This window comes from Drosophila arizonae, chromosome 5 (genome assembly GCF_054131065.1).
Source record: "Drosophila arizonae isolate 15081-1271.41 chromosome 5, UAZ_ARI_1.0, whole genome shotgun sequence".
Lineage (NCBI taxonomy): Eukaryota > Metazoa > Arthropoda > Insecta > Diptera > Drosophilidae > Drosophila > Drosophila arizonae.
Window position 1 is genome coordinate 23,088,349 of NC_142925.1, and position 288,358 is coordinate 23,376,706.

Sequence of the window (288,358 nt, forward strand, 5' to 3'; positions counted from 1 at the left end):
TACTACTATTCTACTATTACTACTGTTACTACTATTACTACTATTACTACTATTACTACTATTACTACTATTACTACTATTCTACTATTACTACTGTTACTACTATTACTACTATTACTACTATTACTACTATTACTACTATTACTACTATTACTACTATTACTACTATTACTACTATTACTACTATTACTACTATTACTACTATTACTACTATTACTACTATTACTACTATTACTACTATTACTACTATTACTACTATTACTACTATTACTACTATTACTATTGACGACTATTACTACTAAACACCATTACTACTATTACTACTATTACTACGATTAAACTTAGCTATTACTAACCATTACTACTAATTACTACTATTACTACTATTACTACTATTACTACTATTACTACTATTACTACTATTACTACTATTACTACTATTACTACTATTACTACTATTACTACTATTACTACTATTACTACTGTTACTACTATTACTACTATTACTAATATTACTATTACTGTTACTACTATTACTATTACTATTACTACTATTACTATTACAATTACTACTATTACTATTACTGTTACTACTATTACTATTACTATTACTACTATTACTATTACAATTACTACTATTACTATTATTACTACTATTACTATAATTACTGTCACTAGTGAATGCATACATCTATCAAGTGTGCAAAAAAACATAGAATAATTGATGATACTTAGCTACCTAAGCACACTGTAATATTTATCATAAATCTTATGTTTCTCCCATTAAATGCATAAATAAAGCCCTCTTTGGTCACACACTTTGTACGCCTCTGGCCAGACTTTTTCTCTCGCTCTCACATACTCTCATTCACACATACACATATATAGTTAGATTTATGTGCCAGTATAGTTGAATGAAACGTACGAATATACAGCTCCTTTTCCGCCCCTGCCTTTGGCTGTGCTCGTTCGCTCGCTTATTCCCAATCCCAGTGCAAACAGCGCGCATGAAATAATTATGCAGAGTTTACGTTACGTATGCTACAGGTAGCAGCAGTCCCACAGGTAGCAGCTCCCATGGCAAAGTATCCACACACACACACATACACACACACATATATGCACGTATATCTATAGTTTATGGTGTGCGTGTCTGTTCTGTGGGCTCTTTATGCGTTTGCTAACTTTTGTTCACGTTAAAAAAAGTTCCGCACGATTTTGTTGGCCAAGTTAACTCGGCCAACAATTTTATTGTTATCTGTGAGTGTGACGTGCCGCATAGTCGACGTTATTGGTCAATGATATATCCACTGGGCAGTCGCTGGCGTTTAATTAAGAGAAGTGGGTGGGAGCAGAGCTATAAACGAATTTATGGCATGCCTCGTCATAAATTTATAAACTGCAATAAAAATAACAAAATCACAAGCAACGTCAACAACAACAACAACAGCGCCAACAAAATGGCGAAAAGTAAAACTGCGCAAAGCTAAAAATTCCCGTTGTATAAAAAGCCATCAATAGACAAAGTAACTCGGCTAAGTTGCTCGGTCGTTGCGCCCGTTACGCTTCAACGCACTTTAAAAGCGCATCACATATAAATGTATATATAGGTATGTATATATATAAACAGATAAATGTGTATATACACACACACAAAAGTGTGTCTGTGTAGGTGTGTGTCGCATGTTACGACAGAATGCTAGATGCTCGCATCAAAGCCATGTCCTCAGCTATTTGGCTCACTTTTATTTCATTTGATTGCTCGGGTGACGCGCACGCGGCGTATGCGAGTGATTGGAAGAGTATATTAAGCATACGACATGTGTAACAGTATCAATTGAAATATTCAGATTAGCTGAGCAAATGGGTGAGTCGATAAAAAAAGGGAGACATTAAGAGAGAGAAACAGATGAAGGCTATCAGAAATTTAGATTCAGAATTCTTAAGTTGCATAAATTCATCATAATGTTTGTAACAACTCAAGAGTTCTGTGTTGCTTACATTTTATGATGGATAAAAAAACTAATATTAGAAAATTTAAAAAATGATATTTTCAAAATAGACAGAACTTGGCAAGTTGATAAAAAATATGTATATAGGATAAATCGACATAAAAAATAGTGACATACAGTGAAGTAAGGACAGATAGGACAGATATCATAAATGGTATAATTTATATAACGAAAAATGGAAAGAAAAAGTTTAACAGAGAGAATCCAAAAGTCATAAAATAACGAATCTTAAACAGAAAACAGCTAGAATTATAAATGAGTAAAAGATTCGACAATTGTGAAAGAGGCGGGAGAGAGAGGCAGACATGGCTATGGCTTTGACCATAAAATATACACATTTGTGAAGGCAAATACACGTAGATAAGAAACGCCAGAGCATTCTAAAAAGGGTAAGAACCGATGTGCCTGGCAATAAATTATAAAGGTTAAAAGGGTGATTAGGCTGAGAGGCGCAGAACTGCAAGGCAGACACAAATAAAATATGCGGGAGCAGTAAAAGGATTCGCTTAAGGGTATTTTATGTCGCACTCTGGAGAGCGTCTGATTCACACGGATTTTCTATTTGTGCAACTGGTTGTCAATGCTTTACTCTTAGCGTACACTGGCGTGTGTATTCGTGTGCTTAATCAGGCGCATAAAAGGACTTTTTTGGACATCAAAATAACAAATAAAGAAAAACAAGAATCTGTTGCTGGCTGCCTGCAAGCGATCACCTTCAGTCGCAGCGCCTTGGACCTGGCCAAGGAATGTGGAATTGTTTATGGCATTACGTGAGCGTTTCCACTAAAGGCAGAAGCCGAAGCAGAGCCGCCAAGAGCCGCAAGGAGCTAGTCCGGGAAGCAGAGCCAATCCAATGAGCGTTTAATAAAAATGCACATAAATTCAGTTGTTTTTTTCCAGTCGAGGCTGTCCAGGGCGAGCGGCTTGTCCTGCGCCCACCTGACGCACACATCTTTCGCCGTTAAGTTAAGCGCCAAATTGTTGGCGTTTATTGCCGCTTTAACTGAATATTGCTGCCGCTGGTGTTGTTGCTGCAGCTGATGATGTGGCCACATTATATGGCATGCGATAATAAATATGTTTTTATTGCTGCCAAATATTATATGAATGGGAGTGTCAGCATTTGCATTATGCAGCATTAAGAGAGTGCCTTGCGGCTCTTATTTAATTAATCCCCGCAGTGCACTTGCTGCGCAGTCCCGCGGCACTTCATTTAAACGCAGCTGCCAATTTGCGTTGACAAAGCGCCGTGTCGAAAATATAATTCCTTCCCCTTTCTTTTCTCCTATATATGTTTCTTTTTTTCAATTTCGCGCAGCAGTTGTGCCCAGGAGAGAGCAGCTGCTAAAAAATTGCCCGAAGGCAGACATCTTGGGGCTGGGCCAGGGGCCGCAGTTGGTTGGGTTCTGGTAATGGGGTTGGCGAATAGCGATTCACTGTGGCGTTCATGGCATACCAATGAGACTGAGATACACACGGCTCGGCCTAGACTGACAGATAGACACAATAAGATGTACAACTACATTAATATACGAGGCGTCCTAAAAAGCGTGGGTAGCTCCAGAACTTATGCGCTGGTGTTCTTCGAGGCAATTGAGTGTGACAAAGGGTTTAAAAGGGAATTTGACCAGAGAGTAGGAGGAGAAGGCAAGAATGTTACGAAGTTTCTTGGAATTTCTACAAAGATATATAAAATTAGATAACAACAAAATTTATAAATAGCTAACTGTTTGATTAAAATTTGAATGTTTTTATTTTATAAACTTGATTAAAATTTAAAATGCGAGTTTTCAGTAGGAAGGTTTTTCTCAGAATTTTCTGACTAAAATTTACGCTGAAACCCACGCTGAGCTGTTATATTATAACTTCACACCTCCTTCTGCCTGTGAGTTTCCATTTTCAATGTTCATTTCATGTTCATATAGCAATGTCTTAATGTCCTTAAACATGTGTTTGTGATGAAGCCTTTAAGCTGTCGATTTAGTTAGATATAGAACAACCTTCAGACTTAACTTTTTAATAAATATGTAATGCACGGTGCTTATGACTTCATATGTTATACATGCCAGTTAGTTTTTACAGTTAATCCCAACTATACTTTGGGTCAGCAGCTGAACAAAAAATATTTAAAGCCCTCGCATACATTTGACATATATTCATATTTATTTATTTTTTTTTTTTATATATCCACAATCTGGCACATTTTCTACTCTATTCAATAAACCACCTGTCATCAAGTTTTGGCTTACTAGCAGCTTCCACATCTGCAGCATTCGTTGCTTTGATTAAAAATTCATGTCGTATACGAAATTCAACGAGTGGCGGGCATATTTATACGACTCCATGGATTAAACATACATATATAAAATATATATACGTACACACATATATACAGGGCGTTTTTGAAAACTCCGGCTCAGGCTGTCGTCTCTCCTGTTGCTGCTGCTGCTGTTTGTTATTGCAAATGTTAATGTTGCGTGTAAATAATGTAGAGCATAATCAGAGTGAAAGTAAATGCGAAAGTGGCAAAAAGGTCAAGTGCAAAAGCAAACAACAAATAAAAGAGATGAAAATCCTGCTTGACTAACCTGACTAAAGGCAAGCAAAGGAAATTCGCTTAATTGAATTCAGAGGAAAAGCAAATGCAAAACAAAGCGAATGTAGGTATGCAGAGAACAAATAAAATATATAAATGATGCGATTAACGAGCAAACGATTTCCATGGCCAGCGTTGCGTATGCGCAATATTCAGAAGCAAATTAAATTAACAAGCAAACAGAAGGATAATGATAAGCATTGATAGCACAATTGAACCATCTATTTTCAAGTGGATTCAATATGCATTTAAATTCCATTTGAATGAAGCTTTAACTGCAGGGACGAAGAGGAAAAAGCCATTGAAAAGGAGAAAATGAGAGATTGAGAGATTTAAAATAGAATTGCAGCTGATTAGTTTTAAGAGCATTTGTTTATGAAAGGGAAAATGTGATGAAAAAAACCTAGATAAAGACAGTATCTTGGTTATTTTTGAAAAAAAAAGCTAAAGCTTTTTCTATTTTCATTTTTTTTTAAGTTTAAAACCTCTTTAAAAAGGAGATTTTCCGATAATAAAATCTGAGTACTGAAATTGCAAAAATAAACTATAAAATATTTAAATTAAAATAAGTTATTAATGATTTTCAAAGTCCGTCAGTCAATTGGCAGAAACTGCATGCATGCATTCAATAGTTGTGTAGTTTATTGATATGTTGAGTACTACAACAGTTTTATGTGCTGCCAAAAGGACTCTTGAGAGGCATCGCTGCCTTCCTCAGATGCTGCGGGGAGTGCAGAAGTCCTGCTGCTGGTGGTGGTGCTTCTGGACGGATGGATCCGCTGGCTATGCTGCTGCAGTTGCTATTGATGGTGGGGCACGCCTTGGAGTGCACTCGAGTAAAGCTGCTGCATTGTCGACTATCAGTATCAACCAATCATAAAATGAAGTCGAATCAATCATTCAGCCAATAAGTTTTGCAAAGAGTAATAAAAACGGAATACTTTATTTTTGGTTGACATACATCAATGAATTCAATTGCAATCTATAACTATTTTATTTGATTGTACCCTAATTTGTTTAGCTGTTGCACAACAATTAAACTTGCAAAAGACTTGAGAGACTCCTTAGACAAACTTTTGTCAAACCGCTTTTGGCCTAGTTATTGAGACGACAAGTTGGCCGAGCTGTTCTATAAAATATAATCGTCAAGTAAATGGCATAAATCTTTTCAAGGCCAATTTGCAAGTTGATCAGCAAAACAAACTGAAGCCTGAGCGCGCACAAAAGTAAAAACTGTAAAGTGAAAACTGAAAAGTGAAAACTGAGAATGGAACAGAAACTGAAATGGAAATTGTGCTGCCAACTGGCAAAAATATATATATATATATATATATATGCAAGCAAGCATCAGCTTCGACTGCATCAGCTGCAGGCCCAAATATATATTCTTCAATGTATATATATGCTGAAGACAACTTTTTTATTTCAGTGTACTCTTCGTTCGTTCTCCATTATGAGCAAAAATTGCTCAATTGAAAAGGAAAACGCAGGCAGCAAGCCAGGCAGGCTTTTCGCAGTGAAAGTTTTCATTTTTCGGCAATAGAAAAGTTTCATACAAATGTGTGTGTGTGTATCTCTCTGGGTGTGTGCATGTGTGTGTTTGTGCCTGACAGCCGTAGCGCAACAATTGAAATAAAAGGAAAAAGGAGAATTTGTGCGGCTCACCAAAAATTCGAGCGAAAAGTGCACAAAAAGCCAAGTTGAAGTTTTTTCCAAGTGCGCCCTTACCAAATGCGACAGGATGTGAAGCATCCAGCAGCCTTGCAAATCATTTTTGATCTTTAAGCCAAAGTCAGTTTCCGTCAAACTAAGGAAAAGTAAGTCACGAACTTTCCTGAACTATAACATGCTAATATAAGGAATTGCATTAAGCACGATTTCAGCAAATGCTTAAAATGAGATTTGATTTGAAAAAATTCTTAAATCAGGTGGGAATTTTTATACCCTGAACCCAATTTACATTAACTCTAATGTCTTATTAATAAATAACTTGAATTGTATACATAATACTTTGTAAATAAATAATACAATAAAAAAATATATTTTTTACTGAAATCCAATATTCGTAGTAAAATAAATAATATATAGTTAATAATTAAGAAAAAAAAAATCATAATCATGAATAAATAAAGTACAGCTGTGAGAAATGCATAATAAAAATATATCTATGCTACTAGTTCCCAATTTCATGTCTGTATATTAAGTCTGAATATGTAATAAGTGTTATTAAGTTATTTAGGGTATGGAACTGGATTTCCAGTTTCTTCCCTTTGGGAGCAGAAATAAAACGCGACCGATCACCTCTACCTATAATTTCAAAGTGTTTGTTATTTTATTAATTTGTGCATTAAATGGCGACTATGATGAGAGCGGACAGTGTGAGCATGAGACTTTGTACCTACATAATTGCTAATATGTATGTAGAGTGTTTGAGTGCGGCGACAAAGTCAATGTGAAGACTGCGGGAGGATGTAGCGGATAGAGGCGTTGGTTGTTACTTCCCGCTCTTACAAATTCATAATTCACTCACAGTATTATGTAATATATTGTTTAAACAAAGCTTAATATACATTGAGAATTTAAGTGCGACTCACGCATTAGGCAGTTAAAGTCAAAATAATCACTGCCGATGTTCCTGCTCAAAAGTTTTCGCTAAATTTACATTTATTACTTCTTATATAATGATAGCTAAAAAACTTGTAAGCCAAGCACAGGGAATTGCTTTTATATGCTTCTTATCAATTTTAGTACATTTTTTGAGGAATTTTAGAATGTTGGTCGCTTTCAGGTTTCGTGTTTCGTTTTGTAATAAATTGGAATTTTGATCGCTTCCCCTTAAAGCTCGCTAGTTATAGTTGAACTTACGCGACGACTTACAATCTTCGTATTTATCTTTCGCACTCTGCGTGCAAAAGTTGGTTGTGCGCATCGCCTGTAAGTAGGCAACATTAATTTGAGCTGGAAGGAGGAAACACTTCCGGTCGCAGTTGACTTGCCAAAAAAGCCCTTTGTCGTGCTTTGCATAATTTTCAATAAAGTGCAGTCTCAGGCGCAAATATTTAATGAGTTGTGGTGAAACTTGTTTGGCAGCCATAAACAAAAACAGCGAGAGCTGGAGAGGAAGCTGTAGCAGTAACAGTCGTGGCAGTAGTGGCACCAGCTGCCGAGCAGTTGCAACGGAAACGGAAATGAGTGAAGAGAAACTGTGTGAACAACGTTTAGCAGGGCACAAAAAGAAGAATGAAAGCGAAAAGAGAAAAGTGAAAAAGAGAAAAAAAAACACACACACACACAAAACGGAAACAGCGACAGACACAAAAACAAAACGAATCGAAGAAGCACAAGCAGGCTAAACAAGAAGAAGAAGAGCTGGCAGCAGCAGCAACAGTTCAGCTGTAAAACATTAAATGAAAATGAGGCAAAATGCCTGAGAGGGGTGCGGTAGAGCACGAAGGGGTTGCACAGGGCCCAGAGGAGCTGAGAGCTTTAGTTTGGGGTAAACCAGTCACAGCAGCAAGCAAATATCAGCCAGGCCAAGGCAATGCTCTCTAGCCACTCACTCGCTGCCCCTCACATCACATTAATGCCCCTCTCCTCATCAACCTCTTTCCCTCTAGCTAGGGGCGTACAAGGCATGGCATGTTAGTAAGCAAAACATGTTAACGCTAACGTTAGCTTTCTCTCACATGTGCGTGTGTGCGGAACACGAGAACCCAAAGACGAAACATTGAAACGCTGCAAGGCTGAACGACAAGCCTGGGTTAGCACCAAAAACAAAAATGGAGAAGTTTAACACACTTTGTTGGCAATAGGCAGCTGGGAGATGCTCTGTTCTAATATCCTTCAATGCTACACACAGACACACATTAGCCAATCAAATACTCTGCAGCTTTGCCAAAAAGAATCTACATCCATAATGAGGCAGCTCTAGATACGGTGTAATTTGTTTATTAAATTGATTATTATTATTAATAGAAAGTGGAGAATCTGTACATCAATTTTATACTTTAACACACATTATTTGAATGGATTGATAAAATGTTGCACATATATCAATACACACTGAATGTATCTATGATTTGCTATGAACACTAAAGTTTTGCTTTCACACTTCAGGTTTATTGTAATTCAAGAAATCAACTCAGCATACATCAACATGAATATATGTAGTATATTATAATCTTCTGTCTGTTGCATAAACTTGTTCAAGCTGTTGTTAATTAGAAGTAGTAGTTAAATAATACAAGATGTCAACTTGTCAACTTAACACAAGTCTGAAAGCTAGAAAAATGTTTATTTAACAAGTGTGAACGACGCAAAGATGTCCAGCAGTTCAGCTTTTACTAAATAAAGATGAGTGTTCGAGGTGAGAATATTACTTGTCATTACTTAATTATTTTATTTTTAATTAATTACATGGGTTCCTACTTTGTGAATAAAACAAAATTGTGGAACTAACATGAAAATTTTATATATTCATATTATATCATTATTTATGTTATATTATTATTTTCAGTTTACTAGATTTGCTAGTACAAATCGACTTAACAGTTGCAAGAAATAAGCGGAAATAATATGAAATCCACACAATTCAACATGCATAGCGAGATAATATAGGCAGAATAATTGCCTGAAAAGATTTAAAGTAATTGAACTGGCCACAAATTTGAATTTGCATTAATAATTGAAAGCGGCTTTAAATAAAATTTCAATGTATAACAGGAAAAAGGCTAATTGCGTGGAAGTAATACTAGGAAATACATTTTAATATAAAATTTCTTCGAATTAATTTGTTTTTCTTTTTTTTTTTTCATGTTTATTTTCAAGGTAAAAGCAATTTTAACGAATTAAGTTTAGGTATGTTAAATTTTTCAAGTAAGAGAAAAATGGAAATACATATGTCAAGTTCTTGTTAAAATTAGTTTATTCTTCGCTATACCATCTCTATCCATAGCAGTCGAAAATATCGAATTAGGTAGTGAAACACTAGCATATTCACGTTCCCTCGTTCAGCATACCCTCTCTTTGTAAGACCCACTCTACTGCTGTGTATACGTGGAGTATAGATATAATAGTATAGCTTGCAGCGTGTATGTGGAGAGCAACCACAGCTGACAACACAGAAGTTGGCAGCTAAAGCTTGAGCGCAGTTTCCTTTTTTGGTTAAAGCTAACTGCAGCAGCAACAGCAGCAGCAGCAACAGCAGCAGCAGCAACAACTAGAATAATAAAAGCTGGCAACAGGCAGCAAATGCCCCGAAATGCGATTGGCATTGGACACTTTATCGCAGCACGTGCTCATTGGGGTTTTTTGACGCACGGCGTGTGGTCAGGACTCGGCGAGTGGTAGCAGGAGGCGCCGCTGGCGATGGCAGTGGCAACGCTTTGTAGTTGTGATTTTTTGGCTGCTCACAGGGTCTCGCCCAGGATGTCAATGTCCATGTCGCAGCTCAGCAGCAGCAGCAGCAACAGCAGTTGGAGCAGCAACAGCGCACGTGTTGGGAGGCGCTGCTCTTGTTTAACGGAAACACCGCAGGCATTTAAGTGCTTCCGCTTTTATTGGTGCAAGTGGAGCACGAGGCGCGCAACGGAGTCCACAAGATGAAATCAATAAACGAAATCATAACCAGCGACAGGGGAGGCGCCTTTGGCATATTTGTATGTGGGTTTGCGTCTCTAAATGTGTGAGTGTGTGTTTAGGTGTGTGCATATATGTGATAGGTCAAGCGAAATGAGTATATATAGCTAAGAGTGTGTAAAACAAGAAGATATCCTAAGGTCAGTGAGGAGCGATTCACGTGCTCTTTCCATCTGTTTCATCGATAGCTATGCCAATAAAAGCAATATTCATAAATTTGATTACCACTATCGATAATGGACAGAGAGAGAGAGAGAGAGGAGAGTACAGTTTAAGGAACTAGCATTTCTCTGCTAGCTGAAACATACAGAGAAGGGCACGTTTACTCCTTGGAAGTAAATGGAACTTATGAAATATGACTAGTTTTGGAGGAGAAGGAAAATTAAAATCAGTTATTTTTAGAATGAATAATTTTTTTACTCATACTATATAGTATTATGATAGAAAGATGTAGTCTCAAACGATGGGCCGCAGGATGTCATTGGAAAAAATTTAATAAAAGATTTGCAACACTAAAAAGATATTGATTGTTCTTTGCTACTAAGGATATAACCTAGAATTTAATAATAAATAATGAAATCAATATAAATATAATAAATACTTTTTTTTATTTACTTATAAAATATCATAAAAAATCTCTGATTTTCTTTACATATTTAAAGTGTTGCCCGGTTAAAATTAGCTCTTATCGCATCTTGTTATTCGCTCTACCCTCTTACCAGCATAAATTTGGCGCAGGGTATTTAAAAGAAAAACCCACAAACGTCAGCCACTGCCAGTCGATGTCGAGCTCGATATGAATCATGTGTCGATGGAGCTGCTGCTGTTGTTGCTGCCCACCCAATTTCTGGTAAATGCCTCACATAATTTCGGCATTAATAAAGGAAACGAACTGAGCAAAGTGGCAGGTTTTGGGAATTGCCAGGCACAAAGCGAATTTTTCAGTGTATGTTGTGTGTTGACTCTGCAACCTGCCCTTGAAACAGCCCCAAAACCCCAAAAAGGAGAATGAAAATCAATAGGAAATAAGTAAGAGCATTGCAATCGGGTGCAATCGACTGAATAATACTCGTTCAATTCAATATAATATCGAATGCTATTTCATTTGGATAACTGTATAACTGTTTTATATAAATATCTAGAATTTGATGTTTTAACTTGAGTGATAACATTCTTAATATACCAGATAGAGTATTACATATCTTAACAGTATTTAGATCGAAGTCTAATTAAAATAGAGACGAGCTATGCACAAAACCAATACACTCCTTTCACTTTTTGAACAAGTATAGATACTGTGAATTTTTGGCAAGCTGCCTGACTGTACAGATGTCGTTAAGATAGTCTCATAGCAGACAGTTTAAGATTCTAAAGGTTCGCAAGCAAAGTGATGATGAATTGATGGTATTATGATACACTTATAAACATGCCATAGCTTATCGACTTGTTTCAATCGAAACAAAGCAAAGTTATGCAACCGAATCTGTGCAGTACGATTCCTAAAATCAGTTTTTATTTCCCACATAAATCTTAATTTAACACACAAAAATGGTAAATCGAAATGGATTGAGTTAATGATTCTTCTAATATTTAACTCAGACATCAGTTAAGTTTATTTTAAATATTTGGCATTGAAATTTCAGATGGAATTTGGAATTTGGAACAAAGGGCGAACCAGCAAGACTACAGCTGGGTAACTGTAAATTAAGGCTATCCTTTAACGAAGCTAATATATGCTTTCACTTAAAAGAGATATAATTGCGCGTAGGACGCAACAAGGCGTTTAACAATGGCCTGACATTTAAATACTCACATTAATTATACGCCCAGTTGTGCTTAGACCCAAAACATCTGTTGTAGTCATGCCAATGCTGAGGAGGCGGAGAGAGGGGGCTTGAAAGGCCTCACTAAATGTTCTACGAAATGAGAGCTGCCATTTGCCGCAAACACTTTTTGTATGCCACATTTGTTAATTACTTTTGGCATAGACTGTTTTGTGCTGGCCTTGGCAAAAGTTTTGCCATTTTACAGCAGAGCCGAAGGCAGAGCCAAAGCCAGAGCGAGAGGCTGACTGTGGCTCACTGATTCAGGGTGAACTTTGACAACTTAAGGCTTAAACTGACAGGTGGGCAGAGCGATAGACAGTTAGGTAGACCGACATACTGACAGACGGATGGACGGACGGACGGACGGACGGAGTATCGGACAATCATCAAATGGCAGCTCACGTGGGATTTCAAGTGGGCGCAATTACCAGCTTCCAAGGCTAACGAGCGACGGCCAGAGGTAATTAAAAATGCGAAATGCTTAATGAAAATTACAGATTTCTCGCAGAGCAGTAAAAAAGAGGGGTCGCCGATGCAGGGGCGGGGGGCTTAACGAAATGCCAGAAGCAAAGTATTCAATAAGCGAGCGCATATAAATTAACCATTAAGGTTTGCCAAGACGGCATGGAAGCGGCGACGGCTGGCAATTGGCAAACAAACGGGCGCCGGATACAAAAACAAACTGCTCCAAGGAAATTAACATAAGGGCAAGTATGTATAAGTAGTCGAATCTGAGATATCCTGGAAATTCAAGGACGATTCAAATGCGCATATGGAGTATACACTTGAAGCTGATTAAGAGAAATCAGAGTGGAAATTCTCTTAAGAATATATTATGCCTTAAACTAGCTTAAATGAGTGGGCATTCAATGAAGTTGATCATAGGTAGTTGAAGTTTATATACCCTATTGAGCCTTCTGTATATGCATATATTAAAGTAAAGCTCAAGAAGCTGAGATAATGTAAGATAGAGTGCATCTCTTAATCAACTGGTGTAACCTATAATTAATATATATTGTTATTTTATGATGAGAATAAAATGGTTTCTTCTGCTTTAACTGGCAGAGTACACATATTACTTTAATAAAAAACTCGTATAAGGAAAAGATCTATATGCCTAGATAAAGAGAGAGACACACATACAACTAACTGAATTCTATCTATATCATATTCTTAATAAATCTAGCTTACCCCTTGATCCTACATCAATTCTAGAGTATAACAAAGCAGTTCAACAAATTTGTTGGCAGTGCTCAAATTTATGCTTTGAATTATTAACGGAGCATAGGAGCAGGACAGATATATGCATGTATGTGTGTGTGTATGCACAAAAATGTTATCTGATGGGTATATGGCAATTATTTTTGCTGTTCCCAAGGATCCTCGAATTCCATTATCTTTTCGGCCCACAGCTCTCTCTCTCTCTCTCTCTATCTCTCTCTCTCTCTCTCTCTCTCTCTGTCTCTCTCTATCTCTCACACGCTGCTGGTCAAGGCGATTAATCAGACTCGTCATGTTTTTTTGTCTTGGTACGATAGGGGTGTACGTATGCGTGATATTTTATTACTTCTCTGAGCAGCATACATAATTATGTGCTGTAATCAATTCGCACAAAAAGGCACACACACATTCACACACACACGCATACATACTGACACACACTCTCATATCTGTTTTTACAGCTGTTGCGCCTTGAAAAGAACTCAAGCTCTAGTCGTAAACTCAAATCAAGTTACGGAATTGTCAGATTAAAGTAAAGTGTAGTCGAGGGAACATTTTATGCTGAAAATTGGCAGGGTAGAGGAACGTGACAAGCAAATGTATATTTATTCGCCTGGCAGTTAAATTGACAGCCGAGCGCGTAATTTATATTATAAATGCAGTGCAGTGTTCTATTCTTTTTGATTGCCAACAGCCAACTTTTAGCACATAATCATAGCCCGAACATAACCCCATGCAATTACGCCTGAGACTTAGCCAGACGGTGTTAGTGGCGAGCAGAGCTGGTGGGAGAGGAGGGGCCTCACTTAAAGTCAGCAAAGTGTAAAAGGGCGCGACTTGCTTTCCCAGCTGGTTGAATGGACTTGACACAAGCGACAATCGATAATGTCACCGCAGCATGGCCCATGGGAATAAAAAAGCCAGAGAAAACAAATTGGAAAATACAGCAGAACTTGCCCAGCTGATTGACCTTAGCGAAAGTTTACTTTAAGTTGTCCGATTACAGCAGTGCAGCTCATTGAACTTGTCTATGATTGAACCTAAATGTGGGAATTGACTTTGCAGTTATCTAAGAGTAAGAATTATGAAGCAGTAGGTCAAGCAGAGGGAGACGTAATATGAAGACAATGAGCAACAGCTAGGGTATGATTAATAATTACAGCAAAACTTGCAAGAATTTGTGAGCTCTTTTAGTAAAATTTAAAAAATATTATAAAAAGGACATTTATTTTTATTCTGCCTTTCCCAAAAGGGTATTCCATTAGTCGTCTCATGAATTGTGTGCAATTAATTGAACCGTCACAGCTGCTGAACGCAAGCACTTGCCAATGACATAGAGAACACGCTTCTATTTATTGAATAAATGTTATATGACTGCATTTATTCAGTCATCAGATGCAGCTGAAGCTGAAGCTAAAGCTGAAGCTGAAGCCGAGACTGAAACTGGACTCAAGCATTGCCGACAGCTAGCGTAAATTTGATTAAAATTGTGCTGGAATAAAATACGAGACTATATGTATGGGCACTATATATCTTTAACAGACGTTTCAGTTGCAATCAAGCAAAGTAAACAAATCGCCAAGCGTCGTCTGAGCAGAGGCAGATACCAGACCCAGCTGCAGGCGCTGCTGGGCTGCGCATCAGCGCAATGAAGAGGAAACTAGCAAAAGGGAATACAAATTGAAAATAAATGAAAACGACACCGAGTTGATGACTATGGCAGCTAAATGACGCCCCGTTATGATAAGGAATGCATTCCACATAAGATGGTATTGGGAATAAAAATAAAAGTAAAAGATAGAAATAAAATAAAATAGAAAATAAATATAAATATAAATATAAAGAAAATAGAAAGAGAAAAAATAAAGATAAATAGAAATAGAAAGAAAGAAAAAAAGAAATAGAAAGATAAAGAAAATAAATAAAAGAGAAAAGAAAGAGATAAAGATAAATAAAATATAAGAAAATAAAAGATAAAGAGTGTGAAAAATATAAAATAATATAAATATAAATAAAATAGAAATATAAAGATAAATATACATTAAATAGAAATATAACATATAAATATAACATATAAATATAAATATGAAATAGAAGAGAAATAGAAATATTAAATATAAATAGAAATATAAATATAAATATAATATAAATATAATATAATAATAAATATAATATAAATATAAGATAAATCTAAATATAAAATAAATATAAAGTAAGATAAATATAAATAAAATATAAAATAAATAATAAATATAAATATAATAAATATAATATAAATATAAACATAAAACAATTTAAGTGATAATATCCTAGTACTCTCCATAGCTTGGCATATCAAAAAGAAATAAAATACGAAGTTGGACTACGAATAGGTATAAGAATGTTGGCGGCGCTTAGCCGCCTTTGCTCGTAAATGTTTATATAAGCAGTGACCGTAGTGAGCATGGCATATTTTGTAAAGTTTACAGTGAGGCGGGGGCTGCAAATCAGTTGGCTTAGCGGTGGCCTTAATACCACAGCATTCCTTTCATGCGGCAGCTACCTTAATGCCGCATTGCGTATACGCCGTGTATGCAGTTGGTTTTGAACCTAATTGAAATTCGATGTACCACAACATGCCACAGCATTGCGTCATTTGCTCTGTCACCTTTACCGCTCAATTAGATAAAGGGTTGATGCAACTATTTGTAACACTTCACTCCTCCTTCTGCTGCCCATCTTACCACCCATCGTCCCCTCTCTGCTCACCTTTCGAGTTATTTTTCGGTAGACAACTTCATCGAATCAATCATTGATTGCTGCTCGACTGCTCGTCTAGGTCAAGGAGCATCCGCCGCCTGTCGATTCATTATAAATGAAACACACACTCAGACACTTGCCTAAATATGTAGGTGTCTGAGTACACACAGAACAGACCCCTACTGACACTTGGGCAACACATTCATTTATCTTATCGAACACATCTCCACTGACATCTTTTAACCTGTCCTACCGACACTCGCTGTGCCCTAACCCAAGAATTCAATTATCTTATAATACATGCATAGAAGAAAGGAAAGTATTTAGAGATGTAACATTAATAGGATTTTGATATTATATTCATTTATATATGATTCTTTATTTCTGATCTCATTCTGAACAACTTTGTATAGTTATAATAGTTCGACTTTATTCCACAGACCTCTATGAAAGATATTCATCAAATTAAACTAAGTTCATATTCTATTTTCCTTTCTGTAGGGCATGCAAACTTAACTGCAGCCAAGTTTTCTCTAGTTTTCCTGCTTGTAATTAGCAAATGGGCTAGGCGCATGGAAGGCAACCTTTCCTAGTTTATATGCCACTCCATGCGTCTCCGACCCTCGTCTGCTCTCCATAACTTGCGTGCACTTAAGATGCTTTGAAAACTGATTTGAATATATCTGACTTTTCCAGCACGTGTTGCTCTTCGGTGTCTGCTGGTGTTGTTGTTGTTGGCATTCTAAGTTGGCTGGCAATCATGGCGCCCGTTTTCATTTCAATGAAATACGTTTAAGCAAAGTTCTTCGTAGTTGTTTTACTGAGTTTCATTTTTTCTGTTGCTTCGCCGTTGTTAAAGTTGTGGTTGCTGTTGTTGCTCTTTCAATATTTATTCAATCGTGAACTTGTGCTCGCTTTTATTTAACATACGCACCCACCCACACACAACTTTTCTTTGTTGTCGGTGGTTGCCTGGGAAAATAGAAAAATAAATTTGATTTATGCTGTGCACAACTTTCTCCAGACTCCCCGCACACACACAGACGCACACACACACACACACACAAACAAATGCAGGCGGTAATGAAACTGAAACCGCATTTTGAATCTTGTTCGGTTTCATTGAATTGTACTTGCTGCGTGGTGAACAGTTTCTAGATACCGGAAAACTTTGCGAAATATGCCAAATGGCACACGACAGCGAAAATAGCAGAGGAGGTGATCAGGAGCGAGAGGGAACGAAAGCTGCTTGCAGATACCATTGCATTGATTCATAACCATAAATCTTGCCCAAATCAGTAAAAGAGCAGTCTGCAGACAGTATATCACACCAGCTGAAAGAATCGACTAATATATATCCTGTATTCTGTATTCCTCTTCTAGCTGTGGATATTAAATACTTTTTTTATGTTTTCTCAAATCAAATTTCTTATACCTAAAAACTTTAAAGTAAAGAATATATCTTAGCTAAGATTAATCTTTATTTTTATTTAGAGGTATTCATTTGCTTAAAATTCATAGATTTTGGAATAGCAATTTTTTACAATAATCAACAAAATTAGAAACATGAAATCAATTAATTCTAAGAATCGATTTCTTGTGGAGGCCTCTAAAATTAAAATGATATAATGAAGGGATCCCATGTAAAGGAGTGTATGAACTAAAATCGATAATTATCGATTGTTAAAGAAGACTTTTAAGGCAACTAAGTTACACGACATCCACCCAATCTCTAGATATAAGTATTTACCCAATAGTATAGTAAAGAGTCAATTGTTCATCATACCCGCTGAGTTTTTAACACTGTTCAGTTCTTATACCTTATAACTAGAGCAAAGCAAATTTTCCACTGCTATCGAAACAAGATTCATTCTGTTACGACCTCAACTCCTAGTCGCACCGCCTGGACGCACAATTTGAAATTCGAATTTTTGAAATTCCGTCGCAGGTCTCTCCTGCAATATTCCGTAACATGTCCTGTGTTATTTTGCCGAATTGGCTATAGAGCTTGTGTAAGTAAGTCACATAAGCCTAGTAGGACATCTTTTTTATTTTTTTTTTGTATTTGAAGCAGAGTTTTGTCAGTGTTTCAATGCATATGGGATCCAGTTGTTGCTGTTCGTGCTGTGGCTGCCCCTCCAAACAATGCCTCCCCAGTGAAATTGGCATAATAAACAATGACAATGTGCGTGCAAATGTTGTCATGGATGCTAACAGCAGGCTGGATGCGGGTATCTGGCTGCACGAAAAATGAGTTAGCGAGCTGACTGATGCATGAATGCCAATGAGTGAAAGAGGGGCGCTTTAGGTGGCAAAAGGAGAGAGAGATAGGAGCGAGAAAGAGCTATTGAGGTAGCGGAGAGTGACAGAGGTATGCAGACACAGACATGTGTGCCGCATATAGGGAATACTTTCAAGTTCCGGAATTTACGAGCTATCGTAAAACATACATTGTACGCGTGTTGAACAAATGTAACACTCTCCCTCCCCTTTCTCTCTCGCTCAGGCTTACTTACTTAAGTTTACGAATCGGCTACTATAGTCACAGTTAGCAGCTATCACGGCGCAATTATCAACGTCTGGACCAGACAAAGTTGCGCTAAGTTAAAGCACAAAGGCTCAAAACTAACTAACCAACAAATTGCACTGAAATAAGTTGGAGAAGTTTTAAAGCAAGTCCAAGATAAGAAGAGATACAGAGAACTTTTGAAGTGATTTATATGTAGCTTTAACTAACACAACTTATTTGACTCTTAGTAATCATAGTATATGCTAATTTTACTGATAAATATTTTTAAAGATTATAAGCATTAAATGTGAAAGAATGTTTATTAAAATAAAATATATTGTTATCTATTTTGAATAAAGACCTTTGATTAATAATAATTTAAATTAAAACAAAACTATTTTAATATTTTTAACACTTTATTAGAAATGTGATAAAAATTAAAAAGAAAATATTTTGATTTTTATCATACTTAGGTTGATTAAATATACATTATATATTATATATTGTTAACCTATATCTGTTCTCTTACTCAACTTTTAAAACTCTATTTCTAGCAGTGTACTGTCTGCACCAGACAGCGCCATCAACGCATTTCATTTATCAGGCAGACAAAATGACAACCACCATTGTCGCCTAATGTCCTAGCGCTTCCTGCGCTTCTCTTTTCTCCGCCTTTATCCCGGCCTTATTATAAGCTTTAGTTGCTGTTAACTCCCGTCCATTAGCTCGCCTGAATGCTGGCTACAAGTGACTGGCTCATATCTTCCTCCTGCCAGCAGCTTCTCGTGTACACTACTTAGTTATCTTGGCTGTAATCCACACACATGTTCTGCCCCGTCGCCCCGCTCCGCTGCGGACGCCTTTGACAGCGAGGACGGAAAAGTTCCATGATTGATTCAACAGATTGCGGACATAAATTAATAGCTTTAATTAAGCGTAATTAGAGGCCATGAAATTAAAGCAAATCTATCATCGAGGTTAAAGTAATCAGTAGTGCGCCACTAAGGCGACTGTCCTTCAAAGATCGGCGCAATTAAATATGAAATTAACCGTATTGAAATATATAAAGACTACTGAGAAAACTACCCGGCTTTGCACGGTTGGAAAGAGACTAGTCTGAAAAATCTTTTTCCTTTCTCATGATTATATATTATATTGATGACTGTTAAATAAAATATAAAATAATTACAAAATGGTTTGATTTATGTGTTGATGTACATATGCATCATATACATATATGTACAACTAAGTTGAGTGACATATTGTTGGGTCAACATCTGCTGGCTGAATAGCTTCTCGAGCGATTCAAAGTTAAGTCATCAAATTTTATAAATTCGTATATTTTTAATACATTTTCGTTTCTAAATTTAATTGGGGTTGTTGCCACAGTGTATATCTATGTGTGTATGTGCTACAGTGTGTTACAGTGTGTGAGTATTTATAAGTCATTGGTACGCTGTTTGTCCTTTAACGATTCAATGAGCTCTAAAACGACTTTATTGATTTTATGTTAGCTCTGCCGTTACAGAAGTCAATCGAGGCAGCATGATTCAATGAGGAGAAGAAGGAGGGTTGCGAGGGGAGTAGGGCGACATGGGAAGGCTATGATGAACCGAGTGACATACTCATATAGCGAGCGATTATAAATATTTATCACATATACATATGCGCAATTTCGAAGCAAACGATAAATGATATGGGCAAATCGTGGCGGATTTGAATCTCATATATATGCAGAAGGAGAAAGTTACTAAATTTTGTATATTAAAGACGTGACAACGACCGATGCTGTTCTTAAAGTCACTATGAATTTAAAAATAGATCATATGGGAAAATAATAATATCTTTTATTTATTTCCTTTGCTGCAATCTAGTTACTATTCAGTTAGTTGATCGGGAACACAGTCTAAATTTTGTGCTGTTACATAATGAACAAACAATTAGATTTACAGATATTCCCAAATCAAGACATTGTATGATATTCGATCTAAAAATAATTTGGTTAAATTATATATGTATGTCTTATTTATTTAAAACTATCTAGACTAGACTAGACACTATTTCGTGCTCATTTAATATATATCTTAGATAAGGATACAAACTTTATTTCAACGACATGAATAGTATCTCAAGTGTTCAAATATTCAGTTCTCAAACAAGTCCCACCTACCTCAAATCCACAGTCGAGAGAAAGCACTTAAACCATCTATAGAAAATGCTGTTCATATCGCATTAACTGCTGTAAATAGCAGTCACAGCGAATCAACAATTTTTGTTTTTGTAAAAATTACTTCTTAAATGGTTGTTTAATGGTACCAAAGCCAAAGCTTTAGTCTGAGCTTCATATTGATTGCTCGGCTGGCTGGCATGCCGACCGTTGCCCCTCCACTCACAGCCACTCACAGCCAAACTGTTTACCACTTAAACGCAGGTAACGATGTGCTAAACGCGACGCATAAGCAGGCACATTTAAGCCAAAAAACACGCGAGCTGAATCAAATATAGAAAGGCCTAGCTCTTGGCCAGAAGAGCTTGGGCATAGACAAGCGCCAGGCACAGCAACAGGCAGCAAATTATGATGAGTAGCACTCTCCTTGAGCGCCCCTCCTCCAGAGCAGCACGAAATATAATTATAATGAGACTCTGTGCGAATATTGTAAAGTATACCAAGAATGAAATAAGTAAGATTGCGGTTACTGCCAGAGAGAACTGCTGGCTAATATCCTATACTCATCTTTACTTTCACTTTTTGTACTGAAAGAGCTAAAAATGGCTAAACTGAAAAGTTAATTGATATATTGGGGATTAGGTATAGTTATACATCTATTTATGTACATTATAAACTCTATTAAGCTTAGGATAGATATAAAAAATATTACACAATCGACTGTGGTGTGGCAGTATACCCCACTTGATCAATTATCTATGCGCATAGGGTATCCAAAATATTATTCCCATTAGCATATTTTTGTGCTGAGTGGCCGGTGTTGGGTTGATGTGTACTTAATTACTTGGTTTGTCCATTTGCTTTCTTGTATTTCTGTTTATCTTAAACGCTGACGCTTTTAGGCATTTTGTATTCGCTTTTTGCGCTTAATTTGCGACGCTTAAACTTCGACCTAAAGAGCAAAGCAAAAATAAACGGAAAAAATGGAAAATATGAAGGCGAATGAAAGCCGGAAATGACAGTTGAAAGAAGTGAAGGCAGCACTTAGATACAGGGAGCAAGAGAGACAGCTGACAAGGGCAGAGACGGGACAGGCACATGCAAACAAGACTGAGCACATGCCACATGCCACATGCCGCACGCCACATGCCGCACGAAGTCAAGCAGCTGTTGCCCAAGCGTTTACTTTACGCTCTCTGCTCGAGTGCCTCACGATTTGGCGTCTCTTTTGTCTTACTGTTTATCTCAGCACTTGCCTTTTGTCGTTTTGTTTAGCGACGAAGTGCCGTTAAACTGCCTTAGAATACAACAAAAACAAAAAACAAAAAAACGAAAAAAGAAGAAGAGCAAGAAGAGTACGTAACTTTTAAAAAGGAACACAAAGGATTGAGTGGATAGGTAAAAGTAAAACTGTCAAAGGTAGAGAAATGCTAGAAATAACCGTGCATTAGGAATACATGGTGTTCCTTAGTATTACTAGAGTATTGATTATTAAAGGATTAAAAAGAAACACCGTCAATACAATATAGGAAATGGTAATAAGCTACCCAAAAGGAAATACAAAAGTTTGATTTATAAGATTTGAAGGGTTACGTAATTATAATAATTATATTGTTGATTGTAAACTGCGCTAGACCTGGAAAATCTTGAATTTCATTCTATTTCATTCCTTAACATAAAAATATTCCAAATTCCAGACTTCAGACCTGAATCACTTTAAAGTTTGTTTGGAAATTTCATGTCATAAGTCTGAGCCCAAACATATATAAAAGTTAGGATTCTATATAATTTTCTTTTATTTTTTCAGCTTTTACAAAAAACGTATTGGATTTTATTATCAGAAATTCAATAATATAGCTAATATCAGCTAAGCTAGCTTATGTACGTTTTCCAGTTCCGGGAAATTACAGCAGTTACAATACTTCTGTTTTTCGGTAGTCCTATCTATCTAACAATAAGATGCCGTGAAAACCTTATAAATGCCACCCAACTTAAGCCGCCTTGCACATAAACAATGAAAGCCTTTTGTATTGCCTACTTTTTGAGCTGTTGTTTGCTTGGCTTTCTCTTTGCTCTGCTTTGCCTTTTCATTATGCTGTTGTTGTTGTTGTTATTATTATTTTTGCTGTTGGTTTTTTAAATTTTGTTGTATTTATTTTCATATCGCCTGCAGCAGCTGAAAAAACTTTTCCATTTTCTTTACTGATAGCATATTCAGAGCCTGCCTCAAGCCTATTCTCTTTTTTTATTTTTTCTTTGCTTTACCTGCTCTTGTTTTGGACACTTTCGTAGAGCGTTTGCAATTAAATGCCACAAACAAGCACACACACACACACACACACACACACATAGTCATACACCTCAACACAATCACACATCTGGCAGAATAATTAACGCACATGACTAGACGAAATTCGTCTGGGCTGGGCGTTGAGCTGGAAATGATTGGATTAGTGACCAACGTACCGGGCACACAATTGGAGCGCTAATTAATTTGCACTCAACATGGTATTAATGAATCTATTTGCCACTTACCACACGCCTCAAAAACTCTGAAATGTAAACTGTCATTTCAGCTACAACTCGTTCCGAAAGGGAGGGACAAGATCTGACACCTAAAAATAGTTTTGTATTCTCTTGCTATTCTAAAGTTAGCCACAAAATGACATAACAGCTTGCCTTCATCTTGCGGCGCCCAGCTGCAGTGTTTCTGTGGCATTAACTGAACACTTTTCCGTTTGATAAGTCGCTGCTGCAACCGAGTTATCCCTGCCAAGTGCGGTGCAGCATGCGCCGGATTAAAGAATGTTGCTCAAGGAGAGAATTACGTAGAGAGAAGAGAAAAATATTTATGATATTTAGTAAAATTTTCTGGACTTTAATTGAAATTTTTATCGGCAAATATATCACTTACTTGAACATACATATGGGACTGTGTAAGCTTATTCATATGATGATATTGATTTAGCTTTAAATATGAAATGAATGAACGAAACTGAAACAAAGCTGCTAATGTGTAATCAAGATTAAATTTAGTAAAGTTCTTCTTCTGAATGTAGTCTAGAAATGTATTGCTGATACTTCCATAAAAACTTCAACTCATAAGAACTTCAAAATACAAATTTTCATTAATGCGAGAGCGGTGCTCTACTCTGATGAGTATGCTACAGCATCCTTGCTGAAATTTAATTTTATTTATATTGTTTCGGTCATTTAAAACTATTAATCAATAAAAAATTTAGAGCTGTCCAATTTATTTCTTAAATATCGTATCAAATTGTTTGAAGTTTCGAAAATATATAAAAATGATATTTGATAAGTAACTTTAAAAAAAATCGATACATCAATACTTTTCGATTTTTTTTTTTTCCAAATAGATATATAAACCGTCAAACAAAAAAAAGAACAATTAGAATAAGTATTATTTGTATTATTCATTAAACAAAATCTACTTGTAATCATTAATTTTCATTAACACCTAATGTTATTCGCGTGATTTTCAATCACAAGGAAACTTCAGCGTTTTTCTTATGCTCATGCTTGAACATTTATTTTGATAATTAAATAGACAAATAGGAACATTTGCCTTTCAGAAGACAAGCATTAGCATTTAAGGCATTCAAGTGTTGAAATAAGTAGTAAACAAAAGATGCAACTTAAATTATATGAATTTCAAAATGATACTTTTGAAACTTTTTCTAATTCATAATTTTCATTAGACTGCATTCTGAATAAATAATAGCATAAATTCATTTAATTTATCTCTATACTTTCAGAGCCATTGAATTGAGAACAATTTGAAATAATTCGCCAGTTCAGTTCTTTGGTCAATCAATTGCCAAGAGTTGCCAGCTTTGCACTTTTAAAGAACCTTTCATATGAGCTGCCCTCTTAGGGCTTTGGCCGCACTCTTCTTTGTGTGTGTGCCGTGCCCACATTTAATCCGACCGCCCATTGATTCAGACGCATTTATTTTGTGGCCACGTCGAATCGCCTTCAAAATGCTTTCAACTGGATTTCCCAGCTTTTTGTTTGCTTCGTAATTAAAAGCCATTGAAACTTTTCGCTTGGCACATTTTCCCCCAGCTCTGCGGCGCTGCAGCTGAATTTATGTGCAATTGATTTAGTCCGAGTGAGTGAAACTTTTAATTAAACAAACGCAAATAATAATGGCAAGTAAAGCGCTGAGCGTGGCAGCTCATCTCATTGCGCGTCATACGCTGCGTATACGTGATGCCATGTGTCGGCCACGCTTCGTTCTATTTACGCTCGACATTTTGCATTTTGGCACATATATTTTGAGCATCTTCTATATATATATTTTTATATTACTCTCTTATTAAATGGCGTCTGTCATTTGACACGTTCACAGTGCGCCGTGGCACGCGTTACAATTTCCCTTTAATTACACACCACAAGCTGTGGCAGCTGTTTTGCGTGTAAATTAGTCGAAAGGAACGTAGCCACGTGTTGAATTACTCCAGAGAGAGAGAGAGAAAAAAGAATAAAGTGAGGGAAGGAGAGGGAATACCAAGTGGAGACCGCTCTTGTTTACCCAACCAAATCCTGAGCTCAAAAGTACCCTGTGGCCATATGGACATAACAACAACAAAAACAACAACAACAGCAGCATCAACAACAGTCATTTTGTATTCAAAATATAAATTTTACAAATATTTCCACATTCCATTTTTTTCTTTCCTTTTTTTTTTTTTTGGGTAGACTTTTGCTTGAGCTTAGCCTTTTTCACTTGTGACATTTACCTTTTGCTTGCAAATATTTCAAGTATTATGTTAACTTTGCATATAAATTGGCAATTCCCATGGTCAGAAAGCTGACAGCGACCGACTGAAGACGGACAGAGAAGGGGGCGTGGCTTATATGAAGAGCATTGCAATTTGCTTAGCATTTCAAAAGTTTTACGACCTACAATCCAATCTGTCATCTGACAAATCCTTTACTGCCTTAAGTCATATGAATTCAAAAGCTTTAAAATCAAATGATATATGGGAGAGTGTTAAAAATTCTTTTAAGCTATGCAAATTTTTACTGGAATAACAAGCCGAATTTTATTGATTTTATTATATTGATACAGTGTTGATGCTACCATATATTTAATATATACGTGGAGTACATTTGAAGCATTTCGGTTCGATCTCTAAGCAGCACCAAGTTCCTAAAAAAAACTGAGTCAACTCAAGTAGAATTTTGCAATTACGATTTACAAATTTGCTTAGCGCTTTACAGCATTTCCTTTAGTTAAGCTCTCTTCAGTTGGAAATCCATTTATAGCCCTTACAGTCTCGATATGGAACACTGATAAACTGTTTTGCTTTTTGTATGCTTTGTGCCTCTACATGAACTTCATTTGAATAGACTTTTGTGTAGCCTACTTTCATATTCATTCATCTCAGCGGCACACAAATCCTAGGCAGCGAACAGCTGTTGCCAGTGCGACTCCTCAGCAGCAGCAGCAGCAGCAGCTCATTTCAGTGAGCCGCCATTAACAGAGGCCAGCAGCAGCTGTCACATAAGTCAAAAGTGTCGCTCACAAAGCAGCTGTCCACACAGTTCAATTGCTGCAGCCAGCCCCGCTGCCAGTGGCCCACCAGCCATTGTTCTACGCAGCGGCAGCTCTTGATCTTGCTCATTGCCTGCCCAATGCCCCGTGTCCAGTATCCCTGGTAACCGCTACTCCAGCTCCCGTCTATTCATCTGCTTCTGTCCCATGCAGTCATCTGTGGTTGCTCATACTCATTCTGCCGGCTGTTGGCCTCTCCTCCTTCTGCCCCCTCTTGGCTAGCCCATTCAAATACTGTTAGCCGCCATTGTTTGCGCGCCGTTTGCCCCCCAATTGGGCGTGCGTCGAGTGGGCATATGTAGTGGGCCTGTAATGCCAAGCCAACCAACTCTATGTCCTATGCCCGCTGTCCATCCTCTGTCATTTGCTTGATTTATGCGTTGCACAACACTGTCTCTATTGATTGCGATTGCGATTGCGATTGCCTTAGCGACAGCAATGCCCACTTGATTGCCACGCTTTAAATCAAATTCTACAGTACGCAGTTAATTTCAGGCACCTTCACATTTTCCGCCACATCGCCGCGGGGCAGTGGCTAATTACAAAGCGCAAAATTCGAATGGGCGACCGACCCGCTGCGCAACAGTTGGACAACCCATCCGTTGCCCTTCCATGGGCTTCCATGGAGGAAACGCTTAATTTAATAAGAAATACGTTGCTGAGCCCAGAAATGTTGCCAAAGTTGCGCAAAACTTTTGCTGACAAGTTGGCAGCTGCGGGGGCTACTATATAAAGGCATACACTTGATACATATTCGTCCATATATAATTGTATATATGTATATATATATATGTATGTATGTACTAGGCAGTTTTCATTAGAAACTTTTTACAGACAAGTCGCGTTATGCGTTACGGGCTGAGTTTGGCGCGTGCTGCTGTCAGCTGAAGCATGTTCCTTGAAAAATGCCAAGAGTCCCAACTTTAAATTGTCTTTTTTATTTATTAATTCTTAATGTGCAGCATTTTGTGAAGTTGCAAAAGTTTTGCCGCCTTTTTGAAGGTAACAAAACGAACAAAGCGAAAAAAAATATACATATATATATATATATATATATATACTCTTTAATCTTTAAAGCCCCGAATAAAAGACGGTTTTGTGACCTGTCCGGCACTGTCCACTTGCTCATGGGATTTACAATGCCAAGCCCAAAAGTATGCAGCCATTCGAGCGGCCAACATGGCATACCCTACAATAGCAACAACAGCTGCCAGTGAATTGCCTATCAATAACGCATTTATTTACCAATTGCCGAACATTTTCACAAGAACTGCACAAATTTTCTTTGTGCTTCCAAGAAAATGGCACAACAACGAAAATCATTTTAATTTATGCGCATAAATAAATAAATAATAAACGAGGCACTGATACAAAAGGCAAGGGCGCAGCAAATCAAGCGGCAATCGACACGCCCCTAGCCGCCACCCACCTATCAAATCCCACCACCCACCGCCCACATACTCGGTCCCTGGCTGCAGAACAAAAATATTGTTTTTTGTGCAAAGAAGAAAAAATAGAAGAAACAATTTCGATTCAGGGTGCAAAAAAACTGAATTGTAAAATGAATAGAGGGAATAAATGCGAATGAGCGAATAAAATATACCCTAAGCCAAGCCATGGGTCGCTTAAAAAATAGAGCTTCGTTTCTCATGCTATGAACTAATGGAATATTATGGGTGATTTGTTGAGCCTTCTGCTATCTCAATTACCAATATATAGACAACAACACCATCGTAACCTTTCATACCCATTTTATACTGACGTAGAGTATTTAATATGATATCGAACACCAACAGCCGCAGCCGCAGTCACAGCCACAGCCACAAGCGAAACTAAGGCAAACCAGAATTTCAAATAGGCGAATTGACGACGTCACCAATTCCAGATATGCTAAATAGAGACCTCGACTGCGGCGCCGACTGTGACGCAGACAGCGAGACGGCGACGACGACGACGACGGCGACTGCGACGCTAGGCAATGCTTTGTGCTAAATGATTTTTATGATTTGATAATAAGCTTTATGGAAGCAGGTTTTCAATAGAATAAACTTACGATTAGCCAAGAGAGTTATTTGTCCTAATTGTTGTGAAATCCCTCAATGGAATATTAAAAATATTCCAATCATGTACATATATTAACGTATGAATAGATGTACATAAATAAACAGTTAGTAAAATTAATTTTTTTTTTTGTTTTTTTTTTTTTTTTTTTTAACTTCGATCACAAATAACACGTGTAATGCTAATTGAAAATAAGTGAATATAATAATGTATTATATTATTAATAACTATTAAAATATATCAAACATAAATACAAATGAATATGTTTATATTCATTTATTGTTAAATATTTTAATCTTTCTATAATTATATCTATAGGGACTCATATCTACCTATTCGCAAATGTTAATCAATAGAAACGCATATTTATCTATACATTTGTCACTCATACTCTAGGTTCAATTTTGTCTTTTATGATTATAGAACCAAATTAGATGCTAACTATGAAACTATATTCATCTCTTTAAAATTCTAGTTGGTTTTAAAGCAGCTTTCTGATTTCTCTCCCTGACCCAGTTAAATACTCTCTGCGAGGTAAAGATGTAAAGTAATGTTATAATATGATCCACAAAAGGGAATATCGAATGGCTCTAATATGAAATATAGGATCTACTTTTTGTCGTTTAATTCATCATTATGTTTTTAATGTTTTAATTTAATGCTCCAGCAACCCCTTGTGAACTTATTTCAATTCATAATATTACAAATATTAATACGAGAATATAATTGTGTAGCTATTCTAAAATACGCTAAAAAAAAATGAATGAAAATAAATTCAGGCTTAACAAAAAATAAATAAATACAACAAAATAAAATAAATGTTAAATAAAATGCACTTTCAATTTATTTCAGTCAAAGAGAAAATCTTTCCCTTTGTTCGAAAGGATATTTTAAAGAAATTTAATATCTATACTTCTCAACAGAGGTATTTATATCGTGGCCAGCAGCTTCTGCTCTGTTTCGTGACCTGTTTTGTACACACTTTATATAAATAAGGGCATGTAGCCTGTACCCTATATATCATAGGGCATAATATATCAGGGATACAACTTATGGTTAAATATATGTATGTAAATATGCTAGACTGCTACAAAGCATGTATAGTACAATTAGGAAAATAAGTACAGATACATTTGGCCAAAAATTAAATACCCTTCATGCAAATACTTATTTAGCCGAGGGTATTTCAACTCCAGCAATCTTCTCTAGTTTTCCTTTCCCCCATATAAATTGATATACATCAGCAATACATCTGAGCAGTTTGCTATCTTACTTATATACACGTTGCTTGCGCTCATTCCATTGTATTTAAATACGTTCAATATTCAGGCAATACTTGAACTGCCTTGAGCAATGTCTTCTCGGTCTTCTTCATGGTCAGCCTGCTCCCATTGCCCATTCCATTGTATTCAAATGCCTTAATTCGGCTGAGCTTTCAATTCAATTCAACAGATGTTTAATAATTTTCACTCAATTATTTATAGAACATTTGATTTATTCACTTGCTGATAACTCCGAAGCATAAAGTATAATAAAAATCAGCAACAACAACAAAAACAACGCATATGACGCGCTGACTCTATAAAAGCAAAACAAAAGAAGAGATGGAAAAAAAGGCAAGTTTACGATTGGCAATCAGCCTTATAAAAAACACGCCTTAAATGCGCACAAGAAGAAGAAGAAGAAGAAGGAGGAGGAAGAGGAAGAGCGAGTCAGTAAACATAAGAGATAAAAACATATAATATAGACGCAAAACGATTTCAATTTATTGAACTAAGCCTTGGCAATCGGTCGATGACGTCTAAAGCAAACGAAAAATTGGGATAGGTTTGATTTGGCACCAAAATATGAATGTGTGCATAGCATATCAACAATTCGTTATATGACAACCAACAGCAACAACAGCAACACTAATGTTTGGCTCAGAGCCAGCCACGAGGCGTTGGCTTCATTTATGCATCTCTGGCTGCATCTGTAGCAGCATCTGTTGTCTGACACCAGCAGAAGCTGGCCAAAAGTGCAATTGATGAATGAGAGACAGGGCGAGCGGGAGAGCTACAGAGAATAACAGAGAGCAGAGAGAGAGAGAGAGAGAGGGAGAGAGAGAGAGAGAGAGAAAGAGCTAACCTGCACTCATTTCCATAGTAGTAGACGCCAACGCAACGCTACAAAAAGCGTTGCTAATTGAATGAAATAAAAGTCAATGCAACAACAACAGATGCATCACTGTATGGAAGAAACAACAACGAATACTCAATGCTCTCACCATATCATATTCACTAATAAATCGTAAAGTAGAGAGCAAATTTATGAGAAAGAATGAGTGATAAGAATAATATTACTTATTCTTATTCTTATTAGAAATGGAGTAAGGGAGCATAAGACAGACAATGAGGAGAAACAATGAGAGTGAGAGAGAGATAGGGAAAGAGGGCGAATATAAGAGAGACAGAATAGCAGGCGAGAGATAATTTTGATATATACATATTATACAATGATAAGTGGGAGTCAGATATAAAGAAAGAGGCATTACAATATAATATAATATATAGGATAAAATTAGAAAATTAAAACATATATTTAAATTAAAGAAATATAGGCATGTTGAAAAAATATATAAATAAATACCTAAATATGTGAATTAAAATATAAATAACTAAATAATACAAATTTCCATTCAATTCCATAATGTGAGTCGTATGACCTAGCTGAACTGCCTCGTCTGGGTATTCCCTATATTAAATGCCTCGCGCAATTGAGCATTGCCGGTTTTGCTGTCGTCTTGCACAGTGGTCCAATCGTCGCTCGTCGGAATCGTCGAACCGGTGTGGCCCGTCATAACAAATCGACAAGCAGCGACGACGACGTCGACGTCGCGTCGTGCCGCGAACTGCGACGCGAGCAGCGCTGCCGGCTACCAGCTGCCAGCTGCCAGCTGCCAGCTGCTGGCTGCTGTGAAGATCAGAGACTGACCAGGCGCGTTCGCTTTCTGTGTGGCAGACAGACTTGAGCTGTATGTGTATCTGAACGATACGAAGAGCCAGCGTACGTACGGAATCGAGTGTGCTAAGAGTGAGTGAGTGAGAGGGGCAGCGGGTCAGCGACTGAAGAGGCGGTGCGGTGCGGTGCGGTTGAACGGTACTCAGTGACTCGTTAAGTGCTTTTTATAACGGCAGGCGGCATCGATTTCCACGATTTCCACCTCCATTTGCGATCGATGATTGATTCGATTTCGAGGGCAAATTGCTGGAACATTTGTTGCATGTGGCGAATCTCTTATTTAATCAAATGTGCTACACTCTGTGCTCTTCAGTGAGTGTGTTTGTGTGTGTGTGTGTGTGTGTGTGTGTGTGCAATTTACTGTGCTTCAATTGACAAAGCGGCAAAAACTAACAAAAGAATTCAATTAAGTAGCGACGCGATGCTCTTTTTTTGGCGCAAATTCAATTAATAAGCGCAAAATGCAAAAGCAAAAATATGCGTATACAAATATATAAAAGCAAACAGAAATTGAAGAGAGAAAAAAAAACTAATGGAAATAATTTAAATAATAAGCGTACAGTGCAAAACGAAATGAATAAAAAAATAAATAATTTATGACAAATGTGGAAGCAAATTCTGAAAAAGAAAACCAATCAAATTATTCAAAACAAAGTGCTAAGACAGAAAAAGCTAATTAAAAGTCGCCAAGAGCGAAAAAAATTAATAGTTATTTTAATTTAAATAAATAAATACAGTGAATTCGCTGCCAAATTATACAACGATTCATGCCAAAATTTATATACAGTCAAATTAAACGGTTAAAATATAAAGAAAATATATATATATTTTTTATTAATAAAAAATAGTTTAAAGATTAATAAAAAGCGCAATGCTACGACTAATATATAATGAACATATATTTTTATAAGTTAATATAAAAACAGCTTTATAGTTAAAAAGACAATCCCAATTTAATTAATTTTATTTGACATATAAATAAACAAGCTAAAAGGTTTATTCTTTTCGAATTTACCAAATACCCACTATTTATAAATAATATGTTAGTTTCACCCAATGCAATACACTTGAAGTATTAAAGAAATATGTTAATAAAGAAAGCAGACAGCGAGACGGACATTGCATAAAAACGCTTTCGTGAATGATTTGAAATATGAAATCAGGCCAAATGCCACAGTAACAATAAATATAATGTATATACAATAAATATAACATATATATACATATTTTGTGTTTGAAAATTAATTCAAAAGCAAGTCTAATATTTGCTAAATACAAGCAAATAAAATAATTGAGTTTACATGTAAATTGCGTTAATATAAACAAATAAATATGGGGCATTACACATTGTTGGACATGTGCTAACGACTTAAGTCAAGCGCCAGCTCTTTTCTGCTGTTGCTGCAATTTCATTTGCTGTTTGTATACTTTTATTAAATTTGTTTTTGCTTGCTATTGTGCACTGCGCCGATTAGCCCAATTGTGGCTGTTTTGCCCAGTGTGTGCGTGCCACGCCCTCAATTTACTTAGTTGTCCCACCCACATAATATCATTTGTGCGTGTAAATTTTTCGTTAATTGCTTTTTTTGCGGCTGTCTTGTTAACATTTGTTGTTGTTATCGGCGTTATTATTATTGTTGTTGTTGTTATTTATTATTGTTGCATTTACAAGCTAAATTATTTTTATTGCCGCTCGTAATTAGCAAATTGTTTTCATCCAGCTGCACAGATGACGTCACAAGCGCAAACAAAATATCTTTTAATTGTTTAGATACATATAGTATGTGCTTACATATGCATATACATACATATACATATACTCATACATTTCTTGTACTTTTGCTTTGCGAATTCAGCGTAGCTCAACAACTGAAAAGCCAGGCGAGGTTTGTTTGAAAAAGTGATAATAAAAATGTATATTTTAACAAATAAATTATTAAGGAAAGTATAAATATAAATAAATTGTATTAAAAATTAAATGAAAAATAATAAACAAAATGTATTCATCATAAAGTGAATAAGCATTCATAAAGAATTCCAACTTCCTATTTTCATTTTCAAGTTATACGAGATTTGAGCAATGCAATTTAATAAACTGCCCTCTCATTGAGTAAAGCTGAGAGCTGGACTTAAGAAGATGTGTGAACGAAAGTATGAAAAGGTAAAGCAAAAGCCTGAGGGCAACCGTGGCTAAAGAGATGACCCAAATATATACATTTTTGTTAAATATCTAGAGTGCTTTACTCCTATAAGTTGCAAAAGTAAAAGTTCAACTTGAGTTTAACTTATTTACCGTTTCAAATTAGATGCTCACAGCTTACGGTTTGCCATTAGTTTCTAATCTTTTGCTACGAAGCGAAACATGTGACTATAGTTTTGTGTAATTATCTTTCTGGCACTCAACGCATCCTTAATGGGCTTTAATTGGTCTGTGGCTTTCATTGAAATTTATGACTGCATAAATCGGAAAGCAAAACAAAATCGTATTATTATTTAATGTTTTTCTGTTTCCACTGCGCATTGCAAAGCAAAGCAGACGCAAAAAACATGAAATCAAATTCCATTTTCTTTGCCATCTAATGTAAGTGATTACCACAATTTGCATGTTGTGGCTGTGTGTGTGTGTGTGCGTGTGGGTGTGTTGTTGTGTGTACTTTAAAAGCTAAGAGCTTTACACAAATATTTGGCATTTTCATTAGAGGCACTCAAAGTGCCAGAGCAAAGCAAAGCAAAGCAGAAAATAGAGTTGATATAGTTTATGCTCTACTCTTTTCGATATATCTTTATAGAGTGAATGCATAAATAATTATTGCATTAGCCGCTATAGTTTTTCATATTCGTTTTATTTTTTGGTTCCACACACGAAACGTGACACTTGGCTATCAGATTTTGCACTTGAACGCTAATAAAAAACACGCAACACATGAAGGTTGCGGTTGGGGCACGTAAATACAAGTAGTTCGACACCTAGTCATAGGTACGAGACAGTTCCAGTTATTGGCTGCTTACAAAAAGCTAGACAAACAGTTGAAAAACCCAAAAAAAAGTTGATTAATCGAGCGACTTGACAGTTACACTAACCAATCGAATCAAATACGGTACTAATGTACTTCTTACTTAAATTCTTCTTGTTTACAATGCTTATTTACATTATTGAACGTATTGAAAATATTAGAATAATTTTAAGAGTATCAATTAAAATGTTTAACATATCACATTCTATTAAAATAACAGCGTGTAAGAGTTGTTCGGTCGTGTGAAAGCGTATGTCGGCGTCGTTATCAACTGTGCTACACTTTTCATTTACGTTGCAAGCGATCTAATTGATTTTTGGTGTGCTTAAAAGTCGCTTTAACAGCGCTCAAATGCAATTATGAGCTCAGCGGCAATTAAAAACGAAACGCGGCATTAACACGTTTTGGGGCAAACGCGATAATTAGCGTTTAAATGATGTCAAATGCGATCAACTCTCGTTAATCAATGTAAACAATATATATTAGCAGCGTATAACATATAACAGTTGTCATTACAGCTGCCTGCTAGTTAACAGCGCTAGCACAGCGCTCAAAAGCTTGCTACGGTAAATAGCATGCAGAGCACAAAATGGCTGCTCAAGTAATCAGAACGCGTTTGAAACTCGAGCGAAGCGCACGTGCTGTCAACAGTCGCGAAAAGAGCGTACAGAGCAAATTAGGAGAGGCGCCCCTTTCGACTGTCGTCCAACAACAAGTGTGTGTGTGTGCGTGTGCGAGTGAGTGTGTCTCTCTCGTTCGCTCTCTCTCCCTCTCTCTCTCTCTTTACCTGTGCTTGTGTCATATTCACCACACTTTCAAATAGGGGACAGGCTGTGTGTGCTTTTCACAGCGTGTGAAAATATTCGCACACTCACAACGTCTTGGCGAGCACGCGAAGCCAGTTGCTCCTTGAAATTTCTGTGCGTATACGAGTGCGAGTGCGAGTGCGAGCTACAGCGAAAGCGATAGTGCGAGTGCGAGTGCGATGCAATAAAAAAAGTAAACAAACGTGCAAGCGGAAGAAGTAAAAACTGCCAAAAAAAGAGCATAGATTGTAAAGCTTTGTTTACAGTTACAGTTATTTTAACTGTTGCTGTACACTCTCTCTCATTCCCATTTTCTCTGGAATTTACATATGTATTTAATCTAATATAAGTAGCAGAGCTCTGTTTTCGCGCTTAGCAGTGGGTAGAACAGTTAGCTGTTGGGCAGGGGTTGCAGCTGTCGGCAAAACGTGTCTATTTAAAAAAAAAGCAAATTAAAAATTAATTTAAAAAAAAAATTGTTTAAATACAATGAAATAAAAATATTTATTTGTATGTATTCATTTAATTATATCGTTTTTTATCACCACGCGCGTGCATAAACATGGTTAAAACAAAGCCAAAATAAATGCAAATTATTTATATTCAATCATTAGTCATAAAATAATAATATACAACAACAACAACAACAACAACAACAGTAACTATTAAACAGCTAATGAACTGCGCGAATATTAAAATTTAAGCGATATTATTTTATTTTATTTTCATTTTATATGATCTGCGGCATTTGCAACAATTGAAATTGCACCATGTGCGCTTTGTCAATTAATATTTTAATTTCTGTATAATGAAATTCACATGTGAAATTTATGGCTTCTGTCAATTTATCGCACTTGTTGTGTTCTGTTCTCGCGCAAACTCGAGCAGAAATTCAATTTGCATTTAAAATGAAATTTAAACAAATATTTTTCTTATTGTTATTATTATGATCCTCAGCTTGTGGCTAACGAAAGGCATTTAAATTTGTCTGCCTATAAGAAATCAATAATACTTAAATACCAAAAATAAAAAACAAGTAAGAAAGCTCCAGTCGAGACTGCTCGACTAGGAGATACCCTGAACCCTCCAAGCTGATATTCTAATCATTCTGCACTTCTTTTATGCACACATACATACACATGCATCCACACGCACACATAAGCCTGCGCTCTGCTAACTGCGCAGTAAGCAGCGACTGCGCTTGGGCTGCGCTGCAGTGTGGTCAATATTATGAGAATTTATTTGTTAAATAATTTCTTTTGTAGACATACGATCTTAATGAAACTTTTAGAGCGTAATCATATGGTGAATATGTGTGTATATTCCAAAGCCCAAGTCTCTAGTATTTGAAATACGCTTTTTACAAAAGTGAGGGTGAGGGGGTGAATTTAAGGGTGGGGGGTAAATTTTAACAAAAACCGAAATTGTATAAATTGCATATAAGCATACATTAAAAATTTGGAGACTCTAGCAATAAGGGTGTAGAAGATATAATTTTATAACTGGTTTTCGATAAGGTTTTTTATCGATAAAAAAAGATCGGGATGAGTTAGCGATTTTTAATGATAAACTTGATATGCGCGCTGTAATTACGGACATTTTAAAAAAAATTTGAAGTCTCTAGCTCTTATATCTTCTGAAATCGACGCGTTCATACATACGGACGGACGGACGGACGGACGGACGGACGGACGGACGGACGGACGGACAGACAGACGGACAGGGCCAAATCGACTCAGCTCGTCGCCCTGATCAAGAATATATATACTTTGTGGGGTCTGCCACGCCTCCTTCTGCCTGTTACATACTTTTAACAAAACCATTATACCCTGATTTCCCATTTTCAATGGGTTCAGGGTATAATAAATAAAAAACAAAACAAAAGCCAAAGAAATACGTATCAAAAAGTAGAAGCAGAAAGAAAACAAAAAACAAAACGGACAAGTGTGCAAAAGAATCAAATGAATCAACAACAACAACAGCAACAACAACCACTAGTTAAACCACCTATACTACTTATAAAGAGCAACAACTAAGCAGCAACAATAAATATTCGAACAAGTACAATAGCAATACAACAACAAAAGCAACAGCAACAGTGAACATGTCGGAAAACAGCGACAACAATGGCGACCAGCAAAGCCAAGGCCAGGGGGCGGAGGGCGAGGCCATGGGCGAAAACAAAATGAAGTCCCGTCTACGTAAAGGAGCCCTCAAGAAGAAAAACGTCTTTAATGTGAAAGATCATTGCTTCATCGCGCGCTTCTTCAAGCAGCCCACATTCTGCTCCCACTGCAAGGATTTTATCTGGTAAGTTAACAAGCAGATCAATTTAACTGGCAGTTGGCGTAGAGAAGTGTATCCTAGGCAGGCTTAAAACTATTTGAGAACATGTACTTAGAAAATCTAAAATACTTAACAAGAAACATTTATCATTAGAATATATTTATATATATATTTATAATTTATTTTGATTCTTTATTCATAACTGTTTTGAATGTGTAGCTTGTTTGATATTTCAAAGATATATTTTAAAATTTATCATACATTTAAGTCTGTACATATACGGAAAAAAATGCATTATAAAGGGCACATTTTCATTTAATTATCAAGATATTAAATAAAAATATCAAGAAATAATAAAAATATTTATCCAAATTTTTAAACACGGTTTAATCCAAAATTTAAAGTAAAAAGCATTATAAATGTTCTGCAGCTAAGAATAGCTTAGTAGTCAATATCTCTCCTTCTCACTCTCAGCCTACATCTCTTTCTACATATTACTGCTTACTGCTACCTTCAAATTCCCATACCTACATAAATTCAGAGAGGAGATAAAAGTTTCATAAGCAATGTCTATGTCGAGACCTAGGTTAAGCTCTTGTTGCTCTTGATCTTCGTTGTTAAATTCTTGTATACCCTGTGAAATTCTTTAAAATTATGTTTCACGCCTGGCACTTGTGGGTCTACGCCGTGACAGCGAAATCGGCGACATAACTAAGCAGACTACGTCAATCGATATTATGCCCATCTGCTGGCCAGCGAATAGCAACAGCTACAACAAAACAACAACAACGCGAAAAACAGGAAAGAGAACAAAGCCACACATTAAAGCCAAGCAAATGACATTGCAATGGAAGCACGTTAGAAACCAGAGACAAGAATCAAGTTTAAGAGAACGACCATTATATACCCTAGCAGATGTGTAATTGAGATACATGACATATGAGATAATAAGAGAATTAAAAACATGATAGACTTTAATAGTGATATTTTAATAAATATCATTGTATTTATAACAGATGTTATCAAATATAAGTATATAAAATATATAAAGATCGAAAGCTTTGGGGTTTTTAAGTACTTTTAGTGTTTATACTTTTAGATCATTGCAAACTTTCATATATTCTGAATGTTTTTGACATTTTTAACACTCTCAATGTAATCAACAATCAACATCAACATTCTTAGTATATGATTATGGATACCATTTACAAAATTTTTACTGCTTCACATTTTAAAAATATGATGAACATAATCAAGCTATTAATTCTTCATGTAAATTGAAACTCGTGGACGTATTTATATAGAAAAGTAGTTTTTTGAATTGATTTGTATATGATAATTTTATAATGTAGACAGGGTAACAATAATAAATACAAGTTCTCATGCTAAAATTTCATCAAATTAGCTTTTGAAATTATTATTTATATATCTATATCCAACGATATCTTGTTTTAATCACATTGACACATTCCCTATTAAAATCATAATACCCAGTTTGACGTTGAAAGGTAGCATGTAGTCTGCCCTGGTCGTATAATATTTAATTTAAGTGAAGCCCGCTCTCAAAATCTTGCCAAATCCGTTGTTATGCATACAAAATAAACACAAGAAATACAAAATTTTTGGGGCCAGTTGGCAGTTTGAGTTGCGCTTCCTTTTCCCTTATCCTGTTGCTCTTCCTGTTGCTGGCTTTTTACCCCGCTTTCGATTCAGTTTGACTTGTGGATTATGAACCAATCTCATGCGCATTAGCCAGCGGTTCACCTATCTACACACAAAAATAATTTGTTGAACGTGTTGGCACCGCAAAACCTTAGAAAATATTTGCGTAGCTTGCCAGTGAACTAACAAATTGCCAATGTGCCCAGTCTTTTCGGGAAGTATTATATATTTATATTCTTACAGCGGCTATCAGTCGGGATATGCATGGATGTAGGTATTTTTATCGTTAAATGAAATATATATACTATATAGCTCATTCATTTCGTTTTGCTAGTTGAGTGTTTTCAATCTCAAAATATCATTTTAGTTTTAAGTTATGATTCACTGATAATAAATTTAATTAATTCGAAAATAATTTTCATTGAAAACTCTGAAATGCTTTTAACAAGAATTTGGTGATATTTATGCAGATTTCATTGAGTGCTATGAAGTGTAAACTTTATTGATTAATTTAAAAGGATGGTTAGAAAACAGACGTGGATCTTTGTATAATGAGTTTTTATATCAAAATTTCTTGTTGAGACGGTTTTATATACAATCGATTTCATAATGGGATTCTCAAATGGCCTTATCAAAAATAATATATACAAATAATAATGAAAAACAGAATTTGTAATTAAGAGCTCTGAAATATAAATCCTAACTTTATTTATATGCTAAGCTTAGAGCTTAAATGCACTAGGCATGAAATGACCAAATTAAAATATTTTTTAGCTAGCAATTCTCTATGAAATATTAAATCATAATAAATGTCCTATTAAGCAGCCATATATTTGTATATTTCAATTTACATTAGGTTAATTGAAGTCAAATTAATTATATTTGATATTCATATTTGGGAAAACTTTGTCGAGTGTTATACGCTTGGGCTTTCAATTTAATTAATTCAAAATTGAAAATTCACAATAGCTCTCGAGTGTCAAAGGCCTCTCTAATCATTGCGTTGACAGCTCGAAAGCCACACAATGAAAATGACAAGAAAATTAATTGGAAAATCGCATAGCTGGGCACATGTCAACAAGTCAATTCAGATGCTGTAACGCCCAAAAGTTGGGCGTGTCACTGGCTCTTAGCTAATTGCCATAAAACATTTAGCCAATAATTAAATTAATTGCTACTTAAAATGCGATCCAAGTTTCAATGATCCAAGTTTCAACACCAACAACAACAACAACCACAGAAAACCGGACTCCAAGCGCGAGTGAGCCATGTGAAACCGAGTCAAACAGCCCATAAGAGACATCCAGATACACGCACAGATGCCTAGCTGTTTCGCTGCTGTATTCGTTGTTCTTTTGGCCACATTGCGTACGCCTCTTTTGGCCAGCGGCAGCTAATTAACAACTCGAGTTACAATTTTCGACTCGCAACGCGTTTCGCGACTCGTTTTGGCCTTTTAATTAATAGTTGTTGGCTCTGTGGTGGGTGCGCACAGCCCCCAAAAGGCGTTGCAGGCACGTAGCACGTAGCTGCTGGGCGCACCGGGAGAACGGGGGACGGTGGAAGTGGGACCTGACAACGTGTCGTGTGGCCTCTATGCTTCCCAGGTGGCTAACTGCCTTTAGGGGTAGCAAATGAAAATCGCCGCAGTGTTTATGCCACGTAATTTGCATAACAGAAGCGAGGGAGACAACAACAGCAACAAATAACAGAAGACTGATCTAGTCGGGTTCTGACTATATAATACCCTCAGCTCGAATTGGAGGCTGCCACGTAGTTATTTTTCTGTATGTATATTACATAACATGCGACCATCCAGATTGGAGCCAGTCAACTAAATTTAATGTATCTATTATGCAACACTCTTATCTCTTTGTCAACAATTAGTTTATTCTACGTTGACAGCAGCTAAATACAATTATTTCATTAATTTCCTGTTTATGCAGCGGTAAACATGCATCGCATTATTTTATTATATAAAAAACCTAAATAAAACGCTCTAATAAATACATAGAGCATAATTACACGTTTATATACATATATGTATGCATATAAATTGTATATTTTAGAGGTTGGGGAATTTTGTAGGTTTTCGTTTGTATATGCTTCATAAAACATAAATATATATTATGCAAAAGAAGTGAAGAATTGAATGCCAACATTTATACTCCAACTTGCTAATAGAGATTTATACATCTTTATATACTTATTCACTCCGCATTTATCTACTTCTTGGTCTACTTATTTATTGCAGGGTATACGAATTATAGCACCTCTGACAAATTTCGCATTTCCGACATTACCTTTTACTCTCTCGTATACTCAAGATACATTACCGTCTAAATGCAGTCAAGTTAACACATTTTTTATGCCTCAACATGTGGAAGATGGCGCTCTTATATGTTTTGACAAAATCAGAAGAAGAAAGTGCTTTATTTGTCTGCCTGCAATTCGACTCTGATTAAACTCTCGCTGAAGCTCTATCTCTCTCTCCCTATAAACATATAGAAATATGTATCTGTATATACACATGAAAACAGAAATTCCGAATTGTTTACCTTTATCTCTGCATTCCACATAAATTGATATGTCATGTGAAATATTGATGTATCGTTATTATAATTAAACACAACAAACACTATTATCACAGTTATTGACTATGTTCAATCATCCAAAATGACATTTGCTGAAAGCATCGCGAGCAGTCATTACCCAGAATAAGAAATGCGCTGCAGCTGTTGAAATATAAATAGTTAACTTTGACCTAAGGCAGCTTGAGCATTGAACATTCTTTTGCTGCAATAACTATATCAAATTGCTTTGAATTCACATTGTACATTTTATGGTTATTGTAGATGAGTACAAGGCGCATATATGCTTTTAAAGATATAAAATAAGTTTTTATCAGCAATAACTATTTATATTGAGAAACTTGGCAAATGAACATGATGCGATTGTATAAGAGAAATTTACGAGGAAAATTAACTTTGCTTTCTCTACAAGCTTCAAAGCGACATTATATATCGAAAATTGCTCATAAATTATATATTTCGGCAGAATATCTCAGTTTTTCTTTGAGTAAGTTTGTGGAATATAATTATGGCTTTCATTAATAATAAAACTCCCAGAATTTTCCGTAAACTTTTCTTTGATTAATCACGATTTTATTTTCTAAGCTGTAAATCATATAATTAATTGCAAATGAAAGTCACGAACTCGTGCAGCTTTATCTACGTAACTTTTAAAATCAATCTTAAATCTGTGGCGTGCACTTTTAAGTTTTTCGCTTGCGTGTTAAATTAACTCGCATCAACTCAACTCGACTCAACGCAAAATATATTTTTTCCCGTTTTTCTTTGCTTCCGAATTTTTGCTTTTATTTTGTTCCTTTTGTTGGTGTGCGAAAAATGCGCTTAATTAAAAATTGGAAAAAACTGCAGGCAAAAATGCGCAGAAAAAAACTAGGCAAAGCGAGAACGGTGGAAAAATACCTGTGTAGCATATCTGCAGGCGCGGCGCATGGAAATTGCTTTTCCAGTTCATTTGATGCGCAAACTAACAAAAAACAAGGTAAAAGAAAAGCCTGAACAAGCAAAGACAAAGAACGAACAAAATCTAACTAACAAATTGACAAACATTTCAAAGCAAGAAAAATTATTAACTGTAATTAAACTAAAGTGCATATTATTAAATGAACACAGAAAACTGTCCTCCGGGCCTAAGCTCCGTAATTGTTTTCATTGAAGTCTAATCGGATTTTGTCAACTGTAAACCTCAAATTTATCTGGCAATTAAAACGGGCTTTACGTAAAACACAATGAGGGATTGCAAAGCAAAATAATTGTGTTTGGTGTGATGTAATTAAATAGAATTCGAATGGACAGGAAGTGGCCGTAATTTATATTTCCTATGAATTTTTTTCAGTACAAGGACGTCACTAAAATTGATAGCTATTATTGTAAATTTATATATACATATGTACATTTGTATATCTATAATGAGCTATGAATTGAAAAAGCAAATCGATACAATTTCCCAAAATAATTTCAAACTGAAACGAAAATAATGAGATGCACATTCAATATAGATGTATAAACAAGAGAGACTGCTCCCTTTCGGGCGTGCTCGACTTAGAAATACCCTGATCTCTGACATCTCTGATGGTTTCATCAAAATATGATGCACAAATACACGCACTGACATCAGTAGATTCATTCATAAAATTTCTTTAATTATTGTGTATCTATATAAATAATTTATATTTGGAGTATGATTGATATGCCAATTCAAATGAATGGTAATAGATATTTATATATGCCCATAATAGGAACTTATTCTTCAAATTTAATTCACGTCAGCAATGTTCTGACAAATTGATATTCATGGGAATTAAAAAAAGAGAACGTCAATTCAAGCAATAAAATTATAGATGTATATGGAATGACAGAATATATATTTCAATTCTAATTCTTGTTGATAACTTCTAAGATCAACGTATCAATCAGAAAATAGAAACTCAGGTGCCCACGCCTCCTTTTTCTTGTTGTATGCATTTTTATATTGAATTCCTATATTTATTTATATATATTTCTGCAAATTTAAAGAATAGTAGTTGAAGTAGCGAATACACAACTTGCCACTGATTAAGTGTACACAAAAACATTAATATATGTATGTATATGCATATCAACCATCGTTGTCTTCCTCGCTGCAGTTTACATTTGTACACAATTTTATAAAGCGGCCACTGCAAAGCGCGCATATTATATACAAATCGCTTAACAAAGCGCCAATAGAGCATATTTGCATGCAGTTTATGCAGTATATATATATTTCTGTACATATGCACATAAATATGTATGCATGTATATATGTACATACACACAACAAATGTACATGTATGTATATTTATTTGCGTGCCACATATGGCATCGTGTGTGCGAGAATGGTTTGGGGCTGCGGCCTGAGTTCAGTCGATAAGCGGCTTGTGGTCAAGGCATTTATGGCTTATGGAATATGCCTAAGACGGGCAACGTAAGCCACAACACAAACGAACCGGCCTATCCAACTGGACCAAACACTCGGACGTAACGCTTAAGCTGAAAAGTAGGAAGTATAAATTCGAAAACCACTCACACATACTAACGCACAAGCACGTACATGCATGTATACCTGCATAACATGAGCCCTAAAAACAACAACGAAATATGAATTTTGCATTGCAAATTTCTCTTGTCAACAAGCAAACAGAATTCGTTACAAACTTAATTTCAATTTAATTTTCAATTGCAATAAAAACAAACAATTTTCAAGGATGTCAAATATTTAAATTGATGTACATGGCAATATTATATAAAGTGAGAAAAATTAATTAAAAGAGAAGAACAGAGCTGAAATATAAATAAATAGCAAATAAAAAGTATTATGAAAATATTAACATATATATATATATCAATTATTAGTCAATTAAGTACAATATTTATTTAATATATAAATAAAAAAAAAAAAGTCTTTTAAAAAATAATAAAAAATCTGTTAAGCTTTGGATAGTAAGTTAAACTTTTTAAAAGTTTAATCAAGATTTTTAGCAGTTATATTTATTAGGTGACATGTCAATTAAATTGCAAATAGGAGAGCAATTAGCATATATCAAATTCATGCGGCACTGATATAATACCACTTTGGGAATACGAATATTTTGCCTTGCCTGTCTACAAATTGCAAATATGTACCTTCGGAGTTGAAGTCTCGAGTATATAATAAAAAAATATTTCTAATCAAATTGCAAATGAATATCCACCTAAAAGTATCCTAATAAAGTGCAAATAGTTGCACTTGGTTCACTTAACACAAGTCAGCTCTAGCATCTTTAATCCATGCCGAGATGCATCTCTGCTGACCTACTTTACAGATTAGCTCAACGGCCACGCCCTCAATGTAAGCACATTCTCCATTGATATGGGCAACAATAGATTTTCTGTTTCTTTTTAATATGAACGGCTCTAGCTTGTCCTTAATACGCCTTCTCCGTTTAGTATATATATTTTACAATATTTTATTAATATAGAAAGTATTGATAAAGGAGCATACTAATCAGAAATTCTTTCACTTAAAGCCCTTAGCAATGGTTTGTTGCGCTGCGAAGCCTGCTGACCTTTGACCTGTAAAGGCAATCCATTTGTTTTTCTATATTAATTATATTGATTGAACTGCACAGCGAGCGAAGAGGCCCAGAGGCAAAGAGCCTGGCAAAAATTAGCATATTGTATTTGCTGCATCTGCAAATTAAATATTTATGCAAAGTGGTTAACATACACACACATACACACACACTCAGAAGGGTCCCAATAGCAATTCAATTAGTGCAAATTAGCAGCAACCACATTTTGCGTGTAATTTAACTAATTTTGACTGAAATTTCCCATTGGCATTTACAGGGGCTTTGGCAAACAGGGATTCCAGTGTCAAGGTATGTAAATAGCTAGGGATCGAAGTGATCCCCCAATCTATAGAGAGCTTTATTAAATTTCGATTCATTTACATTTACAGTCTGCTCGTATGTGGTGCACAAGCGTTGCCATGAATATGTCACCTTCATCTGCCCCGGCAAGGATAAAGGCATCGATTCCGTAAGTGATCCCCTTATATATGATATATATACATACAATAGAGTACGCTCCTAGCACAAGCTTAACTGATTATATTTACTTAGCTATGTGTAGCTTTAAGTTTGCAGCATTTTCATGTGTGTGGGCGGAAAAACTAAACCAATAACTAAATTCCAAATTGCTTTCAATACACATTTTTAGACAAAGTAAATGTCTTTCTCTCTCTCTCTCTCTCACACACTCTCTCTCTCTCTTTGCTTATGTGTATAGAAATTTTTTTTTTCCATGGCACTTTTTGTTCTGTTGCACTGTCAAATTAAACTGTCATTTTGTCATTTCCTTATATTTTGTTGTTTTTTTTTTTTTTTTGAAAAATGCCCGACTCAAGCGTCATGAGTTGCCTGCTGATGCTTCTGCCAGCTCGGCTGTTGGCTTACCAAAATGTCATTTTGACTTTTTAGCATACCATGAATTTCATATTTGTGCTGGCCCCGGCTATAAGTTGTCCCCAGCGCAAAGCCGCCACACGTATCACTTGTCAGAGAGACGCAGAGAAATGCGACGGTTTAAGATGATGTGAGGGCTCAGTTTATTCATGTTAACGACCAAAATATGAACTGCATTTATGTGACAGCAAAATAATTAAAATAGTATTAATAAAAAGCTGAAGTGACTCAGCTGTTAGCTCAAAGTAAGTAGCATGTAGCATGAGCAACCAAGAGAACAAGAGAACAGGTAGATTAAAAATGATTGAATATGAGATTTTACATTCATACATTTTGCTGAGCTCTAGCTAAATAAACAGTAAGTAAAGGAAAAAAGAGTTAACAAGAAACCAACAGGGAACATAACCTAATACGATATAGTAAAATGTTATATGGACTTTAAGAGCAAGTAAAAGCTTACCGTTAATGTTGTACAGGAACTGAACCTAACTAAATGAACTCGAAATTAATTAATTAATTAATTCTCATTCACTTGGAATATAAATATTAAACGGAAGAGTGTGCGAGATAAAAGTAATATACATATATCAAAAGTAGTAGTAGTACTAAAGGTAGTGTAGCGGAAAATAAAATTGGAAGTAAAATTCTATTATAAATTATCAGATGAATTACATGATATAAAATTGAGGACATAAGGACACATCTATGAGATAATAAAAATAAAAAAAAAATAAAAAAATAAAATAATTGGAAATTTATTTGAATAAAATAAGAAAAAACGCCCAAAAATCCACATGAAAATGCTGAAAGTTTGCACAAAACGAAAACAAGATTATTATGAAATATAAACTTTAAGTTAAGTTTAGTTGCTTAATAATATAGAATGCAAAAAAAAAAAAAAAAAAAAAAAAAAAAAAAAAAAAACACAAAGATAACAACCAAATACTAATCACAACTTAGATTTAAAATTAGTTTTGCTTGTTGTCCATTCAGCAATGTTTTATTGTCATCGTGCTCTGTTTATTTACCACAAATTGTATTTTGTATTTTCATGTCCAAAACAAACAAACGAAAACAAAATTTTTGTTTATCTATCAAAATCACATCGCTCACCATAAATATTAAAACCAAAAAATAAAAATAAACTTAACTCGAAACTGTGGCACGTTACACGCATTCCAATTGATACCAAAAACAACAAATTCAAAACTGAAGGACTCACCAAAAACTCAGCACCATTTCGAACCATTCACATATGCAGGACCCACGTTCTGTGACCATTGCGGTTCCCTGCTCTATGGCATTTACCATCAGGGCCTCAAATGTTCAGGTAAAGTCAAGAGCCCCACTTTCAGTCTAACCCATGTACAAATACCCCAGCCCCCAAGTCTTTGGCTGTCTCTTTTACTCTTTCCTTAACTAAACTATCGCTATGTTTATGCTCTGTTGAGGCGCTGCTAATGCGCTGTTAACTGGCTGCAATGCCCTTAGAGCTCCTGTTAATTGCTTACCCAACTCTCTAACTATCCATTCTTCTATCTATATCCTCTGTAAATATGCTTATATGTTTCTGTGTGCGTGAGTGTGTATGTGTGAGTGTATATATATAAAACATTTTAAACTAATTTCTGCTATAATCGTACATTAAGTAACTCACAGGCCCCTAAAAGTTAATTATTTAAACCTTTGTACAGATTTATGTTTTGCCTAAATACTTAGCTACCTCTGTATATTATACCAAAACCCCAACTACCTTTATAGTATATATATATTTGTATATATATAAACATTACCCAACGGCTTTGTGTGTGTTTAAATTTTTGGTAATTGTTTGAAAAAGTTTTTCTCTCTTTATTTTTTGTGTGTGGGTGTGTATGCGTGTGTGTGTGTGTGGGTGTGGGTGTGTGCTGGCACGTGTCCAGGTCATGTAACTTCCAATACATTTGCATAATTATGCAGAGCACGACCATGCAGGACATTGTATAGCACAGGATGCTTATATCTAAATTGTATAGAGTTTTTGAGCCGCAATCTAATTAAAATTTCAATGTTTGTGCAGGCTGTGCAGCAGATAAAAGCGAAGCCAAATCTGCTAAATATATTATTTTCCGTTGAAATATGCAAAACTCTTTCATAATGAGGTTAGCTGCCTCCAGGGGCTAGTGGGTATGCTGAAAGGGCAGCTTCTTCAGCTGGCTCCGCCTCTGCCTCTGTGGCTGCGCAAATATTTAATGCACTTTCGGCCCGCATAAATGCAATGCTTCAGCTGAGAGTTTTCCGGGCTTGCCGGAGTCAACAACAGTTGCGCTTTGTTATGTGGTTGGCTTTTCTAAATGTGAGTGAGTGGCTCAGCTGTGTCTATGTGCGAATCTACACAGAGCGTATTTCCCAATAGTCTAAAGTGGAGATATGCATTTCGTTTTAAACAGTCTGTGTATCAGCTTACATTTCCATCTCTTTTCCTTTCGCTGTTCCACTTTGTGCAGTGTGTTAAAGCACCATTAGCTTAAGTGCCATAATAGCTTACATCTGAACTGGATGCAAGAGAAGTTACAGCATCCTATACCTATATATTCTGTCAGTCGAGTTCTCTTGCCTCTTACAGCTTTGCCAAATATTGCAAAATTCAAGTCTATGGAGAGCCAAGTGCAGTTGTTGAAATTACTCTTGCCAGTTGAAAGTTTTACAACTAAGGACTTAATTAGTATAGCCACGCCCCCACTTATCAACGACTAGCTAGCAAAGTGCCCTCTACTAGGCCCCAAACAGTCTGTTTGTGGCAATTTACGCAGGCAAAGTCAAGTGCTGTTGGGAAACCTTCGGAAGTGCCCTCGCATTAGGTATTTTATTATGTATGTGCGCGTGTGTGTTGTGTGTATATGTATGTGTGTGTATGAGGGAGTGAGTTGACTCAAACTTGAGGTTCGGAATATGGCAGAGCTCTTAAGTGTTCGATTCGCTAGTGGGGAAAATCGATGAGGGCAAAAACTATGCAACAAAAGAATTGAAAAGATGCCATGGCAACTATTTAGCGGCCGGGCATTTTCTTTTGCTGTTAATCAATGCGTGAGAAATGTAAACGTATCAGCGGAAATTGCCTGCGCAGAGCTGTTGCTGTGCCAGCTCTGCAATTGTAAAGGATTTCATCATAAATTTAACTACATTTGCCACACGTGCCCGATAATTCGGTACAATGCGAAAGTGAGACAACTACTACGATGGCGTTTCCCCAGTTATCCATGTGAGTGTGTCTGTTTTGTTGTAATAGAATCCTTGTGCTCAAGTGTTGCCTTTGTCCAATTTGAATCAGCCCTGTGATTGCATACAAGCATTGACAACCGATGGGGGGACGAAGCTCCGAGGAGACGCCCCGCAAGTTGTACGATTTGTGGTATTGTTGTTGCAAATCGGATCAAATATATTTTGTGACGACAGACACAGACAACACCCAACACACACACATGCACACAAAGAGCGAGAGAAAGGCGACAGTTTGATAAATATAGCAATCAATTTATCAACGGTCGAGTGCTTAGCACCTGTTGGTCCTGGCGAATACATATATGTGCTTAAGAAACGGGGGGTAATGCGACTTTATCAAGTTGAATGCGACAGCGAAATAGTAAGGAGGACAGATAGATAGGGAGATAAACTGAAAATTAAAGAATGTGAGAGAAAAGTCATAAAGAGAAAGGAAGCAAATTAAATGAGGTGAAGAGCAGATCTGGCAAAAATAGAAGAAAACGAAACAGAAATAGTTGAGAAACAATTGTGAGCTAATATATGAAAGAAAAGACGAGAAATATTCTCATTGAGTGTCTTCGCTTTTACTCTTGAGACTGTCAACCACTCAGCAACGCATTCTCGTCAACTAAAGATGGCTCTTGAATTGCCATCGCCTCGATAGATGGTTCTTAAATAATTATCGTCACTTTCGATGGTTCTCCACCTTAGGATGCTACTGGTCTGCTACACAATTGAAATCAAAGAGGAGAAGGGCAGAACAAAGAAGGGAAATATAAGAAAAGAATTTAATGAATTGAAGCTGGAAAAAATAAAGGGAGGGAGAAGCATGAGGAGAAGGTAAAAACTTCAATAGAAACTCAAAATTTAAAGGAAACGAAAATATACAAAATTTGTTTACATATAATAATAAAGAAAAGTCAGAATATACTTTTTGGAAGCTGCTGAGCTTTTTGAGCAACTGTGACTTCAATTATATACAAATATTAATTCAAAGCTTTTGTTTATCTAGTTTTTTAGACTAAAATCTATTGAATTAGAACAAGTCAAAATTTTTAATAATTACTTACACATCTATAGTAAGTTGTAAGAGAATCGGAAATTGAAAAAAAGTTCATATAGCTGACAGAATTTCTGAGACCTCTAAGATATTGATATACAAAGGAGAGCTTATTGAAGAAATGGATTATATCTGCTTAGTCGAACAGACATTAATAAGTTATGTAAAAAGTTCAATATAGAAACAAGTATAATATATCAAAAAGGGGACTCCACTGAATATTTAGTATACTTATAAAGAGAACCATTTAAGATTGATGCAAACTTATGTGCCTCAACACTCTCATTTTGATTGATTAAGTTGCAATACAATTATTATACCAACCTGACTCTCCTTACTCTATTGTAAGGGCATTCAAAGTTGACCTGGGCCACTCAGCTTTTTTCCTACGCTCATTCGATTGATTTTGCAAGTTAACAATTTGGCAATCATTTGTCGATTTAATCAAATTGAATGCAGGTGCCAAAAAGTTTTGGGGCCCAGCTATGAAAAATCTTGGCCCATTGTCTGGGGAGTCTGAAATCAATTTGTGCATTTTATTGCCTACACACATGAGGGTGTACACACATGTGGGGGTGGATATATTTGAGCTCGTGTATGTGTGTGTGTGTGTGTGTGATAATTTGTGTCCGTTGGTGGGGCGGAAATTGAATACGAATCTAGTTTGTACTGAGCTGTTTGATTTGCTTGATTGGCTTTGGCTCATCTGCCAAGGGAAATAAATTTGAGCAAGTGATGGCAGGATTATATATATATACATAAATGTGAAGGTGTATGTATGTGTGTGTGAGATATGCTTCTTATCGTGTGCATAATAATAATAAATGACATGAGCATTTATAAATGCAAGCCGAAACACTCGGTTAGGCTATCAAAACAGCAGCTTTTAATATGTGACCCTTTATACGATGTGTATATGTGTGTGTATGTGTGAGTTATACACACTGTGTAGCGTCCTTGAATTACTGCAAAATGAGCATTCCAACTGATGCTGGGCCATCGCTGGCAGACAACAGTTACAAAGCTTACGATAGCGAGATAGAGCGCAGGGCCAGCTGAAAAGGGGCGAGAAGTCGTAGGGGGCGGGGCAGGGGAAAGCAGGAGGTACCAGGCAACAGTTTGCAATGAGCAGGCAGCAAATTTGTTAAGTGACAAAAAACGCGTGATAAATTGCTGCAAATATATTTTCCGAAAATTTGCTTTTTAATGCGATGCGTGGCACGTGACAAAACGAGCCATGTGGGCGTGGCACGCGAGTGTTATCTAAATAAAAATTGTGCTAAATATGACAGCAGGCCGCATGTGCGTGTACGTATATGTGAGTGAGTGCGTGTGTGTGTGTGTGTGTGTGTATGTTTATGTGGGTAGCCTACGTGACGCAGCTGCGAAAAGCTGACCCGTGCAACATGCAATAAATAACAAAGTGAGAGCTCGCAGCACCGTTGATGCCACATAATGAGGCATGTTGCGAGCTAATAACTTAGTTCACTTCCGGTGAAATTATAAAATGCTTCCGTTGCGTGCAACTATCAAGGATCTTTAAAGTGTTCCAGGACATTTGCTAGGCATTTGATCAAGTTTAATATACAAAATTTATAATATATACTAATTAAATTCATCATGGTATATGTGATGTGTGTTTAAGTCTATATGTCTATAGACGATAAACGCCTTATACAATACATCCATTAGTCTTTGAAATTTCTTCAAGAGTTTTAATTTTGTATTATTTTTATAAATAACCAGTTAGAGCATATTAGTGGGTCAGGCTTTCTGCACATACTATTTATGTGTACTTTAATATTTTAAAAAGAGCAAATTAGTAACTTTAATATATCAGATCTTCTTCGTTCATAACAAACACCTTCTTATTAGAAATACTCACAGATAATTCTATCTCTGTTTATATTCGCACTTTATGCTACAACTTTTTTAGAGCTCTAATAAAATATTTTGTTTTTCTTGAGATTCTCCGATATGTTTTTTAAAAGATGTTAAGCAGCATAAAGTTTTTACTGCAATCTCTCCACGCTCTTTCTCTTTGCCTTGTTCATTTTTCCTGTAGCTTAAATAAACTATAAATTTTGCTACTTTATTAAGCTCTCGTTAGTCTTTGCAATTGTTGCTAGCTACAATTTCTAATTGGAATTAGACTTTTCGTATATCTATTCTCTTCTCTTGAAAAGTTTGCTTTAGCAACTTTTGCTTATCTTCTTTAACTTTTGAGCTTGGCACACATTTTGAGCGAAATCCATTTGGGAATTCTAAGGGAGATGAGTTCCTTTTATGTTTCGCATGCCCATTTGCACAATACGTAAGAGCTTTCACTTCAGGGAACGCTACAATTTTAGCGAAAATTCGAGTTTCTAAAATCCGGCGAATGGCTGTTAATGCCACCTGTCGAGCTGTGGAGCTAGTGCAGAGCCAAGGTTGGCAGCACAGCGATTGGCAATTGCATTTTACCTTCAAACAAACTTGCATACAAGTGCATTTAATGCAAAAGCAAACACACTCGCATACACACCCACACACCAACACATTCACAAATACCCAGCCTTGGGCGCCCGCCAAAGTATGCAACACTTTTTTGTGCGCGTGTCCCTGCCAGCCGCAGCAAGGCCAACCACACAGCACACACAGACACAGACACAGAGACACACAGGCAGACAGCACATACAACATACAAACATACATACTTATACACCCTTCCTCAATGCCCTTTTGTGGTCTTGTGTGTGTGCTTTTGCGCTTTGAGCTTTGCACTTGGATCGGCTCCATTTTGTTTGTCGAGCATCGCTGCAAGTTGTTGAGCCTTGTAAGACTCACAGACAACAACAACAACAACAGCAGCTACAACAAAAACGACAACAAATGGCCAAAAACTGAGCGCTTGATACTCATGCATGCGCATAATAATATCTTATGTCCTTGCCCACTTTTAAGAAGTCGCCTTGAAAAGGAGCACACAAGGATAAAAAATAAAAAAAATAACTAAGCACAAGAAAACAGCTAGCGTCGTAGGCAGAGCACGTGTGAGCTGCTGATGAGTTCACGGCACTGACATTGCGGGTTCAAAATAGTTCAGCAGCTGCGTTGACCAGTTGAGGAATACCCTGTAAACGGTTAGGGGAACTTCTTTTAGAATTTCTTTTTTTATGTGACTGTCATTGATGCCTTGGACAATTTTTTAGCTCCTCTACATAGATGCGCCCTCTGTAAGTAACGAATATGCCCTTCCTTACTCGTACAGAGACAGCTTTATTTATATATAGCATTTGTGGAATGAGTTGATATATATAGAAATGTTTTCTAAGAATTTTATTTATGAAAACCTGGTGCACTTATCTGGTTTGTACAGCAGCTACAGGCGTCTCTCTAAAAATATCTTCCTTAAATGCTAGGGTATAAGCGAGCTTGATACACTAACTTGATTCACTAGCTTTATGCAATCCAATAAATCCATGGACATATTCTTTTTATAATGGTGGCTTGGTGACCCCCTCAGCTACATGATCCTCCCTAAGGGTCACAGCTCATACAGGGTATCATCTACAGTGTCATGCTTCAGTTCTTTCTAAAATTCTTGAGCTCTTCGGTAGCTTCTCATCAAAATACTCTACAGCATCAACTACTTGCCGACTGCCACTACAGGGTATAAGCAGGCTTTAACCCCTGCCGAGAGTATGTCATTGTCCTCCTGTGTACATCAAAATGAGCGTTCTTTAGAAATGTGTGTCTTTGTATCTTAGTGTGAGTGTGAGTGTGAGCGTGTCTGTGTATGAGTATCGATGCTGTTTCTTAGAATGGATTAGGCAACAATTGTCTGTTGTTTGGCATTTGTTGGTCTCAGCTTTCGCTGCGAAAAAAAACTTATAGAAATTACAGGAAAAACACATATAAGTACAGAGAACACAAAAATTGTTATTTATGTAGCCAATGGGGCAGAAAAGCAAACACTATTAAAGCGTGTTCCAAGCTTGGCTAAGCACATAAAGAGCTGTTCACTTGTTTGGCCAAAAATCGCTACACTTGTGTAAGTTGGTTTTTTCGATCAGAAACTTGTTGTTAAGCACCCCGTATACCCTGTCCCAGATTAAGATTGCACAGCACATTCACCAAAATCCACAAGCACCACAACCCATAGCCAATATCCATATCCATAACCATCCATAACAATGCGTCCATCTCCCATTGCTCTAGATATATAAATCGAATTTGTTTTTCTTTTACTATGCTTTGGTGTTTGTCTTGGAAAAGAAACAGAAAATCTAATCCGGAAATAAAATATAATATTTAATTTATCATTCATAATTGGCAAAGCTTAAGTTTGCAATACTTTCGTTTTGGCTGCAAGTTGTTTGTTATGCTTTAGAGTTAACTGTACGCGTTTATAGCGAAAAACCTGCGTTAATTTTCCATTAGCTCTCTCCAACTGTTCCAATTCTCAGGCACACCAGATGCCTCACAAATGGCATAACGTTGCCTTCCTGTCGCCGATGTTTTGCGATCATTGCGGCTCGCTGTTACACGGCATCACGCACAAGGGTCTCAAGTGTCGAGGTAAAGTCTAACCGAAGCTCTCTAATCATAGTCAAAGAGACAAGCGAGCGAGGAAGATCGACGATGAGAACTCTCACTCGCTTATTATATATATATATGTGTGTGTGTGTCTTTGTGTGTGTGGGAAAGTTTGGCTACAGATGTGCGCGTTAGACATTTTGCTTTTATTATTATTTCAATTATAATTTCTATTGTGGCTTAGGGCTCTTAAATGTTATTATTTAATGACGGAATATTACAAATAAAACTATAAAATTTATATACAGATTTCTCATTTCTTCGTCAGGCGTATCTCTAGCCATGCCTGTGATATTTTATTGCGTAGGTCTTGGCTGAAGATGTGCGTGTGCTCCGCAGTGAGATGATTGATTTAATATAACATTTTTTGTTCGACTTTCCAATTTTTCGAACCCATCATATACATTTTTACATGAGAATTATTTAATTTTTGTATTCCCTTTGTTTAATTAATTAATATTTATGCATTATTACTTAAAATTATTATTTTTTATATCGTTTCATATTATTTTGTTTAATTTATTCTTATATTATATTTATTTAAATAATAATTTTTATTTAATTTTCTTTCGTTTTAAATTACTTAAAATTTTTAAAATTTTTGTTTGGTTCAAAAATTGGTTCGTGTCACGCTGCCATCTCTAGCCTTACGTCTCTCTGTTTAGCATCTAAGCAAAGCGCCTGCCGTCTCGTCTGTTGACTCGGTTTTGTATTTTTATTTTTATTTTGGATTGTTGCAATTTACAATTAGCAACGCTTTGTTCCGGCTCAAGTGCGCACTTGCCACGCTCAGAGTGAGTGTGTGTTAAGTGTATGTGTGTGTTTGTGTGAGTGCGCGCGACGTACTTGAGTCGCTGTTGATGTTATTGTGATTGTCGCCATTGCGCTGTTGTTGTTGACAAGTTGCCGCCCTTGCCTGGTGCCACGCCCACGCCCGGCGACCGAGTCTAATGCATTTGTTTACTTGCACTTAGCAGTTTGTTGTTGCTTGTTTTTGGTTGTAGTTGTTGCACCTGCATTTGCATTTGGCTGAGAGAATTTGCACTGCCGCCACATGCTTTTAATCAAATGAAAAATGTTTGATTTCAACTGGCCTTCTGATTGTTAATTGTATTACTTAATCTAGTCTAGTTTGTTTGTTTTGTTCCGAATTCACTGTGACTTCAAAGGGGAAAAAGAAAAACGAAGTGCGCAATTTTCCGAATCATTTGTTAGGCGGCGCAAATTGTTGCCTTAATATCCGGTTTGGCCCCTTGGCAAACAAATAATTTACTTACGCCTCATTGGCCCCTGGCCAGGCAAACACAATACAAGTACAACCAGAACCGAAACAACAACAACAAGCAAACTGACAACACCACACATACACACTCACACGCATTGGAAACAGAGCCAAGCAAACAGATTGCGAATGGAAATGTAAATGTAAATGTGGCGACAGAAAATCCTACAACAATGAGGCGCAGTCAGTGCCGGAAGTGCGTGTGTATGTGTGGGTGTGTGTATCTGTCATTATCGAGCGCCAATTCTATGCATCTATGTATGTGTGTCTGTGCGTGTCATTTGCCTTAGTTTGATAACGTTTGTAATTCTATTGGAACTATGTATTTGGGTTTTGCCTCATTTGCGTCTCTGAATTATTTAGCATATACAGAAACTGGGAGAATACGGGTAATATAATTTATAAGAGACATATCTCCATTTAATTGAATGTGGTAATTACAACTGTTATAAAATTAATTGCTTAATTGGCATAGAGAATAGACCAAGTGGAAACCCACATTTTAGTTTCAATAGAATTTCAAAACATTGACATTGGCATATATTTATTTATTTTGCATTTGCTTATTTTTTATTAATAAAATTAAATATTTAAAACATGTAAAAAGAACAAATACTAGTGGGTTGACCAGAAAGACCAAAGTATTATATCCACATAAATAACAAATTAATATAAAAATTTTACTAAGTTAGAAATTTCTAAAAGAAAATATTTCAAAAAAAAAATAAATAAATAAATAAATTCAATTTAATTATACAAAAATTTAGAAAATAAATAACTAAAGGATAATGAGATATAAATAACTAAATTAATAGTACAATGAAAAAAAAAAAAAAAAAAAAAACAAAGAATATTGCTAAATAAAAAGATCGTTATTATATTAATATTTGATTTTTATTATACTGGGGACAATTTAGTTGCAAGACTCATTTACAATATGAGAATAGCTAAATTTATTTCAACACTTATTTATTTATTAGGCAGACACAAAGAGTATAATATAGTATTTAATAAGAGCATAGCTATTAAATCTCATTATCATTACACAAACTCCAAACCTCTGTCCTAAATAGCTCAACAACACAAACTATGTACTACATATACTTATAGAACGAGTATGAATAACTAAACTTTATAATTACAAAATATAGTCTGAGGCAAGTCTTTAGGGCAAAAACTATTCTAATACCAAAAAACAACTATGGAATTTCTGATGAAAAAGATTATGTGGTTTGTTATTTAGACCAACTGTAAATTCTTAGCAAGAGATGGCGAAAATTGTAACTTAAATATGCACTAACGAGTGTAAACGGACATTAAATTAAACTAGTAGCAAGAGGAATACCCTGTAAAAAGTATATATAATTGTATATTAAAATAGATTATTGGGAATCCTAATTGAACTATATCAAAGTCTCTTAATTTTGATTGTCGATTTTTCTTACACATACCGATTATTGAATTCATCATGGCATACCCCATGCTTGTAATATTTTATAGGGTGTTCACAATATATAGAGTCCATTACATAAGCCTGCATATGTTGCTATATAAATAAATAATTTTACGCAAAAAACGGACTAACACAAAACTGGGCCACATTATAAACACAACACACACACACATACACACGCACACACACACTTGTTGGCTGGCATTTGGTTGCCACAAAATGTGGCACGCTATGGGAAAACCTTTTTTTATTTTGCTTTTTTTCTCCTTTGTTATTTGCTCGATGTTGTTGTTGTTTTTTTTTTTTTTTTTTTTTTTTTTTTTTTTTTTTTTGTGTGTGTGCCGGACAAAAAAGGAAATAAAAACTCTTCCATATTTTCATTAAACGCAACACACAGACTAACCGTAGTGACCAGCCTGCCACGCCCCATGCCCATGCCCATGCTCAATGCAGAGTCAGCTTGCGGACATCAAAAAATGATTACACTTTCTTTTTTATGCCCATGCAACAAGCGAAAGTTTCACAAAATACGTATACGCCACGTGCGCCTCGGCTGTCAAATGACGTCGATGCAGGCATCCAATGGCGCATACTTTTCATAGCGAATGTAGGAGAACGGGGCGAGGCAAAAGGGTAGTATAGTAAAATGTCCCAAGTAATTTTACACATGAGTGGCAAAGGCGGAAAAAGAAAGCACAAGAAAAGCGAACAACAAAAGCGAAAAATGCCATGAAATCAGCCAATGATGCAGGAAAGGCCTGAAGGAAAAGCAACAGCAAAATGAAAAAATAGTAGTAAAAAGCCTGACCATCATATGCCCCATTTGCCGAATGTGATTCTGATGAATATGATGATAATGATAATGAGCGGTCAATTACGGCTATCTTCATTAGTAAGCGGAAGCATTGAGAGACTGAAAGATGCTCTATTCTTGATTATAGATAGAAATGACGAGGAGGCAATAAACACGACTAATGATAATGATAATGATAATAATGAATAGATGAACTTTCGGATAGAAACTGTGTAGCACGATATTAACAATATTAACGACTATAATAATGAGCCATGGATTAGCACATATAGAGAAAGGAAATCTAGACTGTGAGATCAACTTTTAGATGAAACTTAGATGACCTGTAACATATTATATAACTATTGATTATTATATTTTTTGTAAATTCAGATACCACATTAAATTGAATATGATATGATAATGATTATGAGCAACTGTAAGCACTATACAACCAATAAAGAGGCTTTTATTCGAATAAAATTGATCCAATTCGATAGAATTTTTTTTATAAAATAAAGCATAAAACATAGTTATTCAAAATTTATTCGAATGAAATTATATTAATTCGTTATAAAAGTAACTTCACTTGTTCGTTGCTTATATTATATCGTGAATGGAATTACCGAATTTAGCATATTATCAAATCGATTCATTTAATGATTTCCCTCCTTATTTTTTTGCTACAAAAAGAAAAAAAAAAGCTAGAAGTCAAAACTAACTTAAAAAAAAAAAAAAAAAAAAAACAATGAATAAATAAATAAATCTTAATAATAATTAAATAAAAAAAATAAATAAACAAATAAATAAAATAAATATTTAAAAAAATAAAATAAAAAAATCAAAGGAACTTCTGTAAGACGTCTCCTTTTGCTTCACACTTTAACAGGGTATTTGAAATGGGATTTGCGTATTAAACACTACGGTTAGTCGAGTTCTCAGCGTTGCGAGTGCAAAGTGAATTACAATTCCAATTTTGCAATAATTTCCAATTCAATGGACTTCGAGTAGTGTTTGGTGCTGCGGTAATCCTCTTGGACAATTTTACCCGAACATATGCGCGTGTATATATATGTGTATGTATGTATGTGTGCATGCGCATCATTTCCATTTGCGACATGTGCGCCTCGAACTATGCAACAGTTTTTGTGCAGCGCTTCATTTCCCGTTGCTGTTGCCAAATTGATTGCGAATCGCAGGCGACAACACAAATTGGCGTTGACGTTCTATCCCGCATATGGGCGCGGGCCATCTGTGCGGTGTGGGCGTGGCAATAGGCTAAAGGCAAACAGCGAACGGGCTGAGTTTATTGGATTGGCACGCTGATTGATAACTGAGAGCAGATGGCTGCCGACATTCTGAAGGACTTTTTATATACACTCGTTGCGAGTCCATGCTCTTTGTTGGCAGTTTGAAAGCTGTAAAGCAACTAAGTCGCCAGCCTACATAGTTGCTTCAGTTATGAGTGTTTGTGTCTGTAGGACATTTGGACTTCGGCTTGCCGAAGAAAAAGCTCGTTTTCGTATTCAATGGGCCTTTGGACTGTGGGGTAAGTACTTGAGCTATATCAAAACTCACTTTGTATGCGTGCCCTGTTGCGTGTCCTGTAAGCGTGCGTGTGCGTGTATGTGTATATGTATCCCTGCCTCCTGTTGCTTTTCCTGCCAAAGAAATCACTTTCAATCTATGCTGTAACTTCGTCCACGACTTGACCATCTATTTCAATGTTTGCCAAGTGGCCTCTAACAAGCGACTTATCTTTATTCCACTACGTGACCCATGAACTGCGCCCTGCCGCCTAAACTTATTTAGCATGCGATATGAACGTCCACGCCCGCTGCAAGGAGAACGTGCCCAGCTTGTGCGGCTGCGATCATACGGAGCGACGTGGCCGCATCTATCTCGAGATAAATGTCAAAGAGAATCTACTCACAGTGCACAGTAAGTACGGTCAAAAAGCGACCCCCAATTCAAGGCGCATAACGAGCAGCAACAGCTCTCAAGTGTCTGCCATCTCCCGTCGCAGCAATACAAATATAAAGCGCTTAAGTTTTAACCAATTATGGCACCCAACAAGTTAACCATAAGCCCCCCACTCGCAACTTTACGAAAGCGGATAGCAGAAACGTAATAAAAATTATGAAAAGCTGTCGCAAAGTTTTCTTTTCTTTTTTGAACTAAGAAGGCGCTTAAAATGTCGAGCAGCTCGGCCTCTGCTGCTTTTCATAACTGTGAAGTATTACACTCCCTAAACCTGTTACTTTTCGGCTATTCAAATAATTATTATTCCAATGTTTTCTTTTGTATGATCTTAGCTTAAATTAAGAAACAGCGCTATTCTATGCATTATTCCAGCTAACTTAGAAAAACGTATTTTTCCGCTTTTAGTTTATAATAAAACAAAATTATTTTCTGCCTAATTAAGATCCCATTAGGAATAAATATTTTTTTGTGAAAGTTAAAGACAGACTGATCTTATGTCTGAGCATTTGTTTGGCTTTTTACCTTCAACTCCAAAGGCATATTCTCAAAGTGGCATTGAATGTTATCTTAAGCATTTTAGTTTGTGAGCTTATATTCTTTAAGCAAGTTTTTCAATCTCAAACTTTTGAAAAATTAAAAGAAAAAGCCTTTCATACAATTTATGCTCACTCGGCTGCCTAAGGCCTTGGGACTGACGATAAAACTAAAAGAAGCCCCAGTTATTTATTTAGCTCACTGTTTAAGCTCAAAGCCTGCGCAGGATTGAATTGAATATGCAAGCCTCGGCAATGCCTTGGGGAAATGATAGCGTCCCTCAGCTGAGGCGCTGGCAAATTGCTTATGATTTGCATTAATTCATTATGAAGAAAAACTCTCCACACAATATGCCACATAATGAATACTAAAATGCAGCTGCAGCAAAGCAGGAGAAGCAGGAGCAGATGAAAGGCAGCCGAGGCACATGAATAATAACAACGGCCAGGATAATGCGCTGGCATATTTATTGAATTTTGCGCTTGCAGTGAACAAAAAAAAAAAAAAATCTGTCTATGGTCACGTTTCTGCTTGCAGTCAAGGAGGGTCGCAATCTCATACCCATGGATCCGAACGGCCTGAGCGATCCGTATGTGAAGGTGAAGCTGATACCAGATGACAAGGATCAATCCAAGAAGAAGACGCGCACGATCAAGGCGTGCCTGAATCCCGTGTGGAATGAGACGCTTAGCTAGTAGGTGCCACCTGTCACCTATACATTCCCCGATAATCCAAAGCTACATTTTCACAGTGATCTGAAGCCTGAGGATAAGGATCGACGCATTTTGATCGAGGTCTGGGATTGGGATCGCACTTCCCGTAATGATTTTATGGGCGCCTTGTCCTTTGGCATCTCGGAGATCATCAAGAATCCCACCAATGGCTGGTTCAAGCTGCTCACCCAAGACGAGGGCGAGTACTATAATGTGCCCTGTGCGGACGATCAGCAGGACTTGCTCAAGCTCAAGCAGAAGCCGTCGCAGCGCAAGCAGCCAATGATGCGCTGCGACACACACACACAGTCACAGTCCAAAAAGGACATGATAAGGGCGACAGACTTCAATTTCATCAAAGTGCTGGGCAAGGGATCGTTTGGCAAGGTAAACGAGGATCTTCTTGTTTGTCACAGAATTCTTTAAGACTTTCGACTGCTGCAGGTGCTGCTGGCGGAGCGCAAGGGCAGCGAGGAGCTGTATGCGATTAAGATACTCAAAAAGGATGTGATCATACAGGACGACGATGTCGAATGCACCATGATTGAGAAGCGTGTACTGGCGCTGGGCGAGAAGCCGCCGTTTCTTGTCCAGCTGCACTCATGCTTTCAGACAATGGTGCGTATGCGTGATGTTCGGATGAAACAATTGTTAACAATTATTCTATCACACAGGATCGTCTGTTCTTTGTTATGGAGTATGTGAACGGTGGCGATTTAATGTTCCAAATCCAACAATTCGGCAAGTTCAAGGAACCTGTTGCCGTGTAAGTAAAATTTCTCCGTTTGTCAGGCCGAATATCAAATATTCCTTTGCTTTCTCGCAGCTTTTACGCTGCAGAAATAGCGGCCGGACTTTTCTTTTTGCATAGCAAGGGCATTTTGTATCGGGATCTGAAGCTGGACAATGTGCTCCTAGATGCGGATGGACACGTGAAGATCGCCGACTTCGGCATGTGCAAAGAGAACATCGTGGGAGACAAGACGACCAAGACCTTTTGCGGCACACCGGACTACATAGCGCCAGAGGTGAACTAATGGAATAGAATACAGAAAATGAGAATTTTCCTATATACCATTTGTCCTATTTGCAGATCATTCTCTATCAGCCGTATGGCAAGTCTGTGGATTGGTGGGCCTATGGCGTGCTGCTCTATGAGATGCTGGTGGGTCAGCCGCCCTTCGATGGCGAGGATGAGGAGGAGCTATTCGCGGCCATAACCGATCACAATGTGTCCTATCCCAAGAGTCTCAGCAAAGAGGCCAAGGAGGCGTGCAAGGGCGTGAGTTACAATAGGCGATCGAAAGAGATTTCTATATACCTAACGCAATGAAATATTTTTCAAGTTTTTGACCAAGTTGCCCAGCAAACGTTTGGGCTGTGGCGCCACTGGCGAGGAGGATGTGCGTTTGCATCCCTTTTTCAGACGCATCGACTGGGAAAAGATCGAGAATCGTGAGGTGCAGCCGCCGTTCAAGCCAAAAATTGTGAGTTGAATTTAAAATTTTATATTGATAGTATAAAATGAAATAATTACAAATCGCCCTACTTACGCTTCTGTCACAGAAACATCGCAAGGATGTGTCCAACTTCGATAAGCAATTCACATCAGAGAAAACAGACTTGACGCCCACGGACAAAGTGTTCATGATGAACCTGGATCAATCGGAATTTGTGGGCTTCTCCTATGTGAATCCCGAATATATTGTCAGCCCATAAGCAGATGCAGATGCAGACACCGGCGAAAGACAGACAACCGGAAACAGGAAACGGAACCAGCGAGTTGTGTCGTCAGTTGATATTAATTCTTAATTGAAGCAGAAAGGAAAAGGAAAAATGAAAAGACATCATCATAGTTACTTTCCGTTGTTATTATGTCATATCGTAAATTGTTAACTATGCTAAGCGTAAGCAATATTTTGTTGATTTTTGTTGTTCTTATTTATTGCTCATTTAAATCTTTAACTAATTGTTAGGCACTCATGCACGTACACTAAGCTATATTATGCTCGCGGCATTTATATTTAGTTTTTAACATCAATTTCAATCATTGTTAAGCTCCTCATCGAAATATCAAACCAAAAAAAAAATATATATATATATCTAATGAAAGTAAGAAAATCTAAATCGTGTGCAATAAAAACTTTTATTTTATATACCATTACCCAACGCTTTTCTCTCTGCTGAAAACTTTATATCTAACTAAGCAAAACTTTTACCTGTCATCAATTTTCCATATTTCAATTTTCCGAACCAACTTTTCCAGCTCAACCTTCTAAATTTGAATTTTAAATTTAGAGTAAAGTAACAATTAAAATAATCAAGGAATTAAATAGATTTTGTCTTTCTTTTTTAAACAAACATCTCGATGTGAAGACACAAATTTAAAGCAAATTAAAAAATATATCACATGCCCGACCTTTTAGCTCTGTCTCTTTGCCAATCTATCAAGACTTTTTCTTCACACACATTTCGCAATTAGATGAAGGATACAGGATTTTAAACGTTGTTCGATTATAATGTTCGCCCCTGCATTATAATCAAATCGAAATATGCGTTTAATCAGCTTTCACCCAGACAATTTAGCATAGGAAACTAACTTTTCTTTCCATAGCATTCTTTTGTGCGCATTTTCCATTTTTCACTTTCGACATTCTTGTGGGTGTGTATAAATATATAATAAGCTATTCAAAAGCAATGAAAACACAAACAATTTAAATTACTTATTTCATTTCGCATAAGCATATATAATCCGAATATATATTAACATATAAACGGCATAGAGTCTCAATGTACCATAATAAATAATTAAATGAAGAACAAATGAAGGCAAAACAAATTGCATAGCAATAAGTGAAGGCTAAAACAAATATTTAAGTATAGTCTATTAGTTTAAATAACAAGAACAAGAACAAAAATTAACAAATTTTTTGCTCTTATCTGCGCTACCCAAAAGTCTAACTATAGATGGGATATGCCTAGATGATGTAAACACATATTATCTATGGGTTGAAACTTTAGTACCTAACTAAAAGAGAACTTAGCAGCTAAAACTACTGTTTAACTATTGAGAAAAGACAATCTACTGTAAGCTGTATATATATATACATGTATATATGTATATGAGACACTTCAGCTACCGAAAGGAATACCAAAATGAAGATAATGCTAAATAATATTACTTAAAATTTAATTGCAATTCGATCATTTTGTGTAGCGCTACCTAAGCTAAGCTTTTGTGCCTCTCTTTCTTTCTAGACGCTTAAATAATTCGAAAAACTCTGAGATTTTACGAGTTTAAAAGCAAAATACATACATAGAGCAAATATTGATATTCTAATAAAAATACATAGTTATATGTGAAGAGAAAATCGTCTAGAAATTTATCATAAAACAACTCATTAGCCAAGCTATGTGCTAAATTCTAGGGCACAAAAACTAAAAACAAAATTAAAGTAGTTGGAGATTTGTTTAAAATCTAACATAATTCATATAAATACATATATACTCGTATATAAATGTATAACTCCGAACTTGAAGCATTTAACAAAGAGTTTAATTCGCAACAGTCAAATATCTAATGTAAATCGTAAGAAGCAACATATATAGTATATATACATATATATAACAACATTTTGTGACTACATATGACTATGACGAGTACCACTTAAAGTTCAAGTTCAACCGAATGTACTCTTCACATAGAAATTTGCTCGAATATGATTAACACAATATATGTATTTACAATATGAAAGAATATGATATATATATACATATATATGTGTATGTGTGCGTGTGTAGAACGATTAACTAAATATATAAAATTAATGAAATGATTACTTTAATAAATTTGATGGCAACAAAACAAAATTTCCAAGTCTGTTTAAAATATTGAAAATATGTATGCATTAACATTTAATATTTAACAGTAAACATTTAACATTTAACATTTAACATTAACTTTAACATTTAGATAACAATTAATTTTACTATGAAGCTATACAAAATGCATATACATATGTATGTATGAATATATACATTTATTGTTAATCTTTGATTTTTAATTTATATAGCAAAACATTTTTACAAAACATATTTAAATGATTTTTTAAAGTATTTTTGAAAAACTCATATGTGTGTGTTTTTTTAAATCGCATATTTAATTATAAAAACAAAACAAAACTAAAAACAAGCATTAATTTAGTACAAAGTCAACAACAAATTACAAAAATATATGTATATCAAATCAAATAAAAATCTCGATGTTTGCCGTAAGCATACTATATATATACTATATATATATAGAATACAACAAACCTAAATTCAACTTAATAAATTACTTCAAACAAAACAAAGTGCCTAAAGTCCCGTCATTGTTGATAGAAGCAAACGCTCTCTGCTATTCCACTGAACTAATATGGTATAATCGGTTGAACGACAACGTAAGTATCATAATAGATATACGACTCCCTGTGTGTGCGTTATCCATAAATCCAATCAGCAACAACTACACAAAATACAACAGAACTAAATCAGAGGGAATGAGTAAACAATGTGTTGTCGTGCACACAAACGAATGGGAAATACACTATCAAAGGGATTGCTATTCACATACATATATTTCCATACATAAGTACATATATCATAGATTAGATACGCTGTAAACTTTTATGTACTGTGTAATAAGAGCATATGCGTTTGCCGTTCGGGTTTGTGCTAAAATGCTTACATATAAATGATTATTTACTGTCTTTCTTTGCGATTCTCATAGGCTAAATATAGTCAAGTGAAAATAAAAGCTAAAGGAGTTGGACAATACGTACAATTCTCACAGACTTAATATTGCGATTTGAAGATAAGAGTTAGAGAAGATATTTTGAGATTTTGTAGACATTTTGTAAACGGAAGACACACAATCTAACGTGATTTAATGAAATCTTTCTCTCTTTGTTCTAAGGAAGAACTGGAATTAAAAGTAAATAATTAACAGAATATGAACATACCTAAGAGCCTATTCCATCCTAGTTCAACTCCAGTCGGTGCTAGGGGCTTTATAGACAGTTGAGTGCCTGTTTATCGCTGATTGCTCACAAATTAACATTATGTGTGCGTAAACTATAGATAATCTTATCGGCTGAATTTGCAAATAATTAGATAAACATGTCGCTCGCACCTCTTCAGTAAGTCAGCAATCAGTCAAGTAGTCAGACATGTTGGAGTACTTCGTCCTGAATTTGACCAGTGGCAGAAACAGCTCGAATACCAGTACCCATACCAATACCAAATCTCAGATGCATGAAAACAATGAGTGCATGTTCCAGCGTTCAACACCGTCCGTGACGTTATTCCTGATATATGGCCTGGCTGTGCCCACGTTGTCCTCCTTTGGACTGTGCGCGAATCTAATCAATGGCGTGGTCTTCATGCGGCCCAAGATGACGCCCTCGGCCTTCACGTACCTGGCTGCGTTGTCCTGGCTGGACTGCGCGTCCTGCCTGCTGATCACATTGACTGCACTCTCGCGCAGCTACTTCTACCGGAGTCCCGCCTGGGTGGCCTACGACTATCAGTGGCAGACACCGCTCTTCGGCATCAGCACGGGCGCTGCGAATCTGATACTCGCCTTTGTCAGCCTCGACAGATTCATCTATTTGTCTCGGTTTGCGGCCAGCAATGGAGCACCCAGGTTTTGTCGTCGCAAGGTGGCTCGCCTAATGATCTGCTTGGCCATACTCATCTCGGTTCTGCTCAACATACCCTACTTTTTCTGCTTTGTCGTGGACTTGAACACTGCCACTTGCCATGTCACCAACTTCTACTACTCCAAGTGAGACCTGCCCTGCCATTGTTGTTATTTATCATTATCATTATATTATTCATGAACTTGTTTCACAGATTATATCAGGTGCACAACTGGTTCTCGTTTACACTGCTGGCGGTCACTCCTGCCATATGCCTGCTGCTGGGCAACGCGGCCATCATCATCGCCTTCAGGCGTTGGACGAAGCAGGGCAAACGCTGCCAGCAGAGCTGCTCCCGTGACAATGGGCGCAATACGAATAAGCGTTATCAGGTACTGCTCTAGCTACAATCATTTAGCTATTATAAATGCTCATCCTTCCTCTCCATTGCAGCATCAAGTAAAGCTCACCGTCAGCATTCTAATTGTCATCACTTTATATATGGTTGGTGAGCTGCCCGCGCACATGACGTCGAGAAAGAGTTCTCTGAATCTACTCTTTGGCGGCGATACGAGTAAAATGAATCCGGAGCTGATGGAGCATCTGGAGGTCATATTTATTACACTCAATGCGCTGCAGCTGAGCATGAACATAGTGGTCTACGCTGTGATTAATCCCAGCTTCATGCCCGAGTTCTTTCTCTGCCTGCGCGGCGCCTCGGATGTTTGCTTTCGCTTCTGCTGCTTGACCAGCTTGAGCCGCGGCTGTCAGTGGTGCTGGAGTTGGCGTCGTCGTCGTCGGCAGCCGCACGCCGAAGAACATGTTGTTAGCACCGTCGAGGCGCAGCAGCTTCCGCCGGACCAGGCGCCTCAATGTGGCTGCGAGAGCTGGAGCAGCGATTCCGGCTGCGTGGATGGCACACATTGCAAGATGGCAGAGGGCACGTTCACCTTCCTTGATGATTGCCAGACGGAGCAAGATGCGCAGTCGCAACCGCAGCCATCAGTTTTCATCACCAATGCCAGTGGCTGCATGCAGCAGCAAACTCCGCAGGATAATGAGGATATCATCTCCTGCGCCATGTGATCTTAAGTAATACAGTTACTGGAATACCTATGCATATTGTACATATGTATAATTAACTTTTTAAATTATGAATTTTAAATATTTATCATTTCTAATTGTAAATTATTTTATTTTTTTTTTATTTATTTATATTCAATTAGTTATTTTATTTTATTATATATAATTTATAATTGCTTTCAGTTATTTTGTTTTGAAATTATTTATTATTTATTTGTTATTTTATTAATTGTTTTTTACATTTTTCAATCCAATAATTTTAGCATTTCCAATCCATTTGTGTTATATACAGCCTTTATTTATTTAGCTATTTAGAAAATCAATCAAAATAAATACGACTTATCAGATTGGTGCATCTACGAACAGTATTACACAGAACAGTATACAAAATACTTCTTCCGTAGTTTAACTTATAAGGAGTAAGCTTTAATAATAAATAAGCTTTAATTATATACAATTTAAACTTAAGCTCAAAAGCTAATGAAAATCCAAATTACAATGAGATTTTCACTAAAAGGATCAATTGTGTTCATGCTATAAAGAAAGTTTTCAATTCGACTTTATAATAAACGACCATCCATTTACATCCGTAGTAAACTAATTTGTGATGAGTTGCGCCCCTAAGCTGAATGTTTGAGTTATTTACAAAGATGTTTATCATCATGAAAATGTTCTCAATCTGAGTGTTGATACATTGACAAGAACATTGCATTAATTGATCTTGATCGTAAGAGAAATCTTCAATCGAACTAAATCGAACTGTAGATTCGCTCAATCTATTTGCCCTGTAGCTTGGATAGAAAGTCCATTAAAAATTGATGGCGCGTTCTTATCTCGGACTCTTTGCGATTTTTCAGCTTAGCGCCTATGCGCTTGATTAGATGCTGACGATCCCGGGCACCACGTTTCATCTCAATGAGTATCACTTTGTCCTCTTCTCGCGTCCAAGCTGTCGTTAAGCTGGGCGGCACTGGCGGCGGTTTGAATATGTCGTCTTTAGGGTTAGCCGTTGCCGTCTCCGTCTCTGCCTCCTCCTCGGTGCAGTTGGCTAGGCTGGCCACCACGTCCAGTTTGCAGTCCTCGTCACTATCGAACTGCGTCGTAATTACATGCTGCGGCGTGCTCCCAGAGCTCGCTGGAGTCGCATTCAGTTCATCGTTTGACTGTTCAATGTCCATTTTAATGGCAGGGAAGGGTTGCTGGGAGAGCGAAAGATCAGACTCTATGCCGCCATCCATTGCATCGGCCAAGGGCTTTTTATCATCCTGCGAGTTGAGTTCCTGCTTGGCAGCGGATGCGGAAGTGCTAGGGTGCTTGGCTTGCGCTATGATCTGTATGTCCGCCTTGGTGTCTGTGTCGCTGCTGTCCTGGCTGATCAGGGTGCGTAGCCTCTTGGCAAACTCAATGGCCGGAGAGGCGGGCGCCGGCGCTCGCGCCGCCGGCTCATGTATTACCACCATGGGCTGCACATTGTAGCGCGGACGCGCCTGGCTCTGATTCGAAGGCGAACGCACCTTTTTGCTGGGCGACTTGCGTTTGTCCTGCTGTGGCGAGGCACCGCTCGCTGAGCCAAGCAGCGGACTGAGTCCAGATAGAGGAGACACATTATTTGCCGTCTGGCGACGCGGTGAAGTTTCGCCAAAATTAATCGCCGTCTTCTTCGCGTGCGCATGATGAGGGCCATGATGATGGCCCACATTAGGCGTGCTGCTGTTGGCATTATTATAGCTGCTGCTGCTGTAATAGCTGGAATTGAGGCGCATTGCATGTGCTCTCAATGCCACGTCATCGCACATGTCCAGGGAGGAGCTGCTGTTCTCCTCGTCTCCAGTGGTGGTGTCTATGACCAATGTTCGACTGGCATCATCCTCTTCACTCCGCTCCGCATCATCGCTGTCCACAGTGATAGCAGCGCTTATCAATTTCTCGCCCTGAGCACGCACGCCATGTGCACAGGTCAGGTTGCTGCTGAGCGGCTCGAGGCACTGCTCATCATAGAGGGTGGCAGCGCGAAAGGATAGTTTAGCGGGCAACATAGCTCTGGTCCCATAAAAGATGCGTCCATTGAGATATTTCAATTGACAGCCCGGAGGTTTGCCCTGCGGCGGCGAATCCTCCTGCAGATCTTGTATGGTTTCTGCAAATGAGCCACTCGTGTTGCCCAGAACCTCGTGCAGAATCATGGTCTCCGCTGGCGGCAGCACACTAAAGTAAATAATCATAATTATATATAATATATGATATGTGTACGAGAGAGTTTTAGTACGAACCGCTTTGGAGGCTTGGCCTGTGGAAATTGCTGTACAAACCAATCGCATAGGAACTGATTGCCTTTTAGCAGTGGCAGGATCTTTGCCTCCACCTTCTTCATGCTCACGCTGGGCAGCTCGGCCAGTTCACTGAGGCAGGCATAGATCTTGCGCACTTGCGCCGGCTGTTTAGAAAAGTAAATGTTCAGCTTGTTGATAAAGTTGCTCGCGTTGGTGATCATGAAGTACTCGAAGTATTTGCCCAGCTCAGCGGCCTCGGCAGGTAGCAAAAAATTGAGAAACACCTCCGCCAACTCTGGATAATCGGGTAGCAGTAATTTTTCCACTTTCTAGACATATCAATATGTATAATATATAAGTAGAGTCAGGGAGTGCGAAAGTACAGCACTTACCAAATACAAATCTGCAACTTTATCCTGCTTGGGGTCGAACGTTTGCAGCAGATGATTGAACTTGTGACAGTCGTCCATGCGATTGGAGGACAGCAATGCCTCCTCCACTTTCTCATAGAAGTTGTAGGCAAAAGCTAGAATTACAGTTAATTAAAAAAAGTTGAATAGAAGTAACTCTTTGGGTTATCTTACTGGCATCCTTGCGATTGCGCTCTTCTGGACTATCCGGCTGCAGCATGTGCCGCAGCATCTCCTCCTGTCGGTTGGCTCGTCGTGCGGCCTCCTCACTACGCTGTCGCTTTTGCTGCGGCGTAGACTCCGGCGTACTCTTGCTCTCGCAAAACATTTTCAACTCCACCAGCAACTGTGTGTACAGTTCGAGTGCAAAGAAACGTCTGTGATAGTATTGCACAGGCGGCGAATGGGCGTAGAGCTCGCCCTGCTGCTGCAGGTAGCTGGCGTAGCTGGTGATTAGGGCTTGACAGCGCCGCTGCAGCTTACGGCGCAAACGCTGCCGCAGAGCGTGGTAGCGACTTCGCGGCGGTGTTGTCGACGACGATGTGGTGGCTGAGCGGCGTGGTCGCTGCTGGCGAGACACAACCAAACGTTTATAAATCCGACAACGAGCTCGTTTGGCACTGCCTGCAGAGCAACTTAAGCTGTTGGTGTTTAGTTCCTCGTTCTTTTGTTCCGCAGACTTTTCCAATTCAACGATCTTTACGGTCTCTGTTTCAGCATCAAAGCAGAGATTTACAGCGGGCGGCGCATCCTTTGGCAGTGGCGGCAATGGGGGTGGCAGCGCCAATAAACTGCACTCGCTGCTTGGTTGAAGGCTGCTATTTATGTTCGCCACATTGCTAGCGTAGTCCGTGGGCTGAAATGGCACAGAGACGCCGGCTTTGAAGGCATTGGCTCCTAGATCGCTCCCGAAGACGTAATTTACATTAATGGTCAGCGAAGACAAACTTTGATCGCCGGATCGGCGGGATCGCTTGGGGTGTGAACTGGACGTGCTTTTCTCCTCTGCTTTTGTTTTTGTAGGTGTGGCTGACTGCGCCAAGCTAGTGACACTGCCATATGGCGCTGAAGGCTCGCCCAAACTGTCGGGCAACAACAAATCTTCTCCCACCGCCTCGCGAACAAACTCCAAATACGACGTACTCGCTGCTGATGAGGAACGTGATGAAATTTGTTTATGGTTGCTGCGACGGGCGCGCTTGTCGTTATTCCAGTTTTTCTGCAACAATATTTACAATTTACATCACGCAAACTATATTTCTTTTCCAAAAATGTTGCATATTTACAAACTTTGCTACTGTAAACAGCAGAATTGTTGATATTTCATCGATATAACATGTTGAGTTTTCGATAATAAAGCGGGAAACATGGATTCCTCGAAGTGTTGCTCAAAATAAGAAAAGGCTAAACCGACTGTAAGCTATATTTTTGGTTAAATTACCAATAAAATATGCAGCACATTTTCCAATACTTATAATTAAATTACATTGGTGCTAGTTAATTTTTGAATGTGCTAACAATCTACAAATTTTAAATTTAAATCATAAAACCGCTATGTGAAACACTGGACATGGAATTCGTGCCCGTAAACAGTCAGTGATGGCCGAAGTTATTAATCGTCTATCGATTACACTGAACATTAGAGTAGCAAAGACATAGAGTGTTATCGCTCTTTTACACATCACTTGGCGTAAGAGCGAAATAGAAATTTTTTGTTTTCAATTAATTTTACGATTCAATGCAGTGGAACTAGTCAAAACTGAACGGTTTTCAATTTCAACAGATACTGCCGTGACCATAACCTAATCAGAAGATCCAAACAACGCCGTTGGAGCAACAGCTGGCAGCTACAACAAAAACTGACCACGTCACATAGAGTTCACATTCCGCTTTCCCAAACAGACAAACAAAATGAGCAAAGTGACATTTAAAATAACACTCACGTCGGATCCTAAGCTGCCATTCAAAGTGCTCAGCGTGCCTGAAGCAACGCCCTTCACAGCTGTGCTGAAATTCGCCTCCGAAGAGTTCAAGGTGCCCGCAGAGACGAGCGCCATCATCACAGACGACGGCATTGGGATTAGTCCTCAGCAGACAGCGGGCAATGTGTTTCTCAAGCATGGCTCCGAGCTGCGTCTGATACCCAGAGATCGTGTAGGCCACTAACCGATCACCTAGACCTATTATTTTTGTATTCATGTAACATGTATAGAGATTTTCCCCGCTATTAAATTTGTAAAGCTCGCAAACATAAAATGAGCTTTCAATCATTTTCTAGTTTTCAGGGATTTCCATACACTCTTTAAACTCAAATTAATATTAGACAACTACTGTACAAAATGTAGACTCAGCTTCTTCAGTTACTCAGCTTGCCAATCAAACAACTATTGTATAACTAGATTTTTATAGGGACTTGTGTACTTACCTCAATGTAATACTTCCAGCCACTTGGCAGCAAATCGTATTGTTCCCGCGGCGTGCGCACAATGCCGCCCTCGAAGCCTATCAGGACTTGATTGACAGGCGGTGCTCGCTCGTGGTCAAAGTAATATTTGACCGGATTATACTGCTCCATGTCGCAGAGCTCCTGGATCTTGGCGAACACTCGGCGTGCCTGTTTGCCATGTATTAGATCTTTCACCATGCGGTTGCATGCAATGCGTATGGGATCTGCGCCCTTCCTCACCGGAAACTCGGCACATTTGATTGCCTTAATATACTTCTCAAGACCCATTGCCATGAGTTGGTATTCCGACGGGGCATAGGCGGCGAATTGGACAGTTCGTGGCTGGAAAGCCATGCGCGGCAAATACTGTGGATACATGAAGACCTTGCTATCGAGCATGAGATCCATGATGCGGGGCGGCAGGCGTGGCACTTGACGGGTATGACCATCGCTGTAATGGGAAAAAGGAATATGGTTAGTGGAATCAATGCAATGCAGTCAACTGATTTGCCTACTTTTTGAGTGGAAGTTAGTTAATCAAGATTGGCTAGAAATAAAGGCAATTAACGAAGGATACTTTGCGATAAAGGAAGTAAACTCTAATCAGACTTGGCTACTTACTAATCAGCAAGAGGAAAGGAGGACAGTATTCGCTTGTAGCTAATATAACGCATTCTAAAACCTCCTTAGCTACTTGATGAATGGGAATTCATATGAATATATGGCTCACAAATATTCTGACATGTAATTCATTAGTTATTTACTCCCTAGCTAATTTATTATAAGGAATTCTCCAAATTCCACTCATTTCGATATAGTTCCCACTTTCTAATCAGAAGTAGTTAGTATATGGCTCTTAGTTATGAAAATACTTACGTTAGCTCCGCCTCCTTGTGTATGAATCGCATCATTGTTTGGTTCTCTTCCTTGTACTCATCGCTGCTGAGATCGTGCTCCCATTTGTTGATGAGCTCTATGGCCCCATTCAGATTCCAGCAATTGAAACTGGCGTCCTTGACAGCTTGCTGCTGCAGCTCCTGCAGCATTTGTCTGGGCTTATTCGCCATCGCGTAGAGCAGCGGATGCGAATAGGTCTGCAGAAAGGTCTGCGTCAGCATTTGGGTGTGTATGCGAAGCTGTTGCTGTAGCAGATCATGCTGCAACTGTGTGAATCCTTTGGCGTTGCTCGGTGGCTCCACCGGAGTTGGCTTTACATGGCGCAAACTCTCAAAGTACGCCTCGTACTCGGAGTGTAAATGCTTGCGGATGGATAGATACTTGCAGGTGAAGTTGATGTCATAGGGCTCGGGATAATGAAATGAAACGGGATCTGGAGATGGGGCAGTAGGAGGTACAGCAGTAGGCGGAGCAATTTGTGGCTGACATTCACCATCTACTGGTAATACCTTGGCCAGCTGAAAGCAATTGCGTTGACCCGGCACAGGCACAGCTATCAGATCTGGAATATGTTGTCCAATGGCCTCCGAGGAAATGTTGACCACCGTATAGGAGCCATCAAAGTGGCTGCTATTCAACGGATTCTCCGCGACGGGCACAGGTACCAGCCCGCAGATTGTGCTCGGCGTAGACATCAATTGAGGCTGAAACCTGTCCAATTCCGACTGGTTTGCCATGGATACGTCCCCAGCCTCGACTGGGCCCTGTACATCAAAGTCTATTTGGCGCGTCACTTGCTCGATGGGATTCAAGGGCAGCTGGACCTGGGCTGGCGGAGCGCTGATTGGCGAGGCCGGAATTACGTCCGATTGATTTAAGAACTTTTGTGGTGTCTCCAATTCGATGGAGTCCAGCGAAACTCCCTCCTGCAGCAGCCCGGCAAACAGCTCAGAGACCAAATCTGTCAGCTCCTTCTTCGAGATATTTACATCACGCAGCTCTTCCGCATCCACGGGCACCATCTCAGCGGCAACATACTCCGGATCGTTGATTGGATCATCGTCATCGCCCAGGAAACTGTTGTCTGTAGAAAAAAGCGGAAGAATGTAAGTAAATGTTTTTGATTGACTGAGCCCGATAACTATTTAAGATTACTATATGACTGAGTATGACTAACTAAATGACTAATTAGCTTATGTATTTTAATTGGACTGGATTGGAGCTTGATCAGTGTAGCATATACTTACTTAGCGGCTTAGCGAAGTCAGTGAGAAACTGCATCCACTCGGCATCATTGGCCGTCATATCATATTCGGGCGCATCGCTCTGCTCCACATCTGGTGGAACAAACTCCGACTGTAAATCCTCGATTGTGGTCTGCTGCAAACAGAATTTGGAGCGCGTTCGCGTTGCAATGCGCGGATCTTCCGCATTTTTATCTGGCGGCAGCTTGAAACAGCCATCGGAGGTGAACTTGACAGGCGACTCCTCGTTGGCGGTTAGCGGGGTTTGTGGTGTGCAGGGATTCGAGTCGAAATCGGAGGTCGTGTTATTGGTATCTTCATCGGACTGAAAGTCAGATTGGATTTTTAAATAGAGTATGCCTTTGTTAAGGGATTGTTACCCACATGAAAGTCGTCCTCCTTGAAGGTGTACTCTTCGTCCTCCTCATCCGAGTGCAGATCCTCGCGTATTAGCACCTCGATTTCATTCAGCGGTGTCTCATTCAAGGGCGGAAGCGTTATGCCTGGCGTTCGATTGAGCTCTCTGGCTTTGGCGCGCGTTAATTTCGGCACCGAGGGCGTCTCTGTGATAATGATGGCACCACGCTGCTGTTGCTGTTCTTCTTCGTTGGCCGTTGCAGCCTCGCGCTTTTCCCTGGCTAACTCATCCTCAGCTTTCAGTGTAACCAGGGCCAGGACATGCTCATTGCGCACGACTCGGCGCACAACTTTGTGCATGTCCTCGCTGCTGATCGCATTGGCACGCGCAACTTTGCGAAGCCGTCGATCAATCTCTTTGACGTCCTCTTTGTTACAGTCGCCCATCTGCGAGTCGAGACTGGACCTGCGTTGCTGTGGATTTTCCTTTTCTATGCGCCGCCTTTTCCGAGGCTGTCGTTGCCGGCAGCTGCCTTTCGGCGTCGATTGGACACTATTGCTGCTACTACTGCTGTTGCACGCCCGTGTGGGCGTTTTCATATCAGCTGCATCCCTTTTTTTTGAGCTGTTCGGCATTCTACTGGTACATGCAGATTGGAATTTAAGTAAATTTTACAAGTTGAAGAGCACCAAAACAAAAGCGCTTCCAGTGTGTACATAAAATGCCGCCACTCAAAAATCGCCAGGGCTACTTTATCGATACAATATTTTTAATGTCGATATTCGCAGTTTTTTTTTTATTTATGACAATCTTTTTGTTTTTACTAGATAATCTGTTATGTACGTACGTATTCCAATTTGATGAAGTCCATTAAATATATTTTGTTTTCAAACAGCCCTCAATTCATATTTAAATACTAATATCGATTACTGGTAATCAACTAACAACAGCTGGCATAAAATACCGCTTCTTTATTATCGAAATGACGTCGTTATATGGCTGCTGCTGTTAATGGCTTTGAGTGCATTTATAAAATGAATCAGTTGTGTAGACGAGTATTTTAAAATATTTATAAAAGAGCATCACATTTTTAAGATGAATAAATTACGTTGGTTAACTCAAACAACTTATTGTACCACATATTTTATTTTTATATGTAATCTTCAATTAAGAAAAAATTAAATATTTTGCTACTCCAGTCAGTTCATAAATTACTAGTTCAAGTTCGACTGACTGCAATGAACTATTTTGTTTAACATATTATGAATGTAAAGACCCAACTTGATTTTAGTTTAGTCAGTTTGTTGTTTTAAAATATAAATAATTTTATTTGTGTGTAATGTCAACTGCATATGAGCTGGCAAGTTGCAGTAAATCAGAGCGAAAATGCGCATCTGCATGGTATCGGACTTCTTCTACCCAAGCATTGGCGGCGTCGAAGAACATGTTTACAATCTCTCCCAAATGCTGCTCGCATTGGGTCACAAGGTGGGCGAAGTGCATCCAAATGGCAATAGGGATTGCCAGAAAATATCTATCTCTCTCCAGATATGGATTTTTATATGTGTATATCTTATCTAATCTTTAGGTTGTTGTTCTGACGCACGCTTACGGAGATTGCAGCGGCATTCGACACATAACGAATGGCCTGAAGGTTTATTACCTGCCCATAAAGGTGTGCTACAATCAGTGCATCCTGCCCACTGCCGTCTGCAATGTGCCTATGCTGCGCGCTGTACTGCTGCGCGAGCAAGTTGACGTAGTCCATGGCCATTCGGCATTTAGCGCCCTGGCTCACGAGGCTTTAATGGTGGGCGCGCTGCTCGGACTGAAGGTATGAAATGAATCTGCTCAAATCTCTATACGTATTTATATATAATGCAACCACTCTTCCAATCTTGCAGACTGTCTTCACGGATCACAGCTTGTTTGGCTTTGCTGATCTCTCTGCTGCCTTAACGAACAAGCTCTTGGAAATCACCTTGAGTATGGTGAATCATGCCATCTGCGTCTCGCACATCGGCAAGGAGAACACCGTGCTGCGTGCCTGTGTTGCGAAGCATCGCGTCTCTGTCATACCCAATGCCGTGGACACGGCGCTCTTCACCCCCGATCCTGCACAGAGACCCGACAACGGGGTCATAAACATCGTCGTTGCCTCGCGCTTGGTCTACCGCAAGGGCATCGATCTGCTGGCAGGGGTGATTCCCCGCTTTAAGAATTGCCCTAATATAAACTTTATAATTGTCGGGGATGGCCCGAAGCGGGATCTTCTGGAGGAGATTCGCGAGAAGACGAATATGCAAGACCGGGTCGAAATCCTAGGCGCTGTGGAGCATGCCAAGGTTCGAGACGTGCTTGTGCGTGGTCACATCTTTGTCAACACCTCCTTGACGGAGGCATATTGCATGGCCATAGTGGAGGCCGCTAGCTGTGGCCTCCAAGTGGTGTCCACTAGTGTGGGTGGAATTCCCGAGGTGCTGCCCAATAGCCTAATACTGCTTGCCGAGCCGGACATAGAGGCCATCTATGCGGCGATATTGGTGGCCATAGATCGACATCGCAGTATTTGCAAGCCGGCTGCAAGGGATGACGGCAGTAGCAGGCCAAGACGTAAGAGGAAAAAGAAAGGCGCGGCGGGAGGACAAGCGAATGGAGCTGCGATAGGTGCTATAGCAGTGGAAGCAGGCGCTGCAGGTGGCGGAGATGCGAGAAAAGCAGGTGCAGCAATAGTTGGCGATTGTGCAGGAGCAGCTGCTAGATTAGCAGGGGTAGCAGGAAACGACTCTACAGGAGCAATAGGAGGGGCAGTGGCATCAAGTGCCAAACAGGCGGAGCCCGTTCTCTGTCCGCACAGATGCAACGAGCTGGTGGAAACTCTTTACAACTGGGAGGACGTTGCCCAGCGCACAGTCAAGGTCTACGATCGCGTCTTGAAGGAACGAGCCTTTACGCTCAGCGAACTGATCTATTCTGTGTATCAGTGTGGAGCCTGGTTTTTGGCATTCCTAGTCGTTGCCCACTTTATGTTGCGCCTGATGGATCGCTGGCGGCCACGCAGTCGCATTGAGGCTGCCCACGAGGCCAGACGAAAGCCTAGCTAATGCTATGTGTTCCAATAGAACTTCCACTTTATTGTTGGTATTGGTTATAGATAATTTATCAATTAGTTCAAATATACCAAGGTGTTCGCTATAACAGTTTCTGATAAGATATGGATTCCTTTTTAACCGGTTAAAGTTACAGTGCTGTAAATAACATTTTTTCAATAGGATTAAAGAGCGCTAGGTTTTAAAATTATCTAGTAGTTTTCTGTTAATAAGCGTAATTGTATTATTAATTTCGATTAAAGTATTAATATCAAATGTACTCTCAACAGCCAGTTTTCCTTAAATAAATTTGTAGTAGTATTAATTAATTACAATTAAAATAAGTCCCATCGGCATCAAAACAAAAATACTATAACTTAACAGTTTACTGTTAATTAACGTAACAGAAATAGATGTTAAATAAATTCTAGTTTTTTAGAAAAGCAGAATTGCGGTTAACATTTTAATTTAAATTAACATAGCAGCAGAGCAAATGTGCGCCGCTTGAAGTTGGCTGCAACCGCACAATTGAATCTTTTTTACGCGCTTAAATCGATGACACAATTCAAATCGATAGCCTTGGTTTAGTCTTGAAACAAATGCGCTGCGGTAAGGTTGTGTGCGCGCGTTAGTTGCGATCAAAATATAATAATTAAATAGCGAAAAAGCCAGCGGGCAAATACACCAAACAACAATTGCGTGCAGTTTCCTATATGCCTATTTTAAATTTAAATCGAATTTATATGACCACAAGCAATCTGCATACTTTATTAGAACAGTTCGTGGAAGCGACAATTCAAATGTTCTGCAAAATTGTTAGCGCGTAATTTTGTTCGTTCTGTGTGAAAAGTGCAAAATACTTGGAAATTTGTGAATTCAAGTTAACTGAAGAATTGGTCCATTTTATTGGGAAGCCCGCGCAGCATCCTATTGGCACTAATGACGTCATAAGCGCGCTACTTTTATGTCCAGTTAGCTTCTTGCTCTTTGTGTATGAGCCTTGTGCCTCAGTGTGTGTTTGAGTGAGTGTGTGTGTGCGTGAGTGTGAGCGTGTGTGTGTGTGTGCTTGGAATTGGAACGGGATGTTCATTTATTACGCACCACACTTGTAGCTTTGGCTAGTCCTTGAATATACCCCTCTCTCTCTAATGCACTCCATCACAGTGGCCTTGGGCTAAAAGCCTTTGTTATTCCAGCTTTCGTATATCCTATACGCATATATGCCGTTATTTTATATATTTCATTTTCGTTCCTATTTGAATTGAAGTTTGATATCGCGCTTCACTTTGCAAAAAGGAAAAAAATAAACAATAAATAAATCGACAAACGTGAATTTAATCTAGTTTTGTGTTTTCCTTTCATTTGATATTTTAGCCTCAGTAAAAACCATTTAAAAATTCAATTTGCGTTTGGAGAAAAAATAATTGAAATCAATTCAGGTGAGTTTAACTTAGGACAAGTAAGATTTTTATGTATATATTTTAAATGTTTATTTATACGAAAGTCAATAATAAAAATAATTCCTGAGAAATTTACGTATCGACTCGCAAAGCGGAACCAAAAGGCTTTAAAAATACTTCCCCATTTGTAAATATAACATATTTATATTATCAGCTTAGGATGAGCTTATTTTAATTTACTTACTTTTTAGCAGCTGGCTTGAATCTTCGTTTTAGCATCTGCTCTTTTTTGTTGTCTTTTAGCCAAATTGCATTTTGGTAACATTAAGACTTCAAAGTTTGTGAGCTAATGAATTTTTAATGCGCCCTAAAAATCTCGCCTGTCTCCCGAGTGCTCCTCCAAGGGAGCAGGAGCTAAAAAGAACTCCCATAAAAATTCAGCTGTGAATTGTGGCCAGCTACAGAAAGTATTCCAAAATTTGGTTTGCGCCTCGCCGGTTCCCACTCCCTCTATCTGTCTCCTTCATTCTCCTTGCCTTTTGGGGGAGGCTGTAAATAATGAAACACCAGACAAGCAGCAGACTGAACAATAAAACAACAACAACAGCAAGGAGAGAAACGTGCAAAAAGTGTGTGTGTTGAACAATGTTGCGGGGGCTTTTCCAACATCCAAAAAAAGCATACGGGGTGTGGTGGAGGGGATAAAGGATAGCGGTACATGTAAAGTTGCAGCACTCAAAGGAATACGGGGACATCATAATCAAAGGCTTTTATTGCGCCATCAAATAACCAGAAAACTGTTAGCTCAAGCGTTTACAGGGAGTGAGAGGGAAAGAGAGAAATATATAGAGAGTGGAGGGCATGGAGCGACACGAGTTGCCCTTAACTGCTAGAGCCATGTCCGTTATTAGGCCAGGCTGGAATGAAGTGGAATGGCAGGCAAAGGCCGGAAACCGGGCGCAGACAATTTGCCTAGGCACGTTCGACCTAATAAGCTGGACTGAGGGGGGTGCATTGGAGTGAGGGGAACGGAGGCAGTTAGTGAGCAAAGTGCTTCCGTGTTGGGAGGCCAAATCGATTTTTATTGATATCCAAGTTGAATGCACCATGAATTCGATTTAGATTCACCAATTTTGGGGTTGCTCCCCTAAGCCCCGGCGAAATTGATTGTCCCAGCGATAATTCTTACTATTTTTCCTCCAACTCTTATGCTCTATATGCAAACGGGCAAAAGTTAGTCGCAAGTTGCTCAAGGAAATCGAAATTGTTGTTTTGTGCGCTTTGACACGCACTTTCATGATGATAATCTCGATGACATTCTCCTTTCGAATACCCCGTAATCAAGTGAAAGTGTTTCACGAAAGGTATATTGCTTTAAGAGAAATGAAAATCTCTAAACTAAATGCGAGACAAACCATTATAGATATATTATGTAAGAGAGTATATCTTATTATTTACGAAAATATAGCTTTCCAAATAAAATATATATTTTAATTGACCCATTACTTCCAAAAATATATTTTGAAATTTTATTTTAATAATAATAAAAATTTTTAAAACTATACTTCAATATTAATAATATTTCTTAAATTTTGTTGCTCTATATATTTATAATAACAAACTACTAAATACAAAAAATAATAAGTCAACTTGGACTCGGCTACAGGGTATCGATTAGTCGTTCAATTCAATCTACACCACGTTGACTTCTTCTGCTTTGAAGTTCTGCCCACGTATTTTCTTTCAACTATTGCCTTTGATTTTGCTTTTTCGTACCATCTTCCGTTCCCTCCTCTCTCTTCTTTTGTATTTGCCGTCCCCCTTCTCCTCTCCCCTCTGTGGCATTTTTGCCGCTCGGCGAAACTTGTTTTAATTGATTTTTTTTCGGTGTTTGGTTAACTTTTTTGGGCTTTTTTATTTGTTTGACAATTGTGCTCTATTTATAATTGTATTCGAGTTTAATTTTATTTATTTATAGCTTTACGCACTTTTGACATGCAGCGCTTGTTCAGCAATATTAAATGGGAGTTCGAGTTGAAGGGAGAGCAAGAGACAAGGAAGAGATTGCTATCTCTTTTCTTCTGAAAGGTCGAAACAATGGACACTTGACGGCGCCAGCAGTACAAACAATTGCTCTTGCTGTTGTTGTTATTGTTGTTGTTGTTTTGGCTGTGCTCGGTCGAAAGTTAAGTGTTTTGGGTCGAGTACGATAAGCTGCTTTTGGGGCTTAATCTGATGGGTTTTGCGGGTCGCTCTTGGTAAGATCCAGTTAGATGCTGGGTTCGTGGATTGTGTGGGCTTGATAATCAATCAGAGTTGAGCCAGTGAGTCGTGTAGAAAGCGGAAGTAAAAAATTAATCTTTGATTAATCGGATCGAATTGTTCTTATCGTATATGAAATATGATGCACATAAAGGATTTGACTTTGAAGTCTAAGCTTTAACGAATTTGTATGTACTATATATGGGTTATCAATATGCAACAACCACAAATGCATTTCTCCTTAATGGAGTGCTGAACCATGATTGTTATTGTAATAGTATAACAGCATATATTCGTCCTTTGCTTGTATAGCCATTACTCTTCACCTCGTTCTTTCTAATTAATCTATATGCCAAATAAGGATACGAGTTTATCGGCGTATATTTATCTATCCAAAAACTTCAGAAAACCTCCCCTTTAGCTGCACGTTCTATTTCAACTCATATCAGTATACAATCGTTATAGTTATTGCTCACACAAAGTCCTCCCCCAGAACTTTTGACTCTGGTCACATCAACTCATCAACGCCCTCGGGTTTGACCTTTGACAACTGAACCCCGAAAAACAAGTCACAAGTCTGACGTCCATCAAATTAGTTCATCGATTTGCTGGTTGGCAGCGCGTGTGACAGAACACGCTGCTCGTCTCCGAAGGTCCTTAAACTCATTCAGTCAACTTAAATGCACATTTCCGTTCGTAAGGCCAGGGGCGGGCGGGGAGGCGTGGCAAGCGCCGCGAGTTGGCGCCACATTTAAAAGGCCATTAAGCACAGCTGCCCAACCACCCACAACGAGAGAACAACTGCGAAACCTACCGCAACTGCGAGCTATACACGAATAGATATAGATATATATATGTGTATATACATATGTATGTATATTTCTATGTATATGGGACATTCGGCAACAAAATCGCGTGCTTGACGCAACTTAATTGAGCCCCAAATGAAATTTCATAATAAGCATGAGCAAAAATTGAATGAAAACAAGTAAGAAAGCTCTAGTCGAGACTGCTCGACTACGAGATCCCCTGAACCCTTGGAGCAATAGATATTTCAATAACTTTTCGCGTCTTTCAGCTTACACAAGAAACACGCACACACACAGGCACGTACGCACACACAGGCATACATACACACACACGCATACAGACACACATACACACACACACACGCATACATACACAAACGCATACACACACACATACACATACACACACACATACACAAACACATACACACACATACACAAACACATACACACACAAGCACCCACGCATAAACACGCATGGGCTGCAGTGTGCGCTTACTATGAGAACTTAATTGTTTAATAACTTTTTTTATGGACGTACGATCTTCATGAAACTTTTAGATTATGATTATAACATGGATATGCATGTAATTGCCAAAGCACAAGTCTCTAGTATTTGAAATACGCTTTTTACAAAAGTGAGGGTGAGGGGGTGAATTTAAGGGTGGGGGGTAAATTTTAACAAAAACCGAAATTGTATAAATAAGCATATAAGCATATAAGCATACATTAAAAATTTGGGGACTCTAGCAATAAAGGTGTAGAAGATATAATTTTATAACTGGTTTTCGATAAGGTTTTTTATCGATAAAAAAGATCGGGATGAGTTATCGAATTTTAATGATAAACTTGATATGCGCGCTGTAATTACGGACATTTTAAAAAAAATTTGAAGTCTCTAGCTCTTATATCTTCTGAAATCGACGCGTTCATACATACGGACAGACGGACAGACGGACAGACAGACGGACAGGGCCAAATCAACTCAGCTCGTCATCCTGATCAAGAATATATATACTTTGTGGGGTCTGCCACGCCTCCTTCTCCCTGTTACATACATTTCAACAAAACCATTATACCCTGATTTTCCATTGAAAATGGGTTCAGGGTATAACAAGAGAAGCAAAAACAAAGAAAAAGCGCAATGGAAGAATTTATGACTTTTTGGGACTCCTGCGTGGAGCCAGTGGGACTATAAAGTACACTGCGAGAAACAGTTCTAGCATGAGCTGAGCTACTTCTTAATTAACAAAATTTCAAGGATGTAAACAATTTGTATTCTCTACAAACTAAAAAATCTATGGAACTTTTCATGTCAAGTAAATAGAAGAAGAGTAAACAATAAAATATGCTTTGAAATAAGCTTAAAACTCTCTTTGCAGTCTCGGTTTCTATGAATTTCATTATAACGAAAATATGTCTCCACATTCTGAAACTTGTTCACCAACATCGTTAGGCATTTCGCTGAGTGTAGGCACCAAAGAGCTCCTCGCAGTGGCACAAAAGTTATGCGTGCCAGCCTCGTGGATGACTCATGTCTCGGCTGCGACGGCCTTCACAAGGATTCAATCTGCTCGCTAACAATGCCAGGTCTTTGGCAGGACGATTGTCTTCCTGCTTCGCGTGGGCCAACGGCAAACTGAATTAACTTTGAACTTATTGCATATGTTGTTGTTATTTTCACTTCTCTTGCTCCTGTTTGCCGTGTTTGTTAGCAGCAATTGTTCCTTTGCTCCTTTTTGTTTTAACTGCTTTCCATTGAGTCGTGTTTCCTTGTTTGTTTGTTTGCTTTTTTTCTTGCGGCTGTCCTTTCGCTCAGCTGTTTGCGTGGCGCAAATAAGTTTCATATCCTTGTCAGAACACTCTAGCATTTCCCCAGTCACCTTTTTGGCCCACAGTCCTCGTGGTCCCTTCGGGCAGACCGAGGCGAGAAGGACAAACAGCCCTGTGGCGCCAATGCCGTGTCATCGAAACCAAGAACAAGGCAAATGAGACGGCAGAAGGATAGCCAACAACTAGTCTATCTAGTTAATATACCAGCTGTCGCAGCTATGTATGGTTAGCTAAAGGCAATAGTCATAAATCGAATCGGTTGGCACGAGCTAGAAATTCACGTATTTATAGAAAAGATATACGATATTATTATATTAGCTAGCTTAGTATATATATCTTTTTATATTATCTAATCTCAAATAATTGTAAGGCATATATATATAGAAAAGATCTCTTAAATATATTCTCTTCAAGATCCATTCAGTTTCATAAGCATTTCCGCATTCCTAATCATGACTTTTACAATGTCTTTGATCCCATGATTCATGAATAAATTGCTCGCGTTTTCCGAGAAACAACCCAAGACTTCCAACTGGCTCAATCTTAACTCTAGCATGACTAAATTATGTCTACTTGATGCTTCTAACTTCATAAGGTTTTCATTCCGCTTGATAATTCCAATCAGCATAGTTATGAGTGTGTTTGTGTTATGTCATCAATTTACGAGTTGGCATATATTATGGAAATATGGTCAAGACCTTGAGTATCGGCAGTCTCGCTCTATCCCTCTCTCTCTCTCCCCCTGAATGTTTTTGTCTCTGTCTTTCGTCATCGAGGGGGCAAGGCTTATGAGTCACGCATTGATTTTTCTTCTCTCATCCGATGAACTTTGTTGTGCAGTTCAACTTTTTGCATATTTTATCATATATATATATTGTATACATATATTGTATAGTAATACTTTTATGCGGCTTTATTTCCTTTCATTTATTGAGCTAAATTGCGTTCTATTGTTAGTGCGGCAAACAATTAGCTATGCCCAAAGCATGATCTATTATCTAGTTTATTTTCACTATTTTCCAGGCTTGATGCGTAATTTATGACGCATATAGAAACTGTGATATTTATGTATTGCATTAAAGGGAAGTTTTTATGAACCGATTCTTTTACTCTCTATAGTTTTCCTTGTAATTTTAGCATTTTTTCATGATATAAAACCTAATACTTAAATATATATAGCCGTTTTATTAATCAGAGTATATAAAAAATGAAATTTTAAACATAAACTTATACATTACCATTATACATTATAGAATAAAAATATGCATTAAAATTTAAAAATAAGTTTAAGCTTCATGAGTTCCATTGTTTGAAATTACAACAAAATATCTTGAGAAAATCTTCCATCATCTCGATAAGCAAATGAGTCAAGTTTTTCTAAAAGTTTAGACTAATTAGTCTCTCTGTTTTTTGGTTTGATTAATGTGTGTAATATTTACAGCTTACGCTAGTTGTACCTAACTCAATTTGATAAATGGACAAAGTCTGGAGTTTATTTTCGGTATAATCAGATACGATGATGGCTGCTGCCACAGATTATAGCGCTTGGCCAAGCATATTCTGTGGCTGCGAGTACTTAGGGCTAATTCATTTGTTGCCAAGGCTTCGACTTTGATGGGTTTCATTTGGTATACGCGTATGTCTGGCTGAGAGGATATCTTACATCTCCGAGAAGCTGCAAGTCAATGTTTGTGACTGGAAATTCTCTCGTTTGTTATGAATCACGCAGCTACTTTGTGGCATGCAGCGTGTGCTGGCTGCCAAGTTGCCAAGCTGCTTGCTCACCAGGATATTCGCAGGACCTGCATGGGAATGAGCGCGCGTGTGCTGCGTCCTGTGACGGAGATTCAGACGACGCGTCGAGACAAGTACGCAAAAAATGCCTGCGAGCCAACTAGCGAATGCGGCAGCTGCCACTGGTGCTGCTGCTGCTTCTTCTTCTTCTTCTAGTGGCATTGTCCTTGCTGTTAGCCTGGCGAGGGGTGGTTTACGCTGCTTTTTGGCTGCGTTGTCTGCACCTCGCTTACATTTACATATTCCAGCTCAAACCTCCCCCTGCTGGTGCTGCTGCTGCTGCTGTTGCTTCTATTTTTTGGACAGACAACAACAACAACAACAACAATAATAACAGGAGCAGCGCAAGCAGCAAGGACCCGTTCTGTGGCCTCATCCTGCCATCTCGGCACGGGGGTTGGCATGCGGCATTCGCTTATATTTCATTATTTATTTTCTATTTCAATTCTCTATTATGCCTTGTGCGGCATTTTCGCTCTCTTTTCGCATGCTGCTTCTTCCAGTTTGTGTTCTGTTGTGTTCGCTCGTTCGCACCGTATTTGGCCAAAACCCTCTTTAATCGCATTTCGTGATGAAATTCGCCTGGGGCTGTAAATGCGCACACTGGTGGCAAAAATATTGAGCACAGCATGCATTATATGGTGTGGATGGAATGCATTCAAAAGCGTTTTAAGTGATTGAAATCATTTAGGTTTTTTTTTTTTAGTTATTAAATATGTGATATTTAATTATTTTTTTTAATCCCCATACTATATCTATTAATTTTTGTAAATATATTTAAGCATTTGAGCGAAACGACTTCGAGCAGTTTAGCTAAGACTTGTTTTGTTTATTTAATTATCAATTAATTTTAATAATTATATAAAAAAGATAAAACAAAAATTAGATATCAAAAACAACAAACTATACAAAAATAATTATACAAATAAAACTTGTTTCTCAATATAAACAATTTAAAAAAATCTTAATTACATAAATAATTTTTTTTTTTTTTTTAGTTCGCAAAGTGTGTTGTAATTTTTTAAATGTATTAATCTTTTATTTTTTTGTCTATTTTTTTATTCATAATTATTTATAAATATTTTTACAAATATGTTTGTTTATATTACTTTTTTATATGTATTTATTAATTTCTTTATTTTTTATTTTTATTTAATTTTTTTTTTTTTTTTTTGTTAAGTTTTTTTCTGAACAATTTTAATTTTAATGCAGTGCAGCATTTTAACGCCCAGTTGATCTTGAGTCAAAAGTCTTGAAAACTGTCAATTGCATCGTTTCCGCTCTTTTGACAATGCTCAAAAGCTTTTTGTTCATTCTGAGTGCTTAAATTAATTTCTTTGACTGCATTTCCGGCGCTTGTGGAAATTATGAAATTTCCGCTTTACTTGCTGAAGGAGCAAGTGCCAAAAATATTATATTTATATATATTCTGTTTGAGTTTGTGCGTGCTTGGTGGTCCATTCCATTATGAAGCGCTCTGTCCGTGGCAGCTGCTGTCCTGGCTCTATTTTCGGTTTGTTGACTTTTGGCTGTGATTCCCAGGACACAGAGTGAAGGATACAGGACATGGCGTGCACCGCAGGCGCCAAAATGCCGTAAAAGGGAAACCGCACGCGTCGCCACGGCTAATACCAGAGTCCTGTTGCCAGATCCTGTGGTGATATGGCACCGGCGCCCGCCAGCAATTACTTCACCTTCTGTAAATAAACAAACAAACAACAACAACAGCAGCAACAATGCGAGTCACATAAAATTAATTTCTACACTCAAAAGTCGGCGACGAAATTGTTATTTTGCGTGAAATTTCTCGACACCGTCGCACGGTCCGTTTTCAATATGAAATGCGGCATTATTTAATGCTATATCCTGCGGTGACTGCATCGAGAAACCACCCCGCAACGTACACCCTATCAAGCGGACCTTTTGTTTGTCCACCCAATACCCTGTAGGCATTGAGAGTTCGTTAGAAAAGAGTATGACGATAAAATATTTCTGAAAATTTTTAATTAGTTCGTTGGTTAGTTTTGCTGTACAAGAAGTAGATAAGTATTAAGTCGAATTATCTATAAAATTCTTAAAAGTCAGATATTTTCGGAATATAGGACTCTAAAATAAATAGACGAAATATAAAGTAAACATGTGAAAATATGCAACAAAAAAAATTGTATTTTTATTCATAGAAAGAAGATACCTTAAATTTCATAAATTTCAAGAACATTTCTAAATTTCTCTGCTTCCATAAAAGTAATATAATATGTAGGGCATCGCTTAGTCGTAACCCCTTGCACTTCTGCTGTCGTATTAAATTTTGAAATTTACCCACTTTGTTTTTGGTTTTGCTTTTGTTTTTATTATTTCCTTATCCTGGTTATATTGGCTGCATTTCGGGGGCGGCTTTGGCGTGCCTCGCATGTCCTTTGAGTCGATTCCCCTTTTTGTTGCTTTTTGTTTTCGTGAGGTCACATCGCTTGCATTCTCGCAATTAACATACTCGACACTCGCTGCCTCAAGTGGCTTGGGATGCCTTTGAAATTGTTGTTGTCGCTTTCGAGTTTCAAGTTCGCTTTAAAGAAGCGTAAACAGTTTAGCTTTAAGAGCGAAAGCGTTACTCAAATGGAAATAATTGCTATTTGGGTTGGTTTTGAAGATGGTAATGGGCGGGAGCAATGGCTAGGGCGAGGCTGTGGATTGACTTGGAAATAATACTAAGTGGAGGGCAGAGCGATTCATTGTTGTATTACAATCCAATTGATTGTTTAGCAAAAATGATTGGGGGTTTGTGGTTATATTTTTACATTGGACGACTCTTCGAACCCCTGCAGTGAATCTTTTCTTTACATGTGCTCATATAAATATTATGAAAAGAATATAAATAAGCCATTATTCTATAACAAAGGTAATATTATCAGTAAAATAACAATAACAATAAATTGTTGTTGTTCAATTACACTTTTTATTTATGCATCCTAATAAAATTTCTATTTCCTATTTTCTCTGTATCTTCCTCTCTTTCTCTTTATTCTCTCTCTAAAAATTTCTACACCTTATGCTATTAATTAACGCGTTTGGGTCATAAAATGGCATAAAACATATTTGCTAATTAATTATTGAGGCAAATGTCTCTTTTATGGTCAGGGCCCATAAAATTTTATAGCACTGCAGGTGTACGAAAAACAAACCATAAAGCCGTTAGCTCTGCTGGTTGACCAACAGCCAAACCCAAATGACCCACAGCCAAGAGGCTTGTGACGGCTATTAAGGTGTGAAGAGTTCATAATTTTTGCATTGAGACCTATTTCACATTTGATGGACTAAATGAGAGGTGGTTGACAGCGTGGGCTTACCATGTCAGTGTTTGAGAAAAGATGTATAAATATATAGACTCTATGAATCATGCATATTTCTCTATTATGTATTATTTAGATTCGTTTCCCGAGATTGACTGACACACTGCCTTGTTTTGAGCAGAAACGACTCATAAATGGGTTACAGAGCTGTGGGTAGAATGAGGCATATACCGTTTCAAGGCACTTGTTAATTAGTTTTAAGCTGAGATAATTGCAGTAACGCCCACGCAGCTGAAAAGATTTTCTGGCAGATTCTCTTCACTCTATTTGATTGCTTGGCGTCATACTTTTTGCTTGCACTGTGTGCAAAAAAAACAAAAAAGAAGAAGAAAACGGAAGCTCATTATTAGCTTGGTCATCAGCACAGCAAACAAAAACAAACGGCATTTTAATTGAGCTGACAGCCATGTGTATGTGGGTGTGTGTGTGTTTTGTGTGCTGTGCTATTTGCTGGTATTTATGCCAACTGACCAAGGAGCACTTGTCCATAGATAGAGATAGCTATGCGTATGCACATAAATGCCCAAAACATGAGCTCACTTTAAGGTACTTCTACACAGCTGTCCACGCACACATGGCTATACGTGTGCGTGAGTGTGGGTGTGGGCATGTCTATGTGAAGGTATGCCAAACGACAATTGAACCAGCGGGAGTAAGGATTTGTTGTGCCACATCATCAGGCCTTTAGTCTGCTGTTGATGTGCATTGTTGTGGTTAGCTCTTAGGCTGACAATTCATGTGGTTTACTCGCAGATAATAGCTTTATTTAGTGGTCAAGTCTAACGCAGCTGAAGCTGACAAATAGCAATCTGAATAGCTGAAAGGCATCAGCCATAAACTTCAGTTTCATGTGCAGCGATTGAGATACTTAGCAGGTTGACAAAACTTAAGTGATGATGCATCATATATCACTTTTTGGATATAAATATATAATTTCTTACACTTTAAGCTTTACTCAATTAAATGATATTTCTCTTTTGATATAATTATAAATACATATACCATAAACTACCTTGCCAAGATATTTTTAACTGGAATCTCTTCAGCCAAACTAAATTTCTGTCTCCACATAATTATAATTTCGCAATTGTGGCTGCTACTCGTTACCCACCGCAATTTTAATCAAATTTAATGCTCCACAATGAACCACATAAATCAATAACACACACACACGCACAATTATGACCCACAATATTGACCACAGGCAAATTATAGAGAATGATTCGAGTAGGGTTCCATTATGAATACCTCTGGAGAAGTTCTCAAAGTGCGGCACTTTTCATAGAGTGCAACAGTTATTGGTCAGCCACATGGAAAATTGGCCAAGAGCTAATAGATTGCTGCCCAAATGTTAGTGGGAGAGAGAATGGTGGGGGACTAATACATACTCTAATGGCAATTATGTTGGGAAGGCATTAATTTGTGCCAGGCACAATTCACTTTACAACCAACTGCCATGTCAAGTGCCATGGCACCACAGGAAAAGAGTGCAAAAAAAAGAGGAGGAGAAACCACAACAGGAGCCTCAACATGGACAACACATGTACATGACATGGAGCCGAGCCAAGAGGACATGAGCACATACTCATGGCGCCAACATACAAGTATCCCGTTTTAGAGTGCGTGCGCCAATCGAATTGCATAGAGTTGAGTTGGACCCCAATCACAATAGGAATTGTTAGGTGCTCGAATCATTTGTGGAAATTCTGATAAGTGTGCTTGGGTATAAAGCAGAAATGTAGAAAAGCAAAAGTTCTACTCCGTAGTGGAATGAACTCTATCGAATCTATTTTTTCATAACAAAATATTAGATCAGCAATCCGAGATCTGTACTATAGAATATGGGAACCAAAGACCATTGACCAACAAGATCACAGATCAAAAGCCAAAAATAATCCAAATACTCCAAAATTCGATTTTAAATTCCTATTTAACTGACCAACTGTATCATTCTATCTTTTTCCCAATCCCATAACATGGCCAAGGAATAATCCTCTCACTAATTGCTTAAAGTGAACAAATGCCAATTTATTGTCTAGGCATCTGCTAAAGTCAAAACTTATCAATGCCACTCGGGTCAAGAGAGCGCCGAGATAGAAAATGCGCTTGATAGAGCCAGCTGTAGCTGTAATCAGCGATTCACTTTAAGCTATAACCACTCATCAGAAGTTGCCCAAGTCGCGCTGGCTGTGGGTTCAGTTAAAGCTCACCTTGGCACCAGCTGAAACTCAGTTCTCGGTCTAGGTCTGGGTCTGGGGTCTGGGGTCTGGGGTCTGGGGCCTGGGCTGGGGCCGTGTTGCTGTGGGCATTCATAAATCCCATTTGGCGGGCAGCAATTGCAGTCGTCTGCGGTCTCTGCAAAAATATGCAATTCAGCATAAATGTGGAGTCGCAAGTGAGTGGGGGAGGGCAGTGAGGTGGGGCATATCGAATTCAGTGCCTCCGGATGTGGTGCGATTGTGGGTGAGTCGCTGCCAGTTGGCAACAGCTGTGCACACACACCTTGGGTCGGGGTATGCGCTTTGTGTACTTTAAATTTAGCGTGAACTTTTCAGAACTCTAGCCATAAGGCAAGTAGAAAGGCAGGCAGGCATGCAGGCAGGATTTGCCGCTTAGAAAGGAAAGTGAAAAATCTGCTCAAGGTACAAAAGCAAAGACGTCTGTTGTATTGGAGCTCTGATTCTCAGATGCTGGAAATAATAGCGAGGTGCGCAAGTTGAATGTGCCACAAAGTGCTAAAGCTAGAGGAAATGTTGGCAGAAAAGAGTCAGGATGAGGAGGGAGAGGGTTAACGATTTGGTATATGGTTGGAGTTGAGCATAAGGTGAAACCTTATTCAATATATGACACTGGCAGATGTCAATCTCAAACGAGAAATATAGAAAATAAATATACAGGTTACATAATATGTGATTTTCAATCATGTCAAGACCAAGACAAAGTTTCTGTTGGGTTTTTCCTATACGAGTGTATTCACATCTTATTGTTATAGAAACCAATCGAAGTACTTAGGGCCTCGCCCATGGGTTTCAATTGTTTAATTGAATATTGCCTTCTATCCAATGCCAATTTCAAAGTAAATGTAATTGAGCTTACGAGCAATCCAATTGATTTCTAGGTTTCCAATTATGAGTGGCTTCTGGACTATGTTTACCGCGTTAAACCGATTTGCGCTCACATTCGTTACACTCACACACATACATGCATACACACCGTCTCCGTCTCACATACAATTGCATTTGACTTTGCGAACCTTTCTTCAACTACTTCGGGAGTTAGCTCCAATTTCCCAAAGGCGGCTTCTTTGTTCTAACGTCTTTTAATGTTCGCCTTGGCCACGTGCAGTGGCTCGTTTGTGGCGCGGTAAACGAGTTTGAGCCACCGCACATACATTGTATATAGCTTCATATATGCCACACAGCGGCGATGGCGGTGGCGGTGGCGACGTCGGCTCCAGCATTGCAATTAGTCTGGCTAAAGTCGTGCCTAACGGTAAAGAGCATATTGCCCCATCTACTGTCTGCCATCTCTAAGGCAAACCATAGCTCATAACGGCTGCCCCCTCTATAATCGCATCAAGCTCGTGAGATATACAAGCGATAATGTCGGCTCAACTGATAGATTACCATGTATCCAAACAGTTTGTGCCGCACAAAAGCCGATTCCTATCTGAAAACTCAGTTTTCGAGTCGAGAAATGCATTTTCCATGTGTTGATTGCCAGTTTGTATATTGTGTACACACTATTGAGAGCGTCTTAAAAGTGGGTATGCTCTGTTATAAATAGTATGTTTAATTACGAATATCGACTATATTCATAGTATAAATCATTATACTTAATATTATTATCTATTATCAATATTTATTATAAATAAAATTGATTAATACTTACAAAACGTTTAAAGTTTTGTGTATATATTTACTATTTATACTATACATAAAATGTAATTAGAGGGGAACTCGTAGTCGACTACTCCCTGAGGCTTTCTTGGATTTCTGATAACAATATTTTAATAGTTTGCTTTTTTTTTAATATTTGCAGATTAATTGCATTTGGCTGCTTGTACAATCGAGTGGTAAGTATATATACATATATAATCTTATACAATTTTTTTATTAGAGAGAGAGAGAGAGAGAGAATTGTTGCGTACTAATCAGCTTTGATAAAGCTAAAGAATTTCTGTAAGTCACACAATATGGCCAGCCACACTTATTAAATAGCTTTCTGTGATGAAAACAAGTCTAATTTAGCTATTTGTAATGTCCATAGATGCCGTAAAAGGCTTTGGTTTTATAAGCCCTATGCACTGTACTAATACAGCGCCTTAAACGTAACTTGCAACTCAATCCAGCTGCCCCATGTTGCAGCCAGCAGTGGATGTGACGCCTTATATGCTACGCAACTCGTTTGCGGTGCCATTTTTAGACATATTTCTATATTTTTGCTGGGGACTTACATCATTGTTGGCTTGTCAATTAGCGAGGCGTCTTGAACGACTCCATTACCATTCATCTTAATTGAATAATCATTGGGGCTGCTTATAAATTCAGAGTGAAGCTGTCAGAGAATCGTCAAGATTCCTGCTTCTTTATATGTTTTATTTTTCGCGGCCCTCGATTCGTGTCAAGTTGACCGTGCGACAAACTTAAGTAGCTTGAATTATGCGGCAGTCAGACAAGTCCAAACTACAAGCTACAACGGTTTATATATGTATATTTGTATAGCTGTATCTGTATCTGCAGCTTGTATCTGTATCTGCATTTGCATCTGCATCTGCATCTGCAGTTAGCGTCGCGTTTTGTGCTCAGCAAATTGTGGGCAATCATTGTCAATTTACAATGCATATACAAACTGCCTTCTAGTTGCGCTTGTACCAATAAAAGAAAGTAAGCAGCTACAGTGGAGCTTCGATAAAATGTAAAGCATATGCGATGTTATGATTATTAAACATATATGCAGGGACATTAAACAGATTTGGAATTTATTTAAATAAATATTATTTGAAAGTCTAATTTCATTGCCTTACACTTAAAGAAGAAAAACCCAGAACTCTATTTTAAAGTTAATAAATTGTAATTAAAATCTGAGCTAAAAATAAATGTTTAAGCCGTACTGTTTTATATGTCCATACAATTTAATGTTCTTAGCTAATATATAATATGCTAATTTCCAAATTTGTAGTTTTAGAGTCTGAATTTATACAAGTGAGTTTGTTTTCAAGTTTAAAGTAAAATTCCAAAATATTAAAATTAAGAATTTTCGTAGTAATTTAATGAAAATGCTTTTAAATGCAATCTTAATCCAGGCAATTTCCCATAGATAATTTTATTTTCTTGAATAAAATTTTTTTTTTTCATGTTATCTTAAAAGTTGTAATTCGTGTAGCTTAAAGTTTCATAAGCACTCCAAGTTTCTTTCAACACTCTGTTCTAGGCGTATTTGCTGTAGGCAAGATTCACTGTACCCGCATAGTCTGGCTCTTGAACGGTTGTCAGGCGCACCTTGAACTACAAGCGGGGCTACAGCTGGATGTCAAACAAGCTTTTGGGGGCTGTGAGGCTCGAGCGTCGCAGTTTTTTTTTCTCTCTCTTTTTTTTTTTTTTTCTTCTTCTTTATCCAAGCTCTGAGATCAGACAGACATATAGCAATAACTGTAGCTGTTGTCGTTGTTGTTGTTGTTGCTCTTGTAGATGTTGTTGTTGATGGGGTCGTACGCTTTTATTTACCTTGTCTGCTTTTCTGCTTTTTTTTTTTTTGCCGTTGAGAACCTCTCTCCACTTTTCACGCTTTTAGTTGCAGTTTTGCATTTCGTTTTTGTTTCTTCTGTTTTCATAAGCAAATTTGTATGTTTTGTGCGTTGTTGGTTTTATTTATTTATTTTCTCACCCGAACATAAATTCAATTGGTTGAACAAATAGCTTCAGGCCGATGCAGTTAAGCCGCGATGTAGGGACAGGGCGGGAGAGGTTTATTCGAATCGGGGGCGTAGCTGAGTAGCGCCCTGTTGAAGCCCCAAAAGCAAAAACGAACCTCCAAATTGTCGACAGCTGCTGTCAGTGATTAATTTTCATGTGGCGACGCTTTGCATACATTTATTCAAATTTACGGGTTTTTTTCTTTGGATGTATATGTACATATATATATAGAACGATGTTTGAACAATTTGATGAGCACATAAAATTTACGAGTCGCACTGAGTGTGGCTTACGAAGTGGCATAAATTTTGAGAGGATTGAAAGGAATTGAGCTGCAAGGTTAAAACTTAACGAATGGGCAAATGCTTATTAAAATCACGTAGAAGGAATTTACCGAGATTGACGAGAGATACCCTGTGGTCAGGCGAAGTAACGTGATGATGGATTTGCTGACAAAGTATGACTGTGCACTCGAATATTTCTTCTGAAAATCGCTAAAATGTGTATGAATTAGTATGAGCTTGGATTGATTGAAGAATTGACTAACTGATTGATGCTTAAGTCATGTTCCTGATATTTAATATAATGAATGATTATTAAAATACCAAGAGTATAAGAGTTATCACATAAAGTTTCTTTAAAACGAATAGTATGGTTTCATTTAAGATTGTATAACTTAATGATGGTTAAGAGCTGTAACTAATGCAGCGGATCATATGTTGACTGATTGACTGACATGTTTTGATTGATTATCGAAGTATCACCGTATTGAATAAAGTTTCACCATAATGGGTATAAAACACGAATAGTGTGGTTTGATTGATAAGTGACTGATGCTTAAGTCAAGTTACTCATGCGGATTTTTAGACGATTTCTGTTACTATAAATTTCTATTGTTTATTGACAAACGAGATTGCGCTGAATGATTGATGATAAACGAATAGCTAAGACAAATAGAACAAATGATTAGGAAGGCATATTAAAATGAAACTCCAAGTCAAATTGACTAATAAATGTGTGAAAACCAGTTTAGAAAAGCTAAAATATTGTTTAAATGTGTCCAAAATACAATTGTTAACTTCTTAACTTTTTATTTTAGCGCATGAACAAATATTTTTGGCATAACAAAAACAAAACCATTCTGGTATTTATTGAAAAGAAACGAATTGATTTCGTATTATTATTTATGTTGGTGCTTGCAGTTCGCTTCGTGTTTAACTTCCTATAATATATCATAAATTGTGCACCCTTTCAAAAGTTTCTTCATGATTTCCTGTAACAATTCCTTCTGACCCAAATGCTATTCAGTTTGTAATTTGAGACGCACACTAAATAACTTAACCCACTTACCCACTGTCATGCCCATGCCAGCAGCAGGAAGCTGGGGTAAGCAGAGCAGCGGCAGGAAGCCCAGTGCGTGCCACTCGATAGTAACTCAGCGGCCAGAAGTGGCGACTCCAATCTTGGAGGCACACGAGCGACGCCGCTTATCGCGTTTAATGCACCATATCATGCACTTGGTAGCTCACCCACACTCACACCAGCACGCCCACCTCACTTGCTTAGACAATGCCAGTGGAGACGCGAAGTCCGCAGGGAATAAGCGACGGGCCATTAGGTGCTCGCTGGGCACAAAGATACGAAAGTATCTTTGTATCTGTGGGATGCGTTTAGTCGTGGAGATGCGTGTCAATGTTGTCGAACGGTGTCATCAGCGGGGCTTCGACTGCATTTTTAATAACATTTCATGTCAAGTGTGTAATCTCTTGTGTGCCCATATCTGTACATACATACATCTACATATAGACTATCACGATATCTGAGCAGATCTCCTGCTCTAACCTCAATTAACTAAATGCTGCGACTGTGACCCAGTCAGACTCAATTATATAATTGCTGCACGCGCTGGCTTTTGTTCGAGTGCACAGCAGTGGTCCGCCACTCATCGTGGCCTGTCAACGCCAATCTAAATGGGCGTGGCGACAGCTGCTGGCGCCACCTGGTGTTCAGTAGCGGCCGACAGCTGACATTCTTTTGTCCAACTCCGTTCTACTTTGAGTCCACTTTTCTAATTATCAAATTGATGCACGAATATTCCTATTCACATTCTGTGCATATTATAATAGCCTGCCATAACTTTAACATTTTTCACATATTTCAAATTTAATTCGTTTCTACTGTCGTTTTTGCATCAACTTACAGTTGTATTTGATAAGCAAAGGTCACGTTTTTTCTGCTGTTGTATAACAACTTGTTTTGCTTTCATCAAATTCACTCTACTATATCATTCATTATTTGTAAAACATGCAATTTGATAGTGTATATTTTTTCCATTTAATCTTTCAATAATTTCTATTCTTCCGGAACATTAATTAAGGACATACGAGCTGCTGCTGCAGCTATTGCTGTGTGCAACATGATTCGTATTAATATTTATTATATTGTTATTCCACACAGTTGATGAAAAGAACTAATGCTCTAATTTGTTTGCTTTTAATGTATAATAATTTTTTTTTTATGGTATAACGTGATTAAGATGATTAAGATAAAATCATTATCCAATAATTTAAATTCAATATCATCGAAGCTTAAAAATATGTATAAGCAAAAATCTGACAAGGTTAGGAAAGTAGATATACTATAGCATATACATATACATATATATAGGTAAATAGATAGATATAAAGTCAGCCAAGTAGACGGTCAGCCAGTTAGATAATCTGCTACTTGAGAATACCTCGCAGCTAGTCAAGCATCTCTTATCCAACAAACAATTTTATAGCTTTCAATCAATTGTGTCGCCGTAGAACGAGTCGAGTTGATACGAGTGTTGCAACTTGTTTAATTTATTCGTTATACGCAAATAGACTCAACTAGCTTGCAATTTTGTGTGTGAATATTTATGCTGATTGGGGTACTGGCGCCAAGAAATTGCCAGCAGCACCACTAACAGCACCACAGATCGCTGTGTGGATTTCGACATGTCCAATTCATTCCTTTGGCACTTGACGTGATAAAAAACGCACAGTAAGGCGTATTCTATATATACAATTTTTATACTCGTATATCTGTCGCATAGTTGGGGGCGAGTGGAACCTTTTTTCTAGTTTTTTTTAACCAATTTTTTTTAATAGCTGCCTCGTCCAATTCTGACCTCATTCGACGGATACGCGGCACAAGCCGCTGCTCTCTGGCCGCTGGCCGCTGGCCGCAAACGCGATTTAAATTGCTAGAAATTGAAAGTGACACTGAGCGCATAAAACAAATTGCAGCTCGCATAGACTCACAAAAAAAAAAAAAAAAAAAAAAAAAAAAAAAAAATAATCATAAATTATAAAAATAAAAAATGTATATATATGTATATAAAAATGAAAAAAGTACATAAAATACCAAATAGAAAAATGCTTTTGTTATAAAAAATTGCAATCCCCTTGCCCTCACTGCCAAAGAGACCCCTCGCGTCCATTTGGCGCCGTAATTTGAGTTGAAATGCGTTTCAAGAAACCCGGAAAGCATAATTCTTAGGGACTTTACTCAGGCCCAAACGAGTTAAACATTACGTTTCACACATTTCTGGAGGGGGTGGAAACCGTAAGCGACAACAATAACAAATTAGTTAAAGTAAACAACAAACAATTGCCATTTGTTTTTGGCATGCAAAAAGTAATACAAAGTTTCTTCAGAGTGTGTAAACAATATGCAAAAGGGCAGATGTGTCGCAAGGCAAACATGTAAATGAGCTGATGTGCAGAGAGATACCCTGTTCTCTGCTTATCCAGAGAAAATATATTTCGATGGCTTAAGTTGTTGCCACAGTTCGAGTCCCGCAAAATTGAAAATGTTGTTAAAAATTTTATTATGCTATAAAGTTGTTATAAATTGCTCAAAAATGAATAGAAATTCATAATGGAGTTTATATTAAAAGCTAATTAATATTATATATATATATGAATCGAGATACATACGTACATACATGCATACATATGTACTCTACGACTACTCTTAATGTATTGTCTAAATACAGGGTATTAAAAGGGCTTTAGCGCCTTCGTTAAAATGCAAATTGCGAGTTAATTACAACACAGTTTCAGGGCCTTAAAAGGATCAAATGACAAATGTGTCAAGTGTTGAGCTTGAGGCCGCGTTTTTTTCTTATATTTGAAAGGGCAAACAAACTGACAAAGTCTTCCAAAGAGTTGAGCAAATGCCAATAGAGACGGCAGCAATAGAAGAGCTCTGTCAACATATCAGGCGACAATGGCTGTCAGTTAACAATTTTTGGCTCTTGTTTAATAAAAGTTTGTGTTGAATTTAGAAATAATATGATAACCCACTTCAATCGCTTTACAAATTTCATTTGGTGTGTAAAACATGGCGGATGAGAGATGTAGATGCTGCTGCTGCTGTTGCTGCTTCTGCTTATTGATGGGCTGTCAAAAGTCGTCATTGAAAGCAAAGCAAGCACTCGCTGATGTTTGTTTATGCGGCAGCAGCAGCAGCAACAACAAAAACAGGCAGGCTCTGCTTACGCTCCATGAAGGCAGCCGCAAGTTACACACATGCATAGTTGTATCTCAAAGATACATAATAAGTACGGCACGCGATATGCCAAGTAGCAGCCCAACAGCAAAAGCGGGGACAGCAGTTTACTGGAGCGCATCATCAATGTGTAATCTAGTTTCATTACGAACATTGAAATACCCTCGGCGCCCTCGAATGCCTCCTCCGGCAGCGTAACACGATGCCTGTCAATGAGGTGCTAATGGAGCCGCCTGTCAGCGCAAGAGCTAGACCAACAGCCAACAGCCACAAGCCAACAGCCATCAGACATCATCCAACTGCAGTTCCAGGCATAACTTTAATATATACAGTTAGGCAAACCACATTCATGTTTTATCGTCCAACAAACCGAAGTGCATCTTTAATATGAATAAATCAAATGGAAATAGTTTAAAGTTGCATTTGCCACTGCTCGCTTCTCTTATTCCTCTCAAGTGTTGTTCGAGTGTGTCGTCGTGGTCTGTAATCGGAGCCCACATCTGTGCTGGGTTATGAATAAATTTTGAGACGCTCTTCAAAGTTTTTTTCTTCATATTTTTCTTTACTTCTATGTGGTTTCTGTTTGTGTTTGCAGCAAGTTTTAATTAAGTTTTGCCATCAGACGAAACTTGGTCATAATGTGAATTATGTTTCTTGGAAAAGTTTTGGTAATACGATTATAAATATGTCGAAACTGAGCTGCGCGTTAATGGAGAAATATTCCAAAACTAATTAATGTATGTTTACATGCATAATATGCGTATTAAGAATCGTTTAATTAATTAGCTTAATAATTTGAATATGATACGCTTATCAATATTAAATATTTAGACAATAAATTAGTAAGTCAGCAGAGGGATCAGAGGTGCAGAAAATAAAGATATATAAATAATAAAACATTATGATAGTATCTAACATTCAACAAAATCCCTCTTATTTGATTGTAAAATCATAGACATAGATCTATAAATGTTATAAAATAAAAGTGATTCTGTTAGATATATGTATTATCGATTGGAATAAAGATATGAATAGCTTTTGAAACATGAAAATCATACCGCAGCCCACACAAAAATATATCTGATCAAGTATAATTATAGCTATTAGGTTTGAAATTACAAAATAAACTTCAGCTCTGATAATAAATGTACAAATTATATATGAAGTCAAATGGAGCTCTCCGACATGTTGCCCAAGTTTAGCGTTTGTAATGTTCAATGCTCAAGCTAGACACGAGCACAAAATAACAACAACAACAACAACAAATTGTTCGCTGACAACAATTTCAGAGATACATTTTACGATCTATGAGGCAACGTTTCATATTCAGCTACAAAGAGAGCTGGCAAAATGATTTGTGTTGGGTATTATGCCTCTTAATGCTGACATATGCGATTCTGATTCGCATTTAGATACACCCAATGTGAGCACTAGCCAAATTATGAAAAGTATCTCTCTGGCTGCCTGTCAGGCCGAACAACAACGAGACAAATCTCGAAATTGATTAACTCTAACAACAAATACGCCAAATAAGTACAGGGCCCATATAATAGAAGCTTGTGTTTGGCTTATTACGTCACAGTCACCTTGAAAGTGCGCTCATAAATTTAATTTATATTCAGCTCGAGAGATGCGCAGATACAGATACAGATACAGATAAATGAACATTGAGATACATATGTAGCGCTTAGAACGGCGTTCGTGTATTAATTATTTGAAGCACTCAATTCGAAACATGGCAATGAATATTGTTGTTGGAAAAATTAGAATACAAATAAAAATACCCTAAAGCTATATGAAGGCGATGTTACTAGGTAATATTGGTGAATAAAAGTACCATATAAAATACTACATTTTTAAATATATAAACAAAAAGAACAAAAAAACTAAATAAAATTTTACAAGATACGAGAAATTGTTAAACTAAATTAAATGCACTTATATATTTTTATTATTTTTATTTATTTTTTTTTTTTTTTTGAAATTAAATTTTAAATATTTTTACATAAAACTTTATCATTACAAATATTTTGTTTTTTCATTTTTGATCGATTTATATATTACTTGTTGATTGCACTGTAAATTATTATTTCAAATTCTATATTTTTTATCTTTTTACTTTTTAGTCACACTTAATATTCATTGTCTTTCCCATATATAGATATAGTTTACTGTAGCTGATTCCATATTCGTTTCTGCCTAAAAAGTCAGTACTTTATTTTGGTGCTAAAGCGCAAAAAACCAGTTCAACTCTTTGGCTCTTTTATTTATTTTTTCTTTTTTGGCGGCATAGTGGCCAAGCACGTGGTTCGTCGCTGCGTCCAACCGGTACCGGTTTGTGTTTCTGTTTCGGTTTCTGCTCTGCTGCTGCTACGATGACGTAGCTCTTTGGGAAAATAAAAGAATAAATGAATAAAAAAAAAAAAAAACACATGTGTCTAACTTGCGATCTCGCAACTCGACTCAAACGGTCCATGACCAAAATTTGGTTGTTTAAAGTGCGCAGCGGGGTCAACGCTTCCAAGAGAAATATTTAAAAATAAATAAAAATGAAAACAATATGAGTGTGTTGTTCAATTAAAAGCGTGCCCGATGGCTTTTCATAGAAAGTCCCTTATCAAATTATTGAATGTAATGAATTTTCTCAAGAGGTTCGAGTAGCTGCGCCCTAGCATAATTAAAAACCCATTAAAGTGAGTTATATGCGAAAAATGTTGCAAGTGCTGCAAGTAGTAGAGGCATTCAAGATTTCTTCAAGTATGTGCCGCACCCCCCTCGTTCTCCCCCTATTGGCAGCCTTGAGAGTCCCTCCACTTCAGAGTTGCATCTAGCTCTTGCCGGGCCATTTGTCTTTTATGTCAATCAGCAGAAATTTATTTCGACATCGGGGTACTTTGTACTTGTATTCACTTTTTTCTTAACTTTACTGCTTTGTTCGTTTTGTTTATTTTGAATATGCTTTCAAGATTAATTGGTATTTGTGCGCTGTATTACAACAGATTTTAATTGATTTTAATGATGCAAATTACTGCTTGTGGTCTTCGAGGGAGAAACAAAAGCCATAAATCTATTGCTTAATTATGGAAATATGCTCCAAGACTTGAGAGAATAATTGACATTTGCGTTCTTTCTACGCCGAAAATCTAACATTTGAACCTATGCTGATTTTTACAAAATCTTTGCTTCTTTATGTTCATAAATGGTTTTACAGACTATAGAGATATTATAAGTTTATATACACACACATCTTACAGTAGAATTCAGAATCGTTTTCAAGAGAAACCAAATTGTTTATACACAAGCTCTGATGTTGATATAATATGTATGTTAGAGCAACTATTCAAAAATATATTTTTTGCTCATGTATTTCTTTCATTTAATATATACAAATACGTCAAATGTACATAATTTACCCTTAACTTAGCTTTAAATTTGACGATTTGATTAATGCTTTAAAAAGTCTGAATTCAAGTTCATTTGTGAAGCTCAAGATCGGTTCACTTAATTAGCTTCTGCATGATATCGATGGGGAAGGGAAAGACAATGGACTGCGTATCCTCGTTGGCAATCGTGTTGAGTGTTTGCAGATAGCGCAGCTGGAAATTTATATCGACTCATAATTATAGCTCAAAAGTCATTTATGAGAAAGCGAAAGATGAATCCCCACCTGCAGAGCTATGGGATTCGATTCCATGATGTCGGCGGCCTCCTTCAGTGCCTTGACGGCATCGCGTTCTCCATTTGCAGCAGCTACCTTGGCCATTGCCTCACGGCGCGCCTCCTGCTCCACGGCCATGGCACGTTGCAACGACTCCGGCATATAAATATCGGTGCTTTATGGGGATGAGAGAAAAGAGCTATTAAGACTCGAACGTACTCAAAATTAGATTGCTACTTCATTGCGAAGAGCATAAAATGGGTTTGTGGCTCGTTTTGAGCACTCATAAATTCCATTCGATGTATGAATAATTTAAGATCTCATGAGCGAATCCCAACAAAAGGCAGCAAGATAATGAAAAAAACCTGTCAGCTAATAATGTCTGAGTTCTTAATATAATCCTGAACTAAATAGAAAATATATCTTCTTTTTTATAGCTTGTGAAAGGTTGAATTGTTAATATTATTGAATAGAATATTATGAGATTATTTATAGATCTAACTCGATCTTACTTTATGTCTGAAGGCCACTTGTATTCGATAGCATTTGTTCTAACTTCTTCTACTCACATTTCGACACGTTCAATGCGAATGCCCCATGCTTCCGTGGCGCCAGTGGAATCTAGCGCGGCCTTAATTTCCCTGGACAGGGCCTTTTTGGAGCTGACCAGCTCGATGAGCATGTAGCCGCCAGTGATATTCCTGAGAGTTGTCATGGCCAACAGCTCACAGCAGCTTTCGGGGTCCATTACTTGCAGGACGACGTCAAGTGGATTCCTGACACGGTAATAGAGGACAGCATCCACGCTGATGGTCACCGAGTCCTTGGTGAGTATGTCCTGTGGGGCCACATCGAGAGATGTGGTGCGCAGATCGATCTTGCGATATCTATCAACGCAGGGCAGTACAAACACCATGCCAGGGCCACGTGCACCGCCCGGGCGCAAGCGACCCAGCCGCAATATCACGGCCCGCTGATACTCCTGCAGAATGATCAAGCACATGAATATCGAGATGGGAAACGTGATGAACATCAGTATGAACGATAATGCCACGAACGCTACTTCGATGGGTTTACTGGGCTGACCCTCAGCTATGTGTGGATGTTTGAGAGATTGTTAGCATGGGATGTTGAAAATTTCAAACTTTATTTTACTCACTAGTTTTAACATTGCGGTGCTTGTTAACCTCCTCCGCTGAATCGGAGCTCAAAGAATCCGAGTCATGTTTTTCTTTGCTGTCTTCAGGCATATTGATATCATGGCTGAATTCTGTTTTCTTTTCATTCTGCATTTCCAATAATTTTCACTTGATGCAAATTTAAGCAAATAATATACAAAGAAATATCTCAGAAACTATGTAAATATATAACTCAAATTTGTAGAATCACAACATATATTAAAACAATTCAATATTGACATCAAAGGAAAGGTTTGTTGAGAGAAAACAATCGAAACTCTTTTCAAATCAAAAGATTTATTATTATTGTTTTGCTATTTCTTCACATTCAATCATACATCTGCTTGCAAAGTTTATATTTTATCATTATTTTGGCTGCGACAGCACACAACAGTGGAAAGTTAATAGAACTGTCATTCATCATCATCTCATCTTCCTGTTGACTAAATATTTGACAGTCCACTCAAGCACGTGCCCAGCAAACTGTTTCGTTGCACACAATTCGATAACAGGTAGTAGCAAAATTGGAATGAAAACAAAATAATTGAAATCAAATAAAAGAAAAGAAATACTAGAAGAAAAACAAAAAATATTTCTAAATATAAATTCAGTTTCAAGTGTCTCTTTGTTTCTTCTTTTCATTCGTTTTTTCTTTACATGTTTAAACGCCGTATCCGGCTGAAATGTTTTCCATGTCAATTTTATTAATTGAAACATTTTTTAACCTTCAACTGAATTCGGTTAAGCGGCAAATTGAAAACATGCAAAGGCATCAAAAAGCAGCCGTCGAAAAAAATAAAAAATACACATACAAAAAAATACCGAAAACAATTTAAATATTTAATTGCGCACAGTTGTGAGGGATCGAAGATGCTTCTTATAAAGCACACAAAATTAAATTACAAATAAATTAATATAAATTATGAAACCTCGAGGCTCAAGACCGATTAGCTGCGGATCGTTTTTTGTTTGGTTTTATTATTATTTCTGTTTTTTTATTATTTACTTAAAAGCAGCATAGAAAATGCATTCATTTTTTGGGGTGCCTCCGAATTGAAATTGATGACAAATTTATTGGGCATTACGAATTAATTAATTAGCCGCTCATTTGTTTGTCTAATTTCGTTTTAATTAAATGTTGCCCAATGAGCTTCTTAGATAAATCTTTGCCAAGTTTTTCAAGCTCTGCGAGTATTTTGTATAATTTTTGTTTATCTTTTCAAAACTGAAGCGGGAAACGAGCCGGTCTTACAATTTATGAGTTTACAATTTGCATATAAACTAGAAATTAAATTTCAATATTCATTTAGCTAGTTGGGGCTGTAACTCGATTTCGCGGCACGAGCTTTCAATTTGAGACAGTTTTTTTTTTGTTTGTTTTGTATATTTCCTGTCTTGATGTGGATTTAATAAAAAAAATAAAAATAAAAACTTTCCTATTGATTTTTATTGTATCAAAAAATTGTTGTAAAAATACATGAGAATAAAAAATAGCTTAGGAAATTTAACAAACTAAAATGCAGATTTAATTCTTCTTCTTCTTTAGTTAGATAATATTTCTTTAATTAGATAATATTGCTGTTTACTTAGCATCTGCTGATTGCCAATAAAAGCTTTCAATTAATGGAAAATGATAAATAACGGCTTACAATTTGCACAGTCAATGCGTTAATTTAATGACTAGCATCAAACAAAACGATCGATTGATCCATTAAATTAATTGAGTGTACGGAAAATGTTTCGCTAACAGGCCAGACAATGAAGACAGGAACGGCGGGGTGTTAGGGGAGACAGTGGACACACACCTTTACACCTTGCCCATTGTCACGTGCATCACGTGCATTTCAATTTAATGGGCTGGCCAGCAGCTGGTCCGAATCGGTTGGAGTCTGGCGCTAACGAGTGTGTGTATTGTGTGTGTGTGAGTGTGCGTGTGTATGTATGTGTGTATTGTGTGTTGGGTCCTCTAGACACCTTAATTGATGCAGCTCTAATAGATGCACATGCAAATGGGGCATCTGGGGAAGGGGCTTTCGATGGGGGTGTCAATTGCTGGTTAGCATACGCAACGGCCTGTCTCAGCTGTCCAAACAGATGCGATGCCCTGCAATAAATCACACATTGAGAATCAACAAGAAAGACTTGAGAATCATTTAAGATTTAAAAGCGAAGCCAAAAAAAGAAAAAGTCGTGACATATGCACAAAAATATTTTGAATACCAAGCTGACTTAAAATGCGTAGAAAGCAAAAAAAAAAAAAAAAAATTCTCGATGAAAGAAAAAATAAAGTGTTTGATTAAAGTATTATGCAGAGACCTCATGTGGCAAGAGCTATAATTGCTAATGATGACAAAGTGAGCATACGAAACTATTATATAATCTCTTAAATAAAAGTGACTATGAGAAAGATATGTATTACTAAGACTTCAAGATGCTTTAAGCAGCAGTTGGAATTGTAAAAGAAATTATGATTTATATATGTAAATAGAGTTGGATAATTACTTAGGAGGATGAATCCATACGAGTATAGTAAGATATGTCTATAAATGGATTGATTTTTAATCGATCGTTAATGTATATGTCAATATATCCATTGTTAGATGTATAGCAATCTAAATTTTTTAGTCACTTAAGCAGAGATGTAGATAGAGATAGTTTCATTAGCTCAGATTTATAAACCGATTTCTAGACAGACGAATGGAAAGATAATTGATAAATTAAGCGGTAAATAAATGGCTCAGTTTGAGATATATTAACGCCAGACAGACAAATATGTTGGCCATTTTTAACAATTATAGTAATAAAGTAAGTAATAAATAACATAAGAAAGAAAAAAATAGAATTTTCTGAAGCTATTTTATAGAGTAATCGTGCAGGGCATCTGTAGCGTTAACCCAGCTCAACTCACGTTCTGCGCTGCGCTGCTCTACTCTTGTTACTTTTGCGCCATGCACTTTAATTAAGTTAACAACTGTCTCGGCCAAAAGAGCAACAGCCAAAAGCAACGATTTTTTTTGTTGCTTTCCTATTTTCTTTGATTTTGCTGCCGCTGGAAAACATCAGACAAAAAGTTACCGCGGTGCGACTTAGATTAGGAGGCGGGAGTAAGCGCAAGAGGAAGACGGGACTTGGCAACTGGTTGCATAAAGAATCGATATTGAGATGGGGCAATTAGCGTGGGTGCCAGGGGCAAGAGGCGCAGTACGTGGGCTGGGGGTGGACGGCATCGACACCTGTTGTCGAGTAAAGCTAAATCCAACAGGCAATTACGAAACTTGTCTCACGCCAAACAGGTTTGTGCGCCCTAAGGGGGCTGTCAGAGAAGGCGTGGCATTGCACTTACAGTCAATAGTTAAAGCTGCGCTCAGTCCAAACCTTGAGCCACCCACATTTTGAGATCAGCTTGCTATAGCGATGTAAAACAGAAAGCAAAACTGAAATTGTTAGAAAGAAAAACAACTCAATTTCCATTCAAGTCCAATTATCACACACGACTTTTCCCACTGTATAATTGAGGAAACGCGAAAAGCAGCTGCAAAAATGTTTGTGCTCTGCTCTATCAATTAAGTGGCAAATCGAAAACATTTATCAATAGCCAGCAAAGACTGCGGATACACATTTCTCAATAATTATGGAGCATTATTGAACGCAATCATTGAGATTATATACCTAGTTTTCCAAGTGGAACACGATTGCTCAATCGTTTTTTTAGTAGAAAGCTCGGGCAGTTGTATAATCATTCAGATTATTCAGACTATTCATGTTATTCGTGTTTCCACAGTCTTTTCGAATCGTATTAATTGTAACGACAAGTTTTTTTTAACTTGTGGAATAACTTTGAATTATATTGAGATCGAAGTCTTTGAATAAGAATCTAAGAGTTGAAGGAATTAGAATTTAATAAAAAGTTATATATATATTATACTGTAATTATTATATATGTATATGCTGTTTTAAATATATTCCGAATCTTTACTTTCTGGGGGTTACGTATATTATTTTTATTCGCAAATATCTCTAACGTATGCCGACAAATATATATAAAATTATATTATTTGAAAATAGAAAACACCGCTTGGATTGTCAGGATAACTATGACCGTGGTCTGACTTTACACATTTTTGCAATGCCATTTTTTATCTCTTCTATTTTAATTAAACTTCAACTGGATTTGCATATTTTTATTTCGTTTTTGTTTCGTGGACAACTCTAGAAAATCTGCACCCAAATGCAATTTATTATCCAAGCAGGAAAATTCAATTTCATTTGAGTTTTTCATTGAATTCGTCGCAGTCAACAATAGTTTACCCCAAACTAATTCTGTGGTCCATTGAGAGCTCTGATTTATTGCATAATCAAAGAAGAGCTTAACCCTTGCCCTCACCAACTTTTCACTGGAAAACACTCGATACTCAGCAGTAATTGAATTTTCTCACTAAAGTTTTCGAGCACTCGAAACACTTTTCACTTCACATCAATTATCTGGCATGGAGCGTAGTGTCGTAAAGCAGTAAATGAGTTAGGAACATTTTGTCTTTTGTCTCGCTCCCCAACTCCGTCGACGTCGCCGTCGCCGTCGCCATCGCCAGCTCCATCTCTGCTGTGTGCTTCCGACTGATTTTTGCTACATTCCCACGCCCAATCACAGTGGGCAGCACGTAGTGCCAGCTAAATAACTCTTAATGAGTTTCTAATTAATTTCTATACTCTATAGTCACTGAAGTGGAGAAAGGTAACAAAGTTATTTGTAAATTAATGTAACAAACAAAAGGTGATGTCTATGGGATATTTCAATATAAAAGTCATGCTCGTACATATTTTATTATTTTCTATTGATAATAATTTTATATTTGACATTAATCAAAATTATGAGATTTTATATATATCATATCATTGTCAGTTTAGCTATCGTGTATTTTGGGTATTTTGAATTCGTTTTACAGCCCTTCTCTAAGGCTCATTTTACTGCCCAGCAAGTGCAGTGAACTCTGTCAGCGCTTCGTGCTATTCTCAATTGACCAAGTGAGAAATCAAATGGGGAACGCGATAGAAGGAGCGACCTATTATCGTGGTGTCAATGCCAAATTGAGTTGAATTGAAGCGCGGTGCGCAGTGCGCACCCGCCCTCATGAAGTACCGGATTCATAACTCATGTGCTCATGATTGTGTGCGCGTGTGTCTATGTTGCATATGCAACAATCTACATTACGATCAACAACTGCAACTTGTTGCAATAGCTGCTATGAGGGTCAGAGTCAAAGTTCAATAAAATCCAATTAAACTAGCGCAGCGCCTGGCCCCAGCGCAGCCCCAGCTTATGTCGCTGGCTTCTCGTCCCTTGCCCCTTGCCCCTTTTGTTGCTCTTGCTTTTTAGTTATGCGCCCGCAGACCTTTCAGCGCTTGCCTCGTAAATCTCAATGTCTGCGCCCCAAAATTAAAGAGTGTGAGACCTGCAACAATGTTGCAAAGTTGCAGGCATTTGATTTAATAAAAGGCAACGTGAACTTTCACCGGCGTTGGCTCAATTGAATTCTGCTGCTAAGCGCTACGTGCACCATGTTGCAAGTTGTGTTGTTGCACAGTGCTGCAACTTGGCTGCGCCTTGAACAACACACAGACATTCTCTTGCGCTGCGCCTTAATTTACTTTGCTATTTTTAGCATATTTATTGCACTGCACAAAAAGGGGGTCAACTATGCGGTTACCAGAGGTCAATTTATGTCTTGTTATTTCCTTGCATATTAAACCCCACCCTTTACCCCCTTGCTGCCGACTTTTTATGAGAGTTACTTCCGGCGACGACGACTCTGGGGCGGCAGCTAAGAGTTCTTGAATTCTGTAATTCTGTAATTCTTCTGCTAGCGAGTGGCTCACATTTTTTGCCATGCGTCATAGTTAAATGTTTTAAGAGCTGTTTAAGTGAGTGGAGTGAGTGGACTGAGGTCGTCCGAGCATGAGTAACATACATTTTGCTGCGCTCATCACATAATTTACTTAAATTCGGGTTATACTTTCGGTCATAAAGTGAAAAGTACGTGACATCTAACTAACAGCTGTTGGCGAGTTTTATGGAAATTGTCTCTTTATTATTATATTTTATTAAGAGGAGTCTCTTAAGATAAACGCAACTTTACGGATCTAATACTTCCGAAAGTAGTAATCTAGTAATAAAAAAAATGTTACTACAATATTTCATGAAATTTTATGATGACAGAGAAACAGTAAATAAATAAAGTGTGAAAATTACATGCTAGAATACCCTGGAATAATATTTGTTTTTCTGCTTATTGAATTTTCACTATCGTCGGGAATACTTTATATTTATAACTAATAACTAACAAATATTTAAAAAATGTTATTAAAATCTTCCGACTCTAACAAAAACAAATACCATTTTATGTACTTTGGATTTCTGTGCAGCGAAACTTATAAAATTCTCCAGACATTCATTCAGTATTCTAAATCTAAATAATTCAATGTACTTCAACTTCAGCTATCCTATGAGTTATAGCTTTATACACATACAGATATAAATACAACTCGTTATTTGTAGACTTCAAACCATTTACTATGCCAAGCACTCGTCTCTCCTTAGCCATCTTCTAATCGGCGTAATCCTTTCAAAGTCTTCAGTGGCTGCTTTGTCATCCATCACTTGCTGCAGGCAGCTCATACAGAACACTCAGCGCACTACAGCTACAGCTGCACCTACCTACCTACACACACTGCACACTCAATTGTGTTGCAATATTTAAATTTGGACTCAACGTCTGCTTGAACTCGACTCCTCACTCGAGAAAGTTGCATGCCCCGTTGCTGGTGCCTGGGCTGGCTTTTGAAACACTATCACAATAACACATCATTTGTCAGGCAAACAAATGATGTTGCATGTAACCTTATCATCTCATATCCGCCGCAGACAGCGGCCGGTGTGCTTGTGTGTGGTGTTAGCTGTCAGCTAAGGTCAAGCGCTAAGGTTAGACACATTGGCAGAGAGAAAGCCACGACACAATGCAGAGTGTCAAGTGGACGGACAGCGGACGAAGACAGACCTTAGACGCTGTTCTAGTGGACACCAGCACCAGAAGCAGCAGCTGCAGGACATGCAGGCGACACAAGGAGTTGCCAGCCTCGACAATGGCTGCTAATGAATAAACATGGCGTCGACTACACTTCCGCTTTGGAGTAATATACTCTATTTGTCAAAGTGTAGTTGGATTTACTAACAAATTGAGTGAGCTTCGATGGAGTATGCGCATAAGTTCATTGTGTATACTTGGTTGGATAAATATCTCAATTTGTGCGTGTGTGAGGGTTAAGTTGCCTATATCATAAAAAATACAGCTTAGTTTTGAAATGTCCCAGCATTTTCTCTTTAACATCGTAAGGCTAATCATATAAATAAATTGTTAAATATTCATATATCAAGCTGAAAGCCTTATTCTTTTCAGCCTTACTGAATATGTTAAAGAGAAAGATCTAGTTGACTTACGGAACACACATATATGAATGTGTAAAATGCATGATAAAGAAAAACACTTACGATTTCATATATGCCTGCACTTCTACAAAACCTCTCCATATAAAATTTGCTTTATCCCTCGAATTGACCAGCTATAGAGTTTTATCACTAAGAGTATGCACTCTTCCAATTGCGCGAATGTTCTTGCTCTCATCTGTTATTTTTTACGCTTGCGAGCTACGTATACGCCATGTGTTTTGGCTGCGATGAAGTTTTGCGCAAACAAGCAACAAATTTATTGGGACAACATCGAGTGTCCCATGGCGCATGGCGCGTACAATGTTTCGCCTCCACTTTTCATGTATTCCCCAGTCTGAAGTGGACAGCGGCGGGTCTGTCTCTCTGTCTGCCGGTCTGTGTCTGCGGTGCTGACATTGACGCGTCTAATGATCAGCCTCGTCGTCAGCTGTCACGCCCCCTGCCATAAAGCCCACAAAGCGGACAAATGAATTGTTTTTGGGGGTTATTCGATGTGGTGTCTTTACATCTTTCGGCCAGGCTTTGTTTATACCATTTAAGCTTTTAATGGCAACCACCACACCAACAGTTGGCAAATAGAACAGGAGCCGACCAAGCGAACTTCCGTCGGAGCCGCAGTCTGTTGGGCTTCAAAGGGGGGCTTACATTACTCATGCACTATGTGCCGCTCGTTGCCAAAGGCATTTAACCAAACCAAGTTTACTAAACGCACTGTCAGCAACAGCGCTGTCTATTAAGGATGCTTAGTTAAGATATTTTCGTTTCGCAGACGAGTTCAATAGTATTTGTTTTGATGGCGTTCGGCAGCTGATAAAATGAAACTTTGTGCCACAAAACTTCGGCTGTAAGTTGAAGGGCAAAGTTTTCACATGTGCACATGAGGCATAGTGGCTGCGAGAAGTTCTTGCACACGTGTCCTCGTCTAACGAAACATATTGTGTCAAATGAAGACAATGGAGACTGATGAGAAGTCATGAAATAAAATTCGTATATATTTTTAAATAGTTATGAACAAACTAAAGTGGCTTAGAATTTTTATTTTAAACATATTAATTTAAATTTACTAAAATTGTAATTAAATGACCAATATCTGATTCAGTATTCTAATTTAAAAATCTGTGGCAGACTTTTTATAATAATCGTTTCTAATTCCAAATATTTTTTCGATTGAAAAAGAGAATTTAAGGAAAACAATTTTAGTTCAATGATTCAACAAAAGTTATCTTAAAACCTAATTCAGGTCATTGAGCATACCAATTTAATTATAGTAAGGTTTACTTCTTGACTTGGAATCACAGATGTGCTTAAAATATCAAAGAATATTTTCTCAGAACAAATCTATTCCATCGAAAAGAGAGAGGGCTTACTATCTATTATTTGAAAAAAATAAAATAAAATAAAATAAAAATAAAAATTATAATATAACGGTAATAAATACACTTTCTAATCTCCATCAACGTCTTTCGCTCTCTTTCAGAATTTTCCTCAACACTTTGGGCACAACATAGAGAACAAAAGATGAGCAGACGACGAAGTACAATCATGGGCAGCAGAAGCTGTCGGAGCAGTTGTCATTTGACAGGCATTGCCTGTGTGATGGCCCTGCTGCAGCTGGTGACACCCGGCCAGGGACACACACATCCTGTGCTCACATACAAGAATGCTTCGACGCAGTTGGGCCAGTTGGTCACATCGAGCACTCTGGTCTGGGAGACGTACGATCCGAAGGACTCCAAGCAAATGCAGTCGGCTGTCGAGGGCGGCAAATACATCTCGGATGAGGAGCACTATCCCATCTATGTGTGCCGCGTGACCATCGATGGAGTGCGCACCTCTGGCCACACCGAGAAGAAGCAGCAGCGGCACGTCTGCGTTGCAGAGCTCTTCAAGCACGCCATCAATGAGAACTTTGATGTGCTGATGAACCGTGGACACCTGGGCAAGATCGCTTGGAAGCATTGGACGAAGTTCAATGCGGGCATCCCGGTCGGCGCCATTCTCATTGGCGATGAGTCCTACATAGCGCGCCATCGTGCAGTGCATCCGCCGAATGCTGAGGGCGGCGAATCGCATCGCGGTGCGGACTACAATTTGGGACGACTGGAGCCCGTAGGTCTGGGCAAAATCAAGGTGGCGGAGAACGATCGGGAAAAGTACTATGACGATGGCGAAGTACTTGTGGAAACGGAGCCCTTCAGCTATGAGCTGCGAGACATCAAGCTGGACCGGCTGCGCACCAGCCTGCGCGAGAATATGACAGAGCTGGGTGAGTGGAGAGAGATATACAGTTACCAAAGTATAACCTAACTAAAATGGATTCTATTTCTCTTTATAGCCACCAGCGTTCTGGAGAACCGAGGCGACACTTACGCCACTATGGAGAAGATAATTAGCTACAGCTTTGACTATCTGCAGTACTGGGGCTCGCATGAGGGCGTGGCCAAGGGCCTGCCCACCAAGATCTACGAGAAGAATGTGGCCACGCCCGCCGAAATCAATTGGGCTCTGAAACGTAGCGAGAAGCGGCATGAGAATAAGGCCGTGTTCAGCAAGCTCTGGCCAGGCACGGCCATCAATGTGACGCTGCTCGGCAACTATGTGACTCTTGAGGCGCCCTACACCGCAAAGCTGTCCGCCTTCTACTACGACAGCGAAAGCGTTTCGCGCAAAATCAGCGCCGAGGTGAGTGTGCCAGCATACCTTTACGAATTCCGTTAATCTGGTGCTTCCTTTGCAGGTGCGCAAGAGCTATTTGAAGGATGTGAAGATGGAATTTAGTCCGGTTTATTGGATCGAGAATGGCACGCTGGTGCCAACAACCACCACCACGTCAACCACATCGACTACGACACATGCGACCACAACCAGCACCAACGAGCCCACGCCCATACATGAGCCGCCCATGGTGCGCGTCGAGCATGTGGGCGATAAGCATTCCGGACCCGATTCGCTGGAGAAAACTTTGAACGATTCAACCTCAACGAATGAGGTCAACTCACATGAAGCACCAGAGAACATGTCCTCCAAGGATGCAGCGCTCGCTGGCTTTGGAGTGGGCGGCAGCAACAACGCGATAGCCACAATACAGGCGACAGGATATGCAGTGATGGCGCTCGTCTCGATAATGCTGTTAAATCTGTAGATGGGCTTTGGGAGGGTCTCCCTCAATTAGCATAGCGTTTAATTGTTGTTGTTGTACCTGTTGTACCCGTCTTTGAGAGCGTGTCGTGTCTCGTAGGCATATGTAGAAGACACCGGCCCCAAAATGGAAAGATAGGCAGACATAATTAATAATTGATATATAGGACGCCACAAACGAACAAAGAACGAGACGATAACCGGTTAGCTTTCTGTGTGGGTGTTCAGTGGATATTAGAGGCGAACAAAAGTTGATATTTTTTATACTGTCCCCCAATGCCTGCTTTTTCGTCTATATATATATATTAATATATATATGGATATACATATATGTATGTACCGTAGCGAAAACAAATTTTAAGAGAGAAACACAAAACATTCCTAAACTAGCCCCTCACAAAAGGAAATGAATCAAAAGTAAATTTACATTTATATATAGTATATATATCTTGTATACCGATAAACCATATTTAACATTTTTTAAGCTGCTTTGCATAGTTCTTTATTTTTTTGTCTAATTTTCAGGCTTTTTTAGATATTAGTTTGTTAAGCGCAAAAGCATTCACAATAAGCTGTAGTAAAAGTAAATGAATTAATTGATTGGGCGCCTGATATAGAATTGCTATAAAGATATGTACGTTCTATGATATGATGTATATGTATATGTCTAAAATGTAAAATCTATGTAAAACATAAGTAATATATATATATATAATAATATATATATATATATACATTTAAGTGAAAACACTCCAAATATGTAAATTAATTACTACTTTTATTTTGTTTGTCTGTGTCCTGCGTCTGCCCTAACCCGATACTCCCTACTCTTCAGCTTTATTTTGCTCGAATTCTTTATCCTAGTTTAACATACGCATGTATCTTGTATTTTGTTTTCAAATAAGCAAAGAATCTCCCAAAATAATTTTACAATTTTGTTTAAAGTAAACAGAAACAAAATAAAAAGAAATAAAGCTTGTAAATTAAAATTATTTGAAAACCTGTGTCGATTAATATACTTTTACCGATTGGCAGTTATTAATTAATTAATGGAAACACTTGCGTTTACTATAAGTTAAATTTCAATTTTGTGTATATATTGTATATTTAAATTTGAATATTTTTCCAAACGTTTCAAAGTTGCGTCTCTTAGGCATTTAAGTTCTTCACTTTCAACCTGAGTTTAAGCCCCAGCACTCACTTTGTCTATACCCAATATTTATTTGACCTGTTCTCAATCTTGTCTGAATTGAAATTAATTTTGAAATATTCTATAAACTTGTTTATCTCAAGTCAGCTGATCAAATTGTTGTCGATGCGATATAATTTGATACGATATGTTCGTGTGCTGTGTAAACATTCGCTTGCCTTGTACTTCAAAATGTTTACATAACTTGACATTCATTAGTTAAATGTAGCTGATGGATGGGTTTTGTTTTCTGTTTTCCTTATGGAAGTCGCCTCTAACACGATAGAGGCTGTCGGCTACATGTGAAGTAAATGCTTAGCCCAAGGCTAATTCTAATCAACTATCAAACTGTGGGAAAGGAAGTCGTTTTAAATCATCATCAAATTCAACTAATACTACGTTTAGATATTTTTTAATTTCTCTGCACTTGAATACCCTCTGTGTCTGTTGGCAGTAAACTTGTTTAATTTTAATTATTTATTTTATTGTCCTAAGTTAGGCATTCTTGAGGCGGGCCTTTAACGAGACCTCAATATACACCTCAAATGGTTTCTTTAGACACCATATAAATCGTTTCTAATTATCGCTATGATATATGCTTGACACAGCGCGTCATTAGACACACATTTATTACCCAATTACAACACCTGCAATTCTAGATTTATTTTTCAATACACTTCATGTAGTGAACAAGGAATATTGAGTTTATAATTTAATTTGTAACAATATCGATACTAACAAATTTATTACAGTTCTTGTTGATCAATGCCAAATCTCTGTCCAAAAATCTTAATGTACTAGCCAATGACTTTATGACCTTTCAAATATAATTTTAAATTCTTTGCGTAGTTCACTTGGTAATGAAATATTAAATTATTATATTAGACTTGATATGAGCATTAAAATACTTCTTATTTATTATTTTGGCCAACCTATTTCATAAAACTAAATAAGATTGCAGTCGGTTACTACCTGTTTTTAATTACTTGATGAAACTGAAATTCTATTCTGAAAGTAGTGCATTCACCTTTCGGTTAGAATCGTTCACTTATTTTTCTATTGTTTATAGCTTCTGTTAGCCAATTACAGCAAACGCTTTGACAGTTAGACAACATAACAATGGGATAAAGCACGTTGATATGCTGTAGATAAACAACCAGATGTCGTCTATTAGTCATCGGCTTCTTGGCCAGGTTCGGGGCTCGGGCCTCAAAAGATATTGCGGACCGGCTTTCAAGAGCCGCTAATTAGCTGCTTTTGTGAATTTAAATAACAAATTAGCGAATGGAACTGCCATGCAGTCTGGCTAGGGTCTCTCGATTATAATGCAAAGCGCGTTCCGATAATGATATATACGCTTGCTATGTGTGTGTCTGCGTGTGTGCGTGCACCTATACTTATCGTGTCTATTACCACGATTTTTTATTACACATCTGTTCAGGTGTCGGGGCTCTGCGCCGCTGTGAGCACTTCATAACAAAAGGTCTACCGAAAAAGCGGTTTTATTTTTTATTGTTGTTGCTTTGTAATTTTATTTTAAATTGGAATTTGCGTTAGTTGTTTTTATACCCTGAACCCATTGAAAATGGGAAATCAGGGTATAATGGTTTTGTTGAAATGTATGTAACAGGCAGAAGGAGGCGTGGCAGACCCCACAAAGTATATATATTCTTGATCAGGGCGACGAGCTGAGTCGATTTGGCCCTGTCCGTCTGTCTGTCTGTCCGTCTGTCCGTCTGTCCGTCTGTCCGTCCGTCCGTCTGTCCGTCTGTCCGTCTGTCCGTATGTTTGAACGCGTCGATTTCCGAAGATATAAGAGCTAGAGACTTGAATTTTTTTTTTAAAATGACCGTATATACAGCGCGGACGTCGAGTTTGCTTTTAAAATTCGAAAAATCATCCCGTTATGTTTTTATCGAGTAAAAACATTCAAGTTCAAATCAGATGCCTCTATAGCTAATTGTGAATGATTTTTCTTTTTTTAAATTACTCAAATATTCAATATAATATGTAGATCATATGCTGAAAGTTTCATTAAATTCCGTTCAGTCAAAAATTAATAAAAAATAATCAAATATTTGGCCAATTAACAAACGCACGTGCAGCAGCTACAACAATAACATCACATCAGCTGTTAGTTTCGTTTAGTTTTGGTAGATGGCGCAGCAGCAGTGAATCTATTTGAGTTTTGCCAGCGCCACCAGCAGGAGTGGGGTGGCCTAGTGTGTTAGCTGGATGACGCTCGATCAAGAAGTCGCGGTTCGAATCCCGATCGGTGCAACACTGATGTTAATTTTTTTTAATTGTTTCAAAATATTTTTATATTTTCATAAATGCGTTTTCTATTTAATTTATATTTTTAAATACACCGAAATTGAAATTTTAACTATACTTTATGTGCGTTTTTAATAGTTTGGTTATTCTAGCAGATTCTTAGAATCACATCAGCAGTTAGTTTCGTTTAGTTTTGGTAGATGGCGCTGCAGCAGTGAATCTAATTGAGTTTTGCCAGCGCCACTAGCAGGAGTGAGGTGGCCTAGTGTGTTAGCAGCGTGACGCTCGATCGAGGGGTCGCGGTTCGAATCCCGATCGATGCAACTGATGTTAATTTTTTTTTAATTGTTTCAAAATATTTTTATATTTTATTAAATGAGTTTGGTATTTTATTTATATTTTTAAATACATTGAAATTGAAATTTCAGCCATACTAAATGAGCATTTTTATTTGTTGGGTTCAGGGTAGTATCTAGTCGAGCACTCTCGACTAGAATTTTCTTACTTGTTGTTTCTCACTTGTTTATATACATACTTTTGTTGGAGATATATATTTTTAAAGCGTGACCACATGAAGTTGTTTTGCTTTAAACGGGTTCCCAGCTGATGCCAATTGAATTGCTGGCATTGTTAGCAATTGGGCGTGGCAGCCGCCCAATCTTTTGGCTCTTATGGCTTTGAGCCGCGGGGCACGTTTGTGCGTGTTGCGCCAATTTTATATATATGTATATATATATATATTTTTTTTCTTCGTTTTTGGGGCGGCGGTCGAGTTGATTAACCCCTGAACTCGTGCTGCGATTCGAGCAGTGGCTTTCGGCTCATTATGCGGTCGATGTATGTGGCAAATGGCAATTGGAATTTGATATATGCTCAATTTGAGCATCGTTGATGTGCTAAATGATGATGATAGTATCAATGGCATAGCATACGGATTGTTTAGAGCAGCATCAGCTGTTGGCTAATACCTTTGGCTGTTCAATTAAATCAAATGAACTGAGAAGTCTTTAAAGCTTTGTTGTGCATGAGAGTAAAGTAAAGTATCAATGCATATGCTATGTACTTGAGACATAGTCTAAGGACTTTTACGAAATATACTTTTAAAACAAAATTGTCTTTAAATTACCTTGAAATATATAAATTTATATGAAAATATTTAGTTTCACTTAATGTTTACTCTGTAAGAATTATTTTATTTATCTCATTAAACTTATACCAATGAAATAAATCAAAATATTGAATATTTCTTCTTCTTTATATTCATTGATTTATTAATAAATATTCTACTTCAAACTTGCTGAATCTGTATCACTTTTCTATTATTTTGTGATATATATTTTCTTCTGTATTCCATTTCGCTAGCTCCATTCATTAATAAATGATTGAATTGTTATTTCTTTCAATTTCATCGTATTATCTATTCTGTTTCCAACAGATTAAGGAAGTTGTTTAGCTAACACACTCTTATATTACTTCAATTAATTTTGTAAATTTGCGTTTTCAATAGATTTAATTTATGCACGTCTTTTAATTTAAAAATTACATAAATTGCTTAAATATTTTTGCCTTTAGCAAAATATACCTTAATCCCCTGGTCATTTAATCGATTTTTATATCAATTAATTTGCTGTATTTTGCCCAAATTGCAAATCAAAATTGATTGCAACATATGAAAGCCCGGCCGCCAATTAGCTAGTAATCAAATTAAAATATGCGTTTGTTGTGGCTAAAGTTGTTTACTTATGTGTATATATTATTTTTTGTTTTTTGAGTATTCGCATAAATTGAAAAGTATTTGCCGCTCATTTATCGCTGCGAATTAATCTGCATATGTTTAGCATGCATTACCCTCGATGAGGATGAGGTGCATCTATCCTGAATTGTTCGTCGCGCTGCTTGGCTGGCTTTGGTCTAACCAAATTTTATGCATCGCCACGCTGAAACAAAAACCGAACTGCAACCCTTTGTTTTTTCACGGCTCTGGCTTTGGCTTTGCCTTTGGCTTTGACGTGTGTTAACTGAATTTTTTAACCGGCCGGCTTTGCAGGCCGCCAACCTGTGTCGAGGCTATCGGTGTGCAATCTGTTAACTGCATTCAGCCGTGACAATTGCCTGAGGTGAACCACTCTCCCTCTCCATCTCTGTATGTGTGTGTGTATGAGGGTGTGCAAGTGTATGTGTGTGCACATGAATATCAATACGAACTGCACTTTGCACAATTTACGTGCAGCTTCGTTGACGCTGTTTACGCTTCATAATTTGTTTGATATGCCCAGTACTTGCAATAGAGACAAGAGGGTATGACAGACTATACTACACTATACTATCTGTATGATTCTTATGATAACTCGGCATAGCTCGGCAGAGAGAAAAGGTATTCTGAGTGAAATTCTGTAGAGCTCAGATGTAAAATCCACTGATCAAGGTATAGACTTTTTCAGTTAATACACACAGAAGAATGCGATAAGGCAGTTTGATATCTATGGACTGTTTTAAAGTCGAATTATGATCTAATTTATTTTCCAGTTTACCTCTAACTTGTTTTTTAATTTCTCAAACATTCCTGATTTGCAGTGGAGCTTCTCGAAAATGAAATATTTTCATAAGAGGAAGCACAACACATGTATATATACATACATACATCATTCTTCTCAAATTTGTATACTAAACTTTCTCACACCAACTCGTAACTAACTACAGGGTATATGCCAGTCAATCATTCTCCACTGATCCAGTCTTACTCTATTCGTCATTTGCATTAGCTGACATAGTGTAACCCTTTCGCGTACCTTAGGGGTAGCATATGTGACAGGGGTACGACTTTTATTGCAGGGGATAATGAATTCGAGATATTTATTGCTTGCGGGATTACGTTGACAGCCATTGTGAGGCATTTGATACACTCACTGGCATCAAGCAACATAACAGATGTATTTTTATTCACAATAAATTCAAGCTTAGCACATCTTCTAAAAGACTTTATTAGGCATCTGCTGAAGCTGAACTGGCCGTTGTTCTGGGGATAGCTGACCCACCTCTGTTGTAGATTAGCGGACCACCGCGTTGGCCAGAATTATAACTGCCCTGAACCCTCGAGCTGCTTGTTCCTTGGGCGGCAGCTGAGGCCAACAGGCCAATTATAACTACAAATATTATTGCGAAACGCATATTCCTTGCTTCAACCCACAGAGCGAAACTGACTGCTGATCTACGGTTTCTACTGGTATTTATACACTACACTATAGAGAGACGGGAACTACTAAAAAGTACCCAGCAGCTGCAAACGTCATAGTCTATTATTGGTTTTGTTTGTCGCAATTAATTATTTCTATTTCAATTCTATTTTTAATGATAAAAAAAAAAAAACCTAAGTCCAGATTGTTTACGCTTACTTTCAAGAAAACACGTCATATGTTAAAAAGTACCGCTTAAGAACATAAATGAGAAATAATCAAAAAATAACTAAATGTATTTTATTGTATTTTTAAAATAAACATATTTACAGTAAATTAAAAAGTATTTCAGATATTACCAAAAAACTTGATAATTGAATGTGATGCTATGAATCCATTGCGAGCCCATAAATCAAACATAACAGATCTTGAGAACACGTAATAAATATAAATATACATGTGAAAATAATCTAATTCGTATTGTATTTTATGATTGATGTAAAGTCAAATAACATTTCCAATTGTATTACTTGAAGAGTTCACAAATAAATTCAATTTCAAATGTCATTATTTTGTGGTATTTACTGTAACGTTTTCAGCGAAAATCGAACTTCGACTAGTTAACAGTCTCTAAAGAACTAAATGAATATTAATTGGACTAAGGAAAAGTTTTCTATTGCATTATGCCAGCAGTGCTGTCCTTCATGTAACTTCTTTGGCGTACCACGGTGCGTATGAGCTATTCGAATTTCGTTTGTAATTGAACGCCGAGCGTTGCGCAAGTGCTCTGACTGGGTTGCTCAACTAACGGTACCGCAGAGAGCCATCTGCATATGGATAAATAAGCTCGCCCGAGAATTGTAACCGCACGCTCTTCGCATGGCCGCAGAGAGCAATGCGCACAGTGGGCTGAGACCGAATGTTGTGTAGTGAAAAAGAGGTAGAGTAGTAATATTAAATGGAAGTGAAATTGAATATAATAGAGTATATATATTTATTTAAAACGGGATTATATTATATCAAAAATATTATATTTTATTATTATTATTTTTCTTTAGATATGATTGAAATATTTAAGTTTATACTGTATCTATATTTATTTGGGTCAAAACTAAGACCTTAAGCTTATGTCTGTCTTGATTGATAGATATATGCTCAAATTATTTGCATCGTCTTGATTTATATTCAGCTAAATTTCTTTGCTTCCACTGTGCTGCACGTTTGCCCTCAATATGCCAACAAGTTACATTCGGCTAGCAAGTTGTGATGACGTCATTCCACTCATAAGCTGCCCACAAGCAGGCCATGCCCACACACACACACACATACATACACACTTTTACAGTTATTGTAAGGGGCCCAAAAGTATGCCGCCTGCAACTAGCAACAGTTGCTGCTGGAACTTTTATCCGCTTTTCCTGGCGCTCGGCTCACGTTACCAGGCCCGAGAGAGCAATAGCGAGCCGTATGCCGAGCAACCGGAGCCGAGAGTACCGTTATCCGGGCCGTATAAAAAGCCAAGTGTGCTGGCTGCAGGACACAGTCAAACGAAAGACTTGCCTGCGAACGTGTCTGGGAAGCATCTGAAGCAGAGGCCGCAAAGAGACTTATTGTCCGTTAGATTTTGAAACAGTTTGAGAGTGACTGCGCACAGTGGTGCAAAGTGCTAATCCAATTCGATTTGTGACCGCGTGAAGTTCGCGTTCTGTGTGGAAGTTCGAAATAAATTAAACAGCTTCGTCTACGTTTCGACCGAGCACAATGCAGGCCGTGCACACAAATGCACAGAGGAGCCAATGGCTAGTGCTGCTCTTCGCCATGCTGCTGAATGCGGTAAGTACAAGGGGTGGGTCGGGGGGCTGGGTGGTGTGCGGATTATAAATTTTTTTCAAATTTGGGCATTTTTCAACGCCTGCATCAAGCAGACGAGTTATCAAAGCCCACAGCTATTTACTTGCGGTTTCACTTTCGCCATTTCCCCGGAGTGTCCGGTCGGAGAGGGGGACGTGCGTGCGCCGAGCCGTGAACTTCTGCGAAAACGCTTTTCGTATTTGGAAGTCGTCTTATCTCACGCTTTATTTTCTGCGTGGCGCATTACAATTTTTATTTAAACGGATTTGTGTCCAAACAAAACAGATTTCAATTATGTCCGACTGTTTGACAGTTGGGCGGAAATGAAAAGTACTTCATTCCTGTTATTCCAATAGCCTATACGTGGAAAAGAGCATAGCATTTTTAAATTGAATTATCCTCGTTGTTATCCTATTGCCTTTTCTATCTCGTTTTTCTTGTATTATGCAGAATAAATGAAATATTTAATTAAATATTGATTTTAGAGTTAGAGCTCCAAAGCTTTTGAATGCAATAATGCCTACGTTGATATCAGCTACACTATTTTAGACCCTTTCATCTTAAGAGAATTCGAGTATTTGGATACTAAATCATTATCTGTCAGCCTAAAATAATAATTAATAAAGAACAAACTTACTTTACGAATATTGCAGTCAATCATTGACGGCCTAACTAACTTTAAATATTATTTAGTTATAGATTGTTTAATATATGTACTTCTAACTTTTCATGCAGAAATGCAGAGCTTTAAAACTGTCTATGAGACAGTTTTCCTCAATCTGTTAGGCGTAGATATATACTAAAAAATAATAATATATTATTATTCAAAATACATTACTTATACTTATTAAAGATTATTTGATTATTTTTCTGTATTTTGTATAGCCGTGTAAAAAATGTTTAGTATTTTATGAAAGCATATCTTCCAATAAATATATAATTTTAATATTTCTATAATATTGGGTTGCACAAGTTACAGAATAGAATTTTAGCTTATCTTAGTAATTAGTTTCGTTTGAATTACATATATGCACATATCCATATCCACAAAATAGTTGCCATTATCATTGACCTTTTCTCCATTAATTTGAATCTAATATAATCTCCGTTGGCTCTGACATATTTTGATAATTATTTCAAAATTAGGTTTGCTTATCCCTAAACATTTTACGCCCACATTTTATGTAATAAATTATGTGGAACATGTTCGTCGCTCCTGCCACCCACACAATCACTAAATGAGAGAGACATTTACTGTCCTAGCTGGCTCTTGGGTGCTGCTACAGTACGCACTGGCACAGAATGGACTTGTTCTGGCTAAATTGTCTGCAATATTTCAATTGCACTCTGCGAACGCCTTTGCTATGCTGTAATTTATGTTGTAACCACGCCTGCCCATGGGGCAGCTGCAACAGTTGCCGCTGCGGCTGCCACAATGGGATACAGAAGGCATTTCCTGCCGTGCTCCGCCCCACTCTGTGCACATCCTTTCCGTCCAACCGTTTGGAGACACGTGCGACCTGCCCAAAGTGCAATATTTTTTCTCATCTTCATTTTCAGTTTCCTTTTTTCTGCTCGGAGAGTGAGCGCTGAACATTGAACAATTTATGTGGAATGTGGAACATTTTCTATTGTTGCCTGTTGACATTTGTTGACATTTGTCAACGTTTTGCCTGTGGTCGTGACCTGTCACCCCTTCCTTTCCCTTTCGTTCAAGAGCCGTGTCGTGACAGCTGTCCGTCATAAATGCGTGACTGAGGACGAAACTGTTGTGGCAAATTATTTTCTAAATCATAAACCAAGAGCAACATCTCTGTCTCTCTCTCCCTCTCTCTTCTAATATATATTTACTGGAATTTTGTATTTAAAAATTTGGTCATTTTAACACGCATACGCCACGACGTAACTGCACTAATTAAGTGCTCAAAGAAATGGATTAGATTACGGAAAACTCTCCTGCAGCTTTGCTTGGCCACACACAAGAAGGAATGTTGCAAAAGTTGTTAGCAACAGGCTCAAGTGACAGTTTGTCCTTGGCAGGAGGCGGGAGGCGGGGCAGGCAAGAGGCGTGGCCAAAGCAGCTTAATTGCGGTGGGTGCTTGAGCGTAATTAAAATCGTTGCAGAGCTTAAAACAAAGTGGTTTATAATCTACACAAGATTGTTGTCGTCTTAGCTGGGAGTAAATCGCTTAAAAATGTGCAAGAGCATTGAGCAGCAGTGCTTGAGTCAGGACGAGAAGATCCTTAAATATCCAAGACTGACCGACGGATAGATGAGCAACGTATAGATTAACTGACTGAGAGTTGAGCTTCACGTGGCAGTAAGCTCTAGAAAATATTTTTCTAAACTAGGGACTCTAAATATAAAAATATTAATTATATTATTAAAATCTTTAGTGAAATATTTATTTATTTATTTATTTATTTATTTATTTATTTTTTTATTTTTTTATTTTTTTTTTTTTGACAATATATAAAATATTAGTCATAATATGGAGATAGGGGTGTAATAAGTTGTCTGGGTGAGGTTGAGTTATATACCACTTAAGCAGTTCACAAATTTTAGCATCCATTTATTTTAAATTTGCGTTGAAAATGCGTTGATTAGTTTTACTGCGTTGATTAGTTTCACTACTATAAGCAAGATCTGATGAGGATTTGCTACAATGTATGCAAATATGGTATCAGATGTTATATGAGTTACGAATCTATTTATCTATTATATTAATTATATTAATTTTGATTTAGTCCTTTTTCTCTATGATGAATTTATTTCATGTACATACGTAAGTTGATTTTTAATTTCCATAATTTAAAAAAATATTATACTATATTATATATATATTTAAGGTAGAAATTATTTGTTATAATTTTGTTATTTTTTTTATGAAATGAAAAGAGTATATTTGTTTGGTTTCAGTTGTTCTTTGTAGAGTAATTCATTATGAGTCTAAGGATGCGTGACGATTGAAAAGAAGTCTTCACTATCCACTACGGCATTCTTGATTCATTTTCCTCATTCTAATTCAAAAATAAATATTAATTTAATTTTCCATCATTCAGAATTGACCTTTGCCTCTTCAACACAATTTTACCTTCATCTTGAGCTGCTTTGACCTTGAAATCGACTTTTGTTTTATTTACTTTAACAATTCAAATGTAAATTGTACGTTGAGTGCCTCAATCGCATCGCTTTCAATCAATGTGACTTCTATTATCCTGTTGAATGTGTCAGTTGTAATCGCTGTTGCCGACAGCTGCAACGACGTCAAATGATTTGCAATATATGTATATATGTATGTAGCTATATATAAACGGATAGAGATATATGTTGTGCTGTGTAGACGTGCCCTGCAGCCGGACTGACAGTTATTAAAACTGCAGCTAAGACAACGGTGTAAGCACCCCCCTTCCTTATCCAAATGCCAATCCCAAGCGCATTCGCAATCAGAATCGCATACAGAACGTCAGCGTTTTATTGACATGGGCGTTATTTCGGATGCTTTCGCGTGGGCGTAAGGGCGTAAGAGCGTAGGGGCGTAGGGGCTCAGGGGCGTGCACGTGGCAGAGATATGCACCCCATAACGTGAGCACCGCGCTGAGCATGTGGGATTTGTGATTCAGCGCTGATTGGCATTCGTCCTTTGCATGCTCTGCATGCGGAATGCCAATCTAATTAGACAGCAGATCGATACATGTCTGTAGGTGTATGTGTGTGTGTGGGTGTGCTTCATAGAATATTGTACTCGAATCCCAGTCCCTTTTATCTCTCATAATGCACATTATTATTTGTTGCGCCTCATTAAACTCTCAAGTTACGCATACGCAACGTGGGCCAGAGCAAATTTATTCAGTGCAAATAATCAAGGCTCAGGGAATTGTAAATTATGAGCGCATACATAAATTCATTATCTTGCATAAGCAACAAGCAGGCACCCACACACATACAAACACACACAAATACACACATATAGTGACTTTTACTGCTCTTATCTGGGTGCACATAAATAATGAGCGCTGAGCCGCGTTCACCGAGTCACACGGAACTGCGGATTCACACCTGAAGCGGGTGGGACTTCCTTTCCATCTGTCCTTCTTTGAGTCAGCCCAAGTCCTTAGCCAGACATTCGCCAAACAATTGTGACTCAAACTTGGGTGCTTTTGTCTGCAAAGTTTTTGTCCAAGTTTTTGGGTCGCCTTTCATCGAGCAATCTTCGATAAATATTGACACTGATTAGGCAAAGATTGAGGATCTGCTTAAGTGCAATCAATATGATTGTTTCTGCTTAATTAACTGATGAAGAAGAGGTTGACTGAAGTTGGGGACTAATTTATCTCGAGTACCCTGCAGCTCTCTTCATCTATAATTTGTGTTAGCTAATCAAACACAAACTTTTAATATAAATAAAATAAGTTGCTTTATTTAAATATTACTTAAATGTTACTGAGCTGAAATAAGGCTATTGATAGGACTTATTCTTCAGATAATAACTATTTTAATTTAATTTATATAAACTGGTAAAAGCATAAATGGATTAAATTTTCATTTAATGCTGAAGCGAAAAGCATGAAAAAAATAAAATGAAAAGTTTTGCTACACCCTCAACTAAGGAATTCCAAATAGTTTTATAGTTTCTGATTCGACTGCCGTGATAATACTTTAATCCGGTTTAAGCTTGGTTTTACGCGAGATAGAATGCCAAACAATTTCAATGCATTTTGCCTGCGGGGCGGCAAAAATTGATCAAAAGCTTAGCCTCGTCTATGCGACACGAAATAGAGAAAAAAAAAAAAAATAATGCTGCGAATAGTTTTCTCACTATTTTCGCCTTCTCTTTTGTTCCCCTCTCTATAATCAGCTGCAGTTCGCAGGAGTTTTCGCATTTTTTCACAGTTTTCGTTTGAGCTATTTATGCTCAAAATTTATTTCAAACACGAGCTGATAAAGTCGAAACACAGAATCAGCAGTTGGCGAAAGTAAATGAAAATTGCATAAAATCATGTTCGCAAAAGGACTCCGCGTGGGCGACTCTGCAGCTGCAGAGCAGCAGCCAACTGACAGAAGTACCAGCTCCGCTTTGCCAGCGATGACATCAATAACGTGTCCACAGCTTTTCATGTTTTCATGTGTGCGTGGGTGTGAGGAGCTTGCATGCTTTACATTTTACATTTTACACTTTACATTTTACATTTTTAATAAAATGCCAGGAAATATTATTTTCGTACAGCACAGCCGTGCGAATTGCATAGAAAAGGCGGTGGCCGGGGGCAGCAGGCGTGGCTGAATACATCAAACAGTTGTCGCCCTTCACTGTTGCTGCAAACTCTCGAGCGCCGGAAGAATAGAAAAACCGAAACAATTGCCCAAGCTGGCTTAAATGCCAGCTAAATATAACTGAATGCAGACGTCAAAGCTTACTCTTAAATTTATTTTTATAAAATTTATGCTAGAATTACTTTGCGTTGCGAAGACCATTCACTGCAGCTTCAGGCAAAAAAAAAAAAAAAAAAACAGAATAAGAAAAAATCCAATCTTAATAAAGAACGAAACGTACAACAAAAAGCTCGAGAAAACATAGAAGTGATTTATTGTTGCCTTAGCAGCTCAATTTTTGCTGTTGCTATTGGCATTGCTATTGCTATTGGCATTGGCATTGGTATTGCTTGTGTGAAAGGTCACCGGGGCTATGTAAACGCAGTTTAATTGAAACCTCTGGAGCTCATCACCTGAGCGCCAATTTCCGAAGTCATGTGTGTGTTCGTTATTCCGCAGCCAGACGACTTGATGACTTTGTTAAGAAAACAAAATCAATTTCGGGCACTCGGTTTATTGATTGTAGTGCTTTGATTTAGATGAGAGAATAAATGTGAGCAGCCAGCGCAACAGCTGGAGACACTTGGTTAAAAATGGCCAGATGCCTAGATGATAAATACAATTCATGTTTCTTTATAAATTAAATTAGCTCGAAAACTCTCGGCAAGGCAGTAAAATTCAATTGAATCTCGTGTGCATTCGAAACTTTTTGATTATTTTATTATATTATCCTGCATCTGCTGTGAAGTGTGAATTGAAATATATTATTGTGAGTTTACTTTAGCTCATGTAAACATTTTTGACCGCCTTTTCTCTTAGTGTATTATTATCAATCAATCACTAATGCGGTGCGTAGGCCTTTCGCCATATGGAGAGTCTTACTGAGGGACATTAAGAAAATTGTTACTTTTTTCCACTTTGGCATTTCGAATAGTGTGTGTAATCGTCATCACGCCCACGCACACATACGTCCATCTACCTTTTGTGGTGTTAGCCAAATAGATTTGGTGCTTCCATTAAGGATTGTTGGGTTTCATGAAAAGCGCATGGGTGGACATGGGACATAGAGAGAGAGAAAGAGAGAGGGAGGGCGAGCAAGTGTGAGTGAGAGGTAATTTCAATTAAAGCTCTGGGCGTGAGTGTGTGGGCAACGGGCAGAGATAATGTCCCCGGGCATGTCTGAAATTGTTTAATGGACGCTTTTGCTTTTTATTGTCAAGCGGGCATAATGGGAAAATGTTATTGTGTGGATTCCACGAAGCACATCACTCGCATTACGCTGTACTCTCTGAGTAAAATGCAAAGTGGACTACCAGAAGACCCTTACAGCAGTCGATGCTTAATATTCTATTACCGAATGCCTAAATAATAAGCAAGAAATATAAACTTCAAAGCAAATAAGCTTCATCTAATTATTGTTATAATTAGTGGACATTTTCTTGCGACGCTTGTCCAAAAGAAAACATCCATTAGCTATATGTGGCATATCCCAAGAATAGTCCCGGGAAGGTCAAAGCACTTAAGCTTTAATGCCACGCACAATATTTGTTTTAAGTAAGTGGAAAGCCAAATGAAAATAGCAACAAAATGGTTCGTTGCATGGCGTCCAAAAAGGTTTACAAAGTAGCAAAGACAAAGACTTGATACACTTATATGTTTTCCACAAAAAAAAAAAAAAAAATAAAAAAAAATAAATATTAAAAAAATTAAAAATAATAATAATAAAAAAGGAAAAATAAATAAATAAAAAAAAAATAAATAAAAAATAATAATAGTAATAATAATAATCTAATCTTAGTTTCACATAAATTAAATTTATTTTTTTTTTTTCTATTTGATAATATGATAAGCTTCTCAGTCCTCACAAATTGAGTGAGGTTTGGCTCTAATTTTATGTATATATATCTGATTTTACAGTTTCTACACTTAATAAACCAAATAATAAAAAAAAAAAAAAATATGATAAATATGATATGATAAAATATGATATAATTTAGTTGAAATTTAATCAAAATTAAATTTATCTTAATTTAAATTAAATTTAAAAAAATTAAAATTAAAAATTTATCTTAATTTAAATTAAATTTAATTTTTTTAGTTTTATATTTGATAATATGAAAAAGTGTCGGCAAGAGTTTTCAAAATACAACTACATAATGATTCCAAAGATCTCGACATTATAGTTTTACATAATATCTTAAAAATTTGCGATACCCAAAGTAAGAGTATGACCACAACAGCAACAGTAACAGGCAAACAAAAAATAAAGCTTAAGGCAGGCACCGGCTTGGGCGATAATAAAATTTGCTTGCGGCAGGACATAAGCTGCTCAACAGGCGAGGACAGAGGCTGTTGCTAACAACAGACTGGCATAGTGGGCCAGGAGTTGTGGGCGGGCAGTTAAGCTGGGCGTGGCTAACGAGTCCTTGGCCACAAAGCTGACTCAACTGTTGGATTTTGCATACCGTTGAGCTGGAGTAATACAACATTACGGCCAATTAGCTAAGGATACAAATCGAATTGAGACGTATCGAAGTAGTCAAAGAGCTCACTTGTTATGGCCTGTCCTGTGCGATGGCAGCTCTTGTCAGACATTTATTGAACGGTAATTTCAATTGACATTTCTCATTTGTTTTTCTCGTGTTTTATTTTGCATTTTAATTGAATTTTTATAGCGCCAGGGGACGCGGTCGGCGTTTGTCACTTTCGAGTTGTCAATTGTAAAGGAGTTCAACTTTTAATTACGCCCCGGCAAATTAAATAATGAAATTTGCTGCACAATCAGCGAGAAGTAAACATAAAACTTTATTAGAGGTGGAAATTTTAATTATGCAGCACGCAGAAATTATCATTAAAACCTGCAAATATTTGTGATATAATTGATATAAATTAAATTAATTAAAAAAAAATTGACTATAAAGTTTCTTTTAAATTAAGGAATTTAATGCGTTTTTATTCAGTTCTTTTTAAATGTTTGTTTTATTTATTTATATAATTTTATTATTGTTGTAAATTTAAATTATTTTAAATTGTTAAATAAAAATCATGACTATTCGAAAATTTTAAATTAAAAAGAAAATTATTATAGCTATCTTTAATTCGATATTTAATGCTTTTATTTAAATTAATAGTTATTTAAACATTAAACTTTTTGAAGGACATTTTAATTTTAAGAGTGTTTGTTTATTCATTATAATTATACCTTTTTTATACACTTTAAGTACTATTTTTTAATATATATTTTTAATTATTAAGAAAATGTGTTAGAATTAAAATATTAGTATTAGTATTTTTTAAATAAAAATGTTTTAGGTACCTTTTATTTTATACTATTATTTCCTCTCGTATTTTCAAATCTTTTCACTCTATTTATAATTTAATTTAAAATATTTTAAGCCTAGGTCGACAAATGTTTGTTCTCTTACAGTTCGCAATTTTTTCAATGCCGCTAAGAATAATTTTTGCTTGAAAGCAACTTTTCAGACAGCAAATATTTTTATTTCCTTTATCTTTAGTCATAAATTTAAAATATTCCGAGCAGCAATGTCTTTACCTACCAAATTGTCCCTCTCGCCCGCTGTGTTTTTCCGTTTCTCTATAGTATATTCCTCTAGTTATGCACAAAAATTAGACAAAGTAGCGAGGCAAACAATTTAGTCAGCGCACATTTTTGGGGTCTGGTAAAGCTGCGCGCTTCATTTGCTGCGACAAGAACATTTTTACGATAGCCGAGGAGAAAAGTAAAATATGCGATACCTGCCACGCCTCGACGCCTCTACGCCTCTGCGCCCTTGTTTATTTTGGGCTTGAGACTCTAGCTGTGACGCGGCACTATTTCAAAAAAAAAACTGAAGTGTTTTCTGGAATTTGAGAGCTTGAATTTTGAAATTAAATTTTTGCTGCATGCTTTGGGCGCTCGTGAGTTGCTGCCATGAATTGGCAGGTTTATGTGAAAAGAGACAGAGAGAGAGAGTCAGAAAGGAAGTGCGTCAGAGGCAGACTGAACACATAGTTGTTGCTATTGTTGTCGTTGTTTGTTTGCTATCGCAATCTGCGCAACTCACATGAATAAATATACACAAAGGGCATCCCGCTCGGGAATATGCAACAACATTGTGTACATTTTTCGCATTGTAATACAACGATTTATGCTATTCGCATGCATATTTAAGATTAAACAGCCATCGCTTATGCCACTGCCAAACATTTTCATGCATATTTGTGAGTGCCACAATTTTCATTGAGTGCAAAGTCAATAAGAGAAAATGTTCTCGATTGCTTTTACATTATTTTTTGTTTTTGTTTTTTTGTTTTCTGCTGTTCGATTACACTGAGTGAATATTAATTTCGCTTAAATGAGCTTTCCCAAAACAATAAAAATTTATATTTATGGCGTGCGGAAAAGCTTTTGATAAATGCTTAGAAAATTGCTGATAAAATAATTCGCTCTCATAAATTATTATTGAAATTATTTTCAATGGGAGTCTGAAGTTGTTAAGCATTTCAATTTTAAGACCTATTTTGACTTGATTTATTTTGAAATTGAATTTATTTTTGCTTGCTGGCGGGTTACGAAATGTTATTTAATATTATCGATTCCTATGATTATTATATTATCAATATTTTAAAGACTTATCTAATCGATATTTGCTTTCAGCTTACTGCCCATTAGTTGTCTATCAGAAATTCTCATTAATTTCTCTGAGCTGCCAATTAGGCTTTATTATGCGCAAATCCTGAAAGCTTATCATATAAATAAAAGAGCTGCAGGATATCATTCAGTTGATGTAGCAAACACCTGCAAGGCGTTATTTCTAGTGCTAATATGGGATAAGATTTGACTGCTAAGCAGCCAGCACACACACAGGCACACACATACACACGTATTCACACACACTTGAGTGCACATAAGTAGTTGTCAATTTCTGTTTGAGATTTACGGCGTTTGCACTGCGGACGTTTGCGCCGCTGGCAAACACATACTACGGCACATCCTGCTGCCGCACAACAGGCACCGCCCCTGTTTACCCCTCTATCCAGCCGTTGGTTTATTAAAAGCCAAATATATTGTCTCGCAGCAGCAGGAAACAACACGCACACCGACCGGCACACACTCGAGCAGGAGGCGCTCTCCGTCTTTTTCCTCAGCTGCTTGGTGTTATCCTTTCGCTTGAAGCACCATTTGCTCGACAAACTGTGCTTGGTCTTGTGCCCACTGTCCTCTCCGCCTCCTGCTGTGAATGTGTGCGTGTGTGTGTTCAAAGCTAAATATTATGAGTTCAGCTTAGGTTTTGCAGCACGCTCCGCCTAGCACATGTGTTGAGTCTACTTTTTCGCCTTCGGTGTGAGTAAAAAATAAGATATGACAGACCTTGAGAGTGCTTACGTTATTTGCTGGCCGGTTGCTAAGTAGGATTAGCTCTGAACTGAAGATGAGAACAATATCTAGTATGCATTGGCATAAATAGAGTCTACCTGAACACTTAACGCAATTTATTTACATGGGACAAGGTAAAGCTAAGAAAAGTGTCTCAAACACAAACTTCTATTTAAGAGAATATTTTGTATGCGAAAGTTTTTAACAAAGTTTTTCCAAGACAATTTCTTCGTAAGAGTGGTATGGGAGTAGGAGCTTCATAAGCTTTATGAAATACTGTAACCCGTTTTCAATTATAAACTTATAGCACGGCTATGCAGCTGAGAATTCCGCTCTTGAAAGTAGTTAAAAGAAATGCCAGATGGCGGAACTTTGAGTGAAAGGATTTTCCCGTCCTACTTCCTTCAGCAATATGCTAAAAATAGCCATGAGCAACAGTTTGGCAGCTCTGTAAGTGGCTGGCATTAAATAAATATGCGGAATTGCGCGTTAATGTGTTGCGCTCGAGCTGGTGATGAATGGCGCACGAAAGTATGCCACAAATAAAGCGATAAATTTCCACAGCTGCCATCTTGAGGCGCAGGCTTTCGCAGAGCTGTCAGGGCAGTCCGTCAGGCAGGAAAAGCGCCAAACATCGACACATTTAAAAATTAATTTACTGTAAATAATTGCGTCCATTAAGCGAGCTCGGTGCGAGTCCGCAGCGCGACTTCTGCACCGACTCCTGCACCGTCAGCTAATTGAAATGTCTTTCGTCTTGAATGCAAGCAAATTTTTCACTTGGCGCAAAATTCTTTTCCATTTTGCAGGCCGTTCAGCCACGCGATTTCGCTGTGAATGCCGCGGAGGATATTGGCAACGTGTCGCCCTGTGAGATGGAGACCATAATAAATCAACTGTTGAATCCCAGCCCGGAGTATCAGCTACACGTAAGCTATCCAAAGGATTACCCTGCTCTCTCCCTATTCAGTCAAGCCATGGCAGCTGTGCGGGCTTTAAGCATTTGACACTAAATCTTCTTATCATCTCTTTATTTTCTGTCTGTTGTCTCTTCAATGTGTTTATTTTCTTCTTAACAATTCTTTACCTTCCTCTTACTCCTTTTTTAATAAATATCCTTCCCGACTCTGTTCATAATTTCCGTTTCTATATAATATATACTTCTTCTCTATTATCCCCATCTTATCTTTCAACTTGTCTCTAATCTCAACTCTATTATTTTGGATGTGTGTTTCATCGACTGCTTCATTGTCCGTTCACTTTTTTAATTTCTTTTGTCCTCCTCTCTTTTTATTCATTCTTACTTATCTCCGTCTTACACATTCCCTTGCTGTGATTCTCTCATTTTGCCTTTTCTGCCAGGCTTCCGCCTTGCGCAATCAGCTTAAGAATCTACTGCGTGAACGCGAGGAGCAGCAGCAACAGGGCGACTACGGCGACTACTTGGACGAGGACAAGCGTTCCGTGGCTGCTTTGGCCGCACAGGGACTGCTGAATGCACCCAAGCGCAGTCTGGCCACGTTGGCCAAGAACGGACAGCTGCCGACGGCCGAGCCCGGCGACGACTATGCCGATGCCGAGTCTGGGGAGCCAAGCGAGCAGAAGCGGTACATTGGCTCGCTTGCGCGTGCCGGCGGTCTGATGAGCTTTGGCAAGCGCAATGTGGGCACCCTGGCGCGTGACTTCCAGTTGCCCAACGGCAAACGCAACGTTGCCACCATGGCCCGGCTGCAGAGCGCGCCCAGCACCCATCGCGAGCAGCCCAAGCGGAATGTCGCCGCCGTGGCACGCTACAATTCGCAACAGCACCAGAATCAGCGCAACAGCGGCGAGAAGCGCAACCTGGGCGCCTTGAAGTCATCGCCAGTTCATGGCGTGCAGCAGAAGCGCGAGGACGAGGAGATGCTTCTGCCCGCCGTCGGCGCCGCCGCTCCGGACTATGCCGACCCCATGCAAAGCTATTGGTGGTATCCCAGCTATGCTGGCTATGCCGATCTTGATTGGAATGACTATCGACGCGCCGAGAAGCGCTTCCTTGGTAAGTAGTGGACTCATAAGATTGGTGCTTCTCTAGAATTTGCTGGTAAGCTTGCAGAAGATGGAACTGAGCTTGAGAAATGTCCGTTCAAAATTTAATATTATGTATGGACAATTATATCAGCGGGATCCGCTCCGAGTGATTATACATATTTCTCCCTTGTATATTTGAAATATATATGTATATACATATATTCGATTATTTTCTTTTTTTTTGTTTATATATTTTTATATGTTTATTTAATTGATTCATTATATTATTATTGTATATATACATTTTTCATTTTTATATTTAAAATAAATATACATATATAAAACATTGTTTTAAAATTATTTATTTATTTATTGATTTAGTAAATATTTAAATAATTAACTTAATCATTTTCATTATTTATTTATTTTTATTTATTTAATGAATTCATTCATTTGGGTATATTTTTAAATATTATTATTTGCTTTCTTGGTTTAATTATTTAAGTATTTAAACGTTGCCTTTATCCGTATCCGTTTGATATTCTCATACAGAATATCACCTTAGTCTGCTCTGTATAAAATTGTTCAAGTTCTTTCTGCAAGATTATCAAATCGACGCTGCGGCTTGCCGTAGATTGCTTTCCCCCATTCCCCAGTTCATTCACGAGCACAACTGCACCTAGTTAGTGGCTATGCAGTACCTTCTCGAGCACCGTTTGTAAATATATATATATGTATATACCAATATATGCTTATGCGATCGCTACCAAAGACACTTCCAAGGATCCCGAATTGTTTGGCATTGAGCATGGCAATGAAGCAACCGATGCCGATGCCAATGTCGCTGCCCTTGCTGAGGAGCTGGAGGAGGATCAACAGCAGCAGCAGCAGCAGCAGCAGGCAGCATTGCAGGCAATGCCACAGAAGCGTCACATTGGCGCCGTCTATCGTTCCGGTTTTCTGCCCAGCTACCGTTATTTGCGTAGCCCCACCGGCAACACCGGCGGCGGCTTCGGCGGTGCGGGCGGTCGCTTTAGTCGCTCGGGACGTGCCAGGCAACTTGTATGAGTAAATGAAGATGGTTCGATGTGTTTAGCTTTTTAATTTCCATTTCTGATCGTTTTCTCAATTTTATTTGTTGCTCGATCTTCTGTCTCTTATGCCTGCCTCTGTCTCCTTATCTACAGATAGTGCACTTATATATTGTAGTAGCGACGATCGTTATATCTAATTCCTTTAGTCTAGCTGATCTAGATCAGTAGCTTTGCTAGTAATTGCTTAACTATTTACTCAACTGCTAGTAAATGCCATGTTTAACTTAGTCTATGTTAGATAGATAAGTGTCTTAATGCTATGTTGACCAGCAAGACCTTTTATAGTCTTTACCCTTTTTTTAAAATCTATTCGTAGTTGGGTATCAATTTCTTTCATTGCGTCAGTGACCGTAAACATGAATAGTTTATAAAGATTATTTAGATTAGATTGTGTGATGTTATAATAATTGGAACTTTTTGAATCGATAGATGGACAGATGAACAGTTCTTTAGATATCAAAGGTTAGACAGTATTTCATATTCTAAAACTTTACTTAAGCTTAACACAATACAACCTGGATAATATATTATAAATCAACATGGATACCATATCAATCTAGTTGCGGTGTAATCGACAGCTAGCAGCAGCTTCCAACGGCAAATCAATAGAGGAGGTTTTTAGAAAAACATTTATTTTCTAATTGTATAGTTTTATTAGTGATGGCACGATCAATCATATGATACACAATAATCGATTATTTTTTTACGATTGCTGTTGTGAATAATTAAAACCACATTCGATTATACAAAAAAAAAAAAAAAAAAAAGACCGCGTCGATTTGCCTCGTCTCCAAATAAAAATAGATATACATATATCCGTTATATATTTTTGATATTTTTTGTCAATAACAACAGACACTAGAAATTTCATTTTCTCTAGCCTCAATAGCGGATAAACGGTTTACCATTATACGGACAAAGATATGGGCGGACGGATGGATTGATCGAATATATATAGTTAATTTCACGTAACCTAAAATAGTCTCACATGGCCTAGTAAAACTATCCATTCGAGAGGAATGTAACCTTATTTGATTGAAAGTTACCCAAACTTATACTAACGTGACTTGGCACGCTCTTCTTTATGAGTATAACAACAAGCCTTACGTAATCCAAAAGGAGTTGGAGTCCGGGTGACAAAAGTTCTGATAGCAGTGCTCCCAACACTTTTACTTACGAATGATTTCCTTAATATTTGAGCAACTCAGCACCGGCTATTCAAATCCTTGCAGATGGCAATTTTTTCTTCTATTGTGTATTTAAATTGCATTGTAAAAATTCAATTCATGTTCATGTTTCCGTTAACACATTCGAAACACAATTTCTGTTGATTTTCAAACCGTTTGTCCAATTGACTGCCAACCGGAAATTCAATTTTCCGTATGTTTGGCAAATCTGCTCGCATATTTTTGCCCAGCTCTGCACTCCGGCCATACCCTATAACATTGCGTGTTACGGATAATCGTCTAATTTCCGGCATTTTGTTTGCCTGCCACCAAGGCCATGTGCCGTGTGACTGCCTCCCCCTTCTCCTTCTTTTTCTTTCCATGGCATTCGCTTTAACTGCAGTTTATTTGCTCTTCAGAACTTTTCCGCTTGCTTTATTTCAATTGCCACGCATTTGGCATTTAAATTCAAAAAGTTTTTTTTATAGAGTTTTTGCTTGTGTTTGACTACGTTAGAAATTTTGAAGGAAGTCGTCAAACTGTTCCCGAGAACAGTTTGTATCACTTAATTGTAGCATACTTTCGAGCGAAAAGGAAAATGTGAAAGAAAACATGTTGCCTACTTCTGAGCTGTTGAGAAAATTTATGTACGGAAAATTAATTAATTAAAATTTATATATATTTTTCTGAAAATTCTGTGTAATTTGCTACATTTAAACAAATTTATTTATATATGTATGTTTTCATTTATTTTTGAAGAAATGTTAAGTGTTTGTTTTCTTGATGGCATTTAAGTGCTTAAAGCTTGTTTTTTTCAGCGCATTGGCATGTTTCTAAAGAGTCGACCCATTGGCATGTTCTGACTTGGTCTATGTATAAGCTGTCTTGATTTATTTGCTTTAGTTTAATTTAGTGCTCTTGCAGTAATCTAGGTGTAGGCTGGTTGCAGTACATCGTATTGTTGCATGTGTTCCGGTACAACACGGCGATCGAGATATTATAATGCATACATTGTTATTGTACAGCTGTTGAATTATTCACCAAGTTTGAAAGCAAGAAAACTAATGTATGGGTGCGTGTGTGTTTTGGTTTCCTTTCTTTTTCTTTTTCCTTTGATTTTTTTGTTACTACAGGTCGAGTACTACCCCCAACACGAGCGACTGCGTCAACCAATCGCAGCCGTTTGTAAACGTTGTTTCCTACCAAATCGACCGATGATGAACTGGAGCGGTGCTGGCATACGCGGTAGTCTGTCCAAATTCTATGTGGATCCCATCATCGAAACGGCCAGATCATCGGCAGCAAACGCAGCACGCATACGCAGCATTTCCACCAATTCGCTGCCGAGTGGCCCAAGCAAGAGCCGAATCTACCCCTTCCATTCGTGGGGCACACCGCCGCGTATTACAGCATTGCAACGGGGCGTCTATCGACGCAACGGTGAGTCCATGGACAATTACGAATACTAAACTCTATATAGATATCGCGACAATATAATCCCAAAATAACAATAACAATAACAATATCGTATGCAGAATTTTACATATATATATATAGATATTTATATATATATAAATGTGTTTGCAGTATTTTCGATGTAGTAGTTCTTTAACACCGTCACACACACACCTGCAGCACACGCAGCTACGCAGCGCAAATGTATCTGTATCTTAAAGTTTGCCGTAGTTCGGTGCCACTCGAATACGTATCTGTATCAATATATATATATAAATCAAATAATTTATTTATCTATGTATAAATGAGATAACTGATGCCAGTGCAAAGCATGGAAACGTTTAATATCACAACTAAATCATATCGTCTTGAAACTATCGATTATCTCTGAACAAAAAACAAAAAAAAAAAAACAAAAAAAACAACAAACAAAACGAAAAACAATAACAAATTTAGTGCCAATGCCGTACCTTAGCAGAAAGTGTTGAATTTTAATGAAACCCCCGAAACAAAAAGGCTCAGCTTCTCCTATTTTTCGCTAGTTCCCAAACCCTAAACTCCCTACATATTGTATTACTTCTTATATGTGTATTCATATATAAATATATGACAATAATTATTGATAATAAAGTAAAGGAAATTCCTACCCAGTTAGTGCAATGTTCTAGCCTAAGTTGTGGCACGATATATGTATATATATATATATATACATATATATACACATACCTATATGAATCAAGATATTATTAGTACTCGTATACACCGATGGAATGTTTACTGCGTCAAAGACAATAATTAAGAATACAGCAAATCCGACAATAAATGAAAGGACAATAAAAATGCGAACAAATTATATATTGAAGTACATTAAATATTGTATTCAATCCTTTTAAAATATTTATTTGAATACTACCCCAAGAGAAATCGATTATAAAGAAAGAGAAACCCCAAATAAATATAAACATATTCAATGTGCGTAATTATAAGTCTGATGTTGTCAATAATTAACTTACATATTCATTTCCAACTTAAAGTATTCGAAATGCAAACAACAACAAAATATATTTAAATATATGAAAATATATACATATACGATGATTATACATGTATACAGATTTACTTCGATTATCTATGTATGTACTTATCTCGACGAATTGCTCAAGGCGAATAGAAGCGCTGTAAAGATAACAATACTTAACAATATGTTATATCTCTATACAGAACAATTTAATTAAATATACGAAACACTTACTCCAAACGAAAAACTACACAAATCAAAAATACTTTCCAAAATATATATACATAAATACTTATTAACGGTTTGCTCCTAACCCAATGAAAAGAGAATTGTTTTATTTCATTAGCTGGGGAAAATAATGGGATACATTTGAAAGCTATTTAGAGATGAGCTTATAAATATATACTTAATAATATATTATCTTTTTTATATGTATAAATATAGTATAATAATGAAATATAGTACATTTCATTTCAATATATATATATTTTTTTTTTTTCGGTAGAAAATTTTTGTCTTTTTGTTAGACAAATCATAATATTTTTATTATATGTATTATAAATGCAAATATATTTTATTTCGCCGGCGGGATAAAGATTGTTTAAGATGGTTTAAAGTACAAACATTTTTTGTTTTCATATATTTTATATAACATTGTTTCTAGGAAATCAAGGGAATTGTTTTTAATTTTTTTATTTATTAACTTTATTAATTTCGAATACTTGAAGCTGTTTTTTATAACAATAATTCCTCCCAGCAACCATTTTTTTCTTTAAGATTCAAATTTAGTGTTTAGCAATTATATTATCCATCACTTATCTCTTAATTCGTATTCGATAAAAATTAACAGAAAACTAAAACGGAAATCTGACAATGCTATAAGATATTATCCTTAATGATACAAATTGTATCCCTTTTAATAGTATTTCATTTTCATTTCTTTAAATATTTATTTCATTAACTAAAATTTTAACCCATAACTCATTAAAAGACCTAAAAGTATTCAAGAAAGTATAAAACGAATAAGTACTTCAAGCTGTTTATCAAGCACCTTACCTTGTGTCTTCCATTTATATTAGATGTTTGCCACCAGTCTTACTTTAGTTCAAATCAAACCACAGTCGACTTTGTTTATATTTTATAATTATATTTTCTTTATACATAATATCGCTTTTTCATATCTTAAGTTACAAAATAAATACGTACTTAATCAAAGTGGAAACACGTCGCGTTTTCTGATAGCCGTGTAATTTATATGCAATTGAATATATGTACATATTATTAAATTCTAATGCTATAGCTAGATGTTGATTTGCATGTCGCTGGAATAAATAGGTAAGTGTCTAAGATTTACATGTGCCTCTGCTGATAATTATAATCAAGTTGAAATATTCCACACTATGTTAACCAACGGTGCTGGGTGTGGAGCGCCAGCTTAGTTAATCAATTCATGACCAGTACTTGGCCGCCTGCCCCTGGGCGGGCAGTGGATGGTTGTAGGCGGCAGCCACATTGCCGTGCACTGCTGCGGCCGCATAATCAGTCAACTGGTGCTGGGCGACCGCGTGGTGGGCAGCCGCCGCGTTGTAATTGGCCGCCGCCACTGCCGACTGGTTGAGATGGTAGGCAGCCTGCGACCAGTTGGAGGGCGACTCCAGTTTCGCATAATTATCGCTGAGGTGCAGCGATGGCGAGATCTTTGATACACTATCCGCGGTTAGTTTCGAGAAGTCGTCAATGGTCAGCTTGGAGTAGTCTAAAATGAAGAAGAATGGGTGTTAGGTTAGGAGAGAATTAAAAAAAAAATAAGTGTGAGGAAGAGAGATAGAGATGAGCTAAAGAATCTAGAATGTAAAGGAAGGTAAACATTAAAGAGAAAACTAAAGAAATGTAAATACACAAAGATGGAGGTAAAGTAAGGAAACAGATGGAAAAGCACATCCCTATGTGCGATGTTCTTTCCATATGAAATCCCTATTTCATATGGAAAGAACATCGGACTTTTAGGAATAAGATGAAGAGATTCATGATCAAGAATATGGAAGAGCAAATGATAAGGGAATTGAATAACGAGATAGAAAAATGAAAATATGGGATACATATATATAATTTTTTAATGAAGGCGCCTAAAATGTTGAGCACGAAATTGAGAGAACAGGAAAAAGTATAATAAAAGATGGCAAGGGGTAATGTATGCTGCTTGATTCACATTAAAATTGAATGAATGATAAGAAATAGACTTGTACGGAAAAGAAGATAAATAAGTTAAGAAAGACTATTTAAAAATAAAAAATAAAATAAGTCGGTCTCGATATACAATATGAATTCACGGATATATATATATATATATATATATACATATATATATATATATATATATATATATATATATATATATATATATATATATATTAGGGATAAATATGTAGTAGGTGATCCAGATGCAAAATTGATTAGGTTTAAAAAAAACTTTGGAAATAATAGTTTTGGATATACGACAAGTATGTATAATATTTAGACAATCTCAAGAATCGGTCTACAGTCAATATTGACAGCTCAATTTCTATAAAACAGCAAGAGAATCATGAAGATTTACGTAAATATGGAAAGGAAGGTCTCTTGTACCCTTTCCTCATTCTAGAAGTTAAAGCAAGGACAGAGTTGAGATAGTGGGATTATGGATTGAGTAAGTAGAAAACTCAGTACATGAAATCCATAACAAAAGAGAAGATGGATAAGGATTTCATCTTAAGCATCATGTACCCACCTTGATGGTAATAGTTCTGCCCGCCAAAGTGTCCGTGTTGGGCAAAGCTGCCCGGAAAGCCGTGCTGAGCCGCGCTCTGTACCAGGTCGTAGCCACCCATTTGTGTGTGGTGATGGGCCGCTGCCGCAGCCGCTGCTGCGCTGTGGGTGCTGGGAGCATGGGCGGTGCTGTGGTGGTGGTGCGAGCTGTCGGTCATGCCTGTGGCGGTGCTGGCCGTGGTGCCTGCGGCGGGACTGTAGCCCGCCATCGAGCCCACGCCCAGTGGCCCAAAGCCAAGTGGTGCTGCTGCGCTGCTGGGTGGTACACCCACTCCGACGCCTGCACCGCTACCATTCATGGGAGACAGTCCGGAGCCCGAGCCGCCCGAGTGCTTGCGCAGACGGGCACGGCGATTGGAGAACCAGACCTGGATGCGCGCCTCAGTCAAGCTGGTGGTCTGAGCGAGCTCCTCTCGGGTATAGACATCCGGATACTGGGTGCGTGAGAAGGCGCGCTCGAGAGCCTCCAGCTGCTCGGCGGTGAATGTGGTGCGGGAGCGTCGCTGCTTTCGTTTGAGCGGAATACCCGGCTCCGATTCGGTGTCGCTGATGTCCGAGTCTCGGCCTGCGCAAAGAGATATGAGAGTTTATTAAAAGGCTACTAAAAATTATAAACGCCTCGTAAGAAGTCATAAAATTTTGTACGCTCAGCGCTGCTGAATGGGATATTGGGAAGGAAAGTCACTAAATCATATTCGATGGGGCCACCGACGTGGTGGTGAATCGATCGTTTGACTGTGCGAGATCCCCTCGGCATGAGAATGGGAATCTGAATGGAAAATGGGAATGGGAATGTGAATGTGAATGGGAGAAGGAAAGGGGCAGATGAGTGGAACTGGCAGTGGGAGTGGGAGTGTCGACGTTCACTGCGCGCCATTGCATATTAATTGAAACGTCAGGGAGCGCAACAAATCTGTCAAAAGCAGCCGCCGACGATCGCAGCACAGCAGTCGCAGCGACGATGAATCGACGAAGCAGTTCGCTGAAGCTGGCGAGGAGGGGGCGTTGCCGCAGGCAGCTCGTAAAAGTCACCACAGTTGACAAGTGACACAATATATCAAATTACACAAGAGGATGACGATCGGCAAGTTGTCAACGGGCAAGGGTGAGCCGCTGTCGCGCCACGGAGGAGTGCGCCAATTAACTTCGGCATCTGTTTACGAAAGTAAATGCCGCCTAGCTCTCAAATCGGGCATGAAGCGCGGCGTGTGGCAGCGATCGCAGCGATCGGTGGTTGGGAGTCGGTTACAGTTGGAGGGCATGCCAAATTATTTGGAGAGCTCATTACACAATAAACTGACATTAGGCCTGGCTAGGGTTCACTTCAAAGAGTTTCGGAACTATTCAACAAGATCACAAGATCATTTTTCATAATGAGTTGCCAGCTCTTTTCCCTTTCTTTTGAGCGCACACAAATACGCTCACAATTGTCGAGTTGAGCCTGGCTTGGTCCTCGCAGCGGAAATACTTTGCTGGGTTTCCGCACCGCCTTCGATTAAATAGATCGTCCTTGATCAACCGCGAGCGAGCGCATTTGTGTCTGTGTGTGTGGCACAGGAAACGATCAAGGTGATCACAGGTACATATTGCGGTTGCGGTCAGCCTTGTAATCTTTTCCGGTCTGTCCAGTGAGAAATTATTAATTGATTTAGTGGATTAGGCCACATTGATATTGGGGCTTGATAAATGAGACCACTGCCCAAGGATCTAGGACAGGAAGTGAGAGGAAGTTTTGTAGGGCTGCTCTTTGAGTACAGTTATCAATGGACAACAAAAAGCATTAGAAAAAGGGCTAGTTCTTACTCAAATATAGGTTATATAATACAATATAAATTGAAATTATTAAGGTGATTAGGGAACTGGTTAAATAAGATAAATTCGAATAAGAATATTACGATGTCTAACATACTTAGGAGACTATGAAAATATCTACATTCTATATTTTATATTCAATAAGATTTCAAGCTAAGTCTCAGTTCAATCTATTAAATACTCTGTCAGGATATTAATCTAACTACTATTTCTTATATAAAAATCAATCTAAAAGTAATGCAATCTTTTATTATAATAATAATAATATTACCAATAATAATATTACCAATAAATTTTATTTTTTTTAAATTTGAATATGAAATATAATAAATTATATTATATGGTCTTCTGAGTAACATAGTGAGTACCCAGGTGGTTTTCACAGCTTTACAGATCAAGTTATTTAAAATTTATGATGCTGAATTCCTACTTGAAAATATATACATTTTATATTCAATAAAATCTCAAACTAAAATATAATATTTTGTTTTTCGTTGTCAAACTCCTGATCTATCTGATCTTTCATATATTTTGAACTATCTTAAAGTGATGTCAACTTCTATTAAATATAGTTTTCAATTTGCATAAGATTTCATAAACATTTGACATACCACGTTAGGCCACACCCATGCACCTGTCAGTCTAATCAATGCAAATCTTCAAAATGGGATTTGCCAAAAAAGCTTAAAGTTTCAGGCACGCTTATAAACATCGTAAAGCTCATAAGAAACACACCTAAAAATAATTATTAAAAACAGAAATACAAAAAGAAGAGAAAAGTAAAACAAAGATCTGCGAAAGCAGCAAGAAATCCTCAAGTGTGGAACGCCCACTGTTTAGTGGCGCGGGTTTTCGAAATTCACATGCGTATTAAACAAGTGGAAACAAAAAAATAATAATAAAAACAGAAGTCGACTATTAATCTTTCAACACACGCAACAATAAAACTTAATTATAAGAAACGGGTTCCCTTAAACCAAAACTGCAGAAGCTGTTCGAGTGAGGGAAATAAAAGATCGAGGAAGAGAGACAGAGGGAGACAGAGCTATGGAAAAATCAATTAGTTTTGAAATGTTAAACAATTTATTAATTTGTTGCTACCACAAGTGAAAAAGAGCTCAAACTCAGACTTAAAACAATCCAGCAATGCAGCAATTCAACAATTAACAATCCCCGTAAAAGAAAACAGAAAAAACAGAGATCAAAGATTTGGCACCACAGTGGCTACCGGTGGTGCTGTGGAGCTGTGGTGCTATGGCTTTCTTTTCGATTGACCCCGTGATGATAAATCGCCGTGGTTTTGTAATCCGCGCGGGGTATCGATCATTTTCAACGACGTTTCGAATTGCATTTTCCAAAAATATAAACAGCAGGTAGTAAATGCCGCTGGAGCAAGAGAGCAGGAGGTGGGGAGTGGGGAGTGGGGAGTGGGGACAGCTGCTGTGTGGCCAAAGGCAGCCACACTCTTGATGGACAGTCATAGGGCACACTTTTGTGTGCAAAGGGTCAAAAGATCGAGCTCAAGCAAGGCCCAGCCCCATAGACGAGATGCTATAGTCATCAATCAACACGAGTCTGACACGATTTAAATTGCCTGCATCTAATATAAAATGTTGCCCTGCAATTGAAAAGCCCCAGCAGAGATCTGAATAAGTATATATAAATGTATAAATAAAATATATATACATACATATGCTTACATATATAGAAGAGTAAAGCTAAGTAAATGAAATTTGTGGTATCCAACTCATTGCCCTCGGCTTTGACACTTTTTATTAGCGGACACCACTGAGCTGAAGGCCACTGTCAGCTGTCAGCCGAGAGAGAGACGAGGAGCGACGTGGAGACACGCGAGGGCTCTGTCAGCAGCCAGATTTGGGATTTGGGGACTTTCGGGGTCTTCAGTCGGCGTGCGCTGCTCAGTTCAGTTCAGTTCTGTTTTCTGTTTTAAGGCTTAAGATTCTTGTCAGCAAAAGGATTACAGGAGTATTAAAAAGGTTCGTATATAAATATATATTTGAGATCTGTATGTATATATGCCGCTCATATTTGAAAGTTGAACACGCGTTGAGCTCGGGATTTCTTAAAGGCTTTAAATGCACAGACCTTGAAAATAGGGTGAACGATCGAATTAATAAAAATATTTTCTAAAATATTTAGCCAGACAAATATCTTTAATCAACAGTTTACACAGTTGAATACGAAAATTAAGAACTTGAGCTCAGCTTAAAGACTTAGAACATATTGAAACAAAGCCACAGCGAAATTTTTGTTTCTCAGTTCTTCAGGGCAGGCTAGAAGTTCTAAAAACTGACCGCCCAGCTAATCGGACAGCGTATAATTATATAACAAATATTTATTTAAATGCTTCTACCGAATATATTAAACATAAAGTAACCAAAATTTATGCTCTATCAACGCCCTCGCGCTAGTCCGTCAGCCAGTCCGCTTATCAGATACAAATGAGAGGATGCACATTTAAACTAATTTACAAAATTGTTAACAGACAGCGGCAAAGAGACGGAGCCGAGACCAAAATTAGTTATAATCATAATCCGGCGGCAAAGAGACAAGCCGAGTCGAGCCGATTGTGTGGAGCCAGCACCCCCCGAAGATGGCGATCCAAATGCAGATGCAGATGCAGATGCAGATGCAGTTGATCTCTCAGAATGAAATGAAACTAATTTAAATAACAATGCGAACAAACACTTGATCAAAACAAATCCCCCAAAGATGAGCAGACAGCCCAGACAGCACAGGCAGCGACAAATACAGATACACAGATACAAACACAGAGACAAGCTACAGATACAGCTACAGCTACATATATACATATATAGCTATAGGCAGAGAGGAAGAGCTACTCGGGCGCGCTTGGCTAAAGTGTGATAATACGTTAATAAAATATTTTGTAACTCATCAACACGAACGAGCCGCGCAGCGGTGCATCGAACGAGAAAACAGAATACAGTCCCAACAATGAGATCAAACGGATCGACCCAGGACACCCTGGTGGGCATTAAAGACGCCGACGACGATCGGTGCATTTGAAGTCGAGGCGCTGCTTTTGTTACGTTGACACTTTTTTCGGGCATGAACGATTTTAATGGGTGCCCGAACGGCTCGAACAAATGAGCCACAAGAGCCGCAGACCATATGCATGATCGAGGGCACGATCGTACAGCCACAACAGCTCTCTGTGGGACCGCACACATATGGGCCCTCGAAAAAGGAGCAGGATATTTTTGCGCAATCATCTCTCTTTCACTCATTTGTCATGTGACACTGCAAGAATGCAGCAGTCTCTCTCGCTCTAGTTCGCTCTCTCACTCCCTCTCCCTCTATCTCTCTCTCACTCGCTCTATCTCTTGTCGGTATTAGAGTAGGTGTGAACGGCTCTTTGACTCTTGGCGATCGGCGACCGTTTGTCTTCTGCGGCCATTGCCAGTTTTCTCCCTCTCTCTAACTCTCGCTCTCGCTCTCGCTCTCTTGCCTTTTATCTTTGATCTACCTTTCTCTCTTTTGATTTTTGCAAATAATTGAACCTGTTTGTATTAGTTTCGGTATTCTATCTGGGTTTGAGCCTCTGCGGCACAATTGTTGCCGCATTGTCTGGCCGTCTCAAATATTTGGTAAATAGCCTTTGGCTATTCCCACGCGTCCTCCTGTCGGCCTCGTTGCTCCTTTGTCCTTAACACTAATTACCACAAGTGTTTCTTATTTTCTATTTTCTATTTATTTGACTTTTTGAATTTTTTGTCGGTGTTTTGGCATTTGATTTTGTCTTTCTGCTCGTGTTTGTGTTTGTGTTCGTAGTTGTGTTGCCTTCCTTTGAGTGGGCCTTGATCTGACATGGGTTGGTCCATTATCACGCCAAATAATACAAATCGCACGCGTATTTTTCAGACAGAAGGTCGGCATCGTTTTGACTCCGATCTATTGTTGAGCGCGGTCAGCGAGGGCGTTGCAACATTTAGCGGCAGGTTTGTTGCAACTACCAAACGCAGGCGTGGCAATTGGATATTTATCAAGCGGCTTAGTTCGTGGAACATATCGAGCCTTTGATCCTGCTAGCTAAGACTAAGAATACTCGAAAATATGTATTTAAGATTCAATTGTAACTTAAGACTAAATTTTACAGACAACATTTTATTGGATTTGTGGCCAAATCTGCCGAAAATGGCAGAAGATATCGAATGAAATAAATTCACTCTTGTTGTAAATTTATTTTATATACTTAACTACCATAAAAATAGGAAAATTTCACACTACTGGAATAACAACTGGAACTAGCATTAGAATCCTATAATTAACGTTGATGAACATATAACATGAACATAAATTATTATATTATTATATTATTATTTTAAATATTCAAAATAAATAAATAAATGAGTACAAAAAAGCATTATATTTTTAGTTTGTTTTTTTTTTTTTTTTTTTTTTTTTTTTTTTTTTTTATACAAATGAAACAAAGCTTAATTGCAATTGCTGAACAAATCTAGATCTTGATTGATATTAAATGAAATGGTAAGAAACTCTTCATCAGAATGTGAAATTCATCTGGTAATTTCGACTATGTATAAAGAGTTTTCAAGTCAGGGCGTGTCCAGAGGCACGAAGAACCACATATTTAAAATGGGTTTGCGTTTCGGCTCAGAGAGCTGCAACAACTATAGTTCGTAGTGGAATCTTAACTCTCAGTAACTGATCGGCTTTTAGCTACGATCCAAAATTAATTATGCTGAATCGTCTACCGTCCAAATAGAAGTTATAAATTAGATCTGCTCGAGGTGTTTAGCCAAGAAATGGACTGATGGTATGTGCAAACTCGCTATTCACCTATGTGATTATAAACTTCTATATTTCTATAAAGATTAACAAGAGCAAGATCGATTCCATTTGATTAAAAATATATTATTTTCTATTCTTATTTATATTTAACGGCTCGAACATACATATCATAGAAATCAAATCTTCATATTTCTTACATCGCCTATTAAATAATATAGCGTCTAATGTAATGCAATTTTAATTGGTTTTCTTCACTTGGAACGCGTGTCGGCATATATAAATGAAAACGGCTCAATAACATCTTTTGATACATTTTCGGGCTTCCCCCTGCCCCAAACTTTTATAAATATATATATTATTGTTGTTGTCACCAAGAGCTTCGGTAGCTGCGCCTTCATCTCGGTCAGTTACAAGCCCCCACACAAATATCATCTCTGAGATGTTGTGTGTGTGTGTGCGTTTTTATTCAGTTATTATTTGATTTTCCCCATCTTTTGGCCGCGTTTGCTGTGTGTACGAAAGATCAAAGCGAGCCGCCGCTAAACACAGCCAGCGACAATGCAGCATCTGGTCAACGGTTGGGGCTCTGGGACCCCGCATTGTATAAATTGTACAAAATCAAAATCAAACGAAATTATAAGTGAAATACGAGACGAAGAAATATATATTTAATAATGCATAATTTTTCGTTTGAGAGCCCCGCTTAGCCCCGCCGCAGCCGGACGAGAGAAGGCGTTGATTACAGGCAAAGGCACCGACTCGGCCTCCCGCTCCACTCGGATGCCCGGGCACAGGCTCGCCACTGTGAATGTGTCTCTGTGAATGTTGTTCCGATTGCATTCTGATTGTGCGTCCCAGGACGAGGATGAGGTCGCGCTGACCAGGTGAACATAATGACGGATGCATCATTACGAGCAAAAGGGAATTGGTTGAGCTCTCTTCTCTGGGAGTTCGGCAATGGCAATGATGATGGGAAGGCGTGTGCTTATTATACGCTTCGACAGCATAATGATAGCTCTTGTCTTGAATTTATATAGATTATGTTTAGTAATTGGCATTTGTACGATTGGAGCCACCATTTGGAGGCTGGCTAAATGGGTTAGGCATACAGGTGCTGACAGAGCACGGCTAAACGATTAAATGAGGGAGACCGATATGCATATACAAAATATCGTTAGAAGTTGAATAAATAAGTGGGTATAGAGTAGAGCTTACAGTTGACAAGGGTCACGGAAATTCATAATAAATTCTCTATATAGTCGATCAAAGTAATGCTTAGCTCATTTTTTGCTGTGATAAAATTAATGTGCTATATCATGATCATAGGAGTAAATATTATATATATACTCTTTTATAATTTTTATAATTTTTTTATTAATATTTTATTGCCTTGCAAGAATATTTAAAAAATATGCTAAATATTTCTTTTTGCTACAAACATCTTACAGATTGTACACCCTATGTGCACACAGATAAGAACAGTTGTCGCACAGCATGCCAGAGGTATGAGATGAGTAAAAATCTCTGTTCAATGTCGACAGACCGGAAAATAACAACAGTTGCTTTCTTTTTGCTCAAGGTTGGGAAACTCCCAAAACATCGTAAATATTCATTCAGCAAATGCAAGCCGCAACCATTGAGGCCATTTAATGGCATCCAAAGTCAAGGTGACAACCCTGGCGGCGTGCGTGTTCTACTGTCACCCACTGAGTCATTGTGAGAGGTGTTTGTGTTGTGACAGAAATGGCTCGGCAAATATCAGAGAGGCCGTCGGCAAATTGGACAATTGGCAAGGAGGGAACGAATTCAAATGTCGGCTAAAGTACAGTAAAAACCTGCCTCTAATGATGCAACGGCAATAGCAACAGCAACAATACAGGCAGAAGAAACAGACAATTTTCTAGTCAATTTGAAGGCAGAAAGTCGTAAACCCAGAAAGGGGAACGCTTTGACCCCCGCCGATCGTTTATCGAATGACTTTGCATATTTAGCATGATTATTGGCCCCGTCCAGAGAGCAGAGTAGGAGTCAGTGTCAGAGTCGAAGTCGAAGTCGGAGTCAGAGTCGAGGTCTCACGCAAGGCAATTGGAAAACCGGGTTATTAGCTGATCTGAAGGAGATAGAGAGAGTGAGAGAGAGAGAGAGAGATGGGATCTGGAATCTCGTGTACTTTTGATTCTCAGGTGTCATCATCTACACCTATTTTGGACCGTTTGTATTGCCAACACAACGAAATGAACAACCGACCGAACGATCGAGCGAGCGATCGAACCAGCGATCGTTATCGTATGGCCCAGAGAGATCTATTGTAATATTTTGAGCGGCTTTGATTTAAGTTTAAGTCGCTCGTTCTAAGACGATCAAAGGGCCGTTGCCGACATCAACTTTGTTGATTTGAGCAACAAATGATTTGGGAATGATTTTACGAAATTACATCAAACATATCAAATAAATGATCACTAATTTTCGTAGTGCGGCATATATGGAATACAGAAATATGCTACAATGTGTATTTTAAAATTCGTATCTATTATAGAATTGCACACTTACCGCCCAGTATGCCATGGATTGTGTAGTCCTTGCGTCCATCTTCGCTGCTGCGATCGTTGCCCCTCAGCAGCCGACTGATCGATGAAGTCGACGGCGCGTCAGCAAAGCCCTCCTGCAATAGAAAGAAATGCAATCCATGGGAAAAATTGTGTAAATGACGTGCTGATGTGTTTGTATTTGAAATGGGGACATCTGGTATCTGGTATCTGATATCTGGTATCTAAATGAGCACTCGAAATCGTGGCAAATCAAGCACACAAATCCAATTAAGATAAGCCCAAGCCGCATAAATATTTGTGGGCTACCGGTTGGGGCCCATTAATTATACGAGCGTTAGGCACTCAGCTCTTCGAAATGGGCCGAGGATTTACGAATGCACTTGGCGCTGTGACATTAATTCCCCAGTTGCTGGGCAGCTGCCCACTTGCTGCTGTTTGGACACATTTTCAACTCTAGCCTATTCTCTCTCTCTCTCTCTCTCTCTCTCTCTCTCTCTTTATCCCATTCTTTCTCCCACTCTGTCTCTTTCTCTTGGCAGCTCTCTGTGCTGTAATCCAATTAGAAGAAATGTCAAGCTGAGCAGGGCCTCGGAATTTGTCTGCGAATGTCAGGTGTTTTGTCGACATTTTTGAGTTGTAAATCATAATGCACTTAGCTTCGCAATTTATGCAAGTGAATATATAGAAATATATTTTAATATACTTTGATTTATTAAGGACTGTACTTAGATGGATTTGCTAATGCAGAGATATTTTTAATGAACTGAGTATACTCTTATAAAATATATTTCAATCAAAAGTTCTAAGCATCGCAAAGTTAACGAAAATTGATTTTAATTCGAAATTCCTACGATCATTTGGATTGGGTTGTTAAATGGGTTCGACCTACAGCTGCTGTTGGTCGATAAACGATTTAAATTAAATGTCGTTGGAATTAAGGAGTTGGAGTTAAGAACTATTTAAATGTTCAGATTAAGCTATAAAATTTTGATAATATTTCTCAAAGTGTCTCAATATATTTTTAATAAAATCTCTAAAATCAACTGTTTCCACCTTAGTGAAGTATTAAAGGAATATTCTATATATTTTTGTTAACTGAAAGTAAAATATCTTAAGAATTGTACAATCTATATGCATGCCTTTCCTAGCGGTTGCAGTTGTCCGAGTTGTAAATCATTATCTATGTAGAAGAATATCAAGAAATATGAAGCCAAAGGCCTCATTTAAATTTTAATTATATATTAATTCAAGTCTCTCATAAAGAAATAAATATAAATATATATGTATATATATTTGTATTCATTGAAGTCTGTTTGGTTTGATAAAGATAATTTAATTCAACTAAATCATATTTTTATTTCTATTTCTAAGCATTAAAAAGTTTCTTAAAATGGATTTATATACTCTATATTTATAAATATATATATATTTATTATTTATTATTATTAATTTATTATTATTAATTTATTATTAATAATTTATTTATTTATTTATTTTTTCATTTATTACATCTTTGCCATCTCAATGCTCAATGCTTACACAGCCTGCATCTTTTATCGCAGCTCTCTCCATCAAACTGTCGTAACTCCTGTGTAATACACGATATGTGCTCAGCTTATATCAATTTGATTTAAATTTGAACTCTAATGGCGCTTGGGCAACGACAACACTTTTCCACGTAATTGCCGCGCAACTTAAATCGAAATCAAATCATAACAGAAAACGTATGAAATCCAAACCGATTTCTCATGCAATGCAAGACGAAAACTGTCAGTTTTCATTAGAGCAACATGTCGAGAGCGCAGCTCCAAGTTGAGCTGCAGCTCCCAGCTAATCGCTGTCTGATCTGTGGAGCTGCAGCTGGAGTTGATGTTGGAGTCGGAGTCGGAGTTGGAGTTGCAGTTGGAGTTGGAGCTGCTTAAAAAACTGACCCAGCGTCAGCGTCTCAAATGGAGTGGCATGTGCCGCAAACATTTTCTTCTCTCTGCCTCCCTCTCTCACTCTCACCCTCTCCCTCTCTCTCTCTCACTTTCTTGCTGCTTGTGATTAATAATAAGCAGTAACATAAAAATTATGAGCAGGTAATGGCTGAGGTGCCACAACTGGCACCTCATAGACATGGCCCAGACGCCGCTTAGAGCCAACTCAAAGCTGGACACTGACATTTTGTCCAGCTGAGGGAAAGAAGGGGCAGGGGCACTCTGCCTGCCTGCTGTCTGGTTAGCTGCTCCACTGGCTCTGGCTACTGGCTCTTATTTCTATTGAAAGTGTCATGAATATGACAACAACAGCAACAACAACAGCAACGGTTGCAGCAACAACGCTAACAACAACAACAACAACAGCAACTGGAATATGTTTTGATTTTCAACTAGACTTTTGTTGCGTTTTTTATGCCCCATGGCACTTGGTTGGCTCCGGTCTACCGGACAGCTTCTACCAGTTGCCAGCTGGAATGTGTGACAGCTTATCTTGTAGCAACTGACAACTGGCTGGCGCGCCCCCAGCTCCAGAGCTCCCAGTTCAAGAGCCGCAGCCCCCCGACTGTGCGACACCTTTTTCTGCTTCTTATATTCACATTTTATTTTGTTACCTCTTTGATTTCTGGCTACACAAATTCAATTGAAATTTAATTAATTAGTTGACAGTCGGATTGACACTTGAGTGCGCTTCGAATATATATAAACAGATATACAAATATGCAGATATGTATGTGTATATACTTCTCCTTTTATTTGAGTGACAGGTGTGATGCCCAAAGATTCATTTGGGCTGAGAGGATTTTTAACTGAATTTCTCGGAAATGAGAACCTAAGCTCTTGTCCGCAAACATAGTTCTTTGCGTGATTAAAGCCATAGCATAAATGATGTTTTCAATTCATGTTTTCTATCTTGCATCTGCTTAGAGTGCATGTGGGAATTTTCTTTGTATTGCTTGTAGCATATGAAACTTAATTGCACTGCTCAAGTGATCTTTACGATCGGGCATTCTGTACTGGCGATTAATCAATTGATTTATGCAATAAATACCACCTGAATCAATCACGAACAGGCGGCAGCAACAATTGCCTCTAACCACGAGGCAAGCGACTTAAGATCAGGCTGCGATCGCATCGACGCCCCGATCATGAGGGACAGCATGAGATGCCGATGGCGTATTCTAATTAAGCGTGAAGCGCACCTGGAGGCACTTTTTACGCCTACTGCCAGGCACAGATGGAGAGCGAGAAACAGATAGAAGGAGAAAGAGAGAGAGAGAGTGAGAAAAAGAGAGAGAGGGAGAGCTGCAGATGCACGGCTAACAGATACATTCGACGAATGATGCAACCGTTCGTGTGCCTTTTGCCGTTTGGCTGTTTGCAATATCTTCGACCGATCGCATCGATGGACGCTCGAATCGGAATCGCGATCCCCACATAAACTGTAACTAATTGCGGCTTCAATAAAGAGCAAAGAGCAGCGAAAAGAGACGATGGAAGAGTGAAGAGCGAGGAGCTAAGAGTGAGACAAGCGCAAGGGAGTCGCATCCGATCAGTAGGCAGCACGAGACACTCGGTCTGGCAGTCCCTGAGCAAACAACATTGGCGTAGGTTCAGAAATCAGTTTCGAAAGCCCGCTTCAAGGCTTTTTCCACGCTTTGTTTTTATTCTGTTTCTCTTTGGTTTCATTTTTATTATTTTGTATTTTTTGGCCACAATTCATATTTATATTTTTCACGCTAATTTGTGCCAAAAATAATGACAACGTTTCGTTGCCTCGATCTGGATCTGTGAGTGTGTGAGTGAGGGAGTAGACTGGCACATGAGAATTTTTGCTTTCTGCAGAAGATCCATGGAAAATGGTTTAACTTTTGGAGAGATAAACACAGAGAAAATTGAGGGGAAGTTGGTTTATATATTAAACTGGAGAGATAATTGGATCATTTATTAAAAATAATTATACGTTTTAGCTGAGATGAAGTATAGGAATTGCAAATTAAATTATAAAGTTCGAATTCTGTTTTCAAAAAATAAACACCTCTGTCAAGCACAGTGCTTATATAAAATCATGTAGGGAGAAGAGGATAGTAGCACAAGGAGACGAATACTGATCCTAGTTTAGAGGCATCAAACCGATACCTTTTAATACTAACGTATTTTGTAGCTCTCTTCTATCAATCATTTAATTCCTTATTTTCATTCAGCTTTACATTGATTGAAGTCCTATCCTCAAAATGCTTGAAGTACATAAAATAGCTGTAATAGGCATTTCAGTAACATCATTCTTATTTCACCCATCTCTCCTTCTCTTTCACTCTCTCTCTCTCTCTCTCTCATTCTCTTTATTTCTCTCTCTGCTTTTGTTACTGAGTTTATATTTTCCTCTTAATTGTTTATTAACTTTTTATTAACCAACTGTATGAATGTAAATGGGAACATCGCTGGTTAGTCTGGTAACTAAAATACATCCATGGGCCTGGTGATACAATCAAGTTCTTTTAAAAAGTCCTAAAAGATATTTAGCCTATGCCTAGTTAACCAAGTCTAAAAGTGCTATTCAAAATGTTTACATGTTTAAATGCAAGTTGAAATATCTACTATCTATCTATCAATGTAATCCTTTCAAGGCATAAATCCTTCATTTGCCAAAACCTCTTTCAATACTTTGTTCACATCATATGCACTTCTAAGTGATCACAATTTTGTGCAGTGTACACAGTGCCGTTATGTGCAATACGATCTGCTTTGGCCCACGCTACAACCTGGCCGATTGCACCATGCTAAGATGCTTGTCGAACCGGAAGTTAGAAGCGCTTGCCCCAGGGCTGAATACAAAACAAAAAACATAAAAACAAACAACAACAACGAAAATAAACATATTGCGCTGTGTTGCAGCTTGTTGGCCTCAAGGATAGGACGGAGTCACAGCCGCTGCACAACAACAAAAAGGCGGCCGAGATGAAGCCCGTTGGCGTTTTGCCGACTTTTATGCTTTAATCGATTTCTTAACGCTTTGGGTGGCATCTTGTGAAAATTTGTCGTCGCCGTTGTACAACAAATTTGTCAACTGTCCATCGATATGCCAAATGGCCAAATGGCCAAAAGGCAGGGCATATGCAAAGGGCCGAAATGGATGGAACTGAAAATGGAAATGGTAACGTGCCATAAACAAAGCCAGCGGGCGGGCGTGTAGGCCGGACCTGCACCCGATTCTATGATCGTAGGCCCGAGTGTGCCACGTGACTTTTCGGAAAACGGAAGTAAGCCGTGTTTGTGTTTGCCGCACTGAATGGACATAATGCTATGCGGTTAGAGAGCTACTGCAAATCCTTGTGCCATTTGTGTCCTCACATTTTATTGCTTCCTGCGCAGGTGCAGCAAGCGGACCAGAGGGAGGGGCGATCACCCACTGCGCACTCACCTTCATCAGTTTTTCGCGTATCTCCCAGCTAAATATGCCGGGATTTTCCTTGCGCAGCTCTTCGATTCGTCCCTCGATCTCTGGCGAAGTCACCTTCGGCTTGGAGCCTCCAATCACGCCCGGCCGAATGGAGCCCGTCTCCTGGTAGCGATTCAGTATCTTGGACACGCAGCCATGCGAGACTCGCAGCTGTCGCGATATCACACAGGGCCTCACCCCGCTGGCAGCCATTTCAACTATCTTCAGCCGTATGTGATTGGGCAGTGGGCGGCCGTTGATGAAGACGCCGCCAAGCTGATTGACGCGTCCCTGGCCTGGAATAGGATGTCTTATAGTTCATTTGTGCAGCTCAAGTGATAGAATAGGATTTCATTCAGAGTTAGTAAGGCAGGATGGAGTATATAGATTTCTAAAGTATGACAGCAGGAACGGATCAATGAATATCCAAACGGCAGATTTTACGTAAGAAACTGGGACTAAAATGACAATTACGTTAGTTAGTGATGTGATGTACTATTTCTGGCAAAAAATAATTTGTGATATATTAAACTTTATATCAAATTTAAAGTTAAGAAGCAAAATATATAATTCAACCTCAATGAAGGGTCCTGTCTGATGTATTTGATGATCAGAATCTTTATGTTAGTATTTGATAATCTGCATCTTTTTGTTAGTATTCCCTGGGAGCCCCCAACTTACCCTGAAAGGGATAACCGGTGAAGAGCGGTCGCAAGGAGTTGGCGCTGGACATATCCATTTCGATTGATTGATGTGTTTTGCTTATTAATTAACTTAGGAACTACGTTTGGCAGATGGCGCACGGAGCAGGAGCTGAACTGGGCGGAAACAATTGCACGCACAACACAAGGAGCACAAGGAACAATGCACAATTCACATGACTCTGTGGGCCAAAATGCCAATCACTGCGACTTGGCCCGCTGATAACAGTCAACAGAGAGAGCTGCGCGCACGCGATATCCGACGGAAGGAAGCGCGAGCTGTATTTTGTTGTTGTGTTTTCGCCAAGCGAACTTCGTGACGTTTCTTGGAATTGCGCGCGCTGGGAACGATCAAACAGCACGAGACTTGCAAAGCAACTAAAGGCATAAATTAACGAAGGCGACGCCGGGCGGCGAATGCGGCCGACAATGAGATCGCGGCCATAAACTGGTTTCCCAATAGCAATACAAGCACACGAATCACGCGCACACACACACACACACACACACACAGAGAGGGCGAGAGAGTAAGAGAGAGCTGCGCGCAGCTTTCGCGTCCGCCCTTTTGTTGCCTGGCGCCACAATATGGCAACGATCAAAAACGTTTGCCTGCTCTCGGCACAGCGAGCGAGCGAGATAGCGCGACGAGAGAGCGCGCGAGTGTGTGCGCTCTCGCTTGCTCTGCGCTTTAATCGAGACAGGGGCGTCGGCCAGCAAGTCGGCTGCGCACGCTGATTGGCTGCTCGCTGCGGGGCGGTTCGCGCTCTGCGCTTTGATATCAACAACAATCGCACAATCAAAGAAACATCCCCGCGGCTCGCCCGCCCGTCGCAGCCATGCGGCGACATCATCAGCGATCTGTGCAGCTGTCACTAGTCCTGTCATGGCTGCTGCTTACTCTGTGTATGTGTGTGTGTGTACGTGTGTTGTTGTCCTTGTGTGTGACACTTTTGTGCACAATATATGACTTTTGTCGCCGGCAGCCAATTAAAGCGTGAAGGCTGCCGACGGCACAGGACAGAGCAGAAGAGAACTGAACGGGACGGAACAGGACTCTGGGCCACCGTTTTTACCTCTTGCGCATTATATTATCAATCGTTCCGGTTGGCATTTCAGCACCCACGGTCCTGGCTGTGCGCGTGTTTGTGTGTGTGAGTGTATGTGTGCGTGTATTTATGCCATTTTCGTACTCTTCCTAAAGGTATCATACATCTATTAGGCAGTGTGTAACGCTTAAGATAATTATATCTGAAACATAGATAAGTAATACGTAGAATGATCTATAAAATGCATGAGCATAGATTCATCTAATGCAAAAAGGCACAAAAAAATATAAAAATCGGCTAGAGAATAATAGAGAATAATCATTGAGTTATTCTATAAATATATTTTTTGAGATCTGACTAGCCTTGCTTGATTATATATGTATAATATATATAATAAATTTATGTATATAAATAAATGTATTGATATTACAAATTTTAGTTGACATAATATTTGCAAGGGTATTTAATATTCGACTTGGTCACGTAATTTTTACTCTTCTTAGCAGTTCCTGTTGTTCATTTGCAATTTTTCTGGGCTGTTAGTTGGGTTAGGTCCAAGTATGTAGTATCATAGACACGAGGCCTCAGAGCCCGCTTTGTTGTTTGTCATCGTCAAGTTTTATGGGGTTTCTTAGGTCCCGGCTTGGCTGGGTTTGGCTTGGCTTATCCTGTCGCTGGCAGCACAATGGCCGTTCATGCCTATTTACGACCACCCTCCTTGTGTCTGTGTGTGTATATGTGTGTGTTTACACAGACATCATTCGGTGGAGATTTTGTTTATCTAACAAGTCAAGATAGTTTTCTGTTTGTTGTTTCGTTAGCAAGTTAACTTGCCGTATGAATTATGAGTGTTGTACGATTTAATGGGGTTTCCAGTGGGGTCAAAATAAATCTTTACTGTCCAATAAGCTTTTATACGAACCTTACTTGTACAGAGAGATGCATAAATATTATTTTAAATATTATTGTGAGCAGTCAGGGTAACTAACTAACTAACTTGTTCACTTTACTGACTGTGAGATGGATGTCTATTATAATTCCTCAAGTTAATTACAAAAATATCTTAGCATAATTTGTTTTCTCTCTTTAAACTTTTACATTCACTTTTAAGTGTTTTCCTGAGCTAGGCAAGCTCCTAACGAGTTTTTCTATCCATCACGTATGTCAAGAGGGGAGGTTCGCTTTCAACCCTCAGCTGCAAAGTCATTTGCCGATATACAAACATAAAAATCTATCAACAGACATTAATTGCAGTCGATTTCGATAAAGGATACAATGTGAGAAGGAGATAGAGATAGAGAGAGGAGCGAGAGAGGTAGATATGCAGGCATATAGAAGTAGTCACACCTGGTCTACAAAACTGCCAAATGGAGTTTTTGAAAAATTGTAAAACCAAAAACCGAAAACCGAAAATGAGAAACAAAAGCCAAAAGCAGCGAAAGGACATCATCATAATATAAAGAATTAAGCGTGAAGTTTACGCATATTAAGGATACGCATATGCGAACACACGCCGCCTGCATCTGGCCAAAGCAAAAACCAATACAACCAGCGCACAAAAATGGCCGTTGAACGACTGCCAGTAAGTATGTGTGTGTGAGCGTGTATGAGTGAGTGTTGTGTGTGTGAGTGGCAGCAGGCCAAATGCAAATGTGCTCTATATACAAATTCAAATTCAAATTGAAATTGAAATTGAAGTGAAAATGGAAGTGAGCGGAATGAGCCTGTCAGGCTGTAAAAATAGCCGCTGTCTGGATTGTAGGAGCTGCAGCTGAAGTGAGTTCAGCTGAGGTCCTGCATCCTCGCAACATCCTCTCAGCGCTAATCAGCATAAAATTCGATGCTAATGAAGCGTTGTGCAATGCAAGGCAGAGCAGCCCGGGTACTTGAATGCACTCGCATGCCTCATCACGCTGCACTGCGCCTGCCAATGCAAATGAGCCAAAGGACATGCCCGAGCTGGCTATTAATTGCGCCTGCCAGAAGCAGAAAATATATTTGTAAAATAGACCACAAACTTGGTCACGATAAACATGACAAATTTCCTAATTTGCCCATTGACAGTTTTCAATTACTGGAACTCCTCAAGCGTGCACACAGGTCCCCTGGCAAGCGCAGAAGGCAAGCCGAAGTTCCCATTGGGTAGTTGGGCCTTGTGGGCGCTCTAAACTGATGTCCTGTTGTAGCTATGTAAATTATGTGTGGCCGGGAAATTGACTTCGTTGAGTGTTGTTTGCTTTGTCGAACGCAAATATCAATTGAGCACGTGCAGAAGTTCTGTACAAATAATAATATTCAGGATAATCGAATATTATATAATGACATGAATAACGGAACTATACATATATATATTAGGTAAGCAGAGGAGTACTTGAGTTATACTGAATATCAACTAGCATATGCCTAAACATTAAGTGTTCTGTACCATGAAGCATCACAGAACACTTCGTGTTGAGTCTTTTTGATATTTATTATAGTTCAAGTATTTGTGCAGACCTAATAACAATTTCAATTTGTTGATACTTCCTTAAAGAAGTTCCTAATACTAGATTACTTAACAACAATTTAATTATGTTGCTAGCTGTTTAATATAATTCCAAATTTTATTATAAGATTATATTAATTATAGTACCCAGAACAAATTGAAAATAGGACCTCCGAGCATAAAGGTATTAGCAATCTATATATAACAGCCAGATGAACGTGTCGCAGACCTAATTTTTGCTCAAAATGATGAGCTGAATTAATGTATCATATCCGTCTGTTCAGTCTTGTGCTAGCTCTCTTACTGTACGCACGTACCTAAGGATTAGCTTGTCAAAGAAAATAAAAATAAAAACAAGTCCACGATTAAAAGAACAAAACGAACTTTATCTCCAGGGGACACCGTTATGTCGCCCAAAGTAAAGCGCACTGCGCTAAAAATAGACACTGGTCAGCGACCAAACGCCAACAAAAACTACTACTCGCCGTTGCAAACACTAATACAACCAAACGACGAGATCGAAATCACTGATAAGAATGAAGATGAGCTCGAGCAAATCATTTCTAAAAACAAAGTGTATGTTCCCCCAATAACGGTCCTCAAATGCACAGTGGATCAAATTCATAATGTCTGCAAACAAATTAATTGCACTAAATATTCCATCAAAAAGATTTCAATTGGAATCAAGCTCCACTGCGTCGATATAAATGACCATAAAGCCGCGTGCAGTGTAATGCATGGAAAATTTGAATATTTCTCCTACGCCGATAAAAATGACAGGCCATACAAAGCACTGCTGTTGGGGCTAGATAAAATGGATCCCTCTTCATTAAAAAATGAGCTTATCGGTCTTGGTCTAAACTGTCTAGATGTTAAACTGGTTCAGCGAAAAAGACCAAACAACACTGTCCTAATTCTATACGTGGTCTTCTTCACCAAAAAATCCATCACACTCAATGAGCTTAGAAAAAACCACTCAGTTATCAACTATGTAAGAGTGAAGTGGGAGTATCAAAAGAAATCCAGTCACCAAATAACTCAATGCTACAACTGCCAAATGTTTGGTCATGGCTCAAACCGCTGCGCCGTGAAGTCGTATTGCTCTAACTGCGCTGGACCTCACAAAACCGCTGAATGTCCGGATGGATCTACTGTTAAATGTGCCAACTGTAATGGTTCACATAAATCCAACGACGCTAACTGCCCTAGTAGGATTAGTTACCTAAATCTAAGATCTCAATATCGGTCGCATCATGTAAGACCCAATCGTACTAATATTTCTTTGCCACCACAGCTTGATTATTCCAATGCGTTCCCTAATACGCTAAGTAAATCAAATTTTCATTCAAGCGCCAGATGGGTTAACCATAATGGCAATCACACTCCTAATGTCAACAAGGATCTTTTCTCTTTGGAGGAGATCAAGTCCCTTACATTTGAGCTTATAAAAAACTTAAGAAACTGCAAGACCAAGGCAGACCAATTCGAAGTAATAACATCATTGGCATGCAAGTTCGTACATAATGTTTGATCATCTCTCAATTATAACTTGGAACGCTAGAGGCGTTAAAAATAAGAAAGATGAGCTTTTTGCTTTCTTAAATAGAGAAAATGTAGATATCTGTCTACTAACTGAATCCTGGCTTAACAGCTCATTATCAATTAAAAACAATAATTACTTTTGTTACAGATGTGACAGATCTAGTAGAAGAGGAGGAGGGGTTGCCATTATTATTAAAAAATCTATTCGCCATACCCTGCTTCCCCTCCCTAACACAAATTTAATCGAATCTATTGGCATAAATATTACCATTAACGGAACTACCTGCACTTCACTGTTTTGCTGTTATTTTGGTGGTGGTCGAGCGGACCCCCTTCAAAAACAAATCTTTACAAATGATTTGCGACTATTAACCCGCACTCCTGGAAACTTAGTGTTAGGAGGAGATTTTAATAGCCGACACAGGCTCTGGGGCTGTAACCGAGCAAATGTCTGGGGATCATTGCTGTACAACTTCTCATTATCTCGTGGACTTGCAGTTCATTTCCCTAATGAACACTCTTATGTACCAGCGAGTGCTAGATATCAATCGTCTACGCTAGACTTATTTGTTTCAAACAACTGTCAACTGTTATCCAATACTATAGCAATAAATGATCTAGGCTCGGATCATCTCCCTGTCCAAACAATACTGCACTCAAATTACACTAAAGTTAAAAAATTCTTCTATGATATCAAAAACGCAAACTGGACTGTGTTTGGTAGAACAATCAACCGACTATTACCAGACTGCGACTCCTTCCCCGCTAGTTCGCAGGACGACATAGACAATTTAATAAATTTGTTTAGCTTAGTGATCGTTGGAGCTAAAGAGCACAGTATTCTTAAAAGAGAAATCAAATCTTCTCCCAAAGCTCTACCTCCTAATATAATCTCTCTAATAAAACTTAGAAACAGGCACCGTCGAAATTGGTTGAGACGCAGAAATATATGTGATCTGACTCTAGTTAGATGGTTCAGCCAACTAGTTAATATTGAATTATCCAAACTCAGAAACGAGAACTGGAATAATCTCTTATCCTCGCTAGAAAAAAATTCTTCCCCGACTGCAAGGGTATTTAATATTCGACTTGGTCACGTAATTTTTACTCTTCTTAGCAGTTCCTGTTGTTCATTTGCAATTTTTCTGGGCTGTTAGTTGGGTTAGGTCCAAGTATGTAGTATCATAGACACGAGGCCTCAGAGCCCGCTTTGTTGTTTGTCATCGTCAAGTTTTATGGGGTTTCTTAGGTCCCGGCTTGGCTGGGTTTGGCTTGGCTTATCCTGTCGCTGGCAGCACAATGGCCGTTCATGCCTATTTACGACCACCCTCCTTGTGTCTGTGTGTGTATATGTGTGTGTTTACACAGACATCATTCGGTGGAGATTTTGTTTATCTAACAAGTCAAGATAGTTTTCTGTTTGTTGTTTCGTTAGCAAGTTAACTTGCCGTATGAATTATGAGTGTTGTACGATTTAATGGGGTTTCCAGTGGGGTCAAAATAAATCTTTACTGTCCAATAAGCTTTTATACGAACCTTACTTGTACAGAGAGATGCATAAATATTATTTTAAATATTATTGTGAGCAGTCAGGGTAACTAACTAACTAACTTGTTCACTTTACTGACTGTGAGATGGATGTCTATTATAATTCCTCAAGTTAATTACAAAAATATCTTAGCATAATTTGTTTTCTCTCTTTAAACTTTTACATTCACTTTTAAGTGTTTTCCTGAGCTAGGCAAGCTCCTAACGAGTTTTTCTATCCATCACGTATGTCAAGAGGGGAGGTTCGCTTTCAACCCTCAGCTGCAAAGTCATTTGCCGATATACAAACATAAAAATCTATCAACAGACATTAATTGCAGTCGATTTCGATAAAGGATACAATGTGAGAAGGAGATAGAGATAGAGAGAGGAGCGAGAGAGGTAGATATGCAGGCATATAGAAGTAGTCACACCTGGTCTACAAAACTGCCAAATGGAGTTTTTGAAAAATTGTAAAACCAAAAACCGAAAACCGAAAATGAGAAACAAAAGCCAAAAGCAGCGAAAGGACATCATCATAATATAAAGAATTAAGCGTGAAGTTTACGCATATTAAGGATACGCATATGCGAACACACGCCGCCTGCATCTGGCCAAAGCAAAAACCAATACAACCAGCGCACAAAAATGGCCGTTGAACGACTGCCAGTAAGTATGTGTGTGTGAGCGTGTATGAGTGAGTGTTGTGTGTGTGAGTGGCAGCAGGCCAAATGCAAATGTGCTCTATATACAAATTCAAATTCAAATTGAAATTGAAATTGAAGTGAAAATGGAAGTGAGCGGAATGAGCCTGTCAGGCTGTAAAAATAGCCGCTGTCTGGATTGTAGGAGCTGCAGCTGAAGTGAGTTCAGCTGAGGTCCTGCATCCTCGCAACATCCTCTCAGCGCTAATCAGCATAAAATTCGATGCTAATGAAGCGTTGTGCAATGCAAGGCAGAGCAGCCCGGGTACTTGAATGCACTCGCATGCCTCATCACGCTGCACTGCGCCTGCCAATGCAAATGAGCCAAAGGACATGCCCGAGCTGGCTATTAATTGCGCCTGCCAGAAGCAGAAAATATATTTGTAAAATAGACCACAAACTTGGTCACGATAAACATGACAAATTTCCTAATTTGCCCATTGACAGTTTTCAATTACTGGAACTCCTCAAGCGTGCACACAGGTCCCCTGGCAAGCGCAGAAGGCAAGCCGAAGTTCCCATTGGGTAGTTGGGCCTTGTGGGCGCTCTAAACTGATGTCCTGTTGTAGCTATGTAAATTATGTGTGGCCGGGAAATTGACTTCGTTGAGTGTTGTTTGCTTTGTCGAACGCAAATATCAATTGAGCACGTGCAGAAGTTCTGTACAAATAATAATATTCAGGATAATCGAATATTATATAATGACATGAATAACGGAACTATACATATATATATTAGGTAAGCAGAGGAGTACTTGAGTTATACTGAATATCAACTAGCATATGCCTAAACATTAAGTGTTCTGTACCATGAAGCATCACAGAACACTTCGTGTTGAGTCTTTTTGATATTTATTATAGTTCAAGTATTTGTGCAGACCTAATAACAATTTCAATTTGTTGATACTTCCTTAAAGAAGTTCCTAATACTAGATTACTTAACAACAATTTAATTATGTTGCTAGCTGTTTAATATAATTCCAAATTTTATTATAAGATTATATTAATTATAGTACCCAGAACAAATTGAAAATAGGACCTCCGAGCATAAAGGTATTAGCAATCTATATATAACAGCCAGATGAACGTGTCGCAGACCTAATTTTTGCTCAAAATGATGAGCTGAATTAATGTATCATATCCGTCTGTTCAGTCTTGTGCTAGCTCTCTTACTGTACGCACGTACCTAAGGATTAGCTTGTCAAAGAAAATAAAAATAAAAACAAGTCCACGATTAAAAGAACAAAACGAACTTTATCTCCAGGGGACACCGTTATGTCGCCCAAAGTAAAGCGCACTGCGCTAAAAATAGACACTGGTCAGCGACCAAACGCCAACAAAAACTACTACTCGCCGTTGCAAACACTAATACAACCAAACGACGAGATCGAAATCACTGATAAGAATGAAGATGAGCTCGAGCAAATCATTTCTAAAAACAAAGTGTATGTTCCCCCAATAACGGTCCTCAAATGCACAGTGGATCAAATTCATAATGTCTGCAAACAAATTAATTGCACTAAATATTCCATCAAAAAGATTTCAATTGGAATCAAGCTCCACTGCGTCGATATAAATGACCATAAAGCCGCGTGCAGTGTAATGCATGGAAAATTTGAATATTTCTCCTACGCCGATAAAAATGACAGGCCATACAAAGCACTGCTGTTGGGGCTAGATAAAATGGATCCCTCTTCATTAAAAAATGAGCTTATCGGTCTTGGTCTAAACTGTCTAGATGTTAAACTGGTTCAGCGAAAAAGACCAAACAACACTGTCCTAATTCTATACGTGGTCTTCTTCACCAAAAAATCCATCACACTCAATGAGCTTAGAAAAAACCACTCAGTTATCAACTATGTAAGAGTGAAGTGGGAGTATCAAAAGAAATCCAGTCACCAAATAACTCAATGCTACAACTGCCAAATGTTTGGTCATGGCTCAAACCGCTGCGCCGTGAAGTCGTATTGCTCTAACTGCGCTGGACCTCACAAAACCGCTGAATGTCCGGATGGATCTACTGTTAAATGTGCCAACTGTAATGGTTCACATAAATCCAACGACGCTAACTGCCCTAGTAGGATTAGTTACCTAAATCTAAGATCTCAATATCGGTCGCATCATGTAAGACCCAATCGTACTAATATTTCTTTGCCACCACAGCTTGATTATTCCAATGCGTTCCCTAATACGCTAAGTAAATCAAATTTTCATTCAAGCGCCAGATGGGTTAACCATAATGGCAATCACACTCCTAATGTCAACAAGGATCTTTTCTCTTTGGAGGAGATCAAGTCCCTTACATTTGAGCTTATAAAAAACTTAAGAAACTGCAAGACCAAGGCAGACCAATTCGAAGTAATAACATCATTGGCATGCAAGTTCGTACATAATGTTTGATCATCTCTCAATTATAACTTGGAACGCTAGAGGCGTTAAAAATAAGAAAGATGAGCTTTTTGCTTTCTTAAATAGAGAAAATGTAGATATCTGTCTACTAACTGAATCCTGGCTTAACAGCTCATTATCAATTAAAAACAATAATTACTTTTGTTACAGATGTGACAGATCTAGTAGAAGAGGAGGAGGGGTTGCCATTATTATTAAAAAATCTATTCGCCATACCCTGCTTCCCCTCCCTAACACAAATTTAATCGAATCTATTGGCATAAATATTACCATTAACGGAACTACCTGCACTTCACTGTTTTGCTGTTATTTTGGTGGTGGTCGAGCGGACCCCCTTCAAAAACAAATCTTTACAAATGATTTGCGACTATTAACCCGCACTCCTGGAAACTTAGTGTTAGGAGGAGATTTTAATAGCCGACACAGGCTCTGGGGCTGTAACCGAGCAAATGTCTGGGGATCATTGCTGTACAACTTCTCATTATCTCGTGGACTTGCAGTTCATTTCCCTAATGAACACTCTTATGTACCAGCGAGTGCTAGATATCAATCGTCTACGCTAGACTTATTTGTTTCAAACAACTGTCAACTGTTATCCAATACTATAGCAATAAATGATCTAGGCTCGGATCATCTCCCTGTCCAAACAATACTGCACTCAAATTACACTAAAGTTAAAAAATTCTTCTATGATATCAAAAACGCAAACTGGACTGTGTTTGGTAGAACAATCAACCGACTATTACCAGACTGCGACTCCTTCCCCGCTAGTTCGCAGGACGACATAGACAATTTAATAAATTTGTTTAGCTTAGTGATCGTTGGAGCTAAAGAGCACAGTATTCTTAAAAGAGAAATCAAATCTTCTCCCAAAGCTCTACCTCCTAATATAATCTCTCTAATAAAACTTAGAAACAGGCACCGTCGAAATTGGTTGAGACGCAGAAATATATGTGATCTGACTCTAGTTAGATGGTTCAGCCAACTAGTTAATATTGAATTATCCAAACTCAGAAACGAGAACTGGAATAATCTCTTATCCTCGCTAGAAAAAAATTCTTCCCCCTTTTGGAAGCTTTCAAAAGTCATCAAGAAGAAATACAGTGGAATACCCACACTCACACACAATCAGCAAAATTTCGTAAGTGCCGATAAGAAAGTCGAACTATTAGCATCATTGTTCGCCTTGAACCATTCGCACTCAGCTAATCTCGGTGATCCATCCACTAGCTCTGAGGTCAACAGTTTCACGGGGTTATTGGACTCCCTGCCTGTTGACCACGACGAATCATACCTGACAAATGTCCATGAGGTATCTTCGATTTTAAAAGAGCTTAAATCCAAGAAGACTCCAGGTCTGGATAACATTGAAAATGTGTGCCTAAAAGCCCTCCCTCGTAAAGGAGTCAAATTTCTTTCATTCCTTATTAATGAGTGCCTACGCCTCGGATATTTTCCACATAAATGGAAGATCTCTAAAGTCATTCCCATTTTAAAGGCAAACAAGCCTCCTGAATGCCCTACATCATATAGACCAATAAGTCTGCTTTCATCAGTCAGTAAAATCCTAGAGAAAGTCATTAAGAAAAGATTAGTTGACTTTACTGAAAGTAATAATGTCCTTTCGCCTCTTCAGTATGGCTTCCGTCGTGAACACAATACCATTCAACCTCTGGGTAGAATTAAAAAAATTGTCAAGGCCAATTTTAGTAGTTCCAAATCTACGGGTATGGTCTTGCTAGACATTAAAGCGGCCTTTGACTCTGTATGGCATGAAGGACTTGTGTACAAAATGAACCTCTTACATTTCCCATTGCAGATTATTAAAATAATACGCAGTTTCTTGAAAGACAGATTCTTTACAGTGTACATAGGCGATGCTCATTCACGTGCAAGTTATATTCCTGCAGGTTGCCCGCAAGGATCCTGCCTCTCCCCAATATTATATAATATCTATACATCCGACTTCCCTGCTTTAAGTGGATGCACGGCATCCATTTTCGCTGATGATACGGCAATCCTTTGCTCTGGTAAACTGGCAACCGATATCTCAGATTCTCTCCAAGCAGCCTTTAACGTTCTAGTTGCGTACTTTACTAAGTGGAAAATTCTTATAAATCCGGAAAAAACCCAAGCAATATACTTTACAAGAAATAGGAAAAATAATTATATTCCTCTACATCCTATTAATCTAAGCCAAGTAGACATTAACTGGGAGAACAATGTTAAATATCTTGGTGTCTTGTTAGACAAAAAATTAACTTTTTCTGATCACGTCCAATTTATAATTAAAAAAACAAATATATTAATTAAAGTGTTATATCCATTCATAAATAGGAACTCTCGACTAAGTTTAGAAAATAAAATGTACCTATTTAGATCAATTTTCCAGTCCACAATTTTTTACGGGGCTCCGGTTTGGGCTGATATAGCTAAGACTCATATCTGTAAAATCCAAGTCTTGCAAAACAAAATATTAAAAAGAATATTTAATCTCCCGTGGCATTACCCTACTGCGGAGCTACACTATATTGCCAGAGTCGAACTAGCGTCAGATAGATTGACTAAGTTACACACAAATTTTGTAACCCGTTGTAGTTATTCATCTTACCTTCATTTACAAAACAGTAATGAACCCTTATAAGCAATAAGCAATTAGTCTTAATTTTAATTTTAAGTTCTTAGTCTTTAAGTCAATTTACGAGGTTTTTGTTTATACTTTTCCTTCAAAAATAATGTTTCTAAATGTAATTAAATTTCCTGAACAAATAATATTAACATTTAAGCAGAAAAGGTTTATGGCCTGTACTCTTAACTTTCACACGTAAATCACTCACACTTGTGTAAATACTGATATAAAATAAAGTGTTCCTTATAAATTAAAAATTAAAATATCCGTCTGTTTGTCTTATTAAAGCTGTTGAGATGAAATTTCAATAATTTCTATAGTCGCTTTAAGGTATAAAAACATTATTATTTATTTCCAATAAAAAGAAAATTTAAATCAATCCAGTTTATAACTATATTTAATATTTAAAATTCTATTGCCAATATAGCCAATATGTGATCGAGTATGCATATTTTACTGAAAATATACTTTCCAAAAAATTAAGAGCATATACAGAGAATCCGCACAGAAGTGCTAATTATTTCGTAAATTAACTTGCCATTTCTGTTACTTTCCTTATTCTTAATCTGAAGGATGCAATTTAAGATATCTTTTATTTCCTGTAATACTGCAAATTTAGAAATTCTCCTGAATCTTTAATGCTTTCTAGACAATCTTTTGCAACTCTGTCTGAAACCGTTAGCTGTTTCTATTGGCATATTCTATACTACATATAATGAAGTTCCGCTTAATGATCCATCAAAATCCGCTAGACAACTGTCAACAAAGGCCGCACTCATGCGAGTATTCACAAGTATTCAAATCTCAATCGCAGCCGCAGTAGCTGCAACTGGTAGGCAAAACAAACAGATTGGCCGGACAAGTTCAATATTGAACAATCCCTAGGTGAGGCACATGACTGATTGCTGTGCCCACTGCAGCAGGGCAAGTCAAAATTAGGAAGCCAACACACACAGAACACACAGCATACACAGGCACACACACACACTTGTGAACATGAGGTAGATCAAACTAGCAGGACAATTGGGAAACTGTTTTCACTCCTTCATGCTAAATTTGCGACCAACAGAGCAAACAAACAGAGCTGAGGTCCCGCAGGACGTCTTGGCATGAGGCAAATGTCTTACACAGATGCACAGCAAGTGGCAAGGACATCTTGGCTACTCGTTCAGCATTCGGTAGTCATAAACACTAGCTGGAGGACAATGCTTGACTGTGAAGTCAGGCTTCCTAGTATTCCAGTTAACCGAGACTTCTGGGCACGTCCTAGTTACAGGATTCGTTTTTTTTTTTTTTTTTTTTTGTAGGAATTTTATGATTCTCTGTGAATGAATTCGACTGCTTGCATGCACTTAAAGTTTTATAGCCTCCGATGATGATCTGTACACAGATTTAATGCTCGAGTCTTGACTTTCAAATGCCCGCCGAACAAATTTACAGCCCCCTAGTAAATCATTGGCTTGGATGTCCTCTCGATGTCCTGCTCGAGCACAACATGTGCTCCAGTTCAGCTGAAAGACTTTGCTACCATTCAGCCATTGAGTCTTTGATCCGAGTTTCGCTATTTGATAGATTTTGTTGCTGAATTCCGTTTATGGGGCACTAATTGGGGGCTTTGTATTTCCCATATTAACTGGAAACTGGATCTGGAAATTTTTCAAAAAGTGTGAAGATTTACTTTCACACATTTTCGCCTGTCTTTATTTCGATTTTCTATTTTTTGGCACTTCGAGTGAATCACTTTGTTTCACTTTGAAGTCCGCATAAAATTTGTGTTGAAATTTTTATGGGATCTATTAAGGAGATTTCTTAAGCTTTGTTTGGAACTTACCTGCTATTACGGCTATTATTATGGGTAGTATATATTATTTTTATAATAAATAAAAGAAACATACAAGTTGAACTCAATTGAGATATTCTTTGACTTGTCTTAGAGAATTTGAGTTTCAACATTTTCTTAAGTTAGTGTATAAAGAGTATTATCTCCAGACGATTTATGGCATATTCTTGTCATACAATATTTATAAATGATTCATGAACAACCAATATCTGGGTTTTGTATGTATTTGATTTATGTATATATATAGTATATATACATATACATATAGAATATATAACTCTTGTTGTCATTGCCAACAAAATAGTAAATTCATATAGAACAACTAACAAAGATTCGAAGTCGAGCTCAGGTGAGTATTAAGATACAAATTAGTTAAAAATTTATGAACCCCACAGATATTTCCTTAATTAAAAAAACGAAATGGCCAACAAAATCCTTTAGTCTAGCCTAGAAATCTCTGTGAAAATGTACGTTGTCTGAGGCTGAGATCAGTTCGAGTCAGACGGCGCGTCGTCTGGGAGACTAAAATATATATTTTCAATTTCATTTGTCATTTCGTTACGTTTGCTTTTAGCAGAGACTCTGGCGACTGAGACAACATAAAAATCGCGCCAACTTTCAACTGGGCAAAAAGACGTTCCCCAGACTTTGATGGATCCGCCGGCTGGAAAGCTGTGCGACTGTATGAGTGTTTGTGTGTGTGTAAGTATGTGTTAAGCGTCTCGCTTAAATGAAGTACCAAAAACTCAATTTATTTGCAATTAAATTGTGAAGCTAAAGGAAAATAAAGGAAAAAAACAAAAACACAATCTGCATCGGATTTGAGCGCTGGCCTTTCGCCTGCTTTGCATTGTCCGGCCAAAAACTTTGAACCCGTCGACAGCAGCAGCAGCAGCAAGAGCTGCTGCAGTGCACTTGGTGCCAATTCCCAGTTACCCAAAGTTGGCCCCTTTCCCAGTTACCAAGTTGCCGGGCCGCATCTTAGCCCACTTACCGGCAAGTGCGTTTGCGGCTCGAGCCCTTTGATGTTTCGGCTCACAGCCCCGCAGCCCCTCTCTACGTGAGTGTCTCCTGGCGTGATCTTTTGGCTGAACGTATTGCATCTCATTTGAAAGTCGGGGCGCTCGAACTGGCCGGTCGGCCGACAGGCTGGCTGGCTGGCTGGCTGGCTATATGTCATTGTAACATAAAAGTTCAATTTTAATTGCCGCGCTTGACGTGCTCAAGGTATTTGGCCTGGCATTTTTACGATCACTTTGGCAAATGTGCGCTTCAAAGCCATTTCAGTCAGCTCCAGCTGTGATCTTCAGCTACAGTATCAGCTACAGCTACAGCTACAGCCACAGCTATAGATGCAGATACATTTGCAGCTGTAGCTACAGCTACAGATACATTTGGAGTTCTGCTCGGCTCTGTTTAGTTTTTGGCTGCGAGTGACTTTTGTCGGCCACTTTGTCCAGTCACTATTGCTTGCCTGCTTCGCTCTCACCCCGTTGCCTTTCTCCACTGCCTTGGCTACTACTCACTCGCCGCACCCCTCGCTGGCCTTAGAGCTCTGCGTCAAGTCGTTAAAAACGTCAGCGTCCCCGTCAGACTCTTGTCTTTTGCGGCGTTTCGAGCATGGATTTTACATATGTTCATTTGTTTATATGACTGCAGCAGCAGCAGCAGCACAAGCAGCAGCAGCAGCGGCAGCAGCAACGGTAGAGACGGGGTGCCGGGCTGCGTGCCAGCGGGTCTCGTGGAGCAGATTGGCACTCAACTTAAGCGATTGCAAATCCGTAACTCATTCGCCTTCTCTTTAAATACGCGCAAAACAAATTTTTATTTCGTTTTTGTTTTCGTTTTGAGTCTTGAGTTTTGGGCTGGGTCTGGCTCTGGCTCTGGCTCTGGAACTGAGGATTTGTTGAGCAACCTTCACCGAAATCGCCGAATTGCATTATCTGCTGTGTTGCATGCCCCGCATTTTCCCACACGCGCGCCCAGCGATCACCGCTGAGATATTATCGGCGAGGGGGCGGCAGCTTTTGAGATGTTGCCAAACTACACTTTCCAAAAAAATGAGATGAAAGCTTAAGATGGTATTATTGACGTGATATAATATTAATCTCTTACGAAATATAATATATTATTGATGATGATATTGATGTGTGAACATTAAAAATTAAAAATTAAATTAATTGACATAAGAAAATAAATTAATAATCAAATATATTTTTATTATTAACAGCCATTTTGCTGTGCGAGCATTAAAAATAAAATTTACCTGGCAAAAATAAATAAATTTATAAATAAATAAATTATAAAAATTATTGATGTGAAATATTTTAATACAGAGCTTATACCTTACAAATTTCCATATCCCTTATAGATAATGTAATTCATTACATTTTGAATATTTATTTATCGCTCCATGTGTGATACACGAGTCGAACAGTAAATCAAGTTTTTGCCTTTTCATCATCCTTACACACGCTTACGGCCTTGACTATTTAAACGACTTTCAATAAACTTGATTACATCATAAAAATGCAGTCAATCCATATCAAGATAAGTAATCCGTCAGAGATGCTGTTCAGTCGGGGGCTTTTCGCACAGTGTCTGTCATATATCTTCGCATCAATAACATAAATTAAAAACTCACTAAAGGGGCAACTCCCAGCGGCATCGCTTTGTGCAGCCTGCTGACACATGCAACACCCTGCGCCCCCCTCGCCCACCCGCTCGCCACTCGTCCAGCGCTTAACCGGCTGCTGCAGACTGTATGTCGTCTCCCAAAAGCGGAGGAGCTGCTGAGCAATTTGTTAGCCAACATATCAAAGAGTTTCCCTCCCTCAGTCTCACTCTCACTCTCTCTCGCTCTCTCTCTCTCTCTCTGTTCTTTATAATTTATTTGATGGCAACAAAGCGCGCCAAGGATTTGCAGACACTGGAGGCACTGCATCATCAATGCCTGAGTTGTTGAGTAATTTGCTAAACATGCTGCCTAAGCCTCGCTCTTTCTCTCTCTCAGTCCCTCTCACGATCCATTCCCTGCTATAGATGTGGGGGCACTCGGACTGCCGATCGCAAGTTTTCGCAGATTTATGATGACGGTCGGCGTTTTTGTGTTTATCACTGGCATTGGCCATAAACATGTTTAAATGCAGTCGAATGCGTTTTTAAAGAGTGCATCCTAAATCAAAGATCTGTGGGCACCGACCCCAGGCTCTAGCCAAGATCCGAGCTCAAGCCCAACCAACTGTCAATTTCCGGCGAAAATTGCGTGAGGCTTTGGTAGATAACTAAATTAACGCAAAGCCGAGGCTAATAGAGAAAGAGACAGAAGGAGAGGTAGAGAGAGGGAGTTTGTGAGGAGAGTGTGTGCAGAGGAAGTTGCTAGGGCGTCATAATTGCGGCGTATCGAGCTGCTGGCGGGGGCGTTGCAGATCGCGGCCAACAGGTGATAACTGTGAGACAGACAGGCGACAAGCGGGCCAGGATATGCCTAACAAACCATTAACACCCGAACCGCAAAAACGTCAAAAAGAAAGATACAAATACAGAGTGTGACAGGGAGAGAGAGAGAGAGAGAGAGAGAGAGAGAGGGAGAGCGTGCTACCTGTTGGGCAACTGCGCGGTAGGTCCTTGCTTGCATTTCTGTCGCCTGATTAGAGGCCATTACAAATCGTGAGTGTTACGCTTCTTCGAGCCGGAACACAGGTGGCAGTCGCTTGTTTGTTTTGTGTGTTTTGTGCATCTTGTCTCTGCAAATAGACTTGTCAAACTGTGCCAATGATCGATTTGATACGCCAACTTAGTCAAATGCTAGCCAGGATGCGACTGTCCTGTCAGTGCTGCCGTTTCCAATCGCTTTAGCAGCGCTTTTTAGCCTAAACACAAAACACACACACACATACACACACACAGTTGCAGATACATTTAGATCTGCAGATACAGATGCAGCTTCGGCAGCAACTTTTAGGCATCTTGGGCTAGGCAGCTGTGGCTGGCTTAGCTGCGCTGGGCGTCGCCCGAAAAGGTGTTGCCAAATTATGCTAATTAAATTATACACCTCAACACCAGTCGATAGCGACTGCGCATCTTAAAGATACGAATTCCACAAATTATGTTGTTTGTCGGATGTGTTAATTGACCAAATCGCATTTGGTCGCAGATTATTGCGAATTGATTTTGAACGCCCACTAAAGAGCGCACTATATAGCCATGAATAAAATATTTAAATGGAAAAGTAGCTTATAATTAATTGGCAGAGCTGGTGGAAATAAATTAATATTTGAATTGATTTCGCCAATGTAACAAGTTAGAGGTTAGAAACACCAAGTCCCAAGAGCTGTTCATGATTGTATTTCGCTTCATTATATATATAGGTATTATGGCTAGTATAAAAAGTTACTCAAATAAAAATTCTGAGTGAGCTTAATTTATCCTCTATTAAATACTACTTTTTGTTATATTGTATTAATATTTTGAAATTCTCACAAATCAGTATTATTTTCAGGCTGCATACATTTTCTTTTATGTAGGGCGTAACTAAGTGAAGATTATTATCGCAGCTGTTGGTTAGCTGTTATCTGTAGACGCGAATCCAATGGATAATTATTTGTGGGGATTATTTTCTATGGAGTGTAAGGTTAGAAATATAATCGAACTTCGAGAAGTTGATGAAAAATATTGTATTATCCGCGAAGTAAGTAAGTAATATATCCTTAGTCAAAGCAAAAATTTATAATATAAGACCAAAATGATGTAATTCCTAATTTTTGATAACCTTAAAGTGAATAAAAATTAGTTCCCAACCAAATCTATGATCTCTCGGATATGTTACCTTGTGAGTATGTATTGTAAGTATATATATTGTAGTATTTCTGAATTTCGGCCTATTATGAATGTAAGATTATTTTGAATTTGGGATTGAATAAAAATTAATATGTTGCAGTTTGAGTATTCAACCCTTTAGTTTGTGGTTTAAACTGATATTTAACTTTCTTCCTTTTTGCCTTTCCAAATAACCTAATATATTCCTACATATTTCATACATATATACAATTCATATATCATTTGTATATTTTTTTATTGAAATTGTAATGTAAATATAGTATCCTTACAATATAATTCTGATTAGAAAATCAAACCAATTTCGAATTTTCCTACTCCTCCGATTTAACATAGCTTTCACCACTTGTGACTTCTTGCGTGAATCAATTGTTGGCCTTATTAGATCAGAACAACCGTATTGAATCCATCAATCAATCAAGTGCTTTACATGCTATAGCCCTGTACTTTCCGTTCAAATGGAAAACTAATCTGATGTATTACATGAGATATCAATTGACAATGTTTTTCACAGATTTCTCTGCAATCTCTCGAGCTCTCGGCAAGATCAAAGTGTCTATATAGAGCTGTGGCAATTACAGATTCTGAGAAATGTAACAACAATTAAATGCAAAAATGGCGCAACAAATCAAAATCGAATTAAATCAACTGAAGATAACAGCAGCAGAGCTGCTGGAAAAGTCGCCGGCACGAGTCTTTATATTGTTTTGGGCTTAACGGCACAACTCGGTGACTTGATGCCACATAATTGTGGCAGCAGCAGCAGTTGATTATTAAAGTCCAAGCCGGACTTTGACATGTGCCGCCCGATGCGCATTGCACAGTGGGCACATGTAATTGAAAATCACGCTGGCCAATTGCCACCTCGGAAAAGTCAACAGAAATGGAAATTGTGGCCAATCGATTTTCGGCAGAGCTGCTGCCGACGTTTCTAGAAATACGTTTTTAATTAGAAGCAACAGAAGCAGAAGTAGAAGAAGAAGAAGTTCGGTTGCTCCACATGGCAGCCATATAACCTCTCGATAATTATTTATTTTCCCATTTTCACATGGCACTTTCTGGCGATAATTTCATGTTCGGTAGCGGTGGCGGTGGCGGTGGCGGTGCCTCTCAATGCAGAACTAAAATGCATTACGAAAATCCATTTACTATGGAGAATAAATCAAAACGGGAAAAGCGAGAGATACAGAGATACAGTTGCAAGGCAAGCAAAGGCTTTGGGCGTATTTATTTCTATTATTTATGTATAATTCTCTATCGGCATATGTATGAGTCTGTAGCTGAGCACGAAGCTCTTCTCTAGGTTGTGGCATCATCATCGTGAGCATCAAAGGATTGATTGCATTTCGTGATTATTTGGTTTATGGCTCTGTTTGGGGGTTTCTTTTCCTTTTGGGATGCACATGCTAATATTTCAATGTCAAATTAGTTGTAATCAAAATGTGATAAATATGTGAAACATGCGAGATATGTGGGGTATTTATGTGAGTTGCCATGCATAATTGAGCACGTTATCGAAATGATTCACTGAGATCCTCGACGGCTCATATGCATAATGTGATTACAAGACTTGAAAATGCTACCTTACCTTGAGTGTAGCTGGAAGCGAAGGAAATTAAATGTAGCCTATCTTAAAACGTATTTTAGTAATGATTTGTGTGTAGATTTGAATAGATATAGCTGAGGAAATCATAATAATATTTGATTAAAAATCAGATGTAAGTGAAATTCTCTTTTTTAACATATAATGCTCATGTTCAATTGTATACGAGATGATTACAGTACCTGGAAAAGTAAACCTGAAAATCACGCTGAGTGGATCTGAAAGTGAAGGAAATTAAAAGCAATTTATCTTGGAATTTACATTTTATTTCAGTTTTTACTAAATCAAATCAATATTTGCGAATGGAGATATATCTAAGTAAATCCTATTAATATTTAATAAAAATTCTTAAATAAAGGAAATTGAAAAAATTAAAAGATTTCAAAGCTGATTAAATATGTATATGATTACATAATACTAGTTCCCTTTGTCTTATATTCTTTGTATTCAATTCTGTTCGATTTTGTTTATTTAATGTTGTTCTGTAGATAATTGAATCGAAACACTCGAGATTCTTTTGTGAAAGCATTATCGAAATTCTACTGTGTCTAATGCAATGCAACCCTTTATATAACACTTTACGGATATTATCATAATATTAACTTAGCATCGACTACTGTGCGCTGCTACCGCTCTGCTCTTCTGTCCAATCTTCTGCAACGTTTAAGCCTTGGGCGTAACCTGGTAGCATCTCTATTAGAGCGCACTCGACAATCAATCTGAAGCAGATTGATTTGGTCTGGTGTCGGGCGGGAACCCTTTCATTAGCTAATACTAGGTGCAGGCGTTATAATTATAATCATTGACATCACACCTTGTGCTCGCCTCGTCGGCAGGTGCTAAACGAATTTTATGGCTTGACGCCAGAGCGGGAGGAATGGAAACGTAAAGCAATTGGCGCAGAAAGGAGTTGCCACGCCCCCAGCTATTAGCTATCGGGGAGTGCTAATCAAGGATCAGCGATGTCTATCATGGCCAGGAATTAGCAGGAATGCGTTAAACGTGGGCGCTACACACTCTCAAGAAAGAACAAACACAAAAGACAGAGCGCGAGAGAGAGGGACAGAGAGGGAACGAAAAAAACAGCCCAAGAGCAATTAATGTTGATCATAATTTTTTCAAAGAATCCGCCACATTTCAGCGCGTGAATCTTTAGGGCAGAGCTCAAATGTTTCTTTATTTACGATCGGCCAGATGAGTGCAGAGTCCATAGAGAGAGAGTTGAGAGTCGTTGCGGACTGTTAGAATTCACACTTCAACGCCACCGCCACCGCCACCGCCACCGCCGCCGGCGTTGGCAAACGGCGTGTGTGTCCTGCCAGCCTCGACTTCTCGACTTCGCCGGCTTTGTCGACTTGCCGACAAAGCGCCGCAGTCGGGCAGCGCACAACGGCAAGAAGAAGAGCATAAAAAACCACAGATCATGCACATAATGGGCATCCTTTGTTGTGCCTCGCTGAAAGTCGGGCGCTCACATCCTTTGGCCGCCGTTATCCTTTGCCGCGTCATGCGCGTGCCCGCCCAGATCGACTGGATTGGCCAGTTCGAGCTGCGAGCTGGTCAATATCGGCCCTTCTTGGCCAACTGTCCGGCCTGTGGGCGTATTCGGCTCACACGTTATTAATTCGTTTTTAAGCGCTGCTCCGTGGAGGAGTGATATATTTGTACATATTACTCTTCTCACCTCGATCGACGACCGCGGCTCCCAGCTGACCGGTAACTGTCTCGCGCAGAAGCCGCCCCAATTAATCATCTCTCTCTGGGATTTCATCTGGGAGACCGACTGAGCCAGCGGTAGAGGCAACGGTAGAGGCAGCGGCGGCGGCGGCTTTAACGTGCCGCCCTTTTGTGGTAACATTTGCTGTGTAAACAGTTGCGGTTGAGTTTTAATTTAGTTTTCTTGTTTTTGGGCCCTAACAGCTGTTGCTTGAACTCCGGCCCAAAGGGGCTTTCGTTTAAGCTGACATATGGGCGTTAGTGGTAATTTTTCAGTGGAGTTTATTGGAAACATTTTGGGTATCATTAGTGTTGCATTTAGGGCACATCTATATGCTTTTAATGAGCCATTTTATATACTGAGCATCGTGAATAGCATATGACGACTGGCACTTTGTAGTGCCTTAAGCGTTTCCCCTTATGTCCCGGCAGTCGCTTATCCATTATAATCTTGTCGTTATTATATATATTAGAAGCGTTTGTATTATTTCTGAGATCTCTTTCGAAGAGCTACCGGAATTTTAAAGAATATTCTTAATTAACTTTATAATTTCTTTTAAGCGCTTAAATATACAAATTATCTTTTAATTTACTTTTCTAATTTCTAATTTTATTAATTTATACTGCTATAATTATTTCATTTGCCTTATATTCAATTATAGTTTAACTATTGACATATATGTATATCCATCGTTTATTATTTTGAATAGATAAAAATACACTTCTATGTTTAACTGTAATTGGTATTAGCATGTACTTTTCTAGAGTTTAATAACTATACATTACTTAATTTAGACATTTACAATTGAGTTTTATTGGTACGAATTCAATATATAAGTATTATTTAATATATTATAGATTTACTATATCAGCTTCTATTTGACTCTTGGTAATTTTTTATTGAGTGCTACTTATTATGTTTGTGTATATAATATTGTTTTTACATTACTTATATATACTTTATAAATTATATATAAAACTGGACGTTATCCCTATTAGAATTTTACTTATTCACATTAAATAAAAAACATTCTTGAGCGGAATCCAATTACTATGCCGTACAGCTGCTTCACTTTAAAGTATGCCGAAACGGAGAACAAAAAAATTAAATTCCAGAGCTTTCTGCGAGCCATCACTCAAGTTAATTCCTCTTTTTCTCCTTTTCTATGGCTGCATGCTTCGTTTGCAAATGAATTCCCAACTTGAACTAGATACTCTACAGCTAGTCAAATTGTTGAGCCACCTCCCTTCTCCCACGGTAAGGCAACAACAAAAAAACACACACACACAAAATGCCAGAAAAATGTTATATACGCATGTATATTTATATAAGTAGAACGTTCGCAAAATATGTAACAAGTTAGAGCTGAGGTATTCGCTTCGATTTATTTATTTCGACAAATAATGTGAATTGAAAAGCGCGCACATGGGCCGCAATCAATTCGACGAAGGGGCATAGGTGGGGGCAAAGTGGGGCAGCGCAATGAAAGTGTAAATATTAATAAGCGGCTGCCGACAAAGGCCGCAGACTTGAAGCTCCACACAAAAGAGCGACCGCACACTTGCCATTCGAAAGTTCAATAGCGAGATACAGATACATATACAGCAACAGATACAGATAGCGATACGATTGCAGATACAGATACATCAATGCCGCAGCCACAGAAACGAACAGTAGCTGTTTGGGTTGTCATAAGTTTTGAGCGATTGCCCCGCAGCAAAGCCACACACACAGCGTGGCGGCCGCCCGAACAATAGCACCACAATTATTGCCAAATGGCACACAGTGAGAGAGAGAGAGAGAAAGGGAAGAGGAAGAGAGGGCGAGAGGGAGATGGAGCGACGTGCACCCACATCCAGGCAAATGTGTCTTACAAACATACAGACACGTACGCTAGCAGAATTAACAACTGAGCACAGTGGCAGCAACAACAAGTTGGACAACAACTACAATTTATAGTTGCTGCTGTTGTTGTTGCTGTTGTCGTGTGTGTTAGCCAAGGCCAACTGCGCTTTTTGGATAGCCGACAAACAGTGCGGCCGCATAATTTCCATGTGCGCACACGCGGCGTATGCGCAACATGGACAAAGTTCTTTGATTTCGGCCGCCTCGCGACTGTGCCACAAATTAAGCAAAAGTCATGCACTAGGAAATTAACTAGACTCTTTTTTGCTCGTGCGAAAATAGTTTGGCCACCTTCCCATCCGCCTCGCACTACGCTCTGTTTGAGGCCGTCTTTTTCTCATGAACATTCGTTTCATTTGGTTAGGCTATACTTAATTAACAGAGCAGCAACTCCTTCGGGCAATTGCTTTCCAGCCGAGTTTTGGAATAGTCGAGAAGCAGCTGGTGCTCGCATTGAGAGCAGATTGTATATTGTTTATAAGAGATTGTGTATTACTTACAAAATAATGAAAGGCCCAGATGATGTAGACGTCATAAGAGAGTTTTCCTTGAATTCAACAAATTTATTTCGAAGGAAAACCCATTAGCTACTTATCAACATTTGCATCAATAATTTCTAGTATTTTCCCTCACTTCGATACATCCTTTAACAACAACAAAGTGTCAGTTGAAGCACGTCATTGCATCGCTCGAGGACTCGATGAAGGCGTTTATTTAGCTCAATGCGATCGAATACACAAGGATGCAAACTATTCAGGAACGGTACCCACGTCACAGACTGGGCACATAGAGGAGCAAAGGACACACAGAGCTGGTTATTGACATTGGCGCTGTGAAATGTATGTTTGAGTTTGCTTTGCTTTCATTTCTGTTGCTGCCAATGCATAATGTTCACCCATTTCCGTGGTGAAGCGTTGAAAGAGCAAAAAATGAAAACCTTTAACGGCACACAGTTCTGGTTGTTGCTATGCAACGCTTTAAGATTTCTATTTTTCTTTCATTGATGGTGAACATTAAAAACGCTACATATTGAATATATTTTCAAGATATAACAAAACTATTTATTTATATATTATATATACTATAAACTAGCTATTTATATTCTAGGATTACTGCTCTCCAATAGTTTCCTTTTAAATAACTTTATTTATGATATATTTAATGTTTATTGATACTTTTCATTACGCTTATTAATTTTAGTAACGTCATTCACAGTGAACTACGATGCGAACAGGAAACATAAAACGCCAACAAAAGTCCAACGATAAACAGTTAAATAACTGCCTGGGAATGCTTAGGAATGATAAAAGCAATAAGCAAAAATAAGAAGAAGAAAATCAACTAGACATGCCGCGAAATTCGCATAACTTCAAATCAAGCTAAAATACGTCTTATATAAATAACAATAATGGAGTCCAAGATCCACTTAGATCCACTTAGAAGTCAACTCTCTAAGCCAGGGATCAAACGGGGCGGCGCTTGAACCAATTGCAGCCATGCTATGCGCACCCATTGGTTCTCTTTGCCGCAGCTGCTCAAACGAACGCACACAGACGCACACATGCATGCGTTGAGAGCGAGAGCAGAGAGCAACTGGTAGAGTGAGTTGCCCTGCTCGCACACACGGCGGCTAGCGATCACTGCACAGTGAGAGCGCTTCATAACTGTGTCTGTCTCGCTCTCTCGCCAGCCACCCTCGATGCGTGGGTTATGCTGTTTGTTGTTTTTGTTCTTGGTGGCAAACAAAAAAACTTGTTTTTGTTTGTTGGTGTTCTGCATGCACGAGGCAGCGCTGCCGTTGCCGTCGCTGTCGCCGTCGCGTCGTCTGAGAATCTCACAAATTCGTTTTAGTCTCGGCTGCTGACCGTTTCAAAATCAGTTTCGAGCTGTCAAGCAAACGAGCAGCATCAACAAACAGCAACGTGCGCATGCGCCTTACCCAAACAAACTGAAAAGAAAACTCACAATTGAAAAGAAAACAGAAAACAGAAAATAGTAGAAGAAGTAACTGAACTAGAAAAATAAGATTCTTGTGCTGTTAATAGTGTTGGTGAACGTGCACACATATCAATTAATCAAAGTATTAAAACGGATTATAATAACACAGACATGGCTGTATCGGCACTTAACATGACACCCTACTATGCTGGATATCCCTTTCAAGGTAAGCATGCGACAACGATCATCATCATCATCAACAACAACAGCAATAGAAACAGCAATAGCAATAGAAACAGCTTCAGCATCTAAGCATCAACGCTCTATTACCAATTACCACAATTACGACTACAAAACGTCGTAGAAAATAGTGCCCGATCACCGTGATCATCATCATGATCAAATGGGGCAGCGCTTTCGCCGGCTACAAACGAGAGATCATTACCCGCTCGTCCCCTTGTCCGTTTGTCCGCTCCTCTGCTGGTCCGCTCGTACAACAATCATGATCAGCTTTTTGACTTATTGATTGTGATCACAACTTGCAGCCAGCCCCAACCTTTTTCCAGCCAGCCAGTCAGCCAGGCGACGACGACTCACTGTCCAGACTTTGCAGACTTTTTGGCGCGCTCTTCTCGCCTTTTCAACGGTCTGGAGTCGGCTCCGCTGCTTTGATCTTGGCTCAGCGTCTGATGTTTGGGCCTCTCGTGTAGCACGTAGCAGCAACGTCAGCGCCCCAAAACAACAACAACAGCAACAACAACTGAGCTGGAATCTTTGAGCTTTTTGGGGCTGGCCTTTTATACTCTGATATTACCTGGCACAGCTGGACGCTTGTCCGTCTCTGCATCTCTCCGTCTGTCCGTCCGTCTGGCTTATGGATTATTAGTTTGATTTGATTGCATGGGCTGCACAGCTGCACAGTGATCAGCATTTTCCATGCCTACTGCTCAGTTCAGTTCTTTCTTTTTCTTTTTTTTTTTTTTTTGCTTTTTTCTTGTGGCCCACGCAAATTGGCAATTTGCGCTTTGTTATGTTTACATGCGAATTGGCAAACGAAAAGACAAATGGCCAACGAATAGCCTCAGCCTTAGACAATAGATCGTGCGAACTGATCCTTCTGGCCAACAATGCTAACTGCATAATTGGATTACTTATTGCCGCTCAATCGAGTAGCGAAGAAAAGTTAATTGAAGATCACTTGAGGATCACCCGAAGATCGCTTGAGAGCAACTTCGAAAGGCCACACGCAGCAAAGAATTTTCAAAACAAAAACATGTACATCTTATTTTGAGGATAATTTTAAGTCTTTTTGTACTCGAAGATCAGCTAACCTAATCTCGTCATTTCCATTTCTGTTGCTCTTCTTCAGGACAGGGACGCGTCAACCAGCTTGGCGGCGTCTTCATCAACGGTCGTCCCTTGCCCAATCACATTCGCCGCCAAATCGTGGAAATGGCCGCCGCTGGGGTTCGTCCTTGCGTCATCTCCAGGCAGCTGCGCGTCTCCCATGGCTGCGTGTCGAAGATCCTCAACCGCTTCCAGGAGACGGGCTCCATTCGGCCGGGCGTCATTGGCGGAAGCAAGCCCCGCGTTGCCACGCCCGACATCGAGGCAAGGATTGAGGAGCTCAAGCAGTCGCAGCCAGGCATCTTTAGCTGGGAAATCCGTGCCAAGCTCATCGAGGCTGGCGTCTGCGACAAGCAGAACGCGCCCTCAGTCAGCTCGATCTCGCGCCTGCTTCGCACCACCTCGGGCTCCGGCTCTGGCAACGGCACTGGCTCCCACAGCATCGATGGAATCCTGGGCGGTGGCGGTGGCTGCTCCGCTGGCAGCGAAGATGAGAGCGAGGACGACACCGAGCCCAGCGTGCAGCTGAAGCGCAAACAGCGCCGCTCCCGCACCACCTTCTCCAATGACCAAATCGATGCTCTGGAACGCATCTTTGCGCGCACCCAGTACCCCGACGTGTACACCCGCGAGGAGCTGGCCCAGAGCACTGGCCTCACCGAGGCCCGTGTCCAGGTGTGGTTCTCCAACCGTCGTGCGCGCCTGCGCAAGCAGCTCAACACTCAGCAAGTGCCCAGCTTCGGCGGCAACTCCACAGCCCCGTCGTATGGCTCCAGTGCTGCTGCTGCCACCAACATGGGCATGGGCCTGTACAGCACACAGTCGTGGCCCGCCAGTGGAGTTGGCTATGAGGCGAATGCCGGCTACAGCGGCTCGGTGGCTTCCATGTCGCCCGCCAGCAGCAGCAGCAGCTCCGCTGCCCACAGCCCGGTCCAGACTCAGTCCCTGCCCCAAGCACAGGTCAGCAGTAGCAACAGCTTCATGAACTCCGCCTACAGCATGAGCACAGCCACCGCTGGCTACTCAGCCACTGCTGGCACCTCCACTTATTCCATGCCCACAACAGCCGCCAGCTCGGCAGAGCAGCTGCGCTCCCAGTTCGCCTCCGCCGCTGCGTCTGGCTCTCATCATCCTTCGTCGTGGGACAGCTACAACTTTGCCGGCTCCTTCTTCCCCAGCGCGAATGCGAATCCCATGGGCGGCTACCACCAGACGGTCGCCCCCGAGCCCAAGAGCTCCATGATGGCAGCTGGAGCAGCCTATCCCTATTTCGGATTTTAATGGAGTCTCCCTCATCTCCAGCACTTGCTCCAGTTCCCCAGCTAGAGGCTTCGCTGCTCTCCTAGCTGGCTCTATTCTCTAATCAGTGCCTGTTTTTTATGCAGATCTTTGACTATTTAAAGAGTTTTAGTTAAGAGCTTAAGACTGTTTATACTAAGTTTAAGCGTAATTTTAAGATTTTTAACAATTACTTAGGAAACTATTAAAATAAGTTCGAAATCAAAATAAATATAAATATACGAATAAGAATTATAAAAAGGTTTTTCTTTATGGTTTGAGCTATCGGTATGAATGTATTTATAAAAGCGAATGCTCTAGCTGGCGATGTTCGACTAGTACATACCCTGAGTCCTCTGAAGAAATGATTTTTCAGACATTCTCATTCTGCTAAATAACATTTCTTATGGATGGAAGAAATTAAGAAAATTAATGACAGTAATTTATTTTTATTCACTAAAGGATAAGTCTATGGTATTTCAGAATGTGTGTTGTTCTATATTGAGGCAAATATGGAGAGGTATACACAATTTTAAATAAACAAGAAACCTGCTCCTATTGCATTCAATATACACTTAATAAACGAAGTCAAATTATCGATATTTATCGATGATGAGAACATAAAGTATCGAAGCAATTTATAAACTCATACTAGTGTAATCTTTCAGCATACAACATTCTTGGTGCGCTGCGTTTCTACAGACTGTCAGGCATGGCTAGATCGATTTAGATCGTTATCCGAGTCCAGAATTTATATACTCTTTGATGTTACACACATCATACTTCCACATACTTCCATTTGATGTTACACACATTTTTATATACCCTACATTTACATTTTTAAAGGTGTAATATAAATATGCAAAGATATCATACCCTTTGTTGACATGAGATAAACATTCAGTAACTAGCCCATACTTGATAATCTCAACTGATTTATAGGAAAAGTATTCTAAATCATTAAAGCTCTAAATCATTATAATAGTTTTAATCATTGATTGCATTAATTTCAAATTCACTTTGTATTGCTTAGATAGACTTTGAATAATAATCTTACGTAAATGTGTAATATAGTTATACAATTATATAAAGTTTCTTAAACAAGGAGATACAGGTAAGGATTTGCTCTTGGTTTGAGGAGCAAATATTACTGCAAAATAATTATCAAATTGTATTCTACATCACATATGAATAAACCTCCTAGCACATATTATAAAAGAGTCGTCGTACAAACTCCTATTATGTCCTATATCTGTAACTAGTTTAAATACTATCTTAAGCTACTTTATGTTGCATCCATGGGTGATCTTGGTGATCTCATTTGGGAGACTATAGAGCTCTAAGCGCCAGTTCAGTTGCAAGGAAAACTACAAAAGATTCATACTCCATTAAACTAAGGACATCGCAAATGTCACACAGGAAAAATACTGAAAGAGAAACGTGGACCACACAGAAATGTGGACATGTCCAAGCAGCCACAACAGGTTCAAGCCCAGCCCAGCTAATCCCTCAAAATCGTACAGAAATTGTCCCTTAAATTGACAGGATAACAATAGTTCAGCTAGCGTCGATTCAGGCCTGAACTAGAGCTCTTTCTGTGGGTTCCCAGTGCTCGGCTGTGAACAAGGGGACGACAGGGCGAGGACTGTATGAGTTGACAATTAAACAATTAGAGACAACACATTTTGCGACTCGATAATACGAAAATAATTTACAAAATTCCTTCGATTGTCCAAAGAGAGCCGACGTCTAGCGACAAAATAGAGCAATTGACAATGGGAGATGAGCAAAATATGAGAGACCACCAACGTCAGTGCGGGCTCCTTTCAAGATGCCGCCTTGTGGGCTAGTCAAAGATGAGAGGCCCAGGCCGAAGAGCTGGCGAAACGGGAGTGGACAAAGCCATTGACAAAATGCTGGGATGGAGGAATCGAGGGATGGAGAGAGGGGGTGTAGACCGGCTCAAATGTTGTAACTAGTTGTAGTAGGTCCTGATTGTCCTAGTTACGACTTGCTTGGGTGGCTTAGGTAGCTCTACCGCTGCAAGGGTCCTCAATTATGTGTGCACAGCAGGCGTCGCACTTACCACCTAGAATGAATACATATACATATCTCCAAGGGAAGATGCCTGCCGGGCAGTCAGCCTGCCGGCCTGCCAGCGTGCCTGCCTGAGCATCAGCGAGCGTCTAAATGAAAACATCAATTAGCTCATATCGCTCGGGTCTAACTGCCCGGCTAGTGGTGTGGCAGGTCCTGCGCATACCAAGACGACGACAGGTTAGCTCCGTCTCCCTCGCTTTACAAGGGTGATAATGTGTGTCAACTGTGACAATCATAATGGATCGCTTCCTAGGGTTCTCCTATGCTGCTCTCTGCTCTCTGCGAGCGTCACTTTGTCGTACAGTAGCCGAGCGGCTTCTTCTTTGGCTTCTCTCTTCTGGCAGGGCCACCAACTTGGATATTTTTATACAAATTTAATTTGTGTGGCAAGTCGAGTGCAGGAGCTGACAATAACTCCGAGCCTCTTCCTTTCTGTGGCTCTTTGAACAGAACTGTTGAAAGCCACTCCCGGCCTTTGAGTGCGTCTGATTTATGCGTTTTTGATAGCTGAGCGCAAGATCGAATGCCAGCTCAGACGACCCGGTAGCATGCGAAATTTATCTTTTTCTTTCCTTTCTTTTCTTTTTTATCTGAGCCCACTTCCTGTGTGGCCCAAACGGTATGCTGAATAGCAAGCACTCGGCGTGTCCGGTAGCTGGCGGCAAAATGTAGACGCTCTGTCTCCCATTGCCGCACTTTGATTGATGATCGGCATCAAAGGCGTCCATAATGCGAATTGTGATCGGATTGAAATGGTAGCGACTGGCGAGAACCGCAATGTGGGAACTTTTTGTGCAGTTGAACTTTGGCAGAAAGATTGTCAAGCCATTTAGTTGGTTACAGGAGAATTACTCTAAAGTGGAATAGCTGCATGCATATATACATTATGTTTATTTTGATTGGCAACAGATGGAAATGTAAACATCGTTTCTGGTTAATTGGGCCTTTTTTAATGGGGAATAAAACATGTCAATGATTCTGAAATCTATGTACTCATGTAATCATTCGGAATCTATATATACTAGCTAAAACTCAATATTTCCAATATTTATTGTATAATCCTCGTTCTTCGATTCGCTAAAATGTAAGCTAAAATAATATTATTATATATATTGTATTATTGACTTAGTACAATACATAAGCTCTTTGTCATACATTAGCTTTTCAATATTTTTGTAACGAAACACAAACTTTTTAAAAATGTGCATTAACTTTTTATTTATTCTACAAAATATATGGCTACAAGGTAATGAGTCTTACTACGATTGAATTCTCTGATTACCCAGTGATTGTGCTTCTACTATTAAGTACATATGTAGCCTAGAGTCTTTAATAAGAAATAGAACAGTAGAATTGGAAATCTGGTTATATTCAGGTCATGTCAGCCAATCTAGTCGTCTACTAAAACTCATATCGAACATGTTGCTGTGTGTGTTGATATTTATTTAATAGAGATTATAATTAATATGGGGTTGAAAGTAACTCAGAAATTAAGCACTGGAAACTGCAGTATAATTAATCAAATTCAAATATAATGTAATCAAATTCTATATGGCTAAATTTTAGCTAAATGTAAAGAGCTGAAATACGTCAGCTATCAAATAATTAGTTTCGAACATCTCTCTCCACGTATTATATATATTATATACACTTACACATATATAGTTATAGTCCCACAAGTCACAATCCGAATCCTTTACACTCTCCAGTTATTTGGCGCCTGTGCCGCAACTTCGCGCCCAAATCGCATGTGTCCAATGCGAACTGCAACCGTTAATTGCCAAAGTGGAAGCCGAGCGCCACTTAATAAACATGTATGGGCAATATGACAGGCACAGACAATTTACAAGTGCTCATGATGAACTGATGAAATTTTCCGCTAATTTTTCACGTACTCAGCCGCTCGAATCAACCACACGCCAAAAACAAAAACATATACATATATAAATTTATCATATATTCATTATAAATTATTTACGTTTATTAACCAAAGAGAAAACAACAACAACAACAGCAATTCAGGTGCTATACACGATAAAAGATATTAGTTCATGGGTTTTTTTTTTGTATTTTTGGGAGCGTTGATAAAGCATCAAAACCAATCTGATAAGGAACGCTTTAAATTCCGTTACGTAACGCAAATTTAGAGCGTTACAATTTGCGTGACAGAGATGGCAACAGAAACCTGGTTCACACCACGCTCGCATGAGTGACTGTTCTCATTTTCGGTCTTGGGTTTTCGGTTTTCGGGGCTGTCTCTGTTTGCTGCTCTTCCTCTTTCTCTTTGCCAAAGGCAATTTGTGCATGAATTTTGATCGATTCGCGTTGAAAATTTGATAAAGTCAATGTTTGAGTTTGCCATGTGAGTGTTTATATGCGTGTATATACGTATGTATATATTTTGGGAAGTGCCGAGAAGAATCTGCACCTCCAAAAGAAATATTCTGTTGAACCTTTTGCAACAGGTGGCTTAAGCTTAAAGAATTGTTGTTATAACGGAGATAAACTTTGTTACAGTTTTAGTTAAGGTCTTACATAATTTCATATGGATATAGCATGATAAATAATTTAATTTATACACAACTGAATATATGAAATTAATATTCATATATAATGACAGATAGGATGGAGGGATGGTTAGACAGGGTTAGCACATCAGCCAATTTAAGATTATTTAAATTCTCTGGGCTCTTTTTCGTCTTCCTATTACATATCCTTTACTCTTAACATGATTAAATTAAATTTACAATTCTAACTTTCTGGTATTATATAATATTATTATTATTTTATTTTATTTTATATTATTTTAATTTAATTAATTTACATTATTTTAAAAAATAATTTCATATCTTAACATTTTAAATCACAATTTCTGTGTAATTAAGTCAGCTTCTAGCTGTAAGAAGTTTTACCGTCCCAATATAGATATCATCATTTTGAGGACTCTGTCTGCAATGTCTTCATAACTGCATCGCAGGACGGAATTGGGCTTAACGAGTGGTTGAGTGGTGCGTCGCCCGCGGCAATCGGTGCAACGGTGCCACAACTAATCGACGCTGTGGCAGGCGATGACGTAGCTGCAACTTGCAGCCGAGTACTTGCAACATTACAATTCAATAAGCGAACCCTAAGCCAAGAGTCGACTCCACAAAGTTGCAGCTGGCTCGACTAGAAAGCGGCAGCCAGCATGTCTGCCGCAGCTACAGTAGATTGCCGTTGTTGTTGTTGTTGTTGCTGTCGACATTGTTGCTGTTGCTGTTGTTGTTGTGGCCAATTGCAGAAATCATCAAAGTGGCAACATGTAATTTGCTCACCGATGGTGGCACAGCCGTCGGCGAATGGCTTTGAGCTGATATCGAGGATCGTTGATCAATGATCAGAGTGATCAGGGTGATCGAAGTGATCAGTGATCGGTGCTCGGCTGTTTAAGCGAGCGTAAAATCTGCTTGAGTGGAAGGGCTTCGAGAGGAATGCGATTGCCTTATTCTTTTACTGCAACAATGATCGTACTTTGATTATTTATCAAAGCCCGCTTTTTTGGGTAGATCATTGGACGCGATCGGTTGATGCAATTGCTTGATCAGGTTGCACAAATTGAATGTTATTTTGCAAAATGCGCACACGTACCTAGCCGTGCAATATGCGATCATTCAGCAGCGACATAGATAGCGAGACAGAGAGGGAGAGAGCAGCGACTGGACCCCGAGGATCCGCCAGTGGGACACACCGTAGACTGGATGGCTGGGCGAGTAGACGAGTGGATGAGTGGACGAGTGGTAACTGCTCTGCGGATTGGCATAGCGCGCGAAGATTCTTTGATCATTTTACGCTCATTTGCTGGCACACAGACAAGCGCACAGCGCAGTCGCCGTGGCACTGACACTCGCTGATCTTTAGCATATTTTACGCTCAACTTGTGATCAAACCGTAACTTTGGTGTCGTACCTGCTCCACGTTCATATTTTCTGTTGCAGCTCGACTCGCAGCTCGAACCTCGGCTCCGACTATGACTCATGGCCCATTCGGCTGTACCATCCATCAGGGTAACTAGCCGCTATGATATATTTGCATATGGCTTGGGAAAGTCTCCGTTGCTGTTGTTGTTGTTGTTGCTGTTGCTGTTGTTGGTCGAGCTGCTGCTCTCTGCTTTTGCCATTTTCTGTACATTATGATTTTTTCTTTGGCTTATATTTTATTATTTTTATTTTTATTGTTATTGTTGCCAGTTAAATTTGTGTGATTTTCTTTTCACTCGCTGCCCGGCGCAGCTTTTGTGGCAGCGCTTTGATCTTTTGCCGCCTCAGCCATCTGACATTGTAATTGTAAGCATTGTAGTACACCCAGCACCGGTCACCTAATGCCGAATACCGAACACCAGCTTGGAGTGGGCCTGGGGAGTACGCAGAGTGGAGCATCTCTGCTTAAAGTTTTCTTTTGCCTTTTGATTGGAGCAGACCGCGCAAATGCGCCTTTCTTATTATGTCAATTGTTTGTAATTTCTATCATTTGAAATAGAAGGCTTATAAGTCCGCATTGTTGTTGCTGGGCCATACAAAAGTTATTTTTAACAGCGCTTGCCAAAATATTATTTATTTGTCTCCAAGTCTGGCTAATATTCTGCAAATAACTTTTGAAGATATTATATTCAGCTTGAGCCAATATTTCCATAAAAACTTTGAGTGTATTTCTGTTTAACAGCAGCTTAATTTAGATCATATTTTAATGGGACACAATTTTTTGTATTTATTGGCATTGTAAATATTCTTGAAAAATTCTTAAAAATGTTAAATTGAAATTTTGTCATTTTAATCTAGCTAAATAATGCCCATGTGCAAAATGGCATTCATCATTTGCAATTTCTCATTGACTGCGCGCCGCTCCCTCGCCATTTACTCGGTTGACAGTGGGAAAAACGCTGTGAACATTGGGAGAAACGAGTTTCCACGCCGCTCGGCCCATTCACGCACAGCTCTAGTGCAAACAGGGCAATCATTTGAATGAATTATGCCGTGTTTCCCATAGGGAAGCGGAAGGATGCAGCGAGGGGCAACCAGCCAATTGCTGAAACTGAAATCTGGGCGAGCGTCTGGCCAGCATCAATTGCCCAGGCAGGAGCGAGCAGGACCACCACCACCACCACCAACAAGAACGGAACCATGAGGGCTGGGCTGAGCTGTGGATATAGTCAATGCCGATGTCGAAGTCGATGTCGACGTTGATAGGCGCGAAAATTAGCGTGAAGCGTGCAGAAATCGTGGCTGCAAAAAGGTCCACAGTGCGAGGACTGCTCAGAGACGGGGCTGCAATGCAGCTCCGTGTGCTCGACTCCGATGCTCTCTTCCATTATTTTTCAACATATCCAAAATGAAACATTTTTGACACTTTTTTTTTTTTTTTTTTTTGACTTGCTGCAGCTGCCGCTGACCCCAGTAGAGGCTGCCCTGGGTGGGTAGGGGGAGGGGTCTGAGGTAGCGTTTGCAGCTTGCTTAGCGCGAAGATGGATTATTTTTACGCTTATTTTGATCTGCTCGGTGGATGTTTGCTTTGGGCACTTATAAACGCTTGGTGTGACCGAGGCTGCAGAGGGTTGCAATTCCGGCAGCCATCATGAATTGCCAGACTTTCAAGCTAACCTACAATATACCCAATATATGTGTGTACATATGTCTATGTGTGGCAGCCATTGCGACGTTGATGAGACATATCTAATGAGATTTATTTAATGAAATTAAATGATATAATTGCAAAATTCAATTTTGACATTTCCGAATAGATTTGATGACTGTGGAACACAATGAATGAATGTAGACGCGACATATTAGCTTATTCCAATTAAAGATGCAGAGTTTTGATGCCTTAGCCAACAGAAAACCAGTTGACAATAGCTGGTCAGAAGCCGATTGCAAAGTTAATCCATAAATTGTCCGAAACTCAGAAGGCAACCAAAATATTATTTGCAGCCAACGACAACAGCTAGAAATTCGGCTGAAATCAATATCCGATTATATAGATCAACCAGATCAGAGACGGGCCAGCAAACGGCATGTTGTCAAACGTTGTCTTGGCTGAGTGAGCCGCAGGCGAAGCTTAGCTGTCGGTGGGCGTGGCTGCATTTTGATTCAAATCAAACAGCAAAGCAGATTACAATTTATTTATTTGCACTGGCAGAGAGGACGACGCGCTCGTGAGTTGCGCGTGCTGTGGATTATCCCTGCGTGCACTTGTTACCGTTACCGAGCAGGTACTCAAAGGTGCGACAGGAGCTGGACGGGCCTTTGTGGCAAGTATGTATTTAAAAACGCTCAAGTTCAAGAGCAGCAGCAGCAGCAGCAGCAGGAAGAGTGCAAGATGAACTCATCAGGAGCTGCAGAGCGGGAGAGAGTGCAGAGCAGACGTTGATCCGATTGCGAGCTCGTCTTTGTGTTATAAACCGATTCAATTTGGCTTACAGAGTGAAGCCGCTGCTAAGTCGAGTAAACGCCTACGTGGCCCAAAAGTCATGTCATGTTGTGCCAGATCCAGAAAGGGACACTGACACAATTTCTGCCACCTTTTTGTGCCCGGCAACAACCTGCTCGCCTCAGCTCTTTCGGCTCGTCAGCTCGTCAGTTCGACTCTGATCCTGCGATCCTTGCACGCACAAAGCGCTGAGCACGCTACAGTTTTGGCAATATTTATTGGATTTACAGCTTACCCGAACCCAAAATCCAACTCGACTCCCAATGGCCGGCCAGCCGGGTACGCAATCTTAGATATGTATCTCAGCAGACAGCCAGCGTGTCCTGCCAACCGGGCATCCTGTCGCCTTCGCAGGCGCAGCGAATCTCTGCTTGGTCATGGTGCATTGGATTTAGTCTCGATCTCTTAACAACTGCGCACTAGTATTTGCCTCAATGTGATATTATCTATTATTATCAGCTTCATATTGCATTAGCCGGAAGAGCTGTGCGAAAATACTGTGGCGAATCGAAACGACTTGTTTCCTTGCTGAAGGATCAGCAATCCGATTAGAATGGATAGGTAAAGCAAGTTGCTAACTAACTAATTTATTACCATCTAGAAAGTATATAATATGGAGTACATGAAAATCTCTTCATCATGGCAAAGCTCCTACACTTTCCCATAGATCGTTGATCTGCACATGTAGAAAATAATCCTTTTGAAATGAATACAATTAACAGTAAGTTTAGTTGGCCTTTAACACAACTTAATGCAGTTAAAGTTGAATAAAAATATAAAAGAACAGAGAGAGAGGGAGAGAGAGATAGAGCGAAGGAGAGGAGAGAGCAAGTCATTTGCAAGATCAAGATCGCACTCGCACTCGATCGTGGATCAGTGATCTGCAATGCAAGCAGCTGAAAGATGTAGTATATTGCCGTTAGACTTTGCTTTGTTGTGGAGCCGACAAATGAGTCCGATACTCGCCCATTTTATTCATATCAGCGGGCAATCGACATGATCAGCATCGACAGACAGCAAAGCTCAGAAAACGAGCCACAGCGGAAAATGGCCCTAGGAGATCATCGGCGACCAACTATGGCCTATGAATCACTTACATCAACGAGCCAGCCAAGGCGATCAAAAGCTAGCCATATCCGCCAACCTACTTGTACACTTGAAGAAAAAATAGACTAGGAAATGCAAAAGGAAGTATGCTGCAGTTAAGGATATATTCATATGCCTAAGATAATTCGTATTCGACTTCTAGTATGAGACTTTTAGCTTAAGCTTCTTCAATGCTTAATTGCAGCTCAATAGGCTTTTCTCTGAGTGTACTTTGGCACAGGCGAACTCTTTCGGCTTTTGCGTCTGATGCAGTTTTGCCACCTCGGGCTGCATCAGGCTACCAGAGCTACCCATGCACAAATTGGGGCGTTGAGCTGTCTGTCCGCAGCTCGTGCGACTGTGAGCTATGCAGATGCCGGATTAGCGGCGTTGATACCCACTCCAAATAGAAGCTAGCCAAGTCACTCGCATGCACTGGCCCCAACTGAATTTAAAGGGCTTAAAGCCGAAAGTTCCTATCGATTTTATGTCCTGCCCAAAAATAAACAGTGAATGTTCTGCTGCCATTTGCGAAGAGGAAAAGTGAAAAGTGAAAAGCGAAAAGCGAAAAAGCGAAAAAGTAACAAAATTGACTCGAAATGCCAATTGCATTTTCAACTTTGTCCTGCAAGAGTAAAACCCACACACATATCACACAAATACACAGACACACATAGACATCTACAGATACAATTTTTATTGTTGTGGGCGGCGTGCTGCGCGCATGGAACACGGACTCGGAAATGTAGACGTCAGAGCTCCTAATTGATGATATATGGCGCTTGCCTTTGCAGCTTTCCATTACCCGCTTAGTGAAAGCACGCTGTCCTGCACAAGGATATCAGTAGTATGTATGCCAGTGTTCAGGCAGCAAGTTTCCCATCTCAGAAGCTGAACCTGAACCTGAAGCTGTGGCTGTGGCTGGGGTTGGGGCTGGGGTGCCTCGATGTCAGCTTGTAATTTGTGACATGCACTTGCGCCGAGTATAGTTCACCAAAAGTTAATAAGTACAAATCAGATTGCTTTGCGATTCGCTACAGCATAAAATGTAAACTTGTGTGTATCGTTCGACATATTTCTAAAGCTTGACATTCAGCTAAACTACAAAATTTAAGTACAGCGACTATATATGTAGGGGGGAAAGCCATGTTCGTTGTTCTATTGTAGTAAAGCTTTGTGCTACTTAAATATTTATTCTGTGAGATGTACATACTTAGGGGTATATCTCAACTTATGAACTATACTGCTAAGTAAAATCTTGTTTCTATTCTCTCTTAAATGGTTTGTTCTTTAAACGCAAGAAATGAAAAGGTATTTCAAATATGATTCATAAATTTTACTTATGTGTACATTGCTTTTATCTTTTATCTCTACTTGACTCTTGAGTTTTTAATTTTAGCATTAAGATCAAAAGTATTCATAAATACACAATGCAGTGCTGCTTAATTATATTTTAAGTTTGAGCCTTTTAAGCTTCTGTAGACGGCTAGCTTTATTCACAATTTAATTTGGATGCGCAATCCTGATGATCAATTTTTAATTAACACTTTTTAATTTTATTTATTTATTTATTTATTTTTGTCATCTATTTTTAAATAAAGTATGTATATGCCCCTCTTACTAATGTTAATTAATTAATTATAAATTAATGTACTTCATAAATTAAAAATGTAATGTATACCGAAATTTAAAAAAAAATTTAAAATAAGGTGTCCCATATAAATTAAATACATATGTTATATATTTTTGTATTTTAAGAATAAATAATAAAACAGAATCTAATAGATCACGAATTCTGGGACTTTAACTTGAATAATATAGAAACTGAAGACTACACTATATTAATGACTAGCAGTGTATATACTACATATGTGTATATAATTTCCGACTGTAAGAATTCGGTTTTCAATTTCAAGATAGTACGCGCCAAGTCCACGTGTTCTGAGACAATATCGATTCGTGCAAGGGAGAGAGCATGAGCACATGACGGACTGGAGAGGGACAGCCAGTCGGCATTGGTCGACTCGTTGACAATGGTGACAGGAACACACCCAGACCGCAGTCAGAGCTCGGCAAACATGACAAGCCGGCGCAACGAATCGCCATTTTGCGCTGTCCTTTGGGTTTGGGTGCCTCGGCCGATCATCCTGTCACGCGTTCATCGGGGTTCCCATTTGTGTTTGTATTTGTGTTTGCTAAAACGTTAAAATAAATTAAATAAAATAAAATAAAAGGCGAAAATCTCTCGAAAATGACACTAAAATGTTCAGATCCCTCTCTCTTTCTCCCTCTCTCTCTCTCTCTTTTTTTGCTTTTATTTAACACCAAATGCCTCTCTCTCGTTTTTCTCTTTTCAGCTCATTGATTGGATTTAGCTTCACACATCGTGTGGATCGTCTGGCTGGCGAGCTGGCGAGCTGGCACTGAGCACAATTTTATTGTTGGCTGGCGATTAGTTCCGATTGGCACCGGCAGGATCGAAGATCCTGGCGATCCTCGCATATGCTCGCTCATCAATAGCTGCAATGATTCCTGCCTGCTGTCCATTTACGCCAGATTAGCGACGGCTTGCAGTTGCTATTACTGTTGGAGTCGCAGTCGCAGCTGCCGATCGTGCAATTTGTTGCGCCTCGCCATGAATGCCTCCTACTTGCCACATTGCCACATTGCCACATTGCCACATCGTCGCCGTGCATTGTTTTTGTCGTGCGACTCATTATTTATGGGCTTGTTTATGGTTTCCAGTGCTAACCAGGCACAATTTGGGGGTTACAAATCGATAAGGATCAGTGGGATCCTCTTGCCATGCACTTCAATTCAGCGACAGCTCAAAGGGCTGCACATACATTTAATTAGAATGAGCCCGAAAGGCAGTTAGGCTGGGCTAACAACTGTCTATATAAGTATATTTCTATACTCTTTCTGAACGAACTCATGAGAGAAGTCGATAGACTCCATAAACCACAAATGTAAAGTGGAATATGATTATAATAAAGTCATCATTGTTTCTGTAATCAACATGAATTAATGATCAATTGAGCAGGACATTCAATCATGGACGGATATTTAACAGGATTGAGCATTGCATTTAGTATCTGCAGCATCAATGGGTTGTCCTTTGGGGGCAGTTACGCTCCCCAGCTGGATAGCTGTCCAATTTGCGCAATGATATATTTATGCGCCTCAATAGACATCAACACGTCGCGTCTGAGTTATATGTTGATTTGTGTGATACTCCTTTGCTTCATTACCCACGAGGCACTCTACGACGACGACGGCGACGGCGACCTGCACTTCCTACAATATAATCATTTTATCTTGAATGTGCCCTGCAACGCCCACAGCGGACACGCCCATAGCTGAGCCGCAAAAGGCGAGCGACGGCACAGGGAGCGGGAGCGGGAGCGGGAGGGGAGCAAGAGGCAGCAGCTGAGGCAGCAATCGAAAAAAAATTGTACGTGCTGTCATCGATCGCGATCGTGGGATACGCGGACAGAGGAGACTCGAGCAACAGTCAGGTGATAAAGCTGCAACAGTTGGCCCCAATGTCCAGCCAGGCGGACTCTCCACTCGCTGGCTACATGGCTAATGTGATTACAGACTTTAAGTTTATAAACATGGGCCAGGCCGCTGCCTACCGAGAGTTGCTTCAGCAGCCGCCGGTCCAGAGACACACACACACACACACAAATACAGATACAGACACAAGCTCAGCCTCAGCTTCAGCTTCAGCTTCAGATCCGAACGGGCCGACCGGCCCTCCTGTTGCGTTGCAATTACGGCGCGTGCAGGCGACCCTCGATCCCAGTACCCCGATGCCTCGATCTGCCCCTGCCTCTGCCCCTGCCTCTGCCTCTGCCTCTGCCTGATGAATTCTTATTAGCTGCCTTTGGTGTCGGCTGCGCAGTTATGAGCGGCAAACTTCAACCGACGCGTCGGTCGCTTCCTCATAACTTTTGCTCTATTTTTCTCGCTGCTTCGTTTTGGCGGCCCGACTGGCGGGATCTCCCTGGAGCTGTCGATGTGTCTGGGGCCGCAGCAGTGCGGATTTGTCGGATAACGCTGCTGCCTCGCTGTCTGCCGCCACGGCAACCAGCAGTCGCCGCTGTCAGCGCGAGGCACGCGCAAATCCCTAATGGAATTCAGCTCCACGTCGAGGAGTGGGCCAGAGAGGAGAGCTAAGGGGCAATGCCCTCCACTTGGGCATAGCTCATATTGTGCGCTGAGTGAATCATAGGGATTAAAGACCAGAACCGAATGGGTTTAGGCTAAATTAATTAAATTATTATAAATAGCACTAATTTTCGATTGATTTTAGTTTAAAGGCTAAAAACTAATTATTTTCAAATTGTAATGAAAATGAGTAATTAATGTTTGATATACAGATAATAAATATATGATCAATTTATTATTGCTTAATCTTTTACTCGTCTATTTTATGCTGCCTCCCAAAAGTATGCTAGGATTTTTACGCACGAGCATCCTCTTATTTTGAATTCGCAGCCTGAAAGTATGCAATGGAATCATCCAAGTCATACGAGATACTCTAGTAACCCCTTTGTGCCTAGCTGGAATAAAACTTCAACAAGTTGCAGGTCCTTAGATAACCAAATCATTGCAAGTGGCCCTTAGTAACTCCCACTCAAAAATTCCACCCGTAATTAGGTTATTTGCAGTCGAAAGACTTGCAGATGAAACAGTAAGCCATTGTCCACTCTCCAGAAGCAATCTTCCATTTCATCTTTCTGTCTGATAATCCAGATGTACTTTAGAGTTATAGAAGCCAAATGTCGCCCAGTTTCCCAACTGATGTCCCAGCAATTGAGTCGTATTCAAGTGTTTGTGGAAAAGCGAAAGTATGCAGTATATTTAATTCTCGCAGGCGTGAATAATATTACAGGGTATTTAAGTCGATGTGGAGATAACAGCAGTACATTTTACACTCTAAGCGGAATACTTTTTACAAATCTACAGCGGCGCGTGCCTCCTGGCTTCGCGGCAGTCAGCTGGCCTACTCATTGAGATCGACGCCCTCTCCGTTGACCTGAATGGTAATGTGGTCGCTGGCCTCAGCCTCGCCCCGCTCGCGCTGCGGGTGGGCGGGCGGCAGGGGTGCGGCACGCCTGGGCAGGGATTGCAAGGAGATCTCATCGTCCTGCCGTCCCATGAAGCGGCGTCGAGTGCGCGCGAAGTCGAAGGTCTCGCGCTGCCTCTGGCGCGACTGGGCATACGAGGCGTCCGTCAGCTGCTGCAGCGCCTGAGTGGAGCTAGTGCGTCGCATTGGCCCCGCCTCAGGCTGGGGCAGCGTGCCGGCTGCCGACTGCCGCTGGCGACCAAAGCAGCCGGTGGCATAGCGTCCGTCGGCGGACCGCGAGCGACGCTGTCGAGCCGAGTCCCGGGCACTCAGCAGTTGCTGCAGGAGCCAATGGTTAGGTGGCATCTACATACATCTACATCGATTAGCTGGCATTTACCTGCTGCATTTCATCCTTGCGCAGACGTCGCAGTCCCTGCTGCTCCTCCAGTTTGTTGGTCATCTGAGCCATCCAGTCGCGCGCCTGTCGCAGCGACAGCGAGCTCTGCGAGCGCTCTGGCAGCCTGGTTGGGAAGAGCATATCCCGGGCGCCTACCACGCTGCCGCTGTTCAGGACGAAGACGCGCGGGAAATCTATCACAAAGTCGCGGCTGCGTATCAGATCGGCCAAGGCGCTCGTCTGGATCGGCGCCGATGACGGGACCACAGCCGTCGCCGTCTCCTGGGTGAGGCCGCTCGCAGGAATCGCAGGAATCGGCGGATTGGCGTTGCGGGCGTTCCTCTCCGGCTCGTACTCCAAGATGCTCTCCTCACTGCCCAGAAACTGAAACGAGAAGAGCTTGAATGGTAGCACCATATACCATCGCCGAGGGTATCGATCGGGCAGCTCCTCTGGAGTCGGTCCATGGCGTCTAGCTACGGGTGAGCGGGTGGACAAGCGTTGGGAGCAGAGCGCGCGCTCAGGCAACTACATTGCAAACAAGCGGAAGCGTTTTTCAAATTCAATCAATTTATTTGGTCTTGAATATGCTTGAGTCCACGTTTGGTCTAGGTTTAGGTTTTAGCAAAAACTATATATACGTTCTATATAGTATAATTCGTATCTGTGTATGTATTGTATATATGTGTATGTAGTACACATCTGTTAATTGTAATCGACAGCTAATGGAGGCCCTATGTCTTCCTAGTCGCTCTAACTTGCTCTAAGCTCAGCGGGCAGCTTGCGGGTTGTTAGTGTGGAGATGAAACTGAATGGAGATATCAAGATGAAATTGGATTGAGTGTTCCCTCTGTATCTTTTTTTTTTTTTTAATGGTTGGCAATGGATCGCAGATATGTTTTATCGTAAGTGTGCGAAACCCTGGAACTCATCTCTAAGTACATACATATTCACCTATATATTCGCACAGGTGTTCGCACAGTTATTTATGCTAAAGATCCTCATCGAAGGGGATCGATCAAGCAAGCGATAACGCAGCGATGCCTGATTCTGAATAGAATGGCCTGGTCCAATTATCGGTTATGAGTCCATTGAATGGACTTGCGAAATCAAAGAGAGAAAATTAAAATAAATAATATAACTAGCGGTACATTTATTCAATTTGAACAACTAAAGCTAAAAGCAAATACTTTGGCACCTTCGACATTATCTTAAAGTGTGTGTGTGTTTATGAGTCTTGTATGTATGTATGTGTGTATGTGTCTGTGTGTGTGTGTGCGTAGTATTATTGACTAGCAAAACAGGCGCTGATTTTGCTACAAATGATGTTGCATTGAATATTACAGCTACTACGGCTACACGTTTTATGATTCATAATAATACATATACATAGTTAGAAATAGTTATTAGTTATAGTAGTTATTGTAGTACTCGTAAATATTTCTGTTTGCTTTTCTCTCGCGTAATTTGTTTTTCGGTTTTCGGCTTTCGGTTTTCCGGTTTGTTTTTATATCGACAATTGGTACGCTTAAATTTAGAACTTAAATATAGAACTTATAGAACTTTGCATAGTTTCGTGTTTTCTTTTCGCATTTCTTTGTTTTTTTGTTTTGTTTTGTTTTCTGTATTTAATGTGCGTGGATCTTCAGTTCTGTGTCTACAGACTTCGCTGATTAGAGCAATTACATTATCTAATTAGGGCTGTTGCACTCTCCAGTTGGAGTGGTTAGCGTAGTTTATCCGCTCTGCTTTCTGTTCAGCGATTAAGTACACTGTGTGAACTGCTTCGCACTGCTTGCAACCGCTTGTTGGGCAAGCAGCCGAAGCACGCATATTTACATGGTAAGTACGCAGCACGTCGAATGTAGAATTTAAATATATGCAAGTATATGTAGGTTTATACGTAACTATATAGATACGAGGGTTACTTATAGATCAGTTGGGTCAGGCGACTTATACGTCGGTCACCTGGCGACTGGCAGTGCAAATCATTTGCGGCATTGTCGCCGGTGCCGAGTTCCGTCTGCCGCGCTCAACTGACCCGCCCAGTGGCTGTTGCTGTTGTTGTTGTTGCAACTGCTGATGTTGCAGTTGTGGTTGGTAACTACTACTAGGACTACGCTGGTGATAGCTGATAGCACTAGGATTAAAGCTACTTATGTTGTGCGGTGGCAGGGCCACCACAATGACGGGCAGCCCCTCCTCGCCGGCACCTGGGCCAGCGGCAGCAGCAACACCTGCTCCACCAGGTGCTGCTGCTGCTGCTGCGGCTGCTGTGGTTGCGGCTGCGGATGGCGCATTGTGCTGTGGACTGGGCGTTTGATAGATTTGGTCACCCACCACATAGCCGTAGAACTTGAGCACATCCAGCTTGCACATGGGGCAGGTGCGATGCTCAATCAGCCACGGATCGATGCAGTTCTTGTGGAACTCGTGTCTGACGAGAGAGAACGAAGGAAAGAGAAACAGACAGAGATACACAACTTAGTCAATTTGCTTTATCGGAGAGTGACTCATGTTCTACACTTACTTGCAGGGCAGTATGCGTATTATATCAGCGGGCTTGTAGGACTCAATGCATATGGCACAACAATCGCTGTCCATGTCCTTCTCATCGGTCATCTTGCCCGTCTTAGTTGGAATTTTCATAATGGCCTTCTTTGTCACTGAGCAAAGATTGCGCTGCAACATATATCATTGTAAGTAATCATATCGGTCACTTCAAAGTCAGGCATAGCTCACCGATTGCTGATCCTTTGCTTGCATGTAACGGAATCTCTGTATGTAGTAAAAGATAAGCCATACTAACGAAATAATCATCAGCACAATAAACGATATCGACACAAACAGAACCGAGGTGCTGAAAAGGATTAATTTTAATTAAATTCACTGTTATTATTATTATATATATATTAAAGCTAGGAGTAATTCGAGAACTCGGGCTGAACTGCAAAATTGGTCACGGCCGACTAATATGGGGACGTAGCTCAGTGGTAGAGCGCTCGCTTCGCATGTGAGAAGTCCCGGGTTCAAACCCCGGCGTCTCCATAGTAGTACTTGATGGCTTTATTTTAAAATACATTATTAAAGTTTCTAATTCAATCTCAACGATTGTCTTTTCCTTATTTTTTCATCATACACATGCTTTTAAAATTTAAATTTATAGATAGTAGGAGCGGTAAAAGGTCGTGTGAAAGCATTTTTATTGCTGTTAATAGAAAGTAAAGCAGTGCATCCTGCGTTCGATGATAAGTACATCAGTACATTGTGCAGTGCTATAGCATAATTGTTGTAAATAAGTCATTTTGCACAATTTAATGTATTGGGGACGTAGCTCAGTGGTAGAGCGCTCGCTTCGCATGTGAGAAGTCCCGGGTTCAAACCCCGGCGTCTCCATCGGATTTCAGAATAAATTTTTTATTTCACAATTTTAATTTTGCACTAATGAATCCTTCATATAAGTTCGCTGATATCAAACTAAGCTTTCCTTGACTTCGTCATTTCCAAAACTAGGTTGATCATTTGGCAGTCAACGTTAATAAAGCAGTGCATAATAATTATAAAGCAGTGCAAATAAATTATTTTTGTTCACTTGACATAACTAAGGCATTTTCCGCAACCCGTTCTCATGGGGACGTAGCTCAGTGGTAGAGCGCTCGCTTCGCATGTGAGAAGTCCCGGGTTCAAACCCCGGCGTCTCCACAGAACAACAGCTGGATTAACTTTTTTTTTTTTTTTAAATAATTATTTTGATTGTTTAGCTTACCGATTTAAGCTGCTGACAGATCGCACGCCCCGTCGTCCTTCAATTATGGAAATGGTTACATTTATTCCCTTATCAACAGTGCTCGCTAGTTCGAGTCCAATCGCTTGATACGTTATCACTGCGGCAATATTACCTAGAAAAGTAATGCGAATTTAGTTTGTTGACTCTTTGAAATGAAAATAAAGGAGCTCACGATTCTTGTTTTTGATCTGCATTTTCTCCAGCTGCATAACCTGCTTATCATTGTAGATTATTACCCCCGCGGCGTTGTATTGATGCACATGCTTCACCTTATCCTCGAAGGTGCAACGGCCACGTCGCACCAGCGCTATCCATGACACGCCCTTCTCGGGCAGGGGCATGCCCAGGGTGCCGCGTATATAGGGTGTGCACGCGAAATCGTCGCTAATGTCATCAGCAGTGCTAATGTGTATCAGACGACCCGTCACATTGAGCACTCGGCCCTCGCCGTAGCGCGCCTTCTCCTCGGAAAACTCTATTTCCCTGATTATATTCTGGCTGTCCACATAGGACCAATTGAGGAAGGCGAAGTTGTAGAAGTCCATGGTGAGGCGCTCCTCGCCTATGCTGGTGTACGAGTGCGTCGCATTCGCCGGTCGAAAATATCGCTCCAGATCCTGGTTGGCAATCGTCATGGCCGCCACCAAAGTGGTTGTCGTCGTGGTCGAGGTCAAGGGCGGCTGGCCCCCCAACAGCAGCAGTAGGCATGCCAACAGCAGCATTTCCTGGCAGTACATAGCCGGGAGATCTATTTATTCCTTGGTGTTCTTGATTTGTTTTCTTTTATTTTTCAGCTCACAGCTCAATCCAGTTCCGTATCTCTAAATTGTGTGCAACATTTGCTCCTGCAACTGCGATGCTAACCAAAGTCGTTTAACTACTGAAACGATTAAAAACAAACACAGTTAAGTTTCAAGCAATGTTAGGCATAGTGGAAGTCGCTGAAAACTGTGGGGCCGCTCGCTTAGCTAGCGATAAGCGGCCATATTTATAGAATCATATTTAGTGGCAGCTCTTGTTAAATACTAGCCAAATTGATAAGGCCCTTATCACTCGACAAGTGCCTATTAACCTAATGAAAAGACCGAATGATGGCAAGGGGTAAGCATTTCACTGCTGTGCCAATACATGAATAATATCTCAAGTGAATAGTGGAATAATGGGAAGCTTTAAGGTTCTATACATTTGAATGAACAAACGAAAGATATATCAATAGATTTGTTTCAGATGCCACCAAATAAATTGTTATATATTTACAAATTTGAAAATTTGTCATGGATTGTATATAGATTATAAACGGACAGGGAATAACTTAAGGAGCTGGTTAGTATGTTTTAAGTCTAGAATCGTTTTGCATACCCTAACTATTCTCATATTGCATTAATATATAATCTAATCTTTGCATTATATACTGATTTGCTGTGTTATATATATTTAATTTAGTTTTAAGCAAATCTTAAACTGACCAACATAATCATATATGTATGCATATTGTTTGTTTGTATAATAAAGCTAATAATTAATTTATAATTAATTAATTAGATAATAAGCCTATTTAAATGTTGGTGTACGTAGACATTGATGTTACAAACAATATTATTTGTTGCTAGGAAATAGTTGGGAAATGGTTAAGGACATTTTCAAATAGTTTCACAATAACTTCAGGTTAGTTCAGCACTTTATATATCTTACGGATTGTAGACATAAATCAATTAAAACTATATAGATAGCCTATAGATATTTATAGCCAGTAGATCAGCGGATAATATGCTATTTATTGTACACCCACTAGGTAGCCATTGAAATCATGGCTGCGATTTCGCTAAGCTGTTAACACTTTGTGAATTGATGAACAACAGTTACACACACATATTTATATAGCTCCTGGGTCATACACAAATCATATTTTGCGCCCTATGCAGCTATACAACGAATTGCTCTGCAGTTTGAAGCAAACGGCGAATTCCTTGGTTTCCTGCATTTTTGGCCATTTCGCTACGCTGAAGGCCAATGCCACTGGCAAAGGCGTTGCCATTAATAATTCGCCCGTTGCCCCACTTGCCTCGTCTGTCCCCTGGCCCCTCCTCTGCCCTCCTCTCCAGCTGCTGCCCGCTGTGTCAGGCAAATGCAATGCATTTAAATATTTTATTTCGTGTTGCCAGGGCTAGCGCCAAATGGCAAACGGGCGGCACGAACGAGTCGTGGGTGTGCGGCTGACACTGAAAAGTGGTTCGGCAAGCCACTAGCCAGCCACCAAGACCACATAAAGCGCCTGAGCTGCCTGCCAACCAGTTCCAGTTTTCCTTTCTTACATAAAGGAGACTCGCGGCATCTGCTTGGACACCTACTTGTTTTACATAAAAGTAGAGTTCCCCAACCCCCCAGCCCACACAGTCTTCCCTCTTCATCGCGACGTCTGGTTACAATAAATTTAATTTCTATATGCACTCAGTTTTCAGCAGTCAAAGTCGACTCGGCCAGCCGAACAGGAGAGCCAGCGATTCCGCCAATTGAATACAAAACTTTATTTTGACGCCTATTTATGCTCGCCTTGTGTGTAGTAAGTGTGTGTGTGTGTGTGTGAGTACACTTATTTAGCCGTCTATAGCCACTGGCTGAGTCTATGAACCAACTTGGGCTGCGCTGCCTGCTTGAATCACATTGGTAAAGCAATCTTTCCAGATTTCATAAATTTGTGTAAACAAAGTTCAAGTTGCACGCTCAAAGGGTCGCAGTGGAGCAACTTACTCAAGCGGCTGTAGTAAGCGTGCCCACAGATGGAATCACAGTGTTTATAAAGAACTTATGAGAGCGAATCAATTTCATGAAGAGGTTAAACATATCAACTGGTAGTGGAAGGAGAAATATATCTAAAAATTGCTGATATATCTGGTAAAAAGTAATAGTTATAAAACATTTTTGACTTCTTTGTGCATTCATATTATCAGCTGCAGTTTTAGCTGTCGCTGTAGCGCCCTTTTGCTTCGCTCAGATCTGGCCAAAATGTCTCGACGATTGCTTTTGCATGCATCGTTGCATTTTATTTTATTTGTTGCTGTTGTTGTTGTTGTTGTTGCAGTTGCTCTTGGCATGTGGGCAAGCGGCCAGGACAAGGGCAGCGATCGATGGAATGAGGGGTGAGTGGGAGAGTGGGAGGGGTACACAGCCTTAATGGGGACAGAGCCACCGACTTGGCCAACAGTTGCGGAACGAGCTGTGTGCCAAAAAAAAAGAGCATAAAAAAGCAAAAGATAACAACAACAAGAACAACAACACTGAGTGAGCACGCGGCCTGTTTAGGATAATGACCCTGAAAGCTGGTTGCTCTTGCTAGCAAATATGTGTGCAGTTGCATGTGTATTTGCCCCACTGTGCGCGCTGAAAATAAAAGTGAAAAATGGCAAAAATTGAATTTGGTATTCAATTTTTGTATCGTTTATTTATTGCTTTATTTGTTGTGCGTACGTTTGTGTGTGGGAGTTGTGCTTGTGTGTGTGTGTTTGTGTTTGTATTGCATCGTTAAAATATGCAGGGTGTGTCCATAAAGCGAACTGCTCTTCAAACGTATCGAAAGAGTTTGCTTAATGCGAGGTAGAAAAATGTGAATCGCAGCTCGAATTCCAAAATTAGGTTGGGAAATATTTGTTTGTCACAAGAGAAAATTAAATCATATTTTGGAAAATCAATTTTGGGAAATCTTTGTCACTTATCTAACAGCGAATGGGCGCTTCCTCATCCGATTTCCCGCGCTAATTTCTGATAGTCTTTAACACCATTCAAATGCGTTTCTTAACAACTTGCTGTTGTTGTTCTAGCAGTAGTTGATGTTGTTGTTGTTGTTGTTGCTGTTGCTATGATTGCACTTGTTGTTATTGTTTATTTATATAAAATAGTTTTCACTGTTACTAAATTACGTTTCGTGCATTATTTGGCCAACTGCCAGCCCAACGACGAGTTTTCCCCTCGCGCAAATAAATAAAGCTCTTTAATTGATTCATTTTCTCTCTCGCATTTCGTTCCTTTTATATAGAATGGTGCATTATTTTTAGTTTATTTATATTGCGTATTATGTATTTTGATAAGTGCCTTGTTTGTTGTCTTATTTTTAGGTAACAAAGATAAGCTTTTTATTCCACAGGTGTTGCTATTTCAGAAAATATCTCGGCTAGCTCCCCTCTTCATTGCTTTTAAGTAAATCAAATAATATTCACCTCTTTTCAATGAATACAATTTATAAAATTGCACATAAATCAACAAATGTCATAAAAACACAAAAATACAGAAATACGGATTTAAAATAATATAAAAACAGCTTTTCATAGTGTAGATTCCGTTAAATAAACAAAGAAATATTTTAAATTTGAGTGCAGACCCATACACTCATAAGTGCACTCACATAGACACTCGTCTGTGTTTGCGTATCGAAACGTGATTCGCAAAAAAGCAAAAAACAAAAAACGTGATACGCATGGATAATGGGTTTAGCGATACGAGTCTCTGATAGTTGTTTGCATTCGCTTTTATCTAGCGCTCACTGTTTGTCGCTTTACTCACTCGAAAATAAATGAAATAAATAAATATTTAATTTATGTGTTCCTCGTATGCCTAATGAGCAGACGCTTTATTAAATGAGAATATTCACGTGTTTATCACAGCCAAAGGATGCTCGACCCAAGAGCCCAGTCGAACTGAGCTCAGCTGAGGAGGAAGTCAAATAAAGTTGATGGCAATTAAAATGTGATTAGCAATAATTCGGCATTTAAATTCAAGACATGTGCTGCACACTTAACTCATGATGACATGAGCAGCACATTCTATAAGGAAGAAGCTACGTAGAGGAAGTCTTGAGCAGAACTTGCTGGCAGTCAATGAAGAAGAAAAAGCATATTGAAAATGATAGAAAATGACTAAGAGATACGTTTTCATTAATGAGAAACACTGAAGAGAGGCAACGAGAGATTAGTGAACTCTCCAATTTAATTTGCAATTTATTAAAATATTATTCAATATATTACTTTTATATTGATCATGAAAATTGTAAAGAACTGACTGAAAATAGCTTAATTAAAAAGACACAATAGATAAAGCTGAAGATAAGTTATACAATTTAATATTCTGTAGAAACAAAGACTGGTTATACAATGTAATATTCCTTCATAAATTTCATTCACATTGAAACTGCTCGAAACGGACTAGACAATAGCTTCATTAAGGAGATACACTAAAGACATATGTAGCCAATGAGAGATTAGTGAGCTTAAGAATTTAACTTGTTATTCTACATAATATTCTCTCATATTAAGATCAAACAATATTCAATTAATTTCCAGAGGGGAGAGCAAGAATTTAATCTTTAACTGATATACAAATTAGTATTATATTAATATATAATTTATTTAATACATTTTTAAACGTGATGTCTAGAATTGAATTCTATATAATAGTGTTTTATTTAACATTTTCATATGAATATCAAATTTATTCATTTACTTTGGCTCCATTTGTTGCTTTCAGTATGGCTTTTTAACTGAGATATTTTTTTAAATTAAATTAAATATGCTTACAAATGCATAACTAATTAATTGAAATATTTAATTAATTAAATAATTAAAATAGTTTTATGTTAATATAAATGTAATTTAGATACTTGACGTGAATTGTAATTATATCCAATTTTGTTCTATTCAATATTTTGATATTAATATAAAACATATTTCATTACATAAATATGATTATTAAATATGATATGCATTAAATTGAATTGTAATATCAGATTTTGTTCTATTAAATATTTTCATATTAATATATAATATCAATACAAATGTTACTTAAATTCATATCTGATTTAGTTTCATAGACTTCAATTGAATTGTAATTTAAACTAATTTTTTTCAATACATTAGCTTTATATTGATATAAAATGTATTTAATTACTTTTAGGATAAATTTCATTTTTTTTACTGTTACTCAACAATCTGCGCACACTTTAAGGCGAACAAATTAAAACGCTATTAACAATTTTGCAGAATGTAAGCGCAGAGTTGGGCTTTTGTTGAGCGCAATTCCACTTTTCGCTGCCATTATTAAGCCACAGAAAGGGTAGGAAAGTGCAAGGGGGAGGGGAGGGCATGTATAAGTTATGGAAAAGTTTTTATTTAACATTTGAGTGATTTTGATGCGTTTTATTGCGCTCCGCTTTAATGCATTTCGTTGAACTCGACGCTAAACGCAACCAACAACATCAACAACAATCGAATTTAACGAGAGAAATGACAGAAAAAATTACAGGTGTAACAGGTAGCACGGAAATGTGCACTGATTACGGCGTTAATTTATGCACTTGTTTAAGATGTAATACTACATATGGAAAATATTGTACATATATTGTATATGTATGTATATATAGGCAAGCATTTGTGTTGCCCTAGCGCTGATTACGTAAATCAGCAAAGGCAACAGCAAATACAACAACAACAACAATTACCAAAGCCATTGGCAGCAATTAGCGTGTTGCAAGCGCTAAAGAACTTCAACTGAACTGACTCGCCCTTCAATTAGACTTGCGCCATTTGGTTGCCAATGGAGCCAGTTGCCCGCTCAGAGGCTGCCCCCCTTTGCGCTTCGGCGAACGGCCCCATCTATGCTAGCCCCACTACAACAGACGCATTTCAATTTGCTAAACGATGCTCGTTCTCAAAGTGTTGCCAACTGCAGAAGGCGATTAGTATGTGTGTGTGTGTGTGTGTGGGTTTACTTGTAAATGTCGCTAAGCGCAGCGCTGTCAGCTGTTCACAATGGACTCGATGGGGCACCAGAGTCGAATGAGTAGAGTTACTGGGCTTACAAGTGATACGTCATGCGTCATACCTTGTGTAAGGCGTGGCTCTTCGTAGTAGCGAGCCGCATCTAGGATCTATCGACGATGTGCGCGTTGGGGCTATGGACTTGATCTCGAAAGTACATCTAAGGAACTTAGAATAACTCCAGTTTGGCAGGTTCCAATCAGCACTATCGACTGGAGCTCTAGAATTGGCCTTTTGGGTGTTTGACAATTTTGACAAATATTTGATTGTGTAACGTCTTTAATTTATTTTTTTATCAGAATAATAATTATTCGTAAATTGACAATTTTTGCTTAATTTTCAATTCGAAGATATATTGAGATCGGCTCAAACTATTTAATTAGCTTAAGCACTGAGCTTGACTGGAATATGCCCTTTCTCATGTCTCTTCCTCACTTCCACATTTCCACTTGGACCATGGCTCTTGACTCGGCTGTCGACTGTCAGCTGCAGCGAGCCAGCTCAAGTCGAATCATGTCGTCGAGCGGAATTGGCAAAGGAGCAAAACTTTCAAGGCTGTCATGTCGATTGCACTCGTGTCCGAGGGATTTTATTGGTAATTAAATGCGAAAAGAGGCAAATGGGGAAATCGAACCACAACTCGCATAAAACTTTGCCCAGCTTTTGCATGCTGCTCGTGGCGTGAGAAATCGAGTTGGACAACTTTCTGATAGAGCGTCTCCCCAACTCTTGAGTATGTCTCTCCTTTTTTCTATCTCAAACATAGATTTGGCAGTTGAGTTGCACCTCATATACAATTTGTGTACGAATTTCATATTCGTTCTATTCAATACATTGCCAGCACCACTCGATACACACTCTGTGGTTGCTTTGCTGGCGATATTATATTTCAGTTCTCGGGCTGCTCGCAGGCTGCGTTTGTCGATGACGGCTGCTTCTGGTTTACTATCGGCCAGTGACAATTACAAAAGCCGCAAACAAATGAAATTAAGTAATCACTGGCCATAAGTTGTAAATCAAATTTCATATGCCATTTCACATTTATCAGAGAATATTCTCTGTTTGTTTTTCGCTTCCCTCTCTCTATGTATTTCTATTAGTATTTCTTGTTTGTATTATGATAGTGGCACAGAGAGTACACTATGCATCGCTCTCTCTCTCTCTCTCTCTCTCTCTCTCTCTCTCTCTCGCTCTGTCTCATAAGTTAACTGGCAGAATGCTTGGCACCTTGTTTCTTGTTTCTTGTCGCTGTTTGGCGACTGCTGTTCCGCCTGTTTGCATATTGCAACATCTGTGCAAGCGAAACCAATTTAAAACATACGCCACCACATGCTCACACTCACACTCACACACACATGCAGTCACACCCACACTTGCCTGTAGAGACCTTTTTCAGCATACACATAGTGGCTGCTAAAAATATCCAACCGCTGCCACATTTGTTCTGCGCCTGTTTCGTCTCACGTCTCATTTCTCATCGCTCGTTTCATTTTTCCTTTCGAAGTGCACTTCGCCTTCTATCTTTTTCGTTTCTATCCTCGGCTTTGTCTTCGAGTTCTCAATTTCCAGCTGAATCTGGTGGCCTGGTGCACTTGTAACTCCTAATTGGTCACATATTTTGCACATTAACACTTTGATCTGTGGCAATTAATTAGTTCAGCTTGGCCAACTTTCAGCCTGAGTTAACTAAGGACGACAGCTCTTCAAGGATTACTGCCAAATATATTCGAGTCTTTGCAATTCACTTAACTTCAGTTGATTTCCCATTCCCAAATGCTTATCATTTGTCTTGCAGGGCCGAGACAAGCGTTTCCGTGACCCACAAAAGTCGAGAGGAAAAACCATAAGAGAAAATTGCAGCTGTAAAGCTCATCTAAATAATGCAGCGACTGACAGGAAATGTGGACTCGGCTCTGGCCGGGAGGAAGCTCCTCAAGTTGTTTGTATTATTTTGACACAAATTGAAAAAACGCTTCACGCTCCAGCAAGGGCCAACTGAAAAGTTTAAATGAACTTGCTGAAACTTCCGCTTGACTCTCTGCAACACCAAATGCGCTCTCGCCTCTCTGTCTCTGTGTGTGGTTCATAAATCATTTCACGAAATTATACACAAAATCCGATTTACAGCGAAACTTTGAGTTCAAAGCGAATAAAATACCCTGTCGATAAGCTGCAGCACTGCTACGATTTACATTCGCCAAAAACAGCCCCTCCCCCCACTCGCCAATCAACTGAAAACATTAAGCAGCTGGCCCTGCGAGGGGTGTCAGAGTGGGAGCGTTGGGGAGGGGGAGGCGTGAGTCTCTAATTACCGCCGGCTGCTGCAGAGATTCGAATTGCGTGATGCCCATTTAGATGTTCTCAGTTCCGAGTATTTTTGCTTTCGACAGAGCTCCAATTGTTCAACTGTGAATTGGGGCCTCCAGTTGAGGCAGTAGTTGGGCGCGTTGGGGTCTGGCAGTCAGCCAACGCCTTTTCCTCTCTCTATATTTGGCAAATGCATTTTAATGTCACTTTACAGCAAATTGTCAGTGCAGCGCATTCATCTCGAGGATTTCCCCCTTACACACACACATACACACACACACACACACACCGACACACACTCTTACTATTCATTGTTTAAGTAGCTGCAGCGGTGGCCATAAATGCAGCTGGGACGAGAAATGCAGTTGCTGCCAGGCAGCTGAATTATTGACAATGACAAGGACATTCAATTTGACTGAGCGACGAGTGGTAGGCAGAGCTTTCAAGGACACTGTGAGATGCTACAGAGCTGACTAAGCAGTAGGCTTAGAGTAGGCTGAAAAGCAAGAAATGTAAAGGAATTTAAAGTATATCTAAACTTTTCTAAATACATTCAACTTAAAGAGCATTCTTCCGGTTTGATTGTAATACACTGTTGTACAAAGTATGGTTATAAGATTAGGAGCAAACAAATCGTGACTGCCAAAGAAAACAAAGTTGTTACGGGTAGCATATATCATATAACCCAACCTCTATAAACATTTTTCATTTAATACAAAGTAGTAACAATTTCTAGAGTCAATCGAATTATGCAGAATGGAACTCCAGTAGTATGGGGGACATGTCTGAGCTCCCTATACGCACATATACATACATATATGTGTATAAAAACATTTTAGCTGATTGTTAGACGTCTGCCACATAAAAAGAGCTCTGTTGTCGGCTGACTAATAAATGTCGGTCTGTGGCCTCTGGGCCACGCCTTTGTCTCCGCCTCCGCCTCCGCCTCCTGCCAGCCCGTCGAATGCACTTGAAGTTTTCGGATAGCGACTGCAGCGACGAAAACTTGTGGAAATTGTCGCCATAATGCGGTACATAAATATTTATTGTACGTGTTTGGCTGACGTTTCTGCTTCTAGCCTTGAGTTTATGAGCCCGAACCGGACTGCTACTGCTACCGTTGGCTGTTGTCTGGTCTGCGGTCGGTCTCTTAAGCTCTAAACTAATAAAACCGTCGCAGACCCATAAAATGCGAGCAGAGTTAGCGCTAGACTTTTCACAAAATTTCCACTGAACTGCGATGAGAACACAAAAAATAAAAAATAAAAAATAAAACGCGTATTGATTAAAATATATTTGATATGGTTAACAGAGCTGAGCACTCGAATCCATAAAAATATTAACACTCGGGCCACATGACAGCCGGCTAAACGAAAATCACGTTCACAATAGTCACGTTTATTACTACAACAACAACAGCAACGACAATGGCAAGAACAAGAATAACAGCAGCAGACACTTTTGACTTATGCTTGCGTCTTGAATACCCTGTAAATGTATGATGTTTAAGAGTTGTTTAATGCTTGAAAGGAATATGAAAGAGATTTTTTTTTGTTCAGATTGCATTTCATAGGAGATTTGGATTAAAAATTATATAAGAACAGAAATCTACTTTGTATATAATTTTATTTTTTTTTAGAATTTGGTTTTGTATAAAAATTTAAAATATTTTACCGATGATATCTACTTTTATTATTCATTTTTTCAAATTAGATTTCACCAAAAACGAAAAAAATTAAAACATATAGATATATTTAAATTGTCTGACTAAAATTTATTTATTTTGTATAGATTCCAGGGTATCCTATCGTCGCAGCTCAGTATTGTGTGTGTTTTCTTTATAGCATTTTTGTAGCGACCGTAAAAGATATAAGTAGAGAAAGGGATGGTATGGGGTTAGCGTAAATGGTGGAACATGTGTTAGCCAGCGCCAACAACGTCATAAATCTCGCACACCTTCTATATATGCTTGTGTGTGTGTGTGTGTGTGTGTTGTCCACCCACAGCCGTGCACAACCCGTTGGCAGTCGGAAGCGCAATGCTCCACGCTCCATGCTTCATTACATTGCGTAGCCCCAGTCCCAGCAGCAGTTTCAGTCCAAAGCCGCCCCCCTCCCAGATCCATTTCCCATTTGCCCCTTCCCATAGGCGTGGCTCTGCCGCAGTCACCTTTATTGGCCACTCGCACATCGGCATTGTAAAAAACGTGATTTCCGCTATTGGCCTGCTGTAATTGTTGACACCGGGAAGGGGCAAGTGGTCGAGTGCGCGATTGGGCGAGAGGGCGAGAGGGCGAGAGGGGGACAGGCTAAGTCCCGTTCCCGCTGTCCGCTTATTCCGTTTAGTTTGGCTTCTGGCTAAAATAGACGCCAGCTGCAAACACTCAAAAAATGCATGGAAATGCTTTCACTGACGTCAAATGTCATCTATACTTGAACCCAAAGCATGACAGCGCTTTGGGCAATACGTCCACATATAGCCAAGACCAAGCAGAAGACAGAGCAAGGCAGTCAGACAGACAGACAGACAGTCAGCCTGTCAGAGGGGCAGCCAGACAGACTGCTGGAGTATGAGCATATAAGCAGGGCTGACAGTTGCATTACCTGTGCAAATTCTGACACCTGAATGCAGCTGTTTTGAAAGGCTTTCACAAGATTGCAGCTGTAGGTGAAAAACATGGAAAAAGTGCGTCAGGTGAACAATGGGGGCAAAGCAAGGAGACAGAAGGAGGCGGGAGGAGACGGGAGTAACTACTTGTCATATGCTCTCCTTGATGCGCGAGAAACTTTTACGTCGGGTGTCAGTTCGAAGACAAGTTTCAAGGAAGCATACATATACGATTAAAAAAGGTGTGTAAGCTAGAGATAAATTATTCATAAATAATATGAAACACCTATACCAAATTAAAAAGTGAAGACAATAGAAGTAAATTTCTATACTGTCTGGGTTTTCTGTTAAGTAAACATCGATTATAACTCTGAAGAAGGAAGATCTATGCCAAATTGCAGATTCAAGAACGTAAGAATAGCCATTTCTGTACCCTTTATATGTAATCAATATAGTCTATATATATAGTGAATCGATTGAAAGTCCTTTTGTTAATTGTACATCTGTACATATGTATCTGTAGAGCTTACTTTTAAAAGTTGATCTATGAGAGAATTATTGGGATATTATAATACGAAGTCTAAGCTTATAGTTGATTGATGAAATTATATAAATGAACATTGAATGACAGCTAAATTGTCTTATTTTATTTGCTTTCACTATGCTTAAAGCTGTTGACATACATTCCCATATACATATATTCATATGCCTACTTCAGCTTAGAGCTAGAGCTATCGATAGTGGACGTCATCGATAATAGACTGTAGTAAATTGTAAGCCATCGATAATGGTCGATAGTGCCATCGATAGTTCTCCACCTCTACCTCAGGTTATCTACTTTGAAGTCCATAGCAAATTGGCAAATGTATTTAATTTAGGTCTTATTCATTTTCTTCTTCGGTTACTTTCGATCATTCTGAAAGAACTTTGTCTGCAAGTTGGTGCCGAAAATTACCTTTAGAGCAATTTGACTTTGTCAATTTGGTTTTGTGCCACTGTGCTTAGCGAACCGTGGCTAGCACTAGGACTGCGAGTGGCTTGGGCTGGCAGAGTGGAAGAGCGGACTGTAAGGCACATGGAACATGGCACATGCCATAAGGCTTCCGCCCTTTTGGCGGTCTGCTGTGTCAGCTATTGATTTTTGAGAGACAACAACAATGTCAGTAATTTCCTAGAACGGGCAGATACTCTGTAGCTTTTGAAGTATCTCAACTTGACTTTCCTGTAGAGTCAAACTGCTATTGGTTTGGCATTTTCCAGCAGTTAATAGACAACTGACCTCAATATGATTATGAGCCGAAACTAAAGCTCTGTCTCGTACGAAGTCTGAATATATTTTGGTTACAGTCACAGTTTCAGTTTCAGTTTGGCTTATGCAGTTTGGGTTAAGGTTACCGACCCACAGAGACCCCGGCAACAGCAACAGCAACAGCAACAGCAACAGCAACATCAGCAGCAGCAGTTACAGTTACAGCTACAGCCACAGCCTCAGATTCAGCTTTGGTTAGACACAGATACAATTGTATCTGTATCTTGCAAATTGTAATAGTTGCTGCTGATGTGGGCCGAACAATGATGCTGGCAATAGCGATACCTCTCTTCCTTTCTCTCTCTCTCTCTCTCTCTCTCTCTGCTGTTGCATTTTGATGATTTGTATTGTTGATTTTTTTGTTGTTGTGTAATGAAATTGTGGCTGTTGTTGCTGCTGTGAAATTGTGTAATGCCAGCCTGGTTAGAGCACAGCCGAGATGTAATTATATTTGTAGTCTTGCCATGATTGCGACTAACGCGGAGAGAGGGCAACCACAAGGTTTTAAGCTTTGTTTAGGTTAGTTTAACCTCAACTTTTATGGCAACGAGGCAACAAATTAAATACTTTCGAGAATTAGCTCAAATTTGACTTTTATTGACCAACAAAATGTCATTACTAATAATATGCGCCTGTGCCCGGGTCATTATGCTTTGTGCTTATTTACCTATCATTCATTATTTATTTGTTGTGATTATCACCCACTGCGAACCCCACCCAGTCGGACGTGCCGCCCATATGTCACAAGAGACTATACACGTGGAGTGCCACGCGCCGTGCGAGCTGCCAACGGCCCGCTCGTCCCTCGCTGTCAAAGAACAAACTGTAAATAACACCTGAACCTGTGCGCGGAAGCTAAAACTTCTATTTTTATTGCTTGCTGGCACATGCCAAGTCCCACTATGGGCCTATCAAATTGTCGGCCCTATCGTCATTTATTACTGTAAATGGAAACCAGAAGACTCTACATATCTTATTTAGTTTTATTCAACTGCAGTATCTTAAACTAAAGTCTTTGAAATAACATTTAAAATATTATATTTGCCATTTCTATATCTTGGACTGTAGATAGATGATATGAATGCATATTTATAGATACTGCTTTTATCTTTCTCATTTATCTTATTTAAGTTCTTATAGGTCTTTGCTGATAACCAAGCAATTCGTATTAATTTATTCAGCTCAACATTTTTGGCTTCGCGCTTATCTTTCTGCATAGATAGCACAGCCGTCGACTGTTTGAATATTTAGTTTTGCTTTAGCATTTAAAATTTTAAATTTGTCGCCTATCATTTTAGCCATTTCTAATATGCCAGCTTTCTAATGGCCGCGACTAGAAATAATTTAATTAGGCGCCATCATTTATCATCATGACCTCAATTTTTCGCAGTTGTCTGTCGAGCTTTAAATTGGCTGCCCGTCACAAGTTTTTGACATAATTAATGTGATATATCAACAGGGCTAGTATGTAACAAAGTTTTCCACTCTTCCCGCTTCCCACTTTCCACACAACGACACAACAATGGGAGTCGGTCTGCTCTCTCGTACTTACCACAGTTTTATTTTCCTCTTTTATTTTCCTCCACGCTGCGTTAAGCTGCAAATGGAAACAATACGAGTTCAATTATGGAAAATCAATTTAAGCAAATAAATTATTTAAATTGCATTATCGAGAGCATAAAATACGAATACAGAAATTACAGTCAAATTGTTCATCGAGTGCGATAAATACGTAATTATGGCCCACACGTAAGGCACATTACGTATACGCAGCGTCGAGCCCAATTGACCTTGACTTGGGCTTGGCCAGTAATTGAATAGCCAGTTGCGTACATATGAATATATATATACCTATTTAAATATATATATTATATATTTTCTATAGGCCCTCGTTAGCCCTTAAATTTAGTCAGCTGTAATTAAGCCATTATATATATTTGTGTTTCATTTGTTTGCTCAGCCATGAGACAATTCGCAACTTGCAGCTTGCTTCAAATGAACTTCTAATTTGCTGGCAAATATCTCTTTAAACCAGCTCCTAATTAGGACCCATCGAGGCTGGCCAGAAATAGATATGCAGGCGTTTAAAATGCTCGGCGTGCAAATTGTTTGAGTATTTATGTTGTATTTACGTAGATCAATTAACACTTGACTGATTAATCGCATAGATTTGTTAGCATCCGCCACGGATTGTTGCGATTGCAAGCACCCACACACACCAACACACACTCACACTCACGTTTCCCGCGTGATTTGTGGTCATGTGCTGCAAAAACGTGCCACGAACAAAAACCCGCTAATATAGATAGACATTCATATAGACGTAACGCGTGGCAGAGCCAGCGAAATGTGCGTCAAAATGTTTAGCACTTGGTAATTAGTGAACAACAGCCGCCTCTCCCAAAGTCTCTTCTACAATTCCCATTCCCAGCTCTCTCTCTCTCTCTCTCTCTCTCTCTCTCTCTCTCTCTCTCTCTCTCTGTTCATGCTAGCCATGGCAACATTTCGTCTTGCCATTCGCATAGCTGCTTTTGATTTGCGTTAAACAATATTGATTTTTGTGCTATTCACAGGTATTTAATCATGCCTCCCCGGCCTACCTCGGCCTGCCTTCGGATTACGCTGCGTAGGTGATATCCAATTAAACAGCGCAGCTTTGTTTCCATTTGTCAACATTTTCCTTTCATCCCCATCAATAAATCAAACGTGAAATCCCACGCACAATGCGTCGTATGCAAAGTTGCAACGTTGATTCCTGATTCCTGATTCCGTGATTTTTGCAATTAACATTGATTACTTACAGCCACATTCTTTCCTCTCTTTACATAGACTTTCCAATGCGGAAAATGTCTGCCGCCTATCAAACTATAAACAAATCAGCATACGCTTTTGCTCAGACTCTGCCTATATATCGCTGTATATGTCTAGGCATAGACTGACTGTATGCTAATGAATATATCTTGTGCGCAAGGTTAAACAGTCTTTAGATTGTGTCTGTGTTTGCCACGATCTGCGTACAGATTCAGTTTTTCGTAGAGTCACTTTTTAGACTAGTAGAACTGGTTCGCAGCTTCCACTCTAGACGCTTCCTAGTTCTCCTCAATATCAAAGCTAAATTATTTCTATTTGGTCTATCATTTGACTTTATTGCTTTAAGGAAAGCCAATAGATTTTTTAATTTATTTTATTTATTGTTTATAAAAAAAAATTATATTTTTCACAGATTTTTATTTTGTAGATATTCCCAGACTTAATTAATTTCCAGTTTATCGCCACATTAGTGTCGCTTGTATGTATTTAGTAATTATACTCATTCACGAAAGTGAATCAGTATATTGGTTTTGTGCAATGTCCGTCTTGCTGTCCGTCCGTCTGTCCGTCTGTCCGTCTGTCCGTCCGTCCGTCTGTCCGTCTGTCCGTCTGTCCGTATGAACGCAATCTATTTCGGCGCTATTGAAGCTAGAGACTTGAAATTTGGAACACATACTCGTGTATATCTCCGATTTATAAAGTGTTAAAATTTTCCCGATCCGCCCACTAGGGGCGTGGCAAATCGGAAAATGCATTTTCCGATATACCAGAAATCATGTTTGTTGAAGAGCTAGAAAGCTGAAACTTGGTATGTAGGTCCGCGTTGACCACCCAAGATCACGAGCTATGGCGGATATATCTACGCCCATTGGGGGCGTGGCAAATCGGATAAAACTGTATCTCCTAAAGTTGTAAACCTAGAATGCTGAAATTTTGCACGTCAGCTAATGGTATGATTCTATAAAGTCTGAAGATAAATTATAAGTCTACGCCCGTTGGGGGCGTGGCAAATCGGACCTGAAGATATAGTGATTTTTTAAATTCTCCTATATTTTGGACACTATTGATGGCAGAGACCTCAAATTTTGTATATATACTCGGACTGATCACCCAAGACCAAAAAGTTTTGTCAGATATATGTCCGCCCACAGGGGGCGTGGCAAACCGCAAAAGTTTATATCTCCTAAAGTATAATAGCTAGAAGCTTCAAATTTGGATAGTTGAGTTACTGGTAGCCTCCTCTATCGATTCCCCAAAAATAATTTTTACGCCTCTTTAGGGGCGTGGCATATCGAAAAATACCCTGTAATTTTCACATTTTTTTAGGGTAAGCATTCAAACTTTGCAGTTAGGGTAACGTTATCTCTTTCTAAAAACTGACCAAAAATGAGGTCTCTACGCCCAGTTGGGGCGTGGCAAATCGGAAAAACCTGTATATTCTACAGTATTAGAACGAAACTTAACTACTAAATTGTTGATGGGATGTGAATGAGTATTCCGCAGTCGGTGACGCCCGACTGCAACGTTCTTACTTGTTTTGTAATTTGTCTCATCAAATTCTAATATAATGTGAATTATACAGGCAGCCCAACTAGCTGTCTCATTATCCAATCTAATGCCCATTGTCTAATATATTATAATCTGTCTGTGGCTTTCATAAACCAAAAGCAATTGGGGTAGTTTGTGGAATTATATTGTCATGAGACTTTCACTTTTGCACTAGAATCGATAAAACAAAAAAAAAAAAAAAAAAAAAAAAAAAAAAGGAACCAAACATAGCCAACCACAATCTGTCGTATCGAGGGCAATCGTCGTAAATAATGATTAGTTTCGGCAGTCTATATATATTTATAAACAATAATGACATTTATTTGATGTCGTTAGTTAGTTGCTTTGATATTGACTAACCAGCTGGACAGAGCAGTCACATGACGTTGTCTAACTATCCATTATTCTCGGCGCTTGGGCAACTATACCATTTATAGATCGGCTATATGTATCTGTATATATATACATATTCGCGTGCCATCCAATTGCGTAAATTGTTTTAATTTAGACTCAAGTCTCCTATAATGCGATATCTGACGTGCTCAAGCAATCGAGTGCGTGATTCGAATAACAGATTGAATTTGAGTTGAGATTGTTTTCAATTCAATTCATAGTGATTCTATCTAGTAATAATATTGTATATTGTTTTGCCTATGATGTTTAAATAATAGTTTTGGGTTTTTTTTATCAGAAATATATTTAAGCTTTGGTGTGAGTGTTCCTTGTTGGACTCATACATATGATGATATTATTATATTGAAAAAAAAAAAAAAAATAAATAAATAAATAAATAAATAAATAAATGAAATAAATAAATAAGAATTATATATATAACTTCAATATGAAATACAATATTCAATAATGAAAAGATGTTTATTAATAATGATAGATGTATTTATATGAATAAATTTAAGAAGAATTATAATTATGGAAAACTTGGATGAGTTAATTAAACATTACTAATTTCTTAGTTTTATTTTGTTATTTATATGTATAAAATCGAGTCTCGATAATTCGATTTACACAGAAATTCAGACTATTAACAATTATCGAGAACAAATTTTTTCAAGGTGATAGAATTGTTTTCGATTTATCGCGATTTTCAATTTAGCGGGGTACTAATTATTGGGAATTATTGGACTCTACTGTCAGACAGATCCTCTCTAAACAATATGTCAGACTGCATTTGCCGTTGCTGTGCATCGAAAATTCTATTCGTTTCTATTTCTTGAATTTCTTCCAAACTTCGAGCTATGTACTATCCCATATTAACTTCGAGATGAAGCCGATTGCTTTGCTCTAACTCCACACATCTCTCGGTGTTTCGGTTTCAGTGAAATCACAAACTCTTCATCAATTATCTTCACCTTTGCACATTAGCTTCATTATCTTCTCTACTTTGACCTCAGCGATATTTTCTCAGTTCAGCTTGATCTTCATTATAACAAAAATAATTATTGGCTCGTCTAGTTTGGGCATTGATATTAATAGATATATTAATAGATATATATAATAGATATGTTTCTTTCTCTTCTCAACTTCTGCTATTGCCAGCTCAGCTAAGCACGTCTGACGACGCCTGCAATTAGGCATATGTGCTAAGTAGCTCTCCAGTCTATATTTATTTATTTATTTTAATGCAATATGCTTTTAGACACACACACGCCGTGAGGTGGAGCAGAGGATCGAAACACATTTACGTCTGAGTGCTCAGTCGAATTGAGTGCCAGGTTTAAGCAAATGCTGTAAAAATGTTTGGATTTCGATTTGGATTTGAATTTGGATTTGGCCTGGGATCTGTGCAGCTGTAGAGGCCGCATTTGGATGCACTCGTGGGAACCTCCTAATGGGGAGGATGCGCGCACTTGCCAGCCACTTAAGAATTGTGTGGAATGGGCCGCTACGCCGCTTGGAATAGTTTAGTGCAGGCGCAACATTGTCCACAATAAATTCGTTCACACAATCAATACCAATTAACCTCCTTGGCGCGCACTTAATTATAACGCGCATCGAGCCAAAGAGCAAATAAAATAAATATTTTCTTAGGCTAGGCGAGCCGGGAGCCAAAAGACAGAAGAACAAGCGCCTGGATGAGAAGGCGATTGCCCCTTTTCTGCCCCTTTCCCTTTCTCACTCACTCTCTATATATATGTCTCTCCCTCTCTTTCCATTTGCCCGCCATGGCGACGCGCCTACGTATGCTGCTCATTTTCCACTTCAACACGCAATGAGAAAAATTTAAGAAAACAGCGCACAGTGCGGGGCCTCGGCTACTTTACGAGAGCTGCACTCAGCTGGGGAGGTCCCTAGCCCAAGGCCCAAGGGCCCCAATCCCTGCCGCAGTCTCTGGCCCCTACGTTCCGGCGTTGGTCGCTTTAATTAACGTAGCGTCGCGGAGTTAATCCGATTGCTATCGGTACAATGATGACTCACAATCTGCCAGTTGTTCTCTATGTTGTTGTTGTTATTGTTGCTGTTGCTGTTGCTGTTTTACATGCAAATGCGTCTCCTGCAGCGCCAGGAGCCGAAAATCCGATTCGAAGTCCGACGCTGGTGGTTGCTTCGTCGTCAGCCCTGTCGCGCGCTCCGTGGGCGTGTTATTTATATTTTATATCTTTTTCTTTCGTGTGTTTTTCTTCGGAACGTGACTCATTTGTCTAGGCGCCCGGGCTAACCGTGTAATTATAATGCAATTTGCCTTTAACACCAAGCGTTCCAGCTCTCACTCGGCTCAGTCAACAAACTTGTTAGGTTAAACGAACCTGTTTCTTACTGGCTTACAAATTGAGTTGTATGCCTTATTGATTCTCCTTTGTCAGATGGTATCTGTGGCCGATATTATGTGCTAGATAGCTGCGGAAGTCCCTGTGTTGGTTCTTTAATTTTCAATTCAGCTAGTTTCGCTTTCATTAAATAATTTATGAAGCTCTAAAGAAATCGACTTTGATGCAATCCAATCAAATATTTGTGCGCCTGTCCCGAAGAGCTGTTCAAATATTTAATATTTGCATAGTTTCGCTGGGTGTTTTTGGGGCTTGCGGTATATCGCCTGGCAATAAATAATACAATTGACTTGTGCAAATGATTGAGTTTGTTTCCCAACTGTCTGACAGGCAGTACCGAGTCGGGGGGTCTGCTTCTGGCTCGGGTTGCGCCGGTGTCACTGGCCAATTCCCAATGCCAAGCTCTTGGCCAAACAATATTTGCTTTACCTTTATCAGAAGTTGTGTGAATGTGCTCGAGTGTGTGCGTCTGTGTGTGTGTTTACTTGTGTGTGAACAAGCAAATAGGATGCTTATCAGAGGCTACGCAGTCAACTGTTTGACTAGCTAAATAATCTGACTGAATGACAACAACAATAACAACAGCAACAGCAGCAGCAGCACAAACATCAACAACAACACCAACAGCAAATATAAACATTAATCATTAATATGCGAAAATGCATTTAACAATGTATTTGTTTTTGCAGCACACACTTCATGCTGTTTGCATTTAATTAATGAACTTAAATCGCTTTTTAATTGCATGCATAAACAGTTTAAAAACTGATTGAGGATGAAGTTTTATTTAATATACCAGGCTTATTTGCCCTATTGATCAAAGTGGGAGTCTTGTGTAATGCAAATAAGAATAGTTAGAATATAAGTTTAAGTTTACTTAAACACTTTGCATTGTTTATATTTACATTTAGTTTCTTAAATATAAACGAATTGAGTTTAAATAAACTAGCAATTAGCTTTGATAAATTTTTTATTTTAATTGGATTCAAGTTGCTTACAAATAAGAAATTCAATATACTAATATGAAGTATATTTATATAAATAAATTGAAATTCTATGCCCAATATACAAAACATTTTTTTTTTTTTTTTTTTTTTTTTTTTTTTTTTTGTGCCTAAGCTCTTTTTTTGTGGGCAGATATTAAAAATATATGCATTTAAATTACAATTAAAATAAAGTGAATTACTAAAGATAATATACAATCTTTTCTTGTAGCACTCATATTTTGAGTCGGATGATAAACTACACTAACTTGATTAAATTAAGTATTTAAAAAAAAAATATATATATATATATATCGTAAGAATTATGTATAAATATCAGATCAGCTGTCATGATTAACTGAAATTAAATTTAGCTCAAAAGATTTTAAAATAGGTTTGTGGCTTTAGGGCAGTTGTACTCAGCAGATATTTACATTTATTGAACTACTCGAAAACTAGCCTAGAGGTTAACAAATTACTTGAGCCTAGGCAATAGCTGACAAGAAACTCAAGCCAGCAGACAATATAAGCTGTCGAACAGTACTCCATATCTTTCACACAAATTAACTTTGATATATTTATTATTTATTTAATACCAACTCGCTGTCAGCTCATCATATCGTCAATTGCGAAGTAGTCAAGCGCTTTCGTCACTTCTAAACCAATACCAAAAGCGTTTCACATCAAAGTCATTTCTTATGGCACTCAACTGGCATCAAAAGCAAACGCCAAGCAATTAAATCAGTCCACAAAATCCCAGACGAACAGCAACAACATTGAAAACTTTACGATTATTTTACAGAGCAGCGTTCGTATGCCCTAACTGCGAGGAGTCTGGCTGGAGCCCGGCCGAGTGGTTGACTGCGCAAGAGTAGCTGTAAATTTGTAATGTGAATGACTTTATATAGACATAATAAGAATGTCTCTATTACAAGCCAGACATATATACTTAAATAGTTTGCAAAAGAAAGCTGGATCTGGCAGCGTAAATATAGTTCCATAAATATGTGGTTCAGCTATAGCAAGAGGATTTTGAGAAAGGGGCGCATGTGAGGCGGCGACATGAAACAATTAGGCCATAGAATTTTCGCATTGTCGCTTGTATTAATTAATTCCTCAAGTGGCAAGATATATATATTAGAATACACTAAGAGAATAACCGGACAACTATGTATAGTGAGACTACTAAAAGCAAAAACTGAACTAATATTAAGGTCAGTGCCAAATAAAAAAATATTTCGTAATAATAATAATAATATAAAATATTTAAAAAATAACGAAAATTACGAAGTATTAACCAAAATAAAACATATATAAGCGAGCAAAAATTAAAAAAGATTAAAAAGAAATAAAGTTCCCTTTTCACCTAACAAAAATAAAAAATAAATAAATAAAAAATTTTCAATAATATTAAAAGAAATTGAAAGGAGGAAAACAATATATAATTATATATATAATAGGTAAATAACTCAATTTACACATATGCAATCAACATATTGATTTAATTTATGTAAATTAAATCGCACTCATAGTAAACAATTTATAAACAGTTTTACTTTAATGTATTCCATGTACACGAGTGAATAATTTGCTTATAAGATGACTTGAAAAGGTATTTTCAACTCAAATATATTTATTGATTATTCAAACTAATTTTTCATTTTTAATTCAAATCTCAATTTATTATCAATAATTAATTCATAATGCAAGTTTTTCTCCAAGTGTATTCTACTTGTATTTATTCACTGACGAAAACCAGAGAAAACTTCTGAAAAGCTGCGTGCAGGCAATGCCAACTGCTTTGAGGCGAATCTCACTTATTTATAGTTCTTAGCACAGGCGGCAATGGACAAAATGAAACTAACCGAAAATGATTGCGGGGGCCTGAATTGGCAGCGCCTGCTTCATTGTCATGGTCATGGGCTCACGCACTTGTAGCTACTTTTTAGCCATAGATACAAGTTGAAGCTGACGAATTGCCTGACATGCGTTGCTAATTTGTCTGGCGCGAATGTCTCGCCGCTTGTATTCACTATGAGTAATAGGGTAGTGTCTATACATATAAATATCTATGGAGGGGGTGTGGTGGGTGTGGTTGATTCGCTTTATAACCCCAGCGGGCTGGGTTGTTGGCTCTGATGGAGGCGTTTGAACTTTTAACGGTTTCGCATTTTCATTTCGTTGTTTGCGTCTAAAGTTCATTGTTAAATTACTTTCCCAGCTGCGATTGCCTGTATGTGTGTGTGTGTGTGTGTGTAAGTGTGTGTCTTAGTGTAACTTTGCTTTGTTTGTTGTTGCATATGCTAGATGTGATTTCAGTTGCTTTATTATGTTTGTGTTAGTTTTTATAGTCGCCGACTCAGTACAGTTTTGCCAACAAAGCTACGAAAAATCGATTTGTCATGCGATTCAGCATGCCCTTAGAACAAAGTTAATATCTGATTATAATACCAAATGATATGTGCTTTCATTCACAGAACTGAAGCAGAATGAGGTTCTGGTTCGGAACAAGTTAGAATTGAATGATTCAGAGTGCTCAAATATAATATTAAGTATATTATATTTTAGGTTAGTTTTGCAGTTGTTAAATTATAATATATGTACTATAGGCTTAACTTTAAGCATTTAACATCTTTTAGTTATTTATTCTGTCAGTCAGAAAAAAAATATATAAATTATATTTTATCTACGTCACACTTCCTCAAGGTCTTCAAAGTTGTTCGTGCTCTTCAAACATAACCCTTCAAACAAAAATATGAACAACTTTGCTGTAACCTCATGAATATGCAAGAAAGGCTTTTGGTAAGTCAACCTTTGACATTTCCATAATACAAGTTAATAATCGAAGATCATAAATCAAATGCAAAGCATTAGAAAAATAGCTTAAAGAGCTAGTTTTTGGCTGGTTGGATTGAAGGGCAGGCGACACAGTGTGAAGAGGAAACCAGTTTCCACAGTTCACAGCGAGTTCCGAGTTCAGGCAAGGGCAACAATTAAAAACAAATTAGCGATCATAAGCATTCAAAAAGTTGATTACAAATCATACTATAAAATTGTCAAGTCACACACTCTCAGTTTCTCTCTAGCTCTCTCGCTCTCTCTCTCTCTCTCTCTCTCTCTCATTCCCTCAGCCTCTGTCTTTTTACTTATGCTTAGAGAGTTGAATAAACCCCATAGGGCGATAAGCTTATCAGAAAGAATTCGAAGACAAAGTGTAAATTCATTTGTTGTGCAACAAGTTGAACATAACAAACAATTACAAAGCTCTTCAAAATCAATTCAAACAAGTAGAGCAATAGAGCACGACTATTAGATACCCTGTAGTCACTCAAAGAAATCTATACAGCAAAGTCTTTACCTGTTTTTGCAAGACAAACGTCTCCTTTTTACAACGATACTTAATGAATAGATACCCTGTATATTGAAAATTTCTTATAGACAAGCATTACTAACTGGAATATGCTTTCAATGCAGTGGAAATAAATGCTTGTTACAAACACGATCACAATCTTGATACACCCTGTGGCTCGTTCCCCTTTCGATGGCTAATGGTCAATTGAAGAATTTCTACAGCTCTTAACGAGTTAATGTAATAAACAATTCATATTCGTTAAACAATTTTATTAGATTGAACCGGTCGTCGCTTGATTTTTGTTTTGCTTGATCAAGATTTTCAGATTTCCACACCCGCCTGCGCCTCTAGATCTCATCGAGATGCGCTCGCCACGTGCCATTCTGTAATTATGCATAACTAAAACAAACCAAATTATTCAATATCTAATGAACCAGAGCGTGGCGCTGAGGCGGTCCGTTGAGGCTTTTAAGTGTGCCTACCGGCCTAAGCAGGTTTTCGCCAGGCGATGCCACGAGGAAATGTTAAACCAGATCGATCTACAATTCTCGCTCTCGCTCTCGCTCTCTCACTCTCTTTCCCGATTAGCTGATCAGCTGGTTTAACGAGCTGTCCCTAATGCCGGCTTGGCGTCCGGGTCGATCATGTGCCGCTTGTGTTACGCCTTTCACCGACAACGACAACAACAACAACGACGACGACGACGACATTTTGACGTCAGCCTCCGTTTGACAAACTCATACCAAATGAAACTGGACAATCAGCTTTGGCAATTAAAGACCGCTAGGAATTGAGTGGAGGAACTGTCTATGAAGGAAGTAAAAAATGTTGGAGCAGTCAAGATAAGTGTAAATGTCTCAATTTCCACTTAAGATCAATGCTGAAATATACAGGAAATATACGAGACCTCAACTCTATTTCTCTGTCTTCTTAAAAACATTCTTGAAAAAGCAAAATTCTCTTGCAAAAGCGAAGAAAGTTTAATTTTTATAAACTCATATAAACCCATGGTTAACTATTTAAAGAAAACCCTTTGTATTGCTTCCATATCTGCAGAACTTGGGAATTACCTTTCAACTCATTCTATAACAATATTTACTTAGCTGTTGTTTTTTTTTGCACTAAATTATCTTAGGACTGTTTATCATATTTGCAGAAGATATATATTCTGTAAGTAACTTTTCTCTCTTATCGAAGGTTCCGTTAAAGAAAGACTGCAGCGACTCGATTGGATCGTCAGTTCTGTTCATCGTTTTGCCTTTAGCCTCAAAAAGATGGTTTAGATTAGATTTGCTTTTGGTTTTCGCAGCACGTCTTTGACCCAACAGCATTTGCTGGCGATTTGTATCTATAAATATTTAACTATTGCCAGTCCACGTACTTAACTCTTTCAGCGAAAACAGAAAGCAGCTCACCTAATCTCTCCGCCTACCCTCTCTCTCTATCGCTCTATCGCTATTTCGCTCTTTATCTTTATTGCTCTCTCTCTGAAGTGGCTTTCCAACGATTACTGCTGAATGACACGAAACTGGGCAGTTGAGGCGCTTTAGCCCCTGATATTATTGCTATGATAATGATGATGATGATGATAATGATTATGGCTTAGGTGGGCGGGATACTTCTAGATCCATTGAGAAATGTGTGCTAGTCGTCAGTCGTCAGTCGTCCGACTTATTGGTCGTTAACGGTTTAAGAAATCATTGCCATTACAATTACGTTTACAAATCTCATTTAACGGTTCAGCGCAATGCCAAAAAATTGGGGTCGAATGCAAATGCCGGGATTTATTTTTAGAGCTTACGCGACGCGAAGCAAATTGACAACAATTAAAATACAAACAAAATTAACATTCGACAAAGACTTTGCAAATGAGTCACTTTCTTCAAGAAGCCACCCACCACAGAGTGTGCGTGTGTGTGTGAGTGTGTGTGTCAAGTGTAAATTATGTTAATTGGAAAGCAATTTATGGCATACATTGAGTAATTACGTAGCGGCGGCAACTCATTAAATAACAGTTAAGTCCACACGCGGCAAATGAAAGTGAAATTGCGTCAAGCGGTGAAAAGAATCGATTCGACTTCCAATCGAATCATAGTCGATTGAGTGAAAGCGCCCGCCCACTTGTCCAATTCAATTAAGTTTCCCAGAGCTGGCGCCTTAATTGAAAATCATCTCAAGAGCTGAGCATGCAAATCAAATCCCAATTGATTTATATTAGTTTTAAGGGGCGGCTTGGCCCCTTAAAGTCCCCACTCGAGCGACCAGAACTGGGCGCCATTTAGTGCTGGAAAGGATGTGGAAAATGGCAAATGGAAAATGGAAAATGGGAAACGGAGCTGGCAGCCAATTGCACTGACCGAAAATGTCAAATCGATTGTTTATTGCCTTTGTGCACATGTCATAAGTTTTATATGGAGGTCACCCTCACACCCGACACTCCACACCCCACCCACAGAGTCTGATGTCCACGTAGTAGCCTGTCGCCCCTTCCCCCCTCCCACGACCCTTTCTCAGCTGCACGTGTTGTATTTGCTATTGAGTCGATTTATGTGACTTTTTGTATTGCCCATTTGAGCGTTTCATTCACGATCTCTCGTAAAACACGTAATTTCTGTTTTTATTTGCTTATAGAGATCGAGCTCGTATTTGATTTTCAGCAAATATTGTCAATAGTAAATTGAATGAGTCGATTGAACTTTGAAGCTATTCTAGGCGTGATGTTGACTGTATAATTCAAACTGGCTAAAGGTTTACAATAAACACCTGCACATGCATATATACATACATGCAGTGCTCAATACATGTGTACAGCTTTGTGCTTGATTGACTGATTGATTATCGATCTTTTAATTTAAACTAAAGTGTAAATAAAGTTATTTGTACCAGGCAATGATAAACAAGCAGATCGGGGAAGTAATTTGTGTTTATATTATTCATATTGGTTTATGGTTAATAATTTGTACTAAACACTTTTAATAAGCAAGACCTAAAGCAACATTTAACATAAATTAAAGTCTAAATAAATTTATTTATGTAAAATTGTACTGACTGATGGACTGAATGATAATGCACTGACCAATTCAAATAATGAATTATTTATTTATGTATAATCCTATACTGTATCATAATTAATGATTGACTAACTGACTGATGCACTAGCCAAACAAAAATTTTTCATTGAAAACATATTATTCGACTATTTCTATTTATTCAACAATACATGTATGCCTGTGTATTTTCTTTAAAATCAATATTTGCAGCTCGTCGACTTTTTTACGATTGTAAGCTCAAAACCCATTGCAGCTTGAAGCGGCTGACCGCTGGCGAATACTGACCTATCCCAATCACTTTGCGCTCGACTTGAGCATATCAAATGCAATTTTTGTAATACATGCATGCATATACTTTGTCGTATGACATGGAAATGCATTTATCCGGCATATCTCGACCTGGGGCCAGCCGGTACACGCACATGAGTAAAGCCCAGCGACAAGGCGATTAATGTAATTGAGTACATACTCTCAGCTATGTTTGTGTGTGTGTGTGTGTGATGTAATGCGAAACTGCAAAGCAAAGTACAGCTGCACAATAGATTTACACCAAGATACAGCCACCCACACACCTCCACACACACATGCACACACACATGCACGCAAGAGCAGTGTGAAAGTCTGCGTAACTTGGCATATTAAGCCAGTCTCCAGGCAAGAAAGACATGGCCCGTGCGATAACACAAACATTTCATGCGATTAAAAATTTAAAGCAGATTTGCCTGACAGACACGAAGCGAGATGCACAGAGACGTCGAGCGAGGATAGACGAATGGCCAGAGAGTTGCCTTCTGGAGGAGCTTCTGCAGCTTAGCGACTTGGCATCGCATGCTCAGCACAGATAATGTTGGGGCTCAGCTGCTGACTAATTGACTTTTGAGGGTGGAGCTACAGTGAGCAGAGCTGCATGGACTTGATGTAAACTGTTTTAGATGTGAAAGAAAAGAGAGTCAAAAACTTATTGAATTACCAATTCTCTATATATACTATCTAAATGTATTATTGAATTGAAGCCCAACATATTATTGATCATTCTCCCTCAATATGAATATATCAATAGCATATTTATCAAAAATTAGTTGATAAATATATAAATTAGATAAATAAACACAACAGAGTTTTACAGCAGAACTGCAATAAATCTATATAATAATGGAATTGAATAAATATAAATACTAACAATTACTATATAAATAATAATTAATTAGTGATAATCTTACAATATACAAAATACACATTCGAGTCGCAAATATAATTAAACATCATCAGATAATGCACAAGTATACATAGTAAGTATTATTAGCGAAATTGGATTTTCGATAACTTCGCATTATCACATAATACACACGTGTACATACATATGTAGAAAGTTTTAGCGATAAAAGAGTTTTCTTAGGTCGAGAAATCATATTATTGTTATAAATACACCATTATCCCAGTAATAGCTAGTAATAAAAATTATAAACATAATGAAAATTTATTTGGCCCATAGTCTTAACATTTATCGATAGTTCTGTTCCTCTATAAACGGAATAAATATAGTCAATATATTGTAATAATGCTCAACCTTTTCTATAGTAATTATAATATTTTTTCCGTTTATATATTTAATGAAAGAGTGCATTTCCTTACTTATGCTACATACTTCGCTCTGTATGCTGTGTGCTTCGTCCCACTGTATGCTGGATGGCTGACTGACTGACTGTATTACTCGTTCGGACGCCGGGCTACAAGCATTACTTTGTGCAGACTGAACATCAGGTATAATATGCATGCCGCAATTACCCTCTATCTCTTCTCCTGCACTATCTCTCCCTCTCTTGCTGTAACTCGCTGTCTCTTTTGCGCTGTGAAAAACTGTTAAATGTTTTTAAATGTGAGAAAATAAAAGTGGAAAACTTGCTGCACTGGCTACCAGTTACCAGCTACCAGCTATCAGCTAGTTGGACCCCCTGGCACAATTTGCAGCTCCTTCATCGCCTCTCTCTCTCTCTCTCTCTCTCTCTCTCTCTCTCTCTCTCTCTCTCTCTCTTTATCTCTGGCACACTCTGTGCCTCAGTTTCTCTGTTAGTTAGTGTGGATTTTGGGTCTAGTTAAAAGTTTTGCAGAGAAACATGGGAGTGATTAAATCGTCGTATATGGACTCCTCGTAATACTCGTGTGAATTGCATGGCCGCAGCTGCAGTTCAATGCCCCCGTCTCTAGAGAACAGCTTCGAGTGATAAACATTGAACATATAGTAATATATCGCAGGCGAATGCATACATATGTATGTGCAGATATCGTCCCCGTTGTATAGATGCGAGATTGTATACTCAAACAGAACAGAACGACATATTGGCAATGGGCTTATTGAGACAAAAGCCGTGTAAAATTACAGATTAATTGTTATTGCCGTGGCATATGCAAATATAAATAAAGTAAAAAGCAAAAACAAACAAGAGGCAAAAAGACAGAAAGAGAGAGAAAGAGAGTGAGGGAGAGAAAGAGAGACAATGGAAAACAATGCGGAAAATTTGCTTAAGCCACAGGCCATTGCATTGCATGGCATTTTCACTTTCCTGCTTTATGGCCAGGCAGGTTGTGACTGCTTTTTATTTCCCACACGCTTTCCTCACTGCAATCTCAACCTTTTTCCCCCTTTTCCCCCTTCCCCCTATGAAAGCTGACCATGTACATTTGTTGATATTCAGCCAAGGCTCATGGTCTTTGTATCATTTGTGGACTTTTGCTGGCTGAGGTTGAGGATTAAACAGAGATGAGGAGAAGAAGCGGAGAAGTTTGCCAAGTGCATGAGCAAACTCAAACGCCTCGCTCTATGATACACACATCCGCTCTAGATATTAGCCGAGAATATTATTATTTCAATGTGACCCACTTGTGATGCATTGAATGGAAGAGCCAACCCCACTTCAGATATGGAAGCCCACTCCAACAGCCACTTGTTAGCCGAGAGAGGATGTTTGAGCAAGTGCTCTCAATGGCTGTGCATTAGTTGTAAATCGTATCTCTCGCTCGAGTTAGATTCGACTATACTTCCACGCTAAATGACCCAATTAACTGGAGACCTTCTGATAATGAAAGCGAGCACTTAATTTACAACTGTAGGACGCGTATCTCGTGCAGGAAATGCAACGCCAAATAGATGGAAGAGATTCTCCAAATTCAACTGTTCCAGAGAGACAATAACAATTGAGGCTAGTTGAAATCTGACTTTATTATAAAGAAAATGAAAGAAACTTGTTGAGATTATTGACAGATCCCTTGTTGATTTCTTGCTGAAATTGACAGAAAAGCTTAAGATCTAATGGTAAAGCCAGACCTATTAGAAGAATAGAAAGATAAATATTTTACTACTTTTCATCTCATTTTCACATGTAAGATAAACTCCTGTAAACTTATGTAGTCTCGTTTATGAATATACACATATTATTCAAAATGTATTTCGATTTAATTTGAATTATTTTTCTCCATCATAAACGCAGCGATTTGCATTGTCTGCGAGTGAATGAAATTGGTTTGATTATGCTAATAAATGACATCGATTAAGACACCTGGCGCAAGCCGTACAGAAACTATAGAAACTGGAGCTGTAAAGTGAAACCTATCTACATCAAATAATTTAAATCGCACCCTAATCTACATTTTCTGATGAAGCAGAAAAAAAATCTGCGAACACACGCACACACTGGAGTGATCGATGCACGACTTTCACTTTTGGCCAAACAAAGTCAAAAAGTGGCATTAAGTGGTTCAATGCTAAAAGTTTAACTGTCAATTACAATTAAAATGAACACATGCCACGCCCCCTCCAAAAAGTATATATACGTAAATGCAGATTGATGCCATTGCCATTGCGAATGGGAATGCAAATGCCTTTTTCCAGTTGTTGAATGAAAAACTCGTTTTCCATGTCAATTTTCATTTCGCTTTTAGCGAGAGCTACCCTCCCCTTGCGCCTTGGCGCCCTCTAAAGAAAAACCCTTCGCCTAGCAAATGGTTGCAATTGCAATTCCTATTACTTAGTGGGAGGGTTTTTGGTGGAGGGTTAGAGGGCCAGTCAAAGATACATACGAGCGACACAATTCTCTTGCCAAAAAATCAGGACAACAATAACAATGGAACAGGAACCAAGCAGCAGCAGCAGCAGGCGGTGGGGGGTTTAGGGGGGCTTCGGGTGCAGAAGGGTTTATGAGGACAGCCACCGACAGACTGAAATGTTGGAGAGTAAATAAAAAGGTTGAAAGAGCGAAGGAGAGAGAGAGAGAGAGAGCGACAAAATACGTACCGCGCCTGCGCCAGTTTCTTCTCTCTCTCGGGACTCCTGAGGCGCCGTTGAGAGCCAAGCGCCAAAATACACTAGCGAAGAGGCATTTCAGCTAAAGGATAGAGAATGTGAAAGCATACAGATGGAAGGGTACCATGAAATTTCGGCATTAATATAAAATGGGAAAATTCTGAATGTATATTAGAAATTAGAGACTCTCTCCACTCCAATCCATTTCCACTCTCATATATCCCTTTCTTTTATCCCTAAGCGGTAGCTTATATTCGACCGATCTCTGCATCTTCTTACACATGGATACCAAACACTTTAGATCGGTTATATCGATGTTCCTTAAATTTTATCAACACAAATTCATCTAGTTTAATGTTGGTTATTCTCTAAAAATATATGCTTATTTATATTAAAATAAAATAAACATTAAATAAAATATAATAAATATATACAACTTTATGCCATCTTTTGCTAGCAGATGATTATTATAACTAACCTACAGAATAAATAATGTATCTTTATCAAATTTAGAAAATGTGGTTTTGCCACAATATTATATTGATATATGAAAACGCAGTAGACTCTAAGCTCTAATTTAGAGTATTTCAGCTTCGACAAGTGAACTATATTTAGAATCCTTCCATCGTTCTGTTGAATTTTTCTTAGTGCCCGCGCCCTTTGTTGTTGCTAGCTGAATTCCGCTTTTCGCTGATGGCAATGACTCCTCAATGCAGTCAACGCGGTGCCAAGGGGTTAGCCAGGAGCCGAGGGAAGAGGGAGAAGCTTTGGCGCCGGCTTGCATTAACTGCACTTGATAAACGCGATTTGTGAGGCGCGCGCGTTAATTTGTCTTCAGCTGCTGTTCTGTGATTCGCTTAATTAAAAGCCAAATCCCAATTTACCAAGAGCTGCTGCTGCTGCTACTGTTGTTGTTGCTGCTGTAGCATCAGCAGCTGTATCCTTCAGGACCTAGACTCACTCGAGTGGCCTTAGAATGGCAGGGGCGGAGGCGGAGGGGTCGCTTCGTTTGCCGTTAGTCGCGTGCGTTTTTATTGATTTTTCCCGCAATGCGATGAGAAATGGCCTCTTGTTATGTTCCTGCTCGTTGCTGTTGCTGTTGCTGTTGCTGCTGTTGCTGGTAAACTAAAGTGTGTGCGTGTTGTGTATTCATAAAGTTCCTGATCCTGTGACTGCAGTGAGTGCGAGCGAGAGGCAGGCAGAGACAAAGAGAGAGGCAGAGCGGGAGAGGGTTAATGGGAAGACCCTCCAAGCTGCCAACTTAGTTAGTTATGTGGGTTAGTCACAGGCTCTTCAACTGCACCAATTACTCGATGCCAGCCACAGGATTTCGAACTCCATTGTTATGCGCCTTTAAAAGCTGGCATGCCCCCCTGCAGCGGCTTAGCACAGAACAAAGGCAGGAACAAAGGATTTTTATGGGCATGTGAAATGAAAGTGAATCGAAAGGGGTTCAGGCAATGACACTGGCTTAGCCAATGCAAATATTTCACTGAAAGATTACACGAACTTAATGAAAAACTGCGAGATATGAATAAATTAAAGCCGGCTTTAATAACCATTTAAGGAAAATGCATATGATGATTGAGTTGTTTGATAATTATGTTTAATTTAGTGTAAAATGTAGTACTTAAACATTTTAATTTAGCATATGCTTCAGTTATTGTAGATGAAAAACCATGTAAATTTCATTTAAATAATTTATTACTTATTTACTTACTTATTTGCCTATTTCCTGTTTGAATTTACTTTAAAAATTCTAATCAACACTAAATCAATACTTAATTAATTTCGACAAGCTGTGCCCACACGCTAATCATCAATCAGTCAGTCAGTCAATCAATAATTATCATTTACCTTCATAACGAGAAATACATTTTTTATTTTTTACGAAAGGCAATTTTTCTTTATCTCTAATATCGCTCCCTTTCTCGTTATGTTTACCTCGTTCTTTTTTTGTTCTCTCTATAGCTCTTCATTAACACAAATTCGAAATGCCGTCGAATGGCACAAATATCAAACAGTTCCGTCTTATCAACCTGATTCCCTTCAAATACAACCGGCGCAATTATCGACTCGTATATATATATTTGTATACCACAGTTTGCGCGATGTTTCCTGCTGTGAATGTAAAAGTTGTTTCGGAAACTGTGGTATAACGGTAACTGTGATGAAGGTCAGTTATAACTCACCTTAGAAATTCATCTGCTCGTTAGCATAAAACTTAATTGAAATGAAATTTATATCAAATTGTTATTGTTGTTTCTCGTTTTTGCGTCTGCCAGCGAGATTTTGTTGTTGTAGTTGTAGTTGTGGTTGCTACTGTTGTTGTTATTGTTGTTGTTGCACCAACAGCTGTTTTGTGCCACACACAGATACACACACTCACATTGAAACGGACACACACACGCGCAGAGCGAGAGAGAGAGAGAGAGAACGAGAGACAAACGCTACCGAGCACAAAACATAAATAAACAACAAATATAATTTTATTTTATTTATTTTGTATATTAAAAAAACGTCGCGTATTTGCTTGAGTATTTTAATATTTTTACCTATTCTTTTTTTAAATTTTTCTTTCTTTTTTTTATTTATTAAAAGCTGTTTTTTAATTTTCTTGGCGCATTTTTGCAATCAATTTTTTTGTACATATTTATACTGCTGTTTTGTTGTTGTTGTCGTTGTTGTGCACACGCGATTGGAATTTCGGTATTTTTGGTGTGGAAAGTGCGTTGCGAGTATCTACGAGATACTTTTCGGCTAGCAGTTGGCTTTAGTTGTTCATCATAGGAAAACTCAACGCAACTGCCCTGGTGCACCCATAGCATTTGTTAATATTCCATTCAACAGAAATAAACAACGATTCACAGTCCAAAATACAGACACGCAGCGACAGAGCGACGGAGCGTAGCGGCAGCAGCGCCAACCGAATTGTTATCCAACTCGTTGCAGACACGAAAAGCAACTGAATTCACGGCTCACACAACCCAAACTGAGAGCTCGACGGACTCGCAGCGAACTCAAACGTCGCGAGTCGAGAGTCGAGAGTCGCGCCGCCTCGTACTGCGAATGTCGAGTGCCGAACGTCGGACGTGGAACGCAGGCGCCGCACAGATACTGCGAGAGCAGTACAGTAGCCACTTGCTAAGTGCGACAACGCGTTGCAACGGTGTTGGATTTAAGGCAATGCAAGTGAAGATCTCATAGATTGCTATTCGAATAATTGACTCTGTCTGAGTCCGTTAGTAAAGAGTAAAGAGTCCGTTAAGTCTGGCTTAAAACTGAACAAATAAAACTGGAAACACAGCGAATATATTTTTAGGTAAGCATATGCAGCTATATAAAAAGACAGCATAGGTAGGTAGTTTAATTTTTGGATCAACCATTTATCATTCATTTTGATTTGCTCAGTAGAAGATCTTACATTTAAATGCTATGATAATGTGTTATTCTGTATCTCAAAGATATATCCTTCAAAAGGAGTATATGAAAGCTTTTATTTCAAAACAAAGTTTCATACAGTTTCGTATAGTTAAGATTGATAAATAATATATATTTCTCATTAAATAGCATTACCATGGCAGTTGTGTACTCTCTCCTCAGTTAATGTAGATAACATATGTATGTATAGCAACATCTACAAATCTCATAGATGTATATTGTTGTTAAATACATAGAATATGATATTTGATACTAAGTATTTTGCATTTTTAACAGAAAATATATTGTCAATTATAAAAAATTGATTCATTAAATAACAAAAGATAACAATTAAATTTAAATCTATATATATAAAAGAAAGTTGTGTAAAAGTGAAGACCGCTTATAACTTGATTTGGGCTGAACCAATTTTCATGGTTTTTGATTTGTTGGATTTGTCTCCGCAACGAGTTTAGTATAGGGTCTTAAAAATACTGAAAAAATTTGCCGAATACTTGAAAAACGCGGTTTTTTCCCCAAATGTTCAAATTTTTTTTATACCCAGTAGGCTTGGTAACAGTGACAGTTTTGACAATAGTGTAGAAGTAAATAAACAAATGTAGTCAGTCAGTCTACGGTCTCCTGACCTCGAGCAGACTGACTATTCAAAAAAAAAAAAAAAAAAAAAAAAAAAAAAAATTTTCAAATCAAAAGGAAAAATATTTCAAATCAAAAATCTGCAAAAAATCAAAAGATTAAAACCTGACTGTTCAAAAAATAAATAAAAAATTAAAAATTCGAAATTAAAAAAAAAAAAGGTAATTATTAAAAAGTGTATTTTTGGCTTTTTATATTTTCGGACTTTTAAACTTTATAAATATTTCAAATCAAAAATCTGCAAAAATTAAAAAAAAAATCAAAAGATTAAAACCTAACAATCAAAAATAAATAAAAAATTCAAAATTCAAAATTCGAAATTAGAAAAAAAAAGTTAATTATTAAAAATTGTATTTTTGGACTTTTACAAAAGCTAAATATCTCGAAAGTTCAGGTATTTGTTTGTCTCAAACATAAATTTGTGTAAATTATTTATATTTATATTTCTCGATTGTTTTATATGGTTTTGTGCGAGGGCAGTATTACTATTAATAAAAATGCCGCGTCCTAGAAGATCTAATCTTTCCCGGCGGACCCATAATGCAATTAGGCAACGGAATAGCGCGAGTCAATTATCTGACGAAGAGCGAGAAATCGCCCGAGAAAGGCTCCGCGTTAGTACCCAGGGAAGAAGGGCCTTAATTCGTGCTTCTCAAAGAGAGGCAGCCCGTGAAATGGCAATAAGAAATGGTTCAAGGATTGATTTGAATCGAGCAGCGTTTCGATATGATTGCACCATTGATTACAGCTTGAATCGTTTAGTTTGCATTGGTCCAATGGACGTTGTTTGCTAGCATTGTGGCGCATTGAAGTTTGCTGGTGAAACGCCCGGTTTGTGCTGCCTTAGTGGTAAAGTGACATTGCCATTAGCGGTCACCATAGCCATTGCGTTCCCTGCTTTATGGCGAAACACTAGAATCACGACATTTTCTAGCGAACACTCAAAAATACAATGCCTGTTTCCAAATGACATAATTTGGGGCGGAAAATATTGGAGACGGATATTTAAGGTAATTTACGTTAAAAATTTTATTTTCTATGACTGCCAAAAAAAAATTTTGAATAATGTAGTTTGTTAGATTTCTGTAAATAGTGTTTGTAAATATAACTATAACTATGGCTTTGAATTTAAAGATTCAAGGCCAGATTTGCCATCGCATTGGATCATTGCAACCTATTGAAGATGCACAGCAAAAATTCTTGCAAATATACTTCATGGGCAATATGGAAGAACAACTTGACCGGCGTCAAGAAATGAACACAGCTATGAAAAGAGCAATTCTCCATGATTTGCATGCTTAGAAATTTAAACCAACCAAAACTGTGCAATGGAACGCGTTTGGTGATAAGAAAACTGATGAGCAATGTGATTCACGCGTTGATACTCAAAGGAAAATTTAAAGATGAGGAAGTTCTTATTCCTAGGATTCCGATGAGCTCAACAGATATGCCCTTTGAATTTAAACGAATTCAATTCCCGCTTCGTCTTGCCTTCGCCATGACGATCAACAAGTCACAGGGCCAATCTTTGACTATTTGTGGCCTCAATCTAGAAAATGCGTGTTTTTCTCATGGTCAATTGTACGTGGCATGCTCACGTGTTGGCAAACGATCCGCATTATTTGTTCTTGCACCCGACCAAAAAACGAAGAATGTCGTTTACAACAAGGTGCTTGAATGAAAATCCGATTAATAAATTTATCAGTGTATCCCAGCCTGAACAACATAGCTTTCAACAATTTTTTACCTAGAAATAATATAGAGGGCAATGCAACGTTTGCCAGGCCAGCTAGTACTAAAATATATTGCGAAGAAACAAATTTAAAGAAAATTATATTAGTTAAGTTATATAATAAGCCAAGTACTAAATATTTGAAACGATTTAAATGATATATACTTGCGTAATATTTAATAGTACCACAATTGGGGTAAATAAAAATTCCACATCTATGAAGTTTGACTGTGGTGCATTTGAGAGAACGAGAAGGTATGCGTAACACAGGTGGACAGAGAGACAAGGAGGGAGAGAGAGAGAGTGCGAAATAGAGAGAAGTGGAGTGAGAGTGAAAGAAAGAGAGGCAGAGAGAAGATTTCGTATGGTGGACTTAGTGCGGTTTGTTTTAATTTTAGTTTCCATGTTTGTTTCAATTTGCATCTGTTTCAGTTTCTGTTTCAGTTTCAGTTTCTGTTTCCGACTCAGTTTTGGACTCCGCGGCTCGGTCTGCCTTTGGGTCTCGGCTTCTGTTTGTCGTCTTTGGCTGTATTGTGTCTGCATATGGGGCTTAGGCTTAGTTATTTTTAGCGCCACTCGATTTGGTCTTCGGGACGGTGGTGCGGCGTGGTGCAATGCGTGTGGTGGCCGCGTGTCACATGCCGGCGCGCATTGTCCACATTTCGCTGTCGCCGCTGACGCCAAAGTCGAGCAATGTGACCGCTTCCCTCTGCCTCTCTCTCCCCCCATCTGGGTCTGTCTCTGCCTCAGCAAGGGCTGCTAATTGCAGGTGCTACTCAACAGGCAGGTGCTACTCAATGGGGGCAGGAGTGTCGCGGTTGCAATTAGTGCAACTAATTAATAATATAGCCTGCTAAGTGGAGGCAGCCACCACTTGCACCCACCTATCGATCAATGCAAGACACCTGTGCAAACATCTGTGTGGCTGTCTGAGTGTGTGCGTTTATGTCTCGCACTGATTGGATATTAATTTATGCATATCGATACGTGAGCTAGTTGCTTGCCAGTAGGTCAGCAGCTAAGGCCTAATCAGACCAAAGCCCTATTTGCATGCAGCAGATAATCTCTGCTGTGAAATGCATTTCACAGGTTTTCACCGAGAATAATCTACAATTCAATTAATTTCCGTTGATAGAGCCCTCTTAATTACAATGCACTCGAACATCAACAAATTTTCAAAGCTAAATCAAAATAGCGGTCAAGGGCCAAGCGTTAGCCAGAGCGGAAATTCTATTTTCAAAGAAAACTTGTTCATGTTTTTCTTGAATAACATATAAATTAATAACGAAGACAATTAGAGCATTTAAAATATAGATAAACAGCTGAAAAAGTATTAAGTAAGTTACTAAATAGATGTAAATATAAATCATAAAAAATATATAAAATAAAAATGTAACAGAGTCTGCCAGGGGAAAATTCTATTTGCAAAAAAAAAAGTTTGTAAATAATTTAAAATTTCTTAAGTGAGAGCTTACATAGAAAAAGAAACCAGTAAAACAAAAGAATGAATGAGTTTATAAACAGATGTAAAGATTTAGCTAAAATCAAACCATCAATATTTGAAAGTAAAATAAATTAAAATTATAATAATAATATGTACTGCAACGTATATTCCGATTTATTATTCTAAAATTATAATATATTTTATTATTTGACTATAAAAAAGTATAATATAAATTTTATTAAGTGCATAATTTCAAAAATATACAATTTTAAAAATAGTTGTATCTTCTAAAAAATTTAGTAAAATAGATATGCTCTCTTTTGTCATAGTCATGAAGGCGAACAGTTTTTCTATATATAAATTTGTATGCTATAACTACAAAGTCTGATAAGAGATATCTATATCTCGCCTTTTAGCTCATCATCTGTTATTTTATGCATTCAGGGCTAAGCTAATTTTATATATGCATTCATAAGATAATATATAGGTACATATAAGCAAATACTGTCCCTAGGGCAAGAGCGAGCAGCGAGCAGCACACATCATCAAACTCTGAAGCCGAATGAATCTGCGAAAGAGCACGGCGTGACGCAATTGCCAGACGAAAGTCTCAATCATAAAGTATTGTCTATATTTTCAGCCGAAAATCAGAGAGAAGCAACAAATGCCGCAGCACGAGTATCTAGTATAATATATATGCTAATGCAAATGAGAATGCAACTGCAAATATGCAGCTGATATGATACGGCGTTTGAGTTAATGAGCCGTTGACTGGCTGCGCGGCGGGTTCAATGCCCACAGCTGAGTCAAAAGTATGCATAGAATAGCGCCGAGCGGTAGGTAGAGCATTCCATAGCCAAACTGTGGCGTGCAGATGTTGTGCACCCTGAGAATGACTGACTGGCAAATACCCTGGAGTTGGTAGCAAGAAGGTTAGGTCATCAATAATTGATGATTATTTGCCCCTACAAATATTTTTTATTGAAAGCACTTATAATTTGCGAATATTGAGAAAACATTAATTATTGATGGCTATTTAAAGGAGTAGATAGTTAAAAAAGTTTTCATTTCATTCAACGTGTTTACTTAATTAATTATATTACTTTAATTTTAAAGACTTGAAAATTATCTATTAGGGATTAAAACAAATTTTCAATATAATATTTTTATTTGTCTTAAAATCCATTTCATTCAAGAGAATGGTGGCTATTAGGTAAACCAAAACATTTCATATATAGCCTATAAGTATCTATGAGTTCTATTCATAATTAGATTATACGAATGCTCAATTTAAAAATAACAAGTAAGAAGGCTCCATTCGAGACTGCTCGACTAAGAAATACCCTGAACCCTCCAAGCTGATATTCTAATCATTCTGGACTTATTTTATACACAACACTTATTTATATACAAAATTTTTGAATCCATTAACTTTATATACAACGCAAATTTGAAGTCTCCAGGTCTGAAAGTGTTCAAATTAGGCTGAAAAAACAATGTCAATTTTTCGATTATTCTCGATAAAAAAGTTATCGGATGAGTTATCGAAAAAATATGATAAACTTGTACTGCCTATGGTATACACGAGTATGCATGCCAAATTTCAGCTCTCTAGCTCTTATATCTTCTGAGATCCTGTTGCTCATACGGACGGACGGACGGACGGACGGACAGGGCTATATCGACTCAGCTCGTCGTCCTGATTAAGAATATATATACTTTATGGGGTCTGCGATGATTCCTTCTGCCTGTTATATTTCACAAAACCATTATACCCTGATTTCCCATTTTCAATGGGTTCAGGGTATTATAAAATAATTGATCTCAAACTCAAGTTAGACCCATAAAGAGTCCACTTAAAATATAAATTTAAAATATTCCATCTCCTCACATAGAGACAAGTACTATATACTACCCTCTATCAGAGATGTACGCACAGGGTGTGCGCAGCGACAGGCAGCCGACGACGACGACGAGAAACAAAGGCAAAGGCCAGGCAACTGGCCATGACTGACACCCTGGCAAGAGGTAGCCAATGATCCTGATGCCCGTGCTGATGATGATGCGGCCAGCAGAGAATCGGACAGACTGACGCCTGGCCGTGCGTCGCTCTGTCTAGCGGTCCATCTGTCGGCATGTCGAAGCGTGGCAGGAGAAATCACATGCAATACAAATTAAGCAAATGTTTGATGAAATTTGACTACTACTGGGAATGGGAATCGGAGTCAGAGATGGAGGCCTGTATCTGCACCTGCGGCAACTGACAACTGGCAACAGGCAGCGGACAACCACAGCAACCAGATAAACTCTTGGCCATACAGATGCAGATATGTTTGCGGCATCTGCAGCGACCAGCATGAATTTTGCTGTCGTTTGGCCAAACCAGATGCAATTGAAGGCCGGTTAGAGAGGGGCGGAAAGAAAGGCAGAGGAGAGAAGGAGGGAGAGCGAGGGAGCTATGCAAATACAAATGCAGTTATGTGCATATCCCATATGAATGGTTCAGCCAGTCGAGCTGCCCTTTTGTTGTTCATTTTTAACGTGTGCAGCAGAGGTCGATACGGCACAGGTCAAATCCGTTTCAACTGCTCCCCACACTCACTGGGCTGACACCCCTTCCACAATTTGGCAAGTGCAATGCATGGCAATGTATAGTGAGTTATAACTGCTACAACAAAGAATCGCTTAAACCTTTAAGGAACGAATACAATCGACAATTGCCAGGTTGAAACTCTTAATGCCATGCAATAGACTTCTAGATATTTCAGTTGCTGCTATTATAATTTTAAATCTATTTTTATTATCAGCTTTCATCAATGAGTGTGTCCAATAAATAATTTTACACCTTTTTTGTTATTTAAATTGATTTGCTGTTTAAAATCTTTTTGAATTTCAAATCGATCCGCAAAACTTAACTCATGGTTACTTGACAAAAAGATAGTTGCTACAGCACGGTTGGTGTACACGCTAAAAAATACCAGTCTTAACGAAAAACATGCTTAACGTTAATTAGTCAGTTCACAAACGACATTTTAACGAACCGCGCACTGATACACAGTACTTACTCTATGCTTAACGAAGGCTACGAATTTATCAAAGTTCCACACCACCAAAAAGTGTTGCCTGCACTGTGCATAGCGAAAATCCGCATATCTTTCCTAAATTAGTAATTAATATTTGAATGCTTTAATTCACTTAGTACAAGGCCGTGTTTAAAATATTTCATTACAATCCCTTAGATGTGTACAATTGAATAAACGAAAAAACACTGGCGTTATTACAAGTCACCAGTTAAACGAAATGACTCATGATTTAGCAGAGTAACTCACCCGCATATGCAAGACACAAACCGTCGTAGCTCGCATATCGCCTGCCGCCACAGCTTATCGAGCCAAACGATAACAAAATATGTTAGTACACATTCAAATACACTTTTGAATATAAATAAAACTTAATTTTGTATAACTATGCGAAATTTCAAATTTCACTTTAAATAACAAGACTGGCAATCACTATTTAATGATTAATCTCATTTAACTTTTTATTTAATAACCTTTACTAATTATATGCATAACTTAGTCAATATTTTGTTATTCTGTATTTCATTTCTTCTTGTGTTTGTAATCATAATTAAAATATTTGTTGAGCTTATAATTTATTAAAAACTATGCGCGGATAAATGAGTCACTTGCCAATGCGAGCATCGTCGCTTGGTTCATATACAAATTCAATTACAAAAAAACTGAATAAATTGCAGGGCATTCCCCGTTACATTAAGTTTACCGTTAAGTTTGCACTACACTTACACAGCGAACTCTATAAATATATGTATATATGTATGTGTGTGTGTGTATATATGTGATACAACTACTCGTATATGCATTAATGAATCTCGATTTGGATATACGATTTATACAGTTACAAATTGCCTAGGGGATTACGCTTAGACTATATAACTAAATAATTGCCGCTGGTTCATAGAATAACATTAAAAATTTTGGTACAGTCATCGTCGTCATAAATATATATATATATATATATATATATATATATATATATATATTTATATATATATATATATATATATATATATATATATATATATATATATATATATATATATATATATATAAATATGCGTAGATCAATATTATTATTATAATTATTTTATTTGTAAATTTTCATTCTGTCTGTTTTCGAATTATTTTATTTTCTCATACGCGGAATGCCCCTAATGCTGATTGGTTTTGGTTAGATTTGCTTTCGTATTTACAGATTTTTCCCTTAACAGTATAGCTAGCCACAAATTTCCTTTTGATTATATTCTTACTTACATACGTACAATCATAATAAAATGAATTAATAATAATTAATGGTGATTAAATTAGGTTAAGTGCTCAATGTATTGCCTCAAATGCTTTGTAAGCTTTGTCATATTCAGTTACTTAGCTTAAAATTAACAATAATTAATAGTAATTAAACCAAACTAAAGCACACGAAATTATAAGTGGGAATAGGAACTAAAAGCACCAGCAAAATATACAAAATCAAAAACCGTATAATTATCGTCGTATAAAGTATATGCTTAATTGTAAATTAAATATTGTCGAATCGAAGTTCTAAATTAGACTCTTAATTAATTGAATTCATTCGAACATATTGCATGCCATTTTCACAGTTGGACCCCTCTCTCCCTCTTCAGGTGCGCAGTGGGGGCGGCAGCGCGGCGGGGTGTGGCGGTGGCAGGCCTCCAGCTCCAGCTGCTCCACCTACTCCCGCTCCTGCTCCGGCTCCTCCGCCTCCTCCTCCTCCTCCTGGCCCGTGCAGCGGCACTCGCTTAGACCTGTAGCGCTTCAGCTTGCGCCGCGCCATGAAGATGCTCGGATTGAAGTTGAAGTCGCGACAGCCGTGCGGCGGCGGTGCGTGCGGCGGGGGCGGGGCAGGAGGCGAGTGGGTGGTGGGTGCAGCGGCGTCCAGCTCGTAGGGCGGGAAGAACATTGGGTTGGCAGCCCAATCCCGCCACATATTTCAATCCTGCGCCGCCCCATTCGCCTGCGCCAGCGTCGCCTCGCCATGTCGCCGCTGCTCCATGGCAGCAGCGGCCGCAGCCATGGCGAAGTCATCGTCCAGCGAGGAGGATTGCTTGGAGCCCACCGACTTGCAGTCCTCGTCCATGCTGACGCCCAGATTGTGCATGGCCACGGCCGCATGATGCCGCTCCGCCGGCGGCAGCAGGTTGAGCATGCTGAGCGGAAGGCCGGGGAAGCCACCGGAAAAGTCCGGGTAGAAGCCTTGCGGATTAAACGGGTTGAACAGCGCGTTGGGGCCGCCCAGCAGATCCGGCTCTGAGCTGCCGCTGCGGGGCCCAGTGGGCGGACCCAGCGGCAGGCCCAGCTCCAAGTCGAGCGGACCCAGGCCGCCCAGTTCGCTGGGATGTGGCATGGGTGGTGGGCCACCACCGGAGCCACTGCTATTGCCGCTGCCATTGGCGTTGCTGTTGTTGCCGCTCGAGTTGGCATGGGCGTTCTTCTCCTTGTCCTTTTCCTTGCGCTCCTTTTTCTCGCTCTTGGAGCCGCCACTGCCACCGCCGCTGATGCCCATCTGCAGCATCTCGATGGGCGGTCCGCTGATGCAGTCCTTGCGCAGCTGCTCCAGCTTCAAGCTCTTGCCGTACTTGCCCCGCACGTACATCAGCAGCGAGTTGTAGGGAATGCCAAAGATGCGCGACGCCTGAGACGTGGTCATCTTCTTGTTCCACACGTGCTGCAGTGCCTCCGTCAGCTCCGTGTTGGTCCACGAACGTGGCGGCCCGCCGCGTGGCGCCGAGTGCTGTCCTTTGGGGCGTGGCACTGCAATAGAGAGTGGGAGAGAGAGGGAGAGATTGATTAGTACTTGCATGCGAAGCTCTACTGTAGTCTTGGGTCTTGGTCGGGTTATCTGCCGGCGACCATCTCCTAATGTTTCAATCTACGTGCCCCATATGCGGCCTAGACAATTTTGTTGAAAGATTCGCCCATTGTCTGCAGTTGCCTACAGCTCATACACACCCTGTTGCTGTTCCGATACCCTGTAGACTTGCGTAGTGCACTACAGGGGTATATAGGAGCGGAGAATATCTCAATTCAGTTTAAGATTCATGAACGTATTTATTTATGATTGCGACAATACTGATCTTAAATCGATAAGTATCGATTAATAATTAGACTTATTCAAGGATAAAGGCGTCAGGTAGGTTCCCCTATGACCAATAGATCATGTTTAGGATCCCTCTCAGCACCTGCCCCGCAATTGACTCCCCCTCTATAGAAAAATAAGTAGGCGCATAGCATGACTGCTAGCCTGGCACTCTCTCGCTGTTGTTGCTGTTGCATGTGGCACCTACAGAAAAGCGAACGCTGTGGTGGTTCCCATACCCGCAGCCTGCGCTGGAGCCAGTGCCTCGCCCGACCTTCCATATGCAAATTACGAGCATGCAGCCTCGTCACATGCGCCGCCAAAACTCAATTTAGATCCACCGATATCGACCTGCCCCACAACGAGAGAGTTGCTGCCACAGGTTCAGCTGGTCCGATCTACAACAACTGCGACTTGGAGACAACATCGAGCCTAGAGTTGAGGCTGAAGCTGAAGCTGGGGCTGCAGTTTGAAGCCATGTCGAATCGCTGCGCACTTATATGTAGCCAAAATTTGCTGGCTGCGATAACTTACAGTTTATTGCAGCTTTCCTTTAGCTCTTTGGCCTGGCTGATAGTGCCGATAGCTAGATTTTGGCAAAGTGAAAACCAAAGTGGACTCAAGAGCTGATATGAGAGCATTTGATGACTGCGAGCTTGAGGAGAAGTGAAGCTGAACTATAAAGATGGCCTCGCGAGTAGCTCTGCTTATTATGTAGGCTCGGGTATGCGGAGCCTCGTTATTAGTTCGAAGTTCTTATGTAATGCAGCTGTTATTTGTTTTTCTCTTTTCGTTTTTTGCTTGGGTTCAAATGATAGGTCAGACCTTTTTTCCAATGAACTGCAACAAGAACAAGCTGGCAGAACCCCGATGCAATTGTTGTGGCTCTTCGAGCTGTTGTTGGCTTCTAATAAGGCAGGCAGCGCTGCCCCGAGACGTCCTCTCTGCTAGCCAAATGAAATTTGAATTTGTTACAAATCGCAAATCACGTTTTCAGACATAAACAACTGACTAGAGCGCGAGACAGGCGGGCAGAGAGAAAGATGGAAAGGGAAACAGGGAGACAGAGAGACAGAAGGAGAGAAAACAATCAGAAAATGAACAAATGAATGTGAACAAATCAGTTAATCACACCCACACGAAGACAATGAAAGCAAAGCTAAGCAAAGCAAAGCAAAGCAAAGCAGAGGCCCTAGAAATATGTTAGTTGCCCTGCCGCCCGGAGGCCCGTTCGAGCCAAGTGCTTGATTCTTATCAATGTTGGCCAAAGGAAGAAACGTAGGGAAAACCCGTTTGCCCGATTCGCAATAAAGAATATCGTGCTATACGCCAGATTTGCGCTTTTTAGCACAGTTTTATTTACTGTTTCACATTGTTCGCAATTTAAGCAGCGATTGTCATGGTCGGGATGAGTAGGAGTCCCTCATTGTCTGCCTCCCTCTCCCACTCTACCTGTGTGTGTGTGTATGTGCGATGAGCACACCAAAGATCAGCTCAGATACGAACTTTGTTGTGGCATTTCGCTTTTGGCATGCCAAGCATCTGATCACGACTTTCTGTAACTGTGGCTATTGATCACAAAATTAAGCAATTAAATGTGATCCGAGCTGAAAGTGTGTACGAAACGAAGTGGAAAGATCGTCGATCAGATTTCAGCACACGGCCAGATTACTCCCATGCATGTAAGAGATTTGTTTATGAAAATTATACATAATTGTGGGCAGCAGCAGAACCTGTAATGAACCAAAGTCAAACCAACATAAGCTCAAAAGATTTTGCTTTTTGATGAAGTACTAGAAAAAAGATTGCAAATTTTGAATTGTATACGAAGCTAAACAATACCAATAACAGATACAGATCGGGTGTTTATTGATAAGGGGTGTAGAACATAAATTACCATTAACATTCATAGTAAGAAATAGAGATATAAACTCTCATGAAATGTGAATCGAGCCTATTACACAAAACACTCCAAATTGAGATATTAGCTATAAGCCTAGTTAGCTATTCGATAGCAACAACTTTAGGTTTACATAGTGACCCCTCCAAACTTCTCTTCATTTCACTCGGCAGCTCACTGTGGCGCCTGAAATATTTAAGAGATCATTCACGAAATCAGTTAAGATCTTAGCTCTATCTCTCATTCATGAAAAGCGCTAGCCAAGCACTTAAGCCATCAACGCCAGTCCAGCTGTCAAATTAGCTGTCAAAACTTGCAGCTCACATGCTCGGCTCAAGCCGTAAGCCAACAATCATCGGGCCGCTTCGCCCCCTCCAGCTCCCTCGTTTGTCAATCACATGACAATCAAGAGAGATAGATAATTGATTTCTGAACCACATTTTGTACATATTATAGAAATATTATTTCCCCACACATAAACACATGCACACTTACAGTTACATGAAAAAATTCATTAACTTTCTGAGGTTTCACTTGCATTTCAAATAAAGAAATCAAAATAAACGCCTGCGTTTATGGAGCTGACTATTTGTCAATCAAGAGTTGAGGAAAAAAAAAAAAAAAACAAAACACGACGTTTACGATATGCATAGGTGCACATGTTGATCCAGTCAAGAAACAAACAAACCCAGCTACAGTGCAGGCCAGGCCAGTGGAGCTACACAGGAAAACCACAAAAACAAATTTGCCGCCTCACATGATCGCACGAGTGATCGCGTCTTAACTGATCGAAGAGGGGGCAACGCGGCAGATAGAATGTTGAAAGGAAATGAGCACGCATTGAATTCAGAGCGTTTTGTTTTTCTTGTGTCTGTGAGTGTGGCAAAAGGGGAAGAACTGCGAGCAGTGATCACTGATCAGTTAAGTTTTTGCTGCGAATATTGATATATGTAAAAAATCATTTACGGAAGTGTAAAAACGGCAGAGAATGTTTTCTTTTTTTACTATATTGGTGAAGATCTATATCTGAGACTAACTCCTCGAGCATTGATTGATCGTGGTTGATAAAGACGTTGTAAGCCATAAGCATTGATCAGATGTGACTAGAAATTCTGAACATTCGATAACAGCTGACAATGAGCGAGCATATCAACCTTCTCTATTCAACAGTCTAAGACCCCAGAGTAAGAGTAAGCTTTAAGGCATTCAAGATCACAGCAATATCCATTTTCAGGTAATAGTCTGTAATATAATTCATTTCAACAAAACTGATCCATTATAATTTTTTTGCAACTGTATGTTCTCTGGTATTTACTGATCAACGATCTAGGGCTAAAGACCAGACACCTACTGAAGCGATTTCTGGTGATTGCCCAAGCCAGCGACGTGATCAAAAGTGCAGCAACTTTTTTCTTGACTGCGCTCAGCAGCGAGATCAATCAGTCAGGTGTGAAGTAAGGCACGAAACGGCATTAGGTAAAGGGAGACTTCGGCAGCAACGATTGCAAAGTGATCGACATGGCAATCATGTTGAATGGATTTTCAACCTTTCTCGCGCAGTACGCTTTCTGTGTGTCTGATTTTGTTTTTATTGGGTTCGAAGTTAACGTTCCGAGGTTAATTAGCTGTTTGTTTTTCACGTAGTCGGAGCTAAAGGTGACGGGCTTTTCGATGACTACTCACTTTTCTTTTTGAGAAACGGCGGAGGACCGCCGGGCATATCGCGTGGATCACTCATTTCCATTAGCGGGTTGTAGAGCTTGCCAGGATCGATGCCGGGCGGAAATAGGCCAAGCGGCGAGTCCAGGCCAAACACTGCAAGAAGAAGAGAAACAAAAATTAAATTAGATGAAAATTATCGAAGATATTAAACTTATGCCGTTGGCTAATCAGCTGTAATACTCGTTCAACTATTTTATACCTGGCTATTTATAAGTTGGCTTTATTTAAAACTGACTGCAATTGCGAATGTTTCCATAAGCGATTCATTTTCCAGCTCACTGAATGGCCAAACTAACAATGGGAAGCAGAGTGAAGGCGAAGGCGAAGGCGAACGCGAACTTCCGAGACAGAACCCCAATGACTATGGCAATCGAGTGCAACTGGCTGTAGAAGTGGATGTCGACAATGTAAACAATGGAACGTCATTATTCTATTAATAATTTGCGCTACGAGTGCACTTCTACACATGAGTGAAACAATTGAAGCGCTGATGAGGCATCCACGACGAGCCGAAGGATCTGCGAAGACGCTGAAAAGGAAGCCACAGGATGCGCAGGGAGAAGCAGCCTGAGCAGAGCAGCCCCAGTGTATGTCAGGCATAACGCATACCGCATAACGCATAAGGCATAACGCATAACACTGACATTCTACTCAATGATTTCATAAGTACGCGAATGCGAAGCTAAGACACAACACACACCCTCAGGCACACACACACATCCACACACACACACACATGAATAAATGTGAGTATTTGTATCTATATCTTAAGACGTTTGTATCTGCTGCATAATGACACAAATAACGAGCGCGCATTGTTTGCGACGCGCTCTGCAACTCAAGTATTCAAGACATAACAACACGCTGCGTATACGTAATATGCGTTTCTATTTTGCCTTCCTCTGGCTCACCCTCTGTCTCTCTGTCTTTCGCTTTCCCTCTCTCTCTCTCTCTGGAACTCTATATTCGAAATCAAAGCAAGTCTGCCTTGGCGAAATTAGTGCGGATTTCTTTTCACGTTTATTCTCAAGGGTTCTAGAACAAGACAGCCATTGAGTTGTCTACACACACTCACACACAACGCATATACCCACACAAAGACACTCCCATGTCACATGCTATTAGTTCAATGATTTTCACGCCGAAATGCCGTTTGCTGGCACAAAAAATAAATCACATTCTTCATACGGCAAATCTTTTTCTGCGGCTGTCTGCAACGCTTCTGTTTGGCCAGAGAGTGAGTGTAGTGTAAACAAAACCGCGCAATGGTGACTATATGAATTACTATGCGACATTTGGAGAAGGGACAGAGAGTGAGAGAGATGAAGCATCTTGAATGAAACAATTTTGATCAAAAGCTCTTGGGCAATGCTTAGCAAGGCATTCCTTTAAAAGAAGGAAATAGTATCGACTAAAACAAATCTAGCAATATAACAATATCTATATAAGCTTTGGGTAAATCTTTAAAAAATTCAATATTTTGGTTATATTTAATTAATCATCAAAGTGTTTCGTATAGATTTCAGTTCTTGTTCGAAAAATATCTCCCTCATAATTTTACTTTTCTTCGATCAAAAGGTGGTACCTTTTGTTCGTATCAAACAAAATTTCCTAATGATATTTATCTCTAATGACATACCCCTTCCTTTCGATCCTTGCGATCTTTACCATCATCATATACGAATTTCTTGACTTATTTTGTTATATTTGATCACATTCAACTTCCTTTCGATGCTTACGACTTCCTAAGCCCTACGATCGTCTCATGTTCAACTTCGCATTGCTTTCAGCCGACATCACATACAAGTAGATTCCCAAGCTAAGATAGAGTATATGCTTCCTTTTGCATTTCTTTGCCAAGTCGCGGCTTCTTGCTTGTATCCTTGGCTGGCATTCATTGCCTGCAGCCTGTTTATGCAGTAGTTAGCGAGCTGCTTGTAAGCCCCTCGCCAGCCCCATTCTCCGCCCCAAGCCCCATGGCCAACATTGCTCTGATATGTTGGTTGAAATTTTTGTCGCATTAAAAGGTATTGCGCTTCCTGCGACTCGGCATTTTCGTACAATTTTTCATATTTTTGTGCCTTAATTTATTTTATATCCTGTGTGCGCGTCGCGCCCGTCAGAGAAACGGGTTTGAGTTGGCCAAGGGGGCTGGACTCCCCAAACGGATATTATTAATATGAATATCGCGCGACTTATATGCAAAGTTTTATACGAAAAGGGAAGCGACTTGAAGAGTGAGGGAGAAAGAGAGAGAGAGAGGGAAGCAGGCAGGGTATGAAGGACTATCAGAAGTCTAAGGAATCAGAGCTCAGTTAGGTCTCTGCACAGCACACAGGACTCTGTATTTTTTATTTATGCTGCCAAAGTTGTTTGCCAAAAGGTTTAAACGTCGCTGCAGCACCGTGTGGCATACTTTAAACACAACACACTCTGTGTGTAAGAGAGTGTGGGCGTGGCAGTTGTCTGTGTGTGTCTGTCTGTTTGGGCAACTTAAAAGTCATTTCACTAAACGTCTGCCGACAGTTTGAACTCGCGACTAAGAAAAAACACACACACATAATCGCACACACACCCACCCACACACACACACACTATCACACATGTTGTTTCGCCTGCTTCACATGTTGCCAAGACACAACATAAATTCAAAGCGACCTGCACGCAACATTGAGTCCGCTTCTCACGCCCCTTGTGCTCCTCCGCCTCTGTCGCTGCCTCTGTCTCGGGTGACATAAATATATACATATATATGTACATATATATGGAAAGAAAATCATATATAAACCGCAATTGAATTTATTTCGACTGCAACTCCAACTTGCGAGTTTGCAACGACCGCAAATGCAGCGACAAGGAACAGAGACCACTTCCACCACCTCCCCTCGACCGACAACTCCACCTATGCTCAGGAAAATTTGTTGGGTCTATACAACGCCACACAGAGGCGCCAGCAGGCCAGAGGGGCGCAATAACTAAACTGTCAAATTATTAGAGCTGCACTTGCGGCTCTCGTCGTATTTTAGTTTTTCAGTTCATTTCAATATTTTTATGAGCTGTCAACGGGCAAAAATGGTTTATGACTTAATTAGGAATGAACCGAAAGGGGTTGCAAAGGGGGTAGGAGGTAAAGCGAACTAGGCAATAGGTTAAAAAGCCATCGCAAGCGTTCGTGACATGGGCGAGGGAAAATAGCTTTTAAATTGCGAATTGCAGGAGTAAAATGTGGAAAAATTTAACATGAGCAGCGCATAGAAGGGCGTAAGGCAAGCTAAATGGGAAAAGCAAGAATGTGAAGTTTTGATGGTTATGTGGGCTTAAGAATGTTATGGGTAGTACATGAACTAGATTCATCTATTCCTAATAGTTGAAGTGAAGTATGGAGGAAAGATCTGATTAAACGGACAATTGAAATGATATAGATAGGAGATATGAGAGGAAGATCTGCTAAGGATAAATCCTCCTCAAATGTCTGCACTGTACTTTTCTTTTCAGGTCACCCATGTGTCAGTTTATACCTACATACATATAATAGAAACCACCTTCAAGCGCTCCTGCCAACTTGTTGCGCCGGAGTACATAAACAAAAAAAAAAATATCCATAAGCATATAAAATAACAGAGGAAAAATACGTAAAGAGCTGCGCGAGAGTGTGAATACCCACACGGAAGGCCAACCTAATGCGTTTAAGGGCTTTGCGACAGCTTTGGTCCTGGCAACGAGCGCATGAGTTGAGCAAAGGATGCTTATGCAATCGGAGCCGCTTTGATGTTGCTGCTGGCAGACAGAGAGTAAAGGAGGAGCGGATATGGTGACAGTGGCCACATGTTGCATGCTGCAAGACAGCGAAGGCAGTCAAAGGGCATGGCAGCTTATTAAATGCCAAGTTACTGGTGCGTACGTGCGAGAAGAAGTCACAGTGGCAAGAAGTCCTCGAGAGTGACAGGGAGATAGGGGCAGATGGAGAGAGAGAGAGAGAGAGAGAGAGAGAGAGAGAGAGAGGGAGAGAGAGAGAAGTGTAAAGGAAAACGGAGACAGATAGAGTAGGAGCTGTCTGTAAGGACTAGAAGCTGCAAGGACTGAGAATGGGGAATGAAAATAAAGACACCAATAAGGATTCCAAGCAGAGACTAAAGGCACCCGCGTTTATTAGGACTTCCGCTCATGGTAAGACAAAATGTGTTTAGCCAGCAACAGGATGCGAAGGAGCTGCAGAATGAAGCTGGGTCTAACCCAGTGACCTCGCGTGAAGCGATAAATGAATGGTGGCTACTTACTATGGGGCGGCGTTAGCGTCAACGCCGAGGACATACCGGGAAAGGGCAGCGGCGACGGCGGATGCGGCTGTCCATCCTGCGGATTATAGTGGCCGGGCAGGCTCATCGGTGAGGTGGGAGCGAATTCTTTGCAGAAGTCTTTGCCGAAGTCCTTGCCAAAATCCTTGCCAAAGTCTTTGCCGAAGTCCTTGCCAAACTCCTTGCCAAACTCCTTGCCGAACTCCTTGCTCAGCCGATTCATACTCTCCTCAAGCCGCTCGTGCGGCGCCTGGCCCGGCCCCGTTCCACCATTGTGCGACCCGAAGGGCGGCAAACCCATCGGTCCCAGCAGATTGTTGGCGAATGCATTGTGCTCGCGCTGCAGCGCCTGCTCGCGCGTCTCGCGCGGATCACGCCCCTCGCGCTGATGCATGGCTGCCGCTGCTGCTGCCGCGGCCAGCGACATTTCCATTTGATGCTCCATGTGATGGAACGGATTCTCGCCAGCGGCGCCTGCAGCGGCAACGGCGGCAGCGGCTGCCGCATGCATCTGTGCCTCCAGTGCATCCATGTGGCAGGGCGGGCTGTCGGGCAGGCCGGGTGGTCGCATGCCGGGTGGGGGGAAGGGCAACAGCCCGTTGTTGCCGGGCGTACAGCTGTTGGGCGTGTGGCTGGGCGTGGAGCTGGCGCTGGGTTTGGCATTGAGCTGTCTGATGTCCTTTAAGGATAACATGATGCGCTGATTGTTGTCTTGCAGTTTACTGCTGTTGTTGTTGTTGCTGCTGCTGTTGTTGTTGTTCGTGTTGCTCTCATTGTCGGAGGAGTGGCAGTTGCTAGTGTCCTTGTCCTTCTTGGTGGTGCACAAATCCTCCGGCCCATCGCTGGGACAAGGTGACATTGCTGCTGCGTTAGCCGCGGCCACAGCCGCCTGCCTGCGCAGTTCGTTGGTCGTGTGTATAAGCTCTTCGATGTCCTGTTCGTCCTCATCCTCGTCCGGATCGTGTTCATGATCGTGATCATGCTCCCGATCATGATCGTGATCGTGATCGGGCTCCCGCTCGTTCTCAGCCTCTTCCTGCTCTTGATCCTGCTCCTGTTCTCGATCTTCATCCTCTTCCTCCTCTAGCTCAGGCTCAGCCTGCTGATTGGACGTGATGAGTGGCATCGCCTGCTCTTGCTCTGGCTCAAGGTTATCCTTCTGCTGCTGCTGATGCTGCTGCTGCTGTTGCTCAGGCTCAGCAGGAGGAGCGTCTGTCTGCTGCTCATCCTGATCCATGGGAATTACGTCATCCGTTGTGGAATGCTTGTCGTTTTGCTCCCGGTCTAGGTCCTGGTCCTGATCCTGATCCTGTTCCTCCCGCAGCTCGTGTTTGATCACAGTTTGCAGCGCCGACTCCGACGTCTCCGGTTTGCTGAGCGCAAAGTCATGCGGCACATCGCCGGATCGTCGACGTGGACGCGCCTGCTTGCGACGCGGCATGGGCGAACTGCCGCCCAATTCCTGATCGCTCTCAGGCTCCCGTTCGCACTCCTGCTCCCGCTTGCGACGCAGACTGAGTGCCGCCATAGTGCTAGCCGGACTGCCAAAGAGCCGACCAGGCATGATTAGCTTGCCACTCGTTGGCCTCACCATCGAAGGCGACTCGTCTTCGTAGCTGGACGACAGTAGCGAGGCGTCCAGCAGATTGAAGTCATCAGGCGAGGCGGCCGGCGTGGGCGTATGCTCTGGCACAGAGCTCTCGACCAGGCCGCGCACCTGAAGCGATTCACCTGCCTGTATGAGTGTCTGCAAGCGCTGTTGGGGCACACTGATCTCTCCCCGATACATAAAGTCCACAATCGCCTGAACGACCCAGCCGCGGAAGTCCTTCAAGACTATTACCGGATGCTTGCAGGGCGTCTCCGCGAAGACGCGCTGGAAGAAGGGCGAGCAGGCGGACAAGACCATCTTGTGGGCGCGTATCGAGGTCTCTGCACAGACGAGGGTCACGTCCACCAGCGTCTTGGTCTGCAGCAGGGCATCGAAGGCGCGCAGGATGTGATTCTGATGGTTGTTCCAGCGCAGGCTGTAGTGATCCTGTGTGGCTGCCAGGGCGGCGCTCACCGCTGTGGGCGTGGCAGGTGGACTGTGCGTCGTTGTGGGCATAGCAGCAGCAGCTGTTGCTGTCGCTGCTGCAGTCGCACTCGCGGCTTGGCTCATGTTCAGCGGCAAGGCTGGCGGCGTGGGCGGTGTTGTGGGTGGCGTCGTGTGCATCGCAGCATGGGCGTGGCTGTGCGTCGACGTCGCCGGCATGGGCATGGGCAGCGATAAAGGCAGAGGCAGAGGCAGCGGCAGGGACAGCTGATGATGCGTGTGTAGCTGCTGATGATGGTGGTCAGAGATGGTGCTCGCTCCTGTTCCGGGTCCCGTTCCCGTTCCTGCTCCTGCTCCTGCTCCCGACCCAGCCGTCACGGCCACTCCCGGCGGCGTCGTGTTGGTTGGCTTGGCCAGCAGCGGCAGCGCGGCAAGTGGCGCTGGCGCCACCTGGCGGCCGTATTCGTTCATATGCAGCGCCAGCGGCAGCGACGTCAGTTTGCAGCGTTTTATCAGCTCCTCTGCGTCCTTTAACATGCCCCGCTTCCGTTCTAGCTCACTTGTCTCACCTCAAAGCTTCCAGTTGCTGCTAGACGACCAGATAGCTGCAAAGAGAAGAAGAGGAAGCAGAGAAAAAACATAGGTTAGAGGCGAATGTACAAGGAGAGCTTAGGCATGCTTTGCATAATCTATTTACATATAATACACTGAAAGAAAAGCTTCACAGGAATCAGAGTAGTGGGAGAGTAATAAAATAAAAACCTTATTCTGAATCACTGTTTATCATAAATACTTCTTACTAAGAGTTAAGTCTCTAATAGATAAAAGTCAAAGATTTGATATACACATATGTATTTTGCGCAATGAATATCGTACTTTCGTGAACTGTTCAACCCACTGAAGACATGAGCAACATTTTAAATAATATAATAATTATGAAATAATTTATTAAATTAAAAATGCATTTTCCTTCTTTTCTATTCATGAGTTCCATAGAATTAATTTTGAGTTACCAAAACTTGTATAAATATTTAATCAAAAATAATCAATTTTAATAATTTCTAGTCTGTTACTATCATAATTATGAACACTCACTTAAGCTGCTATACGATGTCGTTTAGAGTATATAGTTGCCTGTCATAGTTGCACTTGTTTTCGCTCAGTGTATTCAATACTCGTTACTCATGACATATGCCATGTCGTGTATGTGCTGTGATAATATGTTAATGAGTCGCGGCATATATCATCTTTTTTGCCTACCCTCCACTCATCTCAATGCCCAGCATTTTCAGCAAATCCCAAGCACAACAAAAGCCAAAACAATGCAAAAGCCGAACAAAAAAAAAAAAAAAAAAAAGAAAAAACACAAACAGGAGTAGAAACTGTGCAAACGCACATGAAGCAATCAGAGTCGGCTACGTGTCGTGTCGCATATCCTTGAGGATATCACATGCAGATGTGTGATGTGTGATAATGGCTCACTCGTCTAGCCCCTGTGCCTCGCCCCTTGTCCCGCACCCCATGCCCCTATACCAGCAAGCCAGCCAGTCAGCCAGCCCGTCCCCCTTCCTGCCTGCCTGCAGCTTTTTCTATCAGTCCGTCTGTCTATAGCGCGTTTTTTGTTTGTTTATCTAAGCCTCATACATACGCGCGAAGACAGTGGAGATTTTTTATGAAAAATATAAAATAAAATAAAATAAAATAAAATAAAATAAAATAATTAATAATAATAATATTTTATGACTATTTCTAGCCATTTATTATTTCAGATCCAATCTTTAATTATTTATCAAATCCTATAATAATGTAATAAATATTTTATCAATAAATTAGTGTATATAATATGTATACAAGAAGTTCAATCAAAAGAGTGTTTTTTATGTTTTGAGTTTATAATTTAAATTTGCCAAATTAATTTAGCCAGTATTTGTTATCTTTACATTACTAAACTATTTCTAGACTTATCGTGGAATATATCCTTGCTCATTAACTTATATCCCAAATATTTGCTGTGCTGCCCACTGTGCGTTGTCTGCTGAGCTTTTTTTCACGCATCTCAGTGCGTGGCATCTAATTAATTCAGCAACTGTCTGGCGTGCTGTACCTACACACACAAACACACACCTTGGTATCTCCCACTCTCGCCAGAGGGCGCTGCATGCTGCGTGTGTGAATTTTAAAAAGAGTCGGCAGCTGGCTGACAACGCGCATCCCGTCACCTAGTCAAGCAGGAGTCCCTGCCCAAACCAAAGCCAAAGCCAAACCAAAGCCAGGCAACGTCTTCAATGCCAGCGAATGCAAAATTAAAAAACTTTACATTTGCCCGGCGTAAATAAACATTTTTATTTGGCGTTAGCTGCGGCTCCAGCTGATGCTGCAACCGCATTTGCGACTGGCAGGCGACTGCGTCTTCGCCTTGCAAGTCCTGGCGGCAACCGCATATTAACACATGCCGCCAGGAGAGAGCCACCGAGGCACCCACGCCTCTATGCAACAATGTGCAATTAGCAGGCATGCGGAATGCGGCATGCGGCATGTGGCATGTGGCATGCGGCTTGCAACTCATTTGCGGTGCAGCTGCAGCAACTGAGGCAACATTTTTATTTATTTACTCGCGTATTTTACTTTCGAGCGTTGCTAAAAGCGACACAGTTCAGAAAACAGTTAATGCCACTTGCTACCTGGCAGGCGGTGCAGGTGAGGTGGGTGCATGAGGCAGAAGAGAGGAAGTCTTACTCGAGTTTTTAATTAATGTCGCAGTAAGTCAGTAAGATTTACTAGTAGAGCAGTTGCAATTGGATTTAAGGCGGTCACGGGCTTTAGATAAGCAATGCAGTAGGAAAGAGAGAGAGAGAAGTGTAGAGATTGAGACAGATAATGGAGGACTTGTCAAAGTGGCATGCTACGCAAAATAAATCTTAAAGATACTTTAAGGTACTGTTGAATGGACACTTTAAGGAACTATAAGCTATGATCAAAATAATTTAATGAATTTATGATGTAGTTTGAAGTATTTTAATAATATTATTATTAATATTTTAATAGTATCATTTGAATATTTAATAATGATATTGGCCAAAGAAATATTGTTATTTTTTTTTTTTTTTATATATTAAACGTTCTTCTCTGCTTTGTGAAGGTATCCTTTGGTTGATGATAATTTTTAAAAATAAATCCAAATTCTTCAGTTGATAGTCTATAGCAAATCATGTTTCGAAAGATTCCACTTGCTAAAATGATTATGTTTCAAATGAAAACAAACCGAAATTGTTAGCATACATTTTTCATTTACAAAATCTTAACCACACATCAAATATTATTGAAACTTTTTATCAGTAGATAGATTTAAATATTTTAAATATTTTATTAAAATGCCCCTGCCGTTGTTACTATCACCGGAACCGGAATCGTGTTTAAGCCCACGAAGTATTTTATTATTATTCCCGATCAAGAGCCAAATTGATCTACTCTTTCGCATTTATCTGAGTGTCTATGTATATGTTTGTATATTTGCATTCATATATTGATATAATATTCAATCTTTTTCATTTTGTTCATCGTAGCATCATCGTACCATTAAATTTGCTACAATGAGATCAATTAACATATATATGAAATATTAATATGTTTTAAATATCTCGGAACGATTCCGAAATTCGATATACACATTTATAGAGTAAATGGAGCACAAGTACATAGAATATGGTACCGATTCTACTATATGTATAAGTATAGATACATCCCCACTCTGAACAGCTGATTACAATACGCTTATTATCTAGTCGGGTATATTCTTCTGGAGTACACCTGATCATTTTTTGATTTTCAATTCAAAGTTTTAATATATTTTATTTTGAATTGTAGTAAAAACATTTTCCTTCTATTTACATGTCTGTTATTTATAAAATCTTTTTAAATTTCAAAATAAACTTTTTCCATTTTTTTTTTTTTTTGTGTTCTTTACGTACCATTCAAATACCTCTTTATTTGATCGTCCCAGCAATATCCTTTAACACTCTTCGATCAGATCAGGTCTGCTTTTCTACTATATATATATATATTTCTATTTGTGTATATGTGCATTCCACTTGCTGCAGATCGTGGCTACTATTATATTAACACAGTTTTTTTTTTTTTTTTTGTTAGTCGATTACATTTCGCTTTCCTTAAACTGTAAGCACAAGAAACGCAGTCGAAATTAGATATGCGTTTATTATTATTGTGTTTCACATGTGTTTTCTTTTGTATTTTTGTATTATTTCGATAAACGTTCTTCAGGTGTGCGAACAAAAGGTGCACACACACATGCACACACGCGCACACACGAGAGCTCTACGTTCTGGGCTTCACTGCGTTCACCTCGAGGGTTTGCCACAAACTGATTCAAAGCAATGCAAATAAATGCGCAGCACATGTGAACATGGATATGGATATGGATATGGATACGGGGTGTATATACACACATACATGTATGTAGTACATACAACCACAGATCTCTCACCCTCTACACGCAACATGCACTTCGCACCCTCAAATGGCAACACATTCTTTTATGTATACATGTGTATGTGCTATATATTGCAGTGGGCAGGATCAGCTCGCAGCTCTCAGTGCGGAGCTCTCAGCTCTGCTCTTCAGCTCTCTCGAAGCGAAATTTCCTCACTACTGCAGGTGATAATCAGGTGTGTGTGGCTGTGGGTGTATGTGTATGTTGACAGGCCAAACAAACTGAGAACAACACGCAAGTAAATAAACAGTGTGCGGACAAACAGGTAACACAGGAAAAGGTCCCGCACAGGTATTTTGTTCAATTAAATGGACGCTGACAGATCAATTTGTGGGCCCATTTACAGCACTCATAAAACTCTCACTGTTCGTGCGTATGTGTGCGTGCGTGTGTGTGAGTATATGTTGCACTCGATCCTTTAGTTTGTTTAGTAAATTTCACAGAATCTCTGTTGTTTCATTTGAAAAATCCGCGTTTTATGATAGGCGCGACAACCAAAACACACATCTTTGGTTTTCAAAATTTTTACTATTTATGAGATTAACGAATCCAATTATGATTCCTATTTTGTTATTGCTTTATTAAAATTATTATTTGAAAATATTTGTTATATGCAGACCCATTTTTAATTAAACGTCTTTCAATTATATTATAAAATTAAATTAAAAAAAAAAAAAAAAAAAGTAATAATGATAAACAAAATATTATACTATTAATAAATAATATTCAAAAGTTAGTTTGAAACATAGAAGTAAATAATAATAATATTAATGAATATTATTGAATAATTTTTTTTGTTATTATTACAATATTTAACAATTATTTAATATATTTTTTAAAAATAGTTTTCTTATAATGCATCTACATTTATTAATTCATTTGTGCTTTTATGTTGTTAACACTGGAATAAAATCAAGTTATTTACAAATTTATTATTAATATTATCATAAATTTTTTTTTTTCCAAAATCCTTTTGTGAACTCTTTAACTTGTTTTAGTTTTCAAAATATATTTAATATATATTTTTATATATTTTCTTTATTTTTTTAAGACATTCGTTCACCATTTAATGGTCACTAAAAGTTACCCGAAAACGTATCGAGATCTATTCAAATTCAAATCCTCTTTTCGATCCCGTTAAGTTCTTTGTTTCCATTCGATACACGTCCAGCTTCTAACAGCGCACATAGACAACTGTCCCGTGGAAGTGTCTTCGGATGAGTTTTTGCCATTCACATGTGAGTGCACGAATTTTATCACATACTTTAGCTCCAAAAAAGAGTTAACGGTAATTTTTGGCGTCGGCCCGAGCTTGTAACGGTTAACGGTAACGCCTCGCCCAGCGCGTGAGTGTGTGTGAGTGTGAGCGCGTGTCCTGTGGTCGCGTGTATGTTTCGAACCGTTCAAACGTCACGAAGCGACTAATTCAAATGATGTCGGCCCGAAAAAACAGATATGCGAGCCAAAGGCAGCGACGGCAACAGCGTTTGCTACAGCGACGTCGGCAGCAGCGTCACACACACGCGACCCTCACAACCGTTGCCGCCCCCGCTCCCAGTACGCTCCACCCTTCCCGCCCGCCCACGTGCGCGCACACGTATGAGCAGGCGAGGCACAAACAACAAACAGCATGCGAAACACATGAGGATGCTCGCAGCACGAGGCGAGCGACGAGCTCGATGTACGAGTAACGGTAACGGCGACGATGGCGATGGCGTTGGCGATGGCGCTGGCAGCGACGCTAGCGTTTTTACTCCTTCGTCATATAAAATATATTTTTTGCCTTATCACAACAACAACACGAGCAGCAGCAGTCGACGTCCTCGCACGGCACGTACACCAAAAAAAATTTATTATATGTATACGTGTGTGCGTGTATACGAAATACATTTGCATACACATGCGTAGCACAGCCGAAGCTCAGACAGCAGCCGAGCCAACACGAAGTGTGCCAACAAAACCAACAAAAAGAGCGACACGAAAGAGCGACGCACCCACACACATACATACATATATACATACGTGGCATGTGGAGCTTTGAACGCTCGTAAAGAGTAATAGCCACCACCAACAGCAGAGGCAGCAGCAGTAGCAGCAACAACAACAACAAGCGATTCACCCACCCCCGTTAGACGTCGCCTCGTTGGCTCACATGGAGTTTACACACACACACACACACACATACACAGTTGTCACACGTTGGCAGCGACGCCGGCGCCAGCTGCGTGAGTGTAACATTTTTCATAAAAAGGGGCGCTAGCTGCGCAGCCAGCGCCAACGTCAACGCCAACGCCAGCGTCGACATATCCTTTTTGGGCAGCTTATGGAAAACGAAAAGTGCGAAGCCAGCGAGTTGAGTTTTTGCTTTCCAGAGAGCGAGCCAGCGAGTGAGTGAGAGAGACTGTGCGGCACACGATATGTGTGTGAGCGAGAGCTAGTGTATGTATGTAACGTACGTGGCGCTCTGTCTGTCTGCCTATGTGTGTGTGTGTGTGTGTGTGAGTGTGTCTATGTATGTGCTCTGGCGCTCACATGCAAAGCTCTTTGCTACACAACTCTTCTGCTCAACTGCTGGTGACTGTGACTGTGACTGCGACGCTGGCAGCGCTGCCTTGCACTTGGCTCGCTGTTGTAGTTGTTGTTGCTATTATTGTTATTGTTATGACCAAAGCTTTTCGTTTCTGCTTCCAGCTGCTGTCGCTGCCGCTGCTGTTGCTGCTATTGCTATCTCTGTCGCATGTGCTCGCCTTTTAGTATGTTATCTATTTCTCGTATTCCATACATGCGAGCTGCGTTTTACATAAGCTCAGCTTGACGCTAGCGTCAGCGGCGACGCGGCGCTTCACAAATAAAAAAAAAACACAAAAAGTAGATGCGGAAAGGAAAGCGAGAAAAGTAAAATAAAATCATATACACAACATATTACAGCCATATACACACATACATATGCATATGTGTGTCTCGCTCTGGCATGTGTGCCAAAGAGAAATGCGCAAAAAAATATAACGACGCGTTGGTTGGAAAAACCAACCCCTAACCTCGCCGATTTTGCCCAAAAAAAGAGCACAAGAAAAACTCGGTGGAAAATGACAAACATATGTATGTACCCACACATATACACATACACAAGGGGAGGGTTAGCATGCGTGTGCGAGAGTGTGTGTGTGTTGTATGGTGTACGGTACATATGAGCACTTTTTGCAACATTTCGATTTGTTGGCGCATTCTCTCACTCACACACACACACACACATATGTAAGTATATAGGGTATGGACATGTGCGGTTACATACGCCCACATATGTGAATGGGCGGATTAGCAGAGGCTTCCAGATTGGCTGAGGGCAAAGTGGTTGAGCACCTCGACGGAAGGCTCTGTGTGAGCAGAGAGAGAAAGAGAAGAGAATATGTGGAAAAATCTATTATAGAAGTTTAAAGGGCAGCAACGTTGGTTGTTAGAATCATATGAATGTCTATTTATGCCAAATATATGTTACAAATATAAATTATTTTATAAGTATTACGTACACTTACTCGTACTCTGTGTAATCTGAGCTTAAAAAAAATTGACACTTCTATATCTGATATATCATAGATCATATTATATCAATTATCAGCCAGCAAATCTGTTGTAGATCTATGAGCCAATGAGTCTGTATCTCTTTCTATATTTCAATTCCTGTTAGTATTAGGAGCGGAATTCGCGTTCCAATTTCATTATTTACCTATTGCATTTTCTTCTTATTTTCTACGTTTTAATTGTATTTTGCTTTGCTTTCGGCTTACTGCTTTCTCTGCCTTTACTTTGCCTATTTTCATTTCGCCTCTCTTCTTTTGTGGTTCATTTGCATTTTATGATTTGTTTGCCAGCGCTTTGTTTTTCACGTTTTTCGCCATAAATTTTAATTGTTTTTCTTCGATTTTCATTTTGCGCCATTCTTTCGGTGCCAGCTGGTCAAAGGGAGTGTGCCGCAGAAGGACGGGTGGGGCGGTGCAGAGGCTGCCTATTATATTAGTGTGGCGCCTCGGCCCTCGTCTAGGCGCAGGCGGGTCGCACCTTTCATTGTTGGCGTCTCGCCTGATGGCTGGTTTTTTTTTTCTCTATTATTTTGTTGTTCAGCTTTTGTTTTGGGGCCGAAACTGGAACTGGAGCTGAACTTGTTCTTGTCGAGAAAATAAGGCAAATTTGTTCTTTGCTTTTTGGCAAAGTTGTGCTGGATTTAATAAATTGGATTTATGTTAAAGTTGGTTTTGGTCTTATTGCTAAATTAAAATAAATCGAATTTCTATGCGCATTGCTGCAAGTCTCCTTGCTGAGTCAAAAATACGTGAGGAATTTCAATGAAATCTATACAATCTATAGCTTATAATTTATCTAACAGTAAAGAGCTCATATTTAATCAAAGTTTACACCATCGAAAATCCTTATAAAATCATTTAGCATTCAGTTAGTTTTAAGTTTTATATTGTATTTGATTAAAAAATTTACTAAGTTTGTTTCATTTGATAATGTTGGTAGGCAAGTAAATTAAAGCCTCTTTCCAGTTGATACTTTTAGAAGTTTATTACTATGTTAATATATGCGGATAAATATAAAAATATTTTTTATATTAATATTAATTCGATAATAGACATTTTTTTAATAATAAATTAAAAAAAAGTCTATTATCAAATTAATACTGATATTAAAAATATTTTTATATTTAGCCTAACATATTATGGATTAAAATATTTGTAGTACTAATTTTTAAAATGTATATAAAATTTTATAATCAATAATTGTTCAAAGTATTTTAATAACCATCTAAATGTTGATTATTAGGGTCGAAAGTTTACGAAAAATTACAAATGAGGATAAAATTTGTTTTAAAAATTCAATCAATGAGGGAATTAATGAAAAATATATTTTACAAAAATAGAAAATGTGTGCCCAATAGATTAAATATCAAATAGCCTGATTTGGAAAAAAGCAACTTATAGAATTTAATTATTGAACAAACAGACGTATTATATCAATTTCATTCATTCTAAAGTTGATGCAATTTTTCATATTGCACAGCTGGTAAGAACTGCAAATCTCTCTAATATCTATGTAAATACTTTCCAAAATGATATTCCAATTAACGAAATGTGCAAACTGTGCGAAATCTCTGATAGTGCAGTGGGGCGCACTAAGCTGGCAAATCAGCTGCTGCATATGGCGAAATGTTAAGCGGAAATCAGGACTGGCTCACTCTGCAAGGATCAATCCATTTTTCATAAGGGAGAGACAAACTGCACGCATGCGCGCGCCGATTATGCAAATGAGAGGCCCTGCCGCGACACCCCCTCCACAACCCTCTCTCTGCCCTGCTCTCCTCTGGCTCTGCTCCTGCCCCTGCTCTTTGCCGTGCTTAGTGTTGTGTTTCATATGCAAATCAGTCGAGACAAAGGTCCCTGAGTATAGGTTTACGCACATACATATATCGTTTTTTACACCTTCGGCGACAGTTGGTTGAGCGGAACAAGAAGACGCAGCGCATTGCCAGGGTGGCTGCATTTCCCGTCGCATGTGAGTGTGTGCAGCCTTTATGGCCAAATTATGCAAATTTGTTCAAGCAATGCAACTGTTTTTTTTTTTTTTTTTACTATATATAATTTTTTTTTTGCTTGGAGTTTTGATGTCGCGTGTGTCTGCTCGCGACAGCGGCTGCTGCGTTTCTGTGGCCTGGAAAAATCGAATGGAAATTTTCAGAAACAACAATTTTCCCCTGCTCTGTGCACACGTGCGCATGTCCCGTGCCCTGGACCAGAGACCAAGCACATCTCTGCTCCATTTTTTATATACATACATACATATACATATATATCCGTGGATATTTTTCTTCTTCGCTTTTCTCAATTTTCCACGCTCGCGAAAATGAGCGCGCGCTCAACGCTCGCCCGAGGGATTGGGTTTAAGAAGGATGCAGTCGGTAGCTCTCACTCTCATTAGCTCTCGCTCTCTCTCCCTCTCTATTGCTCTCTGCCTCTCTGTCTCTCTTATTCGCATTTGAAATGGTTATAGAGCTTCACTTGAACTGTGTGTTTGTTAAAGGGGAGGGACTGCATGGGCGTAGGGGCTGTGGAGTGTGGGAAGTGGAATGTGGGCTTGGGGCTGTTGGGCTCTGTTGTAGGTGCGCTGTCCATGACGACGGGTTTCGGGTTCTTGACTTGCCAGAGATAATTATGAAATGCATGAAACGTTCTATGTATGAGTTATATACGAATGGGGGCTAGAAAAGGATTGCCCAAAGGGGTTGGGGCTGCGGGGGCCCGCACAGGCGCCGCCGCCGTAATGGCCAGCATTTACTAATTAAGAGCTCACAAGTTGCCCGACTAAGCGTGCTGAAGAGCCACTATCGAGGCAGTAGGTGGGGCAGGCAGGTGGGGCAGCTAGCGGCATCTTGTTGCAGCTTACTTGAGCATAATGTGAAAGCGATGTTGGGGGAGGGCCCTCCAGGGCGGGTCTTGGCTTAGCTGTTTCGTTAGTAATGCATGCTAACGAGATATCAGGTGGCTGCGTTAAGGATGCGGCTCTAATTTACGCTCCAAGCAACCCTTTCAAATGATTAAGGGTGTGTAAGCAATGAGCTAGGCCAAAGATATATGAAAACAGCTAAATAGAATCCCCAATTAGTAAGCAGCCCTAGCGGTAGGCCTCTTGAAATCAATTGAAAATATTCCTAAGTTATTAAAAATATATTTAGCTCTATATACAGAAGTCGAATAGCCTTTATTTCTATTTCGTTATTTACTTAACAGCAAACACACCTTCAATATGGAAGAGCGCGAAGCCGTCTACTTCATTGATATAATATAAAATATAGTAGAATCCAACTAAAATGAGGCTTTAGACACCCTCTTTATACCCGGAAGACGCTTTCACCATATAAGTTTGCTCATATAAGTACCGACCTTCTAAGCGGAGTCATTATAATCGTATTCTACTGTATTTAAGCTCATCTTTGCATAGCTCTTTCAACTAGAGTTGCTCCAAGTCCGATTCCTAAACTTCTTTATGTTCTTTGTCAGCAAACAGGCGTTTGCCAAGTTTCAGCTCTTTAAGCATTTTCTTCTACATTTTCTCATACTTGAAAACTCACTTGTGAAAAATCTTCTAAAACTTTGCTTAAAGTCAAATAGTCAAAATTAAACCGCAGCATTTTAAACAATTACAAGAGGGAGCCATAGAGAGAGAGAGAGAGAGAGAGAGAGAGAGAGAGAGAGAGAGAGAGAGAGAGAGAGAGAGAGAGAGCAGAAAAAAATGATTCTTTCCACTTGCTCAGACACTTTGCGTCTCCACCCGCTGCCCACAAGCAGCTGCTGACCGGCTCGCAAGTCTGGCCAAAAGTTGACAAGGCGCAGACAATGCAAAGCATAAAAAATTTCTACAAAAAAAAAAAAAACGAAAACAAAACTCATAAAGAAGAGCGGGCGAAAAAAAAAAAACTCGAGAGAAAAGAAAAAGAAAATCAATGCGCCACAAGTGTAAATATATAACTTGACCAGCAGCCAACCGAAGGCGACTTGCGGCGACTCGAGGCGACTCGCGGCGGTGCCACCAAAATCCAGAAAGGCCGGCAAAGTCCAGCCGAGGAACAGGCGCCCAGAAGCCAGCAGCAACTGTCGCGGCAGAAGCGCGCGGGCGAATAAAAAACTGGGCGAAAAAGATGCGAGAGCGAGAATGGAAAAGCCAAAGAAAAAATTAAATATGATTAAAAGAAAATAAAAAACGAGGGAAAAAAGCGTAGAAAAGCGCGAGGAAAATTTAAATAAGGCAAAAAAACAGAAAAAAGAAAAACTTTTACGCCGGGGAGCGCCTGCCAGAGCCACCAAGTCAAAAGCAACAAGCGCGCACCATGGGGTGGCAGCTGAATGAGAGAGATGGGCGTCCGCGAGGGGAATGAGTGGGAAGGGAGGAGGGGAAGGCGCAACTCGAACTGCAGCCAGGCGGACAGATGATGCAACGCAGGCACGTAAAGGCAGGCAGCAGGCAGCAGCCAGGCTGAAGAGCACTTGCTCCTACGTAGAGCGAAAATAAAGAGGGAGAGAGTGAGAGAGCAGAGAAGGAGCAAAGAAACGACGACAGGAAAAAACTTTTAGCCTACGACAAGGGGAGCGGGCGGGCGGAGGCGCTGTGTGAGCTGGACACAGTACTTTTTATGCCCTTTGTTTTAGCTGCGCGCTGCGAGACAGCCAGACAGCTGAGCGGCCCAAAACGGAACGGAAGGTAATATTAACAGGGACATGCATAACAAATAACAGCAACAGAATGGGCAGAGGGAGAGCTGGTGGGAGAGAGAGAGCGCAGACAAGGGGACGGGGTGAGAGGGCCTAAGAGGGGGCGTAAGAGGGCGTGTGACAGTGGGCACTGTAACGGCGACAGCTATCAACGCCATTTTCATTTTGTAACTGTTGACAGGAGCCTCAGCCTCAGCCTGAGCAGGAGTAGGAGTCAGAGTTGGTGCTGGAGTACTGGTCCTGCGGAACGAAGGCTAAAATTGAAAATGACAAAAACAGCAGCAAATAGCGATTGTTCCGTTGCGGCATGTAATAACTAATTTTATAAAATGCAAGGGCCATTGCCAGGGAACAGCTTTAAACGATCGTTGACTTTATAAACACTTTAAGTATTAGATATTATTTTACATTAAGTAATATATTATAGAAACTTGGAAATAAGTATATATAGTACAGCTATAAACATTTAGCTTATATTTAGATTCAGATCCCTTCCCACTTTTCCCCAACATTATGCTTAAATTGCATTTCTGGCTTAAGTCATATTTGCATACTCCTTTATCTTCCCTATTTTATTTATAAATAAGAGTATAAAATACAATTATGTATACTGCTTTTAATTTTTAGTTTACGGCTTTCTTGCCTTCTATAGGGAATTCTTATGAATAGATCAAAAACTTATAGGTAAATGTAAGTTTATTCATTTACGATTCAGATGTGAGTTGAATAATAAATGTTTTGATATTGCTCAAATGATAAATGAATAAAATATTATTAATGTTACCAAAGTGAATTATCTCAATTTTTCTTATATCTTTATTTTGATCTATTTCTTTTCTTTATTATTAATTTGTGTATATCTTAGACAATAGACATATGAAGAAGAATAAGAATATTACCTCCTTGTTAGTATTCCTTACCCTATCTATCTTCCACCTCTTCGATATATTTTGAAATACTTTCTTAAGAGGCTCAGCAAATAATCGACTCAATATGGCAGTTAGATCAAAGGAACTGCAGCGACGTGGCCTGCACAGCAGTGGCTGCCAGTTTCAGCAGATTGACAAAAAACAGAAGCCAGCTCATTAATGAAGATGGACACAGACAATGGGACGAAATGGAAGTAGACGAAAAAAACGTGGCAACAGACAGCCAAAAAACAAAAAGAAAAATCAAAAACTCCTCAGACAGCAGCTAATAAGAAGTAGCACAGAAGTCGAATGTCTTGAGCTAAAGGAATTAATTGAAGAAAAGGAATAGAGGAAATGAGGAAAAGTCAAAGGAAAGTGGAAAGCTTTGGGCACATTTGCTTAAGCTGCAAAGCAACCACCGGCTAATGGAGCTGGTAGCCAAGCCAAAATGTCCACATATCTCTTCCAGGCCATAGTCAAGGGTACGTCCTCCGACTACCCGTCGCAGGTATTTGTTTTTGTCGGCGTTGTTATTTAAAAATAAAAATGAAAACAGAGAAACGCCTCTATTGTCTTTTGAGCTCAAATTTCAACTTAAGACAACAAGGAAACGGACATGACAGCCATGGCAACGGGGCTAGTTGACGTCGTCCAGGGATAAGGCCAGGACATGGGACAGCAGCACAGAAGTGGGAACTGGGAGCTGACAACTGGGAACTGGGAGCTGGCAACTGGCAACTGAGAGCCAAGTGGCATAGAAAAATGAATGAAAAATGCTTTGGCAACAATATTAATGAATAAACCGTAAGCGAAAAGAGCGGGAGCGACAGAATTCCTGGCTATGCACAACTGTCTAGTGAGTTGCTCTTGACTTGACATTCCTGGCCGAAAGCAGGAGGCTTGTCTGCCTTGCGAGAGCGCAGAACCTCCCGCCCGGGCTCATATATCCCGTAATGAAAAGTAGACAGAGAGTAATTGCAATTCCTGGCTTAAGGACATGCAAAACGAATCGCATTGCGCTGACTAGTTGATGTATATGGCGATATAATTGGCGTGAGGGAGTGTTATGTGCAATATCTTATAGAAAACGATATCAGACAAAGGATGGCAGCTCACAGGCAGGGGGCAGTGAGTCTTGTGAATAGAAATGTAAGCTCAGAGAGGTCTGGCTTGAGTTAGGTTTATGCTGGCAAGACAAAGAAAAGATGTGAAAAATAATATAGAGTGGAAGGCAGGCAGCCAGAGTGTGTTTGCTTTCATAAGTTACTTTTATCTAGTCCCTAAATATATTCAGTATATGCTGCTGGAGTTTTCTTATCTAGGCTCCAATGTTTTATTTAGTCAATATTTCTGCCCACGCCCCCTCGCACTGCTTCGAGCTGCCTTCCCACAGGCTCTCACCCTTTTGCACGTCGTTTTCCTTACGCCATTATCAGTCGCCTAATGGACTCCAGAGAAAACAAACTTCCTGTGCCGACCAAATAATGTGAATCCCATTCACAGCCCCGCCCCCGGCTGCTGCTGCCAGCCCCCTCGCACAACTCATTATAATTCGACAAAGCGGCCAAGTCGTTCGCTGGGCCAGGAAAGTGAAAGTCCTGCAAAGTGCCTACATCGAAGCAGACCCTAAAAATGCGCGCACGTTGCCTCAAGAAGTTTTTGTGCCATGTCCAAGGGAATGGAATTGGCTACACCCCATGGCCCACTCCTTGCCTTTGAGCCACCCACACGCAGCAGCAGAGGCCGCCAATACAATTGCCAGGCACCACAAGTGCTTTGTATGGCTGTCAGGGCGGGGCAGGGGATGAGGGCTTACTGCTTGTGTGGGCGCGTTTTCAACTCTGCAACGCATTTTCCTACACATTTTTCCAACCATTCTCTGGGACTTCATTGCTGCGCACTCGCACACACACAAACACACACCCGTTTACCCCCTCTCTATATCTGTGTGTGTGTGTGTGTGCTGTCGTGGTTCGTCGTCTTCGTTGTCGTCATCTATCTCGTTCGCGCGTGTGTGCAAAAGTTTTTCCACGACTTGGATGTTGATTTTTCTTTATTTTTCTTTCTTCTCTCTTCTGCTTGTTTTTCAACCCACGCGAAAACTTTGTCGTTGCTGCTGCTGTTGCTGTTGAGTTTTCCGAGCTTTATATATGTAAACATTTACGCAAGTATGTGTGCACGTGTATGCGCCCGCCTGTGAGTGTGAGTGTGCGTGTGTTTGGGAACCGTTATATACTAGCGAGCTCATATAAGAGTTATGCGCGCATTCATACGTTCCCCCAATGGGGGGACGACTCGCTTTAAGCCCTTCCCAGTTGCTCACGAAACACTCCCTATTCCCTCTACGCTGCTGACTCGTTTGCTCATTGTGTTTGGCATGTCACTGTCTATATACACAGACACACACACACACACATACACACAGCACACATTCATGCACGTAGATAAACGCTGTGCCATTTAGCATGTTGTCCATGTGGCGTATACGCAATGTGGTTTGCATGAAAGTTTTAGCTGGGAGCGCTTCTGCGAACCAGCTTAGGAGTCCATGGATGTGGGTGTGGATGTGGGTGTTGCATTAAATAATTTAGGGTGTCACCTTGCGCTAGCTGTCGCTTTGATATGATGGAGTCATCGACTATTTTGATTTTAAAACTAGCCAAAGTTTATAAAGTCAAAGCAGAGGTTAGCATGTAGGTAAAACAGTAAAGTATTTAGAAAAGGGTTTTAAATAGTATTTATTTAAGGTCTCCATTCGATAAGGATTAATAGAGGATTAGCTTCATAAATCAGAATAGGTAGTAAATATCATAGCTTATCATCAACTCAAGTAGTAGTGATTAAATATCACATTAAACTACACCGATCTATGCTGAGCCCTGAGCAACAATAGCTGAGCTACCCCTTTATTGAATCCTTCATATCTTTTCTTTTCATTTCTATCTTTTCTTTAGGAACACTTGTTTAACAAAAACACCTATGCCTATGTGATCTCTATTGCTATTGTCTTTCACGGCGTACATTTGGAGCATAATCCACAAGTGCTTTACTTATAGCCGGATGATGCCAAATGCTTGACATGTCCACCAGCTGAAAACCGTAGCTCCTAGCTCATTTAAAATTCATACTAGCATATCAATATAATATAATTGAAATGTTATAAATAACCAAATTTTGTTCTAATCCAAAGCTCTTCAAACTATCTACCCTCTAACTTGTGTGCTCTTGGAAACTATTCGAATAAATTTCAAGATTTATATTAATTATATTACTATATTTTAAGGTTATGAAACCGCCTTCCAATCTATATCTAACGCTTTGGATAGTTCTAAATTGTTTCTCCAAGCTCTCTGCCTATATCTGTGCCCCAAAATCAAATGAAAGAAATTCAGCAATTCAGACATGTCAGAAATGAAAGTCGCACAATTTCCTTCGACTGAATTTTCAGATCTTAAGCAGCGTAGTTCCGTACTTAACATTTAACGCAGGAAAACTCTGTGACTATTGTGCATAAGCTTCGGATACAAATGACTAAGTTTTTCGGTTCCCATTGGACATTCGCATAGTCCGCTTTAGATTACACGCCCGATCATTACTTATACAGTTAGACCACATGAAACCGTAACTAGATAGTAACTACACACAGTCACACACACACTTAGATATAGTGGAGACTCCCACACTTCGGAACTGCTTCCAGCTGCTCAAATGTGAACACATTCAGCAATTACATACAAAAGAAAAACTTTATTCAGTTTTTTGCTTTTCACACAATTGACTGAGTTTTTCACACGCTTAAATTATAATTTCAGTTATTTTTATACATCATTTTTTTTTTTTTTTTTTTGTATTTTTATTTCGGTGGTGCTTAGTATGTGGACACATATATATAGCTTTATAGTGTGGCCGATCACATGAGCATACAAAACTCTTTGCCCTGAAGGGCAGGCTAATTTAAATTTTATATTTCGTTGTCTTAAGGCGCTTTAAGAAAGTTGACCGGGCTGCGGACCGACTTGATTCACTGCCTCATTAACTTTCGGTCTCCCCCCCAATCTCTCGCTCCCTCTATCTGTCTCTATCTCTCTCTTCCTCCCTCTCTCTCTCTCGCTTTCGGTCACTCTCTTTCTAGAGTTGTGTTAGATAAAAATCGATTCGCGCGGTCGTTGGCCAAGTGTCCAAGCGGTCAGTGCAGCACAACAACTTTCCTAACTTAACCTTTATTGTCCGAAAGTTGTTCTTATTACGCTCTCGCGTTTTTCTTTTATTTTCTTTTCTTTTCTTTAGCCTTGTGGCAGACTCATAGAAGACTGTTTTTTTTTTTTTTTTCTTTAAGAAATTTACATTTTCCGCGGCCTTTAAGCGCACTTGGGTTTTTCTTTTTTCACTCGATTTTTGTTGTTTTTTTTTTCTGCTTTAAGCGATGCTTATCTTTTGTCATAATATGCACTGGGAATCACCTTCAGCTGATATTATCGCAGGCGCCTCGACTCGAGTTTCTGTACAACAGGGGGTTGGCCTACTAAATGCACATGTCTTCCCTCCCTCTCACTCTCCCTCTCTCTCACGCATACACTGTTTTTCTCTCACTATCTCTCTCCCCATTTCTATTTTCATTTCCATGTCTATTAAGGTCCGCTACTGTTAGACGCTTATTGTAGTGTCTACGACGTTGACGATTTCTGATTTTCTTCTTTTAGTTTACGATATGTCCAAATGCTGCCGAGAGGTTGGTTTTCTTTCAAATACCTCGGATATTCTGTAGTTTTCTTTTCCACCTATCCATTGGTCAGCAATTGTGTTTGTCTTCATCTATAAGTTCTCAAATATCTTTTCTTATTTCCATTTTAAAATAATTAAGATTTTACATTTGTTTTGTGATAGAGTTTAGCGAAATTTTGCAAATTTATCGGATTTTCGTTTATTTACTTGATATATGAGATTCATGTGTTATCGAATTCAATTCTATTACCTCTCAATGCGATCTTCTTATTTATCAATATACAATAAATAAATTTAATTTGATCATAAAGCAACTTCTATAGAAAATCTTAAGATAATTAACAGGGAATGCGTTTTTAATTTACTTAAAATATGAAAAATATGTAAATTACAAAGACTAACAGAATAAAGCAACTAAAAATTTGAAATATTCTAGAAATATATCACGATACTAGTTTATGTATCGTGATATATTTCTAGGTAATTTTAAAACAATAAAACTTTCTGAAGGAGTCGCATAAATGAGGGAGAGAAGCTAAGCGGCTGGATCCCACCTCCTAAACGACAAAATCAGATCATTAAACGGTTTTCAAAGGCATCTAGAATGGAGGCCATGTCTTTTACATATAAATATACTAAAATATTTATCTTAGTATAATTTGAAAAGTATATATATTTTTTTACATTTTTCGGGTTGTTAGTTGCCAATAACAAATTGAAATTAAGTACTCTATAAATGTTTGAAAAAATTAATATAATTTTAAGTTTTCATTATATTACTTTTCCTAAAAGATCTAGTTGAAAAATTTCTATATGTATAGTTGAATATACATATATGTATATGAGTTCTTATATATTCTTAAATGTTTGTATATTTATTTTTGTGGCAAACCAAAACTAAGTCAAGCGCCACGCTCAGCAGCTACTCAGCTAATTTGAGGATTGAGGGAAACTTTTAATTGAGGTTTGTTTGCGATTCGAAAATGCAATTAAAATTGCTTCAGAACTTTGATAAGTTTTGTCGCCCAACTTGTAAGTGTTTTTTATTTTTGCCAACTTCTAACGAACTGAAATAAAGTTAAGGCTGGGCCAGAAATTAAGCTACAATTTATTATATTTGATTGCCTCGAACTAAGTTAATATTAAGTACTATATTTATTTATAACTTTTACACAAAGAATACCGAAAAAACAACAAAATATCAAATGCCAAGCTGGCAATTTGTAGCTTATGGCCAAGGCGATTGCGATTGTATTATATTATATTCATTTATTTTCATGCCAAGGCTATGTCGAGGGGGCGCCACACCCAGCTGCAGCCACACATGAGCCAGAGCCACAGCCAGAGCCAGACCCCTTACCAGCCACGCCCCTCTCCCCCTCACAGCGAAAACAATGGGAATTGAGCTGTAGACAGACAATCGATGCCACGCAGCCACAAAGAAGATCTATGCAAATCTTGCTCAAGAAACGTATAGAAAATAAATGAAAATAAATGAATTCCAAAGCGAAATAAATAAATGTGAATAATAATTTTATTTTTGTTATTTATAGATCCGCATCCCAAATGCCTTTATTGTTATTGATTCTGGCACACAGCTGCGATGGCAGCTAGCGCCTCGGGCGTCAGATTCTATTAGAGGCAAGCTCAACTACTGCACCGTGGAGCCACCAAGCCACCAAACCACTGAACCACCAAGCCACTGAACCACTAGCTTTGGCGCCAGCTGACTCTTCTTCTGCTATTGTTCGAGGTCTTTGTCTGCGTGTGTCCATATGGGCGGCTTTTATTGACCCAGAATTTGGAGGCTCGAGGGATACTTGATTTGTGGTGCTTCATTTGTCAAGGGCTCCCATTGCATCATGATTGTTGTGATCATCATGTGCAAGTGGCTGATCATTGCAATGATCATCAAAATTGCATTTGGCACAAGACGTTTATCGCGATGCCCATTGTCTAGACTTGTGACTGAGCCGCGTCTAAATGAAGGATTATCCTAGCGCCAGGATTAGCCGAGACGACTCGCCTCCGCTCGGCGCGTCTCGGCAGCAGCTCAGACAATGGTGAAATCAAATAAACATTAGCAAAAATATTCTCTGCTAGCGAAAAGTTAAGATTAACATCGTCTCGACGAGACCCTGAGAGTGGAAGTGAGAGGGAGAGAGAAAGATAGCAAGAGAGAGGAGGCTGGGAGGGAGGAAGGCTGCTATTAGCGACCACAAAGACGGGGTTGTCTAATCCGTTGCACACATAACGCAAATTAGGTCAGTCTGGGTGGGCGTGGCAGTCTGGTAGGAAGTGCTTCTGTTACGGAAGCGCCGGATAATCTTCAAAATTAGTCGATATCGACAACGAGATCGAGATCGAGAACGAGAACGAGAACGAGTCGGGACGGCATTCGTGATTGACTGGCTGCTTTGTTCGGGCTTAGATTGTCGGAGTTCGGACTGCGATTACCGAATCTCAAACAGGCATCGACTGCAACTGCACTGGCTTATAATGAGGCGTAGAACAGCAGCCAAACACAGCTCAGACTGATCTCAAACGATTCGAAGTCTGCAATGGATTCGTCGGCTGATTGGCTGGATTTTTATGAAGTGTAATTATTGGAAATGGTTTTGAATTTCATTAAGGTTTGTGCGAGTGCAAAAAGAGATTTAGGTTCCATTAGTTGTTTTACTCTCTGTAATACAAGCTATATGAACCTAATCAGCTCTGGTATATTTCTTAAAAGAATAGAATATTATTTTGTATTTACTTATTTTTCAATTTTATCGGTCTTTAATTAATATCTTATTCGATTAAAAAACTAAAAAAAAAAAAAAACAATAACTTCATTTGCCCTATATAATTTCCTTACCCATTTTTATCCTTTCCCTGATTTTTAATTTTTAATAGTTGATTATTTATCAATTATATTATAACTTTTTGTAATATTTGTTTTTTTTTATTTTATTTTTTTAAATTTATAAATAATAACATAATTTGTATATTCATTCTGCATAATATAGATATACATATTTATATGTATTTGAACATATTTAAGTATACATTTATTTATTTATTTTTTTTTTTACTGGTATTTATAATAATTATATTTAATCATATAAAACATTCTTTGAATTATATAATCCAAATAAAGATATTTTGACCTTTGTGAATAACTCCATTTAAAAAAAAAAAATCAGTTAAAAATTCGTATTTTTTCTTCTAATAAAATGTTCTTGCTATACCTCAAATCGTTCTGTGAGTTTCGTATTCATATTCTGCGAAGTTCTTCCATAGCCTATTTTTAAATTAAGCTAGAACCATCTATAGTTGTACTTTCATAGTTTTCCAATTTCAACTACATATATTCTCTGCATGCGCTCTCCATCTGTGTCATCAGCTCCGTGAATCCAGAAGCAAAAGCACAAACCCATTTCGAATGTCAATCTTAATATTCGAATAGTCGTATGCCTAATTTATGCACACCCACTCAAGCAACCTGCCCAGCCCAAAGCAGCAATTGTATCTGTATCTGGATTTGTATCTGTATCAGCGAGTGTATCTACAGCTGGTTGCAGTCCATCTGCAAGGCGAATTGGCTACTGTTTTGCTGTCTATGTGTGTGTGTGTGTGTGTGTGTGTGTGTGGTCCGCTTCAATCTGAAATCTCTCTGTGCACAAGTGGCAAAGCTGGCGAGTGCCCAAACCAAGCCCACTATCAACATGCTGTCATATCCTTGTGCATATCCTTGGGCCAAAAGACAGAGGGACAGCGCTGCCCCACTACAGATATAGTGGGACCACAGAGCTCGTCGTTTGTGTTGCTTTCTGTCTTTTATTGCTTCATTTTGCTTGGCGATTTGTTTTTGATTTGTGCAGTTTGATAACCTTTTTGTATTGGCTCAGTTGTTTAGTTTTAAGTTACATATATATTTATATTTTTCTTCTCTTTTATTTTCTCGTAATTGTTGTAAATTCCCTGAGGAAAGAATTGCTGTGTTTTGTTGCCCATTCGCAGTTTTCATTGTTCAACTTTGATTTCAGCTGCTCCACAGCAGCTCTATAGCTGCCACGCCCCTTCCCTCCACCCTGCCTTCCCAGCCTGTGTGCACCGACCTTATTTCTGCATCTTGGACTTCGACATTTGCCGGCTGTGTTGAATAAAACTTATTGCAACAGCCTCCACTTCCTCTTTCCACAAATCGAACAGGTTTTGCTTTTTGGCAACGTTTCTCCTAAGCAAAAACTTGTGAAAATATCTAGTACTACGTATGTATATCAGCTTATACTTATACATATACAAATATATACATATATATTTCATAGTCAAAAATAAATATAATTTATGAAATTCTAACCTAAATACATTTGACTTTGCTGCAGCGTGAAACTATCCGGGTAAGTATTACTGACAACTATGAAATAGATTTGAGTATATGCTGCTAGAAGATCTGAAAGCCAATATAAGAAAAGGAACTATTATTATTTACGATATGTGGAACTAAGGGTTTTTTCAGTATAAATATTTTTCATTAGACAAGAGCTTAACTCTCAAACCTAAGATAACTGTATAAGACATCAATTAAATTTGTGTAATATTTCGGAAAAGTTTTTATTCAAACAGGAAAATGAAGAGCCACTTAAATGCATATAACAATTGAATGCATTTAAATTTAATGAAAGCGTTTAAGTTATTCTTTTCGAATTGTTTCATATATACAAAAATGTATAAGAAATTTGGATTCAAATAACTAAAATTATAAGAATAAGTAAAGGATTTTTTATAGATTATACTTGAAGTCAATATTTTTCGACTTCAGGCGCGAATATCATTCGCAATATTGAATGAAATCAAAATAGCGTAGGTGGTCACTTTTAGATTGTAATATTAGGTAATGAGGTATACATCATATTATTTATTATATTAAATTTGACTATTTTATTATTCTTATTATTTTATTTTATTTATTATGATAAATTTATGTATTAAATTTTATAGATATTAGCTATAAAATAGATATTAATGGAAATAATTCTAGTAAATTAACAAAATAAAAACTTAAATTAACATTTAGTTCCCTATTCCTCCAGAAGTTTTAGATCATAATTCACAATAAACTAAATTTAATTCGCATTCACATTAAACAAATTTTAAGGAGAATGATTTACTCAGTCAAAATTCGTTTTCCTTTTTTAAGTAAAACTTGAAAAGTGAACCTTGACATAAGGAAAACAGTTCAGTTCTCGGGTGAAATCGTTCGATGCAATGATTACTGTACGGCTGAGTCGATGGCAACTGTGCGCCGGATTGCGTGCTGTGCATATTTTAAAGAGTGGCTCCAAGTGCAATGCCAAGACAGCTGCAGAAGCAGGTGGAAGCCCAAGAAGCAGAAGTCGAAGCAGAAGCAGAAGCAGAAGCAGGTGGAAGCCCACCCGGCGACAACTTCTTATAGGCAGCTAATTGAACTTACCTTCAACTTAAAGTTGCGTTGAATATTGAAGAGGTGGGCGGTGGGCGTAGCCTGTGTGACTGTTGAACTTGTGCATTGAATTAGCGACACGGGAGACTTTTTGAGTTTTTCTTTCTTTTTTTTCAATTAAGATTCAATTAAGAAATATTTAAAAATTAATTTAATTTGTGTGTTTGCTTTATATGCAAAATGCGCCATGTGAACTTATGTAAATTTATAAAAATATTCAATTTTTCTATAATTTTCTTAACATGCGCGACCCTCACAGAGACACACAGATATAGGTATGTATGTATATATTTTAATTTCTAGGAATCTGTTTAATTACATTAAAATTATGAAATGATTAATGCAAAAACTACAATGTGCTGTATTTGCATTTATTGCGTATTCAATTTTTCAATTTTGATTGAATTCAATTTTCGCGTGAGTTTTTGTTTGTTTTTGTTAACTAATTTATGTATTCAGCTTTATTTTTTATTAGTGCACTTTTTTTACGATCTGCTAATCGCTTCCATTTGAACTTGAGAGATTTTTATATACAATAATTTTTGTTATTTATTACATGTATTTATTTAGTTATTCAATAATTAACCGTTTAGAAAAATGTTTATTCTCTTAATCGCGACGGCGTTTACGTTACGCTAGCGCCTTACGTGATTGCTTGTGTTAAGTACGTTCACGATGACGACTGCGAATACGATATTCCAATTAGCTGAGAGCGACTCGTGCGCCTGCGCGTCTGTTTTACTACGCGTTCGCCCAGCGACTGAAACTGAGTCGCAATCGGAGCTCAGCTATCGGCCCAAGCCGAGCTTTGCCCTGCTTGAGTGCTTTTGCTGCCCGCTGATTGGCCGCGGGTCTCTTACTTACAGCTGGTTTTCGTGCACATGTGAG

General features: G+C 39.0%; 12 protein-coding genes, 1 long non-coding RNA gene and 3 other non-coding genes across 49 annotated transcripts; 11 read left to right on the forward strand and 5 right to left on the reverse strand.

Annotated features, from left to right (window-relative positions):
- Window positions 1-34,957: 34,957 nt before the first annotated feature.
- On the forward strand, window positions 34,958-65,119 carry Pkc53E (Protein C kinase 53E). Of its 25 annotated transcripts, none has more exons than XM_089472354.1 (16): window positions 34,959-35,100; window positions 36,127-36,205; window positions 37,078-37,479; window positions 39,361-39,387; window positions 45,555-45,586; window positions 45,667-45,746; window positions 47,387-47,501; window positions 60,393-60,521; window positions 61,635-61,791; window positions 61,849-62,197; window positions 62,255-62,428; window positions 62,485-62,576; window positions 62,637-62,838; window positions 62,904-63,092; window positions 63,157-63,297; window positions 63,377-65,119. In XM_089472354.1, the coding sequence occupies exons 3-16, from the start codon at window positions 37,274-37,276 to the stop codon at window positions 63,527-63,529; spliced, it is 2,046 nt and encodes a 681-aa protein (XP_089328480.1). In that variant the 5' UTR covers window positions 34,959-35,100; window positions 36,127-36,205; window positions 37,078-37,273; the 3' UTR covers window positions 63,530-65,119. The 25 variants fall into 25 exon arrangements, with proteins under 25 accessions (XP_089328486.1, XP_089328480.1, XP_089328481.1 ...); XM_089472361.1 differs by having other exon boundaries at window positions 34,976-35,080; XM_089472356.1 differs by lacking the exon at window positions 34,959-35,100 and adding an exon at window positions 35,523-35,679.
- Window positions 65,120-66,486: 1,367 nt separating this feature from the next.
- Window positions 66,487-68,725, forward strand: LOC108615039 (uncharacterized). The gene is made up of 3 exons (XM_018009271.2): window positions 66,487-67,637; window positions 67,706-67,883; window positions 67,945-68,725. The coding sequence occupies exons 1-3, from the start codon at window positions 67,021-67,023 to the stop codon at window positions 68,575-68,577; spliced, it is 1,428 nt and encodes a 475-aa protein (XP_017864760.2). The 5' UTR covers window positions 66,487-67,020; the 3' UTR covers window positions 68,578-68,725.
- A 125-nt stretch (window positions 68,726-68,850) lies between these two features.
- mute (gon-4 like protein muscle wasted) lies at window positions 68,851-76,937 on the reverse strand. The gene is made up of 8 exons (XM_089472208.1): window positions 76,226-76,937; window positions 75,845-76,166; window positions 74,577-75,681; window positions 73,680-74,151; window positions 71,429-72,473; window positions 71,237-71,370; window positions 70,845-71,173; window positions 68,851-70,779 (listed from the first exon to the last, which is right to left on the reverse strand). Exons 1-8 carry the CDS (start codon window positions 76,832-76,834, stop codon window positions 69,351-69,353), a joined length of 5,445 nt encoding a protein of 1,814 aa, XP_089328334.1. The 5' UTR covers window positions 76,835-76,937; the 3' UTR covers window positions 68,851-69,350.
- On the forward strand, window positions 72,792-73,510 carry Ufm1 (Ubiquitin-fold modifier 1). The gene is made up of 2 exons (XM_018012282.2): window positions 72,792-72,944; window positions 73,038-73,510. The coding sequence occupies exon 2, from the start codon at window positions 73,166-73,168 to the stop codon at window positions 73,418-73,420; it is 255 nt and encodes an 84-aa protein (XP_017867771.1). The 5' UTR covers window positions 72,792-72,944; window positions 73,038-73,165; the 3' UTR covers window positions 73,421-73,510.
- Window positions 76,938-77,166: 229 nt separating the features above from the next.
- On the forward strand, window positions 77,167-79,568 carry PIG-A (phosphatidylinositol glycan anchor biosynthesis class A). The gene is made up of 3 exons (XM_089472209.1): window positions 77,167-77,687; window positions 77,788-78,033; window positions 78,104-79,568. The coding sequence occupies exons 1-3, from the start codon at window positions 77,586-77,588 to the stop codon at window positions 79,301-79,303; spliced, it is 1,548 nt and encodes a 515-aa protein (XP_089328335.1). The 5' UTR covers window positions 77,167-77,585; the 3' UTR covers window positions 79,304-79,568.
- Window positions 79,569-79,836: 268 nt separating this feature from the next.
- uzip (beta-pore-forming protein unzipped) lies at window positions 79,837-117,654 on the forward strand. Its single transcript, XM_089472210.1, has 6 exons — window positions 79,837-79,897; window positions 80,663-80,727; window positions 94,775-94,808; window positions 115,002-115,790; window positions 115,860-116,206; window positions 116,262-117,654. The coding sequence occupies exons 4-6, from the start codon at window positions 115,043-115,045 to the stop codon at window positions 116,664-116,666; spliced, it is 1,500 nt and encodes a 499-aa protein (XP_089328336.1). The 5' UTR covers window positions 79,837-79,897; window positions 80,663-80,727; window positions 94,775-94,808; window positions 115,002-115,042; the 3' UTR covers window positions 116,667-117,654.
- On the reverse strand, window positions 104,537-106,287 carry LOC108615093 (stomatin-4). The gene is made up of 4 exons (XM_018009333.2): window positions 106,005-106,287; window positions 105,415-105,937; window positions 104,855-105,020; window positions 104,537-104,783 (listed from the first exon to the last, which is right to left on the reverse strand). The coding sequence occupies exons 1-4, from the start codon at window positions 106,135-106,137 to the stop codon at window positions 104,685-104,687; spliced, it is 921 nt and encodes a 306-aa protein (XP_017864822.1). The 5' UTR covers window positions 106,138-106,287; the 3' UTR covers window positions 104,537-104,684.
- A 7,194-nt stretch (window positions 117,655-124,848) lies between the features above and the next one.
- Nplp1 (Neuropeptide-like precursor 1) lies at window positions 124,849-142,878 on the forward strand. 4 transcript variants are annotated; one of them, XM_018012913.2, is made up of 5 exons: window positions 124,849-125,131; window positions 136,650-136,769; window positions 137,203-137,878; window positions 138,623-138,912; window positions 141,244-142,878. In XM_018012913.2, the coding sequence occupies exons 1-5, from the start codon at window positions 125,060-125,062 to the stop codon at window positions 141,577-141,579; spliced, it is 1,494 nt and encodes a 497-aa protein (XP_017868402.1). In that variant the 5' UTR covers window positions 124,849-125,059; the 3' UTR covers window positions 141,580-142,878. The 4 variants fall into 4 exon arrangements, with proteins under 4 accessions (XP_017868402.1, XP_017868403.1, XP_017868404.1 ...); XM_018012914.2 differs by having other exon boundaries at window positions 138,623-138,918; window positions 141,244-141,384; XM_018012915.2 differs by having other exon boundaries at window positions 138,623-138,931; window positions 141,244-141,382.
- Window positions 142,879-143,612: 734 nt separating this feature from the next.
- gsb-n (paired box protein gooseberry-neuro) lies at window positions 143,613-161,097 on the reverse strand. The gene is made up of 5 exons (XM_089470252.1): window positions 160,643-161,097; window positions 159,944-160,257; window positions 154,545-154,656; window positions 145,351-145,953; window positions 143,613-144,339 (listed from the first exon to the last, which is right to left on the reverse strand). Exons 1-5 carry the CDS (start codon window positions 160,698-160,700, stop codon window positions 144,032-144,034), a joined length of 1,395 nt encoding a protein of 464 aa, XP_089326378.1. The 5' UTR covers window positions 160,701-161,097; the 3' UTR covers window positions 143,613-144,031.
- A 25,670-nt stretch (window positions 161,098-186,767) lies between these two features.
- Window positions 186,768-189,728, forward strand: gsb (paired box protein gooseberry). Its single transcript, XM_018012766.2, has 2 exons — window positions 186,768-187,068; window positions 188,212-189,728. Exons 1-2 carry the CDS (start codon window positions 187,014-187,016, stop codon window positions 189,468-189,470), a joined length of 1,314 nt encoding a protein of 437 aa, XP_017868255.2. The 5' UTR covers window positions 186,768-187,013; the 3' UTR covers window positions 189,471-189,728.
- A 14,221-nt stretch (window positions 189,729-203,949) lies between these two features.
- Window positions 203,950-243,248, reverse strand: gol (ring finger protein goliath). 5 transcript variants are annotated; one of them, XM_089469374.1, is made up of 10 exons: window positions 242,416-243,248; window positions 241,944-242,344; window positions 222,952-222,996; window positions 208,546-209,253; window positions 208,353-208,485; window positions 207,329-207,446; window positions 207,117-207,268; window positions 206,927-207,023; window positions 204,587-204,970; window positions 203,950-204,525 (listed from the first exon to the last, which is right to left on the reverse strand). In XM_089469374.1, the coding sequence occupies exons 4-10, from the start codon at window positions 209,108-209,110 to the stop codon at window positions 204,124-204,126; spliced, it is 1,851 nt and encodes a 616-aa protein (XP_089325500.1). In that variant the 5' UTR covers window positions 209,111-209,253; window positions 222,952-222,996; window positions 241,944-242,344; window positions 242,416-243,248; the 3' UTR covers window positions 203,950-204,123. The 5 variants fall into 5 exon arrangements, with proteins under 5 accessions (XP_089325500.1, XP_017868248.1, XP_017868247.1 ...); XM_018012759.2 differs by lacking the exon at window positions 241,944-242,344 and having other exon boundaries at window positions 208,546-209,250; window positions 242,416-243,247; XM_018012758.2 differs by lacking the exon at window positions 241,944-242,344 and having other exon boundaries at window positions 242,416-243,246.
- On the forward strand, window positions 207,563-207,634 carry TRNAA-CGC (transfer RNA alanine (anticodon CGC)). Its single transcript has one exon. It is a non-coding gene; the product is annotated as a tRNA-Ala (tRNA).
- On the forward strand, window positions 207,911-207,982 carry TRNAA-CGC (transfer RNA alanine (anticodon CGC)). The gene has a single exon. It is a non-coding gene; the product is annotated as a tRNA-Ala (tRNA).
- On the forward strand, window positions 208,217-208,288 carry TRNAA-CGC (transfer RNA alanine (anticodon CGC)). Its single transcript has one exon. It is a non-coding gene; the product is annotated as a tRNA-Ala (tRNA).
- Window positions 243,249-244,320: 1,072 nt separating the features above from the next.
- Window positions 244,321-246,762, forward strand: LOC149268826 (uncharacterized). Of its 2 annotated transcripts, none has more exons than XR_016270398.1 (4): window positions 244,321-244,461; window positions 244,781-245,310; window positions 245,435-246,413; window positions 246,477-246,762. It is a non-coding gene; the product is annotated as an uncharacterized LOC149268826 (long non-coding RNA). The 2 variants fall into 2 exon arrangements; XR_016270397.1 differs by lacking the exon at window positions 244,321-244,461 and adding an exon at window positions 244,554-244,694 and having other exon boundaries at window positions 246,477-246,759.
- Window positions 246,763-252,366: 5,604 nt separating this feature from the next.
- lov (BTB/POZ domain-containing jim lovell protein) lies at window positions 252,367-269,679 on the reverse strand. Of its 2 annotated transcripts, none has more exons than XM_089469777.1 (5): window positions 269,197-269,679; window positions 267,571-267,773; window positions 261,586-264,207; window positions 257,234-257,365; window positions 252,367-253,325 (listed from the first exon to the last, which is right to left on the reverse strand). In XM_089469777.1, the coding sequence occupies exons 3-5, from the start codon at window positions 264,137-264,139 to the stop codon at window positions 252,505-252,507; spliced, it is 3,507 nt and encodes a 1,168-aa protein (XP_089325903.1). In that variant the 5' UTR covers window positions 264,140-264,207; window positions 267,571-267,773; window positions 269,197-269,679; the 3' UTR covers window positions 252,367-252,504. The 2 variants fall into 2 exon arrangements, with proteins under 2 accessions (XP_089325903.1, XP_017868885.2); XM_018013396.2 differs by having other exon boundaries at window positions 261,550-264,207; window positions 269,197-269,678.
- Window positions 269,680-288,358: the final 18,679 nt, after the last annotated feature.

What these genes read in the sequence shown, in the direction of transcription:
- gol (XM_089469374.1), bottom strand. Translation starts at nt 209,110, where the DNA reads ATGTACTGCCAGGAAATGCTGCTGTTGGCATGCCTACTGCTGCTGTTG. An exon ending in TCAAGTTCTACGGCTATGTG is followed by an intron (nt 204,971 to 206,926) that starts GTGGGTGACCAA and finishes TTCTCGTTTCAG; the next exon opens with TTTCTGGGCAGTGAGGAGAG. An exon ending in GCAAGGATGAAATGCAGCAG is followed by an intron (nt 204,526 to 204,586) that starts GTAAATGCCAGC and finishes TGGCTCCTGCAG; the next exon opens with CAACTGCTGAGTGCCCGGGA.
- gsb-n (XM_089470252.1), bottom strand. Translation starts at nt 160,700, where the DNA reads ATGGATATGTCCAGCGCCAACTCCTTGCGACCGCTCTTCACCGGTTAT. An exon ending in CACCGGTTATCCCTTTCAGG is followed by an intron (nt 160,258 to 160,642) that starts GTAAGTTGGGGG and finishes ATCCTATTCCAG; the next exon opens with GCCAGGGACGCGTCAATCAG. An exon ending in AATCCATGGCATACTGGGCG is followed by an intron (nt 145,954 to 154,544) that starts GTAAGTGTGCAA and finishes CTCTTTGCGCAG; the next exon opens with GCCGAGACTCGGACATCAGC.
- Ufm1 (XM_018012282.2), top strand. Translation starts at nt 73,166, where the DNA reads ATGAGCAAAGTGACATTTAAAATAACACTCACGTCGGATCCTAAGCTG.
- LOC108615039 (XM_018009271.2), top strand. Translation starts at nt 67,021, where the DNA reads ATGTTGGAGTACTTCGTCCTGAATTTGACCAGTGGCAGAAACAGCTCG. An exon ending in ACCAACTTCTACTACTCCAA is followed by an intron (nt 67,638 to 67,705) that starts GTGAGACCTGCC and finishes CTTGTTTCACAG; the next exon opens with ATTATATCAGGTGCACAACT. An exon ending in ATACGAATAAGCGTTATCAG is followed by an intron (nt 67,884 to 67,944) that starts GTACTGCTCTAG and finishes TCTCCATTGCAG; the next exon opens with CATCAAGTAAAGCTCACCGT.
- LOC108615093 (XM_018009333.2), bottom strand. Translation starts at nt 106,137, where the DNA reads ATGCAGAATGAAAAGAAAACAGAATTCAGCCATGATATCAATATGCCT. An exon ending in GCACCGCAATGTTAAAACTA is followed by an intron (nt 105,938 to 106,004) that starts GTGAGTAAAATA and finishes ATCCACACATAG; the next exon opens with CTGAGGGTCAGCCCAGTAAA. An exon ending in CGCATTGAACGTGTCGAAAT is followed by an intron (nt 105,021 to 105,414) that starts GTGAGTAGAAGA and finishes ATCCCCATAAAG; the next exon opens with CACCGATATTTATATGCCGG.
- lov (XM_018013396.2), bottom strand. Translation starts at nt 264,139, where the DNA reads ATGTTAAAGGACGCAGAGGAGCTGATAAAACGCTGCAAACTGACGTCG. An exon ending in GACGCTAACGCCGCCCCATA is followed by an intron (nt 257,366 to 261,549) that starts GTAAGTAGCCAC and finishes TTCTTCTTGCAG; the next exon opens with TGTTTGGCCTGGACTCGCCG. An exon ending in GCCGTTTCTCAAAAAGAAAA is followed by an intron (nt 253,326 to 257,233) that starts GTGAGTAGTCAT and finishes TCTCTATTGCAG; the next exon opens with TGCCACGCCCCAAAGGACAG.
- PIG-A (XM_089472209.1), top strand. Translation starts at nt 77,586, where the DNA reads ATGCGCATCTGCATGGTATCGGACTTCTTCTACCCAAGCATTGGCGGC. An exon ending in TGCTCGCATTGGGTCACAAG is followed by an intron (nt 77,688 to 77,787) that starts GTGGGCGAAGTG and finishes TCTAATCTTTAG; the next exon opens with GTTGTTGTTCTGACGCACGC. An exon ending in GCGCGCTGCTCGGACTGAAG is followed by an intron (nt 78,034 to 78,103) that starts GTATGAAATGAA and finishes CCAATCTTGCAG; the next exon opens with ACTGTCTTCACGGATCACAG.
- uzip (XM_089472210.1), top strand. Translation starts at nt 115,043, where the DNA reads ATGAGCAGACGACGAAGTACAATCATGGGCAGCAGAAGCTGTCGGAGC. An exon ending in CGAGAATATGACAGAGCTGG is followed by an intron (nt 115,791 to 115,859) that starts GTGAGTGGAGAG and finishes TTCTCTTTATAG; the next exon opens with CCACCAGCGTTCTGGAGAAC. An exon ending in CGCGCAAAATCAGCGCCGAG is followed by an intron (nt 116,207 to 116,261) that starts GTGAGTGTGCCA and finishes CTTCCTTTGCAG; the next exon opens with GTGCGCAAGAGCTATTTGAA.
- mute (XM_089472208.1), bottom strand. Translation starts at nt 76,834, where the DNA reads ATGCCGAACAGCTCAAAAAAAAGGGATGCAGCTGATATGAAAACGCCC. An exon ending in GCGCAATCGCAAGGATGCCA is followed by an intron (nt 71,371 to 71,428) that starts GTAAGATAACCC and finishes CTGTAATTCTAG; the next exon opens with CTTTTGCCTACAACTTCTAT. An exon ending in CAGGCCAAGCCTCCAAAGCG is followed by an intron (nt 70,780 to 70,844) that starts GTTCGTACTAAA and finishes TATTTACTTTAG; the next exon opens with TGTGCTGCCGCCAGCGGAGA.
- Pkc53E (XM_089472371.1), top strand. Translation starts at nt 37,274, where the DNA reads ATGTCGGAAAACAGCGACAACAATGGCGACCAGCAAAGCCAAGGCCAG. An exon ending in CAGTCGGGATATGCATGGAT is followed by an intron (nt 39,388 to 45,554) that starts GTAGGTATTTTT and finishes TGGCATTTACAG; the next exon opens with GGGCTTTGGCAAACAGGGAT. An exon ending in AGGATAAAGGCATCGATTCC is followed by an intron (nt 45,747 to 47,386) that starts GTAAGTGATCCC and finishes TCAAAACTGAAG; the next exon opens with GACTCACCAAAAACTCAGCA.
- gsb (XM_018012766.2), top strand. Translation starts at nt 187,014, where the DNA reads ATGGCTGTATCGGCACTTAACATGACACCCTACTATGCTGGATATCCC. An exon ending in TGCTGGATATCCCTTTCAAG is followed by an intron (nt 187,069 to 188,211) that starts GTAAGCATGCGA and finishes GCTCTTCTTCAG; the next exon opens with GACAGGGACGCGTCAACCAG.
- Nplp1 (XM_018012913.2), top strand. Translation starts at nt 125,060, where the DNA reads ATGCAGGCCGTGCACACAAATGCACAGAGGAGCCAATGGCTAGTGCTG. An exon ending in TCGCCATGCTGCTGAATGCG is followed by an intron (nt 125,132 to 136,649) that starts GTAAGTACAAGG and finishes TCCATTTTGCAG; the next exon opens with GCCGTTCAGCCACGCGATTT. An exon ending in GCCCGGAGTATCAGCTACAC is followed by an intron (nt 136,770 to 137,202) that starts GTAAGCTATCCA and finishes CTTTTCTGCCAG; the next exon opens with GCTTCCGCCTTGCGCAATCA.